Source organism: Sorex araneus, chromosome 1 (assembly GCF_027595985.1).
Source record: "Sorex araneus isolate mSorAra2 chromosome 1, mSorAra2.pri, whole genome shotgun sequence".
Taxonomy (NCBI): Eukaryota; Metazoa; Chordata; class Mammalia; order Eulipotyphla; family Soricidae; genus Sorex; species Sorex araneus.
The window spans coordinates 222,327,494-222,584,763 of record NC_073302.1 but is presented as its reverse complement, the minus strand read 5'-3'; the positions used below and the strand labels follow the sequence as shown (position 1 = coordinate 222,584,763).

The following is a 257,270-nucleotide window of genomic DNA, read 5'->3' as shown; positions in this document are numbered from 1 at the left end:
TTTAGGTCTGGGTTTCGAGGCTACACTGCTTGTAAGTACCAAATGGTCATTATGAGCAAGACATCTGCGTTCAAGTCTGCTCTCTTCAGCCCCCGATAAGTGTTGTTTCCCTACCCCTCTACTGGCTCTCTGAAGATGAAGCCCAATGGCAAGAGGTTTCTAAGTAGACTTGAGTTCCTGGCCTAAAGATGAAAGGACTGGGGGAGCTTCAGTCAGCCAGGTCAGCTGTTGAAGGCAAGGGCCTGATGATTGGTGCTTCCTGGGCCATATGAGCTAGGGGTACCCAGGCTACTGCAGCGGAACTCAGGGCCCTCCAAGGCTACCCCCCAGGAATGCTTGAGGTGATATATGGTGCCTGGGGGTGACCAGAGTCTGCCACCATCTAAGATGCACACACTAACCCCTTGTACTATCTCTCTGACCTTCTGAAAGATTTTTTTAATAAAATTCAAAATTTTTTAGATTTATACTAAATACCATGATTTATAAAGTTACTGATAGTTATGCTTTAGGCATGCAATAATTCAATACCAATCTCTCCACCAGTGTCAACTCCCTCCACCAGTGTTCCCAGACTCCCACTCCCTCCTGTCAACTTGACAGGCACTTGCAAAGTTTCAGTGGTTATCACTTAGATCTCATGTTTTCAGTTCTGTTGGATCTGTGTTTTGGTACATGGCTATACCCCTCACTCATATCTCTGATATCACTGAAGTCCTGATGACCCTTTACTTCTTGTTCTCCTCTTCCCTGCTTGATTTCTTTCCTTCTCTGTCTGCCTCCTCTCTAAACACTGGTGACCCCTTGAAAGAGATTTTTGACTTGAGAGAATTTCCTCCTCCCAATAATGACACCAACACCTTTCCTCTCTGTGTGGGCCTCTTGGCCTCTGGCCGAAGTGCCTGGTCTGGACATAAGTGACCCTTTTTTTGTTTAAAGAGCTCTGCTTCTTATTTTGGGGGTAATAGAATTGACCGAATAACTCCCAAGACTTGAGAAAACATGAAAAAACAATATGAATACACATAGTTTCTCAAAGGAGGGTCAGAGATACAGGGGCTAAGTCGCTTGCCTTACACAAGGCTGTCCCTGGCCCCCTGAACACTGCCAGGAGTAAGTCCTAAGCACAGTGGGGTGCGGTCCCAAGAAAAGCATCTTTTCTCACAATTATTATAATTTGTGAGGTGGTTAAGAGCCTGGATTTAAATATTTTTTTAAGAAAAATATAATTACAGGGCTCGAGCAACAGTACAGCAGTTAGGGCATTTGCCTTGCACGCGGCCAACCCAGGTTCAATTCCCAGCATCCAATATGGTCCTGGAGCACCGCCAGGAGTAAATCCTGAGTACAGAGCCAGGAGTAAACCCTGTGCTTTGCCAGGTGTGACCCAAAAAGCAAAAAAAAAAAAATTATATATATGTACATATATATAATTACATCCATTCAACCTTTGCTAAGGCTTTTCTCTAACTGTGAGCATAGAAGTCTGAATATGAAATAACATAAAATGACTTAATGCCTACGTGAGTAATAGGAACAAACATGAGTGGTAATGTCATCACACTGGACCTTTTTAATACTTGACTTTTGACTTCAGAGTGGGTGAAAATGACTGCCAGTCCAGCCCATTATCAGATCCAATATGTTCATTTTACACAGAAGTTACCAGAATAGTTGGTGTTGGCTAAAGAACCCTTCCCCGTGTCACCAGACCCCTTCCTTACGCTCTGTACTGTACAAGGGCCCCACCCCTAGCTGTCCAGACGGTGCCGAGAAACACAGCTGCTGGCCGGGTGAGGAAGCCCTGCATTGGCCTGGACTGGAAAGGAGCTGCTCCTCCCGAAGCCTGATCAGGTCTGTGGTGCTCCCTCAGACCAACTTTGCCTCCAGACCTAAGCTCAGCAATCTGTCCTCAACCCACTCTGTGTGTACTCTCCAAGAAGACTGCAGCTCAGAAATGCTTTTAAGGCCCAAGGCCAAACTGGGCCAGAGGAAAGCTTTAGTGCCACCTGGTGGCAGCTATGGCCAGGAGGGTCAGCAACTGGCCTTCCCTTGGTGGAGACTCCATCTTATGAAAGTCACCTGGTTGATTACGTTGCATAGATTTTATTTCTGCCAATCAAAACTACAGTGACCTGAGATGATGCAGATAGAAAAGCAGCGCTAAGTGTCTATAAGTGCCAGTCATAAAGAAATGCCAACCTCTTTGGCTAAATTTCCTAGAAGCCAAAGCAAACGGTGAAACCTGAGTAGCTCACGATTGAGTCAAGTGGCATCTTGTTATAACTTAAGGCGCCTCCATACAGTTCCTCAGTGGCAAACCAGCATTTCTTAGCAAAGATTTTGAAATCACTTTCTTGTAAGGACATTTTCACAAGGATCTTCTGTGTGTGGCTATGAATTTGTCTCTGACGCCTGCCTGGCCTGTTTCCTCCCTGACATCCCTCTTCACCTGCGAGAGCAATCCACCCTCTGTACAGCTCCCAAGCATTTCACTGCCGCCTCTGTGGCATCTGAACCCCTTCCCCTGTGGCTTGTGGGCACGATCTGCCAACCCCCAGCACCCCCGAGCAGGCACTCTGCTTCCTAGTCACCACCCACAGGAGGTGTTGGACTCACCCCCTCTAGACTCCCCCATCCATAGCCATGAACCACATATTTCAACTTTTCCAAGATTCAGTTGTCCATATCGGTCCCACTTCCCCAGACATCCCCTAAATTTACTCACTGTTCTACTCTCAGAAGCCCTCGACCCCCATTCAGCCCAGGCCAGCACTCTCCACTATCTCCTCCGGCTTATCTCTTGAGTTCTGACTGGTTTGAAGTAGCAAGATGAGACTAACGAGCCCAGTGAATCTATCCCAGCTCCTGTGCCCAGGGATGGGGTCTGAGGCTGGAAATGCCACCTGGCACCCCCGAGGAGCCAGATCTGTGCAGTAGGGACACTCCTGTCCTACTTCCACCACGAGAATTATGTTCCACTACCTGCCTGAGGAGCCTCCTGGGACCAGTGCAGGTGACTCAGCCCACCTCCAGGCTCTGGAACTTTCCTTGGCCATAAAGCTCGGTGACGGCCTGGGTTCACGCTTCGCCCCAAGCTGTGTACTAAACTTCTGGGCGTTCAGACAGGGTCAGAGCTCCACATCTGTTCTGGCTTCTCTGAGGTCAGCTTTGCCCTTGCAGGAACTGGAGATACTGAGGGTGGGAATTCTTGGGTACCTTATAGCACTTCAGGATGCTGTGTCGGCTGCTTCATTCTCAGAGTCCAGCATCAGTGGCGCCCTGCCTCCCTCTCCTGTCCCATATGTCATGACCTCTTTTTCCATATGCCTCCCTGTAGCCAAACCAGCTTGAAAATGTTCAGCTACGTGCAGTTCAAACCTGTATCCCTGTGCCCCCCAATCTACAAGACCACCCCACACATTTGCATACTGGAAGGACCACGTATTTCTCCTCTGGGGTGTCTGACCTATTAATGGTTCATGTTCTTTCTCATTCACTTCTAATTCAGAGCAAAGCAAATAGATAGCCCATTTGGGGAGTCCCACACGCCCAGACGTGGATGTCATCCTAGATGCTTATAGCTGTGGGACCTGAATCAAGACACTTTGTGTCTGGGGAAAGGGACAGGGGTGGTCCTTATTTGCAAAGTGGAACAAATCAGAGCCAGGATTAGGGTAAGGTGAGAGGATAAAATGTCAGATGTGCCTTGAAACTCAGCAACAGGATTAATATGTTAAGGCGGTGGCCTTTCTCATAGGGTCATTCTGAGGAATGAGTGAGGGAAGCCTGGCCCCACCCAAAGTCATTTCCACCTCTCAAACTAGGAGAGGATCTAAAACCAATATTCAGTGACTATTATCCATGAGTTTGTGGATCTGGTAGACCTTTATGGAAAGATTTATGGAAGTATATCAAGCTAAAGAAAATGCTTGTGCCTAAGGCCAGAGAGACAGTCCAGGGGTTAAGACTTTTATCTTGCCTGTGACTGCCCCTGTTCCATCACCAGGACCACTGGGAGTGATCCCTGAGCTAGGACCAGGAGTAACTTCTGAGTAAATCCAGATGTGACCCAAAAACTGAAAAAAAGGAAAAGATGAAGAAAAGTCTATGTCCTGTAACTGAATTTCCAGAACACCGTTCCAAAGAAACTATACAAAAACAGAGGTAAAGCTCAGGCATCTATTGCCATAGTAGAATTTAAAAGAGCAAAGCATGGGGCAACAACCTGAATGTATAGTGAATTAATAAATTCACAAAGAAAATGTAACTAGAAAACCATATCATGGAATATATACAACCATCACAAATGTCCAAATAATTTAAATGGCAATGGAGATGGTTTAATAAAACTTTAAGCTAATAATAGATACCATATGAATATATTCGCTTGGAATAATTGCCCTTGAAAATAAACGTATGTATATAAATGTTACATAAGATATACATATAAATGTCCTTCACCATCTAAGCATCACAGAGAAAAGATATTTGTGAAAAAGTATGATAGGGCATTTGCCTAACATGAAGCGGACCTGGGTACGATCCTAGACATCACATATGATTCCCCAAGTACTGTCACGAATGACCCCTAAGTATTACCAGCCCAGAACAAAAAAAAAGAGGAAGAGGTATGTCAAAATACAATATATTTTACTGCTGGATGGTAGAATGATGGATGATACTTTTTTCATTTTTCATTCGGCACTTTCCTTATTTTCTGCAATAAGCATTTTCAATTGTATAACTAAAAATCCAGATAATAAAGTTACAAAAACACAGCTGTGGAGAGCCGCCACGGAACCATGCTTCGTAGATAACACCTGATAAGGAATCAGGATGTCTTGCCACGCCCATAAGCTGTGACTAACCTATCAGCCGCAGACACTTGGGCGTAAGGAGGCAGCGAGGGGTAAAAAGGAGGGAAGCTGCCTAGCTAGGTATGGGATTCCTCCTCGTTCGTCCCTCGTTCCTCTTCTTTCCCGTTTTGCATAAGAAGGTCTCTGAATAAATCGGTGCCAGAAGAATCTCCGGGTTGCGTGATTTCTGTGTGTAACACAGCCACCTTTGAGCTTTCTGGATCTTCACATCAAACCCACCTCCATTCCTACTTAGCCGCTTCTCTGGGGCTTCTGCGCTTCTCTGTAGTCTCCTTCCCCTCCAGTTCTGGCTCTGAGGGAGGCAGGCAATAGGGGAATTGGAGCAAGGATCAACTCACCCTGACTCCTTTCTCATTAGCTGTGAAACCATGGACACCGTGACTGGATTTTTCTCCGTAAAGAGGGAACACTCAAATACTTATTTCCCCTCTCCCTGGTACAAACACTGACCTCAATTATTCAGAATAGTTAAAGTCTGAGAGCAATCCAAGTGCCCAACACCAGAGGAGTGGGTGAAGACATGGTGGTATCGTACAATGGAATGCTATAAGAAAAGATGAAATCATGAGTTTGTTGTAGTGTGGATGGAACTGGAGGGTGTCATGTTCAACGAAGTAACACAGAAGGAAAGATACACATTCTGGCTGATCTCACTAGATTTTATTTTATTTTATTTTTATTTATTATTATTATTATTACTATTATTTTTGTCTGTACTTTTTAAAATATTTTTTTACAAAGCTGTTCATGATTGGATTTCAGTCATACAGTATACCCATCCCTCTACAGGGTATATTTCCCAGTACCAGTGTCCCCAGGTTCCTTCCCATCACCCCCCACCCACTACCCCCTGCCTGCTCTGTGATTTGCAATATTGATACTGAAAGGTTATCAAGAATATCCCGTACCTGGATTCGGGACTGGGACACATTCGAGCCTCCGGGGGGGCACTGGAGTGGGGCGGCGCCAGCCCAAACTCCAAGTGGTCCCGGCCATCGGAAGTCACGCCCTCAACCCACCCTTGGCGCCATCTTGCCACATTCAACAGAGAAGTGGCCAGGCATTCTGGTGAGCAACGCGGCCCGGAAAATGCTCTGGACCCGAATTGGGGCCAACAACACCGGGGAGCTGGATGGAGGAGGTGCAGCCAGCACACCTTCTCCAGATGGAGCCCTGGCGACACTGAGCAGCAACTAACACGGCTCCGGGATTCGGGACTGAAACACATCCGAGCCGAGCGGCCGCTATCGCAGCTGCGCGTCCTTTTCTGGAACCTGAAAACATACAATCTTTTAATGGAAAAGTAATTATCAAATGCTTCCTTGGTAGGGCTATCTTGTTTGGGGGTATAACTCCCACAACAATAGTGAGTTTTGTGTTGAAATATGGAACATAATCAAGGTGAAGAGAAAATGAAGTGAAATTCATCAGTTATACAGTTGGGGTGGGGGGCAGGGAGTATACCGGGGATTTTGGTGGTGGAATATGGGCACTGGTGAAGGGATGGTGTTTGAATACGGTATAACTGAGACATAAACCTGAGAACTTTGTAACTTTCCACATGGTGATTAAAAAAAAAAAAAAGAATATCCCGTACCTACATTTAACCCTCAGCTCTTGTCCAGCATGATCATTCCCAGCTATTATTGTCATAGCGGTCACTTCCCTATCTTATCTACCCTCAGCCCCTCCCACACACTTGTGAGTAGTTTCAACCATTAACTAGTCTTCCTAACCCCTCTTTTACCTGGCCATGGATGTTAGTCTTATATATATGTGTGTATATGTATATATATATATGTATATATATATATATTTTATACCACAAATGAATGCAGTCATTTTATATCTGTCCCTTTCCTTCTGACTCATTTCACTCAGCATGATACTCTCCATGTTCGTCCATTTATTGGCAAATTCTATGACTTCGTTTTTCCTGACAGCTGCATAGTATTCCATTTTGTAGATGTGCCATAGTTTCTTTATCCATACATCTGTTCTCAGGCACTCAGGTTGTTTTCATGTTCTGGCTATGGTGAATAGTCTGCAATATGTTCATAGGAGTGCAGATGGTGTTTCTGCTGTGTGTGTTTGGGCCGCCAGGGAATATTCCCAGAGGTGGTATTGCTGGATCAAATGGGAACTCAATTTATGTTTTTTTGAGAAATGTCCGTATTGTTTTCCCAAAAGGCTAGACTAGTCAGCATCCCCACCAGCAGTGAAGTTGAGTCCCTTCCTCCCCACACCCACGCCAACACTGATTGCTTTTTTAAAAAAAATTTTTTATTGAGTCACCATGTGGAAATTTACAAAGTTTTCAGGTTTAAGTCTCAGTTATACAATGCTTGAACACCTATCCCTTCACCAGTGCACATATTCCACCACCAAGAATCACAGTATAGCTCCACCCCGTCCCCCCACACCCCTAGCCCCCCCACACCCCTAGCCGCCCCCCGCCTGTATAATTGATAAATTTCGCTTTACTTTCACTTTGATTGCATTCAATATTTCAACAAAGCTCAGTATTATTGTTTGGAGAGTCTCCCCCCTAAAGTCGGACCTGCTGAAAAGGAAGCATTCGATAATTTGTTTTCCATTGCTGAGAATGAAGAGGTATGAGGTCGAGTGACTGCACTTAGCGGCCTCACGGTTTTGGGTTTCTGTATTTTAGTATTTTAGTAACTAAGTCCAGAGAAATATCTGCCAGAAATTGCATCACTGCCAACTTGTACTTCTCAGTTATATTATATTCCACATATGAGTGCAATCTTTCTATGTCTGTCTCTTTCTTTCTGACTCATTTCACTCAACATGATACTTTCCATGTTGATCCATTTATATGCAAATTTCATGACTTCATGTTTTCTGACAGCTACATAGTATTCCATTGTGTATATGTACCAGAGTTTCTTTAACCAGTCATCTGTTTTGGGGCACTCTGGTTTCTTCCAGATTCTGGCTATTGTAAACAGTGCTGCAGTGAACATATAAATGCAGATGCCATCTCTACTATACCGTTTTGCCTCTCCGGGATATATTCCCAGGAGTGGTATTGCTGGGTCAAATGGAAGCTCAATTTCTAATTTTTTGAGAATCGTCCATATTGTTTTCCGAAAGGGCTGAACCAGTCGGCATTCCCACCAGCAGTGAAGAAGAGTTCCTTTCTCCCCACATCCACGCCAACACCAGTTGTTTTTGTGTTTTGGGATGTGGGCCAGTCTCTGGTGTGAGATGACATCTCATTGTTGTTTTGATCTGCATCTCCCTGATGATTAGTGATGTTGAACATTTTCTCATGTGCCTCTGAGCCATTCGGATTTCTTCTTTGGGAAAGTTTCTGTGATCTCCTAGATTTTAAAGTATAAAAAAAAACAAAGCAAGACATAAGACTGTTCCCAGTGAAAACAACCCTGAGGTGTGGACAACAAAGCCATGAATGGAGGTACCAATGCTTGAGGGCAGTGGAGAGAAGGACCAAAAGGGCAGTGGTGGAGGTCTACTGGCACTCCTGGCACCGTGGAGAAGGAGAAGTGCAAGTATAAAACAAAAATATGGAAACTGTTGTCACCCATGTCACTACAATAAAAATAACGGAAAAAGAAGCTAGCCTCAAGCCTCAGTTCCAAACTTAGCAAGCCTGTCAGCAGCAGACCAAGGAGACTCCCCATTTTCACGGACCACATAATCCTCTTAGATGTAGGTTCAACAAAGAAAGTCTCTGCCTATGATCACAATGGAACTTCCAAACAGTACACAGGACTCATGGCTTTCAGTTCAAATTTATTTGCTTTGCAGACAGTGGAGAAGCAGTTTTTATAACCCTGATTTTGTTGCTCGAGACTCAGCCCACAATCTAGTGACCTACTGAACTTTGTCGTTATTCTTTTCAGCTGTGGCCAGAGACTCCCGGGGGGCCTGCCTACTCCTAGCTGTCTACTCACACCTGCCAAATGCACAGTGTTTGCTTTGCATACCCTCCTGTTCAAAACTCTCCTGTTTATCTCTCCCCAACCAAGAAGGCCTTCAGCATCCTTCTTCTTCTCACCTTGTACTTGCTATTGATCCTACACTCCAGCCAATTGGAGCCTACATCTCTGCACTGAGTTCCTTTTGCTTCCTTGCCTATGCACCAGGGCTTAGGATATTCCTCCAGTTCTCTGTCAGAATTCTCAATCCACTGAAGCCCAGTGCAAACAATTCCTCCTTTGGAAGATTTTATGGGTTTCACCTTCAGCAGCATAGTTCCATCACTGTAAAGCCTCAGGACCGACCCAGGAAACTTCATCTCATAGTTTTTTAGGCAAATCATAAACCACTCCCCAGTCCAAAGCAGCACCTAACAGATGAGATTCAAAAAGTGTGCGAGTGACATATCTGCCTGTGGCATGCTTGCTCAGCAGGCCTAGCAGGTGCCCCTTTAACAATAAATCCCCATTTTCATGTTTCTGAGTCAAGGCCCTGGCCTGGCAGCTGCTTAGCTCAGGTTCACTTAATTCAAATGCTCTGCAGGGCTAGCTGGGAAAACCGTGTGCATGCAGAAAAACTCACAAGGCCACTGCTGAACAAAGCCGCATGTCCCAAACTATAGTCATTCACTGTTTTCCAGTTTCTATCTGCCTCATGCTTCATTAACAATTCTGAATTTTCTATCCTATCCATTATTTCCTTTCCCTTTCTCCACCTCTATCTTTAAAAACAAACAAAAAAATTTAACATCTTGGCATCTACCCCAAGGGTCCAAAAACTGTTCTTAAAAGTTCCTACGTTCACTAAAGCAGTATACACAATAGCTAAAGTCTGGGAGTAAACTGAATGTCCAAGAACAGATGACTCGATAAAGAAACTGGCTCATATACACAATAGACTATCACTCAGTTATAAGAAAATATTAAATTGTACAATTTCATGCTATGTAGATACATCCAGAGAGTTTTGTGCTAAATGAAATTAGAAGAGGACGGACAGAATGATTGCAATCATATATGGAATATGAAAAAGCATTATGAGAGATCAATAAATGGTAACAGAACCTAAGAAGAGTTTAGAGAACTGAGATTACCATAGGGCTGGGGAGACAGAGCTGGGGGGTTCTGAAACAATGGTGGAGGGAGGAGGACACTCTAGTGTAGGGTGTGGTGTTGAAACTTTGCATGCATAAAGCCCTCTCATCATTACAGTATTATAAATCACAGTGACTAAAAAAAAATGTTTTTAATTCTGCATCTTTAATTCTCTCCATTTGCAGTCTTTGGGAGTGGCTCCATCCAGACCCACATTTAGATCAGATGTGCCCTGGTTTAGAACCAGAGGAAGGTTCACATGCTCCTCTGATCAACAATATTCCTTGTCTTGGCAAACACTTGGGGTGAACTATGAGGGCACTTGCTCACAGAACCTTCCTAACCTAGAATATACCCACATTTCCCTGCAGACATCATGTGTATATGGCTATTTTTAAGCTTTACACCCACAAAACTCTTGGCAGAACCACACACTGGACAGATTCCAAGCCCAAGTGGCTTAAATTGATGTGTTTGAAAAGGAACAGTGAGATGATGTGAGTGCACGTACCCTGGTAGTGTTGAACTTAGACAATGGAGGAAGGGGCACAGTTTTAAGGGGATGTGGTACCCCTGCACACAAAGCCCTAGCTTCTCAGCACACATGCAGCTTCGAGACCACTCAGAAATACTCAGTGAAGAACTTCTGAGCCTCCCTAGCACAGCAGCTTCAGATATTTCAGAGCAAATGATATATTTGGCATAAAGTATTTAGTGCAGGGTCTGGCACGTTAAGTGATCAATAAATGTCCCTTGTCTATTTTAGCATTATTATTATGGAAAGCATTTATGAGTAGATACCTTCAGGTAGAGGGATTTATTTACTGACCAAGGATATTGTGGTAGAATGAATGATAGACATTTTTTTTAAAAAGCAGAGTAATAGTTTGAAAGCTAGAGTAATTTCAACTGGTAAATTATGTTTCAAGTTCTATATACAATAATGGGTGTTTTCCAGAAGGGCCTGATGCAAGTACATGAATATACAGCTCAAATTGTTCATAAATTTGACCTACAATTTAGGCTCTCCAGCCATGGTTAAGCACGCACAGACTGTGTGACTCTCCCTATAGTCAGCGGGAGGGGGTGGGGAGAAGGAAAAGCAATAAATAAGTAGTGATGAAATCTATTAGTTGGATCCATATTACTATCCCAACAAAGACAACGAGATAATAGAATTTATGAATTTATGAATTGGTTCCATGTTACCACCCCACTCAAGTCCTTCAATAGCTTCCCTGTTTCCTTGCAGTAAAATCCAAGATCTAGGGGTTGGAGTGATAGCACAGCAGGGAGGGCGTTTGCCTTGCATGCAGCCGACCCAGGTTCAATTCCCAGCATCCCATATGGTCCCCTAAGCACTACCAGGAGTGATTCCTGAGTGCAAAGCCAGGAGTAACCCCTGTACATCACCAGATGTGACCCAAAAAGCAAAATAATAATAATAACAATAATAATAATAATACCCAAGATCTAGTCCCCAGACAAAGCCCTCTGCTTCCCCAGCCCCTCCCCATGCTCTGATCCCAACAGACCTCCTGCAGTTTCACCGACCTGAGCCTTGTACACGAAGCTCCCGTGACTAGGGATGCTCTTCTCCCTCCCTCTTTGGTCCTTGGCTCGAGGAGATGGGGAAGTTGAGAAGTCTGAATGGTTCTGTGTGGCTATTTCTGACTTTGTGCTCAGGTTAACCCTTGGAAGTTCTTCAGGAACCATATGTGACCCCACTGTGGTATCGCTCCAGCTTAATTCCTCTCTCCTTCTATTCTCATGTTCTCGGATTAAATACCTCCTCTTTAAGGAGGCTTCATAGTCAAAAATATCTATCTGCCTATCCATCTCTCTACCTATACTTTCTCTTCCTCCACCCCTTTTGTTCTCCATCTCAGTCTTTCTTCCTCTATGAATTAATTGCAAGTACCACTGTCTATTGCAGTGCATTGCAGTCTTGTTTATCTGGTTCCCTCACTAGAACACAGAGGCAAGATCCCATTACTTCAAGACCAGAGTTTCATTCCCATGACTACAAAAGCTACCACAATGGACCACCTGCAGTCTTTCCCCCACGCCCCACCCCCAAGTTCCCAGGGAAATACTGCAAGCCCAAAGTACTATGTGATCCTTCTTGAGCTTTTGAAAGCCCTATGAAGGCTGGGATGGAATTGCCTCTGCAGACTGCAGCTGGGTGATTTAAGAGATGTCATTTGATCTACAGAAGTTAAGCAGTCTGAGAGAATGTGTTTTCAAGCATTGTAGGCTAAAATAGTCAAACAATTAGCTGATAAATACTTATCATGCAAACATGCACTTACTCATTCGTTACTCCAATTGTTTATTGATCACTTTCTAGGTGCCAGACTTGGGGACTATGGTATCCTCTCCTGTCCAAAGAAGACTCGAAAGTCCTACATTCCCCAAACATTTCTGTTATGATATAGAGACATGGAAATTATCAAAGCTAGATCTTTTTGTTTTTTCCTTTTAAGTGCCAGAGATCAAGCTGAGGCTTCACACATTGTAAGCAGGAACTGAACCTCACTGGGCCCAGATCCACACCTTTTTAATTGTTCAAACCTGCCAGTAGAAATAACTCTTAAGTGATACTAGTTATACAAAGGCAATGGCAATAGTACAAATAAGAACCACTGTGTGAAGCCAGAGAGATGGTTCAGTGTGTAAAGCACTTGCCTTGTATACAGCTGACTCAGGTTTGATGGGTTGCTTCTCCCCCCACCCCCACACACACACACAAACCATTGTATGCCACCCAGGGAACCAGAGAACTGATTCATACTTGGTTCTAGAAAATAAGAAAGTTCTCAGGCAGAAGAGATCAAACATGAGTAAGGCATTTGTCTTGCATGTGAACGGCCCCTGTTTAATCCCTAGCACTGCATATGGTCCCCAAGCATTGCCAGAGGTTTGGTGCAAGCATTCTGTGCAAGCATTCTGAGCACAGAGTCAGAATCCTAAGTTCCACTGGGGGTGACCCAGACACCCTGCCACAAGAAAGAAGTGACCAGATAGTTCAGAGGTTAAGGTGCTTGCCTTGCATGCAGTCACGCCTGGTTTCATCCTGGCTCCACTTATAATCCCCTGAGCGCTGCTAGGAGTGATCCGTGAAACGAAGCCAGGTGTAATCTCAGAGCACTGACAAAAAATAAAAAGAATTTTTTAAAAAGAATTTTTTAGAAAAAAGAATTCTCAAAGCCTAAGAAGTAGCTTAAATGAAACTAAAAAATTGAAAAATATGAAGAGAATATATGTTGCATCCAGCTCTTACTTTGAAAAAGAGGTCATTTCTTTTTCTAGTAAAGAAATAATCTCGCTGCCCAGACGAGCCCAGAATGGCTCCTCCATTCCTGAATGCCCATGATCCCAGAGGCCCACTAACTACTTTCGGCACCCAGCGGCTTCTTTCAGAAATGCCTCTGGACTGTGAACTAAGCTATGGCCCCGTGCCGCCCCAGGAGGGGAAAGGCTTTTCTCTCTCGGTCTTTCCTTTCCCCAGCGGGCCATCTTATAAGGCCCACTAAAGAGAGGTACGAGCTTGCAATGATGCAATTTCTGGCAGAAACTTCTCTGGACTTAATTACTAAAATACCAGAAATCCAAACCACATGGCCGCTATGTGCTCCTCATTATCAGCAATGGAAAACATATTATCAAATGATGTCTTTTCGGCAGGTCTGATTGTTGGGGGAAACTTCCAAAAAATAATAGCGAGTTTTCTTTCAAATATTTAATGTAATCAAAATATTTTAAGAAGTTGAGATGCTGTGTGGAATCCACTCTGAGAGCAGTGGCAGTACCTTCTAGTTGGTTGTGTCTGTGACTGTGGTACAGTGACATTTAATAATTTGTAACAGGCTGAGATTACTAGAGGTATGAATCTGGCAGCTACTTAGAACTTAGACTTTCTTTCTTTCCTTGCCCATGTCTTAAGTTTTATTCAGCAAACTTAAAAACAAAACAAAACAAAACAAATGAACAAACAAAAATGTGGAAATTTCCTGCATTTCTTAATGGATGATTTTTATGCTTAAAGCATAAGTGTAATTTCTGTTGCTTGAAAATAAGAACGAAATAAAATTAATAATTATTAAAAAATAAATAATCTCTATATTATTATCAAGAGATATTTAATAAATCTATTTTTGTTGTTAACTTAAGAATCACAGGAGGGGGGTGTTCTGGTGAGCAACGCGGCCAGAGAATGCTCCGGACCCGAGACCGGGCCAGCAACACCGGGGATCCAGACGGAGGAGGTACAGCCGGTACACCTTCTCCAGATGGAGCCCCAGCAACACTGAGCAGCAACTAACACGGCTCCAGGATGCAGGACTAGGACAGCTCCGAACCTCGCGGCCGCGTTAGTTCTAAAAACTGAAAACATACAATCTTTTAATGGAAAACTAATTATCAAATGCTTCCTTGGTAGTAGGGCTGTCTTTCTTGGGGGGAAACCCCAACAACAATAGTGAGTTTTGTGTTGAAATATGGAACGTAATCAAGGTAAAGAGAAAATGGAGTGAAATTCATCAGTTATACAGTTGGGGGTGGGGGACAGGGGGTACACTGGGGTCTTTGTTGGTGGAATATGGGCATTGGTGAAGGGATGAGTGTTTGAATATTGTATAACTGAGACATAAACCTGAGAACTTTGTAACTTTCCACATGGTGATTCAATAAAAATTTAAAAAAAAAAAAAGAAAGAATCACAGGAGGACTGCAAAGTTCTCAGTTCTCAATATAAAAATTAAGTCAGAAAGAAACAAGACAGTTTTTTTTTTTGGTATTTGGGAGATATGTCTCTCATTGAAACTGTTTGGAAGAGTTTCTGTTTCTTCAATTTCCTGGAAAAGCTTGAGAAGAACTGGCAATAGGTCTTCTTTAAATGTTTGGAAGAATTCGCTAGTGAATCCGTCTGGACCTGGGCTTTTGTTTTGGGGAAGACTTTTTTTTTTTTTTTGGCTTTTTGGGTCACACCTGGCGATGCACAGGGGTTACTCCTGGCTCTGCACTCAGGAATTACCCCTGGCTGTGCTCAGGGGACCATATGGGATGCTGGGATTTGAACCCGGGTCGGCGGCGGGCAAGGCAAACGCCCTACCCGCTGTGCTATCTCTCCAGCCCCGGGGAAGACTTTTGATTACAGTTTTAATTTCCTTGGTAGTAATAGGTCTATTCAGGTATTCCAAATCTTCTTGGTTCAACCTTGGGAGTTTATAGGAATCCAGTAATTTATCAATTTCTTCTAGGTTCTCTTGTTTCGTGGCACACAGACTTTAAAGTAGTCTCTGATGATCTTTTGAATTTCTTTGGTTTCTGCTATGATGTCCCCCTTTTCATTTCTGATTCAGTTTATTAGTGTTCTCTCTCTTTTTTTGTGAGTCTTGATAGTGGTTTATCAATCTTGTTTGTTTTCTTAAAGAATCAGATCTTGGTTTCATTGATGTTTCAGATTGTTTGAAGCTAAAGGTATCTTCAAAGATGAAACGCCACTGACCAACCAAGAGGAAACAGAGATAAACAAATGGGACTATCTTAAATTAATAAACTTCTGTACCTCAAAAGAAACAGTGACCAGAATACAAAGCAGTCTACAGAATGGAAAAGGATATTCACCCAATACCCATCTGATAAGGGGTTGATATCAAGGCACTGGTTGAACTCTACAAGAAGAAAACATCCAACCTCATCAGAAAATGGGGTGATGAAATAAACAGAAACTTTCTCAAAGAAGAAATCCAAATGGCCAAAAGGCACATAAAAAATGCTCTTCATCACTAATCATAAGGGAGATGCAGATCAAAACAACAATGAGATATCATTTCACACTACAGAGACTGACCTACATCCAAAAGAACAAAAGCAACCGGTGTTGGCTTGGATGTAGGGAGAAAGGGACTCTCCTTCACTGCTGGTGGGAATGCCGACTGGTTCAGCCCTTTTGGAAAACAGTATGGACGTTTCTCAAAAAATTAGAAATTGAGCTCCCATTTGACTCAGCAATACCACTTCTGGGAATATATCCCTGAGATGAGAAAGGGTATAGTCGAAATAACATCTGCACTTGTATGTTCATTGCAGCACTATTTGTAATAGCCAGAATCTGGGGGGGAAAAAAGAAAAAAATGAGTGCCCTAGAACAGATAATTGGTTACAGAAACTTTGGTACACCTACACAATGGAATACTATGCAGTTAGAAAAGATGAAGTCATGAAATTTGCATATAAGTGGATCAACATGGCATAAAAGTGGATCAACATAGAGAATATCATGCTAAATGAAATGAGTCAGAAAGAAAGGGACAGACATAGAAGGACTGCACTCATTTGTGGAATATAAAGTAACAGAATGGTAGACTACCACCCAAGGATAGTAGAGATAAGGACCAGGAGGATTGCTCCACAGTTTAAAATCCAGCATCACATGCTTGGGGAAAAGTCAGCTCAGCTAGAGAAGGGACCACCAAGTAAAAGATGCTTGGAGGATCTGCTCAGGATGGGAGATGCGGGCTGAAAGTAGACTATAGACCGAACATGATGGCCACTTTATACCTGTATTGCAAACCACAACACCCAAAAGGAAAGAGAGAGAGTAAAAGGGAATGCGCCTGCCACAGAGACAGGGGTGAGGGTGGGGGTAGGCATGGCGGGAGGGATATTGGGAACCTTAGTGGTGGAGAATGGGCACTGGTGGAGGGATGGGTACTCAATCATTGCATGACTAAAACGTAAGAATGGAAGTTTGTAAGTCTATAACTGTGCCTCATGGTGATTCACTAAAAAAAAATTAAAATTTTAAAATTAAAAATAAAAAAGAAATAAGACATTAATTTAAACTTCCTCTGGAGAGATCTTCCCAATAATTGAGCTCCCCAAAGTGCCCACCAAAGGCACGCTGTCTACAAGGAGAGCCACAGTCTGTGTGTGCTTAGCCATGGGCCTGAGGACCTAAGCTGTAGGTCAAATTTATGAACATGGCATAAAATTGAGTTGTACGTTATATACTTGTAAATGCTTCAGTCCCTTCTGAAAAACACCCATTGTTGTATATAGAACTTGAAACATCATTTACCAGTTGAAATTACTCTGGCTTTAATGCTATTACTCTGCTATTTTTTTAAAAAAAAAAACAACATATCCATCCTTCATTTTACCACTCTATCCTTGGTTTGTAAATAAACCTCTCTACCTGAAGGTATTTATCTATTCATAAATGCTTTCCATGCTAATTATGCTAAAATAGACAAGTGACATTTATTGCTCACTTCGCGTGCCAGGCCCTGTGCTACGTACTTTGTGCCTAGGATCTCATTTACTCTTAAATATATGAAGCTGCTTTTTTTTAAATCACCATTTTTATGATGAAATGGGCAGAGATAATAAGAAATTGTCCTGTAAACCACACAAATGGCATCCTCTCATAATTCATTCATTTTTCAAAAATACTATTGTATGACTCTATTAACTAAGTGGCATAAAAATTTCTATGGAAAATTGTATAGAGCATGAACTGTCTCCTATGGAATTTACAATAAAGCACGTTAAGTAAAATAACACAGAGACAGTTAAAGAGAAGAATGGGGTGGTGAGGAGTAACATGAACATCCCTTCCTTGGAAAGAAGCGCAGAGGCAAGAAAGAATGGAGCTAAGTTTGGAAGAGAGGTACAGCTTTTAAGCAAGAAACTCCTTCTCTTAGGGAATAATCCCTGTGTCAAGCTTCCCTAAAACAAATTTAATTAAACCAGCAGTACCCAGTAATCTTTATTTTATCATTTATCATTTCATTAATAAAATATTCACGTATCTTATTCACAAACTTCCTTGTAATCATGATTCACAGGTCTGCGCTTCTCAGATACAACACCCAAAAGAATCTGATAATAAAAATCTAGTACATGTAGCACAGTTGTTTGGAGCTAAATTCCAGTTTCAGATGCTATAAGCAGAGTCTATTAAAATTCTCTTCCTGTGACTTAATTATGATCATTAACAAAACTAACCACAGAGAAAACGATCTTGTTTTCAATAGGAAGATCCTGCTGAATCAGGTGGCAGCCTCGGATGCTTGTTAAGAAGGCAGCTGGGAATGTGCCCGTGTAACCTGAAGAGCTGATTCTAAAGTCGCATGTATAAAATGTCCAGCCGGTCGTGGCCGGTCAGTGCACAGAGCCAGCCACAAAGGCTGCTCCAGATGTCTTTGTCATACCTGTTACTTTACAGAGAGGAGCTTTCCCTCTGCAAAGTGGAACTGAGGGGGAGAGAAAGGGTCAAGGAGAGAGTCGGTGCCTTCCCAGTCAAAAACTAAATTGCTATTTTTGTTTGCTTGTTTTTGATTGATTTTTGTTTGTTTGGGAGCCACACCCAACAATGCCCAGCCAGGGGTTATTCCTGGCTCTGCACTCAGGAATCACCCCTAGTAGTGCTCAGAGGAATGCAATGGGATGCTGGAGATGGCACCCAGGTCAGCAATATGCAAGACAAGTGCCTACCCACTGTCCATCTCTGACCCCAAATATTATTTTGTTGTTGTTTTAGGGCCACAGCCAGTGGTGCTCTGAGCTTACTCGTGGCTTGGCACTCAGGGATCACCTCTGGTGGTGCTCCGGGGACCATAAGGGGTGCTGGAGACTGAACCTGGGTCAGCCATGGTCAAGGCAAATACCTGCTGTATTATCGCGCTGTTTCTAAGCAGTGTATTATTTACACCACATTGACATCTGGAACAGAGAGAGAAGAAACATAAGAACAAGCAAGAAGGAAGGAATCAAAGCGAACCTGGGTGCTCCTTGTTGAGGAGTCCTCTGAGAGTGGGGATTGAGCCTTTGTGGGCTGCCCTGGTGTTTGGTCCCATTGCCTTTTGCGCTGTTCAAGCATTCTGCACCCTTTTCAGTTTGAAGGAGGGGGGACTTACATCCCAGAATACCCTCATGGAGACCACAAAGCACAGACATTTTAAAACTCTTATCACAAACACAGCTGCATAGATCTTATCACAAAGACAGCTAGCTGCATAGATCATGATAACAACATAGCAAGATGAGATGTTTAGGTAAAGCAGATTTGTGACATTTGCAACTAGTGCAAAAGAGGAGGACAGAAAACATTCAAGACACAGTAACTTTCTCTGGGAAGTTACAATATTAGTTGTGGACTGTGTAGAGAGGGCTGAGAGAGACAGGTGAACCCAGGTACAGAAAAAAAGAAGCCAGGAGGCTGAGGTTCCTGGAGCTGCCTGCAAGGGAGACCCGGGGCCCTACCTGGGTGCTGCACCAGGGAATGAGAGTCGTTTGCATAAAGCCTGTCACGAATTTCTTCTAGTCACCTATTATGTTCAGTATTTCCTCAGCTAAGTACAGTCAATTGGAGAAAGTTGAGGATTTGATTTTCTTATAATAAATATAGTGTGTTCAAAGCATCCTGTCTGGGTTTGTGTCTGATATTTTAATTACACTGTCTCAGATCCCTGCCTCTGTCTTATCACCTCCAGACAGCAGAGATGGCACCATAGTTAAGACCATTCTGTTGAGCCACAAATGTCTTCCTTTACACTTGGCAGCTCCCTCCTCTACATACCTCTCTCTCTGTCTCTCTGTCTCTCTATCTCTCTCTGTCTCTCTCCTGTCTCTGTGTGTCTATTTGTCTGTCTGTCTCTCTCTCTCTCTGTCCTTTTCATAAATCAGTCAGTTCTGACCAGTTCAACTAGAAGTAAACATAGAAGATATTTGGACTAAATGGAGTGGGAGCCCAGGATGAAATATTTACATACTAAGGAAAAATATATGTTGAAAGAACAAAATTAATGAAGCAGATAATGTTTTTCTATTATAAAAAATTGTGATAGTTTTGCATAACGGTTTTTATTTTTCATCACTGTCTCACCAAAGTTACTATCTTTAGGGTCACTCAAGCATTATCCTAGTTGAATCCGATGTCCAGTGCCGAAAGACCACACTCCATGTGGGAGAGACAGTGCAAGCTTGACACAACTGCTGCATCCCAAAGGACTTCATATGTCCTAGAAGACAAGTGGGAAAACCACCTCCACATGAACAGAATGAAGAGCTTTTTCTTCCCGCTGTTCAAAATGTTTAATGTTTTAAATCTATGAAAATGAAAATAATACCACATTATGCCACAGTAAGAGGAAACATATGCATGCCTCACTTTTGCATGACCCCCTTTCTCATGACCTGAGAAAAACTGAAAATTTGTCAAAAATATCTCTGGTTAAAAATGATCAGTAGGGGGCTGGCGCGATAGCACAGCGGGTAGGGCGTTTGCCTTGCACGCGGCCGACCCAGCTTCGATCCCCAGCATCCCATATGGTCCCCTGAGCACTGCCAGGGGTAATTCCTGAGTACAGAACCAGGAGTGACCTCTGAGCATCGCCGGGTATGACCCAAAAAGCAAAAAAAAAAAAAAAAGATCAGTGGGGTTTATGTGCACCTTCCCTTCCCAGGGATATTTTATTTCCATGAAATCAATGCTTTAAACAAAAGGAATAGCTTACTAAATTAACAACCTGGGGAATCAGTCAGGCAAATATTTTCCTATTGGTAAGGGGAGAAACTGTGACAACTGTCACAGATTATCTAATGTCCATTCTTCCTTCTTTCCTTACTTATAGAATTTCAAGTTTGGTTGGAAAGACAGCAATAAGATTTTTTAAAAAATAATCACTCCCAACTACAAATCATCTGATAAATAAAACAATTTCGGGGGCTAGAGCAATAATGTGGTAGGTAGGGCATTTGCCTTGCACTCAGCTCACCTGGGTTCGATTCTCAGGACCCCGTGTTGTTTCCAAGTCTTCCAGGAGTAATCCCTAAATGCAGAACCAGGGGTAAGCCCTGAACACTGCCAGGTATGTTCCCCCAAAATGAAAAAAAAACTATTTCATTTATTAATAGCATCAATGACAATAAAATATTGAGGAACAAATTTAAGAGAGGGTAAAATATATGCATAATGAAAACTATAAGACAGGGATAAAAGGAATTAAAGAAGAATAATAGAAAGGTAGCCTGTTTGTGTGAACATGCCAAAATGTCCACATTATCTAAACCCTCTCTAAAGGTTCAATAAAATCTCTCTCAAGAATTCAATGGAATTTATTACAGAAGTGGAAAAAATTCCTGAAACCCATATAATAAAAGAAAAGACCCTGAATACAAACTAGATAAAGCTAGAGGAATTTACATTTTATTTAATTTAAGTTTTATTCCAAAATATATTACAAAGCTCTATTAGCTTGGTGCTGGCATGAAAACATACTGATACACCAACTGAACAGAAAACAGAGCCCAGTTATAAACCCACTCATACACAGTCAATATTTGACAAGAGAATAAAGAAAACTCAATAGAGAAAAGGTAGTCTCTCCAACAAATTAAACTGGGAAAATTAAAGAATCACATATAATAGAATGAAATTAGACTGCTAGTAGAATGAAACTAGACTGCTATCTTATCTCACTCACAAAATTAACTCAAAATGGAATAAAGACTTGAACAAGACGTGAAACCATTAGGCTAATAGAAGTGAACATAGGAGGTAAGCTTTGATTTGGGGAGCCATGCCCTGTGCTCAGAGACTACTATTGGGGCTGCTCATGGTGCCTTTTGTGGTGCTGGGGATTCAAATCACAGCAAGGCAAGTACTTTAACCCCTGTACTGTCTCTCCATCCCCTGGACATGAACCTTGCCAATTATGCTTTGGCTATAACACCTAAAACACAAGCAACAAGTTTAAAAATAAACAAGTGAGAATACATCAAATTTCTGCACAACAAACTAAATGATCAACAGAGTAAACAAGGCAGCATATGGAATGGAGGAAAATATTTGCAAATTATATATCTGATAAGGAACTGAAGTAAAGAACTCCTAACTCAAGACATAATAATAATAATATAATGCAATTTTAAAATGAGTATAGAACCACATTAGATATTTTTCCAAAGAAGACATTTAAATGGCTAACAGGCTGATAAAAAGGTAACTAATATTACTAATCAATAGGAAAATAAAAATCAAACTACAGTGAGATATCATTTTGCATCTTTGATTATCTAAAAAATATAATAAATGAGAATTTGAACCCCAGCTTCACGTAGCCCCTAGAACTCCCCCAGGCTATGTCTCAGGTACCCCTAATCACTGACAGGTCGTCCTGGTCGTGATCTAGGGTACTGCAGGGCCCAAGCATTGGCTGTCTGGTCCAGTTGGCTGAGAATCACAGGGAATGCCCCCCGCCAACCATCCTTGATACTGCTTGATAAGTTCACCTCCTACCAAAAAAAAATTAGAAATAATGTACAGTTTACATTCTATGTATTATGACAGAATGTAAACTGGTAGGCACCTCCATGGAGAACTGTATGAAAATTCTTCAGACAGTAATAAATAGAATTTACTAAATGATCCCATAATTCCACTTCTGGGTGTATCTCTGAAGAAAATGAAACCATAATGGCAAATAGATAACTGCACACTCATTTCATTGTAGCAATATTCACAACAGCCAAAACACAGATGAAAGAATAATGAAAGTGGGAACACACACACACTCACACACACACACACACGAGCAGTATTCACCATAAAAGAAGTAAAGAAGGGGCCTGTGGGTGTGACTTAGTGGCAGAGTACCTGTCTTGTATCTGAGGCCAACAGTTTGATCCTTGGCACTGTCCCCACATCCCATGTCACTTTGATGCCTAGTCTGCCAGCGTAATCCTCAGCACCGCAACCAATTGTGTGGACCCTCATAGCAGCAGCAACAGCACCACCAAAGCAAAAGGAAAGGAAAATAACTTTTAAAAATAGCTTACTGTGTGTGTGATATTTTTAAAGGAAATTCTGCCATTTTCAACAATGTAAATTGAACTTGACCCTGGAGTGCATTACTTTAAGCCAAGTAAGACCTTACCTCACCCAGCCTACAATAAAAGGACAAATACCTAAATGTGGACTCTGGAAAAAGCAGCCCACGCCATTGAAAAAAAAGGCATCATGTTTCTAGTCACCAGACATGAGGAGTAGAGATGGCACTGTTTAAATGAAGAGGGTCAACCAGGATAAACAAGTGGTAAGTACAGGAAATGAAAAGTTCAACCTGATGGCTATCATTTACACTGTTAAATTTGAAAGTTGCCAAGAAAGTTCACTATAAAAGTTCTCATATGGAAAAAATATTTTTAACTATGAGATGTATATTAACTAAATTTTCCATGGTAATCATTTCACATTCTATGAATGTCAAGTCATCATAAGATATGCCTTTACCTTATACAGAGCCCTAAATTAGCTATACTGTATTACACTGAGCGGAGGAAACATATATCCCCAAATAATAATAAACAAAAAGTGGCTCCTTTGCAGCTGAGGTGGTTGTGTGCCTCAGTTTTCTGCCAGTAAGGTCTAACCAGAAATCCACCTAGCAGGATTTCTAGGGAGGTTTTAATTTTGTTGATGAAAGGGAACAGGCTTAACTGGCCCAACATTCCCTAATAGATATTTTAAGAGCAGATTTCCAGCTCCATATAGAACTTCTCAATTTCTTCTTCATCGTAGTTGGATGTTGGTGTGTAGATAACGAAGACAGAAACTGCAGGCAGTGAGCCACATCTATTCAAGGGTAATCATCAGATTCGGGTTGTTAGGCATTTGAATGAATCAATGCTCATGGCCAAGTTCATGTTGACAAGGACACCAACACCACCAATGCCTCTATTGTCACATGTTCTGAGGAACAGTTCTTCGCCAGTGTTGAAAATGGTGTGATGTGACCAATGCCTTCTCATCTCGGTCAGACCAATGATATTGTACTTGATCTTCTACGCTTGCACCATCAGGTCCTTGATGGATGCTTCTGATGCCAGCATACGTGCATTGAAAATTCAGACAGTCATTTTATTTTTTTTTCCATAGTATTTATTTTTTAATTTATTTTTAATTAGTGAATCACCATGAGGGTACAGTTACAGATTTATACATTTTTGTGCTCATGTTTCCCTCATACAAAGTTTGAGAACCCATCCCTTCACCAGTGCCCATTCTCCACCACCAGTAAACCCAGCATCCCTCCTACCCTCCCCAATCCCGTCTCCCCCCACCCCACCCTGCCACTGTGGCAGGATATTCCCTTCTGTTCTCTGTCTCTAATTAGCTGTTGTGGTTTGCAATAAAGGTGTTGAGTGGCCACTGTGTTCAGTCTCTAGCCCACATTCAGCCCGCATCATCCTTCCCCCGCATGGCCTCTGACCACATTATACTTGGTGATCCCTTCTCTGAGTTACCCTCTCCCCAGAATGTGAGGCCAGCCTCCAAACCATGGAGTCAACCTCCTGGTACTTATTTCTACTATTCTTGGGTGTTAGTCTCCCACTCTGTTATTCTATATTCCACAGATGAGTGCAATCTTTCTATGTCTGTCTCTCTCTTTCTGCCTCATTTCACTCAGCATGAAACTTTCCATGCCGATCCACTTATATGCAAAATTCATGATCTTCTTTTTTCTAACAGCTGCATAGTATTCCATTGTATAGATGTGCCAAAGTTTCTTCAACCAGTCATCTGTTCTAGGGCACTCAGGTTTTTTCCAGATTCTGGCTATTGTAAACAGTGCTGTGATGAACATATAAGTGCAGATGTCATTTCGACTATACTTTTTTGCTTCTCTGGGATATATTCCCAGCAGTGGTATTGCTGGGTCAAATGGGAGCTCAATATCTAATTTTTTGAGAATCGTCCATATTGTTTTCCAGAAGGGCTGAACTAGTCGGCATTCCCACCAGCAGTGGAGAAGGGTCCCTTTCTCCCCACATCCTCTCCAACAGCGGTTGCTTTTGTTCTTTTGGATGTGTGCCAGTCTCTGTGGTGTGAGGTGGTATCTCATGGTTGTTTTGATCTGCATCTCCCTGATAATTAGTGATGTAGAGCGCTTTTTCATGTGCTTTTTGGCCATTCGTATCTCTTCCTTGGGAAAGTTTCTGTTCATTTCATCGCCCCATTTTCTTATGGGGTTGGAAGTTTTCTTCTTGTAGAGTTCAACCAGTGCTTTATATACCATTGATATCAACCCCTTATCTGATGGGTATTGTGTAAATATCCTTTCCCATTCTGTAGATAGTGTTTGTATTTTGGTCACTATCTTTTGCGGTGCAGAAGCTTTTTAGTTTAATGTAGTCCCATTTGTTGATCTCTGTTTCTACTAAATTGCTTAGTTCCGTGTCAGACAGTCATTTTAGTCCTTCTTTGTTTTGGCAGTTTAGTTCGTCCCTGAGATTTTATCAGCCTCTCTTTTTTCATCCTTCTTAACACTGCTATATTGGGGGCTCTTTCAATGTCAGGGGAATATGACCCATTGTTGTTACTGTTTTTGGCTTACCGAATATGCCATGGGAAGCTTGCCAGGCTCTGCCGTGCGGGCGGGATACTCTTAGTAGCTTGCCAGGCTCTCCAAGAGAGATGAGGGCTTTTAATCGCCCTTACAGGTATTCCTGTAATCACCCTTACAGGTGTTCCCATGGTTCACACCATATTTGAACCCCATCAAATATGGTGTGGTAATTATGGAAAATGGTATTAAGTGTCTTCTGATGTGTTGTGCAGCCACAAAGCGGCCATGCGGTCTGGAAAGCAGCCTGGAGCATGGTGGTGGCCGGGTAGTAGAGGTAGTGGAGGTCAGCTGATGAGGTATTTATCAGTATTATGAGGTATTCAATATATTTAGAAATTGAGAAGTTCTACATGGAGCTGGAGAAGTTCTATAAAGAAGACCACACCTTCTATAAGATCATTGTCGGTGATTTCAATGCCAAGATAGGACCAAGAAGGTCGCCCGAAAAACTCCACATCGGGACCCATGCCCTAGAATGGAACGAACAGAGTGAGAGACTGTCTGAGTTCATCATGTCGACCAAGACCATCCATGGTAACTTGCAGTTCCAGAAGGCCGAATCTAAATGTTGGACATGAGAGTCTTCCAGTGGACAGTTCCACAATGAAATTGACCATATCATATTCAATCAACAGTTTTTCCTGACTGGTGTTGCTGTTGTCCCAAAATTCCAAACGGAATCAGACCACCATCTCCTTCGTGCAAAATTCTACTTCACAGAGCAGGGAGAAAGGACTGCAAAGTTTAAGTTTAAGAAGAGAACTCCCAGAATGACCACGAACTGGGAGCTCTTTGGCGCTATTGCAGCAACGTGGAAAGATGTCATCATTGACAACATCGACGAAGAATACGATTGACTGGTTCAGGATCTCCATGATTGCGTGAGGAATACTGAGAGGGGAAAGCCACAGACACCTGTCTTTGGAAACTCTTTTTTTTTTTTTTTTTTTTGCTTTTTGGGTCACACCCGGCGATGCACAGGGGTTACTCCTGGCCCTGCACTCAGAAATTACTCCTGCCAGTGCTCGGGAGACTACATGATATGCTGGGACTCGAACCCAGGTCGGCCATGTGCAAGGCAAACGCCCTACCCACTGTGCTATTACTTTGGCCCCTGTCTTTGGAAACTCTTGAGCTCATTCGCCAACGTGGTTTGGCACGAGCCTCAGGAAATCACAAGCTAACGTCCGAGCTCATAAAGTTGTGCAGAGAAGTGATCAAGGAAGACCAAAAAGAGAGAAGAACATCAGTGTTGGCTGATGTAGCAGAAGCTGGGAAAAGTATTTGTAAAGCTCACCTGTCCTTCGCCAACTATAAGATCAAGATGACTCCCTCTGATGTCCTGATGGATCTATCACATCTTCCAGAAGGGCAATTCCAGAGGATTATTCATGACTTCTACAAGGATCTCTTCGATAGTCACATCCACCTGCCCACATACCAAATTCCACAAGATGAATATATCAGAATATATCGTTCCCAACATTCTCCCTTCCGAAATCAGACACGCCATTTCATTGGTAAAGACGTGTACAGCACCTGGTCCAGATAAGGTCAGATCCAAACACTTGAAGAATCTGTCGCCAGCACTCATCAAGACACTGGCTCGGCACTTCACACACTACCTGACTGAATGCAAGGTTCTGTCCCAATGGAAAACCAGCAGGAACGTTCTGTTGAAGAAGAAGGAAGACATCCACGACATCAGCAACTATCGCCCAATCTGCCTGTTGTCCATCATATATTGTTCACTACAAGTTGTTCACTCGAGTCATCCTGAGTAGAATAGGCAGAACACTAGACGAAGGACAACCACTCGAGTAAGCCAGGTTCTGAAAAGGATTCAGCACGATCGACCATATCCACATGGTAAAAAGCTCATTGAAGTTTCACAAGAGTTCAAGATGCGGCTCTGTCTATCATTCTTCAATTTAAAGAAGACCTTTGATTCTGTTGAGACTGAAGTGGTCATCAAAGCCCTAGCAAAACAGGATGTTTAAACTCAGTACATCAGGATCCTCCACGAGCTGTATTATGGATTCACCACCAGGATCTCACCATTCTACAAGGAAGTAATCATCAACGTAAAGAGAGGGTTTCAGCAGGGTGATACCATTTCACTGAAACTCTTCAGTGCCACCCTCGAGAACGTCATGCAATGACTGGAATAGGAAAAAATGGGAGTGAAGATAGACGGTTGGCAACTACACAAACTCTTCTTCGCTGATGACATCGTTCTAATAACACCAAATATTAGCCAAGCAGCACAAATTCTGGCCAACTTCAACTGGGAATATGGAAAGGTCAAACTGCAGCTGAATCTCACCAAGACAATGTTCATGAAAAACGAACTAGTCCCTGACATTCCATTTGCTCTCAATGGAATGAACATCTCCGAATGCAGCAACTATGTGTACCTGGGTCAAGAACTCAACATGACGAATGACTTGGTGCCAGAACTGTGCAGGAGGAAGAGAGCAGCATGGAACGCCTTCAAGAGCATCGAAGAGGTTGTCAAGAGGACGAAGAACCTCTGGCTCTGGGCACATCTTTTCGACTTCACCATTCTTCCTGCACTAACCTACGCCTCAGAAATCTGGGCCCTACAAAAACAGGATGAGAATGCTATTCAGGTATCCCAAAGAGGAATACAAAGAGGTATGCTTGGAATATCACATTTTACTCAAGTGAGAGAAGGAATACAGAGTTCCAACCTCTGTTGATGATCAAGAATTAGGGACGCTGTCTCATTTGCCAAGGCGTCAAAAATCAGATGGACCAGACATGTAATGCGATTTAGAGATGACCACTGAACGAGAGCTGTTACCAACTGGATTCCATGAGATGTCAAAAGACCGAGTGTCCACCCACCTACGAGATGGTCAGACTTCTTCGTCAAATCCCTGAACAAATGGTTTGAGGCTCTTCATGTTCCTGAAGTGAGCAGAAACCATTGGGCTACACTAGCATGTGACAGGGATGAATAGAGACATTACTGGCGCCCACTCGAGCAAATCGAGTATCAACGGGATGAAAAGTGATACAAGTGACAAGTGAGAAGCAGATTTCGGTTCCTAGCAAAAATGAGCAGACTTTTGTATGAACACTGTTTTGAATGCAGTGAGAATCCTGAATTGGGATCCAACGAGCACTTTCCCATGTAGCCTGTTGCCCTTCTACTGTTGGTACGGGGTGGGGGGTGGGGGTGTAGCATAGTAATGCGGGGTGGCAGGAGCGGGGCAATGTGTCTTTATGATCCACTAGCAATAGATCTTTCCCATTCCTAGTGATCTCAGAAAACAGGGGAAGCACAGTCTTAACATCAGTGGCAGGAAGAGGACAGTGAGACCCCTCTTCCTCCTTCATAAAATGCCCAGTTGGGAATGTAAAGACACCATCTGCATGCTGGTACCTGCTGGGTAGAAGATGTGCATTCTGAACAGAGAATCCATTTACTTTTATGAGAGAGGGCTTTTACACCCCCTCTTCCTGTGAAAGTCCTATTATAAAAAACAATTAGTCTCATGGAAGGATTCTGTTTGCAAAAGAACCAATTCTCTGCACAGCTGCTCATCCTTAGAAACGGCCTGAGGAGGAGAGGGAGGGCAATCCCAACACTTGTGCAGAATCTTCTGGAGTCTGAATCAGCTTGGCAAGGCAGCAGGCGCTCCCCCCCCCCCCCCCCCCGCACCTCCTCTCCAGAGGTGCAAGAGCTGAATGCATCCAGTCTGTGCTCGGCCAACTGGCTGGCTTGGCAGCCCGGGCAGAGACTGCTGCAGACAAGACATGTTTTAAACCCCTTCTGCAAGGCTTGCTCTGTGGTCAAGAGGTTGCAAGGGCTCAAAACCAAAGAAAGAAAAAGGTTTTGAACCTACCGGAACATATCAGTAATACTGGAACATGTCTTCAATACTGGAACATGTCAGTAATACTGGAACATGTAAGTAATACTGGAACATGTTTAATACTGGAACATGTCTGTAATACTGGAACATGTTTAATACTGAAACATGTCTGTAATACTGGTGCATGTCAGTAATACTGGAACATGTCTGTAATACTGGAACATGTCTATAATACTGGTGCATGTCAGTAATACTGGAACATGTCTGTAATACTGGAACATGTCTATAATACTGGTGCAGGTAAGTAATACTGGAACATGTCTTAATACTGGAACATGTCTATAATACTGGTGCAGGTAAGTAATACTGGAACATGTCTTAATACTGGTACATGTCTATAATGCTCGACACTTTGCAGTGTTCAGTAACTCTGCACTGAATGTAGTGCAGTGCAGAATTCAATACTTGTAACTGTGCTAGAGGGTTGTGAAGGATCAATTTATGAAATCTAGACACTAAATAGATGATTTTCTAATATGTTTTTGTGCTTTAACAAATTCTACGCCCCTGCTCGGTTGCAGGAATCCACTCCAGCTTTTCAGTGACTTTCTATTACCAGCATTACCTCACTTTGCTTACTCAGCCTTCATCTTTTTTCCCGCCTTCCCTTTGTGACTAATTTTGTTGTGATGGTCCAGGGTCCAGGTTGTGGGGCTGGAGCAATAGCACAGCGGATAGGGTATTTGCCTTGCATGCAGCCGACCCGGGTTCGATTCCCAGCATCCCATATGGTCCACTGAGCACCACCAGGAGTAATTCCTGAGTGCAAAGCCAGGAGGTAACCACTGTGCATTGCCGGGTGCAACCCAAAAAGAAAACACACACACAAAAAAAAAAAACACAAATACTGGGGCTGGAGTGATAGCACAGTGGGTAGGGCATTTGCCTTGCACTCGGCCAACCCGGGTTCGATTCCCAGCATCCCATATGGTTCTCTGAGCACGGCCAGGGGTAATTCCTGAGTACAGAGCCAGGAGTGACCCCTGAGCATCGCTGGGTATGACCCAAAAAACAAAAATAACAACAACAACAAAAATACCATAGGTTGTATTGCTTGCTGGGGGCGGCACCTCAGTCACAAGTCACAGTGCTCCCACACTTGGCTGCAGTGCTCAGCAGGGATCACACACACTTCAGCCATCCTGTCTGTGTTTCGAATCTCAATGTTTTATCTAACTTCCATAGAATAAATGCCTTTTCTCCCTCCTCCGGGCTCTGCGTCTGTTCATTCGGCTGCGTCCCCTTCTCAGCCCCACGAAGGGTTCTCCCTGCTGAACAGAACGAGACCTCCACATCAACTTCCACAGATCTCCAGCATCCCATATGGTCCTCTGAGCACTGCCAAGAGTGACTCCTGAGTGCAGAACCAGAAGTAACCCCTGAGCATCACCAAATGTGACCCAAAAAGAAAAATAAAAAAGAAACTATACCCTACCCCCAAGCCAGCAATAAATACCATTCTTCCACTGCATGTGTTTCAATAGCACTGAGAAATGTATTGCCAATAAAATCACCTTTATTTTATTATTCACCAAAATGCGTATTATGTATTGTTTGGGTCACTTGCATTCTGACCAATAAAGCATAACAATTCAAAAGAAATGTTACAATGGGCCCTATGTTCACAGAAAATAAATGGTTTCTGTTTAACTCGCAGTCATATATTTTGCTTCCAGAACGTAGGTGAGACACTTGAAGCACAGACTAAAGCGCCACCTTCGAGTCCTGCCTGTGCCCTTTTGTATATTCATGAGCACTTTTTCTTCCACAATTCATCTCACTTCCCCTGCCCCTTTGCAGCAGAAAGGATGGTGCGTGATTCAGGCTGGCTACAGGGGACCAGAACAAAGTCAGCCAGGCGTTTCTGGGAAAGGTTCTTCTCTTGGATAAAAACAAAAGGATAGGAGGGGCCAATGAAATAACAGCAGATAAGCCTTGCATAAAGCTGACATGGCTGGTTCAATCGCCAGAATACCACATGAGTGAGCATGGGTATGGCTCTCCCCGCACCCAAAAGATAAGAACTAGAAGATAGTGTCAGGAATAAGGCTGTCCTTGCACACAGCCAACTCAGGTTCAATGCCTGGCACCCCGTGTGGTTCTCTGAACCCACCAGGAGCTCAGAATGCTGTGTATAGTAGGCTGTGCCCTGCCCCCCTCAAAAGGAAAGATGTGCTACCTTCCCTTCCTTCCTTTGGGTATGTGGAAGAATGTGAAGCCCAGAGCCACTGCAGCCACTTTATTGTTACAAGAGGAGAGAAAAACAATGCAAGTCACACATAACCACAGTCCTGATGGCATTGAGTCACTAAACCAGCCCTGTAAACACCTTCTTCTGGATTATGAGAAAAGACAAAACTCTTAATGTTTAAATTATTTTTAGGAAAGAATTCTATTGTTTTGGTCTCAGAGGGTGCTGGGGAATAAGTCTTATATGAATAATCTTGTTTTTTTAAGCATTCTATTGTTCTCTTTCACCACAAACCCTGCTATAGCCTCCATGTTAAAGTTTGGGATTGCAGACGCTTGGGAGCCAGCGCAAGACTTTCAGGTGTTGAGATGAAAAGTGACCTCTCTTTAAATGCCATTTGGAGAACAGATGGGAGGCAGCAGAGGATGAAGGCTGGAGTCTAGGAGCACTGACGAGTCGCGAGGAGCCCAGCCTCCACATAGAGAGCTCTACATGAAAACTTCTGTGTCCTCTGGCAGGAGTTTTCGCTGTGAACACCAGCTAGCTACAGAACACTCTGAACTACTGGCCAAACACTACAATCCCCATGAGTGCTCTGTGGGGAGGGGCATTGCATGGGGCCGCCCTGGGACTTATAGCACGTGACTCCATCTTTACCTCTTCCCCCAGTAGTGGGAGAAAACAAAGGCCAGAGAAGCTTCTTTAGGTAGAAACACAAAGGCTGCAGACTCACTCACATTGACAGTCCCTGGGTTGAGAGAAAATCACGTGAGCAGCCAATCTTCAAAGGAAGCTGGGAGTTACAGTTTAGAACTGGAAGACACATGCCTAGCTAAGTCAAAAATAGTTCTATTTCTAAAAAGGAAGGAACAATATTAGAGAACATTCTCCACTGAACCACCATCTCAGCACCACTAGGTGTGGCCCCAGTGACACCACAGGATGTTGCAAAGAGCCAAGCTTTGCTAGGACAGGCCTGGCCACTTCTCTACACCACTGGGTGTGGCCCCTATTAAGAACACCATTTGCTGGCAGCAGGAAACCTCCAGAACCCAATCACTGCCATGCTTATGTCCAATCTCCACAGGCTCAGGACAAGCCTCATCCAGGAAAGAATCTGTGGAAAAACTCAAGTATGCGGGTTTTGTGACAAAAATTCCCAGGCTTTCATGAATCAGGAATGGGGAACTTGTGCCCATCTACCTGTTTTGTTTTGTTTTATTTTGTATTGTTTTGTTTTTAATTGAATCACCGTGAGATACAGTTGTAAAGCTTTCATGCTGAGTTTCGGTCATACAATGATCAAACACCCATCCCTTCACCAGTGCACATTTTCCACCACCAAAATCCCTAGTCCACCCTCCCCATCCCCCATCCCAACTCTTCCCCTGCCTGTGTGGCAGACAATTTCCACAGTACTCTCTCTCTACTTTGATTACATTCCATATTTCAACACCAGTCCCACCATTATTAGGTATCTTCTCAGCGTCCCATCGGGGAGGAGGGATGAGAGGGACCGGCTCCTCCCCTGTCCCACGAGACCTGGAATTTGCTGTTACTGCTTCCACACACCCAGTGGGATTCTCACTGGGTTCTGGAAGATGGCAGCCGCCAGGGTTCCTAGGGGGCAGGCGGAAGGACAGCACCTGCTTCCATCTGGAGTAGTCTGATGAAATCCACCTGGTGCAAAGTCCGGAGGCTTCTCTGCAGCGAGCTGCTCAGTTCTGAGATTATTTTTGTCTGCCACCTACCTGTTCTTCCAGGAGTCTGGCAGTCACTCCCACTCTAAAAATGAAGGAAAGGCCAGGATCTGCCTGTGCTGTCATATAAGCTCATCAATGCCACGATCCAGAGACTCACAAATAAATATCAGAAGAGATCAACAAGCTGCAGAGATGCCTCTGGACCCCAAAGTCACCATCCAGTTAAAAATTTAACTCCAGCTGTGCCACCCTATTTTAAATTTTGGAATTCTTGGAGCTCAAAGCTGCATTTGTGGCCACACAACGTCTCATACTCTACACCACTGATGTATCGGGAGTAGTATACAGCACTGGATAGGGTATAAAGTAGAAAGCAACCAATCCATACATCTATACAATGCAATACTATGCAACTGTTAGGAGAGATGAACTCATGAAATTTGCTCGTAAGTGGATGGACATGGAGAGTGTCATGTTAAGTGTAATGAGTCAGAAATAGAGGAACAAACACAGAAGGACTTTACTCATTTGTGGAATATAAAATAACATAACATGAGAATGATGCCCAAGGACAGTAAACACAAGGACCAGGAATATTACTCCATAGCTGGAAGTCTGTCTCATGAGCTGGAGGAGAAGGCAGCTGGAATAGAGAAGGGATCACTAAGACAATAATGGTTGGAGGAATCATTCAGGATGGGAGATGTGTGCTGAAAGAAGATTAAGGACCTTAATCTCAGTGATTGCCTCTCAGTGTCTGTATTGCAAACCATAATTCCCAAAAGTAGAGAGAGAATATGTGAGAAATTGTCTGCCATGGAGGCGGCAGCAGGTTGGAAAGTGGGAATATACTGGGGACATTGGTGGTGGAGAATGTGCACTGGTGGGGGGATGGGTGTTTGATCATTGTATGATTGAAACTCAAACATGAAATTTTTGTAACTGTGCAATAGCACAGCAGTTGGGTGTTTGCCTTTCACGCAGCCAACCCAAGTTTGATTCCTCTGCCCCTCTCGGAGAGCCCGGCAAACTACCGAGAGTATTGAGCCCACGAGGCAGAGCCTGGCAAGCTATCTGTGCGTATTGGATATGCCAAAAACAGCAACAATAAGTCTCTCAATGAGAGACGTTACTGGTGGCCGCTCGAACAAATCGATGAGCAATGGGATGACAGTGACAGTGATCTCACAGTGATTCAATTAAAAAAAAAGGAACCGATCTCAACCTCATGGAGTTTCATAACCTCTCATATATACAGATAGATAGACAGATACATACACACACAGACACACACACACATATATATATAAATATAAATATATATATTTGCATACAAGGCTAAACCTGTAACAACATGTTAGTAATCTCTTATACAAGGCTCCAGGGTAAGATACAACAATCTTCACACACTTTCTTCTAAGAAAACTTTTTTGATAATTGTTGGTAGATTATTCACACTACGCAATACAAAATAAATTATTTAGGGCTTCTATTGGGGCAGATTTGTGTGGTGATTGGGAAAATTCAAACTAATGGTGGTGGGATGGTGTAATGGTGGTGGGACTGGGGTTGGAATTTTGAATATAATAAATTATTGTGAACAAATTTATAAAAACAAACTTAAATTATAAGTAAGAAAGAACATCACTTGGGGTCACAGCAATAGTACAGTGGTTAGGGCACTAGTTTTGCACACAGCTGACCCATGCTCAACCCCGAGTACTACAAATGGTCCCTCGAGTCCACCAAGTGTGATCCCTGAGAATAGAGCAAGGAGTAAGTCCTGAGTACTGCCTGGTGTGGTCCAAAAACCAAAACATAAACAAATAACATAAAAACAACTTTCCACGGGATGGTTTATTGGGCATCAGATTTCCTCTTATGAGTCAATTATTTTAAGAGGACAGCAGATGTGAGACTATGTGAGGTATGTATTTGAAATAATTCTCACTTCATTGACAGCAGCTTATTATCAGCAACTTAATGATCCACAGATTGAATTACCATCTGAATGTCGAACTGGGGTCAGAAAGAGAGAAACACAAAGAGTTCTGGGGTCAGCACCCCCAATAAGCAGCAGCAGAAAGGAGGGAGTGTGAATAAGGATGTGAGCAGCTGAGGGGGCTGCAGCACAAGCACAGTGAATGGGGTGTTTCCCCCACCCCCAACCCCACCCCATGCACCGCCAGGGGTGATTCCTGGCTACAGATCCAGGGAGTAACCTCTGAGCATTGCCAGGTGTGGCCCAGAAAGAAAAAAATATGTGAGCAGCTGATGATGCTTTCAATCTGTCAAACTAGAATGATATAAGAAAGGACCAGGAAAAGATGTAAACCAGAGAAAAAGAGTCCCCAAATAAGCAGAATTCCAAATGGTGCCATGGAGTAAGAGATCCTAGGACCAACACATTTCTCCAGGCATTTGACTTCCAAACACTTACGAAACCTCATTTAAAAAATGGGAAGCTAGCTTAAAAATGGAAAGAGAAGGAAATGCAGGTTGAGCAATGCCAGGTTGCAAAAGGCTATTGCCTTAAAAATTCAGTCTCCCATCTGTAAGAAATCATGAGTCTATCAAGGGAAAATTTCAAAAAAAGCGAGGAATTGTCTTATAACAGCAGAATAATGTCATGCTTCTTGGCACAAATCAGTGGGCCTCAGTGAAGCTACAAGTTTGCCGGTATCCAAGTTTTAAGTAAAGGATCCAATTTAACAGAGGAAGCAATACTGGTGCTATTAAGCCCAATTTAATATTTATTTCTGCCCAAAGGAGCAGGAGCACTAAGTAGTTTCCTCTGCTTGAGACGTTAGATTTATCAAAGTGTTATGTAAATTATAAATCATCATGCAAATGCTATAGAAATATATACACCACATACATATTAATGTGTATTAATACTCCCCAGCAGGACCGAGTAATTTCCTCCACTTGAAAGGACTCTGAAATATTACAGATAATGGTGCTTTGTAAATACTGAAGCTCAGCAAACATGCAATAAGCTGGAAGCATTTTACTCAATTTTTAAAAATCAAGCAAGGTGATATATCCTGCACTGGCCCCTAGCCTTGCCCATCAGGCACAGGGACATTCAGGCCAATCCACAGCTCAGAGCAGGACCCTGAGATCCTGACGAAAATCAGTTTTTGTCACTTCAACAAATTACTAGATAAGATGCTAAAAACTTGCTGAAGAAGCTATCTGCTCTGACAGGCCGAGGAAAGAGAAGCAAAGCTTTCCTTGTTTCATGAGCTATGACATTTACCCCCAAATTTAAATAAAGCACTGGGCATTGAGTAGGTTCCTAGAGATGAGTGGCATAATAAACCATCCAAGATAATCAAGTCTGGCCAGGTACTATAATTATTTCTTTCCACATATAGCCCAGGATCCCCTCTTCTGTCACCAAAGCCGCAAATAAAAGACAAGAAAGTCTAGAAAACCTGGAATAAGTCACTTAAAGTGCAGCCACCAAACAGCCTTGGAAGTGACAGGGATACTAAGATGACAAAAGGAGTATAGGTTCAAAGCATCACGTAAAAGTCTTTCCCACAAAGACACTTACAATAAAAATCTTCAAGTGGAAAAAAAAAAGATCAGCCAGCCAGCAGTTCATTCATTACAAGCGATATTACATGCAATCAAGTTCACATACAAGCAAGACTACAAACCATCCCGCGGAGTTTGCTATGACAGCACTTGACCTCAAACTCTGTTATGCTTCACTGCTGTGCAATCTCTTTCCAAGGGCTCTGCACAGGCAGTCGCCTTGAGAGGCTCGCGAAGCCAGTCGCTCCTTCCTACTGCCTGCCTACAGGGGCCACATCCCTACAGAGAAGGCTGGTCTCCTTGGCCTTTCAACAGGGGGTGCTGACTCCTGCCAGGTTCAGAACTCTGACTTCCAGCCAACTGCAGCTCTCTCACTGAGACTCCCAGCCCTCGTCTCAGGCCCGCCGTAGCTGTCAAGCAGTACTCAGAGTTTGTCCCAGCAGTCCTACGCCACAGCCAATCAATTCAGCCAGAATACCATCTTGGTTTTTTAGTGATTCTGCCATTAGTATATGACATGTTATTGCATTCTGCCTCTCACCTGCCCAGATCACTGAAAAGTCAGAACTGAAATGTTGGCAGAAGTGCTGGAGGCCTGATCTTCATCAGTGCCAATGTTGGAGGGTTCATCAGCATCACTGCCTCCACCTACCCAAACTAAGCATCTATTTTAGTTCCCTGGCAAGTTTCCTGGGTCATTAGGAAAGAGCTGGCCACCTATGGAAGCCCAAATAAGAAGTCTGAATTGGACTTAGACCTCAGGACAGCACAAGCATCATGTGAAACCCACAGCAACAGAAGACCCACCATGGTCACTCACCCCAGCCCGGGAGACATACAGGGCTTCCCTTACATAGGATGGGATCAGGGTGCTGGGTAGATGGGAACCAGATGTTATCTCTTCATATTTTCTGCTCATTTTTTCTATGAACCTAAAATGGTGTAAGGAAATGAAGTTTGGTAAATTTTAAGAAGTCACAGAAGACCTCGATGCATTGATTTACCTCTCTAAATGCCTCCCTGGTGCTTAGGGCACCCAGGGCTGCACCATGCTGGAGCCCCCTCCTTCCCTCCTCACAGAGGTCCCTCAGGTTTTATCTCCTCCACCAAAACCCCCGCAGACCCACCCTACATACAAGCACCTGTGGTGCAGAGCTGAAAGAAATACCCCCAAAATGGCCCCCAAAGATCTCTCATCCTTACACCTGCATGTGTTACATCATATGCATAATTTGGGTTGCTAACAAGATGATATTAAAATCTGGCTGGGTAAGCCCAACATAATCACATTGTATTTAAAATTGTCTTTAAAAGGAGGAGGCAGTCTTCAACAAGTGGTGCTGGGAAAACTGGATAGCTACCTGCAAAAAAATGAACTCTGACCTCTGTCTAATGCCAGGCACAAAAGTCAGCTCAAAGTGGATTAAAAACCTCAATATCAGACATGAATCTATAAGGTTCATAGAAGAAAATGTAGGCAGAACTCTCCATGACATTGAAGCTAGAAGCATCTTTAAGGACAAAACAGCACTGACCATGCAAGTGGAAGCAAACATAAACAAATGGGACTACATCAAACTAAGAAGCTTCTGCACTTCAAAAGAAACAGTGACCAAAATACAGAAAGAGCCCACAGAATCGGAAAGAATATTTACCCAATACCCATCTCATAAGGGATTAATATCCAGGATATACAAGACACTTGTAGAATTATATAAGAAAAAAACCTCCAACCCCATCAAAAAATGGGGAGAATAAATGAACAGAAGTTTCCTCAAAAACGAAATACAAATGGCCAAAAGGCACATGAAAAAATGCTCCACATCACTAGTCATCAGGGAGATGCAAATCAAAACAACTATGAGATATCATCTCACACCACAGAGACTGGCACACATTCAAAAGAACAAAAGCAACCAATGCTGGTATGGATGTGGGGTAAAAGAGACGCTCCTTCACTGTTGGTGGGAATGCCAACTGGTTCAGCCTTTCTAGAAAACAATATGGACAGTCCTTCAAAAACCAGAAATTGAGCTTCCATATGACCCTGCAATACCACTCTGGGAATATATCCTGAGGATGCAAAAGAGCACAGTAGAAATGACATCTGTACCTATATATTCATTGCAGCACTGTTCACAATAGCCAAAGTATGGAAACAATCCAAGTGCCCTAAAACGGATGACTGGTTAAAGAAACTTTGGTACATCTACACAATGGAATACTATGCAGCTGTTAGGAGAGATGAAGTCATGAAATTTGCTTATAAATGGATAAACATGGAGAGTATCATGCTAAGTGAAATGAGTCAGAAAGAGAGGGACAGTCATAGAGGGACTGCACTCATCTGTGGAGTGTAGGGTAGCATCACATGAGGCTGACACCCAAGGACGGTAGATACAAGGGCCAGGGGCATTGCCTCATAGCTGGAAGACTGCTTCATGAGTGTAGGGGAGAAGGCAGATGAAATAGAGAAGGGATCACTAAGAAAATTATGGCTAGAGGAACCAGTTGGGATGGGAGATGCATGTCAAAAGTAGATAATGGACCAAACATGATGATCTCTCAGTGTCTGTCTTGCAAGCTATAATGCCCAAAAGTAGAGAGAGAGTATAGGGAATATTTGCCATAGAGGCAGGGGGAGGGTGGGAAACGGGGTGTATACCGTGGAAATTTGTGGTGGGGAATGTGCACTGGTGGAGGGATGGGTGTTTGATCATTGTGAAATTGTAACCCAAACATGAAAGCTTGTAACTATCTCACGGTGATTCAGTAAAATAAAAAAAAAAAAGGACGAGGCAGAGTCTGGGCCAGAGGTACACTGTATTGTTGCTTTGAGAATGGAGGAAGTCAGCAGGTGTGGCTAGAATCTAGAATTGCAAAGGCAACGTGAATTCTCTCCTCGTGCTTCCAGAAAGGAGCAGAGCCCTGCCCAAAACTTGATTTTAGCTTGGTGAAACTTATTTAAGTGATCTGAACTAAAGAATTAGTAGGCAGTGATCAGGAAATCATGCAGTACCAAGGATCATTTGTGCTACTTAAGCCACTAAACCTGTGACATTGCTAATAAAAAATCAGTGCTCTATCACTGAGAGGGAGAGGCATGGACCTCTCTGCTCTCCTGTGGTACCCACCAATCCTGATTCCTATAAGTGCTTCTCACCGGTGGGGAGAGGGGAGGCCAAGAGGCAGGGCACACAGAGTGATACTTCGGGGGATTTGGGGGATTCCCAGTGACACAGGTATCATGAGAGTTTTAAGAAAAATAGCTTATAGAGATAGAAAACTAGCTTTTGTGCACGGGGGCTGGGGGGAGGGTCACAGCTGGTGATGCTTGGGGCTTGCTCTGGCTTCGGGCTCAGAGGTCATTCCTGGTGATGCTCAGTGGACAGTATGGAGTGCCGGAAACTGAACCTGGGCTGTCGCGTGCAAAGCAAGTGCTTTGCCCACTGTGCACTCTCAGCCCCTGAGGTTACTAATTTTATTTTATTGTATTGTATTTTATGATTTTTTTATTAGTGAATCACCGTGAGGTACAGTTACAGACTTACAAACTTTCATGCTTGCATTTCAGTCATACAATGATTGAGTACCCATCTCTCCACCAGTGTCTATTCTCCACCACCAATGATCCCAGTATCCCTCCCATCACCCCCGCCCCATCCCCTCCACCCCACTCCACCTCTGTGGCAGGGCATTCCCTTTTGCTCTCTCTCTCCTTTTGGGTGCCCCAGAAAACTCAAAAGTTAAATCTAACTATTCACTATTAAAAATTAAATTTTAAGATGTTAAAATTTAATTTTTCAGATCATCCATGGAAAGACTAGGAGTGGTAGTGCGAGGAATTCCATTCTTATATTCAACAGTGACCTCCAGATCAGCCAAGTTACTAGAACCAGTGAAAATGTTGGGGCTGGAGCGATACCGAGCAGGTAGAGCATTTACCTTGCATGTGGCCAACCTGGGTTTGATTCCCAGCATCCTGTATGGTCCCTGAGCACTGTCAGGAGTAATTCCTGAGTGCAGAGCCAGGAGTAATCCCAGAGCATCACTGGGTGTGACCCAAAATGTAAAAAAAGAAAGAAAGAGAGGGAGAAAGAAGGAAGGAAGGAAGGAAGGAAGGAAGGAAGGAAGGAAGGAAGGAAGGAAGGAAGGAAGGAAGGAAGGAAGGAAGGAAGGAAGGAAGGAAGGAAGGAAGGAAGGAAGGAAGAGAAAATGCTGGAAACCCACTATATCTCCCTTTGGAACCTTTGAAACTTCTAGGCTTAGAAAATAAAAATAGTTCTCCTTCAGAAATCGTCCACCTCGGTCTGCTAATCCTCAAGTGCTAATATTCTCCCAACATGCCTGAGGCCTCAGTACACTTCTCATTTCATATCTCAGAAACAGAGAATTAATTACAAGACTTAATTCTCACTGTGATAGAACCTCTAGGAAGAGAGAGAGAGACACTCTGCGGTCTCATCCTCAGACGTGGCATTAACCCAGCCCGTTCCAGGAAGCCCCAACTCCCAGGCTGTGTGCTAATCTGGAATTCATTACATGAGAGCTTTTTTCCACCTACTGACTATATTGCAAAGTCAAAGATTTTTTTAGCAGAATCTAATCTTTCTTAGGTATTTTCATCAATTTTCTGTTTCACTATAGGTTTTTAGCTATAACCTCGAATCTTTAAGATACCATCCATAGAGGGTGTGTGTGTGTGTGTGTGTGTGTGTGTGTGTGTGTGTGTGTGTGTGTGTGTATTTCCAGTCAGGGAAAGAAAACATTCCCCTGATATGCCTGGCTAAATCTCCCAGGAACACTCCATTTAACCCTCCCTTTCAGAAAAAATCTGTCACAAGCTGTGATTTAGTTGACTGTCACCTTCAGGATGCAAAGCAGTTCCCAGAAGGTTCCATTTTCCTGGGTCTATTCCTGACAAAGACAGGCAGAGGACCAGTGCAAGGCCTCCCTCCCAGAGCAGTGCCCTCTCCTGTCTTTCCTCCCGAATTCAGCAGCTCCTCATTCCTCAGAAAATCTGCACCAGACTCAAGCCATTCCTTCCCAACCCTCCCTCCTTCCTTCTTACCCAGGAGCCAGGCTACAGTCAAAGGCTCTCCCACCTCCTGTCCTTATTCCTTTATTTTTCATATTCTTCCCCCATGAAATCTCCTGCATTTTGCGTCTGCTTCATAAGGACTCGGGTTGTGACACCCTACCATGGAATCAGGGTGTTCATATCAGTGATTGGGGTGGGAGATGGTATGGAAATGATGGTGAAGCTGCAGCAACTTTGTACGCCATATGCACAAGTGTAATTATGTTACCTAAACTGTAACAAGTGTTTTTGCAAAAAAATAAGGAAGAGATAAATAAATAAAATTTGAGACATTGACCTAAAAGGTACTGTTAGGTATTTTTTAAAACACATTGCCTTGTGTATCATACAGGATATTTATTCACCATTTGAAAATGTAGAGGTTAAATTTGAGTTGATAAAGTGCTGATGACCTCATAAGTATTTATGAAGTTCCCAGCTCTACTTAGCATTCCAGAGAATGCTGACTTTAAGTCAAGAGGCACTTCATTGTAGCTATCACAGGCCTGGAGAAGGGTAATAAATGCATTGTAGGTTGGAACTTTGTAAGGTGATTACCTGCATTGTTCTTGTGTCTTTCCTTCACCGGGGCAAGAAGGCTATTATCAGGCCTTTGCCTCGTTGTTATGTCCACCTCTCTTTTCTGAAAATCCTCTCCAGACATGGAGAAGTTTAGTGTTCAAATCTGACAGCACAAGTAATGTCAAATGGTGACTACAGACTGTCATGAAATGGATAAAATTGGTAAGACTTCTTAGCCATTTTGTTTTACAAAGAATCTAAAATCTCAATGTTTCGCATATATATAGGCAGATATAGATATCTAAGTAGAGACACAGGATCTGATGGAAAAAAATCAGACAAGTGGATTAATTATGATAATACTAACTGCTTGACACGTTGTCAACATAAACCAATGGAGCTTGCACTTGTTTAAGGCCCCAAGACAGTGGTGGTGAAAAATCCTTTGTTACATGCAGTCAGTCACTAACGCAGGCCAACAAGGGTGCTGCCCTCTTCAATGGCATTTCCTTAGGTGGCAGCATCCGGGAAACATATGAGAAGGCATGAAGTTTCTGCTTCTAAGCACTTCTCACATTGCGAGGACCAGCCACAGGGCCAGGGTGGCTGCTAGGAAACGTGTCACTGCTCGGGAAAATGTAAGGATTTAGGGCAGAAATGCCACTCTGCCTCTTAGACAGGCTACTTGGGGTGACTGACATCTTAGTTTAGCTGGGACTCTCCCAGTTTTAGCACTGAACATTTCAGACCCTGAGAGCCCCTCCGATTGAGACAGCTGGAACAGCTGTCACCCATTAATTACAAATTAACATTTGACCTTTTCCCTGACATTTCTGACTCCTCCTGCAGCTCATCCTGCTGTTCAGATGTCCTGCCCTCACTTAGTGAGTCACTGTCCCCTTCATCAGGGTCACCCTCCTCTTCACCCCCACTTCCCTGAGGAGAGCCTACAAGTGTATTATCAACAGTTGCAAAAGAGCGTTTCTTCTTATGAACAAAAACATTTGTCCACATCTTTCTCCTCTTACTGGCTTTTTTCAGGACACATGCGAAGTCACTATCCCAACCTCATGGCCTCCCAATTCTCCTTTCATCTTTCCTTAATAGTGTGTCTATTCGGTCATTGTAAGTTCAGAGCAGTTCTCAGAACACTTATCCAGAACCATCTTTGAACCAAAGAGATGAGAACAGCACTCCAGTTTGCTGGCAGAATTCAGTCACCTGATCTGCTGTTCTCATGATTTCAACAGTAGCAAGAACATTCTTCCCTTTGTATTTGGCTCTGAGGAGTCATGCTCCTCTTCTCCCTCTGAAGCAAGATGCCCTCATCGCAGTGTCTTGATAAAGGAGAAAGAGAGTAGCACACCTTTTCGCTTTCTGATGATGAAAATAAACCTTCACAAAAGGAATAAGGATTGACGTTTCTGAAGGGCTGCACTTAGTAACCCTTTGAAGTGGAGCGTGGCGAATATTGTACAGCTCATCAGATCCACTGACTGTGCTCTATTAGCACAAATATTCTTAGACCAGGGTGTTGATGGGCAGACCTGTTGCTCCTCACCCTTCTCACTGTTCAAGAGTGCATGGACTTAAAATTGGGCCCTCCCGCTTGGGATGGGAGATGTGTTCCAAAAGTAGACTATAGACTAGCCATTCAATAGTTGCATTGCAGACCACAACACCCTAAAGGAAAGAGAGAGGGAGAGAGAGAGAGAGAGAGAGAGAGAGAGAGAGAGAGTAAAAGGGAATGCCCTGCCACAGAGGCAGAGGAGGGGAGGGTGGGGGGAATGGGGGTGGGGGGATGGAAGGGATACTGGGAACACTGGTGGTGGAGAACAGGCACTGGTGGAGGGATAGGCACTCGATCATTCTATGACTAATCATAGAATTATCAGTCTGTAAGTGGTCTGTAACTGTACCTCATGGTGACTCATTAAAAAATTTTAAAAAGATAAATACCTGGAAAGAAATAAAAAATAAAATTGGGCCCTTTTGTCAAACTTCCCCATCATATAGGGACAATCAACTTTGCTTTCTAGGAGCAGTTTGCCGACTGAGAAGGACAACCAACGTGCGCAGTATCTTTGGACACAAATACAACCAATCTTTGGGCCATTCCACTAAGGGAACTGAAAGAGTCCTGGGGCTGGGGCTCTGCATGTCAGCTTGCTTGCTCTGCGCTTTCAGGGAAGGAGGATCCGCAGAGAGGAAGCAGGAACTGCACGGAAGTGGCTCTCCTGCCAGGGACCAAGGGCATCTCTCCAGATCGAAGTTTTTAAAAACTTAAGGTGGTGAAGGAAAGATTCATAATAATAATAAACATTTCCAGTGGCCTGAAAATGAAGAAGAATCTAGACTGTTGGAAAGCATCCTTTTGGGCTGTGTGTGTGTGTGTGTGTGTGTGTGTGTGTGTGTGTGTGTGTGTGTGAGTTCCTTCACATTGTAGATTGAATTTTATTTTCTGCTTTCTCTTTCTTGGAAAGAGAGGACATAGCTTTAAGTCAGCACTGATTTGAGACTGTACCCCAGGCATATCAGTGCCTGTTATTGTGATTTTAAGCTTTTCAAAGATAAAAAATCTTCATTTGGCACATAAAACAAACAAACAAAACTTAGCATTTGATACTAGGACCAACTTCGAAAATGGACAAAATTTATTCTTACAGCATTCAAGAGTTTTACAGATGATACAAAACCTAATAGGTGATTAGAAGTGGGGGTAGGGGGTGTTTGTTTGTTATTGTTTGGGTTTGGTTTGGGGGTTACATCTGGCTTACTCCTGTGCTCAGAGATCACTTCTTATGCTCGGGAACCCTATGAGGTGCCAGGGATTGAACTCAGGTTGGCTGTGTGCAAGACAGACATGCTACCTACTGGATTCTCTCTCCAGGCCCTAGAAGTAGTATTAGTGACTTTTATCAGCTGATTTTTTTTTAGCAGCAAAACCAATTTAATCCTTTGTTTTCAACCATGCCAGGATTTTCAACTCACCCCAGACAGATAATTAGATAATTCTGCCTTTTCTCATTTCCAGCTCATTTTTGCTTTAACATCTGTGTTGTCTCCTTCACCCACACTCTGTGGTTCCAGAGTTTAAATCTAGGGCCTCACACACATGCAAAACCAGTGCTCTAGCATTGAGCCACATCCCTGGCCCTGTTTGAACATTTTTTTAATCCTGGTCGTTTCTAGAGTTGCCCGGGTACCATACCCTGTTGTACTGGACCAGGCTTTTTGCTCTCACAGCCTGCACTCAGCGCACCGAGCATCCCCCCTGTCCTCTAAGGCCTCACACACCCTCATCTGCAGGTTTCTTTCTCCCCTTATTTCTGTATCTCTCAGGACAGAATCCAAGAGTTTCCCTAAAGGCTCCTTCCTCTAAACAATGGAAGAAGCAAAGTCTGGCACCAAATTCTTTCTTCTGTACAGAAGGGAATGAAGTTTCATTTGTTTCATACACACCCCAGAATCCGTCTCTACCTCCCTTTTGGTCCATCATCATCCTTCACTTCGCAGCTTCTGGGAAGAAAAGCGTGTGGCAAGTCAGAGACATCCTCTGGGACTTTCCCAGGAATTTCCCATTGCTCCTAACTTCTCTCAAGAGCTCAAAACCTGTGCCAGTGATTGGTTGGAAAACATTAAATGAGGAAGAAAGTCACAAAATCAGTCTCAGGACACAAAGTATTTTCTAGAGACACTTAGAATATTTTAGCATTTGCACTTAGATGATGTAAATGAAATTTTCTGTGAAATTTGTGAACTCATTATACCTTCTTTAACTATGAGGGTTGGGACCCCATGCAGGGAAACATAGTTTCATGTTGGGGCCATGATAAATTTGCCTTAAAGTAAATTTATGGTTATTGCCAGTAAATGTTTGGTTTGTATTTTACATGCCTGAGGTTGCATAAAAAGTTTCTTGGGCAAAAAGTGGTCATGAGTCGAAAATGTTTAAGCAGCCTTGCTCTAGAGGATTAGGTGAGAAAATCGATCTATTATGTTTTCAGCATTAGCATTTGGAAACCAGGAATTTCTTGTCTGTTGCTTTTCAGTTCTCAGAGCACTAACTCCAGTTAAATTGGCTGGCAGTTGGAAAGGGAGCAGGTCTGAAGCAACTTTTCACAGCTGTGAATCCCAGCTGTGCATCCCCAGGGTGCTGAATAACAGAACTCAAGCAATACAAAATAAATTATTTTGGTTCTGCTTTGGAGGCAGGGTTTGGGATTCAGCATGGAAATATCCGAAATACAGCGGTGGTAAGGTGTAATGGTGATTGGATTGGTTTTCGAATATTAAATATAATCAAATATAATGAACAACTTTATTTATTTATTTATGGCTTTTTGGGTGACACCCAGCAATACTCAGAGGTTACTCCTTGCTCTGTACTCAGGAATTACTCCTGGTGGTGCTTGGGGGACTAAATGGGGCTCTGCGGTTCAAACCTGGGTCGGCCGGGTGCAAGGCAAACTCTCTACCTGCTATACTATTGCTCCAGCCCAGTAAAATTATTTTAAAAAGTGACTTGAATAACAGAATGAGTGCTCACCTCATCTGTGCTATTTCTGGGGCCATCATTATTGTGAAAGGCAGTGAACTTGGAGAGATGAGAAGCTGCACAGTGACTATAAGACTGTGGAGTTTGCAGTGATGTAAAATCACATCAGGGGCATAATGTGGGCATGTGATCAGAGAAGGAAGGAGCCACAAAAACCTAGCAGCCGTACCACTGTGGCCAGTACACAGAACATGTATATAGTAGTTGATATAGCCTAAAGACATAGACACGCATGATGTACGGGTGCCATAGTCACTGTAGAATATATATATATGTGTGTGTCTGTGTGTGTGTATATATACACACACATACATATATATATGCTCACACTATAGTCACTCCGTCTAATATTGTATGTAATTATACACATACACATATACTACACTATGGCCACTATATATGTAAAAACTCTTGAATATGCAGATATAATATGTATATTATATAGATGATAGCCACTAGTATTTGCTTCTTTAGATCCTGCTTGCTTTACTGCCATCTGTGCAGTGTCCAGTCTCCTGCTTCCCACCCCACCAGCCTCTTTCTGTAGCTTATGCCAGGGTGCCTGCCTTTCCCACAGCCGACTCTACCCCCACACACATTTCTCCTTTACTAACTGGCATTAATTCTTTTTTATTATTATTGAATCACTGTGAGATACAGTTACAAGCTTTCATGTTTGAGCTTCAGCCATACAATGATCAAACACCCATCCCTCCACCAGTACACATTTTCCACCACCAATGTCCCCAGTATCCCCGCCCCCGTCCCAGTCCTCACCCTGCCTCTATGGCAGACAATTTCCCCAATACTCTCTCTCTCTACTTTTGGGCATTATAGTTTGCTCTAATTTTCTCACCACCATTCAAGTCTGCCTGCCAGGAGCAGACGTTGGATACTTTATTATCTACTGCTCACTTTGAATATGACGAGAGATCTTCTGGAATTCTAAGATTGTAAATGGTTGGGTCCAGAGATATCTCTGTAGGACAATAGTCCATTTTGGGATTCAACTGGGAATCCCTGGACCAGGGCCACTGGTGTGCTGAGATGGCGCTGGAGGCAGATTGTGGGCATGACAGCCGAAATCAAGAGCAGGTGGGGAGCCAGGGAGGGACAGCCCAATTCCTCTGCTGCCGCCTTCACCATGTGGCCTGGAGTCTTAGTCCTGGAATCCGCATACCTGGGCCTTGCTTGTGGAAGCTCTTGGTCACCAGGATTCCACCTGGAGTAGGCGGGGAGACTGCACCTGTTCCATCTGGGGTGCCCCAGTGAAATTGGCTCGGTATGGGACCTGGAGAGATCTCCTAACTCTGTGGTGTCTTCTGGGACTCTCTGCTGTGTCTCTGGGCCACAGGCATTGGTACACTAACTGGTGCCAATTCTTAAAGTCTCAGCTCAAAGATTATTTTGAGAGGTCACTTCCTCTCAGATTAGGTCACATCCCACAGTTTTTCTTCTTCCTGAAGCAGCAGAATTTGCCACTTATATTATAGATTGGATTTCTTTAGAAAGCTCAGGGATCTGCAATCAACTGAGTTCCATGAGAACAGAGACCTCATCTGGTTTGCCCACCATTACTCTTCCAGAGCTAAAACTGCACTCCACAAGCAGAAGAGGCTTGGTTAATCTTGGTTGCCATGGATCTGTGGATGGATTTGCTCTTATAATGAAGCCAGTCAAAGACAGGTACCCAAGGAAGTATCCAAGGAAGAGGAGGTAACCTCTGTAAATCAGACTGTGACCCTTTTCCAATAGCTGTGGTTTATAATAAAATCACAGGTAGGAGGGGTGAGGAGGTTGTATAAAAATGAAACCCCCAGAGTTCTTGCTACAGTAGAACTGAGTCGAGGTTGCAAATATGCATTTCCAACTGGCACCTGTGTGGCACTCAAGTTTCTGATCCTGGGACCCCACTGGGAGAACCATTACCCTAAGGCATGAGACAGTTTCCATATACATCCCATGCTTTTCTATATCATGCCCCAGCGTAACCCACACCCAATCACACTTTTAACTTCACTGGTGGTTCTCAGCCTTCAGCAAGCTGCTGAATCACCCAGACACCAGGAGCTCAAACCCTTCAGATTCCCTTTCCATGGATGGGTGTGAGCGCCCAACAGCTACCCTTTAAAATCATCTGAGGTCACTAACAAAAATTTTTTTTTTAATTTTTAAAAAATAAAATAAAAGGGGTGGTTGGGGGTGGGGGGTAGGATGTATACTGTTTTTTTTTTTTAGGTGGTGGAATATGGGCACTGGTGAAAGGACGGTGTTTGAGCATTGTATAACTCAAACATAAGCCTGAGAACTTTGTAACTTTCCACATGGTGATCCAATAAAATAAATTTAAAAATATATATAATAAAAAAATAAAATAAATCGAGGCTGGAGCGATAGCACAGCGGGTAGGGCATTTGCCTTCCATGCAGCCCACCCGGGTTCAATTCCCAGCATCTCATATGGTCCCTTGAGCACTGCCAGGAGTAATTCCTGAGTGCATGAACCAGGAGTAACCCCTGTGCATTGCCAGGTGTGACTCCAAAAGCAAAAATAAACAAATAAATAAATAAATAAGATCGTCTGAGGAAGATTTTCAGCAACAGATAATGTAGAGAACTAAAATTTGGGCTGGTCAATTCAACCAAAGTTGAAATTGTTGCAAGTGTGTAACCTGCCACACCTGAGCAGCTCTCCCAGAAATTAGTGTCCTTGGTTGGAAAATGGATCTTCACTAGCAAGCAAACCTACTATGCCCAGGCACCATGTTAGGAGAAACTGTACTTGGAGACAGCCCTGGACAGTGAAGGGTTGGAGATCACTCACTCCCCTGACTCCTCCCTGCAGGTCCACTGTGCCAGCGCCTGGTAGGTGCTAAGAGCCGTAATAATGGAAGAGATATAAAATGTTCTGGGTGGATAGAAGTTACAGTTCTAGGTTCAATCACTGGGAATTCCCCAGATGTGGGTCCAGAAGGCAATGTGTTGGAGACTGTGACCATTAGCGGGGTGTCAAGATTAGGGGGAGAAGACCCCATTGAGTCCAGAACAGGTGTCAGAGGCCAAAGGGCCTGCCTGTGTCCTCACAGGCTCAGCGTACCCACATGGTCCCGACAAAGTGGGCACACGGATGCCAGGAGCGATCGCATCTGGACTGGAATGCAAACCTGGGGAATGAAAGTGCTTGGTGAAATTTGACCCAGCAATACCACTGCTGGGAATATATCCCAGAAAAGCCAAAAAGTATAGTCGAAGTGACATATGCACTTATATGTTCACCGCAGCACTGTTTACAATAGCCAGAATCTGGAAAAAACCCGAGTGCCCTAGAACAGATGACTGGTTGAAGAAACTCTGGTACAATGGAATACTATGCAGCTGTTAGAAAAAAATGAGGTCATGACGTTTGCATATAAGTGGATCAACATGGAAAGTATCATGCTAAGTGAAATGAGTCAGAAAGAGAGAGTCAGACATAGAAAGATTGCACTCATCTGTGGAATATAGAATAATAGACTATAAGACTAACGCCCAAGAATAGTAGAAATAAGTACCAGGAGATTGTTTCCATGGCTTGGAGGCTGGTCTCTCATTCTGGATAACTCAGGGAAGGGACCACCAAGTAAAATGTGGTTGGAGGTCATGTGGGGGAAGGGTGATGTGGGCCGAATACAGACTAGAGACTGAACACAATGGCCACTCAACACCTTTATTGCAAACCACAACACCTAATCAGAGAGAGAGAACAAAAGGGAATTCCCTACCATAGAGGCAGGGTGGGGTGGGGGGAGACGGGACTGGGGATGGGGGGAGGGATGTTGGGTTTACTGGTGGTGGAGAATGGGCACTGGTGAAGGGATGGGTTATCGAACTTTGTATGGGGGAAACATGAGCACAAAGATGTATGGATCTGTAACTGTACCCTCACGATGACTCTCTAATTAAAAATAAACTAATAAAAAAATTAAAAATAAAAAAATTTTTTAAAAAGTGCTTGGTGAAGAACGCGAGCACATTGGGCTATTTATGGCTGGAGTTGGGAGTGAAGTTCTGCCTCACAGCAAGGCCTCAAACACTGCCGCGGGAAGGCCAGGTTCTGGCCACGGATGAGGCTGAGTCCCCTGTAACGGATTTGGCCCCACACATTTGTTTCCCTACTTCAAGTGGATTCAGTCGATAATTATGGACCCCACCTCAAGGGAAAATGCATGTGTAGGCGTAAAAACAATCCTTTTGGGAGACCAGAGCGATAGCACAGTGGGGAGGGCATTTGCCTTGCACACGGCCGACCCGGATTTGATTCCCAGCATCTCATATGGTCCCCTGGCACCGCCAGGAGTAGTTTCTGAGTGCAGAGCCAGGAGTAACCCCTGTGCATCCCCAAAAGAAAAAAATCCTTTTTTAAACACGTGAAATATAAATTCATGTCTTTCAGACACATGATGTTCAAAGGTCTACCACACTGCTGTTGAATTGCATTGTGGCATGGAATCCCAACCGCTGCTCTCTGCAGGCATTTGCAAACACACACACACATACACACACACACATACACACACACATACACACACACACACACACATACACCAGTAGCAAGTGGAAAAAAACCTCGCTGATGCTGGGCAAGTCCCCACATCTTCAAAATATAGGGGCCTCCAGAAACAACTAGTTTGGAGACTAAATCCAAATTGAAGACCCCCACACCATGTGAATTCTTTTTTAAATTTAATTTAATTTTTATAAAGTTGTTCACAATAATTCATTAAATTTAATATTTGAACATCAATCCCACCACCATTGCATCTTCCCGCCAATATACTTTGAATATTTCCACCAAATTCCAAACTGGTTCCCCCAGAGCAGAACTAAAACAATTAATTTTGTATTGCTTGTTATGAATAATCCGCTAAAAATGGTCCAATAAAATTTCCTTAGAGGAAAGTGTGTGAAGATTGTTGTATTTCATCCTGGAGCCATTAAGCCCTTGTACATGTTAGTCTTGGTACATTAGTGGTGTAGAGTACGAGAGAGGTCATTTGTGGCTGCACAGTCCAGGAATTCTAAAATTTAAAATGGTAATACAGCAGATTCACTCAAGGGTGAGGTAGAGAGTGGCCGTGGGCATGGCAGGGATGGAGTTCTGGAGCGTTTTGGCTGCCGGGGCTCTGCTGGGGCAGGGATACAAACTCACCTGCCCCTCTCCAAGTTGCTCCCGAGAAGACAGCTAGGCACAGGGTTTGGACGTTCTGTGCTGCTCTCTTCCGGGAGCTTTGTTTCTAAGTTTCTGGATCATGGCCATTGATGAGATTACATGGCACCAGGAGCAGCTTATCGGTGAGACTGCCAAGTTACTGGAAAACTGGGGAGATGGGAGAGGAGGCCCCTTCCCACTCCGAGTGAGCTTGGAGGTTTCAGTCACCATGTGAATTCTTCCTTCTGCAGCTCTACATCCTGGAGAAGTGGGCACAGCTGCAGGAATTCTGGGGGTTGGCTTGAAAATCATATGGCAGGCCACATTGCCACTGCAAGACTAAATCAGCTTGTCCACTAAGTGTGCAGGAGGTCTACAGGCCACTGAGTTCGAGGAGCCTACTCCCAATCCTTACTTCTCAAAGCTGGCTTTCTCTGGCAATCACTGAAACAATTGTTCATCAGAGGCCCAGCCCTCTCTAGAGCAACTTGGACATGGGCAGGGTAAGGGGGCATGGACACACAGGCATTGGTGGTGTCTTGGGAAAGAGGCCATATCCACTAGTATTCAGGTCACTCCCAGAGGGCTCAGGTCACTCCCAGCTTCTCACATGCTAAGCATGTGCTCCAATCCTGTGAGCCATTTCCTGGTATTCCAGTAGTACTTATTTTTTGTAAAATATATTTAAAATACAACATAATTATTTCATATTTATATTATATAATTATAAGGCATTATAGCATATAAATATTATAGAATTCATATAGTATATAATGTTTTATATGTGTGTATACATGCATATATATATACATATATATATATATATATATAATTTTTAGGTCCCTGGCCTGCCTTCAAAAGGCTCCTCTGTGGCCACTTTCCCAAGCCATAAGGAACTGTTGCATGGAAGAGAGGGGCCATTTTTCATTTCTATGAGGCAAACACAGTCATCCTTCCCTCTAGGAAAAATTAAACTAAAAATTCAGACACTGAAAATCAGATGACTCAGAAACTGACAATCACAACAACAGGGATGGAACTAGAGGGTATTGTGCTTCGTGAAATAAGTCCATTTATTTCAATAAGTCAAATAAGCTAGATGGTCACACCCAGAGACTGCCCCTGGTGCCTATGTAATTCCATCAATGGCCAACCTCCAGAGACTCTAAAACCAAGCTCCTGGAAGAGAGCATGCAGTCTCTTGCCCCTGCGCCTGACTGTCTTCACGAGGGCGCCTTGGAGGGAACAGATTGTGTTTCCCTCCCCGCCCCGAGCAGAGCCTCGACCGTTGAAGACCTCTGGAACCCAGCGACAGCCATACTCAAGGCCCCTCTCCACATGTTCGGATAAGCCTCACGCATGAAAGAACCAGCAGAGGAACTCAGGTGTTTGGGACCCAGCGGGGAGATCTCCAAGGCTGCTTGGACCAGGACTAGGCCTCTTCCACCCAGATCCCCCATTTTCCAGTAGCTAGGCGGTCACACCCAGAAACTGCCCCTGGCGCCCTGTGTAATTCCATCAATGTCCAACATCCAGAGACTTTAAAACCAAGCTCCTGGAAGCGGCCACACAACATCTAATAGCCTAGTTCTCCTCTTGGAGAATCTGACAAGCTACACAGAGTCTATTGCCCACTCGGGAGAGCCTGACAAGCTCCCCATGGCATATTCATATCCCAAATACAGTAACAGATATATACATACCTATCACAGAGCCCGGCAAGCTACCGAGAGTACCCAGCTCACATAGCAGAGCCTGGCAAGCTACCTGTGGCATATTTGATATGCCAAAAACAGTAACGATAGGTCTCATTCTCCTGACCCTGAAAGAGCCTCCAATTGTTGGGAAAGACGACTAAGGAGAGGCTGCTAAAATCTCAGGGCTGAGTGTAATAGAGACATTACTGGTGCCCACTCGAGTAAATCAACGAACAATGGGATGACAGTGATACAGTGAAATAAGTCAAACGAAAAAGGATTTCACTCCTATATGGCACTTTAAAAAAGGAATGAACTAAATGAAACAAAACCAAATTTGTAGGCAATAATAACAAAATGATGGCACCAGAAAGGAAAGGGGAAGAAGTAAATTTATGGTGAGAGATGGGGGTGAGGGGACACTGAGTCCTGACGGAAGAGCAGAATGAATGCCATGGGAACAGGAGGCAGTAAGTGTGACGGTTGCTTTGAAAGTCTGTTCTGAACACTGTCCCTGGATGTGCCAGCGCTGAAACAGTGCCAATGGCATCTGAGCCAGGAATGTGGCCCCGCGGTAGAACATACATAGCCTTGCATGCGCGAGGTTTTTAGTCTGACCCCCAGCACCACCCCAGCCTCAGCACCAGGCTGTGTGACCTCAGCAGCCACACGGCAACCCTGGAGCACCACAGGCGGCCCCCACAACTATCAAAAACAAAAACAAAGTCAGCTAATTCAGTCCTGGTCCCATGGCATGGTGAAAGATAGGAGTGTTCAATGCCTCATCTTTGCGTTGGGAAGAAAAATTCCCCCCCCCTGCCTCCTTCCTCTCAGTCAGAGCTGCCCTTTCAAGCATTTGTGGAGTACTTAATGAGCACAGTGTAACACTTACTGAGCCTTTAACCTGAGTCAGACAGGGTGTGATGCTAAGGAGACAGCAAGGGAACAAGCAAGTGTGAGCTCAGGAAACTTAGGCTAGTGCTGAGAAGAGACACCAAGGCAAACTAATAGACAACACTGTAGTAAGTGCTTCAAGCATAATAACATGGGGTATCGTTCCAGTGATGGTGACTGGAAGAGGGCTTCATGGGCCCTGGGAGTCAGAAAGGGCTTCTTATCCAGGATCATGATCCTTGTGGAGAAATCTGAGTTATAAGAAGGGGCAGGTCATGCTGGGGCAGAGTCTCAGGCAGAACGATGGGCGGAAAGAGCAAAAGCATTAAGGTGAGACCAGCTCTGTCCGTGGGAGACCAAGAGGACCACGTGGGAGACAAGAGACCTCATCCATGTGCCATGGGAAGCCACAGGAAGAGAAGAGTGATCTGAACTTTTAGGAATGATTTCTCCCACAGAGACTGCCACACATCCACACACACACACAAAAAAGCAACCGTTGTTGGCATGGATGTGGGGAGAAAGGGACTCTTCTTCACTGCTAATGGGAATGCCGACTGGTCCAGCCTTTTGGGGAAACAATATCTACGTTTCTCAAAAGAACTAGAAATTGAGCTCCCATTTGACCCAGCAATACTACTTCTGGAAATATATACCAGTGATGCAAAAAAGTACAATACGGATGATATCTGCACTTGAATGTTTATTGCAGCACTATTTACAATAGCCAGAATCTGGAAAAAAACTGAGTGCCCGAGAACAGATGACTGGTTAAAGAAACTTTGGTATATCTACACAGTGAAATACTATGCAGCTGTTAGAAAAGATGAAATCAGAAAATTTGTATATAAGTGGATCATCATAGAGAGTATCATGCTAAGCAAAGTGATTCGGAGAGAGTAGGACAGACACAGAATGACTGCACACATTTGTGGAATATAAAGTAATAAATAGGAGAATAACACCTAAGGAAAGTAGAGATAAAGGCCAGGAGGATAGCTCCATGGCTTGGAGGCCGATCTCATGTGCTGGGGGGAAAGGTAGGTGGGATGGAGAAGAGACCACCAAGTAAATGATGGTTGGAGGGCTTGCTTGGGATGGTAGATGCATGCTGAAAGTAGACTACGAACCAAACATGATGACCGCTCAGTGCCTATATTGCAAACCGTAGCACCCAAAAGAAGAGAGAGTAAGAGGGAATGTGTCTGCCACAGAGGCAGGAGATGGGAAGGGGTGGGGTGGTGAGAGGGACACATTGGTGGTGAGATTGGGCACTGGGGAGTGATGGGTACTCGAACATTGTTTGATTGAAACATAATAATGAAATTTGTAAGTCTGCATCTGTATCTCATGGTGATTCATTAAAATAAAATACATATATATATCAAAGAAATTATTTCTCATTGGCCAATAATACTTTGTAATTTCAGGGTTAGCTTTATACCTTCACAAGGGTCCAGGACTTATTTTACCTACCCACAATGTTCTGATCCTACATTGTGTTTCCCCAAGCTCCCCTCTACCCACTCCTCCCACCTCTTCTTCCTCTCGGGTAACCATCAGACCAACAAGTACCATTTGGTAACCATCATACCATCATTTCTACAAGTCTAGGGATTTGTTTTGTTGTTTCCTGCTAGTTTGTATGCTTTAGTTATTTATATTCCACATATTTGTGAAACTATATCCAGTTGTTGTCATTCACTTCCAGGCTTATGAAACTTAGCAGAGTCACCACAAGTTTTATCCATTCTGTATCAGGAAGCCTGGTTTCATCCTTTTTGATGGTTGAGTAGTATTCTAATGTGTGTGTGTGTGCATGTGTGTGTGCGTGCATGCATGCACACATATGTGTGTTTGGATCTTTATCCAGTCTTCTGTATCTCTTTTTTAATTGAGTCACTGTGAGAAACAGTTACAAGCTTTCATGTTTGAGTTCAGACACACAATGATCAAACACCCATCCCTCTACCAGTGCACATTCCCCACTACCAATGTTCTCAGTATCCCCCCTTTCCCACCCTCCCTCTGCCTCAATAGCAAACAATTTCCCCCATATTCTCTCTCTATTTTTGGGCATTATGGTTTGTAATACAGATACTGAGAGGTTATCACATTCTCTGTCCTCTCTTGATGGACATTTAATGTGGACACTTGGGCTATTGTGAGTAATGCACTCTGAATATAAGGGTGAAAGTATCCTTTCAAATTAGCATTTTTATTACTAACAGGGATATTGCTGGATCATATGGTATTTCCATGTTTAGTTTTGTAAGAATTTCCATACTGAGTCATTTCAATGGGGTTATGCCTCTGCTTGCAGCCACACCCACCAGTAGAGATTCATGTTCAATGTCCACGCCCAACCATCTCAACTGGCCCACGTGAGCTTCCAAAAAGCTCTCAGTGGACTGCTCAGCCAAGGGAACTGAATTGCTGTCCCTGGCACTGTAGTAGTTTGAGGTGGTGGTGGTGGTGGGGGGGGCGTCCCTCTGGCCTTGCCAGACACGTTGTAAACTAGTAATGTTCTGTTACAAAGTTCTGTTTCTGCCCAAAGCAGCTGGAATTGGGCCAGAGAGAGAGAGAGTACAGCAAGTAAAGAACTTGCCTGGCTATGACTGACCCAAGCTTCATCTCCAACACTACACTTGGTCCCCCAGGCACTGCCAGGAATGATTACCAAGCACAGAACCCAGAGTCAACCCTGAGCACCAGTGAATATGGCCCCAAAACAAAACAAATAAAAATCAGCTAGGATTGTTTTGCAGCCCTTACAACTAAGAATGCTAATATGGCTAAGGATATGGTGAAGTTGGTAACCAAAAACAAGAATTTTTTTGTGATATCCAGATACAAATCAATTTAGAATTTTGAAGGGCAATAAACATGGGAACATTATTCATTAGTAAATCCAGTTATTTTAATTTGACAGATAATTCTAGTTAAAAAATTAACCCTATATAATTATTTATAGCTCATTTTTAAAACATTCTGGGGGATGAGGGGTTGGAGGAGCCATACCCAAGAGTGCTTGGGGTTACTCCCAGCTCTGTGCTCAGGGGGCCATAGGTGTGAGCCAGTGATCAAACCAGGGTCTTGCCATGTGCAAGGCAAGCACCTTAATTTCTGTACTCTCAACCATAAAACTATTTTAATTTGGAAGAATCTTTTCACTTATTCTCAGGACATAATTTTTGTCTGGGCTCCAAGACACAGTTCATTGAAAGACCTCTATCTTATAGCCCAGTCAGCCACAACAGGAAATAAGCTCCTTTCCCATTATTAAATGCCACAGCAGCTGCTAAGGGATACATCAGTGATAAGCCCTTCTTGGCAATCCTACCAAAGACTTCTCTGTTACGGGTTAAACAATGTCTCAAAAAAGCACATGTTTGTAAAAGCAGCCCCATCTCTGCTCTGGCTCCACGTGGTAGAACATAATCCCCATTAGATAGTCTCAAAATCTTCCTTTTTTGTAAGTGTAGTCAGTGGGCCCTCATGGATGGCTTAAGTGAGGCCAAGAGGAGAGAGACAGTCACTTTCTCCTGATCTGCCTCTGCCACCCCAGGACTGGCTAGAAAGGCCAGGACTGATAAAGTCCAGAAAGTCAGTCCTAGCCCTTACCCAGGGTTTCTAGGTACTTTGTTCTATCTCATAGAAAAGAATTTCAGGAATAGACAAGCTATGAAATAAAACAGGTTTTACCCATCTCCCCCTACTTCCAGCATCTTGGCAGTCACCCCACAAGCTGCAGCTGATGACGTATAATCTCATCAATGGCCATGATCCAGAGACTCGATATAAATCTCTCGGAAGAAAGCACAGAACGATATGCCACAGCCATGCTGCCGGACCGCAACTGGCTGCTTCATCCAGGGCAACCCTGAAGGGGGGTGAGTGAGGTCCCTCCCTGCCCCAAAGGAGCCAGTCCCGACAGCCAAAAGCCTCCAGAACTCAACCGCCATCATGCCCACAGCCAATCTCCACACGCTTGGACAAGCCTCACCTATGAGTGAATCTATTCCTGGACATCTCATACTTTACGCCACTGATATAACAAGAGTAACACCACATTTGATTGGGAAGGTAACCAGTCTTAGGAGATAATATCTTTATGCAGATATAAATAGCACACAAGACTCAACCTTTAACAACAAGTTACCAATCTCTTATTGAAGGGCTTAGTGGCTCCTGGGCGAAATACAACAATCTTCACACACTTTCCTCTAAGAAACCTTTTTTGTCTCATTTTTAGCAGATTATTCATAATAAGCAATACAAAATAAATTATTTCAGTTCTGCTTGGGGGACAGGGTTTGAGGTTCTGGATGGAAATATGGTGGTGGGAAGGTGTAATGGTGGTGGGATTGGTGTTCAAATATTAATTGTGATCAACTATTGTGAGCAATTTTATAAAATTTTACAAAATAATTTAAATAAATAAATTTAGGGGAAAAAACAGATTTAGAGGTTTCTCAAAGGGAAGGAGGTAGAACAAAGGGAGAGAGAGTAACATGTTTAAGGGAGAATGTGGGCTTCTCCAAAGGTAGAGATAGCCCAGTACACATCTCAAGAGGGGACATGCGGGTAACATTGTGTTCAGCCGCATGGGCACAAGCAGCACATGGCTTGGGCAGCACATGCACACCCTTCCTTTGTTCAAGGTGGCTTTTATAGGGTTTTTCCCAAGGTGGCCTCCCTCCCATGGGGCTTTCTAACCAGATAGGAGTCCATTGCTAGGGGTTTGCCAAGGTAGAGTTGGGAGCGGTGGATGGTCCTCTGAAGTCCCTTTCCTTGGCCTTTGTTCCTGCTGGCACTTACTTCTCTTGGAGGTGGGGGAGGGGGGCCGTTCAGATAACATAAATCTTCTACAGGTCCTTAATTGCTGAAGTTTGTGTCTCTGTGGGGCCCAGGCCCCTCAGGCTCTGTCACTAGCACCAGAAAGATCTTATGAGAACAAGGCCTTAATTCTTGCAGTTTCAGGGCTATTGAATTTATTACTTCTCAGAAATTCCACTGCCGTGGGCCCTCTCCTATCTATCTTCCTGACTCATAAGGACACCATAATACTAGGCTAGGGCCTTTTTAATGATCTTTCATGTGACAGCATCTGCCAAGACTGGTTTCCAAACAGAGTCACATGCTAAGCTACCAAGGATTAGGACTTCAACGTTCTCTTTCGTCCGGGAGGAGGGCCCTGATAATGCAGCCAGAGTGTAGTATAGTAGGCAGGGTGCCTGCCTTGCACAAGGCTCAACAGGCTTGGTCTCTGGCACCCACTATGGTCCTTTGAGTCCTGGCAGGATTGACAACTGAGTGCTGAGCCAAGAGTAAGCCCTGAGCACCTCTGGGAGTGGGCAAAAACTAAACCAAACCATAAAACCCTTTTTGCCAGGTCTTCAATATAGCACTGCTGCTCAAGCCCCACTGCCCATTGTCACTGTCACTCTCATTGTCATCCCGTTGGTCACCGATTTGCTCAAGCGGGCACCAGTAACGTTTCCATTTTGAGACTTGTTGTTACTGTTTTGGCATATCGAATATGCCACAGGTAGCTTGCCAGGCTCTGCTATGTTGGCAGGATACTCTCAGTAGCTTGCCGGGCTCTCTGAGAGGGGCGGAGGAATCGAACCCGGGACAGCCGCATGCAAGGCAAATGCCTTACTTCTGTGCTATCGCTCTAGCCCTTTAGGTATTTAAAAATAGCATGGCGGGTTTTGAGAGCTTCTGAGCTGGGGTAAACTGTAAAAAACTAAGGCTCGCCGAGGGGCGAGTGCACTCGCGGGCTCTCTGGGCGGCTCTGTCTCACCACCCGCGTTCGGTGCCCTGGAACCACAGTGTGTGGGCTGGATCAGGACGGCCGGTGGTCAAGGGCAGGCGAAGGAAGAACGAGGACCAAGCTGGTTGCTGATTAGTTACTGTTTATTCAATCTTCCACCTTTCTCATCTCCCGCACTCCCAGCTCCGTCCTCTCTCTGGATCAACTGCTGCTTCTTTCTTGCTTCTCTCCTACTTCTCTCTCCCACCTTGCCCTCTAGGCTACACCCAGCCAGGTAGCAAAATCAACATAAGAAAGCCCTTCCTGAGGGCAGGGCATTCCAAAGCCCTTCCTCACTCTTAAGGTTTTTTTTCTTTTCCTTAGTCCAGGAACTTATTAACATCTTAATACTAGTTATTTTTGTATGGACATAGCAAGGGATACATTGAGGTTGCAAGGCAGCTCTCCTGGCAACATCTTGCCACAGACTCAGACCACAGCACTCAGGCCAGATTAATCATTCCTCACCCTAGCAGGGTCCAAATCTAGTTATCACTGTTTGGATCATGACAGCATTTGTCCATGATCAAGCTCTTAATTTATAGTTAAGCATTAGGCACTTTGGCCAGGCCCATCTCGATGCCAGGGTAGCACACAACTCACCGCTTGCCCTGGGTCCTTCTCGTCCCACATCGTCGGGACCCTGCTTTGGGGATGCTAGGAAGTAAGGGCAGCTGAGGCTTAGGTCAAGAGAACAGATGCCCTGGAGGAAAATATCATGTAGAGTCAAATGACTCCCAGGTTACAAAAGCATAACATTTGTTAAGTCTTCCTGTGTCCATACAAAAAGGACTTGCTCTGAATAAACTATGCAAAGGACTCAAGGAGAAGAGAAAAACATTATTTACAAGTCAACAGAACACTAAGAAAGAAGCTACAAATAAACAAAGAGGAATAGAAGCACTGTAATGGGAGTAACCCAATAAACCTAAACTACCTGAGGCTATGTTATCCTACAGTAAACTAATTAGAAACAGACACTAGATTCCTCTGCTGGGGAGTCCCAGGAAAATGATGGGCCAACAGTAAGGGAGGCAATCCCAGAAGCATCCCTAGGAGAGCACTTGAAATAGATTCCCTAATGGCTGTTCAGTGAGATCCTCAGGGTTCTTTGGTTTGGGGAATCTGGGCTTCTCCTAAGGCTGGTCGGGAGATATAATATAGGGGTTAAAGGACTTGCCTTGCATGGGACCAACCAACCAGCATTTGATCCTGAGCATTGCTCAGAATGACTTAACACCACCCCTGAAAAAAAAAAGGAAAAGAAAAAGAGCATTACTAGTTTTTCTCTTCATGAATATAATTTTCCTAGGCCAATCCTAAAAAAGAGACCTGATGACTTTCAGGGTACACAATTATCTGGGTGGGCAAAGATTTTAACTGAAAATGGCTGTTGCAGGAAAAATGAAAGCTGACTCACTTCACTGCAAAGTAGGATGAAGACGCTTAGCTTCATCTTCATCCAAGGAAATAGAAAAGCAATAAAAATTTAGACTATCTGACAAACTCCTTACATGCCTACAGGCCCGATTGTATGCTAGTCAAAATAATTCTGCTCTATTTTTAAATACTGTTGAAAACAAAACTAAATTAATATGGAGTCCAATTTGAAGGGGGCGAAAAAAGACACCAACATCCATAATGAACTGACAAGCTAATTAACGTTTCTGAACAGAGGAAGGAAACCATAGAAACAGATTGAAAATGATGTGGGTTTCATTCATATGCACGAGAAACAACTGAAATGGTCTCAGGCAAATTAATTAAATTTTAGAATACACCCAGAATGCATGTGGTTCTGTTTCCTGCTGAGTTCCAAGGGAGAGGCGTGCGTGGCCTCTGACCTAAACCTTGGGAAAGCGTGTCAGATGCAGGGCAGGCAAGACAAGCATATGACTAGCTCTTCTTGATCAGATCTTTAGTACTCTGGGCTTCAGGACACACGGACAGAGGTGCTGGCAGGGTCTTAGTCCTACCCTCTGAGGGGTGCGTACCCTGGTAGAGATAAGGCAGAGTCCTACTTTGGCCTCCTCTCCCCTCACCTAGTGCTGGCTAGGCAGTGTCATGCCCTCCCTGAAAATATCCACAGCCCCTGATGCTGACACGAGGCTGTGCCGGCCTGGTCCCACCCCCAGCACACTTCCTTTCCACATTGTCCTGGAGGTAGTTGCCAGCCTGGCCCCTGCTCAACTCTCTACCCTTGTCTAAAGTTAGCAGGTGATCCTGGAGGGTTCATGAATTTATAATTTATAATTCAGCTATAGTTAGACTCGTAGACAGACCCCTCCTGAAAGTATCAAAAAAGCCCGTTCATTTTGCTTTGCAAATTCAATTTCTATTTATACACAGCAAAAATCCACTTTCAGGGAAAAAAATAAGAAAGGACCTTTTGGAAGGACAGGCTCTGAGAAGTGTAAGGACAGGTACTCACAGCGCAGAGCGAAGAGCTTCCAGCAGCTGCGGCGGGAATAGCTTCATTAGTCGCTTTGAGTCTCTCAGGCCTCATCACAGGAGAGGGGAGTCAGCAGACTTATGTATACCTCGTGCTCCCTCCCACCCAGTCCCCCTGAACAAGGACCTGCTTCCCAGGGTCCCACCTCTGTGGGCTGGCCAGGTTGGGAAGAGAATGCAACAGCTGCTCCCAAAAAGTCTTCCATGGCGATCCACCAACCTGTTCAAAGGACCGGAGATGTTGACGCAGGCGAAGAGGGCTCAGGTGAGGGCAATGTCCACTGCCGGGATGGTCTTGGCAGTGGGCTTTGGGGGACGCTGGGCTGGACGGGAAGAGAGCAAAGATCTGCAGGCCAATTGAACAGGGTGGAATATCCCTACACACAACCCCAATTGTACAAACATCTAATCTTTGATAAGGGAGGAAGAAATGTGAAGTGGAGCAAAGAAAGCCTCTTCAACAAATGGTGCTGGAACAACTGGACAACCACTTGCAGAAAAAAAATGGGTTTAGATCTTGACCTATCACCATCCACAAAATTCAGATCAAAATGGATTAACAACCTCAACATCAGACCAGAATCCATAAGGTACATTGAAGACAAGGTTGGCAAAACTCTCCAGACATTGAAGCAAACGGTATATTCAAAGATGACATGCCACTGACCAACCAAGTGGAAACAGAGATAAACAAATGGGACTATATTAAACTAAGAAGCTTCTTCACCACAAAAGATACAGTGACCAAAATACAAAGACAAGCTACAGAATGGGAAAGAATACTCACCCAATACCCATTAGATAAGGGGTTGATATCAAGGATATACAAGGCACTGGTTGGAATCTACAAGAAGAAAACATCTAACCCCATCAAAAAGTGGGGCAATGAAATGAACAGAAATTTTCTCAAGGAAGAAATACAAATGGCAAAAAGGCACATGAAAATATGCTCTTCATCACTAATCATCAGAGAGATGCAGATCAAAACAACCATGAGATACCACCTCACACCGCAAAGAATGGCACACATCCAAAAGAACAAAAGCAACCGCTGTTGGCACGGATGTGGGGAGAAAGGGACCCTCTTATACTGCTGGTGGGAATGCCGACTGGTTCAGCCCCTTTGGAAAACAGTATGGTCGCTTCTCAAAAAATTAAATATTGAGCTCCCATTTGACCTGGCAATACCACTCCTGGGAATATATGCCGGAGAGGCAAAAAAGTACAGTCAAAATGACATCTGCACTCGAATGTTCATTTTGCAGCACTGTTTACAATAGCCAGAATCTGGAAAAAAAACGAGTGCCCTAGAACAGATGACTGGTTAAAGAAACTTTGGTACCTCTACACAATAGAATACTACGCTGCTGTTAGAAAAGATGAAGTCATGACCTTTGCATATAAGTGGATTAACATGGAAAGTATCATGCTAAGTGAAATGAGTCAGAAAGAGAGAGACAGACATAGAAAGATTGCACTCATCTGTGGAATATAAAACAACAGAATAGGAAACTAACACCCAAGAATAGTAGAGATAAGTACCACGAAGTAGGCTCCAAGGCTTGGAAGCTGGCCCCACATCCTGGAGGACGGGGCAGCTCGCGTAGAGAAGGGAACACCAGGTAAAGTGTGGTTTGAGGACCTGCACAGGATGGGAGATGTGCGCTGAAAATAGAATATAGACCAAACACGATGGCCACGCAGTACCTCTGTTGCAAACCACAGCACCCAAAAGGAGAGAGAGAGATCAAAAGGGAATGCCCTGCCACAAAGGTGGGGTGGGGGGGATGGGATGGGAGGGTGGGAGGGATACTGGGAACACTGGTGGAGGGGATTGGGCTCTGGTGGAGGGATGTAAACAAAACGCAATCATGAAAGCTCATACATTTGTAACTGTAACTCATGGTGATTCACTAATTAAAAAAAAAAGTCTCTGGCGAGTGCGGAGTCAAAGCAACGGCAGTAGTGTACTGAGAACCTAATTCTCCTCCTTCCAGGGGTGCCCGAACCCCTGATTCCCAATCCTTCCTGGAAACTCCTTCAAGTCAGAAGCACATATGCAGTCTGTGCTCCCACGGCCCTGGACCACGCTCCTTGGGGTGGCCAGACAGATTCCCTGGCCCAGCCCGGACACCCACCCTACTCTGACTGTCCAGCCTCCCCCGGGGCCCGCGGAGGGCGCGCGCTGCAAAGAACGAACTCCACAGGCCGGTGTGTTGTTCGTGCAGCCGAAAACACTGCCAGAATCCCGTGCGCCCACCTGCTGTTTTCCATAATTTGCATCCCAGACTGAGCCTCTGCTCCCTAGAAAACGCATCCTGTGCCTAAAGCATCCCTATCTGCTGGGCTCGTCTGCCCTTCCTCCCTGGCAGGCGCTCTGGACAAGGGGCGGGGCTGTCTGTCGGGGCTGGTTGGCTTCCCAAGGCAACGACGACTGTCTCTACAGCACACCTCACCTCCAGTGCATAGACACTTGCCCCTTGTTTGAATCAGTGAGCATTCCTTGGAAGGCAGAAAGTCACACCTCATGAATAGCTAACCACAAAGTCAATTAGTCCCCCAGGTCTCATGGGCTTGGCGAAACATCTAGACACTTTAGAAATTACGATTCCTCATCTGTGCCATATCCTGTTTGATGTCAGTGTTTTACATCAACTTGATTGCACCACACAGTGCCCAGATCTTTGGCGAAACTTTACTCTGGGTGTATCTATGTGGGTGCTTTTGAATGAGATTAACACTTGAATCAGTAGATTAAATAAGGCAGCCTGTTTCTCCCAATGTGGGAGGAACCTTGTCTATTCAGGTGGAGGACTGGATTGGAAAAAAGGAAAGAAAAGCTAAATAAGATAACCTCACCCAAGTTACATGGAAGCACCGATTCCTTTTTTAGGTCTGGAGTCTGCCAGCCTTTCGACTGGAATTTGCACTGTATAATCCTGGTCCACAGTTCACAGGTCTTCAGGTCAGATCTACATATACTTAAAGCTTGTCACAGATTCAAATTGCATTCTTCCCAATACAACCATATATGAAGGGAGAAATTATACTGACTACCTCTAATATCTGCCCGATGCTCCCTAGAGTGCCATGAAATCCAGCCTCCTTTGAGACCATGGCAATCAATACTGATGACATTGCCTACTTTCCTTTGACTCCTGCCAACATTTACCATTTTTATATTCTGTAAATGTTTCATACAAATAAAATAATTAAGAGTTGAAAAGACAAGTCACAAATAGAGAAAATATTTGAAAAACATATCTGATAAAAGACTAATGCCATATACCAAGAATATGGTTAAAATCCAGTAACTAGAAAACAAGCAGACATGTAGTCTGAAAATATCAAATTCTGGCAAATATATGAAGCAACAAAAACTGTCATTCATTACTGGGATGAATGCAAAATGGCACAGCCAGTTTGGAACAGAGTTTAGCTATTTCTTACAAAGTTAAATTTCATCTTACCATGAGATCCAGCAATCCCACTGAGTGGTATTTTCCCAGAGGAATTAAAAATTTGCATCCACTCAAAAACCTAAACATGGAAGCTTATTGAACTTATTTTATTTAATCAAAACTTAGAAGTAGTCATGATATCCATCAGTAGATGAATGGACGAACTGAGTATGAACTACAATGTGATATCAGTTAGCATTAGAAAAAAATTGGCCACAAAAAAAGAGATGGAGGAAATTAAAATACATATTATTAAGCATAACAGGTCAGTTTTAAAAGGTTAAATAATGTATTATTCCAATTTTATCACATCCTGGGAAAGGCAAAGCTCTGATAATGGTAAAATGTCAGTATTTGACATGAGTTGGTGGCGTATGGGGCAGATAATGAATTGACAGAGAACAAATGAATTTTAGGGAAATAAAACTATCTGTTAGCTACTATAACAGTGAATATACAATATTATACATTTCACAAAAGTCATAGAACAGTAAACACAAGAGCTGATCTCATAACATAAAGAGCAAACTGTTGCCTTCACTAAAATTTATCAACTATAAAAATTTTAAACACCAAAACAACACATTAATAATTTGAAAACCTGTTGTCTTGTAGTATTTGATAAAATGGTGCATGTGAAGATTCTGTACTTTTCACTCAGCTTTTAGGGAAGTTGAAACCTGCTTTGTGTTAATAGGTATAAAGCATAGAATTTAATCAAGAATACTTTAAAAATCTACATTTCAAAATATTGAATGTTCATTTAAATCATCTATTATAGAAAATAATAAATGAAAAGATCATATGGTCTGGAATGGGATGCCTTAGTTTTATTAAAACATTCTTTCCAGATGAATGTATAACTTTAGTGTCACCATAATCAAATTGTACTTGGACAGTTGGACTTTTTGGGTACTAAATAAACTTAGCTGACTATTAATTTGGATGAGTACAATCTAAGAAAAGCTAAATTGTCTTTAAAAAGAATAACAAAGAGAAAGAATTTTCCTTATTACATAATAAGCATATTTTAAACCATAATGAAATTAATTAATGAAAACCATTAGGTAATGACAAACTCACCCATGGAACAGAGTAGAGATTTCTGACAAACCCATGTAATATGAGGAATATTTTCGAGAAAATGATCACTCCAATCAATGGAAAAGGATGACTTAAAGACCTTGAAACTAAGGACTTTTTTCCATGAAAGGCATAATAAAGATAGTTACTAGATAATGAACAGAAAGGGAAAAGATATCTACAACATATAAAATCAATAAGGGTAATTTATATTATATGTGGATTTCAGATCAACAAAACAAGACCAGAACCATAATATAGAAAAACAAATAGAGGTTATACATAGGGATTCTTAGAAGAGAAGGCACACAAAATAAAAAAATGTGCTACGAAATACTCAAAATCATTTTGCACCTATTAACTGAGCAAATAAGAATGCTGAGAAGAATCAAATATTGACACGGATGTGGGTGTTAGTTAGAGGGAAGTTGGTCATCCAGAGTCTAGTCTGGGATTTTGTAGTCAGACTAAATACATACATATTCACTCACCCCAAATTCCTCTCCTGGCACTGTGTGCCCAGAAAATTTCCACACAGTATGTGAAAGAGGGTGACCAAAGGTTATTTGTGCTGGTGAGAAGTTGTGGCCTTGCTGGTGACGTGGTCTGAATTAAGAAGAATTAGCTCAACCCTCTGCACCTCAATTCACAACATTAAGTGATTTACTTTTTACAGTTTGGGCAAAACTTAGTTCTGGATTAAAATCTATTGTCCCTCGTTAGAAATTCTAATCCCAGGGAACTAGAAAATTAGTACTGTGGGCAAGTCAAGTGCCTTCTTTATGCAAAGCATGTGCCTGAGCCAGGTTTGGTCCCCTGCATCATATATGGTTCTTCCAACATCATCACAAGGAGTGACCCTTGAGCACAGAGCCAGGCGTAAACTGTGAGCACAGTAAGGTGTGTCCCTCCTCCTCCCCTATACACCTCTCTCCAAAAAGAAAAGATTTCAATCTCTTTCTCACAAGACATCAGAAGATTTTCTTTTGGATGAAACAGCATAGATTTATATCCTAGTAAATTTCATGTCATTCTCAAAGTCCCTTCCTCTATGAGCATGAAATAACTAGGAGGTTCTTCCTAAAGATCAGATGGGGGTTCAAAACATAATTCCAAGAATCTGATTTATCTGTTTGTTTGGGTGCTCAGGGTGTACTCCTGTCTCTGCACTCAGGGATCACTTTTGGTGGCCTTGGGGAACCTGATTTATTTTAACCTTTTCCATTCATTGGGTGCCATGCAAGATGTTCTATGAAAGCTGTCTCATTTTATCTTTCCAGTGACATAAATATTGCAATGCCCATTTTGCAAACATGGTAGTTAAAGCTCAAGGCAGTTCAGTGTCTTGCCTATTTGAAGACCTTTGTGCTCTCTTTCCCTCTCTGTTTACACACTCTCTGTGCTCTCTCCACTCTTATATAGAAAGGCTGAGACAATAAGGATCATCACTATACGAGAAGCAGACCATACAACAAGGAGATGATGCTGATGCAATACAGTGCACTGAATCAAAGTTAAAGGCTTTTATCCATATTTGGTAGACCATTAATTTTTGAACATGATTTGTTTCTGCCTGTAAGAAACCTGGATGTAAAATGTTTTTAATCATAATTAAAATTTTAAGGGGCTAGAGAGTAGGACAGTGGGTAAGGCACTTGCTTTGCACACAGCCAGCCCAGGCTTGATCCCCAGCACCCCACACTGTTCCTGAGGAACCACCAGGAGTTATCCCAAAGTGTAGAGCTGAGTACCCCATGAACATCGCTGGGTGTGGCCAAAAACAAAACAAATAATAACAATAATAATAATAATAAAATTTAGAAGGTGCTGCTCCTCGTAGCAATCTACCTGGAGGAAATGTATAATAGTATCCTGGGTGAATGTGGGCCAAGCTAATCAAGTCTAAACTGTCCACCAAATGTCTTAAAACTCCCACAGCACAAGGAGACTTCAAGATCCTCCTGGCTGCTCAAAGACACTGCCAAGTCCCCGAAGACCATGAACCTTCAGTCAAGTCACTCTAGATTCAAATCCCAACTTGATATAGAATTGTAATGTCATGGCATCTTACACTTTGGTTGTCATCAGCAAAATGGGGGTAATAATCCATTCCTTATAGGATTATTGTGACAATTGATTGCAATTATGAATAGAAAGTATATAATAAAGCACCTAGGACAGAGAATGTGTTCAATAATATTCATTATTTTGGATTAGAACCATGAATATAGGTACCCTCGACCAGAGACTCCCCTAAGCAATGTTCCCAACATGGCAGCAAGGTGAATAAAACAAGCCAGAGAATCTCTGCCTTAAAGAACATAATGAATTCCCAGGCTCAAAGAGGAGAGGAAAAATACACAAGACAAATTAGTTATAGATCCACCTTTCATTTATGCACATTTTGAAATGCTTAACTTTATGAAAAACATTAATTTTTTCATATAGAATTTTTTAATTATTGAATCACTTTGGGATACAGTTACAAAGTTTTCGTGACTGAGTTTCGGTCATACAATGATCCAACACCCATCCCTCCACCAGTGCATATTTTACACCACCAATGTCCCCAGTATCCCTCCCACCATCCCCACCCACCCCAACCCCTGCCTCTATGGCAGACAATTTCCTTCTTACTCTCTCTCTCTACTTTTGGGCATCATGGTTAGCAATACAGATACTGAGAGGCCATCATGTTTGGCCTCTCCCATCTCGATAGATCTCTCCAACCATCATTGACTTAATGATCCCTTCTCTATCCCAGCTGCCTTCTCCCCCAGCTCATGAGGCAGGCTCCCAAATGTGGAGCAATATTCCTGGCCCTTGTCTCTTCTGTCCTTGGGTTTTAGTCTCATATTATGGAAAAACATTTATTTTGTGTTAAATTTCCCTAAACGATCCTTTGGGGCTTTTAAAAGACACTTTTTAAGGGTTAGGAAAGAAGGTTTGTAGAAGTCACACAACCTAAACTTTTTTCAAACTAGGAAATCTTTTAGAAAGTTTCTTCCAACCCTTCTGCTGGCACACAGTGAATGAGCTTCTGTGCAGATAATCGCACCAACAGTAAACTCACAACATTGGGAGATGATGGATCTTACAAGTTACTGAAGTTCCTTTCATGGTCATTCTTCTAAAAAGCTCTCAGTATTGGGCCAGAGAGATAGAATTGAGGCGAAAGTAACTGCCATGCTTGTGGCCGACACCAGGTCTATCTTTAGCACTGCATATGGTCTCCTCAGCACCACCAGAAGTGATCCTTGAGCACAGAGCCAGAAGTAATCCTTGAGCACTATCAGATATGACCCCCCCAAAACCCAACCTTCGCCCTTACAAATGCCAAAAAGATATGCATCATTACCCAAAGTCTGCATTTTTCAGTAGAAAAAAATGCTTGGTCTGTAAATGTTGAGCTCAAGTGTGATTCACTGACACATCTACAAGATCTACAAAAGACCTTGGAATCTAGCCATGCTAGAGCTATTTGTTGAATGAATGGATAGATAGGTAAATAAGATAAAGAGAATGCCCTTTGTAAGTGTTACAAATTAATTTATACATATTCATTCTCTTGTCACACAGAACCCAAAGCATGCAGTAATGCACACATATTTTAGGAAATTCAGGAATATCTTATGTAATTATTCTAAAACCCATAAATGCTATAAGCCTTATAAACTCCCCTAATCTTGAATCTCATCAAATGAACATGCTATAAAGTGAATTTTCTATTTGTTATAGGTATATGATTAATGGTCAGGTGCAAAACAATATTGTTCATTTAAAAAAAATTTTTTTGGGGTCAGATCCGGTGATGCTCAGAGTTTTGTTGTGGCTCTGGGCTCAGGAGACCACATGGAGTACCAGGGATTGACCCTAAATTAAGGCATGCAAAGCAAGTGCCTGGACTCCTGCACTGTCTCTCCAGCCCCCAGTCTCATTCATGTTCAAACATTAAACTTTAACATGTTCCAAACAAATGATTGCTATGAATTTCTTTCATTTCCAAATGTCTTCTTTCCTTTAATCTTTAACGATACATATTCATTCCATCATCTGTTTTGACCTTAAAATAATGCCTAAAACCTTAGTAGAAATATATAAAACTCCTAGGAAGTATGGTGCCACCAGCAGGTAAACCTGTATCTGCAGGGCGAGTACATCAGCAGCCTGATGGTGCCTTCAGGCTTCCAGATACCCCAAAATTGCTGTGGTGCCTTTGGCCAGACCCCAACAACTTGGGGCCAAGTTTACCAAGAAATTAAGTGGTCTAAAGTTTACCAAGAGGGGGATGGAGCAATAGCACATTGGGTAGGGCGTTTGCCTTGCACGCTCCTGACCCAGGTTTGATTCCCAGCATCCCATATGGTCCCCCGAACACTGCCAGGAGTGATTCCTGAGTGCATGAGCCAGGAGTGACCCCTGTGCATAGCCCGGTGTGAACCCAAAAAGAAAAAAAAATTATAAAAGAGTTTACCAAGAAATTAAGTGGCCAAAAGTTAGGTATGTGGGAGCCACCTCCACAACCCACCTCCAGCTCAGTGTGAGGAACTGGCCAAGGACAGACCACAGGAATCTATTTAGCTTTCTTAAGACTCTTTTTACAGGAGCCCGCATTGTAGAATAACTTGTCTATCTGTCCCTGAGCAAGGAATTTGGATACAGGCACTCTGGGTAGCAAGAAGGGTGGTGGTCAGACTAGATAACCAGACCCACATCACACGACCCATATCACAAGACCCAGGACTGCCCCCAGAACCGGGACATTCCTGAATATTGGCGCGAATACTGATCTCTAAAACCATAGGCTAAGGAGTGATGTCCTTTTAAATGGATTGGTTAAGAAAGTTAATAATATTACAAATCTATTGGCTATGAAAGGCGCGGGCTCTGCTGTAATGGCCGGGGGAGGCCTATATAAGACCTCCTTTGGAGAAGCTCGGGGTCTTTTTTGCCCAACCTGCTGGACCTGTGTGTCCGAGTAGGCGGCTGGACCCTGGGTAGCCAGTCTTACAATAAACCCTGCTTGCTGTTTGCAGTCTCTGGAGTCTCTTTGTCGTTATAGGGAGATCTCAATCCGCACCCTAACACTCAGCTCTACAAGCCCATTTATTCGCCTTATTTCAGAGACCCATAAATCTCGAAAGAGATCAAAAGCCACAATTAGGGTCAGCGGAGTGGCACACTGCGGGTAATTAGGTACCCTGCAGGGCATATGTCAGTAGTTTATTTCTCTGGGAAAGATGGAAACAAGGGCCATGATCCAAACACACAAAAGAATCTCTGAACTGAGCAGCTCGCTGCAGAGATGCCTCTGGCTTTAAGCCAGGCCGACTATAGCGGGGTGCCTCAGACAGGGACAGGTGTCATCCCTCCACCTGCCCCCTAAAAACCCCAGTGACCACCAACTTCCAGAACCCAGTGAAAAGTGCAAGTACGGGGGTTCATGTAGGATAACATAGCCTCTGATAGTTTAGGTTTATTAGGTTACTCCCATCACAGTGCTCCCATTCCTCTGTGTTCATTTGTAGCTTCTTTCTTAGTGTTCTGTTGACTTGTAAATATTGTTTTTCTCTTCTCCTTGAGTCCTTTGCATAGTTTATTCAGAGCAATGTCCTTTTTGTATGGACACAGGAAGACTTAGCAAATGCTATGCTTTTGTAACCTGGGAGTCATTTGACTCTACATGATATTTTCCTCCTGGGCATCTGTTCTCTCAACCTAAGCCTCAGCTGCCCTTACTTCTTAGCACCCCCAAAAGCAGGGTCCCAACAAGGTACGAGACAAACCCAGGGCAAGCGGTGAGTTGTGTGCTACCTTGGTATCGAGATGGGCATGGCCAAAGTGCCTAATGCTTAACTATAAGTTAAGAGCTTGGTCATGGACAAATGCTGTCATGATCCAAACAGTGATAACTAGATTTGGACCCTGCTAGGGTTAGGAATGATTAATCTGGCCTGAGTGCTATGGTCTGAGTCTGTGGCAAGATGTTGCCAGGAGAGCTGCTTTGCAAGCCTCAATGTATCTCTTGCTATGTCCATACAAAAATAACTAGTATTAAGATGTTAATGAGTGTTTGGACTAAGGGAAAGAGAAAAACACCTTAAGAGTGAGGAAGGGCTTTGGAATGCCCAGCCCTCAGGAAGGGCTTTCTTTCTTATGGTGATTTTTGATACCTGGCTGTGTGTAGCCTAGAGGGCAAGGGGGAGAGAGAAAGAGGGAGGAGAGAGACAAGAAAATCCAGAGAGGCTGCAGTAGATCCAGAGAGAGGACGGAGCTAGGAGCATGGGAGATGAGAAAGATGGAAGATTGAATAAACGGTTAACTAATCAGCAACCAGCTTGGTCCTCGTCCTTCTATCGCCTGCCCTTGACCAACAGCCACACACAGCGATTCCAGAGCACCGAACATGGGTGGTGAGACAGAGCCGCCCAGAGAGCCCGCGAGTGCACACGCCCAACGGCGTGCCTTATTTTTTTACAGGTTCAGTGACGGCAAACTTCAGGCCTTGAGGGATAGGGGATGGGCTGGTCCCTCTCATCCCCTCCATCCCCCTGGGACCCTGGAGGTCATGCCCACAAACTTCCTCAGGCTGCTACTTAAGCTCCTTAATGGTCTTGATCCAGAGACACACAACAGAATCTCCGAACCAAGCAGCTCACTGCAGAGATTTATCTAGACCCTAACTATCTAAAATTTTAAAATTCTAGGAGCACACAGCTGCTCTCACAGCTGCGCAACATCTTATGCTATTCATAACAAGCAATACAAAAGAGAGTATAGGGAAGACTGTCTGCCATAGAGGCAGGGCGAGGGGTGGGATGGGGGTACTGGGGACATTAGTGGTGGAAGATGTGCACTGGTGGAGGGTTGGGTTTTCGATCATTGTATGACTGAAACTCAAACAGGAAAGCTTTGTAACTGTATCTTGTGGTTATTCAATAAACAAATAAATAAATAAGAAATATATAAAACTCTTAATAGGTCACAAAGACAGACTTTTTTAGCCCCACCCAGCAGTGCTCGAGGCTGACTCCTGGCCATGCTTCAGCAACACAGTTTGAATCTCTTCGTATGTTCCCCAAATCTACATTAATGAATAATAACATGTTCTCTTTCTTAAAAGTACTGGATTTATTAACTATTAGATCTAAGAAGAACAAGATTTTGGATAGTGCTCACATTGCATATAAATAAACTCATGCATGCACCTTTATTAATAGCAAGTATAAGGAAAGTCATTCTGTTCCCCTCTGTGTTTCACCTTGCATTGTTTTCTTTCTCTTCTGCAGAATTTCATTGGCTAAAAGCTCAAGTGACCAATGAGTGATTGTTCTCTACCCTGGAAAAGGGGAGAAGCAGTAGGGACCCAGCAATACCCCACAGCAGAACTGAAGTGAAATACCTTGAAGATAAGGAATTCTCCACCGCTACAACCAGGCCAACCACCGGAGAAGGTCCAAGAGGCGGGGCTGGCTCCTGCGCAGGGTCTGTTCCGTATCCCGCCTGTACCTTTGCCTTGAGCTCTGCTCCTTCTCCATACCTGCAAGTCTTCAAGCACATTGCTGGCAGGGAAAGCAGGTTCCAGCTCTCTCCCTGTGCTATCCTCAGAGGCTAAGTGGATTCCGCTCCATCCTTTAAAGGCGGGGGGAACCCATATAAAGCTGAAGACCATGGAGATGGAAACGCAACAGACTGGCACTAGTGTGAAGAGGCGCATCCCCCGTGAGCCACGTCGGGTGTCCTGAAAGCCCAGGAACTTGGAAGCCTGCCTGCTAAGTGTCCTTGTGGGAGGGCACAGGAGCTGCCAGGAGACTGTGACTTGGTCGTTTCCTCAACAGTCGGGTCTAAGATCCACTGTCTCCAAACACACACAGGCCCAGCCTTGCCCTCCAGTTGCAACTAGGTAGGCCTTCCCTCTGCGTTTGGCAGAGGCTGCCTTTTCCTTCCGGGGCCTTTATCTCAAGTCCACACTGTTGAGTCAGGTAATTTGCTCCAAAAACTCCTGACAGGAAGTGGTTTGGGAGAAGGCCTCTGTCACATCATTTCTGTCTGACACCAGAGTTAGACAACGTAGCAAAACCAGCTGCGAGCTGTTGAAAAGGCTTTCTGCTTTGCCTTTGTCGCCCTTGAATTTGTCTCCAGCTAAACTCTCTCTTTCTCTGAGGGGCACATTCTAGGGCCAGGAGCCCGCTTTGTTGAAGTCTGCTCACTATGAGAGTGTCCCTTTTCCTGAGAATAACTCAGATCGCGAGAATGCTGGCATTCTAGGTACAGGAGTTTACATGCTGATATGTTATTATATACACCGACTCAATGTCTTATATGATCCTTGGAGAAGAACAGGATTTGAGTTGCATGTCTTTTACTTTCCCACGTGTTTTTAGAAAATAAGTACTGTGTTCTTTAAGCCCCATTATCTCTACATCTGAAATATAATAACAGTAGAAGATAGTTGCAATATTAGCTAAAAAAAAAGACTTACATAGTGTATATTTCTGTCATTCTGATTGCTATTGTTATTGATCGAAATGGCTCAGTTATAAAGTGGCTTAGTAAAGAAAAAGGAGTAGGATGTACTTACATTTTTCAACATTAGCGATCTGCTGCTCTGGTCAGGGCGTGGCACAAGGTCACACGCCTGTTTGGTAAGGAATGGACAAACAGACGCAGGCATAGACCCATGTCTTTACTCACAGCAGGGCCTCGTGGACAGCTGCTAGTGTGACAGAACAGGGTGCAAGGACGGGGCCAGGGGAGCAGCAGGCACGGGGGGCAGGGGGGTAAGCACACACTTGGCCAGTATCTCTCTGCTTTCCAAGCCCTGCAGCAGAGTGACAATGTCCCAGCGATCTGGAGGCAGTGACAGTCCTTCTCCCCTTGCACCCCCTTCCTCTTCCCTCTCAGCTGCCCTGTGGCCTTTCCATGAGGCCTCCACTTCCCTCTCTTCCTCACCTGCTCCTGTTTCTTGGGAAAGGCTGGCCTCCGCCAGCACCGGCCTCGCTGCAGACTGAGCCTGCACTTAGCTCCTGCCACGGCACAGCAGCTGAAAGAAACAGATCAAACCTGGTCCTTACTCTGTCCGAGAGACCCTCCTCTGGACATCTGCAGTTGGGAACCCAGGAAAACACCGGTCAGCAGCTGGCAGCAGCCCTGGTTACACTGGTAGAGTGTTTGCACGGGCCATGCTGCACGTTCACACCCGCGTTGGCTCACACTCTCCTGTTCATGTCACACTCACACCCACTCTCATGCTCACACTCACTCCTTGCCTGTGGTGTGAAGCTGCTCCGGTCCTGAGTGCCAGAACACCAGGATTTACCCCCGCAATGCTTAGGGGCTCCCGGGCCCACACAGGGCAGGGCTCAGAGTCCGTAGGTGAGATGCAGAACTTTCCTTCCAACCTCAGACTCTAGGGCAGTTTTTCCATCACATTTCACAAGTCCTTTTATACTGCTTACATGGAGCCACGTGGTGTTTAAAACACCCAACAAATGTTAATATAGTTAACTGTCACACAATATTGAAGTATGTGGGGGCTGGAGCGATAGCACAGCGGGTAGGCCATTTGCCTTGCATGCAGCCGACCCGAGTTGATTTCCAGCGTCCCATAGGGCCCCCTGAGCACTGCCAGGAGTAATTCCTGAGTTCATGAGTAACCTCTGTGCATCACCGGTGTGACACAAAATAAATAAATAAAACATGTGATGCATGATTATTTCTTTTTATTTTTCAGATAAGCAAATAAGCCCAAGAGACTAACTAAGCAAGTTGTCATGGTCACACAGATAGTGAGCAATAGCGTTGGGACTCAAGCCCAAGAGTCTGCTGTCATGAATCTGTGTCTTTAGCTAGTGCGCTCTCTCCAAGGTGACCCCATCATAGTTATGCTAGAGTCCACAGACGGCATTGTCCTACACATAGGGCCTCTGGCTCAGTGAGCAGTCTTGGTACTTGTTACTGGAGACACCTGTACTACTAGTTTGTTCTTTTACCATAGAATAAGATGTTGGAAAGAGGATGGGAGTTATAATTGTCTAAAATAAAAATTTTAATATAACAACTAACACAAAAACTTGGCAAGCAAACGGTCTTACTAAGAGCCTCCTGAAAGCTAGAATCTGCAACCAGCAAGCAAAAGTCAACATTCAAGATATCAGGCCACAGGGCACCAGCTTGGCTCATGTCCCCTGCAGTCACACCCTGCCACTTACCAAAGCAACACTGCAGAGCCTTTCCACTAACACACAACTGTGTTCTCTCTCCAGATACAGCAAAAGACCAACATACTTTTTTGTTTGAATTTTATTTGAGTCACTATGATTCACAATACTATTATGATAGGGTTTCCTGGATGCAAGTTTCCAATACCAGAGTGTCCGCTTCCCGCCACCACTGTCTCAGGGCACCCAAGTCTCCCTGCCATGGTAAGCTCAATTCTGTAGACCTTTCCCAGGCTCCTGCCTTTGGTCTTTTGGTATTTCCTTACTTGGCTTCTTTATATTCACTCAGGAGAACATTCTGCAACTGTCCCTCTCCTTCTGGTTGACTTCACTCAGCATGATTCTCTCCAGGTCCATCCACGTGGCAGCAAATTGTGTGATTTTGTCTTATCGCCGAGGAATATTCCATTATGTATATGTGCCAAAGTTTCTTTATCCAGTCATCTGTTGGACATCTGGTTGCTTCCACATTTGGACTATCACGAATAGTGCTACAATGACATAGGTTACTGAAGTTAATTTTTCTCAGCACGTGTACCATAGAAATGCACACCCCACCCCCAGGATTGTACTCTCACCATATTCAATTTGCATGAAGCAATTTATCAAGTACTCTTGAACTCCTGCTGTGAGGGCTGATGCTATGCCAAGAACACAGCATCTAGATGCAGTGGGGAAATGTGGGCGTCCCGCAGCTTGGCTTCAGGTGTGCACTCTGGCACTGCGAAGCAAGTGTGTTCCTTGCAAGAAGTGAGCACAAGGCAAGGGCTGCATTATTCCACTGGCAGGTTAGGGACACTCATTTGAAGATACAGGAGCTGTGTGTTGAAGAATAAGTAGGAATATGAAAGGGGGTCAGTAATTCAGCCTTAGATCAGAGGGGAGGTGAGGGAGGTGCTGCCCGCGCAGTGTCAGTCACAGTGCCTGGCTGCCGAGCACCAGAGTTTCCAAGACTCCATTCCAGAATTCTGACACGTCAAGAATGCTTAGCACTCAAACCCTGGGGAACATGATCCCCAAAGAAAAACATAATTTACTTCCCCTCATAAACTGTTCCATCATCTTATGGCATTGTAGTTCATTGTTCTGAGTGGCAATGTGCTTCCAACTCTCACGAATGGGGTCTCTTGTACTTCAATGTGTCACTAGAGAGCTCCATAAATAACCTTTACTGAAGTTGTGGCTCAGCCTTTCTCTTCTTTATTTTTGGAGAGGGCCTCCCATGCAGTGCTCAGGGGGCCCTGGGCCCCTCCTGGAGACATTCAGCCAAGATGCTCCAATGCTTAATGCCACAATACAGTGCTGCTCTGATCCTACTGTAACAGGGCTGCCAGTACCACACCCAATAAGGCTGGTGAGGGGCATATATGCAGGGATCAGACTCAGGGTCTCTCACACAGAGCACGTGATCCAACCTTTTAAGTTATTTCCCTGCTGCTCTTCTTTCTTTTAAATGTCAGTACAGGGGCTGGAGAGATAGCACAGCGGGTAGGGCGTTTGCCTTGCACGCGGCCGACCCGGGTTCAAATCCCAGCATCCCATATGGTCCCCTGAGCACGGCCAGGGGTAATTCCTGAGTGCAAAGCCAGGAGTAACCCCTGTGCATCGCCAGGTGTGACCCAAAAAGCAAAAAAAAAAAAAAAAAAAAAAAAAATTAAATGTCAGTACAGTCTGAGCTGGAGAGCTAAGATAGGAGATAAGGTACTTGCCTTACAAGTGGCTACATTCATAACCCCGATTCAAATCCCTGGCACCACATGTGGTACTCAGAGCACAGCGACAGGAACAGCCCCTGAGCTCCACCAAGTATGGCCCAAACCCTCTCTCCCCTTAAAAGAGTCCAATACAGTCCCATGAGAGGCTGTCAGTGTAGCACCCAGTGTCCCTTACCATAATACAGTCCCACGAGACGGCTGTCAGTGTAGCACCCAGTGTCCCTTACTATCTTGTTGCTGTGTTCACAGCCACTCCCTGAAACGAAAAGCTTTGTCAGAACTCCTGCCTTTGGTCACAGAAGGACATTTAGGACAGCACCAAGGATCACCAGCACAGAGCATCTGTTTTCAGGTTTTTACATGAACGACCCAATTTCTCGACCGCTCAACTGCTAGGGATCCCATTGCTTCCTTGTCCAGTAACAGAGAATACTTTGCATTAAGCACAGCACTGCTCAGAGACAAGGTCTCAGAGATGGTAGAGGCCTGGCCCTGTGCTCAATCCCTGGCTTCTTGTGACCCCCAAATATCTCTGGGGTGGCCCTGGTGGACTCCAGACATATTGCATCTGTTGAACCGTGCACTAGGGTGGAGAATTACTGTGGGTTACCCAGGGTACCCACCCCACTGGGAAGTCCCACTCAGAACAAAAAATAAGAAGAAGGTACTCAGTTAGCAAAGGTATTCAACAGAGGGCTCCAGAGATAGTACAGGAAGTAAATCACCTCTTTTGCAGTAGTGATCCTGGTTTGATCCCCTCTCCTACTACTACTCACCCCAACACCCCACAGGGTTCCCTGAGTACCTCCATAATCCATTCCTAAGCACAGATCAAGGAATAGTCCCCTGGAGACTGGAGAGGTACTTCAACAAGTGAGGCACTTGCCTTGCATGCAGCTGACCCAAGTTCAATTCCTCACACACCAGATGGTCTCCCCAGTCCTACCAGGACTGCCTTGAGTGCAGATCTAGAAGGAAGCCCTGAGCACGTCCCCTCCCCCAACACCCCCCCCAAATACAATTAAATATTATGGAAGAAGGACGCCCCATCCTGGCTTCTGAAGTAAGTTCAAAGCTGCAGGGAGACACAGGAAACTATCAGTTCTTCCACTCTGCGCCCATCCCAGGGCCTCTCCTGAAACCCCAGCTAGCTCTACCTCACATCCCTGATGAGCACCCCACATTCCTTAGTGCTTTCTCAGAAGCTCGCGGCCAAAACAAGGCACTCAGTTCTGGAGGAACCAAACAGCTGTGGCAGGGCTCTCTCAAGACCTCGGAGGAGAAGTATGTCACCTCTCATGCTGGTTCCTTTAGTCTCATCATGATGAGGACCTAGGAAACAAAGGGCAAAATCGGGTTGCAGAGCCCCACAACCCATATCCACATACGTGCCTCTAAGTGCCACCAACCCCGCTGGCTTTCACAGAGTGCCTCAGAGAGGGCAGAGAAGTGCCACCTCCCACAGCCAGGTAGCACACAGAGAACTGATTCATCTATCTGGACCCCAGAACCATCATATCTCGAAGGTAATCATAATAGTTCTTAATCCACTGGGAGATGGGCAGGGTTCCATGTGATCATGGACGTGAAGCATTGGTCTGGAAAGTGTTCAGCCCTCGGTATTTTTACCCTGGAGATGTATATTCCAACAGCATCTACATAAGCTTAGCCTGCATACAAAGGGGCAGAGACAAATTAGATGGAGAGAAGGTTTTTTTTCTCTAAGCAGTTTACTAAACTCCTTTACAAGAAGTGGCTAAACTGGCAGTGGGCCAGTGACGTTGGGGGTTGAGGTCAGAGAGCAGAGCTTCAGGGTGGTCACCCCACACTGGGGACTGGGAAATGCCTGACTTGGCCCTTGCAGATACTCCCCATTCTGCAGGGACATGATGCTGTACATACGTTTGCCCTTCTTCAGTAGAGGAACACTGGATTAGAAATTGGATTTGAGGCTGTTTTTTTCTCTTAAAACACACACACACACACACACACACATCATCATCATCATCATCATCATCATCATCATCTCTGTTCTCATTAAAATAAAAGGCAAGCGTCCTCTTCAGGCTCTCATCGATGAGACAGATACCTGACCTAGGGTTTGACAGTTTTCGGTTCCTCGGTAGGGAAAGTTTTGCAGACGAAGGCTTTGCTGGTGCTGTGATCTGCAGTCTGTGGGCTGAGGGCCCTGGCAGGGGTCCGGGAGGGAGGATATTTGGAGTGCCCATGCCCCATATCCTGGAGAATTTGGTTCTGCTGCTGCCTCCTGATGTGGCCTCTGTGACACTGTGTGGACTGACCCCAAACCAAGTGAGAGACTGGGGCGATCTGGGAGCGAGAGGGGCAGAGCAACAGGAAGAGGATGTGAAGCTTGAGTCTCCCAGGAAGGATTTGGGGCCATCACAGGAAGGACAGGTGGGGGCAAGAGCCAAGCCACATTTCAGAGGCGGCCTGCACAGGAGAGGGCCTCCTGGCTGGACACACAGCTCAGGGGTCCTCAGAAACATGCTGGTTTCCCAGTAGGCGGAGGGCCTGGCCCAGCTCGGCTGCCAAGAGGACAGGAGCCATGGCTGTAACAGGTGACAAAAAAACCGGCTATTGATTATGAGAAGGAAGCTGTGTCTCCCGCGGAAGCAGAACATAAATAGAAGCCCAGCTGCTTCCAAGAAAGCAGGGACTATCGGCTCTCTCCCATGCTTATTATTTCCTTGACATATTTTCAGGTTCATGCTGACATAAATAACCCAGGCTGTATGCTGGGTTTTAGATGGAGATGTGGGGCCTTGGCAGGGGTGGGGGTGGGGGAGGCCGTTGAGGGATTGCTCCACCTTTCCTCTGTGTTTCTCCAGCTGAAATCACAGTCCTAAAGAAAGCTACCTCCAAATGTTATTCAGGCTTATGCCATGCAGTAGTGGAATGGACTTAGGGTTCCCTCAAGATTTATTAATTTATTGACAATGCAACCCCTGGGCACCCTCCACCTTGTTACTTATGATGCTTCCCATCAATCAGCTGACTTTGTAAATATATGAAGACCATCACCCCCATATCAGGCCATACAAGTGAGTTTAGGGATGAGAGGGTTATTGAAAGGGCAGGGTGTTAGGGCCTTAGGGGAAGAGAAATAGATACACTAATTGGGGGTGTGGTATTGAAATTATGTACACAGGCAAGCACCACTAACTTTATTTTAAATCACAGAACCTCAACCAATTTTCTTAAGTGGGAAAAAAAAAAGAATTTGCCTATGGGATGTAGTTGGTGGTTATCTGTTGATGTGATCGTAACTTGATTTCTATTAAACCTGGCATGGATCCCCTTGCCATCATCCCAACCACCCTCACCACCACACTTTCAGACTAATTCTGGGGTAGTCTTTTATCTTTCCAAATTTACTACAATGGTAGAAGAACCTTATGTGTCAAGGGTGGCACTGCTCATCTCTCTGCCACACAGTGATTCCTGGCTCATACTAACCATTGTCAATATACCCCAACACCCTTTTCCCAGACAGAAGGGTGAGAGGTCTTCCTTCCTTTCTTTCACAAGACCTAGCAGCACATAGGGCTTTCTCCTGGCTCTGTGCACACGGATCAGACCTGCTGATGTTCAGGAAAATACATACAGTGCCAGGTATTAAACCAGGGTCAGCCACGTGCAAGGCAAGCACCTTACCTGTCTCTCAGTGTCAGCATGAGCGATTTCTGGCCAGACTGGACTACTCCCTTTTTTGTCCCTGCAGGAATGTTGCTCTCCCGAGGCTGTGGAGCAGGTCTCCTGGTGGCCAACAGCAGCCTGCAAGCAGCCAACATCAGGAAGTCCAGTGACGCTCCATCCAGGTTAATGAATGGGCTTCCAGACAGATGACAGGTGAGAGTGCACCACGGGGCTCAGGAGGGCTAGTGGCAGAGGACTGTGAAGACAGAGACCACAGCATCAGAAGCCACGCTGAGAGGCACTCGGACACTTGTCTGTAGCAGAAGTTAGTCCTCCCTCAAGACCCTACCCTGAATGCCCTGCCACAATGCGGGGAGGAGGGGAGGGGAGACAGGAGGGGATGGTGGGAGGGATACTGGGATCATTGGTGGTGGAGAATGGGCACTGGTGGAGGGATGGGTATTTGATCGTTGTATGACTGAAACATAAGCACGAAAGTTTGTAAGTCGGTAACTGTACCTCATAGTGATTCATTAAAAATTTTTTTTAAATAATTAACAATTACAGAAAAAAAGAAGACCCTACCCTGAAGCAAGCAAATCTGACCCCTCCCCCTCCACTTGCATCCCCCCCTACACACACAAATACCCAACACACAAGGTTATTCTGCAGAGCTGCCCCACTCTAGGGGATCCCCACAGGCTTTATCCCATGTAACTATTCTCCCCACAGGAGAAATCATTCTGAGCTCTGCCCCTCCCCCAAGAGAAATCACCCTGAGCTCAGCTCAGGTCTATGATTAACCCCCTGTGATAGAAGAATCCAGTAAATACCAGATATGCAGCTCCTTGGGAATTAGAGTCTCTGGAAATAATTCAAGGAAGATACTGTTGCATACAATAAAAAATTTGGCCCCATGTTTGCAAAAAAAAAAAAAAGACCCACAGGCACCCTAACTATGCATTATTCAGGGATGAGTTGGTGAGTTATAGCACCTTCATAGCATCTGCATGGTATGCAATTGCAGGTGGTATTAAAGGTGACAGAATTATTAACATGCACTGAGTGCTTCTTTCATCGATTTACTAGAAGTACTCAGAGTTTAGGAGCTCAGCTCAGCCTCATAGCAATCCTAGCAGGTAGAGGCCAATGTCTCCATTTCATCATTGCAGAAACTGAGACGTGGGCATTGGGCCACACACCCAGACTCCATAGAGCCAGGACGAGAACTCAGCAGCCCTGCTCTACGATAATCTCAGACATGATACAAAAATAGAATGTTCCAGATCCAATGTTGTGTAAGAAGTAAAATGGGAAAATGATCTGCATTATAATTAAACTGAGAACAATGTGTGTGGATGCAGAATTAAAATGCAAACATTAGGATCATTTGCCTTGAACCCGAGGGAGGCTCCCTTTTCTCTGCACTCTCCAGCATATGACAGTATCCTTTCCATTTACTTCAAAATGTCTCATTTCCTATCTCAGCTCCTCCTGCTGCCAGGGGGCCCAGCGCAGTGTCTGTCCTCCGAGATCTCCTGGCCTTTGTTTCAGCAGAGAAGACCAGTGCTGTGCCTGCTCAGCTTCACGCCCAGGATTTCTGTCCGGAACAACCGTGCGGCCCCTGGCTTTGCCATTCAGAGACACAACTATACAACTCCTGGAGCCTCAGGATCCGTTAAGCAAGAACTGACAAGCAAACTGTGGGAGGAATTCATGAAGGTCTGCTCCTGGAGCAAAGCAGAGCTGAGCAAATAGGTAAAAAAAACAAATAAATAGGCAAAAGTTTTCCCTGGAGGGGTACCCAGTTCTCTTTCTGGTAGAGCATGGGATTCAGAGGCCTAGACCTCAAACAGTTGCAAAAATCAAAGGTTCTGCCAGCAACAAGGCACAACAGTGGTTGAGGGAGAGAAGATGCTCAAACCCAGGCCCACTGGGTCCAAGCCATGTGGTGCCTAAAGCATTCAGCAGGAGGGCAAGGCGGTTTATGCAGAGTGAAGTCTGTTCATTGAAAGAGAACCCACTGGTCAGCCTGACCCAGCGACGGCCTTCAGAGAGAGAGGCCCATCAAACATGCTCAGGGCTGCTTCTGGAGGGAACATTCTTTCCACAGATGAGCCATTGGAGGAGGCGTGCAGGAGACACGCACCCAAATTTGGAGAGAAAATAAGTTTTATATAAAAAATAGTTAGAGTCGGGGCCGGAGCGATAGCACAGCAGGTAGGGCATTTGCCTTGCACGCGGCCGACCCGAGTTTGATCCCCGGCATCCCATATGGTTCCCCAAGCACCGCCAGGAGTAATTCCTGAGTGCAGAGCCAGGAGTAACCCCTGAGCATCGCTGGGTGTGACCCAAAAAGCAAATAAAAAAAGTTAGAGTCAATCACATTAAATTAATAAGAGGGGTTGGAAAGACAGTACAGTGGGTAATGTGTTTGCCCTGCATGAAGTCGTCTGGGTTCAATCCCTGGTATCCCATATGTTCCCTGAGTCCTGCCAGGAGTGATCCCTGAGCACAGAGCCAGAAGTCCGACCTGAGCACTGCCGGGTATAGCCCAAATAGCAAAAATAAGTTAAAAGAAACATATAATTTGGATCAACCATAAAAGGTACCGAGCCAGTAAGGACAATAAAATGTACCTAAAATAATTTTAGTATATCCCAGGAAGTGAGTGGTAGTGTGGCTAATTCTAGGAATCTGGGTGGCAAAGGCAGAGAATGTGAGTCTTGCTGAGCCAAATTGGTCCAGCAAGGCTACTGGCCAGTTCTAGGAACTAAGGGCAGAATGGAGCAATGGTGGAGCCTCTAGAACCTCCTGATCCAGCTGGTCAGCCTAACAAAGAGGGGCTCGACCTGCCAGGCATTTGGAAACAGAAACTTAAGTGCAGCATCTTTTTAGGTAGCTTTTGCTATACTACTTTGGGGGGGGGCGGGGGAGGGTCGAGGTGGGTTGCAGGGGACTTAGAAATGCTGCAGTGACTCCCATCACAATGCCCCGATCAGGCATGGAGGGGCAGGGCGGCACACACCCAGGAAAGCAGTCCACTGGGACCAGTGAGCAGCCAGCCTTAGGGGGAGAGAACAACAGCGTCACCTGGGTACTGTCCAGTTACAAACACTAGGGTGTTACTGAACGGGCACTAAGGATGCAGCCAAATCCCACCCCTCTGCCCCTTCAAGCAAGGGGCTGAGTCTCTGAAAGACTCTGACTCTCGGGATTAGAAGGAGCGACCTTAGCATTAACGTGTTTGCTTTGCGGGGAGGTGGTGACTGGTTAGTAAAATGGTATGGTTTCTAGTTTCTTCCTCGACTACTAGGTTCCCTGCTTTGGGCACAGAGCTAGTCCCTGCCCACAGACTGGCCATGGCAAGGGATGCTGGGCTCATATTTCTTACCTGGGAAGTGCAGGGAACCTGCTCCTAGGGCTGCCTTGTGACAGGGTGCCCCACTGGGCCACGTCCCTGCCAGTACCGTCCAGACTGAGAGCCAGGCTGACCAGTCTTGCCCAAGGGCCCAGATGCAATTGCCAGGCCTGGCTCAGAATCCAGGTGGTGGGATTTTGCCACCTGTCATTAGCTGCCGGACTAGCTTGGCCAGTAATATATTTCCAGCAGTTAGACCAAGGGGAGTCATCTAGAGTTTGGGTCCATTTTCTCTTTTTTATGTGTGGGGGTGGGACAGAGTGGATGACACTTACTGTGCTCAGGGCTTATTCCAGGCCCTGTGCCAGAGATCACTCCTGGCCATTGCTTAGAGGACCCTGTGTGGTACTGGAGATTGAACACAGTTATGTGCCACGCAAGGCCTCTGTACTATCTCATCACCCCTAGATTTTATATTTTCAAAGCAAAACCTATTTGAAATTTCCTTGTTTTACCAAGGATTCCTCATAGAACTTTAATGGTTATCTCCTCTAGTACATTGAACATCAGAGAAAATTTATAGTAGGTCTGAAGACTAGTATGACAGTGACGGTGTAGTCAGAGGGCTTCTTTCAGGCACGTGGACTGTCTGCATCCCCTTGACTGGGCTTGGTTCTCCGCAGCTTTGAGCCAGTGTCCTTGGTGGCGTTTCCTTGAGGAGTTTAAATATAAGTCCAAGCACTGGAATTAAAAAAAAAGAAAGAAAAAACGACCCCGACACAGAGACTCTGTAGATTAAGAGCTAACGTCTAAAGTTGGAACCAGCAGAGCCAGGACAGTTGATCTGGATTCCAAGCTCACCTCTCCAAACCAAATATTTGAACCTCAAATTCAAGCACAAAGACTAGACATGTCAACAGGTCTCTGTCATGGAGCAAAAGTGACTTTAATTTTTCTTCCTAAATGACATCAGCTCTGGGAAGGAAGAGCTTTCAGTGTCAGAACTGGAAAGGCACTGAACCTGGTGCAGGGCAGTGCCCGAAGTCTTTCAGGCCACAATCTTGCTGGCCTTTTCCTGTAGAGCTGATGTAAGAAACTGTCACAGGGAAACACCCAGCTTTGCTCGAAGCTCCCCACTGGGGGTGATTATGCCCTTAGAAATCACAAACCCTTCAGGAAAGATACTGAGAAACAACAGAAGACAAGGAAAGGGTGGGAAGGCAGAGGTCACAGAAACATTCTTATCTCCTGAAAAAACCTCCCCAAAGATCAAGTCACGAATAGAAGTTTGGGTGAAAATAGGGTTTTGTTTTTTTTTTTTTTTACAATTGAAACTCAATACAAGCACCCAGTACAAGCACTAGCTTTATCTTTAAGAGAATAAATTAGGAAATGATTTGATGTCTAGATTTGGGTACAAAACGTTGGGCCATAGTCAATATAATTCAACTTTGGGGCAAGATTTTACCTCTAGTTGCACAAATTCATGATAGAGCAGGACCAAACTTCTATTCTTTTTGGCTTGATGATTTAGTAGGACTCTGAAATCAGTCTACATTTTGTATTTTCATGTTTCAAGAACAAAATTGTTTCTATACTGGGGACAACAATGCAAAACTTGTGTGGTGATGAATGGTAACTTGGAATCAAACAACACCAGTAGTGCATTAGTAGAATCTGCACAAAGTATGATGTCTAAAATTTTTATTTACAAGAAAACAAAATGTATAGAAACTATTATTCTTCACTAGGAATATTAACATACTGTAAGAATAATCAAGAAAACCATTAAAGATTAACAGGGTCCATCAAATTCATCATGATATCATGCACCCCAAGAAAGATCAATAATGACAAATTTATTTAATTCAATGAATTCAATGGTATTTATTTAATAGATAAGGCACTTAGCTATTATATCAGCATAGCAAAAAGCTAAGCATGAGCCTTTTCCTCTCATCAGGACTGATCCGTGTATTTTTAAACACATAAGATCTTATACCCTAAAGGAGTTTCGCCCTCCCATCCAGGAGCTGCAGCAATCTTTAGGTTTGGTTTGTTCATTTCTAAGGGCATTTTCTTTCTTTTTTTTTTAAATGAGATACAATTTATACACCATAAAATTTATTATTTAGGGGCTGGAGCAATAGCACAGCAGGTAGGGCGTTTGCCTTGCATGCGGCTGATCTGGGTTCGAATCCCAGCATCCCATTTGGTCCCCTGAGCACCGCCAGGGGTAATTCCTGAGTGCAGAGCCAGGAGTAACCCCTGTGTATCGCCGGGTGTGACCTGAAAAGCAAAAGAAAAAATTATTATTTAAAAGTATACAATTCAGAGGTCTGGGTTTTTAGGTTAGCTTTGTTTGTTTGTTTGTTTGTTTAGCATATTAGCAAGGTTCTATAACCCACTGTCTCATTTCAGCACATCACCTCAAATCACCTCCTACCCATTAGCAGTCATTCCACATTTCTCTGGCCTCCAGTCTTAATCTACTTTCTCTCTTCCATGGGATTCTGGAATAGACATTCCAGAAATGTTTATTCTGGACATTTCAAATGAGTGAAATCATACAATTGGTGGCTTTTGTATCTATCTTCTTTCACTGGGTATATTTCCAGCATTCATCCTCGGTGTAGCATATACAGGCACTTTATTCTAAGTTAGAATAGCACTTTGTTGTATGACTATACTGCCCTTGGCTCATCTATCAGCAGTTTATAATCATTTAGATGCCAGGACACTTTGGTACTTTTATGATTTAAGAACAACATGAAAACTTTTGGGATTATGCCCACTTCTTGACTTCTACAAACAAAAATATGGCCTTTTTTTTACATGGATATATATTTTCAACTATCTTGGGTATATATGTAGGAATGAAATCACTGGGTCATAGGGAACTTTGAGGAAGCGTTCGCTTACCAAGTGGCCACACCGTCTTACATTCCCACAACCAATGTGGTAACAGTTTCTTCATCTCCTTGTCAACAATTACCATCACCTTCTCTTAAAATAAGAACCACCCTTAGTGGTACTGGGGAGGCCTGGAGGCCTTTGGCTGAGGCCCAACACCTGTGGCCCAGACCTGAGAGTTGAGTGCTTGGGTGGTGGTGCACAGTCAGAGAGCAGAGTGCTGCTAACCATGAACTAGTGGTGCTGAAGAGGTTGTACAATGACGGGGATCAAACTCAGGGCCTCAAACATGCCAGGCAGCTGCTCTCCCACTGGAGCCACATCTCCACCCCTGGCATTTTTTTATTTGAAGTCCTTCATTTTCATGGCACAGAGTTCCAACTTGGTATGATTAAAAAAAAAAAAATTCTGGAGTGAATAGTATTGCTGGCTTCACAGGAGGAAGGCGCTTAATGCCACTGAACTTCATACAGTTTAAACTATTTCAAATAGTTTAAATGGTCAGTTTGATGCTATGTATATTTCACTCGTTTCTAAATGTTTCCCTTCTGGATTAAAGGGAGGCAAGGAGGGAACAAAGATCATCTCCCCAAATGACAGACTGAAAAGTAGGACAGTGCAGTGGGAGAGAGCGTGGAGGGCTTCAGGCACTCCCCTTGAAGCTCATTTGTCACAGGTTCTGCCCCCAGCAGCACAAAAGATCCTCTAAGTTCTTCCAGGGATCACTCCTAGCACAGAGCCAGAAATAGTGCCCCGCCCACCCACCCCCCCAACTCCCAGGACCCATGGGTGTGACCCCCCGCCCCAAACAAAACAAAAATATAGGAGATTATAGCGCCTGGCGTATTTTTTGTTCATAGGGTTGGAGGTAAAGACATGGTAGGAGGAGGTCCCAAATTCAACTCTCAGAAGCACACACACTCGAGCGCACACACACACACACACACACACACGCACACGCTTCCCTTCGCTTCGCTTCGCCACCCAGGAACGTGGAGGCCTACAGCACTACAGGGGCGAGCAGCATCACAGAGCGGGGCCCCAGCACTCTGGCTGACACAGTTGGACCCAGTCAGTCCAAATATTATGGGGGTAGGTTCCCCCATTTCTCGGGGGCAGGGGGGTCACACCCGGCAATGCTCAGGGGTTCCTCCTGGCTCTGCACTCAGGAATTACTCCTGGCATTGCATGGAGAACCATATGGGATGCCAAGTATTGAACCCAGGCCAGACTCATGCAAGGCAAAGCTCTCCCTGCTGTGCTCTCACTCTGGCCCCGAGACCCCTTTGAACACTGCATGCGCGCACACCGATGACCTAACGTTTGCATCCAGGAACTGTGCAGTTCTTCTTGGGTCTAGTTATTAGCTATTTGCCTGCTGTGCCCTCTAGAAATACCCTCCTCTGAGCGGCTGGAGATAAGAGTAAGGTGGAGGCACAGAGGGAACCAGCCCATCTTTCTATTCTAGTCATCCTAGTATGGAGGCCTCCTTGTGACTTTGTGTCTTTTCTTAATGCCTGATTTCAAGCGTCTTCTTATGAATGTCTTTTTGTTTGTTTGTTTTAAGGAATATCTATTTGACTCCTCTGTTAATTTTTAAATTATCTTTTGTCCTTTTATTGTTGAGTTGTAACTATTCTTTTTAGATTCTGGATACAATTCTCTTATCAGATTATATGATTTGTAAATATTCTCTCTGATATTAGAAGTTGTCTTTTCTTGAAAGAATGACATCTTTTCGTAGACAAAAAAAAATTCATTTTGATGAGCAATTTAGTTTTTGTTTCTTGCGTATTTGATACTGTAACTAAGAAACCATCATTTAATCAAGGTCTCAGAGGGCTGCAGTGATAGCACAGTGGGTAGGGCATTTGCCTTGCACGCGGCCGACCCAGGTTCGATTCCCAGCATCCCATATGGTCACCTGAGCACCACCAGGGGTAATTCCTGAGTGCAGAGCCTGGAGTAACCCCTGTGCATTGCCGGGTGTGACCCAAAAAGCAAAAAAAAAAGGTCACAGAGGTCTGTGTCTGTTTCTTCAATTAATGTTATAGTTTTAACTCTTTAGCAAATTTTGCATAAATTTTTGTATTTTTTTTATGAAGTAAAAGTGCAGCTTCATCTTTGCGTGTGGCAATCCAGTTGTTCGGCACTGTTTATCAAGTAGTGTTCACACTTCCACTGAATTTTCTTAGCAACCTTGTTAAAATAACTGACAAAAAAATGTGTGGATTATTTCTCTATTTTTCTTCTTCCTTACCTGTGGAAACTAGAATATCTTAACAACTGAACAAGAGGCTGTGTTTTAGTTTGTTTCTTTGTGGTTGGTTGGTCTGTTTGTTTTGCAGTGCCAGCTGATTTTTATATCTTCATCTTATATCCTCCCTCTCTGTTAAACTGAACTAATTTGTATTAGTTCAAATTGTGTGTGTGCACGTGCCGGCTTCTTGGGATTTTCTATATGCAAGATCAAAAAGATCTGTGATAGATTCACATTTTCCTTTCTATTTCTGATGCATTTTATTTATTTTTCTTGAGTAGTTGTCCTACTCAACCCTTAGTTCAGTTGAGAATAGAAGCTGTGGCGCAATCAACCTCATCCTGCTCCCTGTTCCTGACAGGAAGGCAACAGCAATCAGTCTTTCGATACCAAGTATGACACTGGCTATGGCTTTTCGGTGATGCCCTTTTTTATGTTGAAGAAATTCCCTTCTATCCCATTGATCTACTGAATGATTTGAGATTTTTTTTTCTTTTTGGGTCACACCTGGCGATGCACAGGGATTACTCCTGGCTCATGCACTCAGGAATTACTCCTGACGGTGCTCAGGGGACCATATGGGATGCTGGGAATCGAACCCAGGGCGGCCACGTGCAAGGCAAATGCCCTACCCGCTGTGCTATTGCTCCAGGCCCCTGGGATTTTGTTTTTATGAATGGGGATTGGATTTTGTCAAATGGCTTTTTTTGTACTAGTGAGATGATCATGTGACCTTTAACTGTTACTCTTTTAATATAGTGCTTTGCATTGACCAATATTTATATATGTTGATCTTAACTTGTATTCCTGGTATAGATCTATCTTGTTCATAGTAGGATTTATATGTTGTAAGATTTAATTTGTTAATATTTTGCTGAGGATTTTTATTTATTGCATGTATTAATAAGAGATATTTATAGTTTTTTTGTGCTGTTCTTGTACGGTTTTAGTAAAGAATATATAGATGATTTTTTTTATTCAAGATATTTTTCAAGGCTGGAGAGATGGCTCAAAGAGCTAGAGTTAATGACTTTGTATGTGGGAGCCCCAGGTTTGATCCCCAGCACCACATAGCCCTGGAGAATCCGTGGGAGCAAACTCTGAGCACTGGCTCCCCAGCACACCAGGACACCGTCCTAACACAAAAAGCAAAGGGCACTTTGGTAGCATTTCTTTCAGGACGAGCTTCACTGTCATTCAAGAAATCCACTCTCCACTTTTATTGCTATACCTGTTTCCTCTATCTGTCGGTTCCTAAGAATGATCTTAACTAGCTTTATCACTCACATAAACACCAGCCCTCGCTCCCAGCATTCCTGAACTCGTTCTCCGTATTATGGAGGCACAATAAGAATCACAGCTGTGGCCACACAGTGGTGAGCTATGCTAGTCGTTGTGCTGAGGCCTCAGGAGAATAAGTTCACTTCATCTTCACAACACCAGGAACTAAGTATTAGCCACAGTTTTTCCCGTTGCACAAAGGAGGAAGGAGGGAGAAGAGGTAATGGGTCTTGCCCCAGGTCTCTCTGCTAAGAGGCTGAGTTAGTCTATGCTTAGCACAGGATTCTCAAAATCATGTTTTTAACCACCTCAACCAGCCAGTGTTTTTATGTTAAGGCTAATTTTCCAAAAGGGTATGTTTTAAGTACTTAAGAAAATTTCAGAAGAGGTATTCCAAAATGCTTTGGAAATGTCAGCACACTTGAAGAAGGCATTTTCCTTTTAAAGAAACTGTTTTGGAAGATCAAAAGCATATATTTATGAGAAAATTTGGTATTTAAATATATCGGTTATGTTGTCTTATATAGCACTGAAGTCCTTTGATATCAAATAGTCTTGTCCAGTATTTATATTTTATATTTTTCTAACAGTTCTGCATTTACAAAGAAAAAAAATAGATCATTTATATTCCATTTTGAATTTTCTGGTTTTCAAAGAGAAATAATGTCAGCAATCCTTTTAAAGGATCATTCAACAGTAAATATGTAAATTTCTTGCCCTCAGGGAAATATTACAAAGTTGGTGTGCTTGACTTTTTGCTCCCAGAACTTCTGAGGAAAACTCAGATTTTAATTTCTATTTCTTCCCTACTGTGATTCAAAGATATACACTGTGCCCAGCCAACATGGATGTATGTCATATCAAATACAGACATATTCAAAAATTAGCCAACACCTTATTTTCTGCACCTACTATGTGTGAGACGCCTCACGAGATGGGAAGTAGCACAGTGCAGACAACACACAGGCTCGGAGCTTGGGTAACCTTGGCTTCCTCCACGTACTCATTACATCCTCTCGGGCAAGTTTCTTACACTCAGTTTTCTCATCTGTAAAATGAGCATAACAACATAGTTATGTGAAGATAAATTGAGATAAACCACATAAACAAAATGTTAGATTGCCTAGTACATGGCAAGTTCTCATTACAAATTATTATTAAGAAATAAAAACATGATCAGGGATAACCTTTCTTCTCAAGTAGTTTATAGCACCATAAATAAACAGCAGCAGGAAGCAGTGTGTTCTATCTACATTACAAAAATGTGAACAAAGAAACATTACTGGGGCTTGAAGAAGCAAAGGTCATGGCATGACTAAAGAGAATAACAACTAAATTAGGCTTACTGGGAAGGAGACCCACTCAAAGGCAATTAGGAATGCTGCTGGCAAACTATAAAGGAGAGCAGGCACCCAGGTGCCGATTGAGAAGGTCCTGAGTTAGTCAGCAGGAGGGCGTGAGTGATGGAGCAGCAAAAGATAAAGCTGGCGAGGGCTGGACTGTTGGCTTTGCCTGTGGGAGCTGCAAGCTGGAGCCCCCGCACTGTTGGGAATGCTCTGTGGTGTGTGTGAGCAGAGAGAATTTCAAGTGAAAGGTGATGATGATTGGCCTGTCTTTTAAATACTGGAGAAAACCATCACTTGAAATTTTTTAAAAAGCATGTTATTATCTTAAAGAGTCAGCAATCCTTTTTCCGATCCACTCAAAGCTTACTTGAAAGGAATGTCAGGTAACAATCATTCTTGCAAGCTTTTGGTACTGTGTTTGGAGTTCTGTTATCTTTGATCTGGGGTTCTCATTGTTTGTACAGAGTCTTAAAAGGCAAAGGGCCAGGGCTGACATTATTTAAAAAACTAAAGAGGGAGATAATTGGAATCAGGATTTTGTTGCCCATCAGACTATAATGCTTCTTGTAGTGGCCAAATTTGGTTTGAACGTTGTGTTCTCTTGAGGCTTTTAAATACCATTTTCAACATTAATTTGATCGTTTGGGTTTTTTTTTTTGTTTTGGTCTTTTGGTTTCTGGGCCACACTCAGTGGTGCTCAGGGCTGACTTCTGGTTCTATACTTAGGGATCACTCGTGGCGGGGCTCTGGGTACCACATGTGGTTGAACCTGGGTCGGGCACCTGCAAGGCAAGTGCCTTACTCACTGTACTTTGAAAAAACATATGCAGGAGCCAGAGATAGTACAGAGGGAAGGGCGATTGCCTTGCACAGTCTGACCCTGGTTTGATGCCCAGGACCCCATAAAATCCCCTAAACTTGCTAGGAGTGATCCCTGAGCATGGAGTCAATAGAATTAAGTCCTGAGCACTGCCAAGGTGTGACCCTAAAACAAAACAATAAAAAGAAAGAAAAAAACAAATGCATACCTAAGTTTGCAACCCAAATGTCTAACGGTAGATGAATAAATAGTTAAAAGAAGATGTGCTTTATAAACAGAATACTATGGAGCTGCAAAAAAAAAATCTTGCACTTTGCTGAAATTTGGGTGGGATGGAGGGCATCCTGCCAAGTGAAAAGGACAAGAACAAACATCAGATCATCGAACTCATCTGTGGAATAAAGAAAAACAAAACCAGGGGATAGACAGTATCAAATGAGGCCAAACCCTTGGCCTTTGATTGCATAACTGAGATTACCAAACCGGAATGGGGTGGAGGGTGAAGGAACAGAGGACTAGAAGTGACACAGGGACAATGCTGGAAGGCCTCAGGCACTTTGGTGGTGCTGAAGGTGCAGTACTTTGTACACCCAAACCATGAACATTAATGCTATTGTAAGTGTGGACCAAAACTAAATATTTAAAAATAATAAATAAAAAATACTTTTAGGGACAGTCTTCAGAGTGAGGTCAGAAGCTTTAGGACAGTACAACTCCACCTGCCACAGTCCACCACAACTATAAGGTGTCAGGGATATCAGTGTGACAACACAGCTCTCCCTCCTGATCTGCCACATCGTCCAGCCTCAGGGACACCCCTGCGTGTGTTTCTACCTGCTTTCCCTTCTGCTTCCTCTCTCCTTTCTGATCAGGTAAATTGGAAACTTTGTTTCATCTATCTAACTTCCTTTCTTCTAGTTATCCATGTGCCAAAAATGTTCTCAGATACATATTAAATTTCCTTGCTTAGAGTGGACGAGTCAGAACCTGGCTTCACCTATAACAAGCAAGGGAACTTACATCAAATAGTGAAGACTGCAATTCCAGAACCTTATGTCCCAAGCTTCTCAGGACACTGCGCTCAACTATTGCTAAAACCAAAGCCACCGGTTCCCCTCTGGACAGTAGAATTGGATATTTATGAAGATGACACTGTAGCATTTGGAAGGATCTTCATGTTTAAAAATGTGAGTTTGGTCTTCAAGAGAAGTCTTAGCTTGAGCTTTCAATGCCACCAGACAGGCTAGGTGGCAGTGACTTTGCAAGAAGCAGAGAAGAAAATACTTTCTCTAGAATGTTAAAAACCCACTAGCTCTATTTCTAAACATGCATAGGGATAAGCAGAGCAAGTTTCACTTGCACAGGGGATAACCTTGGACCTCATGGCTTCAGGGAAAGAGGGAAAGATCCCAGAACAACGAAAGAGTCAAGACTGAAGAAAGCATCATCTTTAGTAGCATGAATCTAATCACAGTGTTCTCCCGGCTGTAGCTTTGGGTTCTGCCATCCCCGTTTATTGATGGCAGTGCTGTACTACAGATCGTTGGAGTTCTTCTCAACCTTTCCTCCATATTACTAACTTGCTGATTTTCCTGTCACATTTTAAAAAATCTCTTTATGTCCTAAAGCACTTTTTAAAATGCCATCAAATCCTGTGTCCTCATAAAGCTTCAAGCTCACCCCACACCTTTGCAAGTTCCCTTGTTAGTAAAAGCTTCAAAGGTATAGATTCTGACAAGATCTAACACGCAGCCTAGTCATACAAGCACGCTTTGGACACTCTTTGGTATTATTGTTAGCTGTGGGGATCATACCCAGAGTTTCTCAGTATCCATGAGGCTCAAGCCAAGAGCCTCTCACTATGTAAGACATGTCCTCTGCCACTGACCCACATTTCTGACCCAATACCTAGCCTTTTGTAAGAAATGTGACTCAAGCCTACTTAAAGTTGCTCAAATCAGCAGTAATACAGGCTAACGAATCTAATGGTCGGCAGTTACAAGGTACTTTATGTGATACTTGCATTTTTGTTTTGTATGTTGATAGAACATACCAACTTTAATAAACTTCTCTAAATTTGGGGAATAATCAAAACAATCAGAATATGCTGGCCTTTTGCTCAATAAACACGAGGTTATCACATAGTTTTGATCTATTGATGAAATCTCAGCAAGCACAGGGAACATTCGGTCTTTTCTTTCACTTGGTTCCAAAGCAAAGGATCGTATTATTCAAGTTCTCTTTTCCATTTAAAAACCACTCATCTTTCCTTCAATGGCATCAAGTCATTTTCACTACCTAAAGGACTTGTTCAATATAATTTCAAGGCCCAAGTGAGCCCAGAAAATAATATTCCTCCCCAGACATCCTTGACAACCCATGGCAATCTGTTTCACTTACACTAGGTATGAACCAGACATACTCTTCTTGATCCCACTCCATTAGGATTGGCACATTATAACATAAACAGATGCTTCTTAATCCAAGAAATATTTCTGTGTGCAAGCTTGAGACTTTAAAGAAACGATCTTGGTCTTTACTTCTGTATGTAGGTAATTTAGTTTAAAATCTCTTGTGAGTAGTATTTAGCTCTCCATTACTGTAACTGAAAAAAAAAATCAGTGGTTGCCAGGTATTTAGGTGCAGAACAGAAGTGGTAGGTGAAGTGTAGGTGATTTCTAGAGCATTGAAGCTATTTTGTGTGCTATTAAAGTGGTATTTATAAAACAAAGAGTGAATCTTAGCATATACAAATTTAAAATATGATTTAGGTTGGGAGAATCCTACAGTGAAATGTAGAATATGACTAAGTTTTACAATAGAATACAGAATAGAGTTGCAGAATAGAATTGAATTGTAGAATATAATGTGGAATGAAAAGCATAACCATATTACAAATCCAAATGATCTGAGGGTAAAATTGTTGGTTTTGGTTTTTAGTTTTTGGGTCCCACCTCGCAGTGCTCAGGGATTTACTCCTGGCTTGTGCCTGGGACCACTTCTGACAGAACTCAGAGGATCATATGGGATGTCAGGGATTGGGTGCTATACTATCACTCCAGCCCCGGGCAAGAAACTGTTAACCTAATAAGTAACTTTTTGTTTAGTCTGGGGCCACACCCAGCAGTAATAAGGCTATTTCCAGTGCAGTGCTCAAGGGAGCAGGTGGTGTCAAGGAATTGATTCTGAGCTAACCTCACGCAAAGCATGCACTCCAGCCCTTTGACTATCTCCCTGGCTTTGACCTAAGTAAGTTTGGAAATGAGTGAAGGATATGAAGTTAAACCCAAAATTAACCACATAAATACAGTGTAGAGGAGGAAGTGGGGCAGGAGAAGGGAGAAAGGAGGATCAGCAGCAGCTCCGTTACTTGATGAGGAAACCACTGTGTGCAAAGTTCAATTTATTTTCCAGATTCACTGGTCAGAGATGAAGTCAACATATGATATGTTATTCCCAACTCAGTCCCTCCCAAGATCAGCCAGCATCTATTGACGGACAAGATATGATTGTGAAAATCCCCATGTTGAAGAAATTAACATGGGACATCAGAAGGGTAAAAGGCACATCATCTTCTCCTAGGCTGGCATAACACGACATTGAGAGGACCCCTGTGGCCCTACTTTTACCCAGAAAGAAAACCCAATGGCCATCCAGTTCACTGTGTTACATGTCACTTCCTGGCAGGCCTATCTGTGTCTTACCACATAGAAGATCACTGGAGGAATCTGAAGAACTTGATCAACAGAGAATCAACAGAGATGGAAAAGGGAAACAAGACTTAATGCAATCAGTGTTCAGACTTTGACACAATATTTTCCTACTTTTATCACAGTCTAAGAAGACCCAGCAAGAGGAAATGATCATCTGCTGAGCTAATATCTTGCCTCGTCGGACAGCAGCTGGCCTCTGGGATCACCAAGTCATGGAATTCAGTCTGCACAATCACTACTCACCTTCAGATTACTACTACAGCTCTGCCTGATTGCAGAGTACAGCCAAGGGCACCCTTGGTTGAAAAGCAGTCTGAGATCCACCTGACCAGGAGCAATTGTGTAACAGCCCCCAGTCCAACCCAATCATGAAGCCCAACCAGTGGCACCACCCTACAAAGGAGTAATCCATTTATAACCTACCCCAACCAGAGGCAACTGCAGTCTAGATGGCAGTCCTGCTCCCACGCTGAGCACAACAAAGCCCTCTAAATCATAAGCTTCAGCCAGCAGCACCCCTATGGCCAGAGTGCAGTGGCCTTTCCCAAGCACAGAACCAAATGGCAAGCCCACAGATACTACCAACTTACTGCCAAAGGTCTTTTCCCGCTGAAACAAATGGGTAAAGTCTAGAGGAGGAGATGGCCTACTTAAATACATACACATCAATGCAATGAACCGAGGATCACAAAAAACCAGGTAAACATGACCCCACCAAAAGAAACTGATGAAGCATCAACGCAAAGAAGTCTGCCTGACAGGAATTCAGAATAGCCCTCTAAAAAAATTCATTCAACTACAAGGATACACAGATAACTAAACAAAATGAGGAAAACAGCATGAACGAAACAAGTTCCCAAAAGCACAGGAGAAAGTCAGAAAGTCAGAAGTCCTAAAGCTACAGACTATGACGACAATGCACAGACCAACAGAAAACTCTCAATGGCAGACTCAGCCAAGGAGAGTCAGGAAACTAGAAGATGGATCATTCGAAATTAGGAATTAAACTAAGGAGGTGGGAGAGTGAAAAAGTGAAGAAAATCCGTGGGAGTTGAAGATACCTGTTAAAAGCAACAATGTACACATTATACATTTCCCAAAGCAGAAGAAAGTCTCCATAAAGCAATGATAGCTGAAAACTTTGCAAACTTGGGGAAAGAAATGGGCATCCAGATTCATGGAGCCCTAAAAGATCTCTCAAGTATGCTCAATATGAAAAGGGCTACACTGAGTCACATTATAACTTATCAAAAGTAGAACTATTTAAGGCAGCAAGAGAAATGTGATTAATCATGTACAAAGGGTGTACCTGAAGACCAGTGGATTTCTCAGCAGAAACTCCTAAGGCCGGGATAGGGCTACAATATTAAATATATCAAGATGGGGACTGTCAGCCAAGAATATGCTCATATAGCTGTCCTGAAAATATGAAGGAAAGATAGACTTCCCAAATTAACAAATGCTCAGGGAGCATAATACTACTCAACCTGCCTTACAAGATGTGCATGACATTTTCAAACAGAAATAAAAGAATGCTAATCTCCATTACTCAAAAATTAAGACATTTTCTGAGAAATGTGTCACGAGGCAACTGCCACTAGGCAAACATCAAGAGTGTACACTCATGTCATATAACAGCATTCTGGATAAGTAAATACATATACAACAGCTATCCTTTAGTAAGCCTACGAGTGGTAGACTAGTTTGTATTGTCTACTTTGTGGAAGTATGTAATATTTACACAATGTAAGACTTGCATACCAGTGCACTTCTAAAAATATATTCCTTCCATTCAGTGACATGTGGACTATACTTACACAAACTTGGATAGGTGTAGCTCTATACAGGAAGCAGTTTATATGTTATGACATATGACACTATTAATATGCAGTGTCATATTAACCAAGACACCATTATGCCATTATGCAGTGCATGACTGCAATTAAAATCCCATCCAACTATTGCAATGCTGGGGCGTAGCCAACAAATTCAATAAAAGCTACAGGATACATATAAATATTATTTTCTCCACACTAACAATTAAAAGAAATAATATCTACACTAATAACTAAAAAGAAATAAAGCAAAATAATCCTACAATAGCATAAAATGAAAATATACTTAATAAACTTAGTCAAAAATGTGAAAGATCTGTACACTGAATACTATCTAAGACCTCAATAAAATTCAAAAAAATAAACAAAAAGATACCCTGTATTCATGAGTTGGAAGAATTACTATTGTTAAAAGACCCACTATTTAGGTAATTACTATTGCTAAATAGCTACAGCTATTTATAGATTCAATGTACTCTGCACCAAGATTCAATAGCCTTTTTCACAGAAACAGAATATACTGTGTAGTTGATATGGAATTACAAAAGATCCTGAATATTGAAAGCAATATTGAGAACTAACAAAAAGCCTGGAGACATCATCTTTTTTTTTTTTGCTTTTTGGGTCACACCCAGCAATGCTCAGGAGTTACTCCTGGCTTTGCACTCAGGAATTGCTCCTGGCAGTGCTTGGGGGACCATATGGGATGCCGGGGATCGAACCCAGGTCGGCTGCGTGCAAGGCAAACGCCCTACCCACTGTGCTATCGCTCCGGCCCCAACATCACCTTCTTAATTTCAAACTCTTACTATAAAACTAGAATAAACCTGAATGGCACAGGCACGATAACCAGACACAGAACAATGAAACAGAACCAAGAATCCAGAAATAAGCCCGTGTATGGATGATGAAACAATATTTGAAAAAGGAATGAGGAATACTTAATAGTGAGAAAAGTGTCTTCCCTAATGGTACTGGAGATATGGGAAAATCAAATGGACTTCTACTTTATATCATTCACAGAAATTAAACTCAAAACTGATTAAAAACATGTGCTAAAACCATGAAAGTCTTTTAAGCAGGAGAAATCTTGACTTTAATCTTTGCAGGTATTTCAAACACAAGCAATGAAGCAAAAAAAAAAAAAAAGGGGGGGGGGAAGAAAGAAAAAGAAAGCAAGTAGGATTACATCTAATTAAAAACTTTACTGTAAAAAAATATAAACAAATTTAACACAACCTCTAGAATGGGGTAAAATAATTGCAAACGACATATTAATATCCAAAAATAAGGAACACCTACAACTCAATAGGAAGTTATCAACTTTATCTCCATTTTAAATATGGAGTGGAGGGAGGACACTGGATCTGAATAGCTATTTTTCCAAAGATACTCAGATGGCTAGCACACATGTGAAAAGATGTTCGATATGATTATCAAGGAAATACAAATCAAAGCAGATTTAATTATCACTTCATACCTGTTAAAAGGGCCATTCTTAAAAAGGTAACAAGAGAATTGGTGGAAATGTGGAGAAAAGGAAACCCAGGTGCACTTAGTAGCAGGTAAATTGAAGCAATACTATGAGCAGTATGAAAGTTCTAAAATCTTCACAATAAATTTACCAAATCATGCAGAAATACCATTTCTGGGCAATTAAACCGCTGTTTTGGAAAAATATGTGCACCCTTGTATTTGTGGTAGCCTTATTTACAATAGCCAAGGCATGGGAAAAACCTGTGTCCTAATGGGTAAAGCATAAAGAAAATGCTATTGTATTCAGTGACAAGAGAGATGCTCTGCTATTTTCAACACGGAAATAGCTTGAGGGCATTATGTTAAGTGAACTAGCCCAGAAAAAAAAATAGTATGTATGTAGACTCTGGAAAAAATTCAGAGACAGAATATACTGGTGATTGCCAGGGAATGTAGAGGACATAGGGTTATCATTGAAAGGGCTTGTAAACTTTCAAAAATGCACTATGGATATATAATGCATAGCAGAGTGACTATAGTTAATGTGCTATATATTATTAGATAGTAGCTGAATGCTTAAGTTGTCAACAACAAAAAATGTAATAGATGTTACATGTAAAAAATGTTGAGATGTAATTATCTTGAGGTAATCATTTACATATACATAAAATCATCGCACTGTTCACTTTAAACTTACAAAATGTTTTAAGTCAATCACAGCTTCAGAAAGTTGAGAGTGGGGTGAAGACAAGTGTGAGGAGTACACTACAGAAGAATGGAGAAGGCAACCAAGTTCCAGGGCTATTTCAGATTTGTCTTGGCATTTTATATCTTGGCTAAGGCTCATGCCTGTGAGATGTACCTTTCCAAGTGGCAAGATGAGAAATATAACCTAGAAGCAAATTCTGAAAGTAACTGTCAATATTTACTGAACACATAGGAGTGAAAAACTACTCAAAATGAGTAAATTAGCCACTGTCCGCTAGAAGGTAATGATGTGTTGCCATGCAAACACCTATAGACATTCTGAGAGTGGAAAGCTGCCAGGACGGATAGATTACCCCTTTGCTTTGGGTATCAAAATGTCATGTAGGAGGTAAATGAAACTGGGCTGGGCTGCAGTGTCCCAAGTATGCTAATCTGGTTAACCTGGGGACAGGAGGATGTGGGTGGCTCCATCATGAAACAGTGTTACAGTTCTTCTGTAGAGGATTTACCAGAAACATTAAAATTAGTAGTACTAAGGTAGTCCTGTACTAAAAAGCACCAAACTATGGAATCTATTTTTCCCTTTTTCCTCCTTTTTTATTGGGGTTCTCACTGGACAGTGCTCAATGCTTAGGGATCAACCCTTTCAGGGCTCAGGTTACCAAGCTGCTGGGGAGTGAAGCTGGGTCAGTGACATGCAGGGAAAGCACCTTACCCACTGCATTTCCCACTTTCATATACAGTTCCTAAACATGATCATAGGCAAGATTTTTGAAAAACAGATAGTCAATGGCATTTAGCAACAAACGGAGAGGATAAACCCTAAATTCTTATGTAGTTACCATAGTTCAACAGATGCAAATAAAGGTTTGTAATACAAGATCAAGCAAGGGATACAAAGATCCCTTCTGAATCCTTATTTTGATTGATTGTTTTCTGAAATGTAAGCTGTAGTTCCATACAGAAAATGTGAGTTGCATATTCTGGGACATGGCAGGCTGAATCTTGGTTTATAGTATTCACTCACATAAATGTCAGTTACTGGGATACGCCTGTCGTCAACAAGAAAAGCTATTCAGGTGAAACTCTTCAGCTGTAGTTCTAAGAAACTTAAGTAGCCAACTCCATCTAACCCAAAACTCATCCATACCAATTGGTTTCATTTCTCACATTGGGCCAAAATACTTAGAAAAGCAAACTGATATTTTAACAGATAAAAGGTGTCATAGTAAGTCTTTGCTCATTTTACCATTTAAAATGCTCAGACACCATACTGGAAAGTAATAGAGATCAGTAAATTCGTGATCATCACAGATCCATTCTTTATCCACAAAATTCCTTGTAAGCACTGCATTTTAATTCTCAATGAGCTAGAGGGGCTAATTAATATAAATCTCCCTTCTAAAAGATCCTGCTGAAAATAATCAACTTCTAAGAAAAAGAAGATTCTTTACTGGCTTTAGGACAAGTTATATTAGGTGAATGTTTCCATTGATTTTTACCTTGCTCTCGCCCTTGTGAGGGACATTGGAAAATAACTTCCTCACTGCCAATACAGCCCAACTCATTCCTGTGTATAACTTACAAGTTAGAGAAAATGCAATTCTATACTGTGTTGGCTTTAACTTTCCTAACATTCACTTGCTACCTACTGGACATGCACAAAAAATATCAAAGACTTCTGTCAACATGTGTATTAGAATATCCCTCCTTCTAACCCCTTTCCAGTGGCAAGCCAGCTGACAGGTGTATGCTTTTTGGAAGGTGAAAGTGTTTGTGTGGCATGATGGGAATGAAAATGGATGTTGCACTGTCAGAAAACTCTTGAAATTAGCAACTCTCCTTATCAAGTATGTGGCCTCAGATGATTTAATAGTTCACTCTAAAAAGGTCAGACTGATTTCTGAAGTTCTGAAGATTCTTTATTGTCATCCTGAATCATTCCATCTGCAAACTTGTAAACCCATTAGTTCTTCTAAATAACTTATATTCCTATTTACTAAGCTTTTTTTTTTACCTCTTTTGTGGAAACGGCTCATTTTTAATTTTGTTCCTTTCACTTCCTTTAATGAGGCATATTAACTGCATAGCTAATATGCCCTAGTCTACAGAATGCAGTCATGAAGCATTAGACTTCAATATATCAAAGATCTTGTCATTGAAGTGGCTTTAACAATAATCCAAAATGCCATTCAAATGGGATGAAAATGCATATTCCCCATGGAGCTTGGAGAACCGTATGTGGTGCCAGGGATTGAACCAGGTCAGTCCAGTGCAAGGCAAGCGCCCAACTCGCTGTACTGTCTTTCCGGTCTGGCCGTATCTGTTAGGCCTACCCCGTTCAAAGTTCACACCTCTAAATCTTCTCACTAAAACCTCTAACTACTCACTAACTCCAGATGTCTAGCATTTAAAGGAATGAAATGTTAAGGTTTTTTAAAAAAAAAAAGTTGGAAGAGGTATTTTTTAAAGAATCTGTACCATCCTCATAGATAAGGAAGTTATTAAATTACCTGCATTGAGAAATTATTTTATTGAATATTTTAAAAATAGGACACAATAGGGTTGGCTGTTCTTTTTTTTTCAATCTTCCTATTTGCACCCCATCATAAAAAAATAAAACATTATTGAATCAAGGGATTTAGCTGGACTTGGAACCAAATTTTAATGACTTCCCTAATTTAAATAAAAGATGCAAAGTGATTCTTCTATTATCTTTCCTAAAAGTCTATTGTCACAGAAAATATCTGGGATTATTTTAAACTGAATAAGTCATTTATCTTTTTTTCCAAAGAAAATTTAATACAGGTATTACATTATTTTTAAAAAATGTAACTCAGAAAAATCAAGTATTTACCATCTCTCTAGCAACAAGGGCTCATTTGTCCACAGAGCACAAAACAAACATTCCCTCCAGCTAGTTTCTATGGCGCTTCTAGAAACTTTCCAACTGCTGTCATGCAGCCTGAAAAAAGGGACTATTTCACAGCAATACAGGCAGTGATATTCTCCATGCTTTTGTGGGGAGAGGAGAGGGGTGCTTTCTCTTTCAGCTCATTCAGAGCTTTTAGTTTCAATTCAGGTTTCTACTCTTAGGGAGACAAATGCCATGCAAGTGAAATAAACTCTAACTATTGGCTTGTTTTCCTGTCCTTGCCCAGCTTCCTCGCCCGTGGAAGATGCTCCTCTGGCCTCGAGAGTAGCCCGGCAGTTCCCTCTCAGCAGCCGAGCATTCTAGGGAACACACCGAAGGGGTCTCAACTACTGTTCCTCAAGCCTGCTGAAACTACACAAACATCAAATGTTTGCCTGAGGACTTTTGAGTCGAGCTATACAATCTCACCCACAGGCAAAGTTGTAGCATAAAAAGGACAAGCAGAAGTCCCTTAAACATCAACAACATTGAAAATTGGATTCAAATTCTCTCACTCTTTCCCTCCCCCACTCTAATTAATCAGCCTGGGCATGAAGAGATTCTCAGTAAAGAGTTGTTGGCAAGTCTAAACAATATGTTAAATAGGATGGAATAAGACTAACAAAATCAAGCAGAAGTGGATCTACTTTAACTAAACATCAGACAATATTTTATTTATGGAGAGGGAAAGAATGTCCAAGTTAGAATAATTAAAATTACTCATAGATTTTACATAAATTTTAAGGAATATTGTCAACATCATTTTATCTGAGAATCATTTGCTTACTGCTTATAACTTGTATTAGAAATAAAAAACAGTTCCGTGACAAAAAAATAGATGAGGTTAATTATTCACTAGGAAATAATCTGTGCTGGAAGTACCGGGGAAGAAAATGTCCACCAACAATATATATCCTTCTAGTTGCTCACAATCAATACTGCAACCCACTTATTAGATGAAAATGTCACTCATCCCTCAGAATAGAACTTATCAGCAAAGTGTCCTCTTCTAGAAAACTACATGTCAAAAATGAAAGATGAAGAAAGACAAGACTAAACAGAAAGGTCATTGCCAAAGAAGATAGCCAATAAAGGTTGATAAAAGTTTAAAGAGAATAATTTTTTTGAATTTAAATGAAACAAAAACAAAGTAGAATCTAATTAAAGACATGAGTTTTCAAAACTGTCTTAATAAGCAGAAAGATATGACTAATCCTGAACCAGCTCCTTAATTCACCACAATATATTAGTCCTTGTGATTTTATTTATCTCTGAGAGGTATCTGCTCACATGACATAAGGCAAAACAACCACTTTTCTATGGAGGGATATTGAAGAGATTAAAAATGAATTTCTGCATACACATACCAAAATGACAAATCTTACTGGTAAAGGGAAATAATGTTCTGATTAATTACATATTGGTCATATATAATGTTAAGAAAAACTAACTTAAATTCAAGATTAAGTTGTTAGAGAGTATCATTTGTCCAGCCTAAGGCCATTCAGTGATTTTAAAGTGCCTAAAAGATAAACTTCCCTCAAATTGAAACTGAAATTGAAACTGAAAATTGAAATATACTCCCTTCTCCTCTTCTTTACTTACAGAAAAGGAAAAAAAATCTACCATTAAGTACTATACTGTCACTGTCATCCCATTGCTCATCGATTTGTTCAAGCGGGCACCAGTAACGTCTCTCATTGAGAGACTTACTGTTACTGTTTTTGGCATATCCAATATGCACGGGTAGCTTGCCAGGCTCTGCCTCTCGAGCTTGATACTCTCAATAGCTTGCTGGGCTCTCCGAGAGGAGCGGAGGAATCGAACTCAGGTTGGCCTTGTGAAAGGCGAAAGCCCAATCGCTGTGCTATCGCTCCAGCCCAAGTACTATACTAATTTAACTAATATGGCCTATGTTTTTCTGCAAGTGATGGGTTGTTAAACTTTCAATGGTTTTCAAGTCTTCTGTCTAGATTTGGGGATGAGACTATATAGAGCATCATAGCAGAGATTTAGACAAAAAGAGAATGAAAACACTATTTCTTGAAACCCTCTAAGGTAGCACTGCACTGTAGCACTACCGTCCCATTGTTCATCGATTTGCATGAGCGGGCATCATGCAACAAGTCTCCATTGTGAGACTTGTTGTTACTGTTTTTGGCATATCGAATATGCCACGGGTAATTTGCCAGGCTCTGCCGTGAGGGCGGGATACTCTTGGTAGCTTGCCGGGCTCTCTGAGAGGGCCGGAGGAATCAAACCTGGTCTGCCACAGGCAAGGCAAACGTCCTACCCACTGTGCTATTGCTCCTAAGGTACATCTCAAAAATAAATGTCAAAAGTCTAAATGATTATTACCTCCCAGCAACTGAGAAATGGAATTTAAGAATTTTAATAATGAAAACTAAATATTAGAATAGATGAAATCCCTTTTATAACTTTTTAAAGAAAGTATGAACTTGAATCACTGAATGATTTACTTTCTATTAAACTCAGAATCTTAACATTTATAATTTAAGATGGGACAATTCTAGATTTTACAGCTCTTATTGATTTTAGCAATATGACTTACAACATGACCTTACCAAGTCCATCTGTTAAATCTATCCTGGCTTTACTTAAAGATTTTGTAGAGGTAAAAAAAGATTTAAAGAACTGCATAAGAAAATATTATACAACATTGCCTTAAATACTTTTTTAGTCTTGACAGGCTTTGTCTTTAGTGTTGGAAGAAGTTTCAAATCCCCTAAGACTAATGAACACATTTCAAGCGTATTCTCAGCATTCATCTAAGCATTTCTTCATAGAAAGTAATCATTCTGCTATACCCTGGAGATCTTAAAAACGTTCATCCAAAGCATAAAAAGGGTATAACTTTTAAATATTATGACACAAACTAAAAAAATTCAATTTTATTATAATTTTATAAACTTACTTTGCTGTATCTTAATCTAAATGTATTTCAACTTTCTCTTCTAATGGTTAACCCCAAAATACTACAAGGCACGGCAGTGATCTATAAAGAGTGAGTCAGGTCTTATTGTCACACCCCCGATAAGGATAGACAAGGCCATTCAGGACTGTGGATACAGAATAAAGGGTGTCTGTCCTATTATTTTTATCTTGGGCGACTTGGAATGAACAGCAAAATGAGCAAAGTTATCTTAAATGCATTTCCTTTCTATTTAGTTCCTAAACAAAATGAAGATTTTTAAGTGTGAGACTATCAGAACAAAACAAAAAGATTCCCTTTGAACCTCCAATTTTCTGCAGATCTTTCGGAAGCAGGGCATCAAGTTCCTAGAGGCCAGGCCATTCATAGTATGTGGTGTGCCCCAAACTACTACTCCCTAGGCAACAGCTGCCACTGAGTGTCAGCCACCATCCTAGTGAGAAAGGAAAAGGAGTTAAAGGAAAGGAAACCAGGAATTTCCAAAGGTTATCTACTTTTGAAAACAGTTTTAAAGGTGTTGGTCTGCCGAAGATACCATCATTTCCATTTTATCTAGGCAGAATGAAAGTATTGGAAGTATGTTGGTAGAGCCAATAAAAACTAAGAACATATAGCAAAACGAAACAAAACAAAACGAAACAAAAAAAACAATGCAGCTTAAGTAACATGTAATTACAGATAGGTTTAACAATTATGAATGTCAAGTGGTGTATTTTCCAATGCTTTAAAAAGCAAGGCCTTTAAAATTCCATTATCTTAAGGTGATTTTAAGTGATTACTTTAAATGTGATTATTTCCTAAATCACACGAGAGTAAAATAGAGCATTTATTGATGGAATAACAAAAGTGCTTTTCTTAAATATTCTTCAAAATACATTTGTACAACTTACAATAATATATCCAAAATAACTGTATATACAAAACATTGCCTAGTTTTAATGTATGTGCTTTTTTTCCCCAAAAATTACAAAGTAACTTATTTTTTTTATTTTTTGGCAAAGTTCAACCTTAACAGAGGTGACAACTTTAAAGGTTGGTTTAAGAAAATAGAACCTGAGGGAAATTGACACGCAAGAGTCAATGACAAGCAAGAGATTTGGAGGAATATTTTTAGTTAAATAAAAATGTTTTTAGAGTGATACTTTTCACATTACAAAAATAAACCAAAATGAAGAAAAGGTCACTGTAAAATGATGGAAAAGGATCTGAAGACTTGTTCTTAGTATTTCAAATAGCCAACAATGCATGTCAAAAAATGAATGCAAGATCACAACAGTCTTGTATTTACTTTGTATTTGGAGAAGATAGTGAAATAAGTGGCCACATTCTGTTCTCTTTTAATTGCTATTAATATGGTTGATCTGATTGGCTCTTCGATGAATTTCATCCAAGAAGTTCTCCAGCTGTTCTATTAGCATTCGTTTTTTAAATCTGTAAAAAAAAAAAAAGTAATATTTTTTTAAATGGATAATTATACAACAGTACAATGCTTTTGCTTTTTGAAGAGAAACTGCTTTAGGACAGTTTTTCAATGTGAATTTTTTTTTAAAAGCCAGTCATTTGTGATATATGAAATCTACTGAAGATGAACAAATTATCAGTACAGTATTATTACAGCTTGCTCATAAAATAAGTAATACATGTGTCAGAGATACTACAGGGGCTAAGGGGCTTGCTTGCCTTGCATGTGGCCGATCAGGTGTGAGCTCAGCACTGCATACAGCGCCCCACAACTACTAGAGTGATCCCTGAGTGCAATGCCAGGAGTAAGCCCTGAGCACCACTGGGTTTGGCCTCCCCCCAAAAACTAGAAATAAATAAGAAATACTATACAGGGTACCTGTATCAGGTTCACTGGGAAAGAGGTCATTCATTCCAAAAAGCAGAAACAAACCTTTTAAACTTTACACAAAAATTACATGTATTACAGCAAAGCTGGGCTCCTAAGGCAGTGACATCAATAGATTCTTTTGCTCTTGGAAAGTTCAATATCGAAAGGAATGAATTATTAGCTCTCAACTCTCCCAAACAGAAAAACAGCAGTATGAGCGGCAAGACAGCATTTACAAGCCTCTGAGTTCTACAATTACAATTTGAAAACTAGCAAAGCAAAGATAATTAAACATCTGTGCTTATGATGTCACCATTAAAAGCCAAGTGGCAGTTTAAAATTTTTTTCAGTAATAGACTAAGATTATACTAGTCTAGATAAGTAGTTATGCTGTTGATACATTTAAGAATCTCCCAAAATACTACCTCTATAGTTATACTCTAATAAGCACAGTCCATTTCTCTAAAAAAATGCAGCAGAGGAACCAGGAATACAGCTAGATCCATAAAACTTGAATTAACAGAATCATAACAAAACAGATTAAAATCCTCAAAATAGTACAGAAAGTTGTGTTTTTTTAAAAAAATAACTATGATTTGACTAACTAAAAAGAATTAATTGCTCTAAGAATAAACTTCAGAGTAGCATACTGGAGGTGTATAAAAAGGGAGCAAGTTTATATGTGGAAATTCAGATTAAATAAACCCATTTTTTTTTTTTTACCCAATACTAAACTTCTAAAAGTCTTAAACAATTAAAAGGGCTTTTTTCTTGTACTCAACTGGACTCAAATTAACTATGCTTTCCAGTGAATAGCATTTCATAGCTATCATTTATAATCTTTATCCAAATCCAATACATAATCTTGAGCTGCTGTGGCAATCAAAATAAAACCCATTTGGTCAACTCTGGTTTCCTCAATTACAAGTTTTTTCATGAATTATACAAATAAACTATATTCAAATATTGCCTACCACAGTCTGGACATAGTACAGATGTTAGAACACATGCCTATCAGACACCCCACCTGGGTTCAATCCCTAATACCACACTGTCCCCAGCGCCACTAGGTACAGCCCTGGAGGCTCCATGAGCACCTTTCTAGTGGATTTGTTGGCTGAGAATCACCAGGAGAGGCCCCAGAAACTCCTAAGTACTATTTGGAAGGTCCTCGCAAAAATCACTAACAAACAACAAAAAAAACCTCAAAAAAAAAAAACAACCCTACCCAAAATTTGCCTTTTCAGGTTATTTCTAATCACTAATTATATTAACCATTGTCCAAGCACAGAGAAGGTTTAGAGGCTACAAATATAAATATTACCAAAAGGTCATTAGTAGGTAGAATAAAATGAGAATTAAGACATCTAGTTATTTGGAGGAAAAAAAGGGAGAATTTATGTGAAGTTATTTTTTAAGTAAACACCTTACAATCGACTCTTAAGAGAAAAAATACATATATTTGTTATGTGTATTGTTATGTCATATACAACACATAAGTGCAAATTACTACTGTTAAAATTACTAATATGGAGGAGTCATTTCACCATTTCATAATGTGCAATAGATATTTACCTTGCTGCTTCTTTAATAACATTTTGTAAAAATATTAGTCTTGTTTGTAAACTGCCTTGCACATGCTTCAGTAAAGTGAAGATCCTCTCGTATTCTTAAAAGAAGAGAAACAAGAAAAATTAAGTGGCTTTCCTTTGCATTTACTCAGTAGTTTTCTACTGTAGAATTTTTAGCATCAAGATGGAAGATAAAAGTGGGGCTGAGAAACAGCTTAAAATGTTGAGCCATGATTTGCATGTAGGAGGCCCAAGTTTGAGAGCCCTGAGAACAGTGGCAGTGTGGCACCAAAACAAAAATATAATGCAAAAATTTCACTCATTAGAGACTTTACATTTATGAAAGAATAAACAAACAGAATACTTTAAAAAAATGATCAGGGGTGAGGGGGAGGAGGGTGCACAATAAAAGTAAAAAGCAAGTGGCCTTTACAAAAGTCTATTCCTAAACTACAGCTAATTGGGAGTGAGGGAAGAATGGACAGTGGAAAACAGGGTTAAGAGTTCTGTTTCAGTTCCAAGTTTTTACATAAAATTTGAAAAGGACTCTAAGCTACTAATAAGGAAAGGACTGACTCTGGACCACCTATGAGTCATATAACATCAAAGCAAATCATAGTTTAACTGTCAGCATCTTCTGAATCAATGCCAATATAGAAATTTTATCTCTCAAAATTCTGTTTATATGAAAGATAATTTTTATAATTTGATTTTGCCTAAATACATCTTTTAACACTATACTTAAACACAGCAACATCCAAAAACTTTACATATATAGAACATTTACTATTTACAGTCTTTAGGGTTTTGCTACAACATTAAAATTCAAGTTGCTGATTAGAACATTCAAGACCATGAATGGAAGGGAACTAAAGGTTATGTCATGGTAGTCCTGTGTTCTTCCATTGCTCTTCTCAGTCCCTCCCATATACCATTACCACACAGAACTTTAGTGTTTGCCCCAAAATAAAATCTTATATAGCTCATATGTTGTTCAAAACTGACTTAAAATTAGATTTGTTGTCTATTAATTTGACAATTTTTAAAATCACACAACAATACAATCTGAAGTTTGTCTCTAATCATACATACTTCTTCCTGGCTTTCGGATCTCTTTCATTATTTGTGCTTTTAGTTCAGTGTTGACCTCTTCATGGCTTCTGCAGTGTGTTAATTTCTTTCCCTTGCTGAGCGAAGATGTTGGTACATTCTCTTCAGGACACTGTTCTTTATCTCTTGCCTCCTCATGATTTTCTAAAAATCCACCAACAGTGAGGTCATTAGTTCCTAGATGGTCGTGACCAAGAGCCTCTGTGTGATTGTTTGGTCGTTCCAGTAAACTGGCAGAGGATGTTGAAAACTCAGTATCCATAGCATTTTGTGAAATATCTGATGAGAGTTGGTCTGCAACATGATTTTCAATTACATCATCTATTGTCAAATCATTAGTGGCATCTGAAGCTAAAATAAAAAATGAAAAAAGAGAAAATGATAAGAAATCAGTATTTAAAGCTATATTACAACAAATCCAATTGGTCTCCTGAATAATTGTGTGAATTAAGATTTAATGTAATATGTTCTTAAGTTTCAGCAAACGTATGTGAATTTTAACAGAAAATACTAACAATATTTACAAGAAAAACAATTTTTTCTTGGGTAGGGGGAACTATCACCCAATTTCAGTAACATTCAGGTCTTTGCCTTATTGTATGGTAATTTTATGGAATTAGTAGGTTTAGTTGATTTTTTTCTTGTTGTTGTTATTTGTTTTTAGGGACCACACATCCAATGATACTCAGGGTTATTCCAGCTTATAAGCTTAGGAATGACCCTGGTGGTGCCATATGTGGCACTGAGTGTAGACATGGGTCAGTGAGATACAAGGCAAGCACTTTAACCCCTACTCTATCTCTTTGGTCTCAAATCACCAATTTCAAACCCATAACTTCTTTATTTACTAAATCTTAAACTGTGTTTATACTTATTGTCTGTAATTGCTCACCCTTCACTCCCCAATTCACCTCTTTAATTGTCCTTATTCTACCCAAAATGTTCTTGCTGAAACAGTCAAAGACCAACAGAACCTCCTTCCTACTTCTCTTGTTCTGTTTATCATCTCACACCACTGAGACTGACAACATGAAGAATAAAAATACCCAGTGTGGTCTAAGGGAAAAGGGACCGTTATTCCCTTCTGGTAGGAGAGAGAGCCCTTTTGGAAAACAATATGGAAATTTCTCAAAACTAGGAATTGAGCTTCCACATGACCCAACAATTCTACTTGTTGACCACTAACTTGGGGGCCAAAAAAACTGTTCAGAAATGACATTTATACCCCCATGTTCGCTGCAGTGCCATTCACAAGAGCCAAAATCTAGAACTACCTAAGTGACCAGGAACAGGTAAGTGGACAAAGGAGCTAGGGTTCAGTGTGACTTGACTGTAAGAAACAATGCGATCATGCAGTCTGGTGCTGCAGGAATGTGACTCTGCACAGTGTCTTGCTAAGTGACATCAGTGAAGGAGAGGGACAGACACAGGATGATCGCTTACAAGTTGCAGGATATAAAGACTCATGGCAGGGGGGGAGGGGTGCCCCAAGCAACAGAAACGAAGAACTGGTCTTCAGTGGAAATCTTACCACAGGAAAACTGGGACAAGGAGGGAGGGACGCAGACACTCTGGTGGAGTGGTGGTGGAGTAGTTCATGTAATAGACCTGACTAATAATAGCTTAGTAAACCATGGTGACTAAAATAAAATTTTAAAATGTATTTGTTAAACTGAAATGGAATAACCAGTTTCCTATAAGTGCTGATAATACCCCTTTAAAAACTATTATTCTAAAATATTAAGATTTGCAAATGATATTTTGTTACCATCATTTTGTTACCATATTAGCTATAGGTTATAAGGCACTGTATGTATATAATACCTATAGAAATGTTCAACAGTCACTAACAGACATACAAAAACAATTTCATGTTAAACTTTTGTATTTTTTTCCACAAATCTCTTATAAAAATCTCTTTCTGTAAAAACCTAAAAACAGCAAACAATCTTTTTTTTAAGAACCTACTTTTCTGATGAGAAAGGGGTTTAATAAGATCCGGCTGTGCTTGCGTCGTAGGTAGAGGGGGTCCTTTCCCCCCAATATGGTTGTTCACAACTGGAGTCTGTTGCCTGCCCCGTAGCAGTGGAGACATACAGCGGCGTCTCTTAGGGATTCCTTGCATATTTGGTTCTCCAGGTCGTTTATGTTTATTTTGAGGTCCAGCCACAAATTCATCTGCTTCATCTATCATCATACCCTAAAACATAAAGGAATTTTTCTTTATTTACATAGTTTTTAAATAGCACAATTTCAAAACAACTATATTATACTACGTTGACATTTATTAGATACTTTATAACTCTTTAAGAATTATTAAATTCATAGCTTCTAGGGCAAATCAAATAATGGAACATTTCAAGTTTACCTTCTTATCTAGCTTAAAGGGATTACCAAACGTATGCAACCTTCGAGGCTGGTCAGGGTCAAGTTCTCTCAGTGGAGAAGGTACTTGCTTGAGGTATTCCTGGTAATTTCCCATTTGTGCGATAGGAACACTGTGCACTTGATCTTTTCAAACACAAAAGAGCAACAAAAAGTGTTAACCTTACTTAAATGATACTCCATCTACTCATTAAATACTGTCTTCTTAAAAGTGCCTGTCACAGAGGCAGGCGGGGGTGGAGATGGGATGGGGTGGGAGCAACTGAGGACAGTAGTGGTGGGAAATGTACACTAATGAAGGGACAGGTATTGGAACATTGTATGACTGAAACCCAATCATGAACATGTAACTGTGTATCTCATGGTGATTAATTGATGAATTAACAAAAATAAACAATATCTTCTTACATATAAATGCTATGTGGTATGATTCTAGGCTCTGTAAGAGAACTTTTTCTTACCACATAATCCATATTAGTTGTCATTACAAATATTCCAACACAAAATCTTTAATATGTTTTAAATTAAAAAATCTGAGGGGCCAGATTTGCATGCAGGTGCCTTGGTTAATCCCAAGAACCACCAGGAGTGACACAAAAACCTCAAAAAAATACAATCTGGGGGCTGGAGTTATATTACAGTGGGTTTGCCTGGCATGCAGCCAACCCAGGTTCGATCCCTGGCATCCCATATGGTACCCTGATCACTGCCAGAGATAATTCTTGAGTGCAGAGCCAGGAGTAAACCCCTGAGCATCACCAGGTGGACCCAAAAAGAAAAAAACAAAACAAAAAAATCATACACACAAACAAAAAGACCCTGTTTACTTTCTAAACAAAAATACTGAGTTAATTTTATTGTACAGAATAAATATGTGTAAATGAATCAAAAAGAAATGTATCTTTGTCAAAAGAAATGTATCTAGTCAAAAGAAATGAATTTAATCATAGTAGGATTTATGTAAGAGAAACCACAGAAAATCTTCTTTATATAAAACCATAGTTGCTTAGATGACAAAAGGTGTTAAAATTCTTATTTAAATTAATTTTTGCCAAAGATACAGTTAAAACAAATATTAAAATATAATGTTTGGGTTATCCAGAGTTAAATCACCAGATGTTAATATATCATACAAAAAAAAAAAAAAAAACACTGGGGGCTGGAGCAATAGCACAGCGGGTAGGGCGTTTGCCTTGCACGCGGCCAACCCAGGTTTGATTACCAGCATCCCATATAGTCCACTGAGCATCGCCGGGAGTAATTCCTGAGTGTAAAGCCAGGAGTAACCCCTGTGCCCTGTGCATCGCCGGGTGTGACCCAAAAAGCAAAAAAAAAAAAAAAAAAAATACACTGAGTGATTATGAAAAGTTGTTACCTCTTAGGTATAGAATTTGGGGCAAGATAATAGAAATATAGACACGGAGAAAAATCAGAGTTGATTTTTTAACTCTAGTTTAATTTTACTTTATATGATTAATAAAGCTATAAACTTTACATTATCACATTAAACCAACGGTAAAATCATGATCTAACCTTCATCTTGTCCTTTAAGAAATTTGCGAGTGCTCTTCAAAAGATTAGATCTCATTCTTGTTAAGTGATCCAAAAGATTCCGTCTTGGTATATCATATGCATTTCTAAATGTCTGTGGCTTCAAATCCTATTGAAAAGCATTCAAAGACAGATTCTATTCTCAAACATAGAGTCAAGAGACTAACATCTCTAGCTTGAAGCATAGCTTTAAGAATACAAAATGTAAGTTAACTAGTAGGCTTACTAGATAATTTTTATTGTACTGTTTTGGGAACCAAAAAGAAGTCCATCTAAATTTCAAATTCTAAATCTCAATATTTGGATATATATTTTGATGAAGAAAGTTAAGTATTTTAAACACATTTCCAAATTTTAAAGACTTTTTACAGGATTTTTAAAAAGCAGCTTCCATAACTTACAAACCATAAACTTACCCTTTTTTTTCTTTTTTTGGGTCACACCCGATAATGCACAGGGTTTACTCCTGGCTTTGCATTCAGAAATTACTTCTGTCTGTGCTTAGGGGACCATATGGGATGCTGGAAGTTGAACCCAGGTCGGCTGTGTGCAAGGCAAATGCCCTACCCACTGGACTATCGCTCTAGCCCCAAACTTAACTTTTTCTTTTTTATTCATTTGATTTTCAGTAAAAATACAGTCATAAAATCACCACTTAATTGTTTTACAACACTTTCATCATCTAAAAACTTCCTTGTGCCCACCTGTATTTCTACCTCCATATATAACTGGTTTGTTTAATCAGCCTTTCTATATTCCAAATTTACAATATGCCTACCACCATAGCCTTTGCAGTAAAGTTTTAAAATTAGTGTAAAATGGACTATTACTCAGCCATTCATAGAGAAAATGAAATCTTGCTTTTTGCTGCAACATAATGGAACTAGAGGAGATTATGCTAAGTGAAATAAAAAAGGCGGGGAGGAGGATGGTTAGAAATAAGTCAGAAGGAGAAAGACAAAATACCAGATGATCTAACTCATATGCTATTTAGAAAAAAATAACAGGAAAATACAATGTACAGCGGGGGGAAAAACCCTTAAATTCTGACAGAACTGAACTTACTAAGGGTTAGATAAGTAGGCAAAAACAATCCATTGAATTGTAGTAGATGGACATTGGCCCTCAGGTGGTGGGGATGGTACAGTGACAAAACGCCTCTAAGACACAAACACTTTATGCTATTATAAAGGAATGTTATCTCAATAAAAAGTAAAAACCACTGCCAATTGAAAAACTAAAATTAGAAGCTGAAGAGAGTACAGACTCAAAGTTGCTTGCTTTTGCATGTAGCCCACCTGAGTTCTAGGCCTGGCATGTAGTACCTGAGCCCCAGCAAGAACGAAGGAGAATTCAACTGCCACCATGCTTACAGCTGCTCTCTACAAGCTCGGCCGAGCCTCACCCATGAGTGAATTCGCAGAAAACCCAGGTATGCAGGACTTGTGACAAGTCTCCAGGTTTACTGGAATCGGGAATGAGTGACCCCCCTGTCCCCCATCTCCCTGTTTCTGGCAACCTAGCAGCCACACCCACAAGCCACCTTTGTCTAGTGCCAGATAATCTCATCTACGGCCATCATCCGGAGACTCATTACAATTCTCTCGGAAAAGAGCATAAAACAACTCACCATAGCAATGCCACTGGACCCCGAGCCAGGCTGTTTCATTTGGAGTACCCTGAAGCAAGTACGTGAGGCCCCTCCCTGCCCCAAGGGACCCAGCTCCAGAAACCGAAAAACTCCCGAACTCAACTGCTGCCATGCTCACAGTCACTCACCACACTCGGGCAGAGCCTCACGCACGAGTGCACGTATTCCTGAACATCTCATACCTCACACCACTCATATGCCAAGAGTAGCACACCACACTTGATGGGGCTTAAAGTAGAAGGCAACCAATCTTAGAGGGAAATATATTTTTACATACATACATATGTACATACACACACACCACACACACACACACACACACACACACACACACACACACACACACACACACACACACATATGAGCACAGAGGCTCAACTTTTAACAACATGTTAGTGATCTCTTATAGATGGGCTTAATGGCCCCTACAATCTTCACACTTTCCTTTATGGAAACTTTTCTACAGCATTTTCAGTGGTTTATTCATAACAATTAATAAAAACTAAATTATTTCGGTTCTACTTTGGGGCAGGGGTTGTTGGGGTTCAGGATGGAAACATCCAAAATATGGTAGTGGGAAGGTGTAATGGTGGTGGGATTTGTGTTCATATATAAATGCGATCAAATATTGTTAACTACTTTATAAAAATTAAATTAAAAAAAAGTAAAGGAGACATCTCTGAGCAGATTCAAGAATAAGCCCTGAGCACTGCAGAGTGTGGCCCCCGAACAAAAACATAACAAATAAATTAGATAATGGCACTCACGCGCACATGCACACACATGGGTGCATGTGTGCATGTGTGTTTGTGTTTTAGGATATAAATTGTAATAACTTCTTTGTTTCTGCAAAAAATAGGGGGGCGGGAGGCTGGGCCACACTAAAAAAACCCACCCTCCCATATGCTGGGTTTCTGAACCAGGGTCAGCTGTGTGCAGGGCACGTGTCTTAACCCCTATATAATCTCTCTGGTTGGGATGAAGATCTTTCAAAAAATGAATATATATATATATATATTTGTATATATATATATATATATGTATATATATATATATAAGCATTTCAGGATTATGTTGTAAGTATCAAAGTTCGGCAAAATCTACTATTGTTTATATAACTAGTAGGTTATCTCTAAGTCCTGCATTCATCTATAAAATAAACATTAGTTGACTTTTCATCAGTCCATCCTTTTCATTATTCATAATAAACATATCTATATTAATTCTTAACTTCAGTAAGACTAATGATCATTATTCTGCAGAGATATAAACTACACTCAAATCTGAAAAAGAAAATGAAAGTATATAATTAGAGCACTACTAACTTCATTCAACTATTACCTTATTTAGCAAAGCAACTTGGAACCCAGTATACTCTTTCATGTTTAGGTCCAGCAGTCTATGAGGAACATCCTCTGAAATTCCCTGAAGCAGCTGTTGAAAATCTTTCCTATATGCCATTGATAAACCATGTGATCGGCTTCGAACTTTAATTCCAGTTTCCTGTACTACTTTTTTGCCTACAGATCCAATGACTCGATCAGATTCTATTTTGGCCTAGAGTAAAAATAAACAAGCATGACCTTAAAACCATGGAAATATTAAGTACTACTATTAAATATTTATCTTTTAAAGTATATAAAGTTAAAACAAGTAGCATAATTTATGTCAAGAATTTGGTAAACAAACTGTATATTGTTTGCCTATCATTAATATTAATGTCCCAAGTGACATTATGACTTATGCCCTGAATGACAACTCTGTTTATACAAATATGTGTTCAAGAGAAATCCCAATTTGGGAGACAAAATTAAGTAAAACATAAAGCAAAGGCAACTGAGAGTTAAAGAAAAACAAATTTCTAATAGACTTCTCAAAAGAAAATGCAAAGAATAGTCACACTTAAGACTAGGAACACATGAAACCATTTTAAATAAACTCAAAATTAAGATTAACATTTAAAAATTTATCATAACCTTTATGTAGAATTATTACTCTATGACACATGGTTTTTAAGTGCTAATAGAAATGTTAATATAATAGAATTAGTATCATAAAACACTAGACCTGACCACTTTAGCCAGTCAAAACACTAGATCTTTCCCACTAACCATTTTAGCCAAACCCATTCCAAATACTAAAGGTCCCACTTTTCTTTTCAACATTACCTGTTGACTAAGTTTTTTGAGGTATGAAATGACACTGTAACTAAGTCCATATTCCATACTGTCTGCTATTAGGTTAGGTGCTCCCATCATTCTGACAGCTTTCTTCAAAGGCTGTAGGGGGGCAAAAAATAACACTTAATACTAAACTTTTAATTTTCCCGCTACCAAATTTTCCTTACTTTTAATAGAGTAACATAATTTGTTATTTTAGTAAAATATATGTAAGCACAAGGGAAGATTTAAAATCGAAAGGATCAGAGGTTTTAACAACAGCACCCAGAATAAAGCAGGGTGAACTGGCTTCTTAGTATCATAGGAAATACGAAGTTTGGAAGAAATGGGCAGGAGAAGAGGTAGATCTGATAGTACCTGGATAGTAAGTGAAAAAGCAAATAGAAGATTTCTACCTTGGTGATTGGATGGATTGTGGCTCAACTACTCACAAGTTTCTTTCTCTGGGCCAAGTTATATAACCTCTCTGTACCTTAGTTTATCATTTGCAAAGCAGTAATAGTATGACAGAGCCTATATTTCACAGAGTTGACATGTGATTTAATGATTAATACTTATAAAGCACTTATAAAAGTACCTAGAATGCAACAAGCATTCGCTTAGTTTAATCATTACTATTATTATTAGCTTAGCTGAGACAACAAAAACCCAAAAAGAAATCTAAGAATATGGGGGCTGGAGTGATAGCACAGTGGGTACTAGGTGTTTGCATTGCACGAGGCCGACCCGGGTTCGAATCCCAGCATCCCATATGGTCCCCTGAGCACCGCCAGGGGTGATTCCTGAGTGCATGAGCCAGGAGTGACCCCTGTGCATCGCCGGGTGTGACCCAAAAAGCAAAAAAAAAAAAAAAATCTAAGAATAGGGCAGTCTAATATTTACTACAGATCTATTTCCAATTATTAGGAAAAACCAACTAAAAAATTACTTTGCAATGAAAACATGCTTAGCAATAATTTCTAGAATACAGGAATGGGATGGAGTCAGAAAGGGGAAGAAAATTATTGACGGATATTAGAAGCTATCTAAATATTTGTGTCAAACTGAATAAAATTCCATTTCTGATATTTAGTACCTGTGTAGCTTTTGTAAAATTCTCTGGGTGGCTATGAAACATGAATGAGTAAACATATACAATAATTCACATTCCAAGTGTTTTATCCTTTCATTCTCTTACATGGCTGGCACACTGTGCTAGATACACAATTCAATCTCTTTCAACTATAAAAATAGGAAATTCCCAAGACTACAGAAATCACCAAAGTATTTCCCCACATTATCTAAAATGGTCACTCAGACATTCAGTTTTCATTACATTTAAAATACACCAGCAATACATACATTTTTATTGAACTATAAATGCAAATATTTTAAGGAAGCTCTATTTTTAACAATTATACATACCCCAAGATAGTAGGGAGGCATTGTCTTCAAATAACTTTCAAATGACTGTCTCCATTTCAATGTTGGTTTTGCTTTATGTACTTTAAACAAGTCATCTACAAATGCACGTGTGAACAAATTATTATCACTTATTTTCACAAAAACTCAAGTAAAAAATGTTTGATTTTTAAAGTGCTTTCTTATTTGTTAAGAGAGTGACATAAAATATGAAATATAAGGGTTTTTTTTTTTGCTTTTTGGGTCACACCTGGCGATGCTCAGGGGTTACTCCAGGCTCTGCACTCAGGAATTACTCCTGGTGGTGCTCAGGGGACCATATGGGATGCTGGGAATCGAACCCAGTTTCAGCTGCGTGCAAGGCAAACGCCCTACCCACTGTGCTATATCACTCCAGCCCCTAAAATATAAATTTTTAACCAGATCAAGTGGGTAGAATTTTTGGTTCTGTCATTTAACATTAATGCTATTTTATTTAAAGTTGGTCATTATAATGTAAGCAAAATAAAATTATAAAATTACTAAGCAGATTTGAGAAATTAAACAACATACAATGCTTTCTATAAAATAACCTGTTAATAATTCCTCTATAAATGTAAATCTAATTCACAAAGGAAAGAATTCTTCTCCAACAGTATTAATCAACAAAGCAACAGCCAGGGGCTGGCGCAATAATACAGTAGGTAAGGCGCTTGCCTTGCACACGCCCAACCCAGGTTCGATCCCCAGCATTCCATATGTTCCTGAGCACTGCCAGGAGTAATTCTTGTGTGCAGAGCCAGGAGTGACCCCTGAGCATTGCTGGGTGTGACCCAAACACTAAAATCACTGTATCACTGTTATCCCGTTGTTCATCAATTTGCTGGAGCGGGTACCAGTAACGTCTCCATTATGAGACTTGTAATTGTTTTTGGCATATCGAATACACCACAAGAAGCTTGCCTGGCTCTGCCTTAGGGGCAAGATACTCTTGGTAGCTTGACGGGCTCTCTGAGAGGGCCGGAGGAATCGAACCTGGTTCAGCCGAGTGCAAGGCAAATGCTCTATCTGCAGTGCTATGGCTCCAGCACTAAAATAACAAATGGAAAATCAAAACCAATAGTCAGACGACTCCTTAAACTAACTTTTAGGTTTGTGCTACATGTTTTAAAACAAATCATTTATTTTGTTAAAAATCCTACCAAATAAAAAGTAAAGTACAGATAAAAGGTTTTATATATGAAAATAAAAAGCTTCTGGGACCAAAGACACAGTACAAGAATTAAGGCACCTGCCCTGCAAGTGGCCAACCCAGGTTCAATCCCTGGCACCACATATGGTCCCCTGAGCACAGCCTGGAGGAACCCCTGAGCACAGAGTCAGGAGTAAATCCTGACCCACTGTGTATGACCCAAACACAAACAAAACAAACTTCCACAAAATGCCTATTTAATATAACGCCTGAACTACCAATTCTGTATTAGCAAATCCAACTTTCAGGAAAAATAGTATAAATAATTAAAAAATTTTAAACAGGGGCTGAGATGTAGCTTGCTTATGTGAAGCACAAGGTTAAATCCCAGGCATCACACGCATAACAATTACAGTACTAAGGGCCCAATAAGGTAGTATGACAAGAGGTGAGGTGCTGCCTTGCATGTGGCTGACATGGATTCTATTCCCAGTACTACATGAGTTCCCTAGAGCACCACCAGCAGTGATACCTGAACATAGAAATCAAGTAAATTATATATTTTTATGTATGTATGTAATATATGTTAATATTTTCTGTAGAATCACATGTTTTGACATAGACTCTAACAGATGTAAATAATTTCCTATCAAACCTAGATAAAGTTCAAATTAAAATACTTTAATTTTTACAAGAGATGTTCTCCAAAGTTTATTTTTAGAAAATAACTCTATAAATGCTAAGCCAGAGGACATGGCACAATTGACTCAATGTTAAATTACTGACTTACCTAAAAGAGGAAGGAGGACTGGGTAATTATAAGGCATCACAAATAAGTTGACACAATTCAATGCTGTACTAGCTTTCAAGTAACCAAATGGATGACCAAGTTCGCTATATTTTGCACTATTGCTCACATATACCTGTTAAAAATGAATGGTTAAAACTTCATAATACACATATATATCATCTTTACAGAATATTGTATGAGTCTATTATTCAACTTAAATTTTTTCAAGAAAAATTTAACATAAATTTTTAAATAGCGATGATTTCTCATCTCACCTGCCAACATGTTTGAGGAGACTTCCGTTCCAGAATGAACTGAGTCAACGGTGAAGGTTCCAATTCGTATTTGTCAAAAGGCAGCTTGTCAATGACCATGGGCTCACAGTCAGTACAGGAGAACTTCACAACAGGATGAGAAGTCCTAGGTGGCTAGAGGGGGAAGGCTTGTTACTGTTTACACAAAATAACAATCTCATTTTGATCTCTTCACTACCAACATTTACTCAGCTCCTGAATCTTGCTAGTGAGTAATTTACCAAAAGCAAGCTCCATTAAACTGAGAGAAAATACTTAAAAAAATAACAATTAAAGACAGGCTAGTACAGGAGGGAAGATGTTGGCTCTGCATGCAACCAATCCAGGCTTAATCCTCAGTACCCCCAGGAGAGATCGGTGAGTGCAGAGCCAGGAGAAAACCTGGGAATGGCAACAAAAGCAGAGAAATACCTTGATGTTATTCTTCATATCACCCCTATAGTCTCCTAATTTTACTGCCACACAGAATTAAATAAGAGGACTGCACAAATTCTATGTCATTTAAAATACACATACCTGGCAGTAACTTAGCATTTAGTTATTGCCCTGTCAGTACTAAATTTTCATCTCTAGCAATTAATCTTCTTAGCTCTTATCACTCGAATTCATCCCTTCATTTCACAGATGAGACTACTATTTTTTTTTTTTCTTTTTGGGTCACACCTGGCGATGCACAGGGGTTACTCCTGGCTTTTCACTCAGGAATTACTCCTGGCGGTGCTCAGGGGACCATACGGGATGCTGGGAATTGAACCTGGGTCGGCCGCGTGCAAGGCAAACGCCCTACCCGCTGTGCTATCTCTCCAGCCCCGAGACTACTATTTTTATTCAGTCTCCAAATTACTCACCCTCACCCTCTCAATCTTATAGCTGTGGAATGTGAACACGTAATTTCCCCCCTGGAAAAAATTAGTAGGAAGTAGGAGCCAATCACCTAAAAATACTGTCTAGGTGTTTTTAATGTCCATTACAAAGATCTGGATTATCCTGTTCCTCTCTGCTTTTTAACATGCTCCCATCATGCTAAACTACTTGTAAAATGACCATTTCCCACATCTTGTTTCAGAAATTACCACTAATGACTTTATTATTTTCTCCCTTGCATATTGCAAATATAGAGCCCTGTAGGTAATAGTTTACCTTCTAAGTCAACTCCTCTAACTGCCTAATATAATCTCTAGATTGATTTTCATAAGGCAGCAATGTAAAAATATCTTCAGTTGTTTTTTGAACTCCACTAAAAAAATGCTAAAATTCCTTCAAGCTGCATTTAAAGTTATGAGCAATTTGACTTATTTGACAATAAGTCTCTAAGTCTTATATTATATACACTTAAAACCCAGTATAGAAAAGGTACTTGTCATTTCTCTAAACCAGAGGTGACACTGGGGGTGCAGAGGAGATCACATGTGGTTCCAGGGATTGAACCAGGGTAAATGGGAAGTGGCTGCTTGCGAGGCAATTAAGTTCCTTACCTCCTATATTTTCTTTCTAGTCCCTTAACCCATATATGTATATATATATATATATATATATGTATATATGCATACATATATATATGTATACATACATATATATATATATTTAATTTCCTCCTACTACTTCCTACTACCACAAAAATCTCACCCTATTTCAAACTTCTTTTGTGGCTTATCACAATTTGCAACAGATTACTAAAATAATACTAACAGATAATCCTTGTGAAATGGCTTTGTCTTTTTTTCAATTAGGACTTAAACATACTACTGTAGTATGAGAATAAATAACCACGAGGCAGCATTTTGTCAATGACCTGTTCTTTTAAGAGCTGTAAGAGCTCCAAAAGAGAAAGCAAAAAAAGCCAGAGAAATGACAAGTTTATCATAATGCCAGACTAAAAATCTATGATGTTCAACAGAAATAAAGAAAAGAAATAATGATGCTACCTCAATGAAAAATGCAAAACCAAGTTTGATGTTATATGTCCCAAATTCCTAATGAGTAGAAAAAATTACTTTATAAGCCATGTTTAGATTGAAAATAAAAAATTATCCTGAGAAGCTGCAGGAAGCATAAGCTTCGATTTTATTTATAAATGATAGCTACATGAAATATTAAAGGCTACTGAATGATCTTTTAAATATAATTCTTATGTTTTAGGAGGGGCTGGAGCGATAGCACAGCGGTTGGGCGTTCTCCTTTCACGCAGCTGACCTGTGTTTGATTCATCCGCCCCTCTCCAAGAGCCTGGCAAGCTACCCAGAGTATCGAGCCCGCACGGCAGAGCCTGGCAAGCTACCTATGTGTATTGGATATGCCAAAAACAGTAACAGAGACATTACTGGTGCCCGCTGGAACAAATTGATGAGCAACGGGATGACAGTGAGAGTGACAGTGATGTTTTAGGAGAAGTACAAAAAAACGGTCATGCTCTCACCCATAAGATATCATTAGTGTCCTGTGATATCATTTCTTAAATCTCTTGGCTGAAAACTCTTGAATACAAGTAAAAACATAAGGCAACATGAACTTCTGACTACATCCTAAAGATTACAGACAAACTATTAGAATAATATTTTTGGTTTCTAGGCTATATCCAATGATCCTTAGGGGTTTCTCCTGGCTTTGCACTTAGGAATTATACCTGTCAGTGCTTGGCCGACCATTTGGGATGCCAGATATCAAACCCCAGTCACTAGCATGAAAGTAAGTGTCCTACTGGTTGTACTATTTATTCAGCCCCTAGAATAATTTTTAAGTCTTTGTTTAAATTCTGTATTATATCCAATTACAAATATTCATACTGTATTGTGTAGAGTCTGAAAAAAAAACCTGCTATAATTTACAATTTTATATCCAGATGCCAGTAAAAAATATAAAAACACACAATTAGATTCTCAAAGAAACAGATGCCATTTGTATGTTACTTCCTACTTAACAATACATTACACTGCAGTAGAAGAGTTTATACAAAGGTACATCAGACATCTAATTTCTTTTATAAGGCATACCTTTAACAGCAGTACCTAAAGCTAGTCCGAAAAGCAGCTAAATTATATTCAATAGTATTAAAATAATATTGACTAGTATTAAAAAGTTACAGTCACTCTGGATGACTTACTAGTGTTGGAGAATTCTGATCTGGCCAAAAGGATTCCGGAACAGGCCAGTGCCCTATGGGAACCCCAGTCTTCGGGTTTGGTCTGACATAGATGAGTTTGTGACAGCTATGCCAAGGCTGAGATCCAAAAGGCCTTGCTATATCTGGTTGACCATCTATAGTAAAGGAATTAAAAATGTATATGTCATTAAGGTAAAAGACAAAAATCAAAATTACATTCATTATTCAATTTCAAAATAAAAAAGTCCTAATTACTCAATTTTAGATAATTCTATTTTTCTTAAAAAGGATACTGCTATACTTGTTTAACATTTAATTTGAAATTCACCAGAATCAAAATCTGCAATTTCCAACTACAAGTTCAATAGTTAAAAGGCAGTAACCACAGCAACCTTTCTTGATCAGTCAAAACATATGAAACATATTTTGTGATAAATATTCTCAGCACTACATGATAAGGATAAACACCCAGACTACATCATTATGCCAGATAAGTAATAAGAATTGTTAAATAACACAGTTAAGCAGTCTAAAATTTAAAAATATATATAGAAAAAATAAAACCAATTTAATTTGCCCTGACATATAGAATCATCTCTGGCTTACAGGAATGACAAATAGTTCTATAGATGAGTTATAAACTTATATAAAACTTAGAAACTATTGTTAAATTTAAAAAAAGAAAACAATCATATTCAAAACACCTACCTTAGTGCCTGTTTCTAACTCAATGAATAAAAATACAAATATAGTCACCTAACACTTTGAAGAAAAAGAACCTTTTTAACTAGAAACATTAATCCAGTTTATACACTTTAGTGTCCTCTGTTCCTTTCCTCTAACACCTCCAAGGGAACTCACCTCTTTGATGTTCTCCCTTCCCCAATTATCTACTCCATTGCTAGTGGCTCACCCATGATAAATGTTTAATGACTTCTAAATTCTTGATAAAAACTATTGCCCTACATTGCAAAAGCTTGCAAATATAAACTGTTCATTACTTTTAATGTAACTTCTTTATATTCTTTGGCTGATACAAATAGTTCATAAACACAAGTATGGGATTAAAGCCACGTGGGACTTAGTTGAAGGAATCAACTCAGGGGCCAGAGAGATAATGCAACAGGAAGGGTGCTTGCCATCCATGTGGCCGAACCAGACTTGATCCCTGGCACCCCAGATGGTCCCCTGAGCCCCAGCAGGAGTGAACCCTGAACCACAGCCAGGAGTAAGCTGTGAGCACATCTGGATTTAGCCCTCAAAACAAAAACAAAAGAATCAGACTTAACAGTGAAGGAAAGAAAAATCCTCATTTTTGGAACACACAAGCCATTTAGTTTTAACCAGTTTGATCCTGAGAGAGGGGAAGGGCAGGGGACGGGAAGAATAAAACATAGCTAAGAAATTACATTAATACTGCAAGTACTTATGAACTAAATGACAAGGAAGACAAAAAAGGATTAAAAATCAGAGAAAAGTAATGTATGACATTAAAATAAAAATATGAACTGCTGAACTCTTAAATGTTTAAAATGAGTTTGGGACTTCTGCAAATTTGAGAGCAATTATTAGAATTAAAAGCTGGGGGGCTGGGGTGACGGTACAATGTGCAGGGAATTTGCCTTGCACACAGGAAATCCATATGGTCTCCCGAGCCCTGCCAGAAGGGATCTCTGCACTCAGAGCACAAATGGGTGTGGTCCAGAAACAACAAAAAAATTACGTGATGCTACAGAACCTCTCAGTTTACCTTGACTTATCCTTCCCTCTTTACTACCCTCTAAATTAATCTTAAAATTAAGACTAAAATACTGTGATTTTTCAATTCCAGCTGGACAAAGCCATGTTTAGGATGCTTAGGAAGCACAATAATACCTTCCACAGGAGAGGGGTCTGGTCCTGCTTTTTCAAAGTTTATCACAACCCCACTTTGCACTTTCTGTACCAAGGACTCCAGGCATTGATTAAGCATTCTTGGAGAGCACACAGAGTATGAGCGGCCTAAGATTAAAAAGAAAAAGTGAACTAGTCAACAGCACAAAGTTTTACATTTATTAACAAAGAACCACAAGAGGTTTGACAGCATTAACAAAGGATCACTAGAAAAAGCCTGAATCACATATGTAAAAATGAACAAAAACAGTTATTCGATCAATAACTCAACTTTCTAAATAGATAATAAATTTTCTTTTCAATTACAGTAATGTGAAATATTAAAATCTTGGTCTGAATAAGCCACAATGAAAAATAATCACAGTAGCTGTATCTGTAATATCACATACATAATACATCTCTAGTAACTAATTTCCCAAAATCTATTCCGGCTTACCAAAAAGTATTATCATAAGGTTAATGCTAAGTGCAAAGGAGATATTCCATTCATTATTTATTCGGTTTGCTGATAGTTATTGCATACGTAAAATATTTATATTTTTCTCAATTTCAGTTGGCTTCTGAACATGGGCATAACCTACTGTGACTAAAAGACCCTTCAATCACTACCTATTATTTGATATTAATCACCTGATATTTTATTTGATACTGCAATATCAATTAGAAAGTATTGGTATTGGTATTTGGTATTGCTGGAAAGATAGCACAGCGGTTGGGCGTTCGCCTTTCACGCAGCTGACCTGTGTTTGATTCATCCACCCCTCTCGGAGAGCCCAGCAAGCTACCCAGAGTATCGAGCCCGCACGGCAGAGCCTGGCAAGCTACCCGTGCGTATTGGATATGCCAAAAACAGTAACAATAAGTCTCTCAATGAGAGACGTTACTGGTGCCCGCTAGAACAAATCGATGAGCAATGGGATGACAGTGACAGTGACTGCAATACCAAATAGATTGCTTTCTCTAGTTTAAAATGAGAAAATAAAAACATAATAAGCTAGCTAATTATTCAATTTGGCTTACTAGTCCAGCCAGGATTCAGATTCATACAGGGCATTAGAACCTTAATCTGGGTATATCTTGTTCCCTGGAAATCATTATGTTAATCTAAAAATCAATGCTAAATAGGATGTCTATAAGAAACAATATTTATTTCAAAGAACTGATAAACTAAAATACTACAAACGTATTTATCATACATTTTAAAAGCGGACAATTTAACAAAATACTTAAAAGATTACAAAAAGTTATCATGAAATTTAAGTATATTCCCAAGATACAATTATTTAAAAAGCAAATGTATAAGGCGGGTAGGGATCGTGCCTTGCACGCAGCAGGCCTAGGTTCGATCCCCACATTCCGCATAGTTCCCAAGCACTGCCAAGAGTGATACCTGAGCACAGAGCCAGAAATAACCCCTGAGCTTCATCAGGTGTGGCCCAAAGACCAAAGATATTTTTTCAAATAAAGACAAATGTTTTAAAATGTGTAATTATAGTAATTTTTTCTACACTCCATAACCTTTAATATTACCAGCTGATCAGGAAAAAAATAATAAGCTATGATCTTAGTATGAAATAAAACAAGGATGTTTTGTGACAATAAGAAAAGTAAATAAATTTCAGTTACTTGACAAATAAAAAATATCCATGAATAGTCTTGAAAGTTAAAAGAAAATGGCAAATTTTGCCAGTTTTACAAAATGGAGTCTATATGCTATAGACTTTTCTTGTGCTCTGTATTAAAACTTACTTCTTGGAACCTATGACATTTTTGTACTAAAGCATAAACTTTCTAGGATCATTAATTATGTGTGTGGGAAACGCATGTAACTTCAAGCCGAGATGCTGGGCTCACCTATAATTATGTGAAATCCGCATAAAAAAAAAAAATACTGGGACAGGGGCAGGGGGGAGGAGGCAGGAAGGTTTAAGGCATATTTTGCCTTGCATTCCTCCCACCCTAGTTCAAACCCCAGCCAGACATCACAAATAGTAACAACCCCCCCCCCCAGCCCCCAGACCAGCACTACCAGGGATCGTTCTTGGGCACTGAGCCAGGAATCACCTGAGTATCTCCCATTCCTGCTTCCCAGATCAAGTTATAGTGAGTATGAAATCAGTAAACAGTTTATCACAAAAATTTACAGCGATTAGATTTTAGTAAAACTAAGTAACAACAACAACAAAAAAGAACATCTCTAAGGTGAGTAAAAACTATGGAAGAAAATTCAATTTAATCTAGAAAAGCCTTAGAATGTTTATAAAAATAATTTTTGTCATCAATACTTCTACAAACTTTGTACTTGCAAGTATAACTTCACTACTAAAGTCTCAAAGCATGAGGGAAAAAATGCATGGTACACAGCAGGCATTCAAAATCATATGAATTTAACTCACTTATTAACTAATTCCATATTATAGAGGGTTCAGAGTCTATTCAGTTTGATGATTTTTGTAAATATTCACTTAACAGTGATTACTCTGAACTGGCTAGATAAGACCTACTTAAAATCTCACTGCTTATTTTCTCTAGACTATCCTTCTTCATCTTTACCTCGGAAGCAAAAGTACACTTCACCAGGCATATGTCATTCTATGGATGATTCTCAAAACAACTGCAACAAATATAATTCTAAACATTTCAAAATCATTGGCAACCTTTGTAGATTAAACATTGTGGACGTTTAACTCCAAATACCAGCACTGCATATGTGAGCAGAAAAGAATAATCACTCATTAGCAGATCCAATAATATCCAAATAGCTGAAACAACAGTAACAGACCTAATAAAATCCAAATAGTATATCCAATATATTCAAATCAGATCATAGACCTTCATTAACGAAGTTTCAAAACCATATGTCTAATTCTTACATATCGTAACATTAACTTATTTAAAACAAAGTTTTTAAAATATGTATTTTGAAACATTCAGATAAACTGCTTTAAGTCATGAATCATTTGCCAACAAAAGACTTACCGCCTGTCACTTCACACATTGGTGTGATTGCAGAGTCATCTAAAGGCACACCTGTCAACTGTTCTGATTCTACTGACATGGTGCCAGGCAACCGCAACACTAATGCAAAGAGTCTCTGATCCCAACGAAAAGGTTCCTTGGTCAATTCACTTCCAGGCAAAGGAGAATTAAGAGGTAAATGGAGCTGAAAGAAAGGGGGGGAAAATTAAGATTTTCACACATCACTGTTTCCAAAAGGGCATTTACATTTAATTACTTATATTAACTTATAGGCACTTATAGGCAACTTATATTAATTACACTTAAAACCACTGCATGAATAGCCTATCACTTAAAAAAGAGAAAAACGAAAGTTTGTACACATGAAACTAAAATGGCACAAGAATTATTGTTAGTTCCTTAAGCTTTATTATAAAGGCATCAGTTAAACTATTACTACAACATTTCTCATTTTTTATTCAACAAATACTGATTCGAAAAAAGTAATTTCATTTAATCATTTTTTAAAAAGATTTTAAAAAAAATCTTATGTTTGCTACGTAGATTGAAAAAAAAACCTGGAGAATAAATGATTCAGTCTTCTGGGTCAAAGTCAGTGCTTTTTCTATTATATCACAACAGCTTCAAGCATCTTATACATAAACAAATCCCCAAAGCGTCTGTACAAAGTAAATGTGACACTAGTTAAATATTGAATGTACTAAAGGTTAATGATACTTACTGCATGTGAATTTGGGGGATTATTTTTTTGGTGTGTGTATCTTTTTATTATATGTCTCTCCCCAACCCCAAACTTGCTAAATCAGAATCTAAGATTCTTAGGAATCTATAAAAACTTTAAAGTGATTATAAACATAGAACCTCTAAATGATCAAAGTACCAACAAACTTTGGGGCTGGAACGATAGCAAAGCGGTAGGGCACTCGGCGGACCTGTGTTCAATTCCTCCGCCCCTCTCAAAGAGCCTGGCAAGCTACCAAGAGTATCGAGCCCTCACGGCAGAGCCTGGCAAGCTACCTGTGCATATTGGATATGCCAAAAACAGTAACACTAAGTCTCTCAATAAGAGACATTATTGGTGCCCGCTCGAACAAATCAATGAGCAACGGGATGACAGTGACAGTGACCAACAAACTTTACACATCATTAAATGGGGACAACTAAGAAGTGGAACTGTTAGATGAGGTGGAAACTGTATTTATAATATTTTGAGCAATGTCCATGCTGTTTTCCACAGCAATTCCACTTCCTGGTATCTATCCCAAGAAGACAAAATCACTCCAGCACTATTTCCAATAACCAATATATGCAATATATGGAAACAACCCAAATGTCCAACAGTAAAGTGGATAAAGGAGCTGTGGTATGTAGGTGTATATGTATAGCAGTTGTGGTGTATGTGTGTATATGTATTTATATTTAATACATAGATTTTATGTAAATATAAAATGCAACAGTACTCAGCTATTAGAAATCTTGCTCTTTGCTATGGTATTATGTAAAGAAAATACATCAGAAGGACAAATACCAAATAACCTCTCTCTCATCTGTAATACATAAAGAAACCAAAGGAATCAACAGGATGGAATGAAATTTATCTCATTTGGACTTTGACTACAAAACTCAGTTGACCAAGCAATACGGGGAGAGGGAGGGGTGGGGATGGGAGAGAAGGAAGCAGACTAGGAATGACGAGGACAGGAACTTTTGGCACCCTGGAGGTGGCAGAGGTACAGGAACTTTATACACACAAAAAGCATAACTATGAACAAAGCATAGCTATGAACATTATTGTAGCCGTGTTACCTTAACAATAAAAGCAATTTTAATGGAAGAGAAGCAGTTACCGTGTCTCCTAATGTGTGTAGCAGGAGTTCAACAAGTACAGGGAAGACTAAGGACAGAGGAAACAAAGGAAACTAAGGACTGAGCCTGGACCAAGCCTTTAGTTAAAGGGGCTGTGGATAGTGAGTCAAGTTAGGCACCACATCAATCATGCCATTTCTTCAGTGGCACAAAAATACAAAAACTGGGGAGGTTGAAGACTTGATAAAACTGTTAAGAATTAAGTCACCAGACAAAAGCAAAGATTTTTGAGACAATCTATATGTGCCTTACCCCTATACTATCTCTCCAGCCCCACGACATAATTATATTGCATATTTTTGGCCTCAAAGATCATGAAGATCCTATATTTTTCTAACAGCATTAATATCTTATCTTTTGTATTTAAACCTGAAATACATCGAGAGCTGAGTTTGTTGCATAAGACAGGGATAGAGGCGAATTTTTTCTTAAAGGGATTTCTAATTGACGTACAGCACCATTTACTGAAAAGACCATCCTTTTTTTGACTATTGAAGGAAAGTGTCACCCTTTCTTATAGTGGGTGACTATACTGTTATGCATCTACTTCAGCAGAAAAAACAGGCAAGATGCAAATGACATGTAGGAAATAATATTTAGAAACACTGTTAGACAATTACTGTACTTTTTGTATATGTACATTACATGCAAGAAGGAAGTGAAAATATGAACCTGTGGACTATACAAATTCATACTTACTCTTCTAAAATAAAAAAAGAGAAAGTCAACACTGAGTAGAAAAACAAAGGAAATTATACCACTATTATCTGCAATGTTCTGGCTTATTTGAATTTTTAAAATCCACAACAAATATAACAGAATTTGGCAAACATGAAAGAATTTTTATACCACTTACTATTATCCTGAAATACTATTATTAATATGCAGGAAATTGCCAAAATCTAGAACATTTTCTCTTCAATGGCTACCTACACCTCATTTATAAATCATTATTTTTTAATATTTATTCATTATTTTAAGAAAAATCAAATGCAGAAACTATTAATGTCACATCTAAATATAAGATTAAATAAAATCACAAAGAGAAAAAAAATTTACAAAGAATCTAACAGTTCTGGATCACCTATGAGAATATATTGCAAATAAATATTTCCTAAAAAGTATGCAGTCACTCATTTTTTATGTACTTGCCCAATATTACATATTTAAGTTCTAGACACTCAAAAATACTTAGTAAAATAAGTTCTCAGCTGAAGAGTTCTAAAGAAAGAATTATTCCTAAAGAACCAAGGATCTACTCAGATCGGTGGAGCACAGGATTTAATTCCTGCTATCACATAACACTCCAACACTGGGAATGGCTCCCAAGCACCATCTGGAATGGCCTGGTTCCCACACACCAATAGGAACGGCCCTCACAATAACAGCAGAAATACATTTAAAGATACGAGAAAAAAGGGGGTAAATGGGGGATATTACAGAACTGGCTATCAAGACATCAGGATTTTTATTTCTGATTATTTGACAGGAAATAGGTTTAGAGAAACTTTCTGAAAACTTCAATAAACTATACAGTACTAGTATCCACAGCCCTTTATATATTCATTTAATCTAAAACCTAAAATACTAAGATATTAATACAAAAAAGAAAAACTATTAAATGAAAAGATGCTTGGAAAGAGAAAACAGGGTTAAGGCACATGCCTTAATGATAGCCAAAAATAGTTCAATTCCCACTGATGGTCCCCTGAGCAATGCCAGGTGTGGTCCAAACATCCTCTCCCCAAAATAAAAAGCTTCAATTATAAAAAGATGTATTTTTAAAAAAATAAGTAAACTTTGAATCAAGTTTTGATTCAAAGTTTTAAGCCACTAATTAGTACATCTTATAAACATTACACATTTTTAAAAAATAAAGCACATTTCTCTATGTCTCCATCCACTCCCAATACTCTTTTATCCAATGGAAAGAGGCAGTGTTGGAGACCTTAGGGGAAGATGAATACACTGGTGATGAGTGTTATGGCGGAATTGTGTGCATGAGAAACCATCATTAACAATACAGTAAATCATAGATCAGAATAAAAAAAAAATTCCCACCTCTTGCTATTACCCAACTACATGGACAATAAAAGAAGTTAAAAAATAATAATAGATGGCATTTCCTGAGCACTTACTATATGCCAACCACCATTCTATGAGCTTTTCATGTATTTATAAAATGCCAATGAGGGAGATACTATTATTTGCATATTAGATAGGTTTGGAAACAAAATCTTCCTAAAATCAAAATCCCAAACCGAAAAGTTTTCACCGGAAGGTCACTATCCCTCTAATTCCTGAGCCGAAAAGAACAGCACTACATACAGAAAACCACAGACGAACATAGCCCTGATGAACACAAATGCAAAAAAAAAAAAAGAAAAAAGAAAAAAAAGAAAACCCTCAACAAAATCTTAACAAATCAAATAAACTTCAGGGCTGGAGTGATAGCACAGCGGGTAGGGCGTTTGCCTTGCACAAGGCCGACCTGGGTTCGATTCCCAGCATCCCATATGGTCCTCTGAGCACCACCAGGGGTGATTCCTGAGTGCAGAGCCAGGAGTAACCCCTGTGCATTGCCAGGTGTGACACAAAAAGCAAAAGAAAATAAAAAACCAACTTTAACAACATTATGACAATAGTTCATCATGGCCAAGTGAAATTCATCCCAGGGATGTATATTGGTTTGACATATTACAAATTAATGTAATGTATAAAGATAAAGCTCTCATGTCAAAAATGCTGAAAAAACCTTTGACAAGATTAGACATTAACTTAATTATAAAAAAAATCCTAATGAACTGGGAACAGAAGTTACATACCTCAATAAAATAAAACCCATGTACTGTATAAACCGATTGCTAACAACATGGTGGAAAACAGCTTTCTCTGTAAGATCTGTAACTACATTAGAATGTCTGCTCTCTTAAATGTAGTTTTGGAAGAGTAAGCAAGTGCAGGTGGGTAAGAAAAATAATGAAAAGACAAACTGGGCAAAAAGTAAAACTATCTGCTACATACAGATGATATATACAGAAAACCCTGAATACACACACACACACACACACACACACACAACACACTCACACACAGAGCTACTAGAAATAGTCCCATATATGTAGTGGCAGGATACAAAACCAATATATACAAACTTATTCCAGGGGCTGGGGAGATAATGCCTGTCTTGCACGCACCAACCCCAGTTCACTCTGAGCAGTGCCAAAAGTAATCCTGTCCCCTGGATCATAAAACCAATATATCATCACAAGAAGTTCCTGCAGTCAATCTAAGCCAAACCCAGAGGCTGACTCTGCTCAGATAACTCAGCAAGTATAAAAGCTGAGAAGAATCTAGATACAGAAGACCACCAGCACTCAAAGCCCAGTTTCCTGACAATGGATTCTCACCCGCCCAAAGCCCCACAAGCCCCAGCACTTTGCAAAGCACCCCCTGGGCACTCCACTGTGGAGCCGCCTACAGCCCCTTAACTCCAGTGAGTAATTTCTCCTTTACAGCATCTCCCTTCAAGGTCAATGCCTATGGCCTTGTTTAGGGTGCTTTGTTTTCTTTCTATTTAGGATTCTCCCTCACACTCTCCCCCCCTCAGATCTTTCCAGAGAAACTCATATTCTCCTTGAAATTAGCACTCTCCCCACTCCATATATTTATGGAGTTAATTTTCCTTAACTATTTTTAATTTTAATTTAATATTAATTTTCCTTAATTATCTGTTAAGTTAATTTTCCTTAACTATCTGCCATCTCTGGAATGCTTTCCTGTAGGAGTAAACAGACAGCCTAAACTAGAGAGGAGATTGGGACTGATTTGAGATCCAGCCTCGCCTCATCCTGAGAACCAAGACTCTCCTCCCACCCTCCACCAGCTCCCGGGAGGCACAGACCGAGTCTCTGATGCAGCTCGACGGCTGCCTTAGCGAGGCTGGCAGGACCGTAATGCCCATGTCATGTTGGAAGCTTATGCAGACCTTACAAGTCAGACTTTCTTAGTTACTCAATCCATGAGCTCTTAGGTAGTTTCTTAAAAAGTTTGAACGACCAGATGACCCACCAATTGCACCAAAGAAAAATGCAATTAAAATACATGCCACAAAAATATTTGTATGCCAACATACATTGTGCCTTTACTCATAAAAAGGGAAAAGAAAAACAGAAAAATACGCATATTGTTCAATGTGGTGAATGGGTAAGCAAACATTAATATGTACAGCATAGGGGCTGGAGTGATAGCACAGTGGGTAGGGCGCTTGCCTTGCCGACCTGGGTTCGATTCCCAGCATCCCATAAGGTCCCTCAGCACCGCCAGGAGTAATTCCTGAGTGTAGAGCCAGGAGTGACCCCTGTGTATCGCTGGGTGTGACCCGAAAAAAAGCAAAAATATATGTGTGTGTATATATATATATATATGTACAGCATAACCATACATGGAATACTACTCAACAATCAAAAGAAACAAATTGCTGGGGCTGGAGCAATAGTACAGTGGGTAGGGCATTTGCCTTGCATGCGGCTGACCCGGGTTCGATTTCCAGTATCCCATGTGGTTCTCTGAGCACTGCCAGGGGTGATTCCTGAGTGCAGAGCCAGGAGTAACCCCTGTGCATCGCTGGGTGTGACCCAAAAAGAAAAACAAAAAAAGAAACAAATTGCTGACATATGCAACTCTATAGATAAAAACAGAAGCAACAGGTAAAAGGAAAGAAGCCTGACATACGAGATTACATACCATATGATTCCACTTATATGGCACCTCAGAAAGACAAAAGTATAGTGACAGGAAGCAGATCACTGGTTATGAGAAAACAGTGGTAGAACTTAATGTAAAAGGGCATAAGAAAATACTTTCTGACATGGTAAACATTTTATATCACGAGTGTATATGTATTATTTGTCAAAACTTATCAAATTTTACTCTTGATATTGATCTTAAGTTACTATACCCCACCAACAAAGGAAATATGAGAAAATGCACATTTTAAATATCGTATACTTGGGACCATTATGACAATAATGATGGCTAGAATGGATCACGCTGGATGGGAGATGTGTGCTGAAAGTGGGCAAAGAAACAAACATGATGGCCTCTCAGTATCTGTATTGCAAACCATAATGCCCAAAGAGAGAAAAAGTGCCTGGCCAGGAGGGGGTGGGGAGGGGAGGGCGTGACAGGAGGGATACAGGGGATATTGCTGGTGGGGAATTGTACACTGGTGGAGGAATGGGTGCTGGTACATTGTATGACTAAAACTACCATGAAAGTTTTGTAACTATCTCACAGTGATTCAAAAATAAATAAATAAATAAATAAACTTAGTGGCGAAAAAACAAAAAAGAAAGTAAAAGGCTATAAAACGTATGTGCCATTTAAAGTGAATTCTGGTGCTTTTACTACATCATGCTGACTCCTAGAGATGACTCTCCAAATACCCCACAGAATACTGAATCCCAATCTTTTCCACAGAGCACAGAAAATGTGTGTATGAACATGTATGTTCTATACTCCAGTGAAGTACTACAGGATAATTCTTTCAATTTAACACAATGCAACAAAATGGAAGCATAAGAGTGACTTTATTAAGTCACTTTGGTACTAAATGGGAAACTTCAAGTACTTTCAATTCTCATTAATAATGAATAACGTGGTACACACCTCACAGCAAGGCCTAACTGGATCCAAAAGGATTGGTGCACTATCAATAAATTCATTCCAAGAGACAGCTCAGAGGGCTGGAGCACATGCTTTGCGTGCAGGAGCAATAGGTTCAATTAGCAGCACACAGTCCGCTATACCTGAGCAATACCAGGAATGAATCCTAAAATCAACCAGTACACCCCTAAGTATTTGTGTGGCCCCCAAAACCAAAAATATTTACCAAGAATTAACGTGGCTATTTAATGATAAATAAGCATTTAAAAATCTACAGAGTATTAAAAATTACTGACTGTAAAGAAATTATGTCAAGTCACAGTTGCTTAACTAGTATTAAGGTAACTTTTTTGTTTCTGTTTTTTTGGGGCAACACCCAATGATGCTTCAGGGCATATACCAACTCTGCACTCTGAGATCACTCCTGGCAGTGCTTGGGAGACCACATGTGGTGCCAGGATCGAACTCATGTCTGCAGCATCCAAGGCAAGGCCCTATCTCAAGCACCCTACTATCGCTCTAGCCACAACATAACACTTATTACAATTACAGAATAACGTATATAACCAAATGCTAAATTTTATGGCACTTAAAGGCAGTGTGAAAGTTCACTCAGGTATGAGTATAAAATTTGATAGCAACTCTGTGCAGTCCTAGCCCTTGTGAGACAGGCAGACAAGCTGATATTAAGCAAATTAGCATACAAATTACTATATAATTATATGCTATGCTAAATATTATAGGAAAAAGGTTTTTTCCTTTAAAATTAAGAAATTTATGTTCCAATCTTGACTAAAGCTATCACATTTCTATCCTATATATATATATTTTTGGCTTTTTGGGTCACACCCAGCGATGCTCAGGGCTGACTCCTGACTCTGCACTCAGGAATCACTCCTGGTGGTGCTTGGGAGACCCTGTGGGATGCTGGGAATCGAACCCAGGTCAGCTGTGTGCAAGGCAAACGCCCTACCCACTGTACTATCGCTCCAGCCCCTGCCCTGTTATTTTTTTAACTAAACCTCTTGCCCTATTATTTTTTTAATCAATTATTTTTTCTAATCAAACCTCTAAATGCCAAAAAGCCCAGAGCTTCTACACCAAGCGAGTTCTTGTACAGACGTGACCTCCTAGGTCAGTCTATCCGATCAGTTCACTAGCAAAGTGGTGGTGGACCAGGCAGAAGGGTGACGCCCCTCTGCTGTAGAGCTTAGAGCTTTGGGCTGCAGTTGTATCTTTTCACTCTATGACTCCCAGATGCACGACCCCACAGAAAACAAGGCCCTAATGATCTGTTTGCTTCCTTTATTCCAATAGATGTAGGAATAGTTCTAACAGCGAACATCTGGTCCTTCAGCTTCCTTTCTCTCCTTAGGGGTTTACCTCTGACAGCCAAAATCTTCATTTTCCTTATTATTTAAAAAAAAAAAAATTTAAATCCAAAGATACCCAAATTTGATTATTATCTGGTCAAGAAAAAGTAAACAGAAGTCCCCTGTACACCACTCAAGTGCAGCACCAGGAATGCCCAAAAATCAAATGGAAAAAAAAAAAGGGAAAAATATCTATATAGCCTAGATTTGTTGCACAAGATTAAAGAACTTACGTTCTTAAGGGGGGGGGGGGGAGAGAGAAGTGTCTGTCATTGAGGCAAGCTGAGGGCAGAGTGGTGGGAACTGGGGCACTGGTGCTGGGAATTGTACACTACTGGAGGGAAGAGTGCTGGAACACTGTATGACTGAAACCCAATCATGAACAGCTGTGTAACAGGCAATCACATGGTGATTAAATTTAAAAATAAAAACAAATAAAAGAAGTAGGAAGAAGATAAATGATGATGATGAATTATTTCAAAAGTCTGATATCCAGAAAAAAAGAACAGGAGGAAAATAAGTTGTCAAAGAGAAAACAACATTTCTGAATCTTAAAAGGAGTAAGTAAACTGAAGAATATAAATGGTAATTACACTGATACAAACTGAACTCTAAAAGTAGAGAAAAAAATGAAACTAAATGTCTAAAAGTTTTTCCACAACAAACTGAGCCAATGTCTCAATAAACACAAAGTAGGTTTTGAAGAGAGAAACATGGAGAGAAATAGGAAACACTTCAGAATTATGGAACAAGACTAGTAACAGAAAGAAAAGCATGCAAGGTGCAGCACTGGTTGAAGCCTAGCAGCAGTATAAAGCAAGTACGTCATGGGAAAAATTGAAATCCAATCATCATCATCATCATCATCATCATCATCATCATCATCATCATCCTGTTGATCATCGAATTTCTCAAGCAGTCTCAGTAACGTCTCCATTCGTCCTATTCCTGAGATTTTAGAAGCCTCTCTTTACTCGTCCTTCCCAAGGATACCGCACTGGAGACTCTTTCAGGGTCAGGGGAATGAGACCCAACATTGTTACTGGTTTTGGCATATGAATACACCATGGGGAGTTTGCAAGGCTCTCCCATGTGGGCAGGAAACTCTAGGTAGCTTGCCAGGTTCTCCCAGAGGAAGCTTGGTTTTAAGTCTCTGGATGCTGGCTGTTGACAGGATTACACGGCACCGGGGACAGTCCCTGGGTGTGACCTCCTAGCTACTGGAAAAGGAGATCTGGGTGGACGAGGCTTAGTCCCAATCCGAGCAGGCTTGGAAGTCGCAGTCCTGGGTCCCACACAACTGGATTCTTCTGCCAGTACCTTCATGCGAGAGGCTCATCCAAATGTGTGGAGAGGGGCCTTAAGCATGGCTGTGGCTAGGCTCTGGAGGTCTTTGGCTGCGGGAGCTCTGCTCGGGGCAGGGAGGGAAGCTGAAGTCCACCCACTCTGCGGGGCCACAGGTAAGACAGCCAGGCGCAGGGTCAAGAGACTCGCTGTGTCGCCTACTGAGTATAGTAGTTATCATCCCAAGACAGGAAATATAGAAAAGAGGAAATATGCCTAAGAAGCATGAGAACTCAATTAGAAATATAAAGGCAGTTAAGGAGGTCAAAAGATACACATTTCCAGTTCTAAAATAAAAAGTCATGGGAAGTAAAATGTACAGTATGTTTACAATTAATATTGCACTACATATTTGAAAGTTGCTGAAAACAGATCTTTAAAGTTATCGTGGAAAATAAAATGTTTAACTATGATGATCAATGTTAAAAAGATTATCATTTCATGTGTATCTATGTATCTATCGTATATGTGATATATATGTGTGTGTATATGCATACACACACATATACACTCATGCAGGTATACACATATATCCAAGAGCACCAGTGCTTTTTATACTGACACCTTGAAAACTGACGACCCAAAATGGTGGGATTAGAGATAGGAACACAGTATTTCTGAAAATCCTTGGTAAACAATTATGAAAATCACACTGTCTAAATAAAAGCAAGAAAAAAAGGTTTCTAGTAAAAAAAAAAAATGAGGATACTAAAGAGCTTTTTTTCTTATGGGCCATTACTTCTATTTGATACTTAACATATCAAAAATAACAGGGCCCACTAAAGTATTTCTCCAGCCCTTAAAAATAAAATTAAAAAGAAAAAGGTCACAGGCTAAAGAGACATTACAGCAGGTAAGGCTGTTGTGTTGCATGCGGCTGACCAGGGTTCAATTCCTGCCATCCCATATGGCACTCCGAGCACAAACAGGAGTTATTTCTGAGTGCAAAGCCAGGAGTAACCCCTATGCATTGCCAGACATGGCCCCAAAACAAACAAAAAGAGATAAAGGTCAGCAAAATAAATATTAAGAATCTTTTACTAGACAGATATCCAAATGTACTGATGGACAAAGACCCGGAAAAGAATGAAAATGCCTGCAAGGACTAAATTAAGAAAAAAGCAACAACAAAACCAAGGCCAAAGACACAGCACAGTAGGTAAGGCTGCACTCCGTGAGGCAGCCCGGGTGCAAGCCCAGCACCATACGTGCTCCTGTGAACACTGAGGAGGGTTTCCTGAACACAGAGAACCAAGTGAGACCTGAGCAGACAGGTGGGCCAAAAACAAGCAAAATAATTTAGCATTAAATCAAAAACAATAGACTGCAGATCAAGGGTACAGACTTTACATGACCTGCAAGGACCTTGTTTTTATCCCAGGCACTAAATTTGCTGTGAGAAGAAATAAGAAATTGAGAAAATGAAGGTTAGTTGGTTTGAACTACATACTAGAATGCAAAAAGGAAAATGAAAATAAATGTTAGTGTCCCAGATTTGCCTCTAATCAGCTATACTGATACATTTTCTTCATTCTCACAAAATTGGGAATTAATATGCTATAAATTGTCAAACATAACAAAATTTAGCTCTATATTTTCTTAAGGTTATACTCATACTCATATGGACTGGAGCGATAGCACAGCGGGTAGGGGGTTCACCTTGCCCATGGCCAACCCGGGGTTCGATTCCTCCAACCCTCTCAGAGAGCCCGGCAAGCTACAGAGAATATCCCACTTGCATGGCAGAGTCTAACAAGCTACCCGTGGTGTATTCGATACGCCAAAAACAGTAACAACAAGTCTCACAATGGAGACGTTACTGGTGCCCACTCCAGCAAATCGATGAGCAATGGGATGACAGTAACAGTGACATATTTTCTTATGATTATATTCATACTCATATGGACTGGAGCAATAGCACAACGGGTAGGGCATTTGCCTTGTATGAGGTCAACCCAGGTTCGATTCCTCCACCCCTCTCGGAGAACCCAGCAAGCTACCGAGAGTATCTCGCCCTCACGGCAGAGCCTGGCAAGCTCCCCGTGGCTTATTCGATATGCGAAAAACAGTTAAAAAACAAGTCTCACAATTAAGGCCTTACTGGTGCCTGATTGAGCAAATCAATGAACAATGGGATGACAGTGTAACAGTGCTACAGTGCTATACTCATCTGCATATCTTATCTGGCAGCAAGGGATAAAACAATCTTTCATGATCTTTTTCTAGGATAACAGTGAGTAGCACATAAAAGACCTTCAATCAATATTCTTAACTAAAATCAGCCATTTTTCACCCGCTTTCTAGTCTTAATTTTGATTTAAGATTGAGCAAACAGGTCTTACTCCCAGTAATGCATGGTGCTCCCCTCCCCAGCACCTGCAAAGTAGTCCCACCTCACCTCTACTCCTGGAAGCAATACTCAAGTGTGGCCCAAAATAAAGACTGAATAAACAAATTATATTATAAGCTACAAACTTAGAGGTGTTGATTTAGCAACTATTTTATCAGGGAAAATAGAAGTGAATTTCTCAGGATGTTTCTACCTCTTTAAAATTATTAGCTTTAGAATGCGCTTCTCATTATATTTAATAAATTATAAACATCTAAGTGAATTCTATAAAATTTATTAATTACCTGGTTTATTTCAATAATAGTCCATACAACTAATATGCACTCCTTTTTAAAAATATCATACTAATTTTTTAAGCTTTTTAAAAAAAATTATTCTTTTATTGGATCACCATGTGGAAAGTTACAAAGCTTTCAGGTTTAAGTCCCAGTTATGCAATGCTCAAACCTCCATCCCTTCACCAGTGCACATATTCCACCACCAAGAATCACAGTATACCTCCCCCCACCCCCCACTTCCCCAGCCCCCCACCCTGCCTGTGTAACTGATAAGTTTCACTTTACTTTCATTACATTCAATATTTCAACAAAAAAACTCACTATTATTATTTGGAGTTTCTTCCCCCTAAAGTTGGACCTGCTAAAAAGGAAGCATTTGATAATTTGTTTTCCATTGCTGAGAATGAAGAGATATGAGGTCGAGTGGCCACACTAGCAGCCGCACAGTTTTGGATTTCTGTATTTTAGTATTTTAGTAACTGATTTCAGAGAAATATCTGCCAGGAATTGCATCGTTGCAAGCTTGTACCTCTCAGCTACTTTATATTCCACATATGAGTGCGACCTTTCTGTGTCTGTCTCTTTCTGACTCATTTCACTCAACATTGACACTCTCCATGTTGATCCACTTATATGTAAATTTCATGACTTCATGTTTTCTGACAGCTACATAGTATTCCATTGTGTAGATGTACCAGAGTTTCTTTAACCAGTCATCTGTTTTTGGGCACTTTGGTTTTTTCCAGATTGTGGCTATTGCAAACAGTGCTGCAATGAACATATAAATGCAGATGTCATCTCTACTATACCTTTTTGCCTCTCTGGGACATATTCCCAGGAGTGGTATTGCTGAGTCAAATGGAAGCTCAATTTCTAATTTTTGGAGAATAGTCCATATTGTTTTCCAAAAGGGCTGAACCAGTCGGCATTCCCACCAGCAGTATCACACTAATTTTGGGGCTGGAGCAACAGCACAGCAGGTAAGGCATTTGCCTTGCATGCAGCCGACCCGGGTTCGATTCCCAACATCCCATATGGTCCCCCGAGCACTGCTCAGGAGTAATTCCCAAGTGTAGAGCCAGGAGTAACCGCTGTGCATCACCGGGTGTGACCCAAAAAGGAAAAGCAAAAAAAAATCACACAAATTCTGATTCTTAGTTTAAGATTAGTATTTGTCCAGAAAAGAGTAATTCCTTGGCAATCAACAATATAGAAATAATTTCTTAACATTTCACTTCAACAAATTTCAACGATGAGATCTAATTATTTAACAACTTTATTGAGCTATAATAAACATATTATAGCCTACCATAAAAGTATCCATTTCAATTTTTTTTAGCAATAAAAGTCATGCAATTATTACTAACATTCAGGTTTTTTTTTTTTTTTTTTTTTGCTTTTTGGGTCACACCCGGCAATGCACAGGGGTTACTCCTGGCTCTGCACTCAGGAATCACCCTTGGCAGTGCTCAGGGGACCATACGGGATGCTGGGATTCGAACCCGGGTTGGCCACGTGCAAGGCAAACGCCCTACCCACTGTGCTATTATCACTCCAGCCCCCTATTAACATTGTTTTAAAAGATTTCAAATCCTCCAAAATATCCCTCATGTTCATTTACTTGAAGTTCCCCCAAATAACCACTAATGTACTTTATGGGTTAATGCATAAGACAGAATTTTTACTAATTTAGTATTTTTGAGATTACAGGAATGTCAATCTATAGTAGTTCACTCTTTTTATCACTATGTAATATTCCAACTCACTTTACGTTTGATATAAAATGACCTACAAATCATTGTCTCCTTTTTATAAGATAGTTTTAAGAACCAATAGTTTGCCAAAAACATCTACTACTTGTATTCCACAGTACTGCCACTACCTTCCTAAACTCCAAGTCTAATCACTTCCACAAGTACTAAATAAGACCTCTTTAATGATTATCATCAAACAAGGCAAAATTCAAATCCCTTGACTGAATAGAGTGGGCAAGGCCACTAGATCCAGTCTCATGCCCTACCACATCTTTCTTGCATGCACTGACAACCATACTGAGATATAAGGTTCTCTTCCATTCAACCCATGATCTCTTCCATCATCATTACCATTGCAACATTTACTTAACAAACCTGAATTCTTGTAAAAATTTCACCTGAAAACATCGAGAGCAAGCATCACCTTTTCAGCCATTTATGTCATAGCATTTTACTTCTTACACCATAATAACTATCAATCTCTCTTACTAAACTCATGATCCCAGCACCTAACCTCATGCTGAATTATCACTGAAGTTCAATAAATAGGTTTAATGAAAATGTTCTCTCTAGAAACATTTTTCTGGTTACTTAATTAAAGAAGATTGTAGGATAACACTGTGTTTGTCCTTTAACCCTTGCCGCAGGGAACTTAAGTTTATCTTAAAGCAATGTCCTTTCTGTATGGACACAGGAAGACAGTTTATATTATGCTTTGTAAGTTGGCAACTGATTGACTCCAATAATATTTACTCCTAGGCATCTGCTTTTTCGACTCAGTTGTCCTTAGTTCTTAGCACCCCAAAAGCAGGGTCTCGATGAGGGACGGAATGGACCCAGGGCAAGCTGAGAGCTACCCTGACATTGAAATGGGCCAGGCCAAAGTGCCACAATACTCAACTATAAGTTGAGAGCATGGTCATAGACAAATGCTATCTTGATCCAAAAGTAACAACGAGACTAGGACCCTGCTGGGGTTAGGAAGATTAACCTGGCCTAAGGACTGTGGTCTGGAATATACTGTGAATGTCCTCAGGAAGAACCAAACTTTAAGTTTGATGTATCTCTTACTGTGCCCATACAGAATGACACTGCTAGAAATATTACAAGTAGATTTACTACAACTAATTAAGTGGATTACTAGCTGAGGAGGGCTGGAGTGATAGCACAGCAGGTAGGGCGTTCACCTTGCATGCGGCCGACCCAGGGTTCGATTCCTCTGCCCCTCTTGGAGAGCCAGGCAAGCTACCGAGAGTATCTTGCCCACTCGGCAGAGCCTGGCAAGCTACCCGTGGCGTGTTCGATATGCCAAAAACAGTAACAATAAGTCTTATAATGGAGACGTTACTAGTGCCCGCTCAAGCAAACTGATGAGAAACGAATGGGATGACAGTGACAGTGACTAGCTGAGTAAAGAAGAAAGCAGCAAATCCTGGAGGGGATCCTGCTCTTAAGTGGATCTCCTAGTAATCTGAAGTAATCTCCTTAGATGAGATTTTGTTAATCTCCTGGAGGAGTGGTCTTACCCTTCTTTGTTGATTTGTTAATGTTCGACCCATCTTTGTGTCACCACCCTATGTGATTGCTCTATAAACCAAGACTGTAAGAGAAGTAGGAGAGAGGACACAGAAGCAGAGCACAAAGCGAAAGAGAATCAGGGAGTCACTGGAGCCAGAAGCAGAGGAAAGAAAGAGCACAAAGCGAGTGAGAATCAGAGTCAGAGTCAGAGTCAGAAGTAAGAGCAACTGAGAATCCAGACACTGAAGCAGAAGGGCTCCGGAGAGAGAGATCAGAAGAGACCAGAGGAGAGATGATAAATACAGAGAAAGGTCGGAAGAGACCAGAGGAGAGATGACAGAGACAGAGACAGAGACAGAGACAGAGAGACAGAAGAGAGCACAGTGGCACACACAGAAGCAGAGCAGAAGGAGGAGCCATTCCAATCCGGTCCATACACAGCAGCTTGAAAGCACCGAACTCAAGGGGAGGGAGAGAGAGAGAGGGGGAGAGAGAGAGAGAGAGAGAGATAGCGTCGCCCCAAGAGCCCACGAACAACACACACACATCACATCACATCACCCCTTCCACGCGTTTATATTTTTTACGGAAGATCAACTAAATTTTTCATACTGATGGTGAAATGGGATCAGCGCAGCAGCTCCAAGAACTGAAATACATGTTTCACAAGCTGGACCCCACGTTTCATCACCAGTACCGTGCCATAAGTGTCGAGTGCCTGGCATAAACACTGCTACGACGCCTCTACCGCCCTCCCTGCCCCCCAAAATAAAAGAAAGAAAGAAAAAAAAAGAAGGATCTAATGGAAGTGATATAATACAATTTCAAGTCTAAGGGGTCAGGACTCCAAGGATCTAGAAACAATGACCCAGCAGTTTTAGTGATAATTATTAGTCTGCACAGCAAATAAAGATTTACTGGTATTCATTCATTTAATGCACTGTTGTCCTACAATCAGTGGAACTAAACTTACACTAGAGGCCATATAGGCTAAAAAGACTAAAATATTTACTTGTCTTTTTAAAACAGGCATAGCAACCTCTAGTATTTATCATGATGCATGTTGTGGAAGAAGAAAATACCAAATTTTCCTTTGTAAAAAAAAAAGCTTTTACATCTCACCTATTTACACTTGTGTGCATGTTTAATATTCATGCAACAGTGATACATACAGAAGCTCTAAATTAGAAATGTGTACTCACTGGGATAGTGCATTTCTTTTTTTCCCCTTAAAACATGTGAGCAATAAATAAATAAATAAATAAATAAATAAATAAATAAATAAGACCTACTAATATTCAGACAAGTTTTAGAGCTTACTTTAAAAATTTTGCAGGAGTCAAAAAGATAGTACAGTGGGTAAGGCACTTGCCTTGCACACAGCCAACCTGGGTTCCATCCCTGGCATCCCATATGGTCCCCTATGCACCACCAGGAGAGACTCCTGTGTGCAGAGCCAGAAGCAAGCCCTGGGCACAGCCAGCTGTGACCCAAAAAACAAATAACAAAAATAAAATAAAATTTTCACAGTCCAGATTACTGTATGAACTGTTATTTATTTCGAGCAGAGAGACCTAGAGTTGAAACTGTTTAAAAACATCTGTAAATTAACTTTGCATTGGGTTAAAAAGTCTATTAAAATGAGACAGAAAATACTAATGTTCCTCAGTTTGAATATAATAAAATAAAAACTGAAAATCAAAATTGCTTCAAAGGTGACTTTTTTAATTGTAATAGACAAATTAAATGCAAATTTGTCCTTCCAAAACATGAAGCCCAATTGTTTAGCATATTATAAACACAAAAAGAATACCTCACTACCAAAATTTTTAATCAATATATACTTAACATGTGCTATTTTGTAACTGAAGTGTTCTTTAGCTCTATGATATTTAGTAGGTTATTTCCACTTAAGACAACAGATACTACCCTAAGGTTGTGATGGAACCTGGAAATAGTCCTCCTTGATAGAACTTAAGGTTAGGGGGTAATTTCTAACTCACAAGTTGGGGTCTGATCATCAACAAATTTATAAACTAAAATTAATTACCAATTGAACCTGGACTTGCCAGGCTTGGGTTGTCAACCTATGCAGAATCATATTCTCCAACAAAGAGTCACAGCCCCCAGAGAGAACTACACTCTACTCTGCTCACCTTTAAGGTTTTTTTGAGGCCTTCCGAGATGACTAGCATCAGACATTTGAGGAAGGCTAGCCATTAGACAAGGCTTTTCCCCACGATCTGACTGCTTGAAGTGACATCCAGGATCAGGTCGATCCTGTATCCAGGAATCATGACCCTCCCTGAGGCACCAGTCATCATGAGACAGTCAGTGCACTTTAGCACTTCTTGAAAACCACTGGGCTGCTCCTTTAGCTGAAAGGAAAAAAAACATCAAAACCACAACAAACAAAGCAAAGGGGGGAAAAATCAGTAATTCAGCCTGAAGAGACAGAGTGTGGGGGGAAATATACCAAAATAGCCTTGTCTATGTCAAAATGTAACTTGCCTTGAAGCAAAAGATAATAGTGTCAGTATCCTTCTAGTCACTGAACAAACTTTATTCCTTACACAAGTTTCTGGGGGAAAAAATTAAACTACTGTATTATATCTGGAAAGAATAAACTTAAATGAGTTTAATAACTACTTATAGAATACCACTAAATAAATTTAATGAAAGCATTTATAAATTATGAACAGCGTAAAACATATGTAAATGTGCCTTATCAGTAAACTAAGAACTAAATTTTTCATGCTGTCCTATTTCAATCTTATAGACAGAGACCTGAAAGACATTCAACAAGATGATTTTAATTGGCAGAAAACTTTAATTTCAGTTATAGTCAACCTACTAATATTCAAAATACTGATGATAGAAAAGAATCTAGCTTGCATCCTCCACTGGTTTGACATTAATACACGTCTATTCCCCTCTATCCACGTTGTTCTTTTCCCAACATTCTATATCTCAGTGCTCACACTTGTTAAAAATAAAGAATTTTAAATGCTCACATCACAATGGTCTTAAATTAAAAACTCTTAAAAAGGCTTACTTGTTTAATCTGCTTTAAAAAATAAAACACTACTGAAATCCAGAAATTAAGTCCAGCTTATTTCTATTTTTCAAATAGAAAACATTTTGTGAAGACATAATATTAAAATCAGAAAAGAGCCATACGTTGTTGCTTTAAAAGATGGTTTGTAACTCCTTCATTATTTTTGCTTAACCCAGGCAATGCTCAGGTGTTACTCCTGGCTCAACTCAGAAATTACTCCTGGCAGTGCTCAGGAGACCAGCAACAATACTCTATCAATTACTTTTTTTTTTTACTTTGTAACTTTCTGCTATCTTTCCACTGCTACTCATCCAATATCCCCATCTCAACAGAACACCAATATCCACATAGATTCTTCGCTGGGAATCTCCAAATAATACTAAAATTAGTGATTTTTTTTCTGACAATCTGATTATAGCCAGAATCCTCTCTCCAAGAAAAAGGTACACACAAATTGATATTTCCAGAAATACACAGAACTCTTTGAAGCCCAAACCTGGACCCCGGGGTCAGAACTCCTGTCAAATGCTTTGCTTATGTCTTTGAAGCCTTTCCTATCCTCTCAGATTTCTACCAACCCGGTTCAACACAATTAGCTTTAGCACACCCCATTTTTCTTAGGCTGCTGCACCTAGTTTGCTGATTCTCCTAACATCATTCAATCTATCTTCCACTTTGCTGGCAAACTATGCTTACTAAAGTGCAAACCTGATCGTGTGGATTACATTTTCCCATCTTCAATACATTCTCTCTGTATGTTACCTGAATGGTGTTCAATCTCAGGGTGATTTCATCTGGGCTCTATCGACATTTTGAACAATCCAATCCTCCTGCTTACTTTCCATATTTTAATTGTACAGGTTAGAGCCTTTCTATATACTGTTTTCATTCTATTAGTTTTGCCTTTACAAATACCTCTTCTTGAGACACCATGGCACAATTCCTTTACTCAACCCTCAAAACTTGGTTCCTTTCTCTATGATCTCTCAGAACCTTCTGCTTTCTTCTACATGAACTTTGTCTCCGTATTACAAATGCTTATACCTGCCTGCCATCAAAAACAACATGTTTTTTTAAGGGCAAGAACCTCACTTAATTCCAACTTTGTGTTCCCAATACCTGGAACATAACAAGTGTCATACTTTATACAGATGGTGCTGACCTATTCACAATCAGAATTACTATTATCATGAGAAAAACTATTTCTGAATTAACCTACAATACACTTTCAGCAATTCAAAAATCTGAATAAATTCATTATGCTAGTGTATTAGAGCAAGTATCAAGAAAAAATGTTAAATGTAATTCTCACCAAATTCTTCACGAACTGCTTTCATCTGAGCAAAACATGTACATAATATATGCTTATTTTTTTATTATGAACAACCAAAAGCAAAAATTAAAGAATAAAAAAGAGGGTCAGGAATCACAGTCCAGTGGGTCAGGCACTGTGCTCAACACACAGCAGACTCGGGTTCCATCTTCAGCATCACATATGGTTCCCCTGAAGCTCACAGGGAGTGATCTCTGAGCACAGAACCAGGAGTAAGCCATGAGCACTGCAGGGTGTGGCCCAAAACAAAAAGAACAGAGAGAGTACCATGAAGTTTCTTGGCAACTCGTAAGTCAGAGAGCAGGCATCCGACAGATAATATGAATTACTCCACCCCTCACCCCCCCAAGTTCTTCTTTGTCCATGCTCAGTCTAAATGCCCTCTTATGTCCTCTCAATACTAGGTAAGCAGTAACTACAGACTGTCTTTTGTTAACAGAGTTAGAGTTAGTATTTCTTTTTTTTCTTTTTTCTTTTCTTTTTTTTTTTTTTTTGCTTTTTGGGTCACACCCAGCGATGTCCAGGAGTCACTCCTGGCTCTGCACTCAGGAATTACCCCTGGCCATGCTCAGGGGACCATATGGGATGCTGGAAATCGAACCCGGGTTGGTCGTGTTCAAGGCAACCGCCCTACCCACTGTGCTATCACTCCAGCCCCTAGAGTTAGTATTTCATAGCTATTTAATAACCAACTAACTCTGTAACACAATACAAAAGATACTCAGAGAAGGCCTGATCCATCCCTTAGATTCCATTCCTAAGAAACCAATTCCTGAAATCAACAATTCTAAAGATTAATAATTACTTCTTAATCAAAGTTGTTTTATTGGCTTTCTAAGTGAAAAGCAGTTTTATCTTGTTTTATTATCACTGTCACTGTCATCCCATTGCTCAATGATTTGCTCAAGCGGGCACCAGTAACATCTCTATTGTGAGACTTCTTGTTACTGTTTCTGGCATATGAATACGCCACGAGGAGCTTGCCAGGCTCTGCCGTGCAGGCGAGATACTCTCCGTAGCTTGCCGGGCACTCTGAGAGGACTGGAGGAATCGAATCCGAGTTGGCCTCATGCAAGGCAAAAGTCCTACCCACTGTGCTATCGCTCCAGCCCCTAAAAAGTCAATTAATAAATAATGATTATCATTGAGAGCCAATGGTCCTCCCATAATGCAACCAGGGAGCAACAGAACAGAGGGCAGGAGGCTTGTCTGGCACGTGGCCAACATGGCTTCCACCCCAGGCGGTGCCTGGAGCCCCACCCAGAGAAACCCCGGACTAGAGAAACCCCTGACCAGAGAAACCCCTGAGCCAGGAGTAGGGTCTCAGCACCCAGAGTGGCCCAGAAACAAAATAAACAAAACAAAATACTGCCAGCATTTTGTAACACAAAGAGGTAACACAGGGGCTAAAGTACTTGCCTTGTCAGGGGCAGACCCCATATGGTTTTGAGACTGTCAATAATGTGACTCCTGAATCAGTAAGCCCTGAGCATTATCAGATGTGGCCCCAAAATTACAAAACCACAGTAACCAAGATTGTAACCAAGGCTAGACCTATATAGATTGATGGTTTATAATTCCGAGTCCAGAAGCCAAATGATTTTTGACAAGGATGTCAGAATCATTCAATGGTGAGTAATGATGCCATATACAGCACTGTAGAACCTCATGCAAAAAAAAAAGCAACTGCACTTCTCACTCATACTACAAAAGCAAATTAAGTCAAATGAATCAAATGGGTTAGGAAGATGGTACAGAGACTGGGGAACATGTCTCATAAGCATGAGATCCCAACCTGAGCCTCCAAGAACCCTAAGCATCATTATTTTCACATATACTTTTGGAGTTTTTCTTAAAGTGTATTTAGAGATACTACGTTCAAAACCTGTGGTTTCAAGTCTAAAGGCACATCAGAATCAACGGGGCCCACTGACAAATATACAGATTCCCAGGTCCCTGACAATATCAACTAAAATTTTCAGATTTTAAGCTGAATATATATACTATTTTGATGTTAATATGCATATTAACGTTATTTTGATGTCCTTTGAAAACTGCTATTCTAAACAGCATACTAGTTTATGTATAAGAGCTAAAATCAAAAATGTTATAACTCTTATATAGCTGCATTTATGCTGTCTCTCCAAATAAATTTTCTTTACATATACTAAGGCATTATGCACTGATTCTGCCAGTCTAATAAATGAAGGGTGAAGTGGCTTCACCTTTTAATAAGAATTATCTTGAGGGGGGCCAGGAAATAGCTCAATATTGGAACACATGCTTTGCATACAAGAGCCATGTGCATTCAATACCCAGCACCGCATGGTATACCGAGCGGTGCCACATATAGCTCTACCCCTCCAAAAACATTAGTTTGAAATATCTTAACACCAAAATCTAGATAATAGGTTAGTTATGTAGTCAAACAGCTTCCTCAAAGAGTGATCAACCAGTTTTTCTTCTCAGTTATCACATTGCAGTCTTAATGTGCAGTCTGCACATTAAGAAAGACTTAAGCTTTTCCTTCCAAATGATCTTATAAAAAGTATTCTTATATTCAGTAAGATTCCTACAATGATAAAGGCTCAAAATACACTGACAGTATTTAATTTTAATTATGCATTTTCTTTTACTACATATTTTCAATATAATAATTAAGATGAATAGCACACCCATAGTTAATTCAGTGTTAGGAGAATAAGGCCCAACTACGTATTTTTGAAAAAATCAAGCAGATCAACATCCAACAAATTCTTATTAAATATTCTTGGATATATGACATAGTAAGGGAACAACAAATGGTTAAAGTCATTGCAACATGAGATTTTGTCTGCAGAACTGAGCTTACATAGAGGAATGGTTAGAAGGGGTCCTTGGGACAATGGTGAAAGGAAGCAGGCTCTCGGGTTAGGGTTAGGGTTAGGGTTAGGGTTAGGGAGTGGTATTGGAATGATATAATAACGGTATTGTAGACCTCAGCATGCCAATAAAAATGGTTGAAAAATATTCTCAATATCTGAACTGATATTCTCAATATCTATACACTAATGTGTACAATAATTTACATTTAGAACATTCTACAAATAAGGGAAGAGTTAATTCTGATGTTATAACTGAGCCACTGATACTACTAATATGAAGATGTACCACGATTCACTATTAAGAGAATAAAACATTAAAACTCAGAAATGTACTAACACACAGCTCTGCTATTATATCCTATTATACTAAACTAATACCTTTAAGATTAGAGTTTTTAATTTTTTTCTTTTTCTTTTTTTTTTAAAATTGTTTTGGACATGCTTTGTTTGAGAGCCTTGGTTCAATCCCCTAAATCACACACAAAAATACTGCTTCTAAATTGTTTGAGATATTGGGTCAGAACAATAACACAGTGGGGAGGGTGTTTGCCTTGCACCCAGCCAACCTGGGTTTGGTCCCCAGCATCCCAAATGATTTCCTGAGCACGACCAGCAGTCATTCCTGAGTGCAGAGCCAGGAATAACCCTAAGCATTGAGGGTGTGACCCAAAAAGCCAAAAAAAAAAAAAATTGTTTGAGTATTTAAAAAATATGACTTATCCTTTAATCAGTACAGACCAGGAAAAATTAAATATACACTATAACTATAGATTCTAACTAAATGTCATTCTTGTAAAAGGAAAATATTGTTTACATTGCACAAAACAACTAAGAAATACTATTACCAATCCACATCTCAAAGAATGATGGAACTTGTGCATCATCTTTTGAGAACTGACAGACAGAAAGAGAAGTCCCTAATCTGCAGTCATTTGAACTAGCTGCAATTACTAAGACATTCTTTCTACAAACACATGACCTTTCTGAATATCTGCCAAGAAATTTTAATAGTGAGAGAGAAGAAAAGTTACTGCCTTTAGAGGTAGTTGGGGAGTGGGGTGGCGGGAAGGAAATGGGATATTGGTGATGGGAAATGTACACTGGTGAAGGGACACACTGGTGTTGGAACACTGTATGACTGAACCCCAATCATGAACAACCTTGCAACTGAAACAAAAAACTCATGAAAGCAGTTGTCTTTTCTTTCAGTTAGGAAAATCTACAAAGACAAAATTAATAATGTCAAAAACCAACAGAATTTTTTTTCCCCTGCAAACTTCTCTGAAATCTTACCCTTGGGGCAATCCCATCATTGGCAAAGAGATGCAGGAAAAACCTTTAGCATATAGAAATCTCAGTATCTGAAAGATAATACTACTATTAGCACTTTCAAGGAAGAGCAAAATAACTGCCACACTATCCTGGAATGTCACTCATCACTAAGAAGGTACTGGCAGGGATCTCTTCTAAGCTAGACTTTATTGAGCAATATTCCTACATGTTCCTGGAATCATAGCACAGAATACTTTTCCACTGCAGAACAGTACAAAGGAGGCTATGAAAAACAGAAACCAGAAAAAAATGTTTTTAATAGCTCTAATTACAATCTGGTACTACCTAATGATCCTACTATTTTATATATCAATAATATAACATGATAAATGATATTATGAACACTGTTTCACAAGTTTACCACCATCACAGACGACTATCCATCAGGGTAAGAAATATAGTTCTCTTGTATATCACAATTTAAAGTCCCATCTAACATAAAGCCCCACAATGTCCCACCTTATACATAAATATATAACAAATTGCCAACTTATCAAATAGCTGAGTTTCAAGAGGAAAAAAGGAGCAAAACTACATACACATTTTGAACAGAGGTTGTCAACAAAAATCCTAGCTAATTATGTATAACTACTGTATCAGAAACATTTAACACTTAAGACAATATCCTGAACTTTTATTAAATGAAGACAAATAAGGTAATTCAAGTCATGAATTAAAGTAATCACACAGATCACAACTCCAAAATACAGAATTATTACTCTTCAAACTCCTATCACCCTAAGTGTCACAGAGGAAATGGTATCCCTCTATTACTATAATTTGACACGCAAGCTGTAAGACATTGAGTCATTGTGGCCTTTATAAACTTAGCTGGATCATGAGAAAACATAGCAACAAGTTTTTCTATTATCTTCTAGGATCAATACAACATTATACAAACTTTCTTGATTAATTTCACAGGTAACATAAATTTCATAGCTTACTAAATTTCCATGGCAATGCCAAATTATGAAGAACATCCTTAAATTTAGTTGATCCAAATTAAGACTCTAAAAATTCACAATACACAAGATATGATATGTGCACAAGATGGGTAATATGAGCCCTCTTTAGTGCTTACATAACACACTATATCTATTTTATTACTCATATATCGACTTAGTAAGTGATCAACCCATAAGACAGGAAACCAAAAAACAAAAATATCTACCCTATTCATCATTGTTTTCTTCATTGCCTAGAAACGATGTTATATCAAATTCAAGGGACACTGGGTAAGAACATACTATCTATGTGACAATTGTAAGAAATTCTGAATTAAATAAACAGAAGGTAAAATTTAAGAGCAAAAGCAAAAAAGTCAAGGAAGTAGTAGATTAGAACATTGGTCTACAGAGGGGAGGGATATGTCTTTGGAATTTAAAACAACTCTAATACAAATTTTGGCAGTAACACATTTATAACCTTGAGCAAATCACCACCAGAGATGTTTCCCCATTTAAAAAAATATAAAGTATGCTTTGCTTGAAGGTCTGGGCAGCCTATGAGAACCCTCCTCCCCTCACTCCTCCTCATAAACACAGCACCGCCAAGTATGGCTCCAAAACAAGAAAGAAGTAGTAAAGTTAGATTTATGAGCTCTGATTTTCCTTATATTTTCTAAGGATGATTTTAAAGTAACAGGAATAATTATTACTAAAAGCACTAACAAAATGGATGCCATGACTCCGGAGCAAAGGCTATCTATACAGGTGGAATGCCTTAACCAATATAGGTCAATCAGTACCAGGCACAAGCAAACAAAAACTATACATACACACACATACTTAATGTAGAAACTGACACACTCATTCAACAAATCTAAAAGGAGAACCAAACTTTGCTAAAGATGAGAAATCTCTGCAAAGATTACAAATCCAAAGGGATTAAAAAAACATATGGACAAAATTCTGTCATTCCCAGTAGAAATTACAATATATGTAGCATACATGTGCACAAACATACAAGATCAAACCAAAAGCATCTTCATATCCTTCATTAATTTAAAGGCTCCTCAAAATGAACCACACAAATTATTTCGGTTAAAATAGAGCAGAATTCCACATTTCAACAATATGCATATCTGGGGGTCCAATTTCTCTTTGCCACACCAGAGTTTTGTTAGGATACTAAGAACCCAAAATGAGAAACTCAAAGACGTTCTTAAACTGAAAATCAAAATAACTCACAGGTATATGCTCCAACTTCACAGCCAAAAAGAACCATTGCCTTAAAACAATTATCTCTTAGTTTCAAGTGAGTAGTAATCAATTTTATCTTAGTAACTATCATACCCAATACAACAATGTCTACAATTCAATTTTTTATGCGATTTTCATTCTCAAACTATGTTAAATGTTGTAGAAAATAAAAGAGAATTAAAAGATCCTTGCCCACAGGAAAATCTTCAAACCTTTCTAAGCAAGGCAGTTTTAATAGATAATCCCATTCTCCAATATCCTTTTAATGATCTAGGAAGAAAGATGGACCATTCCACTACCCACATATATTTCAAGTAAGTCTTTTTTAAACTGGGAAAGGCTCTACGACAAATATTACAAATAGAATAAATTCGTATATAACAGAATAAAATATATCGTACCCCAATAGGCCCTCCTGACAAAGGCAATAAAGCGAAGCACTTTGAATGGATACTTGCTTATATAAGAATATTTCACAATAAAAAAAGTATTTTTTCAACCATCAATAAGTAGAAATGAAAGCCATTGCAAATAAAAACAAAAATATTCTAGCATAAGGCTCCTACTGTAGAACAAAGAGAGTACAGGGCATAGGGCCTTGCACATGGCTGACCCTGGTTCAATCCCCAGCACTACATATGTTTCCCAAAGTATCACCAGGAGTGACACTTGAGCACAGGACTGGGCCAGTGCCAGAGCCTGGAGTATGACCCTAAGCACAGCAGGGTATGGCCCAAACCTCATCATCAATGAAGAAGTTAATGATTGGTGGGGGATTCAGAGAGGTAGTTTCATAGGCAGAGTGCATGTTCTGCATGCATGAGAGCCAGGGTCATTCCCCAGCATCATATGGTCTTCAGGAAGCAACCCCAAAGACCAATGAGTAGCCCCTGAGCAACCACCAGGAATGCCCCCCAGAATATTGAAAGCAAATTAAAGTTATTTGGGTTCTATTAATATTTATGATCTGATTAATGATACCTATCCTTCACTCTATTTTCAAAAGGAAGGTCAAACTGTAAATATCAGAGTTTCAAATTTAAAGCTGCACAATGTTTTTACTTCTTAATAGCAGGACATAATTTGTTATCAATGTTAACCAAATGCAAAAGTCTATAAGCCAATGAAATTCATTCCAAGGTTATGAGTTATACTTAAGTTATATATTTAACAGTGACTCTATTTAAAATTTTCTATCTCTGGACCTAAGAGCGACTACAGAGTTAAAGTGCCAGACTTACCAGAACCACCAGGACTGAGGCCTAAGCACAGAGACCGGAGTGAGCCCTGAGCACCACCTGGCATGCCCCGCCACCAACATTTCCTTTTTTATCTCCATGAATTAGATCCTAAATTCCATTTCATATCAACTGTTCAAATAACTTTGGTTCTCTTTCCCCAAAACAAATCAAGATCAAGAAATCATAATTTTCGGGGCTGGAGCAATAGCACAGCGGGTAAGGTGTTTGCCTTACACGTGGCGGACCCGGGTCCAATTCCCAGCATCCCATATGGTCCCCTAAGCACCGCCAGGGGTGATTCCTGAGTGCAGAGCCAGGAGTAACCCCTGTGCATCACCAGGTGTGACCCAAAAAGCAAAATTTAAAAAAAAAAAGAAATTACAATTTTCTACTTGCAATGATACATGAGAAAATACTACTCCATTCTTTTCTACAAACATTTCAGACCCATTATTTTCTTTCCATCTTGCAACAACCTGTAAAAATGATTATTATTTCACTGATAAAAACAGATTTAGGCAACCATGTATCTCACACAAAGTTCCACACTAGAAAGCAGTTGAAATAAAACAAGAAGAATCCACTGAAATCCAATTTGCATTCCACAATGTTATACAAATCAAAGGAGTTCTAGAAATTAGTGAACTGAGAACTCTATTTCTTGTACTTAATCAAACTCTCTATAAATGCAACAAGTATTGTAAAGCAAACAAAATGTAATAATCTAAACCATATTCACATCTCCTTCCTGTAGCAATATATTTTTTAAAACCAATCCTTTTCATGAGTAGTTAAAGGTCTACAGTAGAAATCGCCTAATCTATTGCAGCCTTCCTATCACCCCAAGCAAAACCAGCTACACAAAGCATGCTAGGAGGGAATGCATGAGGTTGTCTATAAATAGTTTAAACTGTATACAACACTAAAAATATTTTTAAATTTTTTTTAAATGGGAAGAAAACATTAGAATGCTGTCTCCCTTTTTAGCCTAAAATCAAGATAACACATTACTAAATTTACTATATAAATTTATACTGGCCCCTTCACATACAATAAAAATATAATATATATTAAGTGCAACAAGAGATAGGCTCAAAATTTTTTCACAAAAGGGAATCCTGTTCAAGAATATTTAGAGACCACCACTATAAACAATAGATGGTAGATGAGTCCTAGGAGACGGAGAATCCAGATTACATTTTTTTAAAAATTGGTATTTAATACCCTACGACACATACACAAGACTTTTAAACTGCATATGACTCAATAGCGTTGACGTGATCTCAACTTACCTCATCCTGGACTCCGCTGGTCGTAGTCAACTTGCTCCCATCAGTAATTGTAATAATTATTGCTGGTTCCAAGAAAAAAGGGTTTCTCCCCTAAAGTCAAGAAACATGATCATATTAAGATATAAGCTTCAGCTTAACCTTTCTCAATAAAAAAATCAATTCTCAGCATCGTGATCAATCCTGTCTTGCTAAATTTTTTTTATGTAAAGCATACACCTTCTACACATAAAAAAGATTTAAAAGGAGGTCCAGGGATATAGCTCATCAGCAAAGCAGATGCTTTGCATGTGTGTGGTCGAGTTTGATGACTCACACCACAAAAGAAAAAAAGGTTTCTTAGGGACTGGAGCAATAGCAGAGCGAGTAGAGTGTTTGCCTTGCATTCGGGCGACCCCCGGGATGACTCCCAGCAGCCCATATTGTTCCCTCAGCACCACCAGGAGTAATTCCTGAGTGCAAAGCCAGGAGTAACCCCTGTGCATCGCCAGGTGCGACCCCCCCCCAAAAAAAAAACCCTACGTTTCTTAGCTTTATATAAACTATATAGCATCTTTTTTTCTTTCTTTCTTTTTTTTTTTTTTGCCTTTTTGGGTAACACCAAGCGATCTTGAAGAAAAACTTTGGTAGGATTTTATTCCCTTTTTCATATTTTTGTATTGTTTTAATTTCTGTACTAAGCTTTATACGTTATATAAGTAAACATTTAATTTCTTTAAAAGGATACAGTTCAATTCTAATGACAAACTTTAGATATTACAAATTTAGTAACAATATTTTATAGTTTCCTGAAAAGAAAGGCAAAATAAGTGAAAATTACTATGTAATTTATCCCTATAATCTAAGTGTCTAATCGAGTAGCAAATACATGGATGAAAGGGCTCTAAAAGTTGATTCTGTGAAAACCCTTGGGCTATGCTGAGCTCAGTAAAATTTAATAATCCAAAATGAAAATTTTTAATTACGAAGGGTAGTTTTTTTTTTTAAAAAAATCACTAGCTGAGGAGTACAAAAACTGTAGTAAAGCAATGAAACACATCGGTATGGGACTCTCAATGTACAATACGTGAAGAATTTTTTAATTTCTGGTCTTTCAAATCTCTGGCCATTTTATGAGTACCATACTAAGTTCTACGTGTGTTGAGAGGGACTCACATATAGAGCTCTCATTTATGATACTAAGTACATTTTGTAACTTTAAAGCAATAATTACTGAAGCATTGAAGTTTCATGTGGAAAATAATTGTCAAATCAAAGGGATCTGCTATTCTCTGATACTAACAGTGTTCAACAAAGGACAGAATGAGGTTTGTTTGAATGAAATCTGTAACAGCACATACAGACCTTAATGTGTACCAGAATCACTTAAGAGTTTGATAAAAGGCAGGTTCTGATATAGCAGGTGTAGGGTTAAGATCCACATTTCAAACAAAACTGTCCATTAAAAGATGCTATTATCCAGAGAAATCATATTCAAAATAGCAAGGATATAGAAGGATTATATGCATGCAACAGTCTATCACCTTTACTTGTATTGATGTAACTTTTAACGCTTAACACATTACAATACATGCTGAAGGAATTTTAGAAACTTTATCTTTGTAATCATAACCTGGTCACAAGGCAGGTAGGAGCAACAGGAGAGATCTGCTTCTAAGTACTATCTGTGTTTTCATAGTGTGATCTAGTAACAATGACTCCAGATGGAGAAAGTTTCCTGATTTTAAAAAAAGCTGAACAGTGCTTTAAGTGGACAACAGACCAAACATGATGGCCACTCAATACCTCTATTGCAAACCGCAACACTCAAAAGGAGAGAGAGAGAGAGAGAGCAAAAGGGAATACCCTGCCACAGAGGAGAGGTTGGGGGGAACGGGGAATGGGGGTGGGAGGGATGCTGGGACCATTGGTGGTAGAAAATGGGCTCGGTGGTACTCGATCACTGTAGAAAAGCACGAAAGTTTGTAAGTCTGTAACTGTACCTCACGGTGATTCACTAATAAAAAAATTTTTTTAAAAGCTGCAGAAAATCTCTAGAAAATTTTGAATGCACACCAGCATTCGAATGTCACACAAACATTGCAAAGGAGGGAATAATTTACCTTTACTTTCCTCCTTTTACAACATTCATGGTAAACAGAACATACTTTACTTCTCAAATCATTCACTCATAACACAAATATGTGCTGAAAGTAGATAAAGGACCAAGCATGATGGCCTCTCGATATCTCAATATTTTGGGCCTTATAGTACTGCAAACCATAACGCCCAAAAGTAGAGAATGAAGAGGGAAATTGTCACCATAGAGGCAGGGGGAGGGGTGGGATGGGCGGGGCAGAGAGATACTGGGGACATTGATGGTGGAAAATATACAATGGTGGAGGGATGGGTCTTGATCATTGTATGACTAAAACTTAAACATGAAAGCTTTGTAACTATCTCACAGTGATTCAATAAAAAATAAATTTTTAAAATAGTTTTCATTAAAAAAATTCAATAATGCACGTCTTCTCATAGACTTAGAAACAGACAGAGTTTATTCCTACATCATTCTCTCAAGTAAAATTCTTAACTGAAATTTAAATTTAAAATGGTTAATGTGGGGCTGGAGTGATAGTACAGCGGGTAGGGCGTTTTTGCCATGCACGAGGCCGACCCAGGTTTGATTCCCAGCATCCCATATGGTCCCCTGAGCACGGCCAGGGTAATTCCTGAGTGCAGAGCCAGGAGTGACCCCTGAGCATCGCTGGGTATGACCCAAAAAGCAAAAAAAATAAAATAAAATAAATAAAATGGTTAATGTGGAGCTGGAGTATAGTACAACTGGTAGGGCGTTTGCCTTGCATGTGGCCAACAAAGGTTCAATCCCCAAAACCGCACACAATCACCTGAGCACCACCAGGAGTAACTCCTTGAGTGCAGAGCTAGGAATAACCCCTAAGCTCTGCCAGGTCTGTCCCCAAAAAAATAAAATAATGATTAATGCGGGGCCAGGGCAATAGTACAGGAAGGTGTTTGTCTTGCACACAGCCGATCCAGGTTTAATAGCCAGCACCCCAAATGGTCCCCCGAAGCTATCAGAAATGATACCTGAGGGGCCAGAGCAATAGCACAGCGGTTAGGGCGTTTGCCTTGCACGCGGCCGACCCGGGTTCAATCCCCGGCATCCCATATGGTCCCCCAAGCACCGCCAGGAGTAATTCCTGAGTGCAAAGCCAGGAGTAACCCCTGAGCATTGCTGGGTGTGACCCAAAAAGCGGAAAAAAAAAAAAAAAAGAAATGATACCTGAGTGCAGTATCAGGATTAGGTTTTGGGACAGGTGTGGCACAAAAAAAACAAAAGCAAATAAAACACAAAATATAGAAATCAGGAATGTGATTCAGTGGCAGAACACATCCCTTACATGTGTAAGGCCCTGAATTCAACTCCAAAGACTACCAAAAAAAAAAAAAAACACGTCAAATTTTGTCATGTCCTACATGACAAAAATTTAAAAAGTAAAAATTTATTATTTAAAATATACAATCTTGGGGCTGGAGCGATAGCACAGCGGGTAGGGCGTTTGCCTTGCATGCGGCCGACCTGGGTTGGATCCCCAGCATCCCATATGGTCCCCCAAGCATCGCCAGGAGTAATTCCTGAGTGCAGAGCCAGGAATAACCCCTGAGCATTGCTGGGTGTGACCCAAAAAGAAAAAAAAAAAATATATACAATCTTATGTTTGCTATTGTTCATGTCCTTGAAAGTACTGACCAAAAAAATGCTCTTTAACTTCAGTATAAATTAGTGCTCCCCAAACAACATATAACTCATGATTCTACTATGTTTAGGAGTATACCTTCCTCATATCTGCCAATCTATCCATTGTCCATTCATTTATATTTATCAATCATTGATAAAATAAATATCACAGATAAGGCATTATATTGAATGCATGTTACTTAAGTTCTACTCTCATAGTAATTATATATATACATACACGTATGTATATATATATACACATATATATGTATCAGTAACTCTAATTTCTATCAACAATATTTTAGCAAAGGGAAATAAAGGAAAACAACATGTTTTCAGTATCCTCCAAACTGCTTCAACTCTTGCTTCAACTCTTATGTTAAACTACTTTGGTTGAAACTTGTTGCCTTCCAGAAAGTAAAACACAAAATCTCTCCAAGTTACCACAGAAGGGAACATTTGAAGTTGTGTTTCTGTAACAGCTCTAAATTTTAACTTGATTCAAAATCAGTTTACAAATATGCAATAAGCACAACGATGCTCAGGGCTTACTTCTGGCTCTATACTCAGGAAACAAGGAACAGTCCTGGTGGTGCTCAGGGGTCCATGTAGGGTCTGGGGGGGATTGAACCTAGTCAGCCACATGCAAGGCAAGCATCTTAGCCACTGTATTATCTCTCTGGCCCCATTTTATTTTTCTTTCTGGGTGACACCCGGCGATGCACAGGGGTTATTCCTGGCTCTGCACTCAGGAATTACTCCTGGCAGTGCTCAGGGGACCATATGGGATGCTGGGAATTGAACCCAGGTCAGCTGCGTGCAAGGCAAATACGTTACCCACTGTGCTATTGCTCCAGCCCCTACTTCCATTTATTCTTAAAGAACAAAAATCTACAGTACATTACAATTTGACATTTATGATGCCAACACTAAAAGTAGTACACACTTTAAGATAATATCAAAAGACAAAATTAAAAATGTACTAAAACAGCAAAAAGTTTTAAAAATTCTAGCCAAATCAAATCAAAATGACAATGAGAGTATTTCCTCACACCTGTGAATATTACCTATATCAAAAGCCTAGAAACAAATGTCAGCAAGAGTGTGGAACTAAAAGAGCCACATTCACTATTGGTGAGATTGTAAATAGGTTCAGCCTCTGTGAAAAATAGTGTGAAGATTTCTCAAAATATTAAAAATAGGTCTGCTATATGAACAAGCGGTTCCACTGCTACTTCTCTGAAGAACAAGAAACACAAATTTGAAAATTTTTACGTACACCTAATTTCAACAGTATTTACAACAGCCAGTAACTGGAAACCCAACTGCACAAAGAAAAATGAACAAAGAAGTTTGTGTTTGTGTACCTGCAAATTTATAGATAAAAAGGTATGAAATGGAATGGATACGACTCAGCTACTAAAAAAGAGGAAATATTGCCTTTTGCCATAACATGGATGGAACCAGATACGGTCCTGTTAAACAAAATAAATCAGGAGGAGAAAGACCAGATAATCTTATAGGTGTTTTTCTGTTTTGTTTTGTTTTGTTTTGTTTTAAAGGCAGGGTCAGAGAGATGGTAGAGCACGTAGGGCACTTGCCTTACATTTGGCCAACCCGGGTTCAATTTCCTGCATTTTGTATGATCCCCTGAGCACCACCAGGAGAAACTTCTGAGTGCAAAGTCAGAAATAAACTTTAAGCATCACCAGGTATGGCCCAAGCCACCCCCTCCCACCCATAATGGGAAGGAAAGAGACCAATGAAAAAACCCTAACATAGGAGGAATAGGAAGGGGCTGAAAGGTTCCAAAAGACTGTGCTAAAGAGGTATTTGCACTATAGTAGGATGGGTGTCATTACACTCATAAATAAATATTACCTCAATGAAAATATTTTAAAATATACTTAAGATTTTAAGACGTAAAGTCATTTATGTGGTCCTTTCTTCCTTCCAAGAAAATGGAAATGACCAACAAAAGGAGCCAAAACCAGGCAGGAGGAAGGAAATAATTAACACTTTGAACAGAAATTAATCAGCTGGAATCTCAAAAAAAAAAATACAAATGATCAATGAAATCAAGAGCTGGTTCTCTGAAAAAATAAGATCAAAAAACTAGTAGCAAGATTGAGAGAGAGAGAGAGAGAGAGAGAGAGAGAGAGAGCCCTAATAATCCAAATCAGAAACAAAAAAGAAGACATCACAGAAAAAAATTCAAAGGAGCATCACAGAGATTATTTTGAGAATTTTTATGCCACGAACAAAAGAACTTTGAAGAAATGGACAATTTTCTGGATTCCTATAACCTCCCAAGACTGAACCAAGATCTGGAAAACAAATAGAAGGAGGGAGGGAGAGAAAACTGTGGGGTGGGAGGTGAGAGAGAGAGAGAGGAAGAGAAGTACACACCACAGAAGGGGGAGGGGCAGGTGGGGATATTTGTGGTGGGAATGTATACTGGTGAAGAAGGAATGGGTGTTGGGGGGAAAAATTAAAATATTAAAAATAAATAAAATGTAAAAAAAAATTTAAAACAAACTTCATAAAAAAGAAAAATAATGTATTTAAAATAAAAATTAATTTCTTAATAAAATTTAAAGGCAAAAAAAAGTTTAAGCTAAATTCAAATACCGAAATCAAAGTCAGTTTTTCCTTGACAGTAAAACAAAGCTTTTACTCTGAAAGTTTACTGAAATGTTATACACATAATAATCACCAGGTCACTACTATAGTCAATACATAGTTGGCAATAGCAACAAAACACTTATATAGTAAAGGAAAAAATCTGGAATTAAGTTACTAACTGGCTAAACAAGAATGTTATTTCCTCTAAATTACAATTTTTCTTATAGCTCCTGAAGATTCTATTGGTAGCAGTAAGATTCTCCTATACCCACCAATCTGCTGTGTGCCACACTTACCCAACAATGAAGAGTACTACCACATGTTTACTAAATATATTCTAATTGCAATGAAATTAATGCTAATATTCCTGGTTTCCTATTGCTCTGGGATTTCTTACCCCCACTTTTTTTTTTAACATATAAATTAACATATTTCCCCCAACAAAACAAAATGCAATATTATCAATGTTTGCTTTTGGAAGTCATATGAAGTCAACCAATTTTTAAGAGTATACAAATGAATATAAGATAGCTAAATGCTCTAATGGTTTTAAACTTTGAAAAATCTGATTAAAAAAACAAGGGACAAAAGAGGGAAAAAAAATACAAAACTATCCTCATTTTACCTATTTAATTAACCTACTGCTAAACTCCTTTCCTCTCAGTCTAAGTTCAGCCAACAACCAAACCTCTCAAAACATACTAGTTATTAAAAAATTTTAAAAGCCAAGTGGAAGTAATTTATATATAAAATATTTTCATTCCTTCTGGAAGAAATTTGTTTAGACCCTAACCCATGTTTTAATAACTTTTGTGGGTTTTTCTGCTTGGGGACAATCCACCAGTGCTCCGGTGCCCGGGTCCTGCACATGAAGCATATGTCTGGCCACTGAGCTATCTTCTCCAGCTCCTTATCAATAAAGTTACATAAGCACAAATTTCAAAATTACCTGCAGAAAATGACCACACCAAAGTTGCGCCTCTGACATTTTCTTAAAAAGTTTTGCATAGATCTTCCCCTGCTTTTTGTAGTACATTTCTTTTTTGGTGGACATAATATTGGCATCTTTTTTTCAAACAAGTATCTTTTATCCAGCAAACTGTATTTTTGGTCAGTCACCATTAAATACCACTAAAATTTTTGTATTTTACAAAAAATAACGTTTCAAAGTCTGGGCCGAGTTAAGACTTTTAATCACAGCCAACATAACACTTTTCACTGTTTAGGCCAAGGCCAGCAGTTTCTCAAATCCTCATAATTAAGAACTATTATCCACTGTTATTCTTTTTTTTTCTGTTTTGGGTCACACCTGGCGATGCACAAGGGTTACTCCTGGCTCTGCACTCAGGAATCACCCCTGGTGGTGCTCCGGGGACCATATGGGATGGCTGGGAATCGAACCTGGGAGTCCATTGTTATTCTTAAAAAATGTTTACTGTAATAGATTGTCCCTTAAAATTCACTTTGGTCATAAAATTACAGTTTTCATCACAGTTAAGAGATCTCCAAACAAAATAAGATCTGCTACAACAAAGGCAACCAGTAGAGGGACCAACAGTTTACTTTTTGCCTTTAGCTGAACATACACAGATGTTTTACCCCGAAAAGCAGTATAGATTCTAGCTTAAGAAATTCAAATATGTCAACCTAAACATATCATTTAAAAATATAGTGTCAACAAAATAAAATATTCTATCTTCATTTATTAGGAAATATCTTTATTTCCAGATGAAAGTATTTTCATTAATAAAATGTGGTTTTAATAATGATCAAAAGCTTTGAGTAAGTTTACTGAATTTAAAGTAAAAATTTCACTTCTGGAGCTGGAGAGAGATCTCAATGGGCTGAGCAATCAATGAATGCAGGTCATTTTCCCATTCTTTACATAGGTGAAAGCAATCCTGAGCACAGAGCCAGGAGTTGTCCCCAAGCAAAGCCAGAGTATGAACTAAAATAGAAAAGCAGAAAGTCTTATCACTTTCAACATTATCATGGTGTTAACTGAATAAAGCATAAAATCTCAGTAAGAAAAGAAAATGAAAGTCTAAAATTAAAATAAGATCTGACCCATTAGAAACCGCTTTATTTGTTGCAGGGCAATTCTTTTGAAAATGATGAAAGCAAGTCATCAACTTTACAGAAAGTTTTGAAAATGGAAAGTTCATTTCCCCAAAAATAATCTAACCTGGTGGTTCTCAGAATCAGAATTTCCAGTTCTAACTCGGGAATTTTAAATGTAGGGAAATGGGAGAAATTTTCCTATATTCTTTAGAGAGTAACCATTATCTTTTCAAGCAAAAGGAATACACTGGGATTCCCCATGTCACAATTGTTACCCCAGTAAATACAAGTGCACCAGCAATGCTTTAATCATTCAATGAAACTTGTGTGTACCACCAACGCAGGCACCCAGAAGAGCTCAAGTTTTCTTTTGGTGCCACCAGAATCCATGCTTTACCATATCCTTTGAAAATCCCATTACAACTTGTCTGTTTATAATACACTTCTCCCACGGTTTAAAGTTTCTACTGAAGAAAAAAATGTGTGCCATATTAAAACAACATCAAAAAGTTCAGAAATACTGCCTTTTTTTAATGTGAAACTTTCTTTTCAAGTAAGAATGACAAGCAAAATCAATGAGAGGGAGGGGCGCCTTCAGCAAAAGCACGATGGCACTACGAAGTGCACGCATATACCACCAGCCCAGAGCTCTTCTGCTTGTTACCCCTAAGCACAGGCACCCGTGTGCAAACTCATTCACAGAATGCCGGAAACAAACACCGCTGCAGACTACTGGCTTTCAGCCTTTCTACACCTGTGCAGTGGTGGTTGAAGATTAGACAAACACCAAGTTGAAATCCTAGTTAAAAGTTATTGGAGCTCAGTGACAAAAAGGCCTAGCCTTGCAACAGTGAGGCCACACACCTCACACTTAGTGCTGCCTATGTGCAACAAGCAGTCAGAGCAACCATGCTGTTTGGAATTTCCCATGGCACAATTGTTACCCCCACAACTGTTACCCCCAGTAAATACATGTGCACAAGCAAGGCACTAAAACTGTGAGCACTCCAGTGAGCACTACGGTAACACAAGGCTACAACCAGAGGTGTGAGCCACAGTGAACACAGGCACCACACCCAAGTGTGCAAACACCTTAACAATGCCTGTGTCTGATGTCCCCCTCATCACAATGAAGAAGTGAAGGAAAAGGATTTTTTGTTACAATTAACAATTGTTAAGAGTAGATCTTTACGAGGCTGGAATGATAGCACATCGGGTAGGGCATTTGCCTTGCACTCGGCCAACCTGGGTTCGATTCCCAGCATCCCATATGGTCCCCTGAGCACCACCAGGGGTAATTCCTGAGTGCAGAGCCAGGAGTAACCCCTGTGCATACCAGGTGTGATCCAAAAAGCAAAAAAAAAAAAAAAAAAAGAGTAGATCTTTAGGTTCCTTTTACTTACATCTTTACAGTGTCTGCATGAAAAGTAGAAATAGCAAATAAGGCCTGAATCTTACTATTTTTCTGCATTACTATAGTCTCTTTGAAGCATTTTCTGACCTTTTACTGTATTTGTCAAAATTCAGATTCTATAAATTAAAATACAGACACATTTATATTAAGCATAAGTTCCCTTCTATTTTTAATTTCATAAGGAAAAGCATAGCATCTTATGATGCAATTCACACATCTAAAGATTTCTCAGCCATGATAATAAACACTATTACTGAACTATAGAGAACCTAAAAAGAGAAACTTTTAATACATGATTTGCAATGCTAACTCAACTAGAATAAGTAACATTCTCTAGATCAGTATTGTTCAAGCATCAGACATTTCCATCACCACATTTTACCATCTGCTTATTATCTATATAATATGTATATTTTTAAAATCTGCCCCATTTTTTAATTTTAGTCTGAAATATAGGAGTTTTATCTATGAAATAAGTTTGATGTGCTAACTATATCTTATGCTCAATTTATTATCATAATACTGTTATAGCTCTATTTTGAAAGAGTAAGGAAGAACATTCAAGGAATGAATACACAATGATTACACATTCCTAACATGGTCCAAAAGAGCCCAACAGGTTTACATTTAAATATTCCAAACCAAGAATCCAGTGTGTTTAAAAATTAGCAACATTACTTTATACAAAAGTATGCATTCTATTCAGTATATCTAATAATGTATTTAATATATAATATTTGAAGCAGCATTGTACAAATAATCTATAAAAGTTGATATTCCATAAGAAATTAGTACTAAAACAAAATAAATTAGTGCTTTTAAAATAATGCTGGTAACTATATACAAAAGATCCATTTAAGGATACAGTACAAACTGATTAACTATAGCTGCCTGTGAAGTCAGCAACTATAAGATTAGTCATACCACACTTTTTAAATTATGTGCACTTATCATTCATAAAAAAATATTCTTCAAAATTATTAGTATTTTAAAAACGTAAAAATACTTGCTAGTATATAAAAATCTAGTATCTTAGCCTGTATTAAGTTCTGCAATTACACAAAAGCATGTTACTCATTAAAAAAATAGTCAGTTTCAAGTAATTTCATTATAATAGCATAAAAATATGGTTCCTTTATGTCACCATGTAATTCTTGGAAAATATGTAACAGTATTAAAAACAGATGGAATAATAATACAAGCAGAAGTATTAGGGAATTCCATATTTATTTTCATATAATGACTAAGGAACAATATACTGGAATTTGATGTAAATACTATTGAGTAGTAACAATTGAAGAAATAATACAAAATATTATAAAACTAAAGAATTCCTGACCATGGGAAAAAGTCACCTTGAAGAAGCTCAATAATTGATATTGTCACAGAGATAACAGAGATTCAATATATCTGAAATTTCAATACTGTCATAGAAGATGAGCTTCCTATTTGAACTTGAGTCTAAAGTTTGAATTAGATTATTGCAACAAATAATTGGGTCTTCACCGTATTTTTAAAGTAGTAGCAGATAAGTAAGAGTTCATACTGGCATAAAGGTGATAAAATTTACAGGAACATGATTTCAATGAATACCAGTAATTCTCAATAAAGAAGCTAATATAGTCATCTATTAAATGCACTGGGCAATATTAGTTTTTTTTTTTTTGCTTTTTGGGTCACACCCGGCGATGCACAGGGGTCACTCCTGGCTCATGCACTCAGGAATCACCCCTGGCGGTGCTCAGGGGACCATATGGGATGCTGGGATTTGAACCCAGGTCGGCTGCGTGCAAGGCAAACGCCCTACCCGCTGTGCTATCGCTCCAGCCCCCTGGGCAATATTAGTTTAAGAAAAATCATTCCAGCAATTGTGCAGGTTAGAAAACATAAGAAAAATTAAAATCAATTAAGCCAAGATAAAAATGTATTTTCATATTGAATGTAACCAAAGTAAATAGAAAGTAAAGTAAAATTTATCAATTACAAGGGGGGGAGCGGGATGGGAGGTGTACTGTATTTTTTTTTTTGGTGGTGGGATATGGGCACTGGTGAAGGGATGGTTGTTTCAGCACTGTATAACTGAGACTTAAGCCTGAAAGCACTGTAATTTTCCACATAGTGATTCAATAAAATAAAATTTTTTTTTAAAAAATGTATTTCCAAAGACAGGCAAAAATGGCAATAAAATAAAAAAGCACTGTCTTCGCGTTGTTCATCAATTTGCTCAAGCGGGCACCAGTAACGTCTCCATCGTGCCACTTGTTACTGTTTTTGGCATATCGAATATGCCACGGGTAGCTTGCCAGGCTCTGCCGTGTGGGCGGGATACTCTTGGTAGCTTGCTGGGCTCTCTGAGAGGGACAGAGGAACTGAACCCAGGTTGGCCGCATGCAAGGCCTACCCGCTGTGCTATCACTCCAGTCCCGAAGACAAAAGAACACCCAGCAACGACCACAAAGGGACTCAAACCCTCAATTTTCTGATCCGGAATCAGACACCTCATCCATTAGGCTAATCCATTGGGCTGGAGCAATAGCACAGCGGGTAGGGCGTTTGCCTTGCACTCGGCCAACCCGGGTTCGATTCCCAGCATCCCATATGGTCCCCCGAGCACCACCAGGAGTAGTTCCTGAGTGCAGAGCCAGGAGTAAGCCCTGGTCATCGCCGGGTGTGACCCAAAAAGGAAAAAAAATAAAATCAACAATTAAAAATATCAATAGTACTAAAAATTAATTTGTCTCAATAAATGATGCAAATTTCCTGAGTCTATCAAGATTAGTCATCTCCTTAGATTACTGACACCATCAAATCAAGAAATAGTACCTCTGCAGAAGTCTGGTTACATCTTATCTTTAACCTATGGTTACAGTCTTCTAAAAATTCATCTCACAACTGTCCTACAGAAAGCATAAAATTTTGCCTACAGCATTCCACCTAAGTATCAGGACTACAACTGAAAATAAAGAGCACATCTAACAAGTGTTGCTTATCAATAAAGCAAACAATACTAACTGTAATAAATAAAAACTCCTTAAGCACTTGGAAAAACTGACAGTCTATTGTTTCCCATATGCTGTCACTGAAAGTCAATTAGAAAGAACAGATTATTTTTTATTTCCTAGGAAATAAATGGTGGTAATCCAACTTAAAAAAAATTTCGGGACAGAATAAATGTCTCCAAGTCCACTATAGACCTATGTATTTTGAATAGTTTCTAAAGTCCATTCTTGCCATATCCATTTTTGCAGGTGGGGAGGGCTGGCTCATACATGGTGGCACCAGAAGGCCCACATGTGACACTGGAATTCAAATCCATGCTCAGCCAAGTCAACCCTGCCCCGGACCATCTCTCCAGCTCCCAGATTCTAATTCATTCTAATTTTAAAAAAAGAAAAAATTAACCACATAATATTCTAACCTAGTGATTTTTTGTTTGGGGGTGAATCTGTTATGGTTTCTGGGCCACACCGAGCAATGCTCAGGGCAGTGTTAGGGGGACCACTGAGGATGCTGGGATTGATCTTGGACTGGCCACATGCAGGGCAAATGCCCTACCTGCTAAACTATCACTCTGGCTCTTCGGACCTATAGTGGGTTTTTTTTTAAGTGTTTTTAAGTCTCCTTTATTATACATAAATCCATCAAAGTTGAACTTTAGAAATGAACTTCATGAAAAAAATTTCAAATGGATTACTGTACAATCAGATTGTTACATGTTTTAGATTGTTCACTAAATGGAACAATTTGAAAGTTCACTAAAGCTCACTAAAATGGAAGCATTAAGAACATGACCGAGGTAACTCTTACATTAAGAATTACATTCAAGGGGCTGGTGCAACAGTAGAGGATAAGGTGTTTGCCTTGCACGAAGCCAATCCAGGATCCACTATGGTCCCTCAAGGACCACCAGGAGTAATTCCTGAGTGCAGAGCCAGGAGTAACCTCAAAAAGGAAGTGGGGGGAGAGAGAAGGAAAAGGAGAGGGAGAGAGGGAGAGGGGGAGAGAGGGGGGACGGGATTTTACATTCAATTTGGGGCTGAACGTAAAATCAGCCATATTTGGGGTTATATATTCTCCATTTGGAGTTTGCAATAAATTTAAATATAAAATAGACCTCCATTTTTTTACTACTACCTAACTTAGGCCAAATATTCTGAATGAAATATCTTGGTTTCAAGGTGTGAGACAAAAAAATTAAAACAAGATATTTAAGTTGTATATTAGTTATCAGCTGACAGACTAAATATATAATTAAGAACTATCACAATTCATTCATTACCAGTGATAACAAATACATTGTTTTGCTTATTCCTGACAATACCACTATACCCTGTTCATTACTTTGTGGAAAAAGCCCTTTGAAACATCACTCACTGTGGCTAACCACATCACTCACAGCCTAACCTTTCAAAAACCATCACCTTCAATTCATGCAATTAAAAATAATCAATTACTTATAATTTTTACAGGAATTATTTAAATGTGTCGATTTTTAAATTCCAAAACAGAATTCTGTTGATATTAGATGATGATCTAACAAAGTTACCAGCTTTAATACTAAGAAAAATTTTTCCCTTAATTCAACAGCATCAATCAGATGCTGTTGTATTAAGCATTGTTGAAGAGATTGAATTGCCCTTTCCCCATATGTACAGAACTACTTTCATTTTTATAATAAAGCATTTTAGATACTGTTCCTCCAGTGACTTTCACCGTAAGTTTGTTTCCAGCTTACCTGGACAAAAATAGAAAATGCTCATTCAAACGGCATACTTTTTAAAGGCAGAGATGTTTTTAAAAGTACACAGAAAAAAACAAAGTACACAGAGACTGAATTTTTATAAGATCACTAAGCTAATATATGGATACAACTAAGCCTGTTAATATGATTTCTTATTAATAATCATATTTTAAACCACATATGCCCTCAAAAGGGAATCTTGCGGTCAAGAGAACAGCTCAAAGGACTGGGGTACATGTCTGACATGCACGGGTCCTGCCTGACCTCCCAAGCACTTTAGATATACCTGGTGATCCCCCAACATTGTTACTGAAGATTTTAAAAAGGGAGACAAAAAAAAAAAAAGACCTTTTTTCTTATCAATCTTACACCCTCCCTAGGCTGACCCCATGATTTTCCCCCCACATACATCTACACTGTAACAATAAAAGAAATCACACATTTACATTTTGACCCTTACCTCCCTTCTCTCCATACCTGTAATCAACCATTAGTTAAAAGTCCTAGAACTGAACTTAGATCCGAACTTCCTTAAAAGCTTAAAATCCATTGGCATTAAAGGTCAAAATCAGAAATCAAAAAGTTTTTTAAGAAGAAAATTTTTGTTCTCAGTTACCAAACTATTTTTGAACAAAAAAATTAAGATTTTCAAGAAAAGATTTTTAGGACAAAGTATTTTCTGAGCAATCTATAGTGCTTCCCATTCAAAGTAAAAAGCCATTATGGTTCCCTATGTCAAGAAATTCTACTTTAACTAGAACTAATGGATAGCAAATCCTTGCTTCTTATGATGGATAGATGTCGGTTATGGAAAAACTTTTATTGCTATTGCCAAAGATGTCAGGCTATAAAGCCTTCACCCTGTTGTGTTCACCAAAATAACTGTAATAACACTGTGATCAACATCATCTGAGTTACTATCACTGTGCCAGGCAGGCACTTGTAAACCCGAATTCTTCACACTTCTTAGACCTTCACAACAAAACCTGTCCTGCGTGCCAGTCTGCAAATCAGTAGATCTAACTAAGGTAGCAGACTGGGTTTTCAACCTTTCTATACCTATAAACCAGGACCAGTCTGTGAAATGGTGGCTGCAAATCATTGTGTCACAGATTACTAACAAATATTTCAAATCTTACAAAAATTTTAAAGACTGATATTATCACCACATTGTGGACACAAAATTTGAAAGTTTCAGATATTTAACAAAACAACATAATAAATGGCACTCAGGCACAGCCAATTCTAATATAGCAGTTCTTTCCATTATAACCACACAGCTTGTTCTGAAAAGGAATTAAAAACTATCCATATCAGCTTTTATAATTTAAAATTTTTTCACAAAAATTCTAACAAATTGGGGGCTGGGGCAATACTGCAGCAAGTAAGGAGCTTGCTTCACACAGGAGACCAGGGGTAAACCCCTGGCCCACTAGGAGAGATCTCTGAGCTCAGAGTTGGGAATGAGCCCCGAGTACCACTGGGGGTAACCCACCAAAAAAACAAAAATTATTAACAAACTATGTCCTGTGTTATCACTTTATCTTCACCAAATTCCTACAAGACAGATCTTTTCATTCCATTATACATTAACATAGAAACGGTGTGCCAAAGGTTACAGAATGTGCTACCAACTCGTGGTTAGAATGGGCACTCATTCGTGAGCAAATCAAATTTTTCTGAGTATTCGAATACAATGCTTAGAGATTTTTCAAATTATTACATGGGGAAAAAACCATGATAGCTGATTATAAAACTGTCCACATAAAAAGCTATAATTATAGCACAAATACTGACTAGTATACATCATTTAAAAAGTCAACTAATTAACAGATGAGGTTTATAAACTACATCAAAAATAAATTAACTATAAAATCAAAATTGCCATTAAATATATAGCATCTACACCTTCAAATAAGTGAAGATATATTACCCTATCTTACACATTTATATTCTTATTTATCCAAACATGGGAGAAGAAAATTCAACTGCATGTAAAAAACAGTATTTTAACTGTTACAATAAAGACTAAATGTAATATACTGACAAAATAAAAGGCCTGGATTTTAGCAAGTAATTAAAACAATGAGTGTATTCCCCTAGAGAACTATAAATACCTCCCCCAAAAAAAGAGACATAAGATTTGTTGGTTATACCTTTCAATAAAAAATATGTTTTAAAATAATATACAAATTGTTCTTAAATAATATGTATATTTCTAATAACTGCAATCGTTTTTTCTAGTCTTTTGAAATATAAATGTGGAAATTATGCATTTTAACTTTACTGTGGCTAATTTTATAAATGGCCATAGGAGTGATAGCACAGAGGGTAGGGCGTTTGCCTTGCACGCGGCCAACCCGGGTTCGAATGCTCTGTCACTCTCGAAGAGCCCAGCAAGCTACCGAGAGTATCTAGCCCGCATGGTAGAGCCTGGCAAGCTACCTGTGGCATATTCAATATACCAAAAACAGTAACAAGTGTCACAATGGAGATGTTACTGGTGCCTGCTCGAGCAAATCGATGAGCAACAAGATGACAGTGATACAGTGAATTTTATAAATAAGTAAATTTCTACCTTCACTTTCAATTCTAAAGCCCCACAAAATAATAATCACAGATAGTTGACAGTCTTAACGTTCTGTCAGTTGATGCAAAAGGTCAATTCTTTTTTAAGAGTACACAGAAAAATCTTAGTTTTAAGCCTTATACTTAGGAACTACAAAATAAAAACAAAGTATAAGAGGAGAGAAACAGACTAAATTGAAATCAAAACAAATTTAGTATTGTTGGGAGAGTCTGGTAATCATGCTTAAATAGATTAATAAGAATAAACAAAAATTAAGTTTAGCTAAGTAAATTACTCATTAAAATGGAACAGAGCTATTGCCTGTGAATGTTGATCAACAGAGGGGAAGTGTGTCAATCAAGACTTCATATATACATATAAATTATGAATATGAGTAAAGGATTATTATGATCTAATTAATGGTAATCTTAGATTTTGAAGAAAATCTTCAAGTTACAGACTATTATACAAATCCGTAACACAATATATAGTCCCTTTACCTAATTCTGTCCACAAGTGACCTTAATTCAAAATATTTTCACTGTATGAAATAAATGCTTAAATATTAAATTCTTCCATTTAAATCAGATTGGTTCTTAGTGTCTTAAATTTTCTGCTCTACAGTTTAATACATAAATACTAACATTCTCTGGCATAAAGATGAAATCCCTTTTGAACAGGAAGAATGTTAAGATCTAGAGACATCGTACGGACAGTAGGGAACTTGCCTTGAGTATGGCTGACCTGTACTCAATACCCCACACCCCACAGGGTCCCACCAAGTGCCACCAGAAGCACAGAGTCAGAAGGAAGCCCTGAGCATTGTCAGGTGTGGTGAAAAAACGAAAGAAAAAAAGTAGAACATATATTATTTTTACATCTTGTATACATAAGACTCTGTTCAGTAATTTCTAATTAAGAATGCAATGATATGCTTATAATAGCTTCGTTCAATGCGCCACAAAATTCTTAATTCACTTTAAATTTTGAATAGATTACATAATACTATTATCAACAACTTTAACAAGTGATCTCGAAGAAAATAGAACCAGGACCTTGAATTTTTTCATTTAAACTACCACCTTTTACCTTTAAAATTAAAGTTCAGGGGTGAAGGAGCTAGCTCAAAGGTCAGAGCAAATTTTGTGTGAGGGAGCCCTGCACTCAGCTCCTGCCACGGCAGGGTTCCCCAGGAACTCCAGGGCTGACTCCCTAACCAGCTCCCAAGCAGTGCTGGGTGTGGCTCAAAACCCAAATAAGATTAATGCTCAAAAGAAAATAAATCACTCAAGTTTTGCACCTTTGAGTTCACAGAACTCTTATTAAACTTTCTCCTTGCTTACCCCAGGAACACACTGCAGGTCTCCTGGAAAGCTCACCCTAAACGCACTAGGGGGAGCTCCCTTACTTGGAAGAACCCAAAACCAAGTGCTTTTGTCGTCAGAGTAGGGTTCCTTTTCTAACTTCTATTTCTGCAAAGAATGACTGTGAACTGTGTCTATTTGGTTAACATTTAAACCTTTAAAAAAAATCAAAAATCTGTATTTCATCCCAAGCTTTCCAAATGTCATAAAGACAACTCTGGTCCAGTTACAGTATTTACTTTTCACACTGGCTTCCCTAGGAAGCAATCAAAGTTCAAGGAAAAATATACTCAAATGCTAAATGGATTTCAAAGCGCATACTAAAGATAGCTTTTAACTATCAGTAGTAGTTCTTTGTCATCATAATTTCAAGTTTAAAAATGAAAAGTGAACAGATTACTGGATAAAGAAACTGGACCGCATATACAAGGGAATACTACTCAACTCTAAGATGAAAGCAGGCAATCTGCTGCTCATGTATCATGCTGAGTGAAGTCAGGACAGATAACAGAATGATATCCCTAATATATGTTATATATATTTTTAAAACTAAGAAAATAACAAACGCCCAAAGGCAAGAGAAACTGAGAACTGATCTTTGGTAGAATTCATGGAGTAGAGAGGAGGGAAACACTAATCTAATGGTGGAAGGAAGCAGTGGGGAGTGCGTTGTAGGACTGTTTTATACATGAAACCCTACCTTTAACAGTACTGTAGATCACAGTGCCTAAAATAGAATCTAAAAAAGTAAAAGAAATCTGGGAGTAAATAACATGGGAGAAACAAAAACGTATCTATAGAACATGTCATAATTTTAAAGTTCCATCTAAATATCCCATCCCATTTCAGCTTCTCATTGATTCTGCAAGGAAACAAAGGCTTCATTAACAGCAACTTGGGATACGAAGCAAAATTAAGAGTTGGTAATGCCATTATCAGCCATTACATAAACTGAATGTCAAGGAACTTTCATTAAAATTAAATTTCAACAATTACTGAAAATAATTTAGTTCAGGGATTTGTGGGACCGGAACGATAGTACAAGCAGGTAGGGCGTTTGCCTTGTGTGGGGCCAACCAGGTTCAATCCCCAGCAACCCATATGGTCCCCCAAGCACCTACAGTAGTAATTACTGAATGCAAGAGAGCCAGGAATAATCCCTGAGCATTACCAGGTATAGCCCAAAAACAAAAACAAAGTTCAGGGATTTGTCAGGCAAGTCTTTCTACTGGGGAAATGATAGTCTCCTCAGAAAATGGTGTTAAGAAACATAAAAGAATGAAGTTTGGGGGCTGGAGCAATAGCACAGCAGGTAGAGTGTTTGCCTTGCACATGGCTCACCGGGGTTCAAGTCTCAGCACCCCATATGGTCCCCTGAGCACCACCAGGAGTAATTCCTGAGTACAGAGCCTGTGCATCACCGGGTGTGACCCAAAAAAGGGAAAAAAAAAAAAAAGAATAAAGTTTGGGGGTAGAAGATACAAAAGAATGAAGCTTGGGGTTGGGATATACAGCTCATATGATAAAATACACGTTTTGTACATGCATGACCCCCAATTTCCAGCACCACATGCGCCTGATTACCCCTGAGCACCACAGAGCTTAGTCATCTCTGAATGTGGCCCCTACAAAGAAAAAAATCTTTTTCTAGCTTTTTACTTTTTATCTTTACAAAAAGATTTTTAAAAATGAAGATAGGTGTATCTCTATATGAAAAGAAAAAAGCGCTTACGTGGAATAAAGACTTAATATTAAGAACAAAAACTAAAATTCCTAAAAGAAAATGTAGGGAGGAAGCGTCACTGTCACTGGAGTCAACAATGATTTTTCAACTATGATGCCAGAAATATAAAAGTAAATAGAAAAACGGAACCCCTTGAAAATTAAAATGGGTGCATCAGAGCCCATTTTCAAAAGTGAAAAGGTGTAGCATATTTACAAATCACATGTCTGATTAAATTATTAAGTATTTTGACTACTGATTCCTAAGTGCAGGCCCTAAGTGTGAGACCCTTGACTTAGAGGCTGGCACACAAAAAAAAAATTACGAATGAACAATCAAAATTATTCCTAAGTCAATATAAAAATGACAAACCAGCATATGAACAGATGCTTAGCATAAATGAGTTAGGTAAATGCAAATAAACTAGTGAAACATCACCTCACCCACATCAGGATAGCTTATAGCAGAAGAACAAAGTAAAATGCCAGCTAGAATGTGGATAAATTACCAATCTTGTGCACCATTAGTGAAAATTATGGTGGCTCAACTACTATAGAAAAACATATGGCAGCTGCTCAAAAATTTAAAAATAGAACTACCATTATGACCCAGCAATTCCACTTCTGAATATCAAAAGAAATGAAAGGATATTTTAATATATTTTGTTTTCCATGCTCATAGCAACAATATTAATAGCTATGAGAACAAAATCTAAAATTTTTGGTTTTGTGGGTAAGAACAAAAACAGGTCAACAGATAAGCAAATTGTGGTCTGAACGAGCTACCCACAGGTGAATTGATAAGCAAAATGTGTATATGTACAACAAAATAGTATTCAGCTTTGAAAAGAATGTCTTGTCACATGCTGAACATGAATCTCAGAACCACTATGTTGAAATGTCAATTACAAAAAACGAATTTATTATTTGATATATAGGAGATATCTGGAGAAGTCAAATCTGACTAGAAGAGTCAAGTTCAGAGACATAAAGAAGACCAATGAAAAAGTAGAAAGGAAAGAGAAAATGAGAACTATTTAATAGGAAGTTTGGCTTGTAAGATGCAAAGTTCCAGAGGTTGCATTAACAACATGAATATACTTACCAACACTGAACTATACACTTAAAAATTATTAGTCAATTTAGTTGGGTTCTTTCATCGTAATTTAAAATCCAGGTAAAAGTTCAAGGACTTAAAAATATACAAAATTTATTACTGCATTCATAGTTCATACTGAGAACAGGCTGTGTATTACTCAAGTGTCTACTTTCTCTTGAAAATATCTGTAGATCGATTAATAGAAAGTATTGTTAATGTATCTATTGAGAGTAAGAGAAATGAAAAGTCAAAATGAGAACCAAACTTCTAAGATTTCATTACTTCACCTACCAATATTAAAAGACATGCTTCTATTTTATACTATTTGAGTACTTCATATATAAACTGCTGAGGGGGAAGAGGTCAAAGAAAAAATAGTTAATTGTAGAATACTACTTATGGGGCAGGAGCAATAGTACAGAGGTTAGGACATTTGCCTAGGATACAGCTAACCCAGGTTCAATCCTTGGCTTCCCATAGTCCCCCACGGCCACCAGGAGTAATTCCTGAGAGGAGAGCAAACAGTAACCAGAGCATCATCGTTGGATATAGCCCCCAAACAAATAACAACAAAAAAAGAATACTACCTACTACCTAAGTTTTCTGTTAAATTTACAAAGAGCATTTTGTGCTGAGGAATAAAATTGGTTTAAATTATTTTCCCCCAAGGTTCATTCAATATGCATCTTATAGAAAAATCACAATTTTTCAATGCAGCAAACACCAGTGAAAATCCTTTAAAAATTATACACACATATCCTTTTAGATATTGGTGGTCAAATATCATTTTCAATAAGGTCAGGCTCAATCTAACACAAATATATAGTTAATATTAACACAATGGATTGTTGGAATATAAAGCCAATTCAGTGAGAAAAATGAATTTCAGGCTAGAATAATATTTGGCAGGTAAACTAACTGAAAACGAACTTTCAAATAACAATGTTGACAATAAAAAATGAAATTAGTCCCCATACGAAACTCTAGTTAAACCTGTAAAATTGTATACATCCTAAACTTTAAATATTAAGACACATTCATTTTCAGTGGCTTTCTAAAGGTCATAAATGTCTGGAATCCTAACAACCACATGTGAAAAAAATATACATCAAATTTGGTTACAGGGGCCAGAGCAATAGTACAGTAGATAGAGTGTGCTTGCCTTGCACTGCCAACTTAGATTCAATCCATGGCACCCCACAGGATCCTGAGTCTACAGACCAGTAGTGATCACTAAGTGCAGAGCCAGAAGTCCTGAACACTACAGGGTGTGCCATCCCTCAAAAAAAAATTGGCTGCAATAAGCAATTTAATAAGATGTTCCTATGATTAAGGTTTACTGACCAGAAGCTACACATTGTTCCATGATTGCAGAAATATAAGCAAATGATAATTGGTTTGTAAAGTATTCATTAGAATTTCTAATGCACAGAATTTTCTTGTGGGATCTTACAATGCTTAGGAAAAACAGTCAACAGAAATCATTCTTATCTATTCTAGCCTATTGATACGTACAGTCTGTTGGTAACCTAGCTATTATTTCAAAGATGTTTAATTTACAGGTATTACAACTAAATTCATGTATTTATCTAAGTATTAAACACCCCTGGATTTGGTTCTAGAAAATCACAAGTGTAGTACAAGGGGAAGGTATAGGAGTGTGAAACTATTTTATACATAGATAAATTTTTATCTATATATGTATAAAATAGATAGTTTAGATAGTTATTTAGATAGTTTTTAGATATTTTTCTAAACTATCCATATTTAGATAGTTTAGAAAAATTAAAATATAATTTTAAATGCTTGATATGCATTGTCTTTCATCTAGCTCATCTTTTCACATATGGACTCCAGAGTCTAATCTAAAGCATGAAAAAAAATGTTATTAATGTAAAAAAGTTACAGAATAAAGGTAACCCAAAGAAAATAGGCAGATACAAAGTATTCTTACAAAAAAATAAAAAGAACTGTATTTAGTATTAAATACTTAAAACATTCCAAAATTCCTGATAATTGATCCAAGCGACAGCACAGCGGGTAGGGCCTTGCACGCAGCCGACCTGGGTTCGATTCCGCAGTCCCTCTCGGAGAGCCTGGCAGGCTACTGAGAGTATCCCGCCCGCACAGTAGGGCCTGCCAAGCTACCCGTGGTGTATTCGATATGCCAAAAAACAGTAACAAGTCTCACAATGAGACATTACTGGTGCCTGCTCGAGCAAATATGAGCAATGAGAGGACAGTGCTACAGTGCTACATTTATAAATTAAAAATATGTAATACTCAAATCAAAGAAGCAAGTCATGATGAAAATATCTTCTGAAAAGTTGTCTTCAAATTAAACAATCATTTTCATTTCCAAATAGTAGCTTCCTACATTATCCCAGTGCTACTTTCTACTTTCATACGCCAATTCAGAATCTAAACATTACTATTCCTCACACCCATGCTTATTCATCAAAGTAACTGAGAATCATTACGCCCCTCCTCTTGTTGACTATATACTAACATACATAACATCTTTATCTCCAGATTTTTCTCTTCGCCAAAATAGTAATAAGACAGGAACACCTTTAATATCAAAACTTTTCTAAGTTTTACACACAAGAACTTAAGTGTTCTCTGATGGAAAGGGGAAACTTGGCAAAGGAAAATATAGATTTACATCACAAATGTCCTGTCTATCGCTTCTCGGCCTTTTGGCTAAGATCAAGTGTAGTACAAATGTCCTGTCTAACCACAACAATCCGTTTTTTGGACAAAAGTACCTAGGAATAAAGATAATTCTTCATGACAGTGGGGGAAGTTGGGGGCACATCCAGCAGTGATCAGGGCTTATTCCTGGCTGTGTTCAGGGATCACTACTGGTGGTGCTCAAGGGACTAAATGCACTGCTAGGGATAGAATCCGGCTCCCAAACCAAGTCAGCAACGCACAAGGCACATGCCTTTAGCCCCTATACTATTATTTCCAGCCATCTGAAATTATTTTGAACAGATGGCAGGAGGTAAATGTATTTAAACACCTTTCCTATTATGAAATGTGACTGAGAAAACAAGCTCTACTATACACTGAAAACCTGCCAAGTAGGGATAACCAGATATTGGCAAGTTTCATTCAAATATGTCCTTAACTCAAAGTATGGATGAAACCTTCAGCAATAGAAGACTGTACAGCGCTGCACATAACAAATATGGAAGAAAAAGATATTCAGTTTTACAGAAACTGATTAAGTTCATGGCAAATCTGCCTAAATTACTAAACTGCAAAATAAAGCAGTATTGAGGGGAAACATAAGAGTAATGTGGGTAAGAAAATACATTTACTTAAATGGAAGTGCAATTTGATAAAAATAGAAACAAAGTGACTTGAAATTGCAACTTAAGAAACAAAGGGGCGGAACTGCAACTTATACTTTAAATTCTATAGGACTAAATTCAACCAATTCCAAAGAAGCTCATGTGAACGGCCATCTCTAAACAACATTTTCAAAAACAACTGAATTCCAATTCTTTTTTTGTTTTGTTCTTGGGACACATCCAGTGGTGCTCAGGGCTTAAGCCCCCTCTGGGAACTACAGGGGGTGCCAGGGATGTAACTGTGATTCGCCTTGTGCAAGGTCAGCATACTATCACTCTGGCTCCTGAATTTCAACTCTTATAAAGCATACATAAGTTGCACAGAAGAATTTTCCTGGAATCTGAGAAATTCATGAAAACATCTTTGGAAAAATTTTAAAATCTGGGAAAAGAACAAAATGGTATACCTTAAATGTATTATTGTGTAATAGTGCTTTGCACTACAAATTAATAATTCCTTGGGTTTAATATTCTTTTCGCTATATACTATACTTTCTTCAGCAGCTTTTATGTTCTAGGCCATCGGTTTCCCAAAAAAAGGGGAAAATGGATCGTCTTACATTATTCTAAAATAAAGCATTATGGGACTTAAGCTCTTGGCTCATATGCAAATATAATAAAAGTGAAATAATGGAACTGATTGGGGACAGGTTTTTTCATATTTCAAATATTCTTTTCCAAGGGCTTGGAGTTCTGAAAGGGGAAGAAACCTAACACTGAATCTAACTATTCAGGGATGACTTCAGAACTCTTTCTACACAGTTGCCAATTTGTTTCAAAAGCTCAGAAATCTTAATGTACTCAGCCAGTGCCGGCACTCCAATATAAATCTGCTATCTATGTCATTTACACATTATGGCTGAATTAAACCGATGCAACAATTCCTCTAAAATTTTCACTAGTATCAAAATGAAAATCCTAATCAACTAGTGTCTGTCACTGCAATAGTTGGACAACTCCCTGTGGTGGGCTGGCAGAGAAATCATGTGTGGTGAGACAGGGTATTTTTCTACCTGTATGTCCTAAACTCCACGGAAACTTCAAGGGAAAAGTCAAATTCATGTCATCCTTACAGTAAATGATTCTGAATACAAACCACTTTAAGGAAAGAAAAAGAGGCTGTAAACCATACACAGTATGGTCAATTCCACTTTTGTACTGTGTGCATACTGTATTTTAGTCTGAAATGTTTTGTACTTATATTTGTTTGGACTGGACTGTGCTTTTCCACAACAGAAAAATCAAGTTTTTTTCCACCTTAATATTCAACCTACCTGCCCATAGTTGTCTATGCCAGTTACTAATCTATTTAAATTTAATAAATCAAAAGCTGTCCTTAGGGATTGGCCAAGAGTCGTGAGTCCTTCGGCCTGAAGGTTTTTCAGTTCATTCATAAACGTTGCATGGTTCTCTTTCCATCCGGCCTGGGGGGAAAATGGGAAAAGGTTTGTCATCGACATGCTACAGCGTGGCGTGCGGGGCGGCGAGAGGCGCTGCTGGCCCCGCGGCCGCGAATCCGTACGGGGGTCGGGGCCGCGGTCCCCGGCTGGCCCGGCGCGGTCCCCGCGGGCCGAGGACCCCTAAGCCGGCGCCGCGGGCCGCCAAGCCGGGAGCACGAGCACGAGCGCGGGGACTCCGCAAGGGAAGGTGGCGCCGGGCGGCCGCGGCCCTGCGCAGGCCTCGAGGACCCGCGCGCGCCCGCAGCCCCGGGCCCAGCCCTCGCCCGGGGGCCGCGGCGGGCGGCCCCTTCCCCTCCGCGGGCCGGGCCGGGCGGCGGGCGGCTGTCACGGGCGAAGTGGCCTCGCCTCCCCCACAGCCGTCGCGGCGCCCGCGTGCCGAGGGGAAATGTCGGCCATGTTGCTCGCCGCGCCGCCGCGGGCCGGGCCGGGTGGGGACGCGGTGGCCGCGCGCCGGCCGGGCCGCGGGCGGCGGGGGCGGCGGGGGAGCCGCGCGCGGCGCCGGGCAGGGCGGGTGGGGGAGGGGAGCGGGGGGGGAGGGGGCGCGGGGCGGGCGCGCGAGGCCGGGCGGCGGTTACCTTGATGGCATAGGGCGGCTCTTCGAAAGTCACCAGCATGTACCTGTCGCCGCGGCTCGCCGGGTCCCGGGCGCGGAGCTGCGGGAGGGAAGCACACGGGCGCGGTTCCGCGGCGGCCCCACCGCAGCCCCCCAGTACCGCACACGCCGCCCCCCACCCCCCCCCCAATCGGCCCCCGCACCCGCCCCAGGCCCGGGCCCGCGCCGCGGCCGACCCGGCCGGCAGCGCCCGCCCGCCCGCCCGCGCGGTGGGGGAGGGGGTCCCGGCCCCGCCGCGCCCGCAGCCCGGTCCCCGGCCCCGCCGCCCCGCCGCCCCCCGCCCGGGCTCGGTCAGCCGGTACCTTCATGAAGGTCTCTACCGCGCCTTTGGCCGTGTCCAGGTAGGTGGTGCCCAGATGGCTGCGCTGGTTCATAGAGGCAGACGTGTCTATCAGGAACAGTAAGATGGGCATAGTGCTGGCCGGGGACACCGGGGCCCGCGGTGGCGGAGAAAGAGGCGACGGCGGCGGCGACCGCCGCGGCGCGGGGCGGGGGAGCGCGGCCCCCGAGAGGAAAACACCGTCTGGCCTCCCCTCCGGGCGGGGAGTTTCTCCCCCGGTAGTTGGGAGGAAACTCCCGGGCCCGTCCTCCCCGCGTACCCCCGCCTCCGCCGCCGCTGCCCGCCGGCCCGCTGGGGCGGGCGCCCGGCCGTCGGTCGGTCGGCGCGTCCCCCCCGCTCGGGGGTCCCGTCCCCGCTCCCGGCCCCTGTGTGTGTCCCAGCGGGAGACGGGCCCGGCTCCCACCCCACCCCCGGCGCAGGGAGTGGGGGCCTGGGAGCTGGCGAGGAGGGGAGTGGGCTGAGGGGAGATTGGCCCCGGGGCTGTTGGGAGAAGTTTCGGGGACTCCCTCCGCACCCCGGCGGTGTCACCACTTTCAGCCCCTCTCGCTACTGAAGCGCTTTTCTCTCGCACACTCCGGTTTTAACTCGGGCAGGGGCTGCAGCAGCTCCGCCCCCTGACACGTCCTCTCGCCACGTGACGCGCCGCCCCGCCGTTCTATTGGCTCGCCCGCCGCCTCTCATTAGCATATTCAAACAGCGCCGGGGCGGGGGAGGCGGCACTGCCGGCTCCGGGGACGGTTACGGAGCACGCGCGGAGGCGGGGCCGTCGGGGGCGCGCGCGATCGGGCTCGAGGGGCGCGCGGGCGGGCGGGCCGGCGCGGAGGCGGGCTCCGGGAAGGGGCGGGCACGGGCCGCGGATGAAGCGCGGGGCGGGGGCAGGGCGGCGGGGTTGTGCGTCTGCGCGCCGCCCGCCCGCCTCCCCTCGGCCGCTGGAGGTGATTGGGGTCGGGGGCAGGGAGCGGAGCGGGCTCGGCTCCCCTCCCGCGGGCGCTGCGGCGCGCCCCCGCCCCAGTGCGCGAGCCCGGCGAGAGGAAGGGCCGGGGCGCGGGGCGCGGGGCTCGTTGGTGCGGCCCCACGCGGCGCCCCGGGCGGGGGAGGGGCGGGAGAGGTTGTTTATGACCCGGGGCTCGTCTCCGCCAGCCCCGCCTGCCCCCGCCGGCCGCCCCAGCCCCCTAGGGGCGCAGACCCCCGCTCCCCCGACTGCCCTGCAGGGCCGCGGGGCCGAGGCCGTTGGGCAGCGCGTGGCCCTTTCCGCCCCGGTGGAAGTCGTCGCCCCAGGAGGGCGAGTCCCCCACGCCGTGCCCCGGTGCCCCCGGAAGCCCCTCTCCTCGTGGCGGCCCGGGGACGCGTCAGCCCGCCAGGCCGAGGAATGGGCTCCCCGGGGTCGCCCGGCCAGCCCCCGCGCCCCCGCACGCTCGCACACGAGGCCTGCCCACGGCCCCGGGGACGCCCCTTCTGAGTGCCCGACGACGGCGTCCCGGCCCGGTGTGCGGGACCCCCGCCCGCGGAGGCGGCCCCCGCAGGCCCCAGGGGCCCTCGTTTTCCTGTTGATCGGCTAAATCTTCATTTCTAAAACACAAGACATTCGTGCTCTGTGGGACTTCTTTACAAATCTGGAGTATCAGAGATTGGGTTTTTCTTCATTTTTAAGCAACTTTTTAACTTTGTGGATTTATGTTAGGGTTATTTCATTAATGTGCTGTTCTGTTACATAAAAGTGGATTTTTTCAATAATCTCACTTGATACTTGTACTGGGAAATAAGATGGAACCTGTTTTATATGCAATATTTGCTGAGGACCTACTGTACATTAGGTACTGTGGAGTTTTTTAATTTGCTTTCTCTCCCTTCAAAGAGCTATGGTTTTTCTAGAAAAGTATTGTGGATACACATTATCCACTGCAAGGTAGAAAGTGATTAGATGTTAAATTATTTAGAGAAAAACCGCCTTCAGGTGATGAAAACATTTTTTTTAAGTCTGTTAAGCAGTATTTTTCAATCAGATCCCAGAGCGCTTTGATACTAGAAAATTATTATTTTCCTTTTCATGACAATATACAATTTTTTAATTAAATATTTTTTCAAAGTGAAAATTTGCAACTTAATTCATACAGTGGATCTCAGTTCTTGTATCATTGATTTAAAAGCTGCAGTGCAGGGCCTCTGCCTGTCCAGAAATGTAGCCTCTAAAACCAAGAGTTCTGGTTTGTGGAACACTACTAAAGTATTGGTAGCATTGGGGTTTATAGATAAAGGTAGAAATTGCAGGTGGTGAAAAAGTTCTAAACATTAAAAATACAGTGAAGGAATAAAATTAGTATAGCATTACCAAGTGGCTTCCTAGGAAGAAGTAAAGGTCAGCTAGCACCAGATACTTGAAGAATGGTATTAGAACCAAAAGGGGAACATGGGCCTAAAGAGATTTTGTTCTCGGCCCAGGATTTTTTTAGACCTTTTTGAACTTGGCATTAATAATGGCCTCATCTATTGGAGTTCTTTGAAATTCCAGTGGAATCACCGTGACTCAATCCTGCCGAGCTCTGCAATAAGGCAGATTGTGGCTAGTGGGGTCAGGAGTGGAGGTGGACTGTAGGGCCAGGATTAATGCAAAGATGAGAGCCAAGTCCAGTGAGGCAGCCAGGAGCGTTTAAGCAGAACCCAAGCGTTTGAAGGCACCTGAGATCAAAGGTCAGGTTTCTAGTTCAGAAACCCAGAAGTGCTGGAAGGCAAAGCCCTGGGGCAGAACTGGAAAGAAATCAGGACAGCCAGCAAATCGAGGCAATCAGAAACTGGGAAGCATTGAGTAGTGGTCCCTAGACAAAATTGTGAAATAGGCCAAGTGTATTCTTAGTGACTGGTTGACAATTAAGCTGTTGGTTGGTAATGGCTTAGGGCAGTGTTCTGGGCCAGGAAATGCACATCCGCATCACCCATTTAACCTAAATATTAGAATAAATGTACCAAAGTCCCAACCACAAAGGAAAGCAATGCAGTATAACTGAAATGGGTGATGGTCATTAAATTTTTTTCAAAAGCTCTTAAGGGGTCTAGGGATGTAGCTCAGTAGTGGGCGCATGCTTCATAGTCTGAGGCTCTGAATTAATCCTCCTACTACACACAAAAATAAAAATTCTTAACTGTTCAGATGAATTTTAAATATTAAGAATGTTATAGCTCTTAAAGAATAACATACTAGTACTGAAGGCAGTTTTAACAATCCACTTGCCCTTAGTTTTTAAAAGAATGTCTAAGGTCTGCAGTCTAATGGGGAAAACTATAAATGTGACACCAATATTTGTAGCAAGTTCATTTAAATTACTTGTATTCAACTGTATTCCACAACAACAAAATAAGCCCCGCCACACACTGCACTGTTCCCCTCCCTGAGACAGGTTTTCAGGTAAGCCCGAGATGAGAAAATCTTGCTGTCTTCAGTGCCTGTGATTCTCAAAAGTGACTCAAAAGATTCTGCTTATATACGGGCTTTTTTCCCTTAAAACATGGCTCCAAAATGCAAGCCAACTATTTCATCAGACTCAACTGAAGAAATTATGAGTTCTCGTAGTGCTAGAGGGAAAACTAGTCGGATTAGTGTGTGCTAAAACCCTATGCTTTTGCAGTCTAGGGGATTAGGAAAGATTTTTCAGGGAGGGCACTGGTCAGAAGTATGTGGAAAAAAATTTGATCTTTACTGCTGTCTTTAAAGAGCTCTTGCCTAAATGCAATGGTTCCATTTTAAAGAGATCTGAATAAATTATATGAAGCCCTCTGGTAGAATGGTGACTCTGGCTTAAACAATAGCCAAAATTGTTGAGTTGGAGCTATTCTAACCTAGTTAAGAACTGATGAATTTGATTCTTTTGTAGGAGCCAGCCGGAGCCTCTTTAAATTATTGTAAACCAATTAAGCAGAATAACACAGTTTAAAAATAATTATGTGCCAGTAACTTGGCTCACGGTATCTGAATGTGCCATCTGAACAAAATAATCAGATAAACCTAGTGTTCTTCATATGTGACCTAACAGTTTTGTGTTTTTTTGTTCCCACTGTCTTACCGTTTTCTCCGCTCTCTGGTTTATTTTTTTGAGACCTCAGTAGTCAATGATATTGAGAGACTGAAAGCAAAAACATAAAACATAAAGGAATGAGCATCAAGAAATAGATGTGAAGCTAATAATGTATTCCAATAATACATTTATGGTATATTTAAAATTAACTTTTTACCATAATATAGCCATGGGGAGGGGGCATGTTATGGATTACTTGTTCAGAAGGAATTATATCTGGTCAACAAGCGATTTAATATCAGTCTAAAACTGAACATGTCTAGACTGAAAATTGAAATTATGGTGGAACACTTTTCTCTAGCAATGCAGTAATTCAATTTATATTAACAATGCAGTAATTCAACTAATATTAATTGCACTTACTATGTGACCAGAATTATGGTAGGCCATAGAAAGTTTGTAATCGAAGGAAAGATGAAAGACAAACATGAGGATGCATTATTATGTAAATCATCTGACTCCATCATGTAAATAAATATGTCTTAGAGAATTGTTTTTGAAACATGCAAATATAAAAATAAGTATAAAATATAAAACTATCAATGTTGTCATCAATTCTGAGACAAAAAGTTATAAGAAGTGTCATTTAACTTCTGCGAGGAGAAAAAAAACATTGCTAGTTTGTTTATATCACAATGCTTTATTATCCACTTGACAAATAAGTATTTCCCAAATGGGAAAGAAGCAGTAGGTCTGGACCGTGTGGAACATTAGTAGTTAAGACTGTGCAATAATACGAAGGGTTTCATGTGCCAAACTAAAACATTTTGAATTGTTCTTTGGTTGATAACAATTTTTAACAAAGATCCTGATAGAGTGTAAAAATAATTTCAGTAACAACTGGGAAGATGGATTAAAATAGGAATACAGTGAGGAAGGAGACCATTTAGTAATTTCTGTATTAATACATGGAACAAATATGAATCACTAATGAAATGTCAACAAAAAGTTTATAAAAGACATCAGGTTGATAGAATTGATAGGACTTGGTGAAGACGTTAGGTGCAGACAGAATCACAATACTGTGAATTTTAGTCCATTTTGTCCATTTTAAATATAGCACCAAGTTACTGGCAACTATAAATTCTAATAACTGATAGTATTTATTAAATCACTTGCCCCACAAGTATTTATTGAATCTCTACTACTATCTTCAGGAGTTTGGAAATTAGCAGTGAGTAAAATGGAGGTTATCACCTACCCTTACAAAGTTTACGTTCCTATGGGAGAGGGAGACAATAAACAAGATAAATTCTATGTGTGTTCACTCTAAGGAGAGAATAACTAAGCAGAATAAGGAAATAGTGTCACCAAAGGAAGGTTTCCGCTTTAGATATGAGAACAGGGAGAGCTTTATTGAGAAGCAGACAGTTGAGTCGAGACCTGAAAGAAGTGGCAGAGTTTTGCAGATAGCTAGGAGCACTGATCTTAGTCATTTGCTTCACTGTCCCTTAGTAAAACATTTGTGAAGTGCTGATCTATAGTAAAGTCTTACTTGTTGGTAAGTATTCTGTGAGGACACATGCCACCCATCCTGCACTTTATCATCAGGGAATATATTTCAAGATCTCCCCAGTGGATACCTGAAACTGATTGTACTGAGAACCATATGCGCTTGATTTTTTTTATGTATATAAATAACCTATAGTAAAATTCAGGCCATAAATTAGCATGGTATGGTCTTGGTAACACTTAGATTGTAATTAATTTGTAATTATATTAAATATAAGTCAATTGGTAAAACAGCTATATTGTAATTTTAAGGTTATGTGAGTGTAGTCTTTGACTCAAAATATCTTACTGTGCTTTTATCATACTACAGTTGATCATAGGTAACTGAAACCACAGAAAGTGAAACTTCAGATAAGGAGGGACCAGCGTTCATATTTTAACCAGGGACACCTTAAATTGAAGGCACTGGGCTGCTAAATACATGGATAAAACCTGCCAGTCAATTATAAACATGTTTTTAAGATCATGTTTGAGCCACTCTGTGTTTTGGATCCTTTGTATCATGAACTCTGTTAGAGCAGCTTTGCCTAATATAATGATAATATCACAATGTCTCTGAAATCTACCACCATGCCCAAATTTACTCCAGAATAAAAGTTTTCATATAATAATCCAATAGCTGATAAAATAAATGTAAAATACGGGAACAGGAAGGTAGGCCAAACCCTAAAAATGTGCTGTAATGATTATTCTAATGAAGCTTTAATCCTGAGTACTTTCAAGGAAGTCACAAAGAATCTCAGATTATACAAGAAAATTTTACAATTTTCCTAAGCAAAGGACTGTAATATTTCTTCTATTAAACACTTTAAATATGTTATCTTAGTTATTGAATGTAGGTGTTGTAAGCTCTAAAAGAACAAGTGATTTTTGGCATTAGAAGGTGTAAGGCCTAGTAAAGGAGATAAAGATACAGAATACTAGGCAGAATATAATCAATGGCAACAGTTAAGTGCAAATTTTCTCCTAATTGAAGCAAAAAATATTATTCAGACTCTAGGGAACTAGAATAAGCAACCAAATACACACATTTTTCTTCAAAACTTTACAATTTTCTCCTTTTTTTTCTTAATTTAAAAGTACTTGTCAGGGCCAGGATGTGACTCAGCAGTGGAGTACATTTCTTATATCTGTGTGACCCAAGCTTTTTATTTGCTTTGTGTTTTGTTTGGGGGCTACACCTGTGCTCAAGGGTTACTCCTGGCAGACTCAAGGAGGATATGGGTTGCCAGGGATCGAACCCAGGTCAGCCACATGCAAGGCAAATGCCCTACTCACTGGACAATCACCAGAAGTGAGCCTTGCGTACTGCCAGTGTGACCCAAAAACCAAACCAAAAAGTAAATACAACTTGCAAGCAAGTTGTCAACTCTAGGAGATTCAACAAACATTCTTCTAATTTTTCAGAACTCTGAATTAGGAATATGATAGAAAATAACCAGCTTAGGCCCAATGTTATTTACATCAAAATGACAAGCATTTCATTGCCTACCTGTGCCAGACACCTGTAAGCAAGTTCTTGTTTGTAAAAGGAAGTGGAGGCCAAGTTATGTTAACTTGGCAAAGTTATATTATCGTCCAAGCGTCCAAGGTCACACAGCAGAAGAGAACTAAAACAGTAACCAAATTCAGAGGCGCATAATGTTGGGCAAGTTTGACAGGAGTTAACCTTGACTCATGCATGGAGCTAGGGCTTGGCGACTGGGCTCCAATCCCCATGACGACTAGGAACTGCACCACCTGGCAAGAAAGCAAGACAGAGCTCTGAACACGGAGTAAAATGACAGGAAGACAATCAACAAAACATAAAGGAAGGGGGCTGGAGCAATAGCACAGCGGGTAGGGCATTTCCCTTGTACGCGGCTGATCTGGGTTCGATTCCCAGCATACCATATGATCCCCTGAGCACCGCCAGGGGTAATTCCTGAGTGCAGAGCCAGGAGTAACCCCTGTGCATTGCCTGGTGTGACCCAAAAAGCCAAAAAAAAAAAAAACCTACAAAGGAGGAATTTGTCCCTGAGAACAGATGAGAAGGATAAAACAGTGAGAGTTTCTAGGATGTTAGAATATTATTTTATTATTCAATTCACTAGTCTCCAAAGACCCATGTTCTGAGATATGAATAAAATAGTTTAGCACTGTAGCACTCTCATCCCCTTGTTCATCAATTTGCTGGAGCGGGCACCAGTAACATCTTCATTGTGAGACTTCTTGTTACTGTTTTTGGCACATCGAACATGCCAGGGGTAGCTTTCCAGGCTCTGCCTCGTGGGCAGGATACTCTTGGTAGCTTGCCGGGCTCTCTGAGAAAGGCGGAGAAATCAAACCCAGGTCGGCCGTGTGCAAGGCAAGCGCCCTACCCGCTGTGCTATTGCTCCAGCCCAAAATAATTTAATATCCTATAATATTTATCATTGATGATGGTCACATAGGAACTCATGACATCCAATTAATTTGCCATATTAATTGGTGCTTTTCATCTACTCCTTAAAACATGCCCACATTACAAAATGTGCCTAAAACTAGAAGAATTCCTTTCTTTATAGTTGCTAACTACTGCTTCTGCTATAGTTCACACTGTGGCGTCAGATGTATTCTTCCCAAGCCTCATTTTACCGCTTGAACTTATTACTATATTAAATATCAAATGAACTCCATGATATAAAACAAAAATCACTGAAGAAATTGCTGCCAAATTATGTTTAAGACCACTGGAAACATCTAGGAAAAGTAAAATTCTGTAAGCATTTTGCATTTAAAGGAATATGTGCCTCATTTTAAAAAATTGCCTTGCTTTAATTGACCTTTTTAGTCTACCAATCAGTGCTGAATAGGTGAGTTTTTACGATACTATGCATTTTTTATTACACTGTAATACTTTGTTCTTTCAAAAAAAGCAAAATCTATTCAGATAAGCAGAATCAAGAGCAGAGTTTATGGAGTGACTTCATTTAATAATCTTATGTGAAACTCTATTTTTTTAATAGTGTCTAATTCTACCTGGTCCCCTATAATCTTAGGATTAGTATTATTTATGTATCAAATATTGTATTGTGGACAGTTAGGACTGACTAGTATTCATGAGATTAACAGGAATTTTACATCTTTCATCTAGGTTCTTCAATATGAGTCAGTATGTGTATGTAGCATTTTAATAGTTCTCTCTGTAAAGAATTTAGAAATAGTGTAGTTATTTTGTGTTAAAGATAAATTAACAGGATTAGTTTTGAAAGTTGCCCAGAGTAAAATTTTGTTGAAATGAAATTAAGGAAAATCTTTAAATAGACCCCAACGTTGCTTCTGCTTCATGATACGAAGACCAAGGGTCTCGAAGCACTTTTATATTAGATCATTAACCACTCTGATACCTTTGAACCAAATTACTGTCCTATTTTTTACCAGCTGGGTTCCCTCCTCACAGACACTGACTGAAAGGTCAGTGTTTCCTTTGCAGCTAAATCAGTTAAGAGTTATGTTTATCCCTGAATGAGAAACCTGAAAACTAAGCATTCTCAGGCAGGTGACAGAGGCCTCAGCTGCCCACTCTTTAAGTTTTATAATGCTTCTAAGAACATGACGCTGCTCTCTGTTTTCTTGTTCAGCCATTCTTAGTATGTGCCTCTCTCACACAGTTAGCTTATTCAGCTCAAGTACTGCAGGCTCGCTTGGATAGAAGTAAGGGAAGAAGAAAAGACAGCACAGCAGCTAAGATGGCCTTTCTGGAAGAGATTTTTCTAAAACTAGATTTACTAATGTCCTCTTGCATCTGGTCGGTCAACTGTCACATGGCCGCAAAATATATTTGTATATATTTGCAAAGGCAACTAGGGAATGCCTGTAGGTGGCTGGGCATATCACCACCTCCAGCACAACGGAGGTGGTTAGCAAAAGAAGAGAAAAAATGAGAAAATGGTTGTCAGAACAGAAGCAACCTGCATCTTTCATCACTGCAGACATTTTGTCAAAATTTGAATGAACGTGTGATATCTAGATTGTGGCTGGCACCTAGGAGATGAGTTTAAAAGAGATGAGGTTTTTGTTAGAAAGAAACTCAATGTTGGGACCAGTGCAGCAGCCCGAGGTGGCGTCCCCGGCACTGCATAGTCCTCTGAGCACCACCAGCAGTAACCCTTGAGTACCGAGCTGGGAGTAGCCTCTGAGCACCGCTGAATGTACCCCCTCTCCCTAGCAAAAGCTAGGTATGACGTGTCCAATCTTTTTCAGGGTAATTATGAAGATCTGTTTTTTCATATGTGTAAAAATCCAGTGTATGGTGGGTGGGGATTATGTGAGGGAACCGGAGAACGTTGGTGGAGGGAAGTTGACACTGGTGCTGCAATATTGTATGTCTAAAACTCAACTATGAATAACTTTGGAAATCATGGTGCCTTAATAAAAATTGTTTTAAAAATTAAAAAGAAATTAGAAAAAATCCAGTGTATCAGAATTTTATAACTTTTATATAGTATATACTTATACAAACACATGGCTCTGTATCTTCAAATTAGAGCTTTTCAGCTACCATGTTTCTTCTGTTTGTTTTTGTTTTGAAGCCACACCCGCCACACCCGGCGGTGCCCAGGGCTTACTTCTGGCTTTGCACTCACGACTTAACCCTGGCAGTGCCAAGAGAACCATATGGAATGCCAGGGATTGAACCCAAGTCGGCCAATGTGCAAGGCAAACATCCTACCTACAGAATTATTGCTCCAGACCCTCAACTACCATATTTTTACTGGGAGACATACACATTTTTCTTTGAAACTTTTTCTCGCTTATTTTTCCCTTTGCTTAGATTTATCCCAGCATCTATATTTATAGCTATTGTAGATAAATCCTTTATCTTTCTTTAAATTATTTTCTTTAGTCTAATTCTCCTTCCAGTTTCATGTCAAAACCCTCACCCCAATCCTAGTATTTCTGTCAACATCATTTCCTTGGTAACATTCTCCCTGCAGGAAGTCAAAAATAGTTGTTAAGGAAAATTTGTTTTGGTAAAGCAATATCAATATCGAAAATATTTTCTCAATACTTAAAATAGGGGCCAGAGAGAGAATTCTGGGACTCTTGCTTTATATTCCACTGACCTCGGTTTGGACCCAGGAACCACATATGATTCCCTGGGCACTGCCAGTAATGAATTCCCTGGGCACAGAGCCAGGAATAAGCCCTAAATGACACCACATATGTCCCCACCACCCCACAGTTTTTTTAAAAACTAATTACTTTTTCCCGTTAATCCTTTCATATTTTTCAGATAATATCTAAGTTGAAGTAGGCATCATTTTTTCTCATTATGCATGAAAGGAGGTATTTTACACTTTACTGCTTTTATTTTGATATATAATTCTGAAAACTTATAGCCACTCAGATTCAATAGTTTGCTTTTTTCCACAGATTGGGCTGATAATGAAACTCTCCTGGAAGAAAGTCAACAAAATTTCCAGTTGTACCTTCATGAAAAGGATCTGGAAATGCTAGCAATGCCCATTCTCTTAGCCATCTCTAACCTTTATTCAAGGAAAGGGAAGAGGAAGTAAAAATATTTGTCATCATAAATTTTTTAAACACTTAAAATGTACACTCATCTTATGGATGAACTAATTTTAAAAATATGTTCTTTGGTTTCTTTAGTTTTAGCTTTAGTTTCTCAGATATAAAATTATTTCAAGGCTATTTCAATAAATACAATGTTAAGAAACTACTAAGACATTATTTGAGTTGCTTTTTTCTCTATTATTTCAACACTTTGCTATAACAGAGTATGTAAGTTTATCAGTTAACAGCTTTCAACATTCTTTTTTTATATGTCTACATCATTATTAAATTGTTATAATAATAAAAGTTCTCTAAGTATGAAGTCCTCAGGGACATCAAGGTATCTCATCTACTGCTCTCACAGCTTGTTGCAAAGCAGATTTACAGTGCATCATAGACATAAGAACATTATTACCTGGTTGTTGACAATGCTTAAGATATTTAAGACTAGTAGGCTATTTTAATAAGTGAATGAAATGTGGGGGGAAGGGTAGTCCTAGCACATTTATTCTGGGATTCATCTCTCCCCCACCTTAGGAAACATTTTATATTGACTACTTTTCCTCCTCAAGTAGATGTTGTCCTCCTCATACATAGCTCAAGCATTGTTACAATATCCTTTGCAAAGCAGTTATTTAAAAATGAGTTGAAATTCTCCATTTCAGTTTTTCACGGTAGTTGAATTGCGTGGTGACCTTGGAGATTTAGCTCCAAATGTGCAGTCTAAGAAAAATGGAAGTAGCATAGCTTAGAAAACACAAAACTCCAAAATTTATTTTTGCTCTTCTAAATATTTTTACTTGTTATTTTCTTCTATGAGGAAGAACTGGTGCTAATAAAAGGACAACAGGCATTTGCCTAATGGGCTGAAGTTTGACAGCCAAAAATAAACACGGGAGATAGAAGTCATGACTTTCAAATGCATGACTTTGAAATTTGGTCCAAAATGAGCTCATTTACCTTTGCACCATTAAAAAAAAATTGCTAGGTAGACTGGTAAACAGTCTAGTTTATCTTACTTATTGAATGTGAAACTATCCAAGATCCTGTTCGAGAGAGGGGGCACTTTCGGCTGTGCTCAGGGCTCACTTACTCCTGGCTCTGTGCTCAGGGGTCACTCCTGGTTGGCAGTGTTCAGAGAACTATATGGGATGTCAGGGATTAAGCCCAAATTGATTCTATGCAATTCCTGTGTGCTGTACTACCTTTGTGGCCCATACCCAAGATCTTTTTGGTTCAAAATTGTTTATTCACAAGTCCATCCACTCTGACAACAGAACTGAAGTAGCCCGGGCTGAAGGGTGGGAAAGAGAAGGAAGGAATCCTATGGACCATGGCAGAGGAACATTGGCAAGTTGATGGGGGCAGTAACATTGTACCCCTGAAACTTAGGAATATTTTCTCATTTATAAACTTACTGATGTGGGGCCGGAGCGATAGCACAGCGGGTAGGGCGTTTGCCTTGCACGCGGCCGACCTGGGTTCGATCCCCGGCATCCCATATGGTCCCCCAGGCACTGCCAGGAGTAATTCCTGAGTGCAAAGCCAGGAGTAACCCCTGAGCATCGCTGGGTGTGACCCAAAAAGCAAAAAAAACAAAAAAACAAAAAAAACAACTTACTGATGTTACCTCAATAAGTTAAATGTCTGTATGTATGTATATATGCATACATATATAAATTATTGGCAGATAATAAAAAGAATCTTGCTCTTTATCTTAAAATTACTTCTTTTCATAACCTGATTTCTTGGCAGTTGTGATGCTGTTTTGAAATTTATTGTTATAAGAAGTCATACATTTACCACAGTTATGAAAATTATGAGATAGATCATAGATTGGATATATATAGATTATTTGCATGCATGTGTATATTTTTATACAGACTTGTTCCTGATGAGACCACCTGGAAACATCTACTTGAGATGTCTGATAAAATATGAGGGCACTTTTGGTTTCTCAATGGTGGGGGGGATAACAGCAGGTGAGCAACTGCCATTGAGAGCCGGAAGTTAGGGTATGAAACATCCGGCTGTGGTGCTATCTCCCTGGAGAATCATGAGATCTTCACTGTGAAGTACAGAGGCAGAGGAGTGTAGAGTCTCAGCAGGTACCAGAAAGGAAGCCACACAGCTGCAGCTTGAATCTTCTTTCTATGTAGCCTTGGGCACATCAAGTGATCTAGAAACTGGAGAGGTAGTATAGTGGGTAGGGTGCTTGCCTTGCTTGTAGCCAAGTAGGCTTGGTCCCGTGCACCTCATATGACCTCCGCAAGCACCACCAGGAGTAATTCCTGAGAACAGAGCCAGAAGTCAGCCCTGAGCATCACCTCATGTGACCCAAAAACCAAAAAAGAATAGAACAAAATACTTGAATCACTTGGTAAGTAGTAAACTCTCAACATTGGCTGTTGCTATTATAAGTTCATTCAGTTATCTCATTGTAGTTAATAAGAATCAGTGAGGGGATGTACAAGCATATCTTGTGTTTGTTGTTTGAGCCACACCCAGCACGCTCAGGCCTTAAATGCTAGCTCTATTCTTCAGGGGTCACTGGGAGATCTGAGGTACCATGTAGGATGCCAGGAATCAAACCCAGTTTGGCTCTTGTAAGGCGGCCTTACTTGCTGTATTATCATCAGAATATAAATATTGGGTGGTCAATAAACGTATGACAAGTGTTTATTGTTACTTATCAGGGAAATCTAAATCGAAATGATAGTTAGGTATCATCTCACACCACTGAAAGTGACATGTATCAAAAACTCAGAAAACTAATGCTGTAGGAATGTGATTTTTTAAAAAAGCGACCTTTATCCATAACTGTTGGGAATGTTGTATGGTTTAGTCCATGTGGAAAACTGGAGATTTCTCAAACAACTGAGAATAGAGATCCCATATTACCTAACAATGTCAATTCTACTTATTTACATCTTCCCCCAAATAAAAACATTCACTTAAAAATACATAAATTCACAAATACATATAGGTGTAGGTATATAGATACATAGATATCCACAACTGTGCTCATTGCAGCACTTAGTACAGTAGCCAGGATGTGGAAATACAATTCAATTGTCGAACACTAAATGAATGGATCAAAGAGTTGTAGTAGTAGGTACACAATAGAATACTATTCAGCCATAAGAAAAGATGAAATCATAAAGTTTGCTGCAACCTGGACAGAACTGGAAGGTATCATATTAAATGAAGTCAATGGAGAGGGAGAAGAACAAATAAGGGATTAACAACACCTCTTACCATGGTATATAGACAATCAGATGAGGGAATGGAAGGTATCAAATGATGGCAAACCTTTGGCCCTGGATTACAGAAATAAGAATGCCAAGGAAAGGAAGTAGTGGGGGGTAGGGGATGGGAAATGAGGCAGACTGCAATAACATAAGAGCATTGGTCTAGGGTCATGTACATTACAGTGTTTTAGAGATAACTGTAAAGACCATAAAGCTGGGGCTGAAGACATGTTGTAGTAGTAAGAGCACTTGCCTTGCACATGGCTGACCTGATTTCCATCCCTTGCATCCTTTATGGTCCCCCCGAACCTGTCAGGGTAATTCCTGTGTGCAGAACCAGGCGTTACCCTGAGCATCGCCAAGTATGGTAAAAAAACCAGAGAAACACAAAGATCATAAAAGTCAGCACTATTGTAAATGTGTGAACCAACTATAATAAGTAAACTTGCAGTGGAAAGGTATGCGTTTGCTAAGAAGAGGGCATAAGAGAGGAAGGGAAAGGTGGTCATTGGTGGAGGTATGCTGATGCTGGTGATGGTTTTGGTGTTGGAACACTGAATGCCTGAAAATTTGTTGTTAGAGGTTTTGGTGGTGAGGGCTGGAGCAGTATTACAGTAAGTGGGGCATTTCCCTTGCATGCATGTGCCCTGGGTTGGGTCCTCGACATCCTCTGTGGTGCTCAGGGGTGATCCCAGAATGTATGCTCTGGTTCACTGGGTGTATTCTAATGAAGAAAGAAAGAAAGAGAAAAACAGTGGGCAGAGCATTCTCAGGTGGAAGAAAATTTGTGTGGACTATTAAAAAGTTTGTGGTTGTGGCTGCCAAGCTACTGGAAAACTGAGGATCTGGGTGGAGGAGACCCAGTCTCTATCCGAGCAGGCTTGGAGATCTCAGCCACAGGTCCCACATGTCTGGGTTCGTCTCATGGTTCCTTCATGGTCGAAGCTTGTCCGAGCGTGTGGAGAGTGGCCTTGGACATGGCTGTGGGTGGGTTCTGGAGGTTTTTGGCTACCGGGGCTCTGCTGGGAGTGGGGGAGGGGAGACTTAACCCATCCCCCTCTGAGGGGACCCCGTGAAGACAGCCTGTCTACACCCACAAACTGCTCCCAGTGTCACGTAATCTCATCAATGGCCCTAGATCCAGAGACTATAAAACAAAGCTCCTGGAAGAGAGTGATGCAGAATCTCTCACAACAGAGCCTGGCAAGCTACCCATGGCATATTTGATATGCCAAAAACAGTAACAATAATAGGCCTCATTCCCCTGATCCTGAATGCGACAGGGACGAATGGAGATGTTACTGGCGCCCACTCAAGCAAATTGATGAGCAATAGGACAACAGTGATACAGTGATTAAAAAGTTAAAGTAGGGGCTGGAAAGATCGTACAACAAGTAAGGCACGTGCCTTGCCCCCAACCTGCGCTTTATTTAGCTCTCCATATGGTCTCCTGAGCCCCCAGCAGTGATCCCTTAGTGCAGAGTCAGAGGTAAGACCTGAGCACTGCTGGCTGTGGCCCAGTAAGAAACAAAAACCAAAAAAGAAAAAGAAAGGTTAAAGAGGGGTGGTGTTTTATAGGATGCAGGGGTTTAAGGTATGGCCAAATTAGAACCTTTCATTTGCACAGGAATATTGATTATAGGTGATGAAATGTACCAAGGAGACCTGATCACTGACCTGAACCATAGAGAAGACTCAATAGAGATCATAGTCAACGAAAAGGATGTGTGCATTTCCATGGGGTCAGTAGAGCCCTCTCAGTGCAGACTCAGAACATTCTGATACTTAAATGCTGCTTTCTGTAAGAGCAGACACTTGTCTGAAGCAAAGTCTTGGCTCTGTTGTCTGTTCACAGAGGGCATTGCTTATGTAATACTCAGATTTATCTGTAATTCTGTCTTTTGACTATGCAAGGAAAAACCAGTGAATGCCAGTTTTATTTATATTAAGGATTTATAAGCCTAAACATGAACATGGAATTAATCTGAGTGTTTTACATTTTTTTTTTTTTTTGCTTTTTGGGTCACACCTGGCGATGCACAGGGGTTACTCCTGGATTTGCACTCAGGAATTACCCCTGGCCGTGCTCAGGGGACCATATGGGATGCTGGGATTTGAACCCGGGTCGGCCGCGTGCAAGGCAAATGCCCTACCCGCTGTGCTATCTCTCCAGCCCCGTGTTTTACATTTTTTAAAAAAGCCTGAATCCTAACAAGAATAAGGTTGGTGCCATGGGAAGAATAGACTAGCTCATCACAGGTGGATCTAACACATTTTTCATAAGTACAAATTAAGCAGCCCAAAACAAAGGGCACTGAAATGATAAAAGAACACCAATCACCCTTCTAATTTTTCATATCAAAATTCTGTCAACTGTCAGATATTTTACGTGATGACTCAAGTAATCAAATATTTTAATCACAAATAGAATCAGGTTATATTACAATTAGTAGAGACTTCCAAAAATAGCAGCAATAGTACTATGTTGATTCATGCTCTTTCAAAGACTGAGTCACAAAGTATAAAACCTAGTGAATCAGTTAAGATTGATAACAGCAGACATCCTATTACTCTTCTCTTGGTTCTTCTTCCGACCCCCTAGCACCTCACTTTGCTAGAAGTTCATCATTCTCTAGCTCACATTAAAATCATACACACATTGCTTCTCGGCCTTTTGGCTAAGATCAAGTGTAGAATCATACACACACCGTGTTTCTGAGACTCTCTTACTGGCGCTGCTATGAATATGTCTCAGCTCTGTCTCCAGAATCTTCCCTTCCTCTGCACTCCAGTCTGTGTTCCCAGGACTAAAAAATATTGATGCCTAAATTTTTTAAAGTCTGCCTTACAACTCATCTTAACCATCCACAAATCTAGTTTGCTGTGCTCGTGGTTGTTGTTATTGTTGTCGGGGGGAAGGGGTCTCTAAAGAAGTACTCGAGGTCCTGGGGCCCCTCCTGAGGATTCTGGGCAACCAGATTAATGGGTCAGTGTGAGGACCTGAGGATGTGGTGCTGCTCAGGCTCTGTGGTGTCAAGGATTACCTGGGCCCCTCTGGTGGTGCTTGGAGTTCTCTAGGACTGCTCCTAATAGTTTGGGGTCCACCTCAAAACATAGTCAACTACTCGCAAGGTATGCACCTTAACCCATATACAGTCTCTCTGGTCCTGGTCTGAACTTTTTTAAAATACATCCAGATTCTTTTTTTTTCTTTGTTCACACCTGGTGATGTACAGGGGTCACTCCTGGCTCTGCACTCATGCCTGGCGGTGCTCAGGGGATCATATGGGATGCTAGGAATCGGACCCAGTTCTGCCATGTGCAAGGCAAACGCCCTACCCGCTGTGCTATCGCTCCAGCCCTTAATACATCCAGATTCTGACCATTTCTTCTGCGTTCACCCTGGTCCTGCTGCCATCACCTCTTCCTGCATTGTAATGATGGCATTCTTGAAGAAATGACTTTTTTAAAAACCTGACTCTTCTAAAATCAACTTCTAATGTGTACTACCTTGTGTTTCCTCAAAGTCTATAGGTTTCTCCTACTAAAAATTTATCTAGACCTTAAATTTTACAGTTTTTTTTGTCTCTGTCACTGGGACAAATGATCAGTTACCAAACTCAGCCAGTTCCAGAACATGAAGAGAACTTGTCTCTCTTCTACAACAGCGCTTGTATATGACAGCAGGAGCTGGAAATCCAGCTCCATCATTCATTAGATATAAAACCTTGGGGAAATTCATTTGAAGTGGCAGGTGTTGGTTAAGGTTTAGTTTTCCACTGACAAAGTAGCACCTGCTTTATAGAGGAGTTTAGTATACAATGAGATTATATATCTAATGCATGTATTTGTACCTGACACATAGAAAGTGGTCAATGTATTCCCTCATACCTGATCCATGCTATGTGTTTCTAACTCATACTTTAGCTCTTTGTCTCATTCCTTTTTAGTATATAATAATTGCCAAAATACCTTCCATAAGGACTGCTTTGATTATGCTACTCAGCTTCTCAACAACTTTCCAAGTTCTCCTACATATGAAGGAAATTATAATTTGAGTGCCTCAAGTTTCTTTGGAGACTATATGTATATTTTACAAAATTTAATAGAATCAAATAATTCATCTGGTATTCAAAGTTCACCCAAGTCTGTGCCTCCTCTTTCCTGCAGTAATGACTAGTTTTTATGTGTCACTTAGCTAGGCCACCATACACAAATCTTTGGTAAGCACTCGTCAGTACGGCACCATGAGCAGATTACCTCCTTAATGCAGCTGGACCGAAATAAGTTTTCACCTCAAGAGAAAAGACATCATCCTAGGGAAGAGGAATTCTGTGATCATCTCCTTTAGACTTCAACTGCAGTATCACTTCTTTCCTAGCCTTCAAGTTAAGGGAAGCATGTCTTAAAACAAGATCTCTGAGAGAGAGAGAGAGAGAGAGAGAGAGAGAGAGAGAGAAGAAAAGTGCTATCTACCGTTTACGGGTGTGGGGAGAAGGCTGGAGGGAATATGGGAACATTGGTGGTGGGAAATGCACACTGTGAAAGGATGGATGTTGGAACATATGACTGAAACCCGACCATGAGCAACCTTGTGACATATAACTGTATCTTACTGTGATTCAGTAAGAAAAATTAAAACAAACCAAAAAAACCCCAAACAAATAAGATCTCTTGTTCTCTCTCCCTCTCTTTCTCTCGTTCTCACTGTCTCACTCTCACCCCTCTCTTTTTTCTTTTTTCTCTTTTCATTTCATCTCTTTTTTTCTCTTTTCATTTCTCTCTCCCTCTCTCCCTCCTCCTCTCTCTCCACATCTATCTTCTATTCTGTGACCACTTCAGCTAGGAGTATGTTTTTTTCTTTGGGATGTTTTGTGTGTCTGAGGAGGTGGGCAGCAGTGCCGGTGAAGATGGCAGGCACACACAGCAATGTTCAGGGGTTATTCCTGGCTCTCTATTTAGGTATCACCACTAGCAATGCTCAGGGAACCAGCTGCAGGGATCAAACCGGTTCAAGTACCTTTTTGGTTTTTTGGGTGTTTTGGTGTTGAGGCAGAGAGCCCGCATGCCTGTCTTCCCTGGGGGCCCTCCGAGGGGATAGGCTCCAGCTTCCCTCCCCAACCTGAGTAGAGCTCCCGGCGGCCGAAAACCTCCAGAACCTAGCCACAGCCATGCTCAAGGCCCCTCTCCACACGTTCGGACAAGCCTCACGCATGAAGGTACCGGCAGAGGAACCCAGGTGTGTGTAATCCCATCAACGACCGACATCCAGAGACTTAAAAGCAAGCTCCCAGAAGTGCGTGGCCGCTTATAACCTACTTCTCCCTCTGGGAGAAACTAGCAAGCTACTGAGAGTTTCCTGCCCACATGGGAGAGCCTCGCAAGCTTCCCATGGTGTATTTATATGCCAAAGCCAGTAACAAGCTGGATCTCATTCCCCTGACCTTGAATGAGCCTCCAATGCAACATCCTTGGGAAGGCCGAGTAGAGAGAGGCTTCTAAAATCTCAAGGATAGGACGAATGGAGAGGTTACTGAGACTGCTTGAGAAATTCGATGATCAACGGGATTTCGTGATCGTGATCGTGATTGGTGTTGAGGTGATTTGTATCTTTAATAATTGCCCTCTAAGGAAGTATGCTGTCCCACTTTTCCCACTGAGTTTCCTAGGGAATATTACTTAACATCTCTGAGTTTTACTAACTAATAATAAAATTAGAATAATTATCTTATTAAGTTGATGTATATGGATTATAAATCACATAATACAGTGTGAAACAAGTACTCAATTTCACTAAGCTCTAGTGCAGCATGTGTGACAATGAAATGAGCCATATTATGTCCTGTCAAGTTCAGGAATGAAGACAGATCTTCAAACTAAATAATAACTGAGAATCGTAGAGCATAACCAATCTGATCTAAAAATGAGCACATACGGACATAAATATGTAAGGCAGGTTCATAGTCAGAAGACAGAGTTGTCTAGACTTAATATTTAAGATCCTGGGCATCCATCCACTTGGGTAAAATACAAGCAATCACAGGACTCCAAGCCAGTGAAATGCTCAGTTCCACGGAGTTCCACCCTTTTTGTTTAGTAGTGAGTACCCCTGGTCATAGGGACTCAGAATCATCAACCAGTCTCCTTGCATATAACAGTCCCATGGTCTTAAATTGATGTATGTTGTTTTGGAGTTTTATTTTAAAAGGGAAAGTGCATACCCTCCATCCCCTTTTTCATATTGCTCATGAATATGATTAGACCATCAAATATTGGTCTTTGATGACAGGGACTTTACTGAAGGGCAGCATGGTAGAAAGGTAGCCAAAACCTGGGTTCTGGTTTTTATAGACTATCATGTTGAATCCTGAGTTGCTTAAACTTGTGCTTAAATATTTCTTGTTCTTAGAACACCCAAAATAATGCATAGAGATGATAGGAAAGTTTGTTAGTGGTCTAAAAGTAAGACATCAAAAATAGCTTTGGTATGAAGGGCAGGCTAAACCATGAACTTTCTACTCTCTGGGAGGTGCCAACCTTGACTGCAAGGTTAATCCCTTCCCTTCTGGCTACTGAACACAGCCCCATCCGAGCTCCCATATTGAGTTCCTTTCTGCAATCGGACCCAGGCTCTCGAGCCAACTCTGAACCTCTTGAGCTTTTTTTCTTCTAGGCAAGTTTGATTGTATGGTCATAGGCCTGAGTTTTGTTCCTGAGGCTCCCTCCTAACTCTGGTGAAAATAATAACTAATAGCTTAACTTCATAACAGGGAACAAACTATATGGTCCTAAAAGCCAGTGGAATGACCACTTTTTGAGTATTATGTAGGTATTTCTCCAATGACCATATACTTTACCCTGAGCCCAAAGGTTAAGAAATTCCCCAGACAAAGGTATAGAACTCCTTTTTGAGAACTCCTTCTCAAAAACAGTTTGAAACTGATTCCGATTACCTGTAAACATTATTTCTCTATATCCTAATAATACCAAACTGTCTCTCTGGTGCTGGAGAGATAGTACAATGGGTAAAGCACTTGCCTTGCATGTAGCTGAGCTGGTTTCAATCCCCAAAATCCCATATGGTACTGGGAGCACTGCCAGGAATAATTCCTGAATCACCAGGTGTGGCCAAAAATAAATAAATAAATAAATTCTCTTATTTGAGGAATTTTCTTTACTGAAATAAATCAAAAATAGCTTACTACGTTTTTAAGTGTAGTGAATGCCACATTTTAGCAGCATTAAGTATATTCTCTTTGCTGTGTGACTAGCAACACTCTTCATCTCTAAACTTGGTCATCATCCCAATCTCAAACCCTGGCCCCATTAAACATTTATTTCCAATTTCTTCCAGCCCTTGATAACCTCTATTCTTCTTTATGTCTCTAATCAAGTTGTCAATAGTCAGTAAAATTAGGCTTTGTACCTCAATATAAGTGGAATCATATAATATTTGTCTACCACTTCATTTAGTATCATGTTTTCAAGATTCTGATTGCAGACATAACGAAAAATCATTATGGAATTTGAAGTATTTGGGGAGAATTGCACTATAGAAAGTATGAAGTTAAAATAGGAGATCATCTTTCTAAGAAGCATATAAGACTATAACAAGTAATACAAATACAGGAAAGACCGGTAAAATAACAGTACTAAAAGTTATTTTTAGGGCTCTAAAGGAAAGATCATATTTGATTGGGGGGAATTTATAAAATCTTTGTAGATGACTCAGAAAATTTGCTTCGCAAGCAGAGCACTGTGGCATATGCTCTGAAAGGTGAATAGATGTTCAATGCGTAGAATTTGGAGAACAGAGGGAGAGAACATCAGTTCTAGCAAAAATAAAGAGTATGGAAACACCAGTACATACAACCACAAGTTGTATTTATAAATGCTGGTTTTGGGTAGAGAAGACACCAGTGTAAGATTGTGCAAGGGAATATTTCAAAATGATGAGTTGGTAATTTGTAGACATAGCCCAGAATTACAAACTGGAGATCTTCTGCTCTGCTGACTGTGAAAGGAAGGGGGAGATGGCCAAGGGCTTAGAGAACAGGGCTTTAGTGGCAGGTCATAAGGATTTTTGAAAGGTCATAAAAATTTCTCTGAGACTTGGATTGTCATGTAAAAAAAATAAAGATTATATGTTACATTCACTGCATTAGGAAAATGTATCTCCCCTAAAATGTTCTATTTCTAGGAGGTAGCAGAAAAAAGTTATGACTATATTCATGAAGCAACTTGGCACGACAAATATTTATGCACTGAAATGGGTACATAATAGATTGTAGTTAGCATAAAATTCAGAAATATTTTACAATTTCCAGAAAAAAAAATTTTAATGCCCTAACTAGAACAGTTGTGAGACTAAGTATGGTAGAAACACAAACCTTTGTAGGGTGCTAGGACAAGAGATGGTGCAGAAGAAGGTGTCTTCTTTAGGACTCCATGGTCTTGGGCCACTTGAAACAGTCACTGTTATCCCAGAGGTCAAGGTGCTTCCTTATTGGTCATCCCTCTTCTCAGAAGCTTCTTTTTTTTTAAATTTTTTTTAGTGAATCACCATGAGTTACAGTAACAGACTTACAGACTTTTGTGCTTGTGTTTCAGTCATACAGTGATCAAGTACCCATCCCTCCACCAGTGCTCATTCTCCACCACCGATGATCCCAGTATCCCTCCCACCCCCCAACCACCACATCCCCCCCACCCCGCCTCTGTGGCAGGGCATTCCCTTCTGTTCTCTCTCTCCTTTTGGGTGTTGTGGTTTGCAATAGAGGTATTGAGTGGCCATCATGTTCAATCTATAGTCTACTTTCAGCACGTATCTCCCATCCCAAGTGGGTCCTCCAACCACACTTTACTTGGTGTTCCCTTCTCTATCTGAGCTTCCTTTTTCCCCAACATGTGGGGCCGGCTTCCAAGATGTGGAGCAAACCTCCTGGTCCTTATCCATACTATTCTTGGGTGTTAGTCTCCCATTCTGTTACTTCATATTTCACAAATGAATGCAATCTTTCTATGTCTGTCTCTTCATTTCACTTAGCATGAAACTTTCCATGTTGATCCACTTATATGCAAAGTTTATGACTTCATCTTTTCAAACAGCTGCGTCGTATTCCATTGTGTAGATGTACCAAAGTTTCTTTAACCAGTCGTCTGTTCCCGGGCACTCAGGTTTTTTCCAGATTCAGGCTATTGTAAATAGTGTCAGAAGTTCCTTGACTTTCAGAACTACAGCTGAGAGATTTCCAGCGCAGGATTATCCTGCACCAGATATCCAAACTGAACCAATCCCAGAAGGGTCATGAGACAGACTAACTCAGGATAAAGTGGTCTTTTCCAGCGTAGCTCATCTGGTGGTGAGTATAGATAAAATTCTGTAATTTTCAGAAAATGAGGAATAAAGAGAAACTGGTTACCTTCCGGGAACTTGGTGTGTCTTTGAAGAAGTGACAAATGGTTCAGTGCTCAGGCCTGGCAATATGGTGCTGGTTGGGGACCACAAGAATACACCCAGTGGTGTTGGGGGACTGGGGGTGACAGTTGGGACCTTCAGCATACAAGGTGTGTTGTTTTTGCTGTCTCCCAGGCCCAGTACTGAAGAATTTTTAAGGATAAAGTTTTATGTTTGAGATGTAGGGCAGAGCAAAGGTGGGGTAGGGTTGGGGGTGGGGGTCACACCCTGTAGGCACCAGGGGCTATTTCTGGCTCTATGCTCAGGAGTGACCCCAGGAAGTGCTTGGGGACTATGTGTGATGCCAGAGAACTGAAGCAAGGTCAGCCATATGCAAGGCAAGTGCCTTAACCTCTGTTGTATCTCTCAGGCCCTAAGGATAGAGTTTTGTGGCCTTGGCAGAAATAAACTTTAGGATTTAGGAGAGAAAGAAGTCATCTTTGGGGCTGGAGCAATAGCACAGCAGGTAGGGTGTTTGCCTTGCATGCGGCCAACCTGGGTTCAATTCCCAGCATCCCATATGGTCACCCAAGCACCGCCAGGAGTAATTCCTGAGTGCATGAGCCAGGAATAAACCCTGTGCATCACCGGGTGTGACCCAAAAAGAAAAAAAAAATAAAAATAAAAGAAGTCATCTTTAATAGCTGGAGAAACATGTTTAAGTAAACACAAACAAACAAAAACAGTCACAGGGGTTTCAGAGCTGCTGAATTTCGAGAATCTAAGACGGTTCCTCATTTCCTTATCATAGAGGCAGACTTTTGAGACCTCTGAGTATTACTTTGGTCACTGACCAGACCTGTGATATGGCTTTCCTGATCCTCAGAAAGCTGTCCCAGAGAAGCTTCCAGGCCCTTTGGGACTACGGGCCAAGGGTGACAGATTGCTGAGTGGCAAGTTCTGCTGTCAGGATTCTGCAGTGGGGGTCACAAGGCTGGCGATGCCACTAGGAAATAAGCACCTTCCATTCAAGGCAGCTGAAGTCTGGCAGTGCCCTCTGGGGTGAAGTCGAGTCTTCAATTGGAAAAGGGGAGTCTGGGTAGGTGAACCGTGACCCCTTTCTTAGACAGGAAACTGTCGGGCCTGGAGTGATAGTACGGAGGGTAGGGCATTTGCTTTGCATTTGGCTGACTGGGTTCGATCCCTGGTATCCCATGGTCACCTGAGCACCACCAGGAGTCATTCCCGAGTGCTAAGCTGGAGTGCTGAGCCAAGAGTAACCCCTGAGCATCATGGGGTCTGACCCAAAAAGGAAAAAAAAAAGACAACTATCATACTGGGGACAGGTTCAGGTGGTGAGGCGCAGGCTTTTCTTACAGAAGTTCTGGTTTTGATCCCAGGCACCAAATAGCCTCCCAGCACTGCATGGATCCAGCACTGCTGCTCCCTGAGCACCACCGGGTGTGGGCCCCACAACAATTAAAATCATTAAATAAACGAATGAAATGAAGAAGGAACCTTACCAAAAAGAGATTGAAACCTCAATGGTTGGCTGCTGTTGCTAAACCCAGGCTTGTGCTTCCTGTCATTATCGGTATGCCTAGTCTCACCCTGAGGTTCTAGGAATGAGTGTGTCAGCCTAGCCACTGGCAGTTTAATGGGCATGTTTTAAGTTATTTCTTCAATGCATTTTAGTCCCTTCAGCAGGAATGCACACCAAGACTTGTGATAAATAATTCTGACCAGGATGATCAAAAGCTGTAGCAACATGACTTCCTATTTTTCTTTCACTTTGATTTATCTCTACTGTGTTCTTTGAGATACAGATACTCCTATTTATTACTGCTAATTCCTGATGAGGAATCTTCCTGAAGGGTATTATCATTTCCTTCCCTCCCTCCCCAACATACATGTATGCTAAAAATATTTCCTGTAAGTGGCGAAATTTATAGCAAGCAAAAAATGCTCCATCAGTTCGAGTTTTTAGAGGAATCCTGGAGGAATTGAAGCGAGTACATTTTGCTAAGCTGAGCACAGCAGCACCATGATAATTCTGGGGAAGAAGAAGGGAAGGCATGACTAAGAAAATGTAAAATGCATAATTGGACAGTCTCAAGCAATAGCTCTGTGACATGAATATGACATCAAATATATCTTGCATAATCAAGTGTATCATTTGCATAAGCTTTAGTTAAGTATCAGACACTTCTGAGCACATAGCATGGGCCATCTAATTTCATCTTCATGTCAAAACTATGAGGACATCATTTATACTGGTGAGACTGGGAATATCAATCGTGATGAAATTCACAAGTCTGGCGACAGGAGGCACAAGATACTATTTGCTTTTTTAGTATATGTGCTGCTGAAGCGAGCACACTATTTGCCTTTTGTTTTTACTTACTGTTTTCATTTATGCGTTGTGATTTGCAGTACTGTTGATGATCGATCGGTGCAGGCGATTCCAATTCACATCCACCATCAGCATCAGCACTGTTTCAGCAGTATCTCCTAATATTTCCAGTATTTCCAGAGCAGTCACCCACAACCCACCATTTTGTTTTGTTTCTTTTTGTTTTTTTTATTAGTTTATTTTTAATAAACTAATAGAGTCATCGTGAGGGTACAGTTACAGATCCATACATCTTTGTGCTCATGTTTCCCCCATACAAAGTTCGATAACCCATCCCTTCACCAGTGCCCATTCTCCACCACCAGTAAACCCAACATCCCTCCCCCCCTCCCCAGTCCCGTCTCCCCCCACCCCACCCTGCCACTATGGCAGGGAATTCCCTTTTGTTCTCTCTCTCTGATTAGGTGTTGTGGTTTGCAATAAAGGTGTTGAGTGGCCATTGTGTTCAGTCTCTAGTCTGTATTCGGCCCGCATTACCCTTCCCCCACATGACCTCCAACCACATTTTACTTGGTGGTCCCTTCCCTGAGTTACCCAGAATGAGAGACCAGCCTCCAAGCCATGGAAACAATCTCCTGGTACTTATTTCTACTATTCTTGGGCGTTAGTCTTATAGTCTATTATTCTATATTCCACAGATGAGTGCAATCTTTCTATGTCTGTCTCTCTCTTTCTGACTCATTTCACTTAGCATGATACTTTCCATGTTGATCCACTTATATGCAAACGTCATGACCTCATTTTTTCTAACAGCTGCATAGTATTCCATTGTATAGATGTACCAGAGTTTCTTCAACCAGTCATCTGTTCTAGGGCACTTGGGTTTTTTCCAGATTCTGGCTATTGTAAACAGTGCTGCGGTGAACATATAAGTGCATATGTCACTTCGACTATACTTTTTGGCTTTTCTGGGATATATTCCCAGCAGTGGTATTGCTGGGTCAAATGAGAGCTCAACCTCTAGTTTTTTGAGAATCGTCCATACTGTTTTCCAAAAGGGCTGAACTAGCCGGCATTCCCACCAGCAGTGTAGAAGGGTCCCTTTCTCCCCACATCCTCTCCAACAGCGGCACAACCCACCATTTTGAAAAACTACTTTTTTTATTGATTGCTTGGGTTACATGTGTGCAATAGCATCAATGGTTACGGATTTGATGTGAGTTACTTCACCTTTCTACCACCAAGGTTCCCAGAGAGCCACTGTCCCTTTCTCACCTCCAGGATTTTTAAGAACTAGACCAAGTATTAAATTCATGTCTGACTGACTCCAAATTCATTTCTTAGATCTCCTTGCAATTATAATTGAGCATCTACTCTGAGCTAAACAAAGCTGACAATGAGTATTGTCCACACAGTTTATCGTCTAGCAATGGTCCCAGACGGTAATCATTTTATTGAGTTAAAATGTTAATACACACCAGGAACAAATGGTAAAAGATATTACTGAGCATATTTTAGACTCCCACACAATACCTATGTTAGGTGCCTGATAAAATACCAGTTGAATATTGATCAGGGTTTCTGGGAAATTCAGTTTAGTGGAGGAAAGAAAATATTTTTTCTGAGAAGGTGGCATTGGAACTGAAACGTGGAGGATGATTTTAAATCCATTGGAGTTAGAAGTTTGCAGGGAAGGAGTGGTTTGAGCTTACATGTCTTTAGAGGTAAGGGCTTTCTATTTGAGAAAGTAGACTGATGAATTTAAAATAGAGAGGATGAGTGAGAGTATATTAGGAGAGGAGAGATATTATGTGAGAAACTACCTGTGTACGCAAAGTTCAAATCTCTCTCTGTTTTTTAACTTGCAGCACCATGATTTGTGATACTGCAAATGGAATTTCATGTATGCAATATTCCAATACTACACTCTCCACCAGTGCGCCAGTGTCCCGCCACCATAGAAATAAGTTAGAAATTTTATTTAGAATTTTGTTAGAAGCAAATTATAGAAAGATATTTGGGAAATCCCCCAAATAATGTTATAACTAAATAGCTTCTCCCAGATAACTCCTAGATTCAAAGAATAAATTCAAAAGAAAATCAGAAGATATTTTTTATACTTTATTTTTTTAATTAGTGAATCACCCTGAGGGTATAGTTACAGATTTACACATTTTTGTGCTTGTGTTTCCCTCATACAATGTTTGAGAACCCATCCCTCCAGCAATGCCCATTCTCCACCACCAATGAACCAGTATCCCTCTCACCCCCCCAATCCCATCCCCCCACCCCACCCTGCCTCTGTGGCAGGGCATTCCCTTTTGTTCTCTCTCTCATTTTGGGTGTTGTGGTTTGCTAAAGGGGCATTGAATGGCCATCGTGTTCAATCCATAATCTACTTTCAGCATCTCCCTTCCCGAGCGGGTTCTCCAACAAATTTTACTTGGTGTTCCCTTCTCTATCTGAACTGCCTTTTCCCCCAGCATGTGAGGCTGCTTCCAAGCCATGGAGCCAACCTCCTGGCACTTATTTCTACTATTCTTGGGTGTTAGTCTCCTACTCTGTTATTTTATATTCCCAGATGAGCGCAATCTTTCTATGTCTTTCTCTCTCTTTCTGACTCATTGAAAATTGGAAGATATTTTGTGCTAAATGAAAGTGAAAGTAAAACGTAAAATTTGTGGGCTGTACCTACAGAAGTGCTTACAGGGAGATTTATGACATTTAATTTATTTATTTCCAGACCTAGCTGCCTAATTTATGGCATTTTAAAAAACCTGGACTAGGAAAAAAGAAATGTCTCAAATCAGTGACCTCTGTTTCCACCTTGAAAATTAAAAGAAAAAACAAATGAGGGCTAAAAAGATGGCCGGAGGGTGGGCCCGCCTGCTTTATGCTCAGAAGTCCCCGAATACATGCCACAATGTCTCTTCAACATCTATCACCAGTCACAGCAACAAATATTTTCTTGTTACGAGAACTTTTAGATCTATTCTCTTAGCAGTTCTCAAATATGTGAGACAGTCTTATTAATGATGGTCATTAATATGGGTATCCCAGGAAATTCACTGTTTAACTGGAAGTTTGTTTCTATGACCCACTTCATCCCTTCGACCCACTCCTACCTCTGACACCCACCATTCAGTTCTCTGAATCTGGAAGGTGTTGGGGTTTGGGAGGGGTTGTTCACTGGTTTTAAAATTGCATATAGAAATGAGATCATGTACTATTTGGTTTTTACTTGTGAACCATATAGTTTTAAAATTTTTGATTCTAGGAGCAGTATGCTGCCAGTGAAGAGCTTTAATAAGGAGGATTTGTCAGTGCATTTTCATTGATTGGCAGTGAATTTTAAATTGATTGCAGTAGCCTAGACTTGGACGAGGGTGATGGCAATGGAGGAAGAGTGAAATAAATAGATCCTTAGCAGGTGAAGAAGGGTGAGAGAGGAAGATAGAGGAAGTATATCAGTTAGAACCTGTATTAGCCTTTTATTTCTGTGTAACAAATTACCCAAAGCAACAAATATTTATTATTTCACTCAGTGTCTTTAAAGGTCAAGAATCTGGGAACAGATTGCTCTGGCGCTGTTTCTCATGAGCTCGCAGTCAAGCTGTGGCAGGTGTTGTGGTCCTCTGAATTTTGACAAAGAGTAAAGGATCCAGTCCAACTTTCAACACCCACATAGCTGTTTTGAGCTTCTCTTTCTACATGGGGGAGGCTTGATCAATGGGACTACTTCCCCAAAGTCAAGCATCAGATTGGTAGATGAATCAGAGAGAACAAGAGATCATGAAGGAAGTTGCACTATTTTTAATTTTGTCTCGGAAGTTACATACTATCACTTCTGCCATATTCTACTATTTATTTAGACCAAGGGTTTTTTTAAAATTTATTTATTTTTAATTAGTGAATCACCGTGAGGGTACAGTTACAGATTTATACATTTTTGTGCTCATGTTTCCCTCATACAAAGTTCGAGAACCCATCCCTTCACCAGTGCCCATTCTCCACCACCAGTAAACCCAGCATCCCTCCCACCTCCCCAGTCCCATCTCCCCCCACCCCACCCTGCCACTGTGGCAGGGTATTCCCAAGGGGGTTTTTTTTTGTTTGTTTAGGCACCATGATCTGAAATCCTATTAGTAATAATGTTTCAGGCATGCAGTGTTGCTGCATCATCTCTACCACCAGAGTTTCAGCATCCCTTCCAAACTGACTGTAGATCAGCCCAGGTCTGATCCAGGCTACACAAGGATCTGAACACAAGGACGCCATGATGGAGGCTGATTTCTACCAGGCCCTCCTGACAAAGAAAACGATTATGAAAATTTGAGGTATATGCACACAAGTGCATGTGTGTGCATGTGTGTATGTGGTGCGTAAGTAGTAACTTTTCCTGCATGCTTTATAAAGATGTGTGCAGGAAAACCACAGTAGATAATGCAAGTGCCCGATGCCAGAAGGAGCACAGCTGTTGTCATCCCAACACACAAAAGGACAGGAGGGCCAGAGGTTGTAAGAATTCTGCAGGAGAAAGAGAATCATGGCCAAGCCTCTGATCTTGAGAGGAGCCCTGCTGTCTGTGGCTAACAGAATTCCTCCTTGTTATTCTTCCTTGAGGGGAGTCGATATTCAGAGTGATACAGCAGGTAGGGCATTTGCCTTCCATGCAGCCAACCTGGGTTCCATCCCAGCACCCCATATGGTCTCAGAACAATGAGTAAGCCTCCGAGCACTGCAGCTCAGAACAATGAGTAAGCCTCCGAGCACTGCAGAGTGTTGGGGGGAAAAGAAAAAGAAACTACACAGACAGACCTCACTTGCAGAGTAGAGGGAGGGGACAGACCTCACTTGTAGAAAAGAGGGAAAGCCACAGGCAGGGGAGCCAGAGAACACCAGGCCTCCCTGAGAAGGGCCTCGGGAGGATGGAGACTGCATCCACTAAGGCAAGGTTACCTAGCAAGCGGGATTCTCCAGTTTTGTCTCTGAAGAGAGATTCAATTTACTAACAGTATAATTTGCCACAGTATCCCTTAATTGTGCTTTTCCACCATCCCCCCCACCATTTCTTCCATGGAGGTAACTTTGAGAGACAATGAAAACTTAGGACTTTCTAGTAGGTTTGGCAGATGAATCCACTTCTTTTCCTTTCCTTTCCTCTCCTTTTCTCTTCTTTCTTTCTCTTTTCTGATTGACTTAATTTTTTCCAAACAATAGAAATGGACTCTAACTAATAAATAATTTTTATGTCTCAGACAGGAGGGAGCTTAGAGAATCAGAACAAGACATGCAGAAAATGACTCACGGAGAATAGAATTAGGGTCATACTGGATTTTCCAAGAGGTAGGAATACTCATTGGTCTCCTCAGAGCACTGCTCTTAAAATAAATTCTGTTCCATTTTTTTCTAACAGTCATGAATTACTCTGCTCATAATGCAATGTCTTAGAATAAAATATCATCAATCAGGGCAGAGAGCATACATGCCTTGCATGCAGGAGACCAGATTTGGTTTGTAGCCCCACATGGTCTCTGTGCACTGCTGTAGTCACCACCAAGCACAAAATCAGGAGCAGCTCCTGAGCACTGCAAGCTGTGATCAAAACACAACTATATGTGTGTACACATATCAAATAGATATGTATATATATTTATATGTTAAGCAGATATGTAATATACACAATATATTTATTTTATATATATATCACTGTCACTGTATCACTGTCATCCCATTGTTCATCGATTTACTCGAGTGGGCGCCAGTAACGTCTCTACTTGTCCCAGCCCTGAGATTTTAGCAGCCTCTCCTTACTCGTTTCTCCCAATGATTGGAGGCTGTTTTCAGGGTCAGGGGAATGAGACCTTTTATTGTTACTCCATTTGGCATATTGAATAGGCCACAGGGAGTTTGCCAGGCTCTTCCGTGCAATGACAAATACAAATACAAATACTACCAAGGGAAATACTGTAGCCAACCAACTTCTGTCAGTGCCTGCTTTTGGCATGAAGAAGGAAGGACTCATTGACAGACAGTCTCAAAGTGCCTGTCATCTCCAACATGGAACTCAGCATGCTCCCAAGAACAGTTAGACTGGGTTAGGGACATAGGACATAGGACATAGGACAGGGATTTAGGCAATTTGCCTTGCATGTACTGTGTGTGGCCAACTTTGATTCAATCCCCAGTACCACATGCAGTTTTTCACGCACTGCCCTCAGCACAGAGCCAACAGGAAGCCTCGAACACAGCCAGGTGTGCCCCATCCCCACTAAAAAACAAACAAAAACAAAACAGGTGGGCAAACAGGTGCAGGGAAGACAAAGAACAGCCAATGCCAACTACAATCTGGGACACGATTTTGCTCCAGGGTCCCTACTGAGTTGAGGTTAAGGGGACCATTGATGTGAAAGAAAGTAGAAATTTATAGTTCTTTTTTTAAAAATAGGCATAATATCAATAGTTCAAATGTCACACTGACATTAGGAGAGTAAACATTGGGGAAAAACACAGGTAGGTAAATAAATGGTAAAGATAAAAGAAATAGGAAAGTAAAAGAAAAACTGAAATATGCTAATATTTCAAAGGAAGACCAGGCTCTCGCCACAGTTAAGTGGCAATCATTGATCTCAGATTGGTTCGCTATCCACTTGACCCAAAAAGCTCTACAAAATCATGTAAATCAAAGGGTTCAAATCTTCAAGCTCATTTTAAGAACACTTGTGCAGTTGTCCAGACCATTAGAAAGACCATGCATATTCAAAAAATCACCACGTATTTGAAGACTGTCATGCTCCAGAATCAACGTGAGCAATTAGTGACTGTAATGTGCGGGGAAAGGTGTGCCCAGTTCAAATAGTGGGGCCACATGATAGTTGGTGGCCCCAAAAGAGTGCTGCGCTTGTTTTACTGCATGTTTTAAAATGCTGAATTTAATGCTGAACCACAGGGTTCTGATGGAGAGTCTCTGGTCAGTGGTCATATATGACGCAATGAAGTACTCAAGCTGCACTGTAGAACTTTCAGGGCTCCTGTCTGATTAACCCCTGCCTGTGTTCTCCCTGCCACATGAAGATAACCCTTTTTGAACAAGGGTAGATTGCTCCTAAGTCAGAAGAGTGGGGTCTAGAAGAAAAAGATTGCCCTGATGATAACCTTGAAAAAAACTGGGAATAAATTCAGCACAAAGCAAATAACCACTCTCTCTGATACGCTTCCAAACCCTTCTGCCTTCCAAGACCCAGTCATGTCTTCTTGAGCCCTTCTTGATCAAACCCAGCTCAATCCAGCCCAATGCACAAAACGTACTTCCTGTCCCATGCACTTGGTATCTGCAAATGCTCTTTTAAGTTTCCACATCATTTCATATATACAATCTGATCCTCAGCTAGGGCCCAAGAACACTGAAGGCAAGATTTTTTTGTCTATTTTCTTTTTAGTTTTGGGGTTACACCCAGCGATGCTCAGGGGTTACTCCTGGCTCCACACTTGGTAATTACCCCCAGGATCTGCCAGAAGCACCTTACCCACTGCACTATTTTTTCACACCCTGGAGGCAAGATTTCTTCCTGATGATGCCAAATTGACTGTTGGCAGCTTAATGGAGCTTTTATAAAAAAAAGTTTTCTCGGCCCTCGACCCACCCTCGGCGCCATCTTGATGCCACAATCCACAGAGAAGCGGCAGGCATTCTGGTGAGCAACATGGTCCGGACAATGCTCCGGACCCAAATCGGGGCCAGCAACACCGGGGGGCTGGAAGGAGGAGGTGCCACCAGCACACCTTCTCCAGATGGAACCCTGGCGACACTGAGCAGCAACTAACACGGCTCCAGGATTCGGGACTGGGACACATCCGAGCCGCGCGGCCTTTTCTAAAACCTGAAAACATACAATCTTTTAATGGAAAACTAATTATCAAATGCCTCCTTATTAGGGTTATCTTGTTTGGGGATATAACTCCCATAACAATAGTGAGTTTTGTGTTGAAATATGGAACGTAATCAAGGTGAAGAGAAAATAAAGTGGCGGACCCAGCCTGCTCCGCGGCCCTGAGCACCCCGGGCTTCCCTCCCCTCCGGACTGCCGGCCGAGTGGCCGGCACGCCGACCCCAAGCGCCGCCGCCGTCCTGTCTTCCCGCAAAGGTCTGTGGGAAAGGGGCGTGGCCTAACCACCAGGGGGCGTGGCCTAAGAAAAGTGGGCGTGGCCTCATTGCCGGCGGCCAGGATCATGCGGCGGAAAGTAGTTTTCTCAACATCCTATCCAAGACTAACATCCTAGCTATTCGCAAGCAGTAGGACAATAAAACACAAGACTTCACATAAGAACATCTCAGTAAGAGACCAGGTTCTACACCGGCAAGTAAAAAGCCAACCACTATTAACTGAGCCTATCCACAATCCTTTTTCGCAACAAAAGGAAACAGGGACACTCATCATCAAGAGCCCTCTTTCATATCACCACAAACAACATGAAGAAACAGCGAAAATCCCCATTGCAACCAGAGGACGATCAAAGGAGTCCGGAAACCTCAATGGGCGCCTCCTACAAACTTGACCTCTCTGAGAAAGAATTCAGACTTGAAATCCTCAACATGTTCAATCAACTCAATGCAAAGATGGACAACTTCAAGGAAGACCTGGCGGAAACAATACAACAGACAGCCGACAAAATACGGGAAGAAATGAGAGCAGAAATAAAAAACCTTCAAAAAGAAATGAAGGATTCCGTACATGAAATCAAAAACTCTCTGACTGCCCTCAACAATAGGATGACTGCAGCCGAAGACAGAATCAGTATGCTTGAAGATGAGCTGCAAGAGGCCTACAGGCAACATCAAACCATGGCAAGAGACCTCAAAATAGCTCTAGCCAGAATCAGAGTCCTAGGGGATGAATTCAAGAGGAACAACATTAGAATCATTGGACTACCAGAACCACAGGGAACCAACCCCAACGAAAAAGACACAGTCAAACAAATCATTGCGGAAAACTTCCCACAGCTGGACAATGCAGGCATCCAGATTCAAGGCGCCCGGAGAGTGCCAGCTAAAAGAGATCCTAACAGAAAAACCCCAAGACATATCATAGTTAAAATGATGGACATCTTCCAGAGAGACACAATACTCCAAGCAGCAAGGTCCAAGAAGGAAATCGCATACAAAGGAGCACCCCTTAGGCTCACAGCAGATCTATCAGAGGAAACCCTCCAAGCTCGAAGGCAATGGTGGGATATAGTGAAAAAACTCAATGAAATCAACGCTTCACCAAGAATACTTTATCCGGCTAAACTCTCATTCAAACTAGAAGGAATCATACACTACTTTGGGGATAAACAACAGCTCAGGAACTTCATAGACTCAAAACCAAACCTAAAAGAAGCACTAAAGGGGCTATTGTAAGACAAGAACAACCTCTACAAGCACAACAAACCCTTGCACAAAGACGGCACAAAATCCCATAACAATAATCTCCCTTAATGTCAATGGTCTGAATTCACCAATTAAGAGACACAGACTGGCAAAATGGATTCAGAGGCTCAACCCAACCTTCTGTTGCCTGCAAGAAACACATCTGAATAGCCAGAACAAACACAGACTCAAAGTCAAAGGATGGAAAACAATCCTGCAAGCAAACAACTCCCTCAAGAAAGCCGGAGTGGCTTTACTAGTATCGGACAACATAGACTTCAGGTTGAAAAAGATTAGAAGGGATAGTGAAGGCCACTTTTTATTAATCAAGGGATGTGTACATCAGGAAGAAATCACACTCCTAAATGTCTACGCACCCAATGAGGGACCAGCTAAATACCTACAACAGCTGCTAAGAGACCTCGAGAAGGACATCTCGAGCAACACAATAGTAGTTGGAGACTTCAACACTGCACTGTCTCCTCTGGAAAGATCTAGATTAAAACTCACCAATGAAATACTGGCTTTGAAGGAAGAAATAGAAGAGAGAGGGCTAATAGATCTATACAGGGCTTTATATCCCCAAAAAAAGGAATACACATTCTTTTCCAGTGCACATGGAACATTTTCCAGAATAGACCATGCGCTGGGCCACACAACATACCTCAACAGAATCAACAAGATAGACATTGTACCAGCTATCTTTTCAGACCATGATGCACTGAAGATAAAACTTAAATGTGGACAGATGCAGAAAACCAAATCAAACACCTGGAAATTAAATAGCTCGATATTGAACAATGAGTGGGTCAGGAAGGAAATCAAGGAAGAAATCAAAAGGTACCTAGAAACAAATGAGAATGAAGACACGAGCTACCAGAACCTGTGGGACGCAGCTAAAGCCGTTTTAAGGGGAAAATTTATAGCTCTGCAAGCATATCTCAGGAAGGAAGAAAGGGCCCACATAAATAACTTGACTTCACAGCTCAAGACCTTAGAAAAGGACCAACAAAAGGAGCCAAAACCAGGCAGAAGGAAAGAGATAATAAAACTTAGAGCAGAAATTAATGACATGGAAACCCAAAAGACAATCCGGAAGATCAATGAAACCAAGAGCTGGTTCTTCGAGAAAATAAACAAGATTGATAAACCACTAGCAAGACTCACAAAGAAAGAGAGAGAGAGAACCCTTATAAGCCGAATCAGAAATGAAAAGGGGGACATCACGACAGAAACCAATGAAATTCAAAAGATCATCAGAGACTACTTTGAAAATCTCTATGCCACGAAACAAGAGAATCTAGAAGAAATGGATAAATTCCTCGACTCCTATAATCTCCCAAGGCTGAACCAAGAAGACCTGGAGTACCTGAATAGTCCAATTAACATCAAGGAAATTGAAATGGTAATCAAAAGTCTCCCCAAAAACAAAAGCCCAGGTCCAGACGGATTCACTAGTGAGTTCTTCCAAACATTTAAAGAGGACCTTTTGCCAGTCCTTCTCAAGCTCTTCCAGGAAATTGAAGAAACAGAAACCCTCCCTAACAGTTTCTATGAGGCTCATATCTCCCTATTACCAAAAGCAAACAAAGACACCACAAAAAAAGAAAACTACAGGCCAATATCCCTGATGAACACAGATGCAAAAATTCTCAACAAAATATTAGCAAATAGAATTCAACAACTCATCAAAAAGATCATACACCACGACCAAGTGGGATTCATCCCGGGGATGCAAGGATGGTTTAACATCCGGAAATCAATCAACATAATCCACCATATCAACAAAAGAAAAGATAAAAATCATATAATCATATCAATAGATGCAGAGAAAGCATTTGACAAGATCCAGCATCAGTTTATGATGAAAACACTAGCCAAAATAGGTATAGAAGGGACCTTCCTCAATATAGTCAAAGCCATTTATCACAAGCCTATGGCAAGCATTGTCCTCAATGGGGAAAAACTAAGAGCCTTCCCTCTGAGAACAGGGACGAGACAAGGATGCCCACTCTCTCCACTTCTGTTCAATATAGTACTGGAAGTACTTGCAATAGCGATTAGGCAAGAAAAAGACATTAAGGGCATTCAGGTAGGAAAGGAAGAAATCAAGCTCTCACTATTCGCAGATGATATGATACTATACTTAGAGAACCCTAAAACCTCTACCAAGAAACTCCTAGAAACAATAGACTCGTACAGTAAAGTTGCAGGCTATAGAATCAATACCCAAAAGTCCATGGCTTTCCTATATGCAAATAATGAGAGAGAAGAAAGTGACCTGAGAAAAGCAATCCCATTCACAATTGCGCCTCAAAAAATCAAATACCTCGGAATCAGCTTAACAAAGGAGGTAAAGGACTTGTATAATGAAAACTATAAAACACTACTTCAGGAAATAAAAGAGGACACGAGGAAATGGAAAGACATCCCCTGCTCATGGATTGGAAGAATTAATATTGTCAAAATGGCAATTCTCCCCAAAGCATTGTACAAATTCAATGCGATCCCTATAGGGATACCCTTGACATTCTTCAAAGAAATGGAGCAAGCGCTCCTGAAATTCATATGGAACAATAAGCCCCCACGAATAGCTAAAGCAATCCTTGGGAAAAAGAAAATGGGAGGAATCAACCTCCCCAACTTCCAACTCTACTACAAAGCGGTAGTCATTAAAACAGCATGGTACTGGAACAAAGGCAGAGCGGCAGACCAATGGAACAGGGTTGAATACTCTGACATACACCCCCAAATATATGATCATCTAATCTTTGATAAGGGAGCAAGAAATGTGAAGTGGAGCAAGGAAAGCATGTTTAACAATTGTGCTGGCAAAACTGGACGGCTACATGCAAAAAAATGGGCTTAGACCTCCATCTATCACCATGTACAAAAATCAGATCAAAATGGATTAAAGACCTCAACATCAGACCAGAATCCCTAAGGTACATTGAAGATAAGGTCGGCAAAACCCTCCACGACATTGAAGCCAAAGGTATCTTCAAAGCTGACACGCCACTGGCTAAGCTAGTGAAAACAAAGATAAATAAATGGGACTATCTCAAACTAAGAAGCTTCTGCAACTCAAAAGAAACAGTGACCAAAATACAAAGACAGTCTACAGAATGGGAAAGGATATTTATGCAGTACCCATCCGATAAAGGGTTGATAACAAGGATATACAATGCACTGGTTGAACTCCACAAGAAGAAAACTGCCAACCCGATCAAAAAATGGGCTGATGAAATGAACAGAAACTTTTCCAAAGAAGAAATCCGAATGGCTAAGAGGCACATGAGAAAATGTTCAACATCACTAGTCATCAGGGAAATGCAGATCAAAACAACAATGAGATATCATCTCACACCACAGAGACTGGCCCACATCCCCAAAAACAAAAGCAACCGGTGTTGGCGTGGATGTGGGGAGAAAGGGACTCTCCTTCACTGCTGGTGGGAATGCTGACTGGTTCAGCCCTTTTGGAAAACAATATGGACGATTCTCAAAAAGTTAGAAATTGAGCTCCCATTTGACCCAGCAATACCACTCCTGGGAATATATCCCGGAGAGGCAAAAAGGTATAGTAGAGATGACATCTGCATTTCCATGTTCATTGCCGCTCTGTTCACAATAGCCACAATATGGAAAAAACCAGAGTGCCCGAAAACAGATGATTGGCTAAAGAAACTCTGGTATATTTACACAATGGAATACTATGTAGCTGTCAGGAAACATGAAGTCATGAAATTTGCATACAAGTGGATCAACATGGAAAGTATCATGTTGAGTGAAATGAGTCAGAAAGAAAGAGACAGACATAGAAAGATTGCACTCATATGTGGAATATAATGTAACTGAGAAGTACAAGTTGGCAACGATGCAACTTCTGGCAGATATCTCTCTGGACTTAGTTACTAAAATACTAAATTACAGAAACCCAAAACTGAGAGGCCGCTAAGTGTGGTCACTCGACCTCACACTTCTTCATCCTCAGCAATGGAAAACAAATTACCTAATGCTTCCTTTTCAGCAGGTCTGACTTTAGGGGAGAGACTCTCCAAACAATAATAGTGAGTTTTGTTGAAATAATGTATGCAATCAAAGTGAAAGTAAAGTGAAATTTATTAGTTACACAGGCGGGGGGGGGGCTTAGGGTGGGGGGGCTAGGGGCGTGGGGGTGTTTGGGGTGTGAGGGGGCGGGGTGGAGCTATACTGGGATTCTTGGTGGTGGAATATGAGCACTGGTGAAGGGATGGGTATTCGAGCATTGTATAACTGAGATTTAAACCTGAAAACTTTGTAACTTTGTAACTTTCCACAATAAAAAAAAAATAAAAAAAAATTCATTGCCTACTGAAAAAAAAAAGAGAAAATAAAGTGAAATTCATCAGTTATACAGTTGGGGTGGGGGGCGGGGGGTATACTGGGGATTTTGGTGGTGGAATATGGGCACTGGTGAAGGGATGGTGTTTGAATACGGTATAACTGAGACATAAACCTGAGAACTCTGTAACTTTCCACATGGTGATAAAATTAAAAAAAAAAAAAGAATGTTATCTGATTCAACCCCTGTGGAACACTATGGAGCTTTCTCTTCGGGGTGGGAGATGTGTGCTGAAAGGAGATAATGGACCAAACATGATAACCTCTCAGTATCTGCATTGCAAACCATAATGCCCAAAAGTAGAGAGAAAGTATGGGGAACATTGTCAGCCATGGAGGCAGTGGGAGGGTGGGAAAGGGGGGGTATACCAGGGATACTGGTGCACCGGTGGAGAGATGTTTGATTATTGTGTGATTGTAACTCAACACAAAAGCTTGTCACTATATCTCACGGTGATTTAATAAAATAAAATAATTTTTTAAATTAAAAAAGTTTTCTCTTTCTTCCTTTTTCTAGTTCCCCTTCTTCCTAAACCGTAAAAATACAGAACTTCACGAGTATTTGCCCTTTCCTCGCCCCCCCCCTTATAACTCACAATGCTCTCAAGAAATTATGAAAGTAAATGTGTATAAAAGCCCAGGCAGAATTTGCACTTAGATAGTTTTGTTGACTTTGGTGCTCTTTCCCCACAGAGGAAGATCCTTGTAATGACTACTAGCACTGGTAATGTTTGTCTCATGGCTACATTTTCTTCCCCAGTGACCACATCCACTTTCTCAGTTTCAACTGTGATTTTATAAGGGGTGATTATCTATTTGCCTTCTTTCTAACCAGCTGATTCATCTTTCAAGCCCCAGAATTGATTCAAAACTATAACCAGGTAATATTTAGATTAATATTCAACCTATAGTATTCATTATTCTTAGCTCTGTTCCATAAAAATTTGTGTAATTTTAACATTAGATATAAATCTTACCTCTATTGGAGAAAAATAAGATCAGACCCCAAAGTCCACAAATGTCATCAATTTAACTGAGACCTTGTTTCAGCAACAAAAATCCATTCTCAACATTGGTCCTTAGAACAGTACCAAAACTGTGCACTAATCACTCTGAGAGAAGAGGGGAGGTTTTGGTGCCATAAATTCTCTCTTCATCGTGTTGGACTTATCAATTGAAATGTATTTCTGCACTACAATTTAAACTTCAGTAAAATTTTGCATACTTAAAAAAAGCCATAACCAGGCTAGATGTCATTCAGGCATGAAATCTGAGATGCTACTCAGCTCTAGAATCTCTTTCTCACTATATCTGAACCAATATTTTTGTTGAGTCTACCACCATTTTCCTGGTACCCCATTTTCTCCACAGTTCTTGGTCTGGCCTTCATTAAATCGTATCTTAAAACTTCCAAATTTGTCCTCATTCCTCTATCTGTGTATCTGTGCAGCTGTCTCAGCCCAGTACTCTATAATGTCCCTTAGAGTTCTTTGCCAAAAATACTGATAAGCCCGTGAAAGCTCCCAACCCCACATATACTAATTCCTTTAGTCTCCCTACTATTGCATGTAAATAATCCAGTTAAATTGGTGGATTTATGCCTTTATCTTGAATGATCTTGCCATCAGAATCTTCTTCATCTTGCATTTTCAAGGCATTGATTGGGGGCCACACCTGGAGGAGCTCAAAGGAAATTCTGGTTTCTGTGCTTCAGGAACCATTTGGTGCTGGGAATTGAACCTGGACCTCTTAATACCTTACTAATATTAATAGTTAAAATCTATCATTTCTCTGAGCAACTACCCATTGTAGAGGACTGAGTATGTATTGGAGAATTCTAATATAGTTCTTCACCACAGTTCAACAAGTTAGATATTACAATCCTGTATGTCGGGGCACAGCTATCCCCAACATGCCCTGACACCTTGTGTACCAGGTCCGAGCAGGAGTCTGGCTGTGGGGCAAAGGAGAATGAGTACGTGGAGAAACCCCTCTGGAGCAGTTGATCACAGTTCACTTTATTGCCAAATATACACATTTTTATCGAGGGTCTTGGTTTACAGGAGGTCCAATCACATAGAGCTTAACTTAACACTTTTTCCTTTCTGCTTTGTGCCTGGTCCAGTCCCTTTCAAGGCTATATGTTGGGGTTGGCATGACTTGCTTAAGGCATATGTGATGGTCTCTGCATTTCAGGCATACATAACTATGGGGTCGAGTGAGGCTCGAGGCTGGACAGATGATGCAGGCACCCTGTTTTGCTGATTTTGCCCAGTTACTCCCTTTGGGAGGTTTCATTTCAGGGCTGTTTTGCAAGGTCAAGTTTTTCCTGCTCCAGTGCCCATTGTCTTGCGCCACATCTCCTCTTTTTACCTATTATAGTTGGGAATTGCTATGTGAACTAGGGCTCATATTGCTGGACTGTAAATTGATGGACCATTACTCCAGTCAGTTCCTGAAGACGTGTTTGAGCAAATCTAAGCAACAAAGGGGCTATGGCTAATAGACAGAGAACCACAATGAAAGGGGTAAGTAAGACAAGTATCCAGGTGGGACTGAGGCAATGGACCAGGGCAAGAGGGGCGTGGTCATTTAAGCGTTCCCTAAGATTATCATGAATTTTAACCATTTTCTTGACATTATTCTCAATTATCCCAAATTCATTAATAAAATAACAACATTGTTCATCAAGAAACACAGAGACCACCTCCCCTGCCCCCCAGTTTGTCTGCTGTCATTAAGTCCAGTGCTCTCAGATTCTGAAGAATGACTTTAGCCAGGCAATTAATCTGATGTTGTGGTGTCACCAAGGATGTTGTTTGTGGTAGAGTCAGTCACTCCCTGCAGCTGGATGGCAAAGTCTCGAGCGTCAAGAGCGTTTCGGCCAAGGTGCCAGAGGACAGTCTCACTGAAGCAGCTAGTCCAGAGGCAGCCAAGAGGGACAGGAAGACTGCATGCTCTTGTCGGGTTTTAGGCAGGATCCAGGCAAGTTCATCTGAATTGTAAATAGTAAACTGAAGGGAAAATCGCAGGTAAAAAGCAAGTTTTTAAAGAGCAGGGTAGAACAGTGTCATACAGTGAAGAGTCACACCAATAAAAGAGACCTTCCGGGGGTTTTCACTTATTGCTGGAATCAGGTCTGTCACATTCCCCCGAGAGGGACGCCCTGTATCAGGTCACGGTTCTTATTCTGGGGCAGGGCCATATCAGGCCTTGTTGGCAGAATAGTCACAGACCAATTTAAAGGCAGTGCTGCAAATAGTGGCCGTGAGAAGGAGGTACATAAGAAACAATCTCTGCCATCTGTAGAATTTATGTCCCTCAGGAGATTAAGTGCATATTGTAGATACTGGGGCCAGAAGGGAGCTAGGTTGTCCCTCTTGATGGCCTCTTTCAGGGAATGTTCAGATTCTTGGAAAATCTGCTGCACAAAGGCGGTTGCCAGGACAGGGACCAATGTTCTTGAGACCCACAAACTGCATACTGGTTTACTTGCCCAGCCAGAGGTGTATAAAAATCCATCATTTTCCACCTGCCAGTATTGGTGCCAGGGGTCTGGTATTTGTAACTCAGTTTTTCCTGTTTGTATGAGGGATATACCTTATTACAGAAAGATTTTCTATCTGGATTTATGCAAGGCAACATAGTGCCATGAAGCATCGAAAGCATACTGAAGGTACAAAGAAGAGAAATGCAAATACTTCACTTTACTCACAATGAGATGCTATATACCCATTTGTTATGGGTCCTAATCAAAAGAAGCATTAGGTTCTGTAGGGATAAAATACACAGTTTAACAACATTACATCTAACTCATACAGTTGCATGTTGAAAACCTTGATTTCCAATTATCTAAGCACACTGTAACAGGAGTCTGGATACTAGGACAATTCTGCAGATATAATTTAAAGAGTTTCTTATAACAATATAGTTTTATCAGTTTGTTTCCTTAAAACACAACCTCAAACTTACATTCCTTTACATTCTCAAGCCTCCTTCACATTCATTCTGTCCTGTTACCTTTCTTCAAAACCAGTTTCACTTTAACAGGATTCCTTTCCTTCTTCCCACTAATGATGTCTCCATCTATTATCTTTCTTACTTAAAAAACACACTTATATTTCTTCCTTCTAGTCATATCTCATAGGAAGAGAGGTTTTAAACTCCTTGTTTTTACTGAACTTAGTATAGCTTGATCTACCAAGAAATTTTTTTTTAAATTTTATTTCATTAAATCACCGTGTGGAAGATTACAATGCTTTCAGGCTTAGGTCTCAGTTATACAATGCTGAAACAACCATCCCTTCACCAGTGCCCATATACCACCACCAAAAAAAAAAAAAAAAAAACCCACACAGTACACCTCCCATCCCGCCCCCCACATCCCCTACCTTGTAACTGATAAGTTTCATTTTACATTCTGTTTACTTTGGTTACATTCAATATTTCAACAGAAACCTCACTATTGTTGTTAGGAGTACCCCACTAGATTCAGACCTACCGTGAAGACAAATAAGGTCGCGCAGCTGCTACTGCGGCCGCGCGGTTTTGAATTTCTGTACTTTAACAAGAAGTCCAGGGAGATTTCTTCCAGATATTAGATAATTGCAGGCTTGAAAACCCAATCTGTGGTCGTCTTAATATGGCAGCGACCGCGCCCTTCATCCCCGGAGAGAAAGAGGCGAGAGAGAGAAATACCTTTCCCCTCCTGGGCAGGCACGGGGCCGAGGCTTAGTTCTCAGGTTGGAGACATTCTGCGAGGAGTTGCCCATGCCGAAAGAGGTTTTTCTGGGTCTGGATTCACGCTTGTGCAGCTGCGGAGAGGCCACACATGCGTGCGGCCCCCGGGATCACATCTCGGCGGTGGCGATCTACCAAGAAATTTGGAAACAAGTTGCTAATCATTATCTCATTTACCATGATTAAGATATACTCTGCAGTACTCTTTCAAAAGCATTACATCAGTCTTATAGAGATTCAAAAGATTTACAATGCACACAATTAAAGATCTTGTAACATAGAATTCCAATGCCTTGCACACAGCCAACCTGGGTTCGATTCCTCCATCCCTCTCGGAGAGCCCAGCAAGCTACCAAGAGTATCCCGCCCACACAGCAGAGCCTGGCAAACTACCCATGGAGTATTCGATATGCCAAAAACAGTAATAAGTCTCACAATGGAGACTTACTGGTGCCTGCTCCAGCAAATCAGTGAACAACAGGATGACAGTGCTATAGTGCAGGAAAATATGGATAAAAGTGGGTTAAAATACTCACAAGATTCATATATTTCATTTACCTACATTTTCCTTCAATCTTTGCCCACTCCATCACTTCCAGTGGACTGCATTTTGTATTTTTAAAATGAGTTTAACCTCAATTTTTATTTTTCTCTCCAGTACACAACTCAAATAGTCACATATGCAGTTTAAGCTTGTATTTTTAAACTACCCTTAAAAACAACATAAGATAGAGAAATGGAACAAAGTTCTAGATTGTCTATGTTTACCTTAGTATAAGGTCAAATATTCCATCTAGTTTTCTGTTTTATCTCCTTTCTTTCATTTCCCTTGAGATAAAACTCTTCTGCCATAATGTTTTAAACTTTAAATCCCTTTTTACCACAAATGCATTTTGTTTCTGGGCTGGAGCGATACCACAGCAGGTAGGGTGTTTGCCTTGCATGCAGCTGACCCGGGTTCGAATTCTCCGTCCATCTCGGAGAGCCCGGCAGGCTACCGAGAGTATCCAACCCACACGGCAGAGCCTGGCAAGCTATTCTTGGCATATTTGATACGCCAAAAACAGTAACAAGTTTCACAATGGAGACATTATTGGTGCCCGCTCGAGCAAATCGAGCAATGGAATGACAGTGACAGTGACAGGATATACGTATTCAAAATGCATTCAAAACTTTTATCAACTTCCTAACTTCAAAACTGGAACCAGGGGCTGGAGGATAGCACAGTGGGAAGGGCATTTGCCTTGCACCTGTCCAACCCGGGTTTGATTCCCAGCATCCCATATGGTCCCCCGAGCAACTCCAGGAGTAATTCCTGAGTGCAGAGCCAGGAATAACCCCTGTGCATCACCAGGTGTGACCCCCCCCAAAAAAAAACTGGAACCAGGATAAGACTGTGAATTATGATACTCGCCATTCTCAGCTCTCACTTGCCTCAGCTGAGATCGGAGAGGGGGTCGTGGGTAGCTGACTCTGTTCAGCTGCAAGATCACAAAAGCCAAAGGGGCTGTTCTTAGCCACTTGAATGTAAAGTGAGTCACTTGTTTCTTTCAGTAAGGAGGCCTGAAGCTGGTCTGAAATTCTAGCAAAAAAAAAGAAAAAGCCTGATATCCTTAAACTGAAAGGATAAAAGTTTTGCAACCAATTTTATAGCTCCAGAAAGCAGACTAATTTTTCATTAAAATTTGACTGAAGCTTGTAAGATAAGGCCGTGCATTCTCTCAGCTCTTATTTCACTTTAGTTGCAGGCTCTAGTTTTGCAGCTTACTAGATAGTACAGAGTCTAAAGCTCAAAAGAATTTCAACTGTTAATAACCGTTAATGTTTTTCCAAAAAGAAACTTAGATTAAAAATTTCAATTTCTCTGTAGGTTCAACATTCTGAAGAGAAATCATTGTTTAAACCTGGTCTAACGAGTTCCAAAAACACCTAGACTTTTTAAATTGCTGGGTTGCATATCACTCTGACCTCTGGTGAAGATACAGCTTGCCCTCAAGATTTCTATTTCTGATTTCAACCTGGCTCTAACATTCCGCGTTCCACACACAGAAAAACAGACAAATTGATTATAGACAGAGGGATGGCACACAAACATGCACAGATGCACACACACACACACAGTCGATCTATCGATACATGAAAAATGGATCAAGAAAGTGCTTTTTGTTTGTATAAAAGTCAGCATACTGGGGCAGGAGCGATAGCACAGCGGGTAGGGCGTTTGCCTTGCACGTGGCCCACCCAGGTTCGATTTCCAGCATCCCATATGGTCCACCGAGCATTGCTGGGGGTAATTCCTGAGTGCATGAGCCAGGAGTAACCCCTGTGCATCGCCGGGTGTGACCCAGAAAGAAAAAACAAGCAGCAAACTAAACTATGGACAAGTCATTGTCTTTGGAGGTGGTAGTTCTCATGGCTCTGAACAAGGAAGAATGGAAAATGTCGCCTTCACGGCCCAATGTTCCCCGAGCCAGGGGAAGCGGGGTGGGTGGGGTGCTGCTGGGGATTGGATAGAGTCGATGGCAGAAGCCTGTCCTCTGAATTTAAGAGACTGGAGACCACCCTATAGGCACTTAAATGGCCATCGAAGTGACCAGTTTAACATGCAGGTTTATGGGAGAGGTAGAGAGTAGGACCGTAGGACACCTGTCGAAGCACACTGTAGGACGGCCGTGGAGGAAAGAGGGGTCCCGGGGCCACCTTCAAATGACGCCAAGGAGTAACCAGGACCAGACACCATCAGTGGTGACCCTAGTTCCACAGATCCCTGGCGTGCTTAAGGTCTGAAAGAATCAGGAGGAAAATGTAACAAGAGAGATAAGTGAGGGGCTGAAAAAGCTCAGTATCCCCTCAGATGAGTTCAGAGGAACTCACCCGTCTGAAATGTCACTGATTACCTCCACCACTGCCCCACGTTGAGCCCCAGATGTCAGGGAAGTTATCCCAAACGTGCCCTGACTCATTGTACACCGGTCTGGGCAGGAGGCTGGCTATGGGGCAAAGGAGGACAAATGCCCAGAGAAACCCCCCTGGAGCAGTTGATCACAGCTCACTTTATTGCCAAATACACATATTTTTAAAAATTTTTATTGAATAGTTACAAGCTTTCATGTTTGGGTTACAATCTCACAATGATCAAACACCCATACCTCCACCAGTGCACATTCCCCACTATCAGTATCCCCGGTATATCCCCCCCCCCTTTCTCACCCTCCCCCTGCCTCCATGGCAGACAATATTTCCCATACTCACTCTCTACTTTCGGGCATTATAGCATGCAACACAGACACTGAGAGGTCATCATGTTTGGTCCATTATCTACTTTCGGCATGCATCTACCATCCCAACTGGTTCCTCCAGCCATCATTTTCTTAGTGATCCCTTCTCTATTCCATCTGCCTTCTCTCCTCCACTCGTGAAGCAGTCTTCCAGCTATGAGGCAATCCCCCTGGCCCTTGTATCTACTGTCCTCGGGTATCAGCTTCATGTGATGTTATTCTATACTCCACAAATGAGTGTGGTCTTTCTATGTCTGTCCCTCTCTTTCTGACTCATTTTAACCTAGCATGTTATTCTCCATGTCTATCCATTTATAAGCAAATTTCATGACTTCATCTCTCCTAACAACTGCATAGATGTACCAAAGTTTCTTTAACCAGTCATTTGTTTTAGGGAACTCGGGTTGTTTCCAGATTTTGGCTATTGTGAACAGTGCTGCAATGAATATATAGGTACAGATGTCATTTCTACTGTGCTTTTTTGCATCCTCAGGATATATTCCCAGAAGTGGTATTACGGGGTCATATGGCAGCTCAATTTCTAGATTTTGAAGGACTATCCATATTGTTTTCCAGAAAGGCTGGACATTCCCACCAACAGTGAAATCTATGTCAGCACTATGTCAGCACTGGTTGCTTTTGTTCTTTTGAATGTGTGCCAGTCTCTGTGGTGTGAGATGATATCTCACTGTTGTTTTGATTTGCATCTCCCTGATGGCTAGTGATGTGGAGCATTTTTTCATGTGCCTTTTGGCGATTTGTATTTCGTTTTTGAGGAAACTTCTGTTCATTTCTTCTCCCCATTTTTTGATGGGGTTGGAGGTTTTTTTCTTATGCAATTCTACTAGTGTCTTATATATCCTTGGTATTAATCCCTTATGAGATGGGTATTGGGTAAATATTCTTTCCCCTTCTGTGGCTCTTTCAGTATTTTGGTCACTGTTTCTTTTGAAGTGTAGAAGCTTCTTAGTTTGATGTAGTCCCATTTGTTTATGTTTACTTCCACTTGCATGGTCAGTGCTATTTCATCCTTAAAGATGCTTTTAGCTTCAATGTCATGGAGAGTTCTGACTACATTTTCTTTATGTACCCTTTAGATTCATGTCTTATATTGAGGTCTTTAATCCACTTTGATCTGACTTTTGTGCCTGGCATTAGACAGAGGTCAGAGTTCATTTTTTTGCAGGTAGCTATCCAGTTTTCCCAGCACCACTTGTTGAAGAGGCTTTCCTTGTTCCACTTTGCATTTCTTACTCCTTTGTCAGAGATTAAGTGTCCATATATTTGCTGGTCTGTGACAGGATATTCAACTCTGTTCCATTGGTCTGCAGGTGTGTTTTTATCCCAATACCATGCTGTTTTAATCACTACTGCTTTGTAATAGAGTTTGAAGTTGGGGAGGTGACGCCACCCATCTTCTTTTTTCCAAGGATTGCTTTAGCTATTCGTGTGGATTTATTGTCCCATATAAATTTCAGGAGTGCTTCCTCTATTTCTTTGAAAAATGTCACGGGTATCCTGATAGGGACCACATTAAATTTGTATAGTGCTTTGGGCAGTATTGCCATTTTGATAATGTTAATTCTCCCGACCCATGAGCAGGGGATGTGTCTCCATTTCCTAGTGTCCTCTTTTATTTCTTGAATAGTGTTTTGTAATTTTCCTTGTATAGATCTTTCACCTTTTTGGTTAAGCTGATTCCAACGTACTTGATTTTCTGAGGTACTATTGTGAATGGGATTGTTTTTTTTTAATGTCTCTTTCTTCTCTTTCATTATTTGTATATAAGAAAGCCATGGACTTTTGGGTGTTGATTTTGTAGCCTGCCACTTTACTATATTGACCTATTGTTTCTAGGAGTTTTTCTGTAGAGTCTTTAGGGTTTTCCAAGTATAGTCTTATATCGTCTGCAAATAGTGATAACTTGACATCTTCCTTTCCTATCTGTATGCCCTTGATATCTTTTTCTTGTCTAACTGCTATGGCCAGGACTTCCAGTACTATATTGAATAGGAGTGGCGAAAGCAGGCAACCTTGCCTTGTGCCCAATCTTAGAGGGAAGGCTTTTAGTTTTTCTCCATTGAGAATACTTGCCGTGGGCTTGTGGTAGATGGTTTTGACTATATTGAGGAAAGTTCCTTCGATGCCCATTTTGCTGAGAGTTGTCATCATAAACGGGTGCTGAATCTTGCCAAATGCTTCCTCTGCATCTATTGAAATGATCATATGGTTTTTATTATTTCTTTTATTGATATGATGAATTATGTTGATTGATTTGCGAATGTTAAACAATCCTTGCATCCCTGGGATGAATCCTACTTGGTCATGGTGTATGATATTTTTGATGAGTCGTTGAATTCTATTTGCTAATATTTTGTTGAAGATCTTTGCGTCTGTGTTCGTCAGGGATATCTATTCTCTTTCTTTGTGGTATCTTTGTCTGCTTTTGGTAACAGGGTGATATTTGCTTCACAGAAGCTGTTGGGAAGTGTTTCTGATACTACAGTTGCCTGGAAAAGATTAAAGAGGATTGGGAGTAAGTCTTCTTTAAAGGTTTGGAAGAATTCACTAGTAAATCCATCTGGGCCAGGACTTTTGTGCTTGGGGAGACTTTTTATTACCGTTTCAATTTCCTTGATGGTGATATGTCTGTTCAGGTATTCCAGGTCTTCTTGGTTCAGCTTTGGGAGGCTTTAGGAGTCTAGAAATTTATCCATTTCCTCAAGGTTTTCATGTTTCATGGCATAAAGATTCTCAAAGGAATCTCTGAGGATCCTTTGAATTTCTGAAATTTCTGTTGTAATGTCCTCCTTTTCATTTCTGATTCGGTTTATTAGGGTTTTCTCTCTCCCCTTTTTTGTGGGTCTTGCTAGTAGTTTATCGATCTTGTTTATTTTCTTAAAGAACCAGCTCTTGGTTTAATTGATCTTTCTGATTGTTTTTTGGGTTTCCATCTCATTAATTTCTGCTCTGAGTTTTATTATTTCCTTCCTCCTGTTTGGATTGGGCTTCTTTTGTTGGTTGTTCTCCAAGCTCTTAAGCTGTGAGGTTAGGGTACTTATGTGAACTCGCTCCTCCTTCCTGAGGAATGCTTGTAGAGCTATAAACTGTCCTCTTAACACAGCTTTTGCTGTGTCCCATAAGTTTTGGTAACTCGTGTCTTCATTGTCATTCGTTTCCAAGAATCTTTTGATTTCCTCTTTGGTTTCCTTTCTAAGCCACTAATAATGTCCAATAATGAGCTGTTCAATTTCCAGGTGTTTTGTTTTGTTTTCTGTTTGTGAGATTTATATCTAATTTCAGTGCATCGTGGTCTGAGAAGATCGTTGATACAATCTCTATCTTCTTAATTTTATGGACGTATGTTTTGTGGCTCAGCATGTGGTCTGTTTTGGAGAATGTTCCATGCACACTTGAGAAGAATGTATGTTCAGATTTTTGAGGATGAAGTGTTCTGTATATATATCTACTAAATCCCTTTCTTCCATTTATTCCCTCAGATGCAGTATGTCCTTGCTAAGCTTGAGTCTGGTTGATCTATCAAGAGATGATAAAGCGGTGTTGAAGTCTCCCACTAGTATTGTGTTGCTATCGATGTCTTTCTTCAAGTCTATGAGTAGTTGTTTTAAGTACTTTGCTGGTCCCTCATTAGGAATACACACATTTTTATAGGGGATCTTGGCCCACAGGAGGTTCAATCACATTAGAGCTTAACACTATTAGCCTAACACTTTTTCCTTTCTGCTTTGTCCTCAGTCCAATTCCTTTCAGGGCTCCATGTTGGGGTTGGAAATACGTGGTGGCCTCTTCATTTCAGGCCTATGGGTCTAGGAGTTGGGTGAGGCTCGAGGCTGGATGCATGATGCAGGCACGCTGTTTTACTAGTTTTTTCCAGTTAGTCCCTCTTGCAAGGTTTCACTCCAGGGCTGCTTGAAAGGTCGGGTTTTCCCAATGCCTGTCATCCTGCCCCACACCTGTAGTCCCTGATCCAAAGCCAGGAGGTCAGTTGTAGTTTTTACATGTAGGCTTTTGTTTTCTTTAAAAAGTTGTAGAGAAATGGGTCTCAGTTTTCCTAGCTGTAGCGTGGAGAGAAGTTCCGGCACAATACTTTCTTCATCAACACAAGCAAGATGTTCTTTCCGGGGCTGGAGCGATAGCACAGTGGGTAGGGCATTTGCCTTGCACGCAGCAGACCCGGATTCAAATCCCAGCATCCCATGTAGTCCCCTGAGCACCGCCAGGAGTAATTCCTGAGTGCAGAGCCAGGAGTAACCCCTGTGCATTACCAGGTGTGACCCAAAAAGCAAAAAAAAAAAAATGTTGTTTTAGAAAAAAGTTGTGAAATGGACTTACTAACTGCGTTTAGAGGATTTGTTTTTTGAGAATTGGGCATACTACCTCATGAACAGCATAAAAAGTTAGATTGCCTAATTTGTATCAGGAAAGTAATTTAGAAGGCCTATGAGATCTGATGGGCCACTCTCCAGAATTCACAGCTGCTTCTCCCTGGAGGGAGCATAAAATAAGGCCCCCATAACCATGCCACCGGAGTCCGTGCCAAGCTATTTTCACTCGGGGTGCCCCAGAGGGGTGCAGGTGAGAGCCCTCCCTGCCCCAAGGGACCCAGCCTTTGCAGTCAAACTCCACTACCCAACCATCACCACGCTCCAGGCGGCTTTCCACATGCTCAGACGAGCCTCACGCATGAGTGAACATATTCCTGGACCACACGGCTGCAAAGCGGCCTCGAGACACATCATCATGGAGGGAAATAAATATTTATGCCTCTCGGAGAACACGGCAAGCTACCGAGAGTATCCCGCCTGCACGGCAGAGGCTGGCAAACTCCCCGTGGTGTATTCGATTGCCAAAAACAGTAACAATAACAGGTCTCATTCCCCTGACCCTGAAAGAAGCCTCCAATCATTGGGAAAGACGAATAAGGAGGGGCTGCTAAAATCTCAGGGCTGGGACAAATGGAGATATTACTAGCACCTGCTTGAGTAAATCGATGAACAACAGGATGACAGTGATACAGTGATGAGATCTCATTTTGTTGGATATTGTTTTTCTGTTTCTACTTCTAATTCCTCTTGTTACTGGCTACACCCTTTATTCAGCATTTCCTACCAAAATCTCAACACTCTGCTGCCACTGCAAAAATATTTTTCTTCAGTTTTAAGCCCTATTTTGCTATTAATTCAGAATTTCTATGCCAAAACATGTATATATATGCACATATATATACATATATTATACCCTTATTGCCCCACTGTCTCACAGAGATACTTCAAAACAATTATGTTAAATGCTTTAAGATTAACCACGAATAAATTCATGTTATTTATTCTTCCATAGGCCTGGATACTGAAGTCACCAAGGATATAGGGACCCTGAAGATCAACTAGTGCTTCTGACCTGGGTTATTTGATTATCTGTTACTTTTGAAGAAACATGGGATTAGAGAGATGGAATGACTTGCTCGAGTTCACATAGCTTGTGACTGGCACAGCACTGGCCAAACCCCAGCTGCTCCCCTGCCCCAAACCCCCTTTGTAGGCAACCACTAATTTTTCTTTTTCTTTCTTTCTTTCTTTCTTTTTTCTTTCTTTCTTTCTTCCTTTTTTTCTTTCTTTCTCTTTTCACTTGTTAAGAGCATTTATCACTATAATTTACAAAATTGTTAATACTACAATTGTTTTTGGCATACAATTATCTTACACCAATCCTACCACCAGTGTGACCTTCCCTCCACCAATGTCCCTAGTTTCCCACCGACTCCCAAAGTCTGCCCCCTTAGCAGACACTGTGAATTTACTTTTATTGCTTGTTAAAACTAAATGGCAAGTGGAATTATAAAAAAAAATAGATCAATAAAAATGAATTTGTGATATTCTCACAATGGTGTTACTGAAGTTGTATGAGGATTTCCTGAGCTCTTTGGTGCTGGCTGAACTTTCTGTGTTATTATTGCTTTTGCTCTTTGAGCTTGGTGGGCCTCCATGCAACTTTCCCGTCAAATTTGTTGTGCTCTTACCGGGCTGTCAGGACAGTCAAACTCAGAGGTGTTGACATTGGAGCAGTGCTGATTTTTTTCTCACCACAGATTATTTTCCTGAGGAGATGGCTCAGAGGGCTGCAACACAAGCTTTGCATGCAGAAGCTTTGCATCCGGGATCAAATGCCACCGAGATTGATCCCCAAGCTCCAGGCACTGCCAGATATTATCCAAAAAAAAAACTGAAGAAAGAAAAAAGTAATCATGCAATATGTTTTTTGGTAACTAGTTTACTTTACTCACTATGTTTTTTTTTTTGGTCTGTTATATTTTTGGGCCACCCTGGTGCTGCTCAGGGACTAGTCCTGACCCTGTGCTCACCGTCACTCCTGGCGAGGGATCATATGTGGTGCTGGGGGTTGGGTGTGTGCAAGGCAAGTGCCACAGCTGTAGTGTAGCTCTGACCCTTACTTAATAGGTTTTTAAGATTCATCTATCATGTTGCATATATTGAAAAACTGTTCTTTATTATTTAATAGTAGTATTTCTTGATAAAAAATATATCACAGTTTATCAATCTATTCTTCCATTGTTGGACCTTAGGGTTATTTCCAAATTTTGACTCATATGAATAAAGTTGCTAAAACATTCTTGAGGGTTTGTATGTATGTGTGAATACATGTTTTTATTTTGAGGGTAAATATTTCTGAGTAGATTTGATAGGTATGTGTTCTATTTTATGAAAAATTAAAGTCAGGGTGTAGAGAGATAGGACAGCAGGTAAGGTCTTTGCCTTTCACGTGGACTACTGGGGTTTGAACCCCAGCGCCACGTACACCTTGAACACCACCAGGAATGATCCCGAGCACACCAATGTATAAGCCCTAAACACCAATGGATGTAACTGAAAACTGTCCTCCTAAAGAGTAGTCTAAATCTCACCTAAAGTTAGTTTGTTAGTTGCATTAGGAATCTCCAGAGAAACAGAATGGTAAGACATGAAAGGAGATTTGATATGAGGGAGGCTCCCATAATTCTGAAGGTTGAGAAGTCCCATGGTCTACACTTAGGAGTTCTAGTAGATTTTTTTTTAATTTTCAAAATTTTCTTTCTTTTTCAGATCACCTTGGTGCATGCAGCGTGGTCCCAATGGTCAAGCAGCTCTAAGCCTCACATTTTCCCTGGGACTTAAAACACAGACTCATGGACCAGGAAGAGAGTTCAGAGGTTAAGGCACTTGCCTTGTTGGAGCCAACCCTGGTTAGATCTCCAGTACCACTTAAGGTCCCCTAGACATGCCAGGGGTGACCCTGAGCACAGAGCCAGGCGTAAGCCCCAAGGTAAATTTCCACTCCCCTGAAAAACAACAACAAACTAAGAAAAAAACCACAGAGCCATCTTCTGGGCCCCGAGGTTTTCTATAAATAGTTATTTCATTTGTGAATGAATCCATCACTACTTCATTTTTGGTTTGGATGTTTGTTTCTCTTTCCTTCCCGCCCCCACCCCCAGCCCCCTGATTGTCCTGCCAGGACCCCTAGTACCATCTGGAACAGATACGGTGAGAATAGACAAGCTGGATGTACTTTGAATGTTAGGGAGAAGACATTCAGTCTTTCAACATCATGGATGATCCTGACCTTAAGACCTGGCTCTGCTTTAGATGTCTTTTACTATTGCGAAAGTGGCCTTCCGGTCCAAATTTTTTTCTGGAGATTTTATTCTGAAAAATAAAATCACTTTTTAGATGGTGAGTCTCACTGACTGATTTTCAACTGTTAACCAGCCTTGCATTTCTAAATCCTCACTTGTTGATAATATACTATCATTTTTATATCTTGCTGAATTTGATTTGTTAAAATCATCTTTAAAACATTTGCATTCACGCTCATGAAAAATACTGGACCGTGGCTTTCCTTTTCTGTACCATCTACGTTTGATTTTGGTGTCAAATTGATTTCCCTCAAAAAGTGAGTAGGAAATTATTTTTTTATTAGACAGAAAAGAAATAAAATAGCCTTTGAAGGATATTTGTTATGCTTACTAAAATGTCTCATAGAGTTGATCAGTAAAGCTTTCTAGTATGGAATACATTTTGTTTAGGAAGTTTTGTTTTAAAATTTTACTTTCATGTTTTCTTTTATTTAAAAAAAATTATGGGGGTGACTCTTGGCAGAGTCAAGTACCCTGTTGGCAATACCCAGCAATACTGATGAGAAGACATGTATCAGGGACTGAAATCGGGGCCTGGAACATGCTAGGCACTGGCTCTGACATATGACCTATAACCCAGCACCATGTGTCCAGGTTTTAAATTACCGATTTGTTATTAGCATAGTTGAGGTTATTTGCATTTTTTTTATTTCTTGGGTCAGTGTGGTAAGTGACATATTTCAAGAAATTTATCTATTTCATGTGTTGTTAGACCTATTTTGTTTTTTTTTCTTCTTGATAGTATTAATCTGTGCTTTCTCCTTTTCCTTTTTATTGATCTCTTCGAAGAATTAACTCTTGGTTTCATTGGTATCCTGCCTGTTGTCTGTTTCATGGGTTTCTGCTCTTTCTTTCTGACATCTTACATTGAATTTAGAAGTTTTGCACTTCTAATTATTTTCCAGCTTTATGGAGATAATTAATATACCATATAAACTTAAGTTATACGTTTTTCTAATTTCTTCTGGTTAAAAACTAGCTTTGTTTTTCCTACTGTAAACATATAAAGCAATGGTTTTCACTCTAAGCACTGATTTAGCAAAACTCACTCTTGGTTCTTTATTTTCAGTTAACATTCACTTCAAGATATTTCTCTGTGATTTGTTCTTTGAGTCAGGTTATTCAGATGAATGCCAACTGTGTTTAATTTCAAACTTTTTGACAATTTTTTATTAATATTATTTTACGCTGGTGGGATCTAAGCAGGACTCAGATACAAGGTACCCTTGAGCTGAACCCTCAACCCTTATCATGTTTGTTGTTATTTACTTAATGTCATTGTGGTCAGAGAACACACTCTATAAGCTTTCTGTCTTTTGACACCTCCTAAAATTTATTTTTAGTGCTCAGGGTTGTCCTATAGGTTGTCCTATTCATGATTCCGTGTGTACATGAAAACAATGTGTAATTTGAAGTTATTGACTATATTTCATAAATGGTGATGAAGTGAAAATGGTTGATACTGTTTTCAGCTCTTCTATAACCTTACTGCTATTTTACTTGTTCTGTTAATTACTAAAATACACATGACATATGTTAAAATGTCTAACTATTTACGCATTTATCTACTTTTAGTGTAGTGCTTTCAGATGTTGCTTCATTGTGTTTTGAGGTTCTAAAAGTATAATCACTATGTATAATCATAATTATACTGTGTCATGAAATGCATTCTGCTTCTTATAAAATGTCATTAATTCTGGGGCCAGAGCGATAGCATAGCAGGTAGGGCATTTGCCTTGCACGCAACTGACCCAGGTTTGATCCTCAGCATCCCATATGGTTCCCGAGCACTGCCAGAAGTAATTCCTGAGTGCAGAGCCAGGAGCAACCCCTGAACATTGCCAGGTGTGACCCAAAAAGAAAAAAAAATTAAAATTTTTAAAAATGTCACTACTTCTATTTTATCTTTCTGTAATCACTCTAATGTTTAATTTTAGCCATATATTTTTGATACTTTTAATTTTACCCTGTTTATATTTCTTCATTCATTGTCTCTTGTAGATAACAAATAATCCTGTATTGCTTTTTTTTTTTTCCACACCTGGTGGTACTTGGGGCTTACTCCTGGCTCTATGCTCAGGGATCACTCCTGGCAGGATTTGGGGGACCATATGGGGTGCAGGGGATTGAACCTGGCTTGGTATGTGAAAGGCAAGAGCTCTGTCCACTTAACTCTCTCTCTCCAGCTCCTTGCTTTTAGTCCAGTCTGACAGTCTGTCAACCTCTACTCTTTGGTTGGTGCTTTAGGACAATTACAATTTAAAATAGATAGTATGAGGATAATACCCAAATAGATAGTATGAGGATAATACCCAAAGACAGTATATATGAGGGTCAGGAAGGAAACTTGCTACAAGTTGAGGGGTAGTGCAGTTAGGACAGAGAAGGGACCACTGTGACAAAAAAAAAAAAAAACAGGAAATGATCACTCTGCACAAGAACTGAGTTCTGAAAAGTGACATACATGATAACCTTTCAGTACAGTATTGCAACCCACAGTGCCTAGAAGGAAGAAAGGAGAGACAAGGAGAGAGAGGGAGGAAGAGAGGGAGGGAGAGGGGGAGAGAGGGAGGGAGGGAAGAAAGGAGGGAGAGGGAGAGAGAGAGGGAGGGAGGAGAGGGAAAGAGGGAGGGGGAGAAGAAAGGAAGGAGAAGGAAGAAAAGTGTCTTCCATAGAGGCAAGCAGGAGGGAAACTCCGGACATTGGTGGTGGAAAATGAACACAGGTGAAGGGAAGTGTGTTGTAACATTGTATGACTGAAAGGCAATCATGAACAACTTTGTAACTGTGTATCACGGGGTGATTTAATTAAAAAATAACTTTAAGAAATTTAATGCATGTGCTGGAAAATAGCCAGGCAGTTTGAAAGTGCTTGCCTGGCAAGCACAAGTTTGTGAGTTCAAACCCTCATGTGCTGAAGCAATCCTGATAGTTCTGCTGCTAGAGATTCCAACTCAGAAAAGACCTGGATGACAGCTCTGTGATGTACGATGCCAGTACTCAGGGAAAGCATGAAGTCATGAGCATCATCTGTGGTGCCCCATAAGTGCTGCGGCAGTCTTGACCACCCAACAGTTTGGGATCCTCAGTGAGGAAAAATGGCTAAAATAAAATTTAATATAATTGTTAATAAGGTTGGAATTTGGTCTGCCATTTTGTTATTTGCTTTCTATTTATCTCATCTGTTTCTGCTTTGTTCTGTATTATTTTTTCTTCTTATATGTAAATTAATTATTTGTGGCAACACATTTTAATTTCTGTATAGACTTTTTTAGCTCTATCTCTTCACATTTTATCTTTAGAGATTTCCCCAAGTATTATTGTTTTAACTTGCCATAATGTACTTAGAGTTAATATTGAGTTATAGGAACCCTGTAACAGTATGCTTCTACTTAACACTTCATCTGTTCATGGTGCTAATAACATGAACATGTGCAGCTGCATATACACACTTATATATTAATATATATGACACATATGTATGCTAAAGTATGCTAGTTCCCAAGTTTTGTTAAGACTGATTAATGGAGAGATAGTTAATTGCAAGCAACACTATTAATCATTAGAATCTGACCCAGTAAGGTCAAATAAATTTCTCACTGAACTGAAAAATTTTCCTATAACATGCCTTTGTGCTTTTGTAAAATCTAATGGTAGAGAAACATGAGCCGCTCACTGAGCCCTATTCCTAAGTTCTGAAACAAATGTTTAATTTTTTTTAAAGAATTTAAATTCAAAGATGAAAATAATTGATATGGCCAGAATAATAGTACAGCAGTTAAGGCACTTGCTTTTTTTGCAGCTAACCTGTGTTCAATTCCTCACATACTGTATAGTTCCCCCAGCCTGCCAGGAGTGACCTGAGTATAGAGCCAGGTATAATCCCTGACCACTGCCAGGTGCAATGCAAAAGCAAAGAAAAAAAAATTTTTTACTCTAGTTTGTTTCCTCATTTTGTACACAAAGAACTGATATCCAGACATATGAAGGACTGATCTAAAATCATATGTCTTTATTCATTACAGATTCACTTAAAAATTCAAGATTCATTCTAAGAGCATTCATTAAGTACTTGCCATATACCTGTCTCTTAGATACAAAAATGAGTGGAAAAGTCACTCTGAGTTATGTACTTAAAGCACATCAGTGTTGTGGTAGCTAAATTATACCCTAAGATAAAGCTTGTAAAAAAAATGAATAAGATGTGGAGATGGAGAGATAGTAGAATGGGTAGGACATTTGTCTTGCATGCTGTCAACCAGAATTCAATCCCAGTCATCCCATATGGTTCCTTGAGCATCCACCAGTGGTAATTCTTGAGTGCAGAGCCAGGAGTAACCCCTGAGTATCACTGGTTGTGAGCCTGCCCCCAGAATGAATAAGATCCTCCTTGATCTTCCACCAAGAAGATCGCAGTATGAAGGATGTATGGGACAAGTATAAACAATTATAATAAAATACGAACATGCTCTGACAGACCCATATGCTTAACCACTTCACACCAAAATACCCTGGGGCTCAGGCGGAACCACTTGCATTTTCTTTCTACAACCACTCCCATCGTGATCTCATTTGGTGTCATAGCTTTAAATGTCAATTGTATGTTGACGACTCTAATTTTTTATCTCCAGCAGATGTCTCTACCAAACTCCAGATTCATACTCTCCTAACAACCTGACTTTTCTCTGAAGCTTAATAAACATCTCAAACTCAAAATATTCAAAACCAAACTCTTAATCTTTACCTCCACCTCTGCTCCCTCCACAAGCACCATCAGTTTATTCAGCTACACTTCATCATCCAGAGTCATTGCCAAGGTTTCTTGTTTCTCTCTTTCATTTAACTCATCATGAAACCAGAATCTGTGGAAACTGGACTAGAATTAGACTGTTTTCTTCCATCACCCCCTCTACTAAAATCTTGCTTTAAACCAGCATATTCCCTTTACTGGATTTCTGCCATTTTCCCCAACAATCTAAGTCCAAAATGTATTTATAAGATTATAACTAAGATCCAGTCAGGTGGCTGATCAAACCTTCCAGTATCTTCCCATTTCACTCCAGAATTTAAAAAGAAAAAAAAAGACTTCACACTGGCCTTCAAGACCCTATACAATAGATTCCCATCTTCAATCTATTTCCTTCCAAATCTAGTCTTTACTACCAATCTTTCTCCTTGCTCTGTTTTACCCAGATGATTTTCCAGGCATTTCTCAAATATCATTGGCAAGCTTCTGCTTCAGGACCTTTGCACTTGCTGTTCCTTCTACTTGAAACTTCCTTATCAGATACCTCCATTGTTTATTCCCTCACTTACTTCAAATTTTAACTCTCATATTGCCTCTGATTTCCTGAAAGCATCTTTCCCACTTACAAATCACAACTTCTCCCCTAACCTTTCCTGATAACCATCTATCACTATTTTCTTCACCAACACCTAAAATCTTAAACATGATAGGTAAATAACATAGTTATTTAGTTCATTGTTTATCCCCATCAGGCTAACAGACTTAATGAAGCCTTAATTGGACACTACTATTTTCCCAGTATCTAGAACAGTGTGCATTTGATAAAACATTTCAGTAATTGAATGAACAACTACTATGCCTATTACTCTTTTTCTTTCTTTTTTTTTTCTTTTTGGGTCACACCTGGTGATACACAGGGGTTACTCCTGGCTCTGCATTCAGGAATTACTCCTGGCGGTGCTCGGGGGACCGTATGGGATGCTGGGAATCGAACCCAAGTCAGCCTCATGCAAGGCAAATGCCCTCCCCGCTGTGCGACCGCTCCAGCCCCGTAAAGAACATTTCAAGTAAAAGAAATCACATGTGCAAAATCAGAATACATGGCAAAAGCACAGCATGGTCATAAATGGCAAGCTGTTGAGTATTACTTTGGGCAGTGTGGCACATGGAAAGTTGGCAGGTCCAAAGAGGAAGGTCGGAGGGCAAGAAAGTTGGAGGTAATTTTTTTTTTTTTGGTTTTGAGGGTATTCCAAGTGGTGTTTCAGAGCTTACTCCTGTTGCTTCACTCAGTGGTCAGTCTGGTGGTGCTCTGGGGACCAAATGTGGTGTCAGGGATCAAATCCGGATTTGCCACATGCAAGACAAGTCCCTCAACTGTCATCCAGTCTCTCTGACTCTACTCTGTTTTTTCCAATCTTAAAACATTTTAAATTTTTTAGTGAAGGGGGGAGGGAGTAATGATAGACTAATACTTTTACCACCTCTGATTATTGTTACAAATAAAAATGCATTTATTAGTCCAGGATGTGAGATTTGTGATAGACAATTAGACAAATAGACATACTTTAAAGGGTATATATTTAGTAAGAAATTAAAATTTTTTGATTACTCAAATCAAAAGACGATAGAATAAAAATATATCCCAAAGGGATGACAGCTTGGGCCTAGTTTTCAACACCAACTCAGAGTTCAAACTCAGTAGAAAAGAATGCCAGTGATATAACCCCCTGCATTGTGGAAGCTTCTAAACTACAGGGAAAAGAATTGAAAAATGTCACCTAAATTTTTAGCAACTGACAACTGCCAAAGTAATATTGATACTATATTAATGACAACTTATCTAAATTGTTCATGAAGCCACAATTATATCAAATAAGGTGATCATCAGCTATAATGCTGGTTTTCTATTCCTCAGAGTGATATTTCTTCTTACTTCAGTTCTTCTTAATTTGATGTGCAAAGCTGAAAATCTTGCATCTTTTTTATTAACTTTGTCAGAGTTAAGTATTAAATATTAAAAATAGGCAATGAGCAGAGCAATTATACATTCATTTATTCAACAAATATTTGACAGTCTATTATGAACAAGAATGTGATTTGATTTTGGTTTCCAAATGATAAAAGCAAGTAGATATATCTCTTTTAAAAAATAACCATGAAGAATTTATTCATCAAAATAGTGTGGAGAATAACTGTTTGCAAGTATGTATATTTTACAGCTTCCTTTGATGAAGAAAAAAAGTTGAGAATACCCCATAAGTCCTATGGAAAGTATACCATTTTCATTTATTTGATGTATAACAATTGATGAAAACTTGTTGAAAATTTTATCTGCCTTCTAACAGAGCCGTTTGTAAGAATCCGTATATTGAAGTGAACTAGCCCTCAACCAGCACTTGAGAGACTGATACTACAAGAACACCCCCTTTATAAAAATGTATTAACATATATACCCAGAATATTTCAAATTGTGAGTCCTAGTAAGGGCCCCATTGCAAGGATCTCTTTGACCTAGGAGTGCTACTCTTGGGAACTTACTCAACAAAAACAGTTCCACAGAAGCAAAAAACTAGATGATTTTTTACTGCAAGGCTATCATAGTCTAAACCTGAGTTTGCTGCAACAGGAAAATGATTTTAAAAGTTCACTGTAACAATGAGTGCCTCATAAGGTCAGCACTGCCAGAAGGATAGAGCACAGAGCTAGGAGTAAGACCTGAGCACATCTGCGGTACCTTCCTCCCCACCAAGAAACAATAAAAGACTATTTCATAAATTTTCAGTAAGCCATAAAAAAGGCAATATTTTTAGATGGCATTTACATTGTGATTACCAATATGTAATAATCAATGAGGTTGTGAAGGAGTAAGAGATAAAATAGAAAAAGGAAACAACTGTGTTCAGATAGAGGAATTAGAGGCTTGGTTTACTTCTTATAACAGTATTCCACGTGAGGCTGGAGAGATAGTACAATGGGTAGGGTGTTTGCCCCACATGTGGCAAACCTGGGTTCAATGTCCCTCTCCCCAGATAGTCCCTGGAGCCATGCTAGTGGTATACCCAGAATACAGAACAAGGAGTAAGTTCTGAGCACCAACAGGTGTGAAACCAACCCAAAATAATAATAATAATAATAATTTTTTTTCTTTTTTGGTCACACCTGGTGATGCACAGGGGTTACGCCTGGCTCTGCACTCAGGAATCACTCCTGGCGGTGCTCAGGGGACCATATGGGATGCTGGGAATCGAACCCGGGTCGGCCGCGTGCAAGGCAAACGCCCTACCCGCTGTGCTATTGCTCCAGGCCCAATAATAATAATTTTTAAAAGAAAAATGTTGGACATTTGTTTGCCCATCAACTTTTCATTGTAAGAATGCCATGTAGAATCACTCGCACCATTTGAATTTATATTCATAGATCACAAATAGAAGTAGGATTTTTTTTTTTTTTGCTTTTTGGGTCACACCCAGCAATGCACAGGGGTCACTCCTGGCTTATGCACTCAGGAATCACCCCCGGCGGTGCTCAGGGGACCATATGGGATGTTGGGATTTGAACCTGGGTCTGCCGCTTGCAAGGCAAACGCCCTTCCTGCTGTGCTATCACTCCAGCCCCAGAAGTAGGATTTTTATAGCTAAGCCATTTGTGTTCTCTGTGACATCCCACTGTTGTCTGATTTTGATATCAGGGTAATGCTGGCCCCATCAGACAAGTTTGGAAGAGCATCCTCCTCACCTACACTGTGAGAGAAGGAGCACTGTCATCCTTCCTTGAGTGATTGGCAGAATTCATCACTAAGCCATCTAGGCTCTGACTTCTGTTTGCTGGGAGGTTCTTGATCACTGATTCATTCTCCTTACTAATAACTAATCTGCTAAGATTTTATATTTCTTCATGATTCAGTCTATGGTTTTAGAAGTCCAGCCTATTTCTTATTCAATTTGTTGGCCCTGGGTTGTATTTTTTTAACGTTAATACTAAATTTAGGTCTGTTCCTGCTGTTTTTAGAAAGGACAACATGTGAAATAAAAGTTACTCTCTAAGCAAGAAGATTAAAATCAGGACTGAGGGACTTCCCTCGGACCCCCCCCCCCACCCAAAATAGTAAGTTTGTATGAACAAATACATTTGAAAAGAAAACAAAACTGTTTTTTCCACCAATCTGCTCTCAGTGATTTTCTCTCTTGCTGGGGGAGAATCAGCAGTCACAGTGCTCCAGCTCATGGTCCCTGGCACAAAGCAAAGTCAGTGCTGTCAATCCCTTTCATTTGATTTTTTTGTGTGTGTGAGAAGAGGGTCTCCCAAGTATTGCTCAGGAGATCCAAGTGCCCCTCTTAGCAATCCTCAGCCCAGTTGGCCTGTTCAATGCAGGGGCGCCAGTACCTGGTTCTGCTCAGTCCAGGTTTTCCAAGGACACACCCAGCAAAGTCTGGGGTGCAGTGTGTAGCCAGGGGCTGAACCAGAGTTCACTGCATGCATGTGCCTTAACTCCTGAACTTCTGGGTCCTCCTGGTGACTTTTTAAATGGGAATATGTTCATACTCTACAAAACCAAAAGGTACAACAAATTCAACTCCTAAATTTTTTGAACAGATTTTTTCTTTTTTTGAGGGAGGACACACCTAGTGATGCTCAGAGGTTGCTCCTGGCTCTGCACTCAGAAATTCCTCCTGGCAGTGCTCCGGGACCATATAGGATGTCAGAGATTGAACCCACTTCAGCCGCGTGCAAGGCAAGCATGCCCCCCACTGTGCTGTCACTCCAGCCCCTCTTGAACAGATTCCTCGACCACCACAACGCTTCTCCAGACTCACCCATTTGCCACTCTTTCCCACGGTATCTTCCTGAGCCTGGTTCACCAAGTTGCAGATGGTTCGTGTTTGCCGTATCCACCTGAGGAGAGTGACTGCACATTTCTGGAGTCTTCTGAGCAGTGAGACTTGCTCACGGCTGTTTGTGAGCCTCGAAGACTTGCTCTCCCCACCCCAACCTCTTGTGATCCAGGTCTCCAGCGAAGGCATGCACATCTCTTCAGCCTGAGTGGGATGCGGTGCTCCTCCTTACACTTCATAGTCCATCCCCTCCCCCCACATTGCACATTTCACTCCTCAGTACTTGGATTCCCCGAGTGTGGGCGCTTCCGGGCATTCTGCTCAGATGCGCCCCATCCACTATCTAGCATATTCCTGCCCAGGGCTCATTCAGTTGTGGCACATTGAGAGCATTAGCCGGGTCTCACATGAAATCAAATTGCCTGTAACACGGCTCTGTGCACAACTCAAAATATGAGAGAGAGTCACCCACCCAAACCCCTGTGAATTGCCAGCAGGAATCAGCAGTGCGTATACCTTTATCTTTTCCTTCCTAAAGAGAATCCCCAATCCCATGGTGCTCTTATTTTTGGTATTTCAGTACAACAATTGAAGTACAGTATAAGTAAAAAAACCTAAATACAAAGATAACTTTTTCCCACAAAATGAAGAGAAAGACAAAAAAATCAGTAGTAATGCAATTTGACTTTTTTAAAAAACAGTTATTTCTGCTATATATGTGTTATAAATGTGTGTTTATGCTCCCTGAGAATAGGAGCATATTAGATTCCCCAATTAATATTTTCATAAAGAGTGCTTAAGTGAACGAGAGCCCATTATATTCACATGGTAAAAGTTGGGCCCTGTTGTCAAGAAATCTAAATACATATAAAAGGGAGCCAACATTTAAGGAAATACTTTCTACATAGTACATGAATCAATTGAGGTAATTTTAGGGTCCAAATATAGTTCAGAATGGACAATAGCAATATGGGTCAAAGAAGGGAAAATTTTGGTAAAACTTTGCATATGCTTAAATTGTTGCTTAGAAAAGGAACAGAAGAAAATTACATGTGCAAAAGGAATAAGTACTTCAGCTAAGTAGAGCATAAAATAAGTCAAATTGGGTTTTCTACTAGGGATGTGATTCAGAAGTAGACTGTATGCCTCATGTGTATGAGATTCTGGGTTTGATCCCTAGCGCTAGAGAAATAATGGGTTTCTTTCTGAAGCCATCAGGACAGTGCAACCGTGAATGAAGTCCTGAGTGAGGTCAGATGGGAAACACAAACAGGTTTACAGTCAAATTCAAGGAGGTGGACTGGTGATAGAAAGCAAGAACTGGGCACAGGCAAAGGAACTTCAATATAAGACAGACTAAATAGCAAAATGTTCAGAATAACAGCATCATTTTTGCTACTCATTTATGGGCAAGAGCTCAGCCCTGGCACATGATAAACTCGAAGGGGAAACAGAATCAAAAGCTTCATAGCTAGAGTTGTAGCTCAAAGAGCTGAGTGTGTGATGGAGCCAGAGAACCAGGACTCAACCCCTGACCTCGAATGTCTCCCAAATATTACTAGATGTGCCCCCTGAGCTATGAGTACCACTAAGTGTGGCCCAAACTTAAAAACAAACGCAAAAAACAAAAAAGAAACAAGAAATTTGATGGAATAAGGTGACATATGAAGTTGTATGTACACATGCCACCGTTTGTGGTGGAGAGATAGAAAGGAATGTACATTCTCTTCAAAAACTTAATCAAGATTCTGCAGATAAAGCTTAGTAGATGGTTAAAAGTGAACTCGCATGAACTTAAACAACATCTCCCTGTGGAAAAATGAAATGTGTGAATTGTCAGATATAAGGGCTGTTGAGGCAGGCTGGGTCAGGACCAATACACATTCTGTCAGATGTATACACAGTAGTCTTTGAGGATAAAACACTCTCCTCTCCCTCCTGAAGAAGTCGACTACAAAGACTCTAAAATGGCTGCAGGGAGTAGGAAGTACCGCCTCTTGGAACATGCTGTAAAGCCTTAACTGACTCTGAGTGAAGAGAGAGCTACTTCTACTCCTGAACATGCCATGTCTTTAGCACTGTGGAGGGGACGAGGGCCATACCCTCCTTAGGTTCTTGAAACCCTGTTTCTTAGTGTTGGCCAACGTTCAATGGTACAAATGGAAAGAAAAACTCACAGAGCACCATGAATTATGTGGTCACCATTTTCCACTGAAAAAGATTACGGCAAACCTTTGGCCTTGAAATGTACAACTCAAGATTACCAAGCAGGGGGCTGGAGTGATAGCACAGGGGAAGGGTGTTTGCCTTGCACGTGGCTGACCAGGGTTCGAGCTCCAGCATCCCATATGGTTGACCTGTGAACTGCCAGGAGTAATTGCTGAGTATGGAGCCAGGGGTAACCCCTGAACTTCACCAGGTATGACCCAAAAAGAGAAAAAAATCACCAAGTAGTAGTATATGTGTGTTGAAGTGTTAGGGGAATGAAAAGGCTGGACTTGTGGGACATAGGGACACTGTGAAAGGTTGTGAGCAGTTTGGTGATGGGGGCGGTGTTTGCATCAACTTTCTATATAAAAACTATAAACCTTAACACTATGGTAGTCATGTTACATAAACTCTAGTCTGTGACTGTGTGTATAAGTGTGTCTACATCTGGCCAACAACAGCCACAATGTTTGAGTCAGGATCTAAGTTTCTTGAGTAGTAAGAAACAACTAAATAATACAATATGTTGGCAAAATTTTTTTTCATAACAAGTTTCTTATTTATTTTTAGAGGTTTTTCTTTCAGGACGAGGGCACTGGTTATACGGGTCTGGGTGTACCTCTATCTCTCTACGGCTGCATAACACCGTAATAACTAGCAGGCAAGGCGATCACTTCATTTGACTTTGTGAGATAATAATAACATATAAAAAGTTG

At 40.9% G+C, this 257,270-nt stretch overlaps 1 protein-coding gene, 1 long non-coding RNA gene and 1 pseudogene across 6 annotated transcripts; 2 read left to right on the top strand and 1 right to left on the bottom strand.

Moving 5' to 3' along the window:
* Positions 1-77,669: 77,669 nt before the first annotated feature.
* Positions 77,670-189,659, bottom strand: INTS6 (integrator complex subunit 6). 5 transcript variants are annotated; one of them, XR_008630669.1, is made up of 24 exons: positions 189,091-189,659; positions 188,751-188,828; positions 187,990-188,139; positions 162,023-162,112; positions 132,552-132,735; positions 129,555-129,680; positions 127,680-127,834; positions 124,541-124,693; positions 124,266-124,398; positions 122,308-122,402; positions 120,892-121,002; positions 120,065-120,280; positions 117,055-117,181; positions 115,505-115,647; positions 115,105-115,336; positions 113,119-113,487; positions 112,031-112,124; positions 109,913-110,055; positions 93,772-93,907; positions 83,063-88,694; positions 80,545-80,719; positions 79,563-79,643; positions 78,251-78,490; positions 77,670-78,163 (listed from the first exon to the last, which is right to left on the bottom strand). XR_008630669.1 is itself a non-coding variant. In XM_055141778.1 (18 exons), the coding sequence occupies exons 1-18, from the start codon at positions 189,199-189,201 to the stop codon at positions 109,962-109,964; spliced, it is 2,661 nt and encodes an 886-aa protein (XP_054997753.1). In that variant the 5' UTR covers positions 189,202-189,659; the 3' UTR covers positions 109,720-109,961. The 5 variants fall into 5 exon arrangements, 1 of the variants encoding a protein (XP_054997753.1); XR_008630671.1 differs by lacking the exons at positions 79,563-79,643; positions 80,545-80,719; XR_008630675.1 differs by lacking the exons at positions 77,670-78,163; positions 78,251-78,490; positions 79,563-79,643; positions 189,091-189,659 and having other exon boundaries at positions 80,406-80,719; positions 188,794-188,814.
* Positions 186,040-186,145, top strand: LOC129401162 (U2 spliceosomal RNA; annotated as a pseudogene).
* Positions 189,007-244,800, top strand: LOC129405597 (uncharacterized). Its single transcript, XR_008630681.1, has 3 exons — positions 189,007-189,129; positions 243,163-243,335; positions 244,175-244,800. It is a non-coding gene; the product is annotated as an uncharacterized LOC129405597 (long non-coding RNA).
* Positions 244,801-257,270: the final 12,470 nt, after the last annotated feature.

Bases quoted from the DNA above. Each gene is read 5' to 3' on its own strand.
- INTS6 (XM_055141778.1), bottom strand. From the start codon at position 189,201: ATGCCCATCTTACTGTTCCTGATAGACACGTCTGCCTCTATGAACCAG. The intron at 124,694-127,679 runs GTAAGTCATCCA...TTCCCCCTCTAG, and splicing joins ATCAGAATTCTCCAACACTA to CCACCTAGGACTTCTCATCC. The intron at 124,399-124,540 runs GTGAGATGAGAA...CATTTTTAACAG, and splicing joins CTCCTCAAACATGTTGGCAG to GTATATGTGAGCAATAGTGC.